The sequence below is a fragment of the Rhipicephalus sanguineus genome, chromosome 5 (assembly GCF_013339695.2).
Source record: "Rhipicephalus sanguineus isolate Rsan-2018 chromosome 5, BIME_Rsan_1.4, whole genome shotgun sequence".
In the NCBI taxonomy this organism is placed as follows: Eukaryota; Metazoa; Arthropoda; class Arachnida; order Ixodida; family Ixodidae; genus Rhipicephalus; species Rhipicephalus sanguineus.
In genome coordinates, this window is record NC_051180.1 from 54,530,671 (window position 1) to 54,819,028 (window position 288,358).

At 46.8% G+C, this 288,358-nt stretch overlaps 6 protein-coding genes and 1 long non-coding RNA gene across 7 annotated transcripts; 5 read left to right on the plus strand and 2 right to left on the minus strand.

The window, feature by feature from the left end:
• Window positions 1-11,179: 11,179 nt before the first annotated feature.
• On the minus strand, window positions 11,180-43,938 carry LOC119394662 (proclotting enzyme). The gene is made up of 8 exons (XM_049416302.1): window positions 43,826-43,938; window positions 23,548-23,719; window positions 22,093-22,467; window positions 20,549-20,625; window positions 19,760-19,878; window positions 17,145-17,425; window positions 16,216-16,361; window positions 11,180-13,406 (listed from the first exon to the last, which is right to left on the minus strand). The coding sequence occupies exons 2-8, from the start codon at window positions 23,624-23,626 to the stop codon at window positions 13,251-13,253; spliced, it is 1,233 nt and encodes a 410-aa protein (XP_049272259.1). The 5' UTR covers window positions 23,627-23,719; window positions 43,826-43,938; the 3' UTR covers window positions 11,180-13,250.
• Window positions 43,939-64,552: 20,614 nt separating this feature from the next.
• On the minus strand, window positions 64,553-109,184 carry LOC119393644 (transmembrane protease serine 9). The gene is made up of 11 exons (XM_049415938.1): window positions 109,085-109,184; window positions 104,602-104,684; window positions 99,583-99,683; window positions 82,671-83,079; window positions 80,890-81,072; window positions 78,104-78,281; window positions 74,455-74,540; window positions 71,391-71,494; window positions 70,306-70,583; window positions 69,492-69,643; window positions 64,553-64,748 (listed from the first exon to the last, which is right to left on the minus strand). The coding sequence occupies exons 1-11, from the start codon at window positions 109,158-109,160 to the stop codon at window positions 64,575-64,577; spliced, it is 1,824 nt and encodes a 607-aa protein (XP_049271895.1). The 5' UTR covers window positions 109,161-109,184; the 3' UTR covers window positions 64,553-64,574.
• Window positions 109,106-131,565, plus strand: LOC119393643 (transmembrane protease serine 9). The gene is made up of 5 exons (XM_037660750.2): window positions 109,106-109,237; window positions 118,721-118,809; window positions 123,546-123,655; window positions 129,652-130,063; window positions 131,147-131,565. Exons 1-5 carry the CDS (start codon window positions 109,216-109,218, stop codon window positions 131,429-131,431), a joined length of 918 nt encoding a protein of 305 aa, XP_037516678.1. The 5' UTR covers window positions 109,106-109,215; the 3' UTR covers window positions 131,432-131,565.
• A 19,947-nt stretch (window positions 131,566-151,512) lies between these two features.
• LOC125758597 (netrin receptor UNC5A-like) lies at window positions 151,513-176,312 on the plus strand. The gene is made up of 7 exons (XM_049415939.1): window positions 151,513-151,519; window positions 151,578-151,841; window positions 158,988-159,008; window positions 165,183-165,356; window positions 172,023-172,121; window positions 173,607-173,758; window positions 176,286-176,312. The coding sequence occupies exons 1-7, from the start codon at window positions 151,513-151,515 to the stop codon at window positions 176,310-176,312; spliced, it is 744 nt and encodes a 247-aa protein (XP_049271896.1).
• Window positions 176,313-179,086: 2,774 nt separating this feature from the next.
• On the plus strand, window positions 179,087-184,002 carry LOC125758723 (uncharacterized). Its single transcript, XR_007416352.1, has 3 exons — window positions 179,087-179,197; window positions 180,154-180,253; window positions 183,882-184,002. It is a non-coding gene; the product is annotated as an uncharacterized LOC125758723 (long non-coding RNA).
• A 7,187-nt stretch (window positions 184,003-191,189) lies between these two features.
• Window positions 191,190-269,596, plus strand: LOC119393646 (glutamate-gated chloride channel). The gene is made up of 9 exons (XM_037660756.2): window positions 191,190-191,353; window positions 214,664-214,811; window positions 224,765-224,844; window positions 227,237-227,301; window positions 231,025-231,331; window positions 235,949-236,089; window positions 241,302-241,494; window positions 263,593-263,821; window positions 267,750-269,596. The coding sequence occupies exons 2-9, from the start codon at window positions 214,723-214,725 to the stop codon at window positions 268,152-268,154; spliced, it is 1,509 nt and encodes a 502-aa protein (XP_037516684.1). The 5' UTR covers window positions 191,190-191,353; window positions 214,664-214,722; the 3' UTR covers window positions 268,155-269,596.
• Window positions 269,597-271,455: 1,859 nt separating this feature from the next.
• LOC119393647 (xaa-Arg dipeptidase) lies at window positions 271,456-277,073 on the plus strand. Its single transcript, XM_049415940.1, has 4 exons — window positions 271,456-271,663; window positions 273,966-274,090; window positions 274,493-275,009; window positions 276,011-277,073. Exons 1-4 carry the CDS (start codon window positions 271,456-271,458, stop codon window positions 276,319-276,321), a joined length of 1,161 nt encoding a protein of 386 aa, XP_049271897.1. The 3' UTR covers window positions 276,322-277,073.
• Window positions 277,074-288,358: the final 11,285 nt, after the last annotated feature.

Consider the following 288,358-nt stretch of genomic DNA (forward strand, 5'->3'; position numbering starts at 1 on the left):
ACGGGGATGAACAATAAGCTTGACTCCATTTAAAACCCTGATGTGCAGTAGTAGTAGTAGTAGTAGTAGTAGTAGTAGTAGTAGTAGTAGTAGTAGTAGTAGTAGTAGTAGTAGTAGTAGTAAACAACTTTATTGAGGTCCTGAGGAGCTAGGCGAGGAGAGGGGGGGAGCTACTAAGTAGGTCCCTACCCAGCCGTTGGCTAGTCCCATGTATCCGAAAAAGAGTTATAGTTGTCCTCTCTCTTTCTTTTTTATGTTCAGATGCCGGCTTTATGTTTGGTTATTCTTATACTTTATTCTCGGATTTGGCTTCGTCATTAATAACCAACGAGATATATTACAGCACTTGGGCTTATCGCGGCGGAAATATCCGGCCAGGCAAATGAAAGAGACAAATCGCATTCCCAGGATTTCGGGACATGTACAAGGCGCGCCATCTCTCGGCGGTGGCTGGGCGCCCCGCCGTAACTGAATGGGGGAAAAAAAAATCTCACGACCGAAGTATGATATTGAAAACGACTCTCGGTTTCAGGTACTAGGGACCCACAAGAATATTTTAGGCGTACTTCTAATAACGTGCCACAAAGCGCCTACCACACAGACTATGAGAGCTGCCTCAATTTAGGTCCGTTTTTGCCTCTTTCAACTTCGATTGCAAGGTTTAAAGGAGAGGTTTCAAAAACTACTTTCGATGTGAGATTGGCTGAAAAGCGCTCTTTCAATTGATATGCTACTTTACTGTGTAGCTAAAGCCATGTAACTTCCTCGATCGTTTTTCTCGGCCTTGTTGTTTCCAACGCCCACATATGCTCCTACATTGTATCGGGGTGTGTCGGAACCATAGGTCGGCAAAAAATGTGGAGCTCACTCAGACTCACTCATGGAATATATTTTGCCATTAGGGCTCACTCGGACTCAGATTCACCAAAATTTTCCTCAGCAGGATTCACTCGGACTCAGACTCGCAAAATTTTTTCTCAACCGGACTCACTCGGACTGAAGCTCACCTAAATATTACTCACTCGGACTCACTCAGACTCACGGCTAGATCTGAGTCTGAGTTAGCCTTAGTGAGTCTGAGTGAGTCGACTCATGAGTCCATGAGTGTATAATTAGCTTTTTCGATCAGGATGTCAACGCACTTAAACGTCAGTATCTCGCATAATTGGTGCTCTACGATAAGCATTTTGATCTCGTACCTTCACATACGAGTTATTAGTAATTGCAGTCCTGTAAGGAAATTTTTATTGAAAGGTATGACTCACACGAGTTATTTTTATCAAGCAATTCCTTCGAAAAACTAGGCGGCGGGGGGTTCATGGCACGCCTCTCATCAATAAATATTGAGCTGGCGTATGAAAGCTAGTGCGTTGAAGTACCTGTGAGTAGAAGTAAGTATCAACGTGAGCCGTCATAAGGCTATAGTAATGCTGAAGTTGTGTAGCTATCACCATAGGTCAGCAAAAGATTTGTAGCTCACTCAGATTCACTTCAGAAATATATTTTGTGCTTAGAGCTTACTCGTACTCAGATTCACCAAAATTTTCCTCGACCGGACTCACTCAGACTCAAACTCACCAAAATATTACTCTCCCAGGCTCACTCAGACTGAGACTCACGGCTCGATCTGAGTCTGAGCCGACTCATGAGTGAATTTGCCGACCTATGATCGGAGCAGCTCGTGGTGCTGACAAACTTTTGTAGCGTAAGCTGCACTAGCCGAGTTGGAGCAGCTTCGCGTGGCAGTCCCAGAGCCGTGCTGCGCATGCGCGAGGAGCAGCGACTTGCCGGTCTGCGCATTCCGGAGGAGTGACGTCATAGCCGCTGCATACGCGCTGGCGCCGGCGCGCGCCCAGCTGTGCACCTCCGCTGGGCAGTGGCCGCCTGACGCTGCGCCGGAGCCGCTTGATAGCGCCTCTCATTTTGCGCGCATGCGCAGACGTACCAGTGGGGGTATACATATAGCGGGGAGGAGGAGGAGGAAAAGAAAAACGGAAGGACAGGGAGGTTAGCCAGTAGTTACCGGCTGGCTGTCGTTTGCCAGTGTGGTATAGCCATGGAGAAGGAGAGCGCAAATGCTGCTAAGCGGCGCAAAAAAGCGGAGAAGCTTGACAACCAGCAAAGCTAAGAATAATCAGCTGAACCTTAGCTAACGCCACGTATATCCTGGCATAGCCGTGCTAAGCCACTGCAAATTTTTATACATGTCATTTATCTCCCGTTTACTTTTGAAATGTTTGTCTCGCATCACCCGAATTAAAAAGTCACGAGGTTCAAACTGCAGTTCGAACACCAGATGATGAACTAAGGATTGCTGCAGTGAAAATAGAATGGGTTTTGAGTAAAATCAATCCACGACACCGTATTGTGCAAGAATATTTTTGTACGTGTCCCAAATTGCTTTCTTTTGTTTGATTTCGCTATGTGCCAATTTATGTCATTTACTGAGACAGCAAACTATGTTGTTTAACAATCCGGCAAAGCTACCTGTTATCAGCCACAATCCTGTTCTTGCGAATGCAAATTCTGTGGGCAGAAAGCAGATTTATACCATAATGTATGGGCCTGCCAGGCTAATAACGCCTTAGACACTAAAGAGCCCCCAACTTGGGGAGTATGGGAGATAGTTCTGTCCAGCTCGGCCTTCAAGGACCAGCAAGCCCTCGTGGAAAGAGCCAGGGTGGCGGCCATAGGCAACGGAACCCAGGAATAAGGATCCGAATGCCCTTCCTCTGATTCCTTTTCCCATTTTTTCCTCGCAATAAAATGCTTTCATCATCATTACTGTTTGGCGTGCGCCCGTGCGAGCTTGCAGACGCGGAAGGGGCCTTAGGTTCCCCTGCGCTTGTCTATACAATACGCCCGCGTGATTGAAGGGTGCGCGCAGCGAATACGTGAAAGGCGTAGTGGAGGGCTCGGATACAGCAATAATGACGTCACTAATCAATGCTGTGACTCAGGAAACCTGTCTATGGCAGCTCAACACTGTGTTCTACAAAGCAAAAAATTCATCTTAAAATGGTTTTAACTACGCTTTTAACAATTTTAACAATTCTAAGATCTTCCACCAACCAGCCACACTTAGTGCTCTACTGAAGCAATAAATGTGGAGCTTCATAGAAAAGGAGTTACCTATGGCAGCGAAAGAACACAGCTTGTATTTTTGCCGGATGGCCGGCCCACACATGCAGCGCTAAATTTCCTCTCGAAGCACACTGTGGGCGGCTATTCTTACAGGCGACCACGATTCAGTATGTGTACGATGGCCTCAGCAGTTCCTAGAAGGCCCGTATGAGACTGAAACAGACAGGGAGCCCCTGCTCAACAGCTACCATAACGAGGACTCTATATATAACAGAATTCGGACACCTAAAATTAAGAACAACAAAAAGATACTTCTTCCGAAGGTGCGTTTAGTGACCCACCAGCCATTCGGCAATTACCCGTCGACGCTTACGGGTGATTTCTGAGTAGAAAATTGGTGTGTGATGCGAACCCGATACATTCTGTGCCAACTCGATTCTGGGAAGGATAGGTCGATGTTATCGCTGTGTGTATGGCTGCAAGAGTGACGCCTATGCCAAATTCCGTGCTTAGCTATAAAGGGATTGACCTTGTTTTGCGGTGAATGCGATAAGACCACTACGCTGATGGGTGTCTACAGGCAGTGGTGATTAATGAGCTGGACGTATAGCTAATTAGAAGTTTCACCGGCTTAGCTATAATGGCTGTCGGCTCTCTGTTCCTGTGGACGTGATAAGACAATCACGCCCATACGTGCCGACACCTATATACATAATTATGTATGGGAACCTGTCTTCGCTGAATTGACGCTACCGTGTTAATGAGATAAATCGGTTATCCACGTTTAGAGTGAATCGGCCTTCAGAATATATTCGATGGACAGTATATAAAGGAGGTGAACGAGTGTTACACATTTCGATTGCGATTAGTAGGTAAGTTAAATTTAGTCGGTACAAATTTTCGGTAGAAAAATATCATCAATAGCACATTCCGAATGTATCTGCATATTTTGGTCAGCTTACGAAATGCTGAATGGCGCTAACATTTGAACGACAAAGTAAGAAGGAACGTGCCTACAGTCCAATCAGTCAACTGACAAATGTATGCTGGACCTAGACTATAGTGAAAAAGGTCGCAAGAACCACAGCTGTAACGAAAGCAGCAGGCAACGAAAGAAAGTAGCAGGCAATGATATTCTGCATTCAGAAACATTAGTATTTGCGTGTAAAATGTATTTCATCCGTTTAACTACACGGAAAACAACTATTCCGATGGCGCCAGTTAATTTAGCAGAGCCGCATTCATTACATGTTCATTTAATAAACATCTCGTGTTAAGAAAGAGAGATCAAAGCTTCCAGTTCCACTTAGCCGTGCTTTATCTGTGGTATGAATCAAATATTAAAGGCATATGTTCAGCTCTTGTATGCTATTTTACACAAATAAATCTAGTCGTGAATGACAGCTGATGCTGACAACTTCATCTTCCAGTTCTTGCCATTCTTGTCTGCACTTCTGAACTTCTAAAGCAGCGAACTGCTTCAGACTAAACGTCCTTTAAGTTTAACGTACACACCGATGCTGCGCAAAATGTTTCGTCTACTGAAACACCTACCTTCGGCGATTGCGAGCAAGAACGAGCAATAGCGCGCCTCGCGACCTTGCGACGCGGCCTTAAGATATGCGACCTCATCTACGTGACTCAAGCGGGCCAAGCATCATGACCGCCTTCCAGCGGGAAGTCCCCAACGAGTTGGGCTTTCGTGCACGACACGCGACGCTATGACTTTCTTAGCGGTGAATTAGGACATGCATAGAGGCAAAAGCCTGGTTGTAGAACGCCACAAGAGCTGCGCGGAGGCAACTCTCCCAAGCCTTCCCTACCAGGACCAGCACCGGCGGACGGGTTATCCTATTGTCGCAGGAAGGGAATCAACGCTGAGCCGGCGCGTCATCCGCCGGCGTTGCGTGGGCCTAGCGAAAGTCGTGCGCCCGCCCAGCCCAGGTACAGGGCGAGCGAAAGCAGCGCGCTGGTGCCAAGCCGCGGCAGTGGCGCACTTACGGTGATCGTCGGCGAGAAGTCAAGGCGCCGTCGCTTCCTCGTCCCAGGCGTCGCAAGAACCGGATTCCCGCCACGTGCCGTCGCCTTCGGCGCTCGTCTGACGTCAGGCCGGAGGCGAAAAGAAGCCTCGCCTCCTTTCCCTTTTCTTCTTTTCTGCAGCTGAGCGCACGTTTGTCAACCAGCCTTGTCTGACTGCCCGTCCGCCCGACCACCCGTTGCGCCGGGGCGACTTTCACGGGTCAAGGAACAAACGAAATCTTCCGTCACCGGGACACTGTAAGAGCCCTCAAACTTTTCACGGGCCGAGGATGAAGCGAGGGCTTCGAAGGTTCCCGTACGACTGCTACTCGTCTCGACTCGGACAGCCAGCGAACGGCGCCCACAGACCCTGCACTGATAGAAGCAGCCGTGCGACTGTTTTCTTCGACCATCGGCTCCACACTACTGGCGGGCAGGTCTGAGAGTGCCACCTGTTTTGAGCGCTGGCTAGCCGACGGCGGGACGCCTGGATTGCGGTGAATTTGCCCGCGACACGGGTGCGGGGTCTTTTCCTTTCGCTCTCAGTGCGAGCGGCTCGTCTCTTTCGTTTTGCTTTTGGACGGCTTTCTGTGGAAGGGGAGGTCGCCGAGGGAACCATCGATGCGACGCGCTAGATAGATAGATACCCGCTGTACAACGCGTTGGGTCGATAAGGAAACAATTAACGACCGATTGCCACGCAAGAAAGCGCCGTTCGGTGCTGCGCCGAAGCTCCGCGCTTCTGGTGTCAGGGAAGCTATCTCTGCCGCAGCGGCTCTGTAGGAAGAGAGCAGAGAAAGAGGCAGGCCTGATTTAAAGCGGTAGAGTCAGTAAAATGGCTCTCCCAGTAGTAGTCCGCAAGCATAGAAGATAATTTAGGTATTTCAAGTGTAAAAATCAGTGACGTTCACAAAGGGATTATGGTAACTATATGCAATGTGAAGATAAGCTCGAACGTATTATTACGGACGACATGCTTGGGAATCATTGACGATCGTTGACTTTGTGCGTATGTTTTTCTTAGAAGACTACTCTTCATTGGTATAGCAAACCAACAACAACAACAAAAAGACAACGTTTTTTTGTTTTGAAATTATTAGGCGTTTAGTTCACGCATGCAATAACGAATATTCGGAGTGTTAAAAACTCTACAAGACACGACTGCGAAGCTACAGTTTCTTTATTTTTGATACTTAGCACTTGTAAAAGCCAAACTGATTGTTCTTCCGCAAATAAAGAAACGATCAGAGAATGAACCTAGGCTTCTCGCCAAATGGGAGAGTACAACAAGGCTATTTCATTCAATCGAAATGGAACATTGAGTAGTGTTGTTGTTGGGAACAAAGCCTTTTCGATAGTTAAAGATTAATTTTGTTTAAGGACAACGTACTAACGTATCTATGAGTACGCTATGCCTGAATCAAAAACTGTAGTAAGATGGACATCTCTAACACCGCCGCAGTGATAATTACATCGATTACACGATGATCCCCGCACGGCGACAAGAACGGCAACGACGGCGGTCACACGACGACAAAGGCGACGGTAGCGACGTTAAGTCGGCGATTACGGCTAGCAACGCGGACAGCGGTGACAGCCGTAGCCAGGGATATCCGGTGACAGATGTTATGTGGCGGAGCAAAAGAAAGAAAAATCATTGTTCGTTCGTTTGCTGTGATCCGGGCTATCTTCGATATGTACTGTTTGCCTGAGAGAGAAGTAGCAGGCATCACCCAGGAAGCCAACCTCTCCTACACACTCTCAATAATAAAAAAAAAAAGGTGGTGTTATGCTGGTGGTGGCACGGCTTCTTCTGCGAAGAAACCACGACTTTCATCGAAATTATCTTGCTGACCCTTCCGATCGACGTCATGATATCTGGATGAAGAACACTTCGCTCTAAAACACATTGTAGAGGGGGAGCTTCAATATTTGGGCGGCCAACAAACAGAACCAGGTCTACCGAATCATAACATTCTTCTCACTGTGAAATTGGGCTTGGGCTCCATCTTTGAACTCTGGCTTTTATCTCAACACCACCATGGTATAGTCTATCGGCTACCCCTGGCGGTTCAAAGTCATTATTGTTCTCTGCCATATGAGAGAGGTTGTGGGGATAGAGGGAGAGAAAGAGAGAGAGAGAGAGGGAGAGGTTATGGAGAGAAGAATTGAGGAGCGCTGAGTTGGCCTGGTAACAACTTTCGCAGAAAGCATCCCTCATTCGCGTTTCGACTAGTGCGACCAAACCTATTAGCAGCTTCACTTTTCATGTCTGACAAGATTTTTTTCTTTGACAGAAAACAGTTTCACGAATTTTTTCAACATAAATCGTTCACAGAAGGTAACAGAACGGAGATCAATAAATTACTTTTTTTAAATGTCATTTCTTACGTTTTTTTTTCTTGCACTTCGAGGTTTTTTAGAAGCGCTAAACTCGCTTGACTGATTTGTTAAGTGGCACCTACTCCTGTGTTTACCTACACGCAGGGCTGGGCAAAGATACTTTGAAATTGTATCGCGATACGATACAAGATACTCAGGCAAGAAGTATTAGAGATACAGATACAAGATACTGCCGCAATAATTGTATCCGATACGATACTTGGCAATTGTATCTTAAGATACTTCGATACATTCTCTAATTTGTTATTATAGATCCATATAATGTAGCAGCGAACGCCTATGCACGAAAATGTCTTCTTGAAAATTTCCCAACTGTGACCTATTTTGTTTCACTTTAATGAGATGTCTGTTAGTATCTAAAAGATTTGCTTTCTGGCTCAAAGTACATTAGTTTCCTTCCAAAACAACTTATTGCGGTTTGTTTTAGCTTCTTCACAGGACAACTGTTTATACAGTTCGCTGACAGCTGTTCTTGCTTGTCATTTTTGCAATTAATAGGAGTCGCTGCTCAGCTTGGCGACCAGCTAGCGGGTTGCCCTATAATCACAGTAACTTCTATAAGAAGCCTTCGCACCACGGCGCAAATACCGGTGTGGACTTTTACCTTGTCCGTAAAAGACAGTTTGCACAATACCGTATATCCGGACAGGTGTACAGCAGCAACAACGCTGGTAGCGACTTTTTTTTTGGGGGGGGGGGAGGTGGAGGGGGACGCATGGTGTATACTAGGGGTTTAAGACCTTTCGCTAGCGGCCCCGCCTGCACACATGACCATCTTCGTCCCATTTGTTTTTATTTTCTAGATAAGTATGTTCGTGAGCTACACAGACATGACATGTCTCAAGCTTTCCTTTTGTGAGCAACATTGTGGTCACGATGTGCTGAAACATAACCGTGGAACAAAAACTCTATATTTCAGAATCCGCGTCCAGAATTCACTCGTTGTGCACATCGGTATCGATGTTTCTGGAATCCTGACTCCTAATCGCCTTCAGAAATGACCAATATGTGAGACATGGGAAAGGCTTCCTTTCGAATGGCAACGTCATTTTGTGCAAACTCTCTCCCACCATCTTCACTCTCCCGGCGCTTCGAACTAATTTCGCGACTGTGGCCCGCTGGCTATAAGCTGAGTTTGAGACCCCCGGTGTATACGTAGATGACGTAAAACAGCAATGAATTTTCATATTCTACTTATCTGCTAGCGTACAGGATTCTTTGTTGATATACTCACTAACGTGTAGTCTTTTAGCAATTTTTCTTCAACGAGAAAACATGTGCAACACAGAGACGTCTATAGTAGCACAAAGCGTCGGAGGACACCGCCGTTATTCGCGCTATTGCCGCTTATAGCTCCCATTAGGTGGCGATTAGTAATGCGAAAAATATTTCAGAAGGCCTAAAACAGGAAAACTAATATAAGTAAAATAGAGAGGTGGTTCTGTATCAAAGATTCACATTGAATGAGCACAGAAACACAATACAGACGGCGCCCTTAATAGCTATGAGCATGAAGTATCGTCAACTTACCTATTAAGACAATACAAAATTCAGTGCCTATGGGAAATTGCCTGAAACGGCTCGTTGGGACGCTCATGAGTAAAACGGAGCATTCAGTAAAACAACGTTTCTCGAATCCCCTTGCTAACATCTTTAAGATGGCTCCTAATGATTTCCATTATTATAATGCAAACTCAGTTTCGCTATTTTCCTAAGCGATAAGCGGAATGCTTTGTACTGTAACTCAAGGGACGCCTACATAATTATATATCTGTTTTCAAAATCGCCTTGGCAACGTCTAAATGGGTAAACAGTAGTATAAATTTAAAGCAGAGATTTTATCTTGGGAATGCGTTACAAAAAACATACTGCAGTGACCAGACCAGAAAAACAGTACAGAGACCTAGCTAATGTATGGGATGCAAAAGGACAGCAAAAAAGCACTTGTGGTAATAATCAAGTTATGATTTCATAAATTCTTTGGATAAATGATGCAGGAAGTGAAAAATACGGTGCGCCAAGATATTTTCTGTTAGGTAAACGCTTGCTCTATTAGATCTACCATCAGTACCAGTGGTGCTATAGTTCTTTGCATATCTTATTTGCATATAAGTTAATTCATTGCATGCAAGTCAAGCTTTACGTCCAGAGATCCTTCAAATCGCTGATATGTAAAATCCACGAGACACAAAGCAACCCCATTCTTGCACGCACCACACTTCGTTACGGAGCAAGACGCAAGAGAATCTTCAATAACGACACTGTAGCAACATCAGAATTTGCGCGATAGACGCTGCACGCAGTGGAGTACGCGGCGCAAGCAGTGGCTAAGAGCAAGTGTCGCGGCACTGGCGCCACTAAAAAGAAAAGAAATCGACAAAACAAAAGGTACGTGGGCTGGGCGTAGATGTCATCGTGCTTGTCTTCCTAATCTTCTGCCCTCACTGGAGGACTCTGGCGGAAAAATAATATTGCGTCACAGCCCTTATACTTGTTCAGATGGCTTAGTGGCACCAGTACCAGCTTGAGAAGTGAAGCTTGGCCAGTGATTATTGTTTCGCACGGTTGTGTTGCGATAGAAGTATCTTGTATCTTCAGATACCCGATACATTATCGAATGTATCGGAAATACAGGTACAGATACTCAACTTTCGAGACGTATCGCGATACAGATACAAGATACCCATAGAGTATCTAAGATAGTATCTAAGATACATGTATCTTCGATACTGCCCAGCACTGCCTACACGTATATAGCCGGACCTGTGCATACTTGCCGGTTTGACAAAATGCTGCAGAACCCCCCCCCTCTCTCTCTTTCCCTCTCCTTCTCCTTCTCCTAGACTGTTCTTAGCGGGCACCCTGCATTATCGCGGATTTTTCTGCAAGCATATGGTTCCCTTTGCAAGCACTGGCTCTTTGTCCATGGTATGCGCAGGCTTTTTGCAGCATTTCCGCAGTGCAATTTCGATGATCGCACTGCCAGATCAAAGTTGACTAAGGCCACTTAGAGTCGCACAGCGACACGGATTTATCGTTAACGCCTTCTTTTTCGTACTGGATGTCTTTCAAGATATTTGATGAAATACTGTCTACAGATGTAGCAGCGTATATTTAGACCTTTGTGTTCACGTATTACTGTTCATGTCTAGGGCTGCTCATCTTCTGAGAACACTTCGGTAACTTCTGATTAAGATCGTTGAATCAGTAACTTCCAGCGCTACTTGAATAGACTGACCTCTTTCTGCACATTTTTACCCATTTACGCTGTTTTATTTCTTCTTACATCGAAGAAAAATAATATGGCAACTTCAGGACAAAGAAGTCTACGTAGAACCATCCTTCGGGTCACTTATTTCGCTAAGGTCTTCAATAAGCTAACATAAAAATCGCTCAAACGCTTTGAATTGTTTCATAACAGGTAGATTTTTACATGTCCTCCCACCAGTTACTGTGAACATCGTCAAAATATAGCAAGAAGTAGCGTTTCCTCTTGTCTGATGAGATCAATTCACACCCCGGGTTTTAAACGATCAAGGAACGTACCATTGCGCTGCGTTGATAACCGGTAGGATCAGTCGTAGTGCTTTGAACTGCTTAAGCACGCCCACAACTGGGGTCTTGCTATTGATATTGTCTTGTTTGCGTGTTATTCATATAGTGAGACACAGTATTAAACAAAGATTGAAATGCAATTTTATTATATTTTTGCGCGTTCAACAATTGTTAGCTCCAGAGCTTCGCTAAAGTGAACGTTGGGGATGTTCGTTAGAAATAGGACGAATGCACTCAGGAATTCGGAAAAATCTGTTATAAACTTTCACAAATATCGATCAATTATTAACCTACTCCGTAATGTCTATAGTCGAAATGTACAAGTTGTTCAAAACCTGATCCTTGTTGCACCCGTGGCATCACCGCGACTTCGTGTAAGTAAAATTTCTCGAAGAGGCGTCCACAAAAAATCTTCACGCGGGGCAAAGGGAACCTCTAACCAAGTAGTAATGCTGTAATGCTACGCTTGCTCGTCGAGACGGGAAAACAGTTTGAAGTGCGACACAATATCAATGCACAGGAAACAAAAAAAGGTTATACTCCAACAGCGCCGTCTAGTCACCTTCCTTGGATCCCCGTATCTTTGCACCGTGTTACGGTTTTAATGAACCCCTACCAACTAGCCCTCCTTACCATCTTGCTTGGGACCGTCAAAATGACGTCAAAAACAAGTGGGCGTCATAACTGACGTCACTGAATCTGTTGCTTCACAGCTGCTTGGGTTATTTGTACTTGGAACTACAACGCAACCGCAGTGAACCAGCGGGACTTAATTCACCGCGCGGGACCACACACGGGCAGACTTCTTATCACGTGACCCCTTGGGTCGTACAAAAAGTGAACTAAGGACTTGTTCGATAATATATAAAATCAGCAATTTTACGCCTTCTTAAATTATGAAGCATTGCAGTTTGTCAACGACTGACTGGATAATGCACAGCAAGTAATACAAGTAACAATAAATAAACACAAACACTTGAAGGGATGAAGCAGGCTGTTTTCTTACGCGCGAATGAATACGAAAAGACGAGCTGATTTGTTACATCGGCATTTTAAAGAAACCTTACACCTGGCGAAATTGTGCGAAAAAATATTTTTTAAAAATGTTTGCAAGAAAAAAATGGCGATAATGCAGTCATTCGATTTCGTTCTCGACCCTCTCTCGGCTTATTCCCGGTTTCTGCGCCGTCGTTTTTCCTCCATCTTTCATTGCACAAGCGTGTAAGCTAAGGCCTCGCTGTCATGTCACGATTTTAGAACAATGTTATTGAAAGAGTTGTATTAATATGCTGATACAAAGGCAGCAAACGGCAGGTTTGCGCAAAGGTCGAAACACTGTCTTGATTCGATGTCGAGCAAAAAATTATGAGTATTGCTAGCAAGGAGATTAAATGCCACATCGTTGGGGTGCCTAAACTTCTCTTCCAGCATCGACGCCCACGCTATCAAGAAAGTCCGCCTATCTTACCATTGTGTCTTCTTTCAGCTTAATGTTCACTTGCGTAGCTGATAACCATCGCTCCTCTCATTATCACGTCTTACGGACTAGCAGGTACTAAGCGACATTTATGGAGATATGCATGCGCGTGAGACGAAATGCTAGGGGAAAGTGCCAGCTGCGATTCAACAAGGCTGCCTCCTGCAACGTCGTGACACGCATTGTAGCGGAAATAAAGACTTTTATCTGTTGCCTATTGGCTGACTGAAGCAGGAAAAGTTTTGTAAGATTAGTCCCTGCGCCATAAAAAAGGAAGGCCGAAGTGAAATGACGTTGCTTTTTGGGCGAGTTGGAGCAAGTCAGTCTCTACGTCCTCTCCTTTGTCTGTTGTGTAGTGTTTGCGCTAAATACCATTGTGACTGAAGTGAAATAACTCTTCTTCTCGCTATTGCGAAGCAGAGCTACGAAGCAACAATACTCGTGATGTGAAACGGAGCGACCTAATAACTTGCTAGCATATTTGCATGGCACCGGGAGAGTCGAAACCGCGGCGTCGTCATTAGACACCGCAAGGCACAGAAACGGATGCGTGGTTTCCACTGTGTCAAATCACGCTTCACTTTCGTCCATACTCTCGCATAACGACGCCCCGTTCTTCTTCCTTGTGGGCCTGCCTCGAGCATCGGGCATGGGGATGCGGCTCCGAAGCTTGGCGGAGTGTACGCTCCGCAGGTGTGATGTGATGGTTCTTCTATTGCAACCTTTCGCTTAGCCACGGCAAGAACTCGGTGAGTCTTGTGTAGACTCCAGGATAGCCGACCGTCGCACAGCGCTTGCCGAACGACACGACGCCAATGAGGAAGAATCGGCCATCGTCCGGCAGCACCAGCGGTCCTCCGGAGTCACCCTGCGGGAAGCGAGAGCGCGAATATTATTCACACAATCTTAAGATCCTGCGTCGTCAACAGCTAAAAGCTGACACCCGAATCGCAAGTGGCCTTTGACGAGGAGAAGGCACAGCGGCAGCGGTTGTAGCTGTTTGTGTTGTAGGAGAGTTCATGCCTTCCATAGAAGTTGGTTGCTTAGAAGTAGAAATCGGTGGAACACGGCCACGTAGTCGCTGACCTCAGGGAACATTTTCCTTACGTCGCCTGTGCTACACTGTAAAGGACTCCCAGTAGACTTTACTAGGCTTTTGCTCCGTTGTATGAGGCTGCCCAGGACAGAATGGGTAGTAGACCCTTCGTTTTATATAACCGCGTCTTCCGTTCTACTGCACAGCCCATCATCTTGTCTAAGGAGCGATTCATATATGCTAAGATAAGTCTCTCAGGATTTTAGCAATCACAAGCGACACCCGCGTTTCTAACTGTGCACGAAAGACAAAGAAGGTGCGGTGTTCGGAACGAGTGAGGTTAGTTCTTACCAATTATAAATTGTTGTATGCAGCGCTCTGACGAGGACAGACAACAAGATAAAGTTATTCATGCCTTAAACCAAACCAGAACTTGAGTTACTACCGAATATTTGGAAGGATGGCATCGTTGGAAATGTTTATAGCCTAAGAACAACACTCCTTATTGGAGAACGCTGCAGCGCTTTCAAAGCCTTGAAAACCGACGAGGAATGATATATGTGAAACCGTAACCTTCACCGTAAATAAACCGTCGTCTACTCAGTGACGGTATGTGAGCAGAACGGCCGATACGAATCAAGTCAAATAATGAAGCGGTGGTATAAAGATGGTGAATGATTTGATTTAAAATGGAAGACAGCAATGCCAATTGCTTTATTAGCAGCTCATAAAAATGTGCTTCTACGCAACTACAACCTGGAACTATGCATTCATATTAAATACATGAAAATTGCGCGATATCTTCACAAACTTTTGAAGGATAGTGGGTACCGCGGGAACATAGTACTGGATTTCTCTTCATTACATACCAAAGAGTCTACCTACGGCTGGCGGTGCACTTTCTGGCAGAAACATATACAGTGTCTGTATAAAAAGTATCGGCAATAATTTTTTTACTGGTGTGACTGCACGTCGCAGCGCGCTCGCGCCTCGCATGCGCTGTGGTGGGGGATGTTACCTTCAAGACGCGCCAGTCGCCTGCGAGGGTTCGTTCAGTCTAGATCATGTTTTTAGTGTACCACTGTCTAGTGACTCGGTAAAAGGGCAAAATGCAGCGAACGATTGAACAGCGGCGCATCAAATTTTGCATTGGCCTGGCGATACCTGACTATCTGACAATAAACGACATCGAGACGATTGGCCAACCCTTCCAGCCCCGACTTGGCAGCAGCAGGCTGTTTACTATTCCCCAAAGTGAAATCCTCCCTCAAAGAACACTACTATGGGACTCTAAGAGTTGTCAAAGAAGCTTGTATACGGGTGCCCTTAAAGGACTGTCTACCGCTCGGAAAAAATTTTCTAATTATGGTGAAAATGAGAAGATCGTTCGTCACATCGGCGGTAACGAGCATGCGTTTGCCCCATAAAATAGGAATTATATTTTTAATGTGATGTTGAAAATCATGAAAGAATGACCTCTAGCGTCACCCAACAGCGATGTAGTCAATCTACTGGTAGGACAAGATATCCTCGCAGGTAGACTCATTTTGCTTAAAAACAAACATGTATAACTTGAAATTTTATTTTACGCACTTGAGGCAGCTTTCGGTTGCGTTACAGTAATTTTTTGCTTCTTTTTCTCACGCATCCAAAAAGGCGCCCAGTGACGCTGCTTGCGACGCCGTCTTCGATTTCGTCTGATTCAACTCATGAGCTATGCCAAGCGGTCCTCCGCGCTAGTCATTCTGTGCCGCTGTATTGTTGTTAGGATGTCTCACATGTGCTGCGCTGTGAAGGCATGCTTTTATCGTCTCTTTGTGATGAATCAACTTGGCTTGGATTGCGGCAGCAGTGTTGAAATAAACGTATAGGCTGCGATTACAGCGAAACAAGTGTTCTGTAATCGTGTATTAAGGCTTCATTTAACCGCCAGCGCGCTGAGAACGACTGTTACATTCATTACATTATTGCGCAGCGAAAATAAAGTAGTCCTGCAGAAATCACGTGTGCTTTTGGTTTTAATTTTTACCGGTACTACAATCGTCATCGCGTCCACCAACTAGTGTTGTGGGCATGTTTCACGCCAATGGAAGAAGACCAAACGCAGATCGAAAAACCATGTTTTAAAAATTTATGATCACTTTTCATAGAAACCGCTGCAAGTTTGGACACTTCAGACGGTACGCTTTCTATTGCGGTACAAAACAGAAAAGTGAGGAAGGACGGTAGACAGTCTCTTTAAGGATTGTGCTGGACATCAAAGGCCGCCGGCTACCAGGCTGTCTTGAGGGGCAAGAGACGGCACGTCTGAAATGAACACCCTTTAATCAAATGTCATGGCTGAAAAACGATGGTTTCGTGCCTTCGAGCGAGCGTCAGCTCGTGAGGAGCAATAACGATGACCATAAAGGACGTCTGCTAGGTTGATCAAGAAGAAGTTCCAATAAGGACCTTCCTGAATCTGCCTACCGGGAAAGCCTCCGAGCCGCGGAAAAGCCGTTTGCAAAAGTGTGTCGAAGCTCAAGGGATCTACTTTGAAAACTTTGAGGCACTGTAGCAACATCTCTAATAAATCTATCTTTTTTCTAAATTTTACCCGATACTCTTTATACAAACCCCGTATATAGGTTAAAACACTTACCTGGCAGGAGTCCTGGCGTCCGTTGCCGTCGCCTGCGCACAGGTAAACGCTGGAGATGGGCACTTCTTTCTGGAAGGCTTTCTTGCACGATTCTTCGTCCCATATCTTGATCTGCGCCTCCTTCAGCACATCGCTGGACTCCCCGTCTGCAGCAAAACGATGGATTAGACTGGTCAGCTTATTGTTCGCGGCTACGAATACGAACAATGTGTAAAAGGGTAAGTTTGTGCTCATCAGCTTGAGGTGCTGCTTAATTAAATGAGCCTATTTATTCTTGTTGACTAGTCGGTGCGTCTCTTGCTGCGTTCACTAAACCCTCCTCCTGTCATAACTTTACTCTGTCACTGCTCCATGAAAGCGTTCTACTTCTAATGAATAAGTACTGGAATGCGTGATACTCCGAGAAGAACAATTTCTTCCAAATTTAGTCGTCCACATAATTTCTTTTGGCGGGAAACTCACTTATTCTGAACTGTTACTCAAGTGAATGGTAATGCTTATCACGTCTGTCAGTCTGCTTTCCCATGTTTAAATGAAGCCAATCTGCAGATGCAGTCTTCGTTGATATCACGACACCACCACATTTGTGACTAGCAAAAAAAAAAGAGCGAACTATTACTGATAAACTAATAACTGTTGCAAAAAAGTTAACAGAAGTGGGAAAACATTGCCCTTAACAAATTGCGTCACAATTAGAAAGGACAAGTAGGTACAATTTTTTTTTTTTGCGTAGCTCAGCGGCTCCAGGGAAACCTAGCCGCGTAGTCAAAGTAATAGTAAGAGGGTAATACAAAGTAAAAAGGGATTAAGATGGCATGCGCAGTTAACCAAAACAGAGACACCTGGGGTGCGCGTCCACAACCTTGATATGGGGCAGTTCTTTTTCTATTTGCATATTGTCGTCACTGACTGTTGCGAAGGCGACTTACTGAATGCCGTGGTTCCCCATCCGGTGACGAACGCGTGGTACCCGTTGAGGTCACGCGTTTTGAAGTCGTCGCCGTACGGCAAGCAGACGGGCCTCACGAACTTGTTGAATCTCACGGGACGCTCCATCGTGAGTACGGCCACGTCGTTCTTGAAGGTGCGCGCTACAAAGTCGGCGTGCCGTTCCACCTTAACCACGGGTACATCGACGGGGCTGACCGCGTCGTCGCTCCTCACCAGGTTGTGGTCGCCCAGGCGCACCGTAAACGAAGACGCCGGCAGGCTGCGCGAGATAGATGTCTTAGGACACAAGCAGAGAGAGAGAGAGAGAGAGAGAGAACACTTTTTATTATTGTCAGTCTTTATGGAGGTCTGAGCCTGGTGGCGCCCTCCTTTGCCCTCTGTATATCCTGGAGCTGGGCTCCCAGGCTGGTGGAGGTCAAAACCTCCTCCTGCCCCTCAAGTGAGAGAATAGCCAGGAGATCGGGAGAGAGGGGGGGGGGTGTCTTCCCTAGAGTCTCAGAGAATGTGGTTAAGTGTGGCTATTGACCCACAATGCGAGCAATGCGGGTCACTCGTGTCGGGGTCTACACGCGCTTAAATGTATCGGCACGGGAATTAATGTGTTTGCACTCTGTGCCAGACAACCTCCTGGCGCTTGGTTAACTTGTGGTGCGGGGGTGATTTTACTTGCCTCGTTAGCCGGTAATACTGCGTAATATTGAGGTATGATTGCGTAATACTGCGATTGCGTAATGCTGAGGTAATAATGCGTAATATTGGGGTATGACCCGCCTCTGATCCGGGTGATTCTGGCTTCACCAGGGTCCCCCGGATCAGAGGCGGGTCCCACCGCTCGACTGACGAATCCTCGAGCAGAACCGCCCTATGAAGCTCGACATTCAATGCTACTCCAGAGTTGCTGGGTGCGCGTGAGTTTGGAACCATGCCGCGGTTTCATCGCTGCATTGTAGGGTTGCTCCACGTGAATCAGCGATTGTTTCAAATCATATTCCTGAAGCATAAAATATGGCGTCCTTGAGAGCACAGATGCTCATTTTTGAGTTCAGAACTCTGAAACTGATAAGTACGATATGCGTATGACTTAGACCAATTATTTTTCTTACACCGTGACGTAGACTAATAGTGGTTTAGCAATGTGCATGTTTGGGCTGGTTGGTAATCTATTGATGCTATTATAGCGCGAACTTCAGAGACGAGGGACGAGGGACGTGAGTGTGTTGTGTTCTTTCGACCCTGGTCGATGAAGTTTGGGCTATAGTAGCATTAATAGTTTTTTTCCGTCCTTTCCCAGAGCGGGCTATGTACATTGGGGATGGAAAGAAATACGAACATGCGGCATCTACATTCTCTGCTGTTGCGCATTTATTTTCAAACGGTTGTGGCCTCGATGGTGACAAATATCCACTAGAGTCATCCATGATACAATCAAGAACCATGTAACATCTCTTTAATGCCACCAAGGTCAGAGCATGGTGAAAACAGTGTGCCGCGCTGTTCGCGTTTCTTTCCATCCCCCTTGTACGTGCCGAATGAAAAAAGTCAGGATGATTTAAGTCTCATAGAGAATGGTTGGTATGTGTCTGATCACAGGGCGCGAAATCTACGCGGACATGGGCAAAGTAAAAGGTGAAATTCGATGTGGTTCACTGTTGAATCTCACAATGAACTTGCACGAAGCTCAGGAGCATCGCGCACGCACGCATATACCCTTCCTGGCTCTTCCAAAAAACGCACGATAAGTGCAATATAATGTTCCTACTAGAGATAATTGGGAACGAGACGATTTGTTTCTGAGCGCATCATACTGACAGTGGGACAGGGTTCTTTCGTTCATATCTGAAGCTGTGGAGTGACAGGCTGCGAGACATTCACAGCGATAGAGTATATAATAAAATAGCTATAACACGAGCGCTAAATAAATTTTTAAGTCAGCGCTTGTGCGTCGTGCTTCGTCGATGCACGGTCCTTCTCGGTTTCGCTCTCCCTGTAACCATGAAATCGTACCAATTATCCACGTAAGGTAGTCGGTGAAGTAATTACGTGTTTTTTTCTTAAACAACAACGAGCATTGTCTATGTTAAAGATACTCGCCAACGTTTTTTAATTATTGTGTCATGACCGTGGAAAGCTTATCAACCACAGTATCGGTAATTTTTCACATCATTAAGCGTAAACGGGGAAAGCCTGCTTGCAGGCCTAGGTAGCTTGGTGTACGTTCGGTCACAAACTTTCTCCAGGCGATAGTGTTTCGTTGACGACTCAAACGCAGCCTAATGTGAAATAAAAAAAAAAAAGACGAAGAAAGACTGCGAGATATGATTATGACCTGCGTGCATACACTGGAAGAGGAAAATAGAAGCCGAAAAGAGATGAAAAAAAAAAGAGAGACGACACAGCGTAAAGACGTTCGCATGCAGTCATTACGCTATGACGAAATGTATGCTCTGGCGTGTTGGCTTAATCGGCTTCATTGTTTCGCTGCTAGATCGGAAAGTGTCAGGTGTATCGTACTGGAGAATCTCAGTGGGATGTATCTTGACCAATGCACTGACATTCGGTGTCTCGTCAGTGAATTCACAGCAGATATACGTACTTGGTCGCTCGATGTCCGACGACGACGCAGTGTGCAGCGGTCACCACGTGCCTGTCCGTAACCAGGGCTCCGCCACAGGCAGCGCTGTTCACGCCACCGCTGTTGATGTAGATAGCCGCCTGCAAGTGAACACCTCACCTTAAGGTCACACGACTCGAGCATCGGACCACGCGGAAAGATACTGTATATCGTTTGTGCAGAAATCGCGGTGTATATAATCGATTTAGCAATGTACTTACTGCCTGTCAATTTATCTCTCATGACTCACAGTGTGTGAGTCATGCACAGTGTGTGAGTCATCATCGCCATGCACGATAACTGCTTGGCGTTCAGGGTACGTTTATCTAACTCGGCCCAAATTCTTTCCCGCCATTTCTTTAAAATCTTGTTATTTTATCAGGTGGTTAATTGACAAATGAGACGAAGGCGGTTGCGCAGGCTTTTCATCAGTCCCGTATATAGGAGCGTGACGCTCTAAAAATAAATCTGTTTGAAGTTAGCGCCTGTCTTCGTCGTTTTCACTCGGTCCTTGTCTTGTGTTGTGCGCTAGGTGCTGAAGGGGTTAATTGATTTAGGTGGTTTCTGCAGCCGGGGTTAGCCTGGCAATCAGGGCCTGCGATCGCTCCGCATGTCTGTCTCTTCCACTGTTCATTAATCTCCTGCCAAAATTTCCGTAAACTGATTTAAGGGATTGTATGCCGATTTCGAAGACAACTATAGCCAAAAAATAAGAGAAAAAAGAAAATCAGTTGGCTGTTGTGCGTAGAGCTTAGGAAGTAGTTGACTCACCATCCAAGGCCATGCGCCTGGTTCTGACTCGCGGCCTCCGACGATGCGGCTCACACTGACATTGGTCATGCCGCACGCTGCGAAAGATAGTACACAGACGCCTCGCATTAATCAGTCAAGCATGAATAAGCACGGCGCTGAGATCTGTAATTCGCCACATTGATCTGGTACAGAAAACAAACAGCGAATGACAAAAAGTTGTATGCTCCAGATGTTCAGTGCCACTGTGTGGTCAACTAACTCTTCATAAAAAATAAAAAAATAAATAAAAATTGCGCAACTTGCACTAAGTCGCGCAAGGCTGGGTCACAGCAGAGCTGGTGGGCACCTAGATGCTCCTGGCTTGGCTAGTCTTTTACCCTCTCCCCTGTCTCTTTGCCACGCTTTGCTATACTATACATGGGTATGCTTGCTCTATTTCTTATATTTTTTAGTCCGTGATCTCTTTCTCTGTATGTCTATTTGTTTCTCTGTCTTTCTGTCTTTATCTGTCTTTCTTCTCTTTCGTTCTCCCTTTTTTCCCTTTCTCATTCTTTCTGTCTTTCTCTCGCCTTCCATTTTTTTTTACTCTTTCTTCCAGTTCATTCTATCTGTCTTTCTCTCTCTCTCTCTCTGTACTCGTTCTCGCCTCTCCTTTCCCTCCTCTTCACTCTCACATCTGTCCCCCTCATCATCACTTCCCTTTCCCACCCCTTTGCTATACAAGACCTTGCCATATGCTCTCTTAGCGTGCCTCGATAACCGAGTGGTTACAACGCTCGCCTTCGGATCCTGGGGATGCGGGTTCGAGTCCCACCTCGCCAAGAATTTTTTTTTTCGCCAGGAATTTCTCTCTTTCTCAACCTATATTTCTTTTTCCCTCTCTCTCTCTGTACTCGTTCTCGCGCCCATGAGAGTTGTTGCATCCCACGCCGGACAAATCGGCGAGCGTGTTCTGGGAGCGAAGCAGAAGAGGAAGAAGAGGAAGGCGACGAAGAAGAGGACGAAGAGCGCGCGTGCCAGTTCATTATGGTGACAGTTTTCTATCTACGACATACGGCAAACCTCGACCATACCAGCTCTACTGTAAAAGTTTGGCATACAAAATGTTTCATCGGATGATTCGAATCTATTAGAAATTGCCAGTGTGATGCGGAAAATCGAGGCTAGCTTTCGGGAGAAGAGGTCCACAAACGTGCGACCTATTACATGAGCTGTGGCTGGACTTGTTGTCGAGGACCATGCTTCTGCTGGTGAGCAATGGCTGGCCGCGCCGGAGAATGATTTCCGGAAGCTTGTTAACATTGGTGCACTTAAGTTTGGACTTCATGCGTCAGCCCACTTCGCTATGAGCCGAAGTGGCCGCTGTAGGAATGTTGCTAGTGTCAGCAGTGTGCGTCTTCAGAATGATGAGGCATTAATCAACGATAACATGTGGAGCTACTCAAGTTATCTGGTCTTTGCGTACCTCGTTTTGCAATGGGCTCACCTCTGGCTTCGGAAGAGTCGAACGTTTTGTTCATTGAATTTCAAACTCCATTAAGTGTAACACAAACAACGCTTACCAGCTGGTAGGAAACGTGGGTAGTTGGCAATCCTGGGTCCTTCGACGAGGTCGGAATTGTCCCGCGTTGGGGGCGGAGTCCTAACTGGAGGCCTTGTAGGAGGCCTCGTCGGAGGCCGGGTTGGAGGGCGGGTCGGAGGTCGAGTGGGAGGTCGGGTCGGTGGACGAGTCGGCGGGCGAGTCGGAGGCCTCTGCTCTCCACCGCCCGGACAGCAGAGCAAAGGCACGTTTCGCGAGAACCCGCAGATGTAGCGTCGCAAGAAGTTGTAGTCCCGTACTGATTGAAGCGCCGGACATCTGGCCAGCTCGAGGCAGCTGCCTGGCTCGTTGAAAGGCGTCCGGCAGCCATCATCATCGGGAAATTCGAAGGAGAACGCTGCGAACATGATTTCGGTACGCATAAGCTTTGTGAAACGCAAGGTCGTTGCGAAAATAGCGCGGGTCATGGTAGTTTGAGTGACAAAATCTTTGGTCATAACGCACGGGAGACCTTTTGCAGCATTTTCAGAGTAAAGCTCTAATAGTAATTCTAATGAAACCTCGGTTCTAGTTACACAATATCCGCTTGGCAAGTCATTCGTGGTCTTTTTGCGGACGTTATTTTCGCGACTAACTGGAGTCGTATATCGCGATTGTGGTATGTGTTAATATTCGAAGCATAGATTTGAGCTTACGTCAACGTAATCTTCAAATCAAGACAACTTCACCTTGTTTGTTACTCCTATATAGAGTGCGTCTGTTTCTAGAAGTTCGTCATCATCGGATTTGACGTTTAGTAAGACAATTTCGTTATCAGTCGTGGATCTCGCTACAACCATTAGTCGGGAGGGAAGGGTCAGCGTGAAAGAAAAGAGAAACGTCAGTCGTTCCTTGTTGTCATCAGCCCCACAAGAAGAGCGCAAGCTATTATGAACCTCGTTGATATTGTAAATTATAAGCCACGCGCAGTAAGCTGCGTCATAATCTGGGCTTGACATTTTGTAGAGATCCGTTAGTCTAGATTAGAAATTAGCTGAATGAGTGTCAAAATTTATGCCGATTCTTATGGAAGAATAGCACTCTTGAAGAGTCGAACAAACTGAAGTTGTCTTCTGAGACGACTGCCGTAATATTTCAAATGTAAGCGCATACATCAATCTGGACAGCTAGAAAATTAATCGAGAAGTGTTTCTTAGTTATGGGTAGATGACATTATTGCTCGAGAAAATGTTGTACCTTGTAGCATATAAACTGCGTGGCAAGAGAGTTTTCTGTAGCTAGCCTGGTCTTCTTTACAAGAAATACTGTTAGTGTAACATTAAAGACGATGTATATATGGTGCATCGCATTGTTTTAGAATAGAATGGAAAGATGATTGAGTTGGTTTTATACCTTGCAGCGTAAGCGCAAAAGCTTACACCAAGTTCGTCACCCCATCACGAACTCTAGTGCATACAGAGGCTGTAAACGCACTCACCACCTTGCGCCTCGACTAAGCCGCGCAGGCAGATTGCGCCCAGAGTGAAGAGGAGTAGCAGTATTCCCGTTGAGCCCATGTTTTCCTATCCAAGTACGCTTTCTTACGGTTCAGCCTCGAAGGCGCCAATCAAGTGTGGTTCTGGATACTTTCTTGGTGTCTTTCTCACGTCCTGCACGAAAAAATGAAAAAAGAAATTGGCTGAATAAAATGCAAAAATGCAAATTGAGAACAGTGTAGGTGAAGCGGTACACCAGCTTTTAGCTGTAATGGCAGATAGGCTAGACATATACACTGATAATGCCAAACAAGCTCGTCCATTGCGCACGCATCTAATAAAAGTTTGTCAAGACAAGTGGCTATCCGCTATCAAGAGCCCCGATGTCGGGGCTCAACTATGGGCTGTCCAGAGGGCCCACGATGCGGCGGTTGGGCTTGGCCTCATTGTCCCAACGTGGGAGCGGCCCGCTGCGCTTTGAGTCGTGCACCTCAGGGCTTACAATCAAGTTTCGCGTCCATCCATCCATCGCGAAAGCTGAAATACTGTCCTAAGTTCCCACCATTGATGCTGTTTTCTCTTTAGACTCAGATGCCAGGAAAGCGCGGGCAACGCTTTGGTACTTTGGTTACAGCGCACTGAAACGTTCAGTCACAGGCTTGCAGCTTCCCTAGAGTAGCTTAGCGCTCAGTCTCTATGGATACAGCTTATTTCGTAGGCGCGACCTCACATCGGCAAAGAGAGACGCGCATGTATCCCATGCTCTATTAAGTGTAAGAACGCAATACGCACGTCCTGTAAAAGATGGAGCTGTGTACTAGTCGTATACAGTTCTCTAAAGTAATCTGCTGCCGTAAACGACAAGATTCAACGACATCTCCGGCATATAGAGTTGTGGACTGAGTCCTCGACTCCACCAGCAGCCGACGCCTTCCAGTAGAGGACGCCCCGGTGGTGCACCAATAAAACCCACAGGATCCCTTATGCGTTTGCCTATAACAATAGTAATATCTGGGGTTTAACGTTCGAAAACCACGATATGATTATGAAAGGCGCCGTAGTGGAGGGCTCCGGAAATTTCGACCACCTGGTGTTCTTTAACGTGCACCTAAATCTAGGTACACGGGCTTCAAACATGTTCGCCTCCATCGAAAATGCAGCCGCCGCGGCCGGGATTCAATCCCGCGACCTTTTATGCATTTGCCTCAGACGACTGGAAGGCGGAAGCCAACCTCTTCCTCTTCTTTTTCGTCTCACTCGATTGTATATAAATGAAAGCCTTCGGGGTGGGGCATCCACCCCGAAGGCTTTCCACACCCAACGTGGTTTTGCACTGCCCTCCGGGATCGGAGGCATTGGAAGCTTTCTGCGCCTCGCGTGGTATTGCAGTGCCTCCGGGATCGGCTTTCCTTTGACCAAGCGACGATGCCACGTGATGACGTCATCCGGTGACGTCATAGTGACGGCGCGATAACGTGGTGGGGATGTCATAAATTAAGGTGATCCTGTGACGTCATGCTGGCGCCATAAGTTAACGTCATCACATAATGATTTTTGCATCACTCATGTTGACGCCAACGGTCAATTTTCACGATGAGGCATCTGAGGCTTTCGCCTTAATAAAGTTCGTTACCTGTGGCAAGCTCTCGTAACAGGGTCAGAACATGCATTACTGGTTTATCACCGCGTGGATTTATTTCGCTCCTATAGCTGCGTTAATTTTAGCGCATGCCTACCACTTTCTTTCTGTTCTTACATCTTGCATCGTGGCCTCGGCTTCCAATAACTCCGATGCATCTATCGCATAATGTATGCGTACTGCATTCCTGAATTCGGCTGCAAGTAAGGCACTGCGGCCGGCATGCATCGAGTTTCTTCTAATTTGGCACGCAATATCCCGCTTAAGAAAGCTACGCCATTCTTGTGTCCGCTTTGGTGCGTGACGGGCGCAATCAATCATTACACGCTAGAGCGAGACAGGTCACGAATATTTCCCGCTTTCTCGTCATCAGTTTCTTACGGTAAGGAGTCGGATATCGGGCGAGTAACATAGGACTGTCTTCATGGCATGAAACCACCATGCTATTCTCTTAATGTAAGTGCGGTTTAAGCTAGGTAGCGGCCAATTACTGTGAAGCTGTGTTCGTTAGTAATCGCAGCAGAAACTCGTAATTTTTATGTCGAGCCTGCAGCATAGCAACGTGTTTCTTTTTGTTTTCGCTTTTGCTTTCACTCTCCAGCCATTAAGTAGGCGACATTTTATCAGAAGCACTTTTTGAATGGTTTGTGAAGATCTCCATCTCGAAGCGAAGTACAGGTTCCTGCCACAGAGGTGTGTTGCATACTCATGATTCTTGCTGGTTTTCTGTCATGAGTTTGACATTATTATAAGAGAGAGAGAGGGTTTATTAGAAACTGGAAATATCAGCACCGCAGTTCCACTAAATGTAGAGCTTTGCACTTCGAATTTGTTGTTTGAATTGAAATGTTGTGCAGAAAAAACAAAAGTGAGAATCAAGAGCAAAGTATTGTTAATTTTTTTTTACAAGTTTTGACTGACGCGAACATAACCTCAGCGACGTCATGGCTCGGTATGCGTCCCCACTTCTAATCCAGCACTGCAGGAAATCAGCAGGCTGTATACTTATTTTCGAGTTTCGTGTGCAGCATTCCGTGCTGAGAGCACGTGTGGTACACACAGGGCCTACTGGTATACGGTTTCGACGGCGAGAGGCGGGTGGACAAACTAAAGCAAGACTTTTTGTACAACATAGCCCGGGACGCGCATTGGAGGCCGCGGCGTCCCAAGGCATTCCCGCTGACCTCCTCTAAGCAGCGTAACCGATCTCTGGGTCGGTCCCCTCTTTTGGGAGAAATAATGTTTTGATCATCATCCGGGAGGTAGAGCACGGAAAAAAAAATATTACTGCGACCACGACCACGGTGCCACGACATACGGCATGCACTGGGCGTCGCACTAAAGAAGGGAGACACTTAACGCTCCCTTCTCTGAGTCTCCTCTTTCTTTCGTTTGAATGGTCGGCGTCTTAGAGCGCTTACCGTTCTGAACTTGTCATATTGCCAACTAGCTGGGACCGAGACCCTACAAGAAATGAGCTTCACGCGGCACGCGCTGTCCAAAATTCAGATCGAACATTTAGAGGCCGGTCCCCGTGAGCTTGGTTAAACATCACCACGGCGAGGCGGCTTCGCGCGCCTCTATCAACAAACGCTCGTCTGAAAGGGATGCGCCACTGAGAAAGGGTTGGCACTGGCGGCGTTGGAGGAGGTGAGAGTAAACAGGCTTGGCCGAAGTCTAAAAGCTGACCTCAGCCACCACTGGCGTGCGGTGACGTCAGAAGGAAAAAAAAAAAAGACACCCATCTCCCCCTTCTTAGGCACATTTCGGGTACATGCGCGAGCACAACGTCAGCTGGCTGCGGACAGGACCGGTTTTCCGGTCGTCGAGTGCGCTGTTGGCGCAGCGCCAAACAAGCGCACTCGCCGCAGACCACGCCGTAAGGAAAGCACGGACCAGCAGCACCGCCGGCCGGCCGGCATTGCGACGAGAAAAAAAAAAAAAGCCATTGCGCGTAACAGCTACATTTCGGCAGCAGGGCGTGAAAAAGCGAACAATGCGACGGCGTCGGCGACGGCATTTGCCTCTCCCCGACCTCCGGCGCATTGTCGCACTTGCTGCGTTGCTGCACGACTCGCGACGTGATCGACCGATCAACGCCAGTGCCGTGTCCTTCCGAAGAAAAATGCAGAAAGGCGCTGGTTAGCGGACGGAGCTCCTTGCTCGGCGTCTATCGAATTCACTTCGCTGCGTGGAACAACCGTAGAAAATGCGGATCTCTAATTGTGAAGCGCTTGAAAACTTTTACCCTGTTTCACACCGAAACTATTTAGTCAAAATTATGACGTTTGGCGTGCCGAAAACACTGTACGGCATGTGGAACGCTGCAGTGGGGGACTCCGAATTAATTTCGCCCACCTGGGGTTCATTAACATATAGCTAAGTCTAATTAAAAAGGCGCTTTCGTGTTTCTCCGTAACCGAGATTCACCCACTGTGGCTGCGAATCGAACCGGCGACATCGTGCGTAGCAGCGCAACAGCTCAACTGCTGAGCTACCAGGACCGGGCCACATCATATTATCCTTAGCATCATTAACCCACAGAGCGCGTTAAACGTGTCCTTACTTTATCAGGTGTCACCGTTGTTTGCTGTAAATTTTCTTGTTTGCTTCTTCTTCTCAGCTACGTTGCCTAAATCCTTCATTGACAGTTCATAGCTACCTGTGCCAAAAGTTATTTGTCCTTTCTTGCAAATTTAGTTACCTTTGCTTTTGTCGGTGCCACTCCGGTTTTCCAATATTGCCTGATACTCATGGCATCGAAAACGTTGGCCACAACTAAAGCCCCAATGCGGGATTTTTGGTAAGGCATTTACGAATTATAAGGTATAGCGCAAGTAAACGAGGACTCTAAGAAGACACACGCCCACGACACGAAAACACAAATATGTCGTTAGAAACAGCGATAAATTGTTGTGTCAGGGAAAAACATAAATGATACTAAATGAACTTGGTTGCTACAGGAAAGTAGTACAGTTCATTACTACGCGCGTTCACAATAATAACGATAAAAAATCTGCACTAATGTACAAACACCTGCATAGTGATTCCCTCATTAGTCATGCTTGCCTAAATTATCTCTCTTTTTTTCCCCTTTTGAACCGTGAGCGCAATTACAACTACTTTGGCAGTATTCCAAGGATGGTTTTCTAGCTGCGGACAATGCCAGCCGGACGGAATATTTCACAACAAAAGCGTGCGCCTTACGAGACCGAGGGTCCAGGGGACCGCCAACAATGTACCCAACTTGCCGCGGCAGGCGCCCATATTGGTTAGGACCTGGAGAATATATGAGCGACCGTTTGTCTTACTTGACATAGCACAGTGCGCGAAGCATCAGGCGATATGACTGTCCTACTTGCGAAAGCGGAGTGTTGCAGCATTATTTGATAAGCTTGCTCTACCTAAGCATCCTTAACTCTCCAAGAGGAAGAATAGATTTCGGATGCATTAACTAGTTTTGCTAACATAACTGACGTACTAATCGGTTTCTTTTTCGCCTGTGGATGTCGCGCTCTATGTATTCATGTAAATAATCGCCATCTACCTTGAAGTTCGTTAACGGCAAGCGCTTTTCGTAGGAGTCATAAGAACAGTTTTTATATGAGTGATATTCAGCACATATAGCAATTTTGTAACATAGCATGCATGTTTGTCATATTCCTGGTATTCGTCATAGCTAACGGAACACATGTACTGAGAGAGATAGATTGAAGAAGTGAAATGTAGTGAGACAAGTCCACGGCAACCTAGACCTGCCTCCTTTTTTGCGTCACCTTCATGTTGCGCTGCTATAAAGGAACCAGCAAATTTCACGAAGCTTTACGGACGACCCTCCGGCCAAAGTTGCAGGAATCCTATCATATTGAACTTCTGGCCAGACTTTCAGGTATGCCTAACGCCTCCACTCTCATTTTGTCTAGTTGTCCTTTGAGTCTGCTAGCCACCTCTTAGACAAGGCCTGGTATCAATGAACATCTGCACTTTGTTTAAACGAAATCGCAGTTGAACGTTAAGAACACGTTTAAGCATTGTCAATTTCGAGCGTGTTTACTTTGCCTTGAAACATTTCTTTCGCATGTCTCACAGTCACCTGCCACTCGATAATGGGGCCCTACGACTACGATCTTTACTCCTCGTGTTCAGCCTTGAACATGAAAGAAGAAGAGAGAACATTTACACAGCCATTAGATCAAGGCGTGGAGCGTCAGCACTGCTACAGTGTCCAAGACGGATGTAGCGCATCTTTTGAGTACTGGTATTCCCCCGAGCTACGGATAAGACGGAAGCGGCACCACGGTGCGAGCAAAAGACATCATTACGGCGTCCCATTTTCAGCTCCATCGTAAGCTTCTTGCTCGGAAAAGCTGAAACAGGAGCTGCTGGCACTGCCGATGGAACAACGAGGCAGGGATTTCTTGGGATTTCTCCAGGATTGGGGCAATGTCATTTCTCTTCACAAGGACGACCAGGCGCGAGAAGAACGCTACGTCGATTGCGACGAACGTGTACCTCACCCGCGTAGGCGTATAAGACGAATTGAAGTGGGTCGACGCGCTACGTGTACACCATGCACCCTCTGAGACGAGGTCAAGCTGTGCCTAGCACGGGCGAAAGTGAATGCCTACTACGTGACTCGTTCGGCACGCAGATAGGCTCGATCCTATATGCACGTATACCTTCCTTGTTTCCCGAGACGTCATGCTTTTTCATTTCTTTGACGGGAAGCCGCTTCTCAGAAAGAAAAGTGTCTATGCCTCACGTTGCGGTGTGAAACGGAGGTACCAGGCAGAGACCGATCCGCGAGTCATTGTTTTCGCGAAGACGTTTCAGCGGCTGAACTCGGTGTTGTAATCAGTTTTGCGAGTCTTCTGAGAAGCGGGGTCTTGTAGAAACAAACGGAGCGGTGCTTTTGGATATACCATTGCGACTGAGGCAATGTTAATGATATAAATCAGTGACGCGAACTGCTCGAGGCTGTCGTACTACTGCTGTAACCCGCTACTGCAGTAGACAAGACCACTTGTCAACATGTTTGCTCCAGTGACATCCAGTGTTCAAGAATATTCATCTCCACTGATATAATCAGCAAGACAACAATTACACTGTGCACTGTCCACGACTTCGCTGAGACAAAGAAAGAAAGGGCGCAGCCAGTGGAGGAACGTGTTCAATCCGAGCAAGCAGTTGAACTGGACGAGACTTGGGTGGGACCAGAGCCGTCGCCTCTTTGACACACCCACCTCACTCGGGCAATGACGGTCGTATACTGAAGCGTCACCAGGAGGACAGCCCTCTAATTGCTCCAGGGTCACGCTTTGCCTGTACAATCTGGATGCTTTGCTTGTTTAGCGAGGCTCGCCTTCTCGCCAAGGACAACTCGTTTCGGTCACGCCCTACGGATGGGACGATTTTCTGAAAGACAGTTGTTTCTTCACCCGATGACGAAGACAGTTTCCTTACCACCGGCAAGCCACGAGAGTCGTTAGGCCGTTTTGCAACGAACGTGACTGACACGGAGCGGTTGTAAACTGACAGATCAAACATATGTCATTCTTGTATAGAGTCATAAGATGTGCAACCTCTGCAGATATATCGCATCTTAAGACGCTAGGCTGCGCACTAGCCCTTCGTGTCGGGTGTGTCGCACATCGTCTTGGACAAGAGCGCGACTTTGTGCGTCACGACCGCCTCTTGCATGTCGTACCTGCCGGAGTTCCGAGAACCGATGTCGTTCATCTCTAACCTGCCGCACGTGCGTGGCGCGCAGGACGTCACTCGAACCTTGCTTGCAGTAATGCATGTCGTTGACACGTTGGATACAGCGCTTTAAAGGTGAAGCATTGACCAATGCAAGTAGGATACTTCTTTCGGTAAAAGGACAAGCATAATCAGACCAAATGCAGAAAGAGTTGTAGCATGCCTGGTTTTGAAAAGTAAAGCTTGGTGGAAGCTTCAGACGTTACACTGCGGCGCGTACGCATGTTTACACTTGCTCTGTCAGTGACTGGTTAAGGTATTTTATGGATAAACGCGTGTGAAGTAAATAACCCTCCTCGGGCAATAACCAGCGCAGTTCAAGATGGCACACGATTAAGAAGGAGACAGAGGGAGAAAAAAAAAGGTAGCGAGGTTAACCAGATGGTGAGAACAAACACTACTGGTCTATACTTTGGTTGTCTTGCCGAAAAAAAATATTAAATTCGTACCGCTGAACTTGTAGCTGAAGTGTGAACGACGCTTGCTGTGCTGTACATTATTGCGGCGTTTTTTTTTTCAGCAAGACATACGTAGCGGAACATAGCCTTTAGTATTTCATACGAGACATGGTTCAGATGTCTGACTCGGAGTGGCTTGCGTCTGCAGCGTACTTTGTATCGATCTGTGGTCCAACCGAAAATATTTACAGTACAAGGCGCCGTAGTGCAGTGCGGCAGTCTCGTGCTAAATTTCTGATAAAACTGTTCGCTTCTTTGCTGGGTGCTCTGCTGTAGCGACACGCTTCCCTTGCATGATATAATAGAGCCATCCGTGAAAAAGTTCTATTCGCTATGCGAGTCACACTGACAAATCGTATTGAAAATTTCAGCAATCTGGCTTTTCGGATAACTTGACGCCATGACAAAATAATGTTAACGTAGACTAAGAAGAGCAACGCAAGAAAAAATAAAAGGGAACCACTGGAACGTTGGTGGGACTATATGAATTATGGCATTTTATGTTTTAAAGTAAAATACTTAAACCGTTGGCTAAGAGGTAGGGCATGGTGGATGTGTCTCGTTTCATTTCTGATATAAGGTAATTCCAGGCAACATATCTCCAAGGCGTTTCAGCTCTGCGCGTGAAAGCTCTTGCATGATGCCCTATATATCAAATGTTGCCACAGACTTCGACAATACAAATCGTGGCTTCGCGTTGAGTGACAGAATGCCTCACTCCCCACTCCAGATGTTTGCGAAAAAAACAAAGGCACACATCGCATCATAAACGAACATTTGACTGTTTCCATGCCGCCACACAAGTTGACAACACGTCCCGACTCAGTCTTTACATGTGCGTTCATGTTGCTCTTCGAGGTTCGTACAAGGACACAAGTCTATGAAGGTTCCGACAAAGAGGCACCGATAATAGATGCTGTCATCGTCGAATCAACAACAGCGATCAAAAGACAAGGACGCACGGATGAATCAAAGTTGTAATTCCTCTGTGCTTGCCGCTAAAATGTCTTTTTTTTTCGTTTGTTTGGAAGGGGAAGGGGGGGGGGGTGTTACGTGTCTAGACTGCGTGCGTGAGCTAGGTGCCGGCATTTTTCGATTGCAGCTACGACGCCCATGTCCTTGGTGACCGCTTACGCATTCTCTTTCGAGAGCGAAGCTCTTTAGCAAATCGTTCCTTGTACGACGAACCAAAAAACTATCATCATAAACGGGTATGTGCCACATAAATTGGGTTAATCCCACGACTCACTACTGGTCCAATAAAAATGAATAAGGCAAAAACTATCATCATTACAAACTGGTTTGTGCCACAGAAATCGGGTGAATTCCACTACTCAACACTGGTCCACTAAAAATGAAGAGGGCAACAGTTAGTCCGGGAACAAATGGCTGCGGAGCGACGGCGGCGAGCCGAAGACCCCGAGTAGGTACAACGAGAGAATACTAGGGAACGGGAAAGGCAACGGCGGCTGCGAGAAGACCCCGAAGCGATGGAAGGCTACCGCCAACGTTAACGTGCCTGTTGATCTATGAGGTTGGTTTCCGCGCGAGTTTCTGTGTCTGGAGTTTGGACATCCGTGTCGTGTCTGTGACTCTGTTGTTTAACTCGAATCTCTCTGCGCTGAGGATCAACGTAGAAACAACCTAGCATCACCTATCTAAAGCCTAGCAACGACCTAGAAGCAACCTAAGAACAACCTAGAAGCAACCAGATTCGTCTTCAGATTTCATCCAGCTTCGCTGTTTCAAGCCTTGCGCGGCTTAGTGCAAGTTTCGGCAATTTTTTTTCGAGTTAATCTCTTGAGAACAAATTTAGTGTGAAGGTTACGTGACGAACCAAAAAAGGACAAATTATGTATTACGCTATGCTAGAATGCTTTATCGTTAATGATACACTAATAAGTACTTCCGTCATCAGGTGCATATCTGAATATCTTTCAAAAATATAGCGTAGTGTACAGCATAAGTATTAATGCGAAGCATACTATTGGAAGCCAACTGGTTCTTCAGACGAATTTTATGGGTGAACGTTAAAACATATCTGAGATATAGTTGCGCAGCAACTGCTCCAGTGATATTAAGTAGTCGCATACAAGCAATGGTATTAAACTATGATTAGGGCTGAATATACGCTAGGACATCAACAAATCTGGGAAAAAAGCCTATAGTTCATGCGAAGCGTGTCGAATTAACTGACAAATAATGGATGGATGAAAAAACTTTATTAAGGCCCTTCGGAAGGCGCACGTTCACAATGCAGTAAAACAATACATACTCTGTTTCTGACTCACTCTACTTATGCTTCACGCAATACAACATTGTCCTTTTGGGTAATTCGGGGCAAATTTTTTCCAAAAATTTGTTTAATTTCGTAATTCAGCGCCAGCCAAACCGGGTATAGCATGCGCCATCGGGGAATCAGTCATGCTGAAAGCGCAACACGATCCATCTTGGGAATCGACCTGTGGTCAGAGCGGCCACTAGGGGGCATGACGCGCCGCTCTTCAATTAGAAACGGCCTAATTGCCCTTTGTGCGCTCGCTCGCAGCCTGTGGTCGATGCTCGCCCCTCGCTAATCAGCTCTGGCACACAGCTGCGGCCTGCGCCGGTGCAAAGATAAAAAAAAAAATGGACCAAGATTCATGAATACTGGAATTCCTTGCGAACGCGGCGTTATCAATTTGGTTAGCGTTTTTCGTACAAGACTGTGCCGGCAAATCATGGAAACTTCGTTAGGAGCCCGTATTAGCATATCGTTAGCACGCTCACCGGCGCTTCGCACCATCGAGGCTTTCGCGCCTTCGCAGCATTAATTGTTTCAAGCATGTAGTCTTTAAAATTCTTGCTATCGTTACCTTACGAAATCTTTATTTTTTCTTCGTTCGCTGTTCGTTGCCAGGAAGCTCGCGTCGTTGTGTCTGTAGGGTAAACTTCATTTGTGACATAGCGATATTTTCCTGCGTATGACTTATGAATTCTCCAGCCCCCATGCGCTGTTTGCATCTTGTCCCGACTGGAATGTTGCGAAAGTGTGAGGAATTATGCGCTGCTGGATGGGAGCCAGGCAAAGGCAGCCCACCGTTTCCATGGCTGTTTTCTCAGCCTTAAGAAAGAACAGGCACCATACACATAACATTTTCAACGTTTTCTACGTTTTCCCGGCGGTCGTGGTTCCGCTCTGTTACAAACCGAAGGGCGGCATAAAGTTATATTTTTCACGCGCTTTCCATCCAGAAAATGATTCTATAGTTTCAAATTGTCACACTCTTGCGCATAAGTGTGCGCACGGGGGGGGGGGGGGCGCAGGGGTGTACCCCCTAATTGTCTAAAGGGGGGCGCCAATTCTGCCCCAATACCTTTGCTCAGTCAGACATTTCACGTCATTTTTAATGCGCAGAATTATGACCGCGCATGCTTTTTGACGACAATGGCGACCGAGGACACCGGGTGCTACATTCAAGGAACTGTTTACTTCCCATTTTGATCCCGGAAAACAGGGGACCAAAGGTAGGCCTTTGGGCGAAGCACGTCATCGCTTCATTTTCATTTTTGCATCCATTGCGGAGCTGGTTTTCTTTCGGACTCGACCAACGAGGGAAGGGGGGGGGGGCTGCGATCAATCTTGCCCTCCGCCCCCCTAATGGAGAATCCTGCGCACGCCTATACTCTTGCCATCCGAGCTTTCTCGTTCATAATAAATGTTGGGGTTTTACGTACTAAAACCACGATGCGATTATAAGAGACGCCGTAATGGAGGGCTCCGAAAATTTCGACCACCTGGGGTTCTTTAACGTGCACCTAAATCTACTAGCAATTTTGCTTCCATCGAAATGCGGCCGCCGCTGCCGGGAATCGATCCCACGACCTTCGGGTCATCAGTCCAGCACCAGCTCTCTCATTCAGTCCGCACTGTTGGCAGTGTACCGGTTTGTGCAATGATGTTCACCGCAATGCGGTCATTCACGGCATGCCTAATGTGAGAACAACGCCTCCGCCAGACGCCTTTGGGCCAAGATGCTGGCGACGTTTGAATCGTGCATTTTACGTGACCTACTCTAGGAGTATTGGTGGTCCTATAACACACTGACATTTTCGTGTGATTCTACGGAATAGGGAAAACCACAACAATAAGATCCCCGCATTAGGCCGAAGTAATCAGTAATTATTAAACAGGAATGTAAGGAGGGTTTCGCCTTTAAATTTTAGAGCAAATCTTTGGAGCCTATCTTTTCTTCGAATTAGTATGTTACATTTTTGAATTGTGCTCGCATGTGATCTAAGAACTGCATCTTTGAAACTGGTGTTTAGACACTTACACGCCATCCAACACTGAACTATTCTCTTGAATGTATTCATCACTTTCGACACAATTGTAACCATTTTATGTACTACCACTCCTGCTTGGACGGTCCGTGCTATACTGAAATAAATAAATAAATAAATAAATAAATAAATAAATAAATAAATAAATAAATAAATAAATAAATAAATAAATAAATAAATAAACACGAGCAGTTATTCTTAGAATAGTTGCATTGTTGTTTATCAGAATTGCTTGTTCTTAATATGCTGACGCGCAGTAATTGGTATAACAAAGCGACGTTCCCGGATTACATATTCCCGGAAGTTTCTAATTAATGCATCCGGTAGCGATTCACGTGCCACTACCGAAGAGGATTTGAAATCAAAGAGCTGCGTTGTGCAACCATACCTCATTAAAACGGTGTTAAGTCAGTCAATCTGCGCTTGAACGATTTAAACTTATCGGATGTCGTCCTGTTAAGAAACTCGAGTTGCAGAGTTACCTTCTTCATACGTCGCGTGTGGCTTAGTCCAGGTAATTAATAACTGATAATGACTAGGCATTTCCTTCTCATACCAATCTCAGTGTCTCGTAAATTTTGACCAGAGCACTTTAAGTAGACTTTGGCCTGCGTACTTGCATTGCCGGCTGAACTGGCATTTCGCGCGAGGAACGTGCTAAGCCGGCTATACGTCGCACCCTGTAGCACATTGCATTCACTGCGTGGGTCACCATAAACACAGCGCAATGAGCGCATAAAGCCGACACAGCAACTATGTAATAATTTATTAGCATTGTGGCGCCATCTATTTCTCAGAAACGAGAACTGAAGTGTTCCCTTAACACGTGTGTAGCCATAGGAGCAGCAGCAGAAGCGAGCTAAGCCATTCAGTCATAATTAGTTAACCATCTAGCCAGGCCCGTAGCCAGGGAAAGGGGGGGGGGGTCTAGGGGCCCGGGCCCCCCTCGAAATTTTGGTGAAGTACCGTATTTACTCGAATCTAGCCCGGCACCGATTCTAAGCCGACCCCCGAAATTCGCAAGGCCAGAAACAAAAGGAAACCTAATCATTGTACTCGAATCTAAGCCGACCCCCCCACTTTCGCATATCGTTTTTTCGAAAAAAACATCGGCTAAGATTCGAATAAATACGGTAGGTGTTTTTACCAAAAATAAATAATAAAAATATGGTATTTTTCTCAAATAGTCACGGTTTTCAGCAAGTCCGCCCCCCCCCCCCCCTCGAAAGAAATTCCTGGCTACGGGCCTGCATGTAGCGTCATCTGAGAATCAGAAATTGGCATGACCGTTTTCCTCTCATGAGTCAGGTATGGTGTGTTGATGGTCCTGAATAAGAGGAGAGCGCGTCTCAGTGCACAATTGTTTCCGTACACTATACGGGCACCTGCATGAACAACACAAAAAAGTTAATTTTGCTTATATTTTACCGCTCAATTAGCCATTTTTGCTCACAAAAATGCTAGACGATCGCGCTGAGTGGACATTGTGTCAATCCAATAAACTCCTGGAAAAGTGCTTGGAAACGAAATCGATGCGTGTTGGTGTTTAGTAATGAGCGAGCGAGAACGGTGAAATTGTTTTGCACTATTTGTCGTTTCGCCTTAGCGCAAGCTGAAGTCCAAATACACGACAAATGCGTTCGCAAAAGACACCGTTGCGTTGACCTGTAAGTGCTTACCTGTAATTCAATCTACTAACTTCCAGCACACGCTAATTTAGCGACTAACTTAGCGTGAGCACATGCTAACTTAGTCAATAAGTTAACCTGTGCTTAATCAGTAAGTTAGCATGTAGTATTGCCAGTCTAACACAACGGTGCGCCTTTGCTGCGCAGCTCGGGAATACCAATCGCCTAATTTTCTCTCAGGGTGTGCCCGTCTACTGACTGATATCTTGCGTTTAACTCTCGGCGGCGGAGTGCAAAATATTAAAAAAAAAAGCGCTTGTCAAATTTTGGTACACATTATAGCGTGATGGTCAAAGTTAGTTCTAAGCACAGAGCCCTCTACGCCAGCTTCGTGTTCATTCGGAACGTTATTCTGCAATCAATCAATCAATCAATCAATCAATCAATCAATCAATCAATCAATCAATCAATCAATCAATCAATCAATCAATCAATCAATCAATCAATCAATCAATCAATCAATCAACTTTGCGAGCGATCATGTAAGCGTACGGATTTCGACGGTATATTGAATTGTTACAAACGGTATCGTAGTGACATTGCATGGCGTAGCCCGCTGGAGGAGGTGGTGTTCGTACACTCCCTCCCGTGATTTTTCAAATTTCAAAAAAATAAAAAAAACGCACACATATAAACGCGCGCGCGAACATGCATAAATGTTCGTTGACATCCCCTCGCCATGAAAAACATTTCCTGTCTACACCCCTGCGCAGTGAAAAGAAACTTGGTCTGAAATAGCTATTTGTGCAGGACACATACTCTGGGGAAAAAGGGCAACGCGTAGCACGGAAATGTTTTTAAGTGCTGCCCGCGCTGTGCATGTTTTGCACGTGCCCGTGCTTATCCCGGGTCGAAAGCGAGCTATCAGCGGCAGACCGTTGTCGAGTGACGATGCCCTTGATAGAGGCGGCCAAACAAGCAGTCGATGACCTACTCTCTGGCGGCGGCGGCGGCTCCCCGGACTTCCCGCGATAATCGAAGCGGCGTGGGGAGTGCCGTTTCCGGGAATTTGGTGCGTACTACACACACGGACGACACCGGTGGTTGTCTCTCACATCCGACGCCGCAACAATCCAAGGTCGGAAGCAGGAGGTCACGTTTACTTCGGAGTTGCCGCCAGTATCAAACAAACGCGATCAAAACGAGGGTGAAAGTTATCACTGTTCGGTAATGCTATTGTAGAACGTATACCGTTACTGTCGCCTGTCTGCCTGAACCGCAAAATTTCATTCAGTCGACCTGACGGTGTACCACTGCGCGGTCATGAGTTCACACGAAATTGACTTTCTGCGCTCACGAAGTTGACGCTCTCAAAATTTTCACGAGAGGTTTCTGTGTTTTCAGCACGCCGAGATTCCCTAAATGTAGTCGAAATCTGACGTTCTACATTAGAAAAAAATTCACAGAGTACTTCACTGTCAAGCATCGGTAAAGCCTTGTTTAGGTTTCTCCGGATTTGTTTTGTACTATTTGATGTGATCAGTTGCCAATCATCGCATCTTATAATAAACGCGCTCTTTCGCTCTTGCACGATGCATACGCACAATCCTTGTTTCTTTTATTATTTATTTTATTTACATATACTGTCATCTTGCATAGCAAGATATTGCAGGAGTGAGTGCATACGTACACTAAAAGTACAATATGAAAAAGGGTCTGTGCATTGAAAAACAAGAACTATATCAGGAAAGTATACACAGCTCATCGATGAACGTAGCTTCTTTACAGAATCACTATCTGTCCTGTGCGCCCCTGTATGGCCTTATCAATGTCTAAGAAAATGAAAAAAAAAAAAATGAAAGGAACAATCCACACGCAGCCATCTTCAGGTTATGCGACTCCTCAAGCATCCAAAACCACGATATTCCCGACGGCGTTCATTCAATACCTCGTTGTATGAGCTCATTGTATGAGGTTTAACGAACACCATTTCAATTCAATTCAATTCAATTCAATTTTATTTCATCTCAAGGATGAGGGCAGGCTCGGGAGAAAAGTGACGTTTGTCACTTGAGGAGAACCCGAGCCTCCCTAATACATGGCAAGCAACGAGGACATGGGTGAATATAGACCATGAAATATAGGCCATTAACATATAGGCAATGAACATAGACCATGAAATGTTTGGCGCAGTACAAGTGGAAAAGATACACGTACAGTAATGCTATGTACAGAGACTAATATACGTAAACAGTTTCTTACTGCACAAATTCCGAAGTACAATGTTGGAGTACTAGATGTCGCGTCTAAACCGAGCTCCTTTTTGACTTCTAGTAAAAATTTGAAAACTTTGTTCTCTTTATATATAAAAAAGAATTGGGCCCACTGCTGCAGTAAGCAGGTACTCCATTTTGTCGAGCCCCTCAGAACAGAAGACTTAGCTGAGCAGTGCAGAAGAAAGCTACAATTTTCAAGCTTGCAGCGACTAGAAGTTCTAGCCCTGACCACGTGGCTCGCAGCGCGATTTTTTTTTTTTTCGCTTCATTTTAGACATTTCAGAGATTCGCTTCGAACATTCCGTGTAGCACTGCCGTCCGGCCTCGAGTATATTTTAATGCTTGCTCTATTGTGAGCTAACGGGTTCTTAACTTAACAGTGTTATTTTTCTGCTGTGCGGCTTGTCAACGCAAGGAAAAAGTTCTAAAGACGACAAAAACAATGAGCGTCAAGTGCATTTCTCTGAAAGTTAAATGGTAGGCGTGCTTAAAATATCGAGAGTTGGGTGCTCGTCAAGCTTGTGGTCGATCCGTGCATTCTGCTGTCGCGCAGGAACTAGACCCAAGATCCAATGTCCGATAAGTGAGACTAAACGAGGAGTTCACGAAACGGAGAGCTCGTCGTGAGACAACGCCATTTAAAAATTGGGATGATAGCCTTCGAATTCGTGATTTCATCTTTCGTTCAAGCTTAAGTGTCATTAATGGCCGTACAGATGGCAGGATACTTGAGGCAAATCGTGAAACCATGGTCTAGGACAGTGGAAATGTTTTACTATTTTGTGCTAGCAGTGGACATAATGAATTCAGTTTCATGGAAATTGCTGAGGAATTGTACAGTATTCTTAACCCTTGTTGAAACATGGATAGGTTTAGACAGCACACTGAAAACTTTTCTCCTCAGATTAGGTTAGGTTAGCTTCTCTTGAAACCACTTCCATTTTAGTCGATGTGCTCATGCCATATTACCACAATTGTTTATCAGAATGCTTCCCATTTACTGCATCACAGTGTAATCAGCCGTATTTTACTTGGATAAAAGGCTAAAACAAAAGAAGGTGATTTTATCGCTCTTTCATTGCCACAATCGTAATTAACTGTGCACTGTGCTCAGCTTTTTCTTTCTAATGCGGATAATATAAGTTGTTAGAGTGGAACACCGCTTTAGGCTCATTTACACACGCTTGATGCTAGTATACTTCTCGTTTTGGTATTGAGTACCGTTTCCACGGCATTAAGCTCTACTTGCAAACATACTAACTTCGTAACTGCCAGAGTGCATTAACAACAAAACATGTTACGTTTCAAGTTAGAAATGTTGCTGCATCAGGTCGTTACAAATCTCACTATGGTGTCAAGCTAATGCTAAGCGCTAGCAAGCAGGAACCACACAAGGAAATTACTGCGCGTATTTTCGCAAATGCGATGAGAACGCCTCGAACGTAGTCCTCCGCCTCCTCATAACGACGTCCAACCAGCGTCCCCTCGGTCTCGGGATGACTAACACCTTTGGGGAGTTACGAGAAGCTCATCTTAATAATCAATACTTGCGCCTGAGCAAAACACCCGCGGGGAGCCGCCATCTGACCCGCTTACACTTATCCAACACTACACAGAGGGAAGAACGGGTCCGCATCCCCGAAGCATGGCGCTTCGCACGTCATGTGCAGCCCCTTCCGAACAATATGACTAAAGACACTCATGATGGCCGCCGTCTTGCGCGGGCGGAGGCAATCTCACAACAATATGGCCATAAGCCAGGTGTCTTCTACGTATATGCAGCTAGCCCACACCATGGGGGTTGCTACACGGCGGCCGTCATCCACCGAAACACCACAGTTCAGGGTCTTACTTTCCGTGCCCAAAACATTACATTTGCGACGGCGATCGCCATTGCACTGGCCGCCGCAGATCTAGAGTCCCGGGTCATTATCGCTGATTCCAGGGGCGCCTGCCGCATATTGAGCCAGGGTATGTTCCATACCGCGCTTTCAAAATCCTCCACGTATGCGAGTACACAAGGTATCCGACCGGTCGTATCATCGTGTGGGCTCCGGCTCATGCGGGCCTTCAGGGGAACGAGGCAGCCGATGATTCTGTCCGCGAGCTTACTCACCGGACATCACCTCATCCGCAGCCAGCTCCGGAACCCAGTATCAACCCGGCCACCACCTTTAGTGAAATCACCTCTCATCAAACCTCCCATGGCCTCCAGCTCCCCCCCCCCCCCCTGTAAGTGACTCACCAAGGCAGAGGAGCACTGGCTTCTCCGCCTGTTCAATACGGTACTGTGCCCGGCAGTATTGAAGCATTTTAATTCTGCTTTCTCGGGTGCGTGCCCGCACTGTGAGGAGGAGTTTTCGGACCCTTCCAAATCCTACCTACCCGCCCCACTTCCACCCTACCCGAGAGGACTGGGAAGCTTTCCTTCTCGGCTGCTCCGACCTCCAAGCCCAACAGGCACTAGGGATCTCTCCTAGTGTTTGTGAGGGACGGGCCCTTCCCACTCGCCCCAACCATACCCTCTGAGTGTAAATAGTTAAATAAATGTTTTCCACCACAACCGGAACTACTTTTTTCTTACAAGACTTAAGGCCATAAATCGAGAAGGGAAACTGCCTTGACTGTCTACCGATTCGTCACGAATGATCACTTCAATGCGTGAAAGGCTTGTGAAAACGTTGTCTTCATAGAGGGGCGCTATCGTCCTTTTACCATCGCCTCCTCTTGTATTGTCTCTTCGTCACGCACCAAAAAGCGCGTGCCATTTTCACACTGCAACACTGACTGCAATAACGCGTTGGAGTAGAATAACTGTCAGTCGCACGTAGCAAAGGGCAAAACAACGTGCCCGTTTTCTAAACAAGCTAAACGAGCTCCTATCGTGTCGCACGCCGCCGTTTCATCATATAGAGCCAGCTGACTGGTTTCCCGCGTATACGAGAAACAAACATTGTTTCATACTTATTTTCATTTTTCCGTCCAGCAACTGTTCTGACATTAACCTCGTCGCTAAGGGCGCTACAGAGCCACATGTTTCGCAGCTACGTGCGGCTCAGCCTTGCCAATATATTATCCCTATCCTTAGAAAAAATTAAAGGAAACAAGCACACGTACGAGGCACGAAACAATCCGGACAAGTAAGTCATTTGTACGGAGGTGCTAGCCGAGTGATTCGGCCTAAGCTGCCATCGCTTCTGCCCTTCAGCGAACGTGCTTTGCCGTGAAAGCTGACGCGCGCCCGGCACGCCCTCGTGAGGCTTCTTCGGGCCGGCAGCGTCGGGACGCGATGGTTGCGACACGCCGCGTTACGCCTCTCGCCGTGTTTTCGTTAAAGTCCCGGCACCTCTGGCGCTTTCTCTCTTTTTTTTTTTTCCGCGTCCAGGCCATTTTCTGCTTCAAGGGCGAAACAAGCGCTGCTGGCCGACAAATGCTAAGTGCCGAACGGGCAATTTGTTCGTACGCGACACCAAACGGCGCGGCTGAGCGCAGCCTTTCTTTTTCTCGATGCGGTCCGCGTACCCTCTAGCTCTTCTTCTCTAACGAGTGAAAGAAAAAAAAGACAAAAAAAAAGGCAAAGGAAGGAGCTGATGAGGCCAATCGAGCAGCGTTCCAATGTGTAAACAGGTTTCGGACACGAATATTATCGGTACTTTGTGATCACGCGCACTCGCATCTGTACACCGAGGGGTGCGAGGTCTGATGACGATGCTAGAATAACCAGTGTATTCTGTGTGCAGTACCATGGCCGAAGAGCGTCTAGCGGTAAACAGAGTGAGAGCTGGTGTATGACAGTGGCAATCAAATGAATAAACAGGAGCTTTAACCTGGATTCATTGATGATTACCTCGATAGCGCTAATTGATCCATCAGCTGTAAGCGTTACTGCGTCGTTTATGTCACGCTTTCCCTCTAAAGCGGTCGGAAAGATGTGAAAAACTTGAACTTCAAACGGCACGCACACTGAACGCAACTGTAGGGGTGACCGAGATGACCAGGACAGGGACATCGACAGGTTCTAGAATGTAAATGGGGATTGGTGGTCGCATTCCAGCGAGCGGTAAACATATCCAGCAGCCAGAATGAATTGAAAGAGAAAGAAAAGGAAGGCATGCATGGCTTCCGTAGCTAGACCAGTGTACGTGAGTGACAGGAGGGGGGAGAAGTCCTGCGGAGGAGACCATCCGGGAACTCACCTGCGCCGCCGCACCCGCCGCAGTCTCGACTAGTGAGCTTCTGGCGCTCGGGTGTCGGTCGGCGGCACGTGCGGGAAGCCCCGACCGCCACACTCGCACACACCTCCCCGCTGCCCCGCAGGAACAACTGATGCCAGGGGCGCCCCCCGGCGGAGACCTCGGCGGGACGCCTTGAACGGCGGCGGCGGCGGCGGCGGAAGCAAGCGAAGCGATAAGAAGAAGACGCCGCGACGAAGGTTGGCGAGGGCACCAGCACAGGTGAGCAGCCAGCGGGCTGCGGCCAACGGGACTTCACCGGCGGGTCAACGGTCGTCCGGCTCACTACCGTGCTACGCGCACCAAAATCGAACGAAACAAGGTTTCGTGATAAGGGTGCATGGGCAGCCAAACTGGTGGCGGTATAGAGGGCCCAGTGCTTTCTCTGGCAACAAAATCTATATGTTGGTTCGGTGGCTACGCATTCATCTTGGTGGAAAAGGCGCTCGAGCATCATGGACGAAATGACCCGCCACGGTAGTCTAGTGGTTATGGCGCTAAACTGCTGACCAGTAGGTTGCGGGATCGAATCCCGGCCGCGGCGGCTGCATTTTCATTGAGGGCGAAAATGTTTGAGGCCCGTGTACCTAGATTTAGGCGCACGTTAAGAACCCCAGGTGGTCGAAAGTTCCGGAGCCCTCCACTACGGCGTTCCCCATAATCATATCGTGGGTTTGAGACGTTAAACCCAGATATTATTATTATCATGGACTAATAATAATAATAATAATAATAATAATAATAATAATAATAATAATAATAATAATAATAATAATAATAATAATAATAATATAATATAAAATCTTGGAGGACGCTTGAGCTTCGCCTTCAAGAGTGCAACGCGATAGCTTAATCAGGCCCCGTGCGCATCGCCTTCCCAATCGCTAGGCTGGCTTGGTTCTCGGTGCGTGCCTCAAACGTGTCGCAAGGAAACGAACGTCTGTGCGCGTAACATTGGCAGTTTCAAACTACCTAGAATGCCTACTACAAGTACAGTTGCACTGTGCCCACTCCGCCATAATTCTTCCTCTTGCGAATCAGCGAAGGGCCCACTACGCGTCCGTAAGGCAACACGCGAACCTACGCAGCTGCTCATTTTGTTCATGCTCTTGTTGCTGATGATGGCTGAATATGACTGAGGGCCAGTGTTGTATGCGTTACCGAAAAAAAGTAACTAAATACGTTACTCGTTACGCTAAAGAAAAAGGAACGCGTTACCACCCTGCGTTACCACTAAAAAAAGTTAACGCGTTACCGTTACCGTTACCGAAAAAAAGTAACGGACGTTACCTCCGCCGTTACTCCATAGCCAGAAATCTTAATCAGTGCGTCTTTCCCTCAAGAACCTACAATAGATACTTTATAAAACTCATATTTATATATCACGTTAAAGTTGTCGCCCAAACAAAAATGTAACCCCAAATACTGATTAAACGACAATAATTGGCACAAATGTGCCGTATCTTCGTAGTACTATAGTGGCCTAAAGTTGCCTGTATAGTTACTTGTGATGGCTTCTAACTCTGTGGCACACGGAGAAGCTGTTTTTCGGAGTGGGTTTCATCATCAACGCTCTCTGAAATGAAAACATCACTGAACAAACTTGCACTAATTATGACAGCGCGCTCCTGCTACCAAAATCAATGCGCAAATTTTGTAGCAATAAAGGAATGCCTAAATGGCATAAATCTGGAGCAAGGAAAGAAGTATTCATTTTAAAGGCTCGTTTTTCTTTGTTATACACAATATTAATGAGCACTAACAGACAATAATACCAAGGAAAGTATAGGGGATGTTATTAGCAGTAAATGTAAGGTAAATGTGAAGAAAGAAAAGTGGATGAAAAGATAACTTGCCGCGGGCAGGGACCGAACCTGCGACCTTCAAATAACGCGTCCGATGCTCTACCAATGAGCTACCGCGGCGGCCATCCCCCCGAACACCTTATAGGAGAATCTGGAGAAAAGCATTTGCGCACATAAAAAAGTTGCTATTTTTCGATTTGACTTGTACAATTGCCACAAATATTGCGACTGCTTACATAAAAGCGTTCAAGGTCAGCCTCGCTTGCTCAGGAGTTCAATAACCAGAAACGTAGGCGCAGTTGAAAATATCAAGAAGCAAAACTAATTTTGAATAAGAAGTTTATAGACAGTGATAGAGTAGTAGAGGAACAGTTCTCTAATGTAACTACAAACCGCTGAATAAAAGCAACAGCTGCATTTCAAAGCTTTAATCGGACAGCTTGACTCGCTTATTAGCGAATACGTCCGCACCTGTATATGCATACGCTAAATAGGAGCTCGACGGACGCACTATATGGTACTCCTGTATTCAGTTTGCAAGGGCGTAGCCAAAGGGGGGGGGGGTTCAAACACCCCCGAAAAATTTCAGTTTTGCTTGCGTATATATACACGTTACACATAAAACACACGCACCAACATACATAAAGTATGGTTGAATTCTGGTTACGCCCCTGACTTTCAGGAAGCCCGCTCATGGCGATGCCATGCAGTACCAAAGGCAGACAGTCGCTCATCCTCATTTGGCGATTATGTTCAGAAGGGATTTGTGAAGAAGTCATCCGCGGTTGTGCTGGAGCTCACACCGAGTCTTTTATGTCCGCAAGCCGAGCAGATCTCGACAGCTCGCTTTTGACGGTTACAAGGACCGCATACACTTCGCTTCATCGACAATCAACAACAACTTGAACCTCGATAGCAAGGTAGCCGAAATTATAGCAAATCCGTTTATGAAATTTCGGCAATTCGCTCCCCCTTGAGATTTCTCCCGCGCAAAAAAAGGGCACGCCCATGCGATGCGGCTTTGTCGATGCTTGGCGGACCGACAGCCGTCGGCCGCAGCGGCAAAATAACGCCTGACGAGCTCTGATAAAGGCACTCCTGCAAGACGTGTCAATTTTGTGTAAGACTGCGAGTATAATTGGAATTGAAAGTAACGAGTAACGTGACACCTCACGTTACCGAAAAAATTGTAACGAAAGTACGTTACCCGTTACAGTTCCGAAATAGTAACGAGTACGTTACTTAGTTACTGAAAAAAGTAACGCGTTACCGGTAACGCCGTTACTTGTAACGCGTTACCGCCAACACTGCTGAGGGCTTTGTAACGGGTGGGCCTTTAGAACACCCACTCCTTGCGCAGTTCACATGTTTGGACGTCTGGCGCAATTCTTCGCATCTGTCAGTTATTAAGCCCCGCCGCGGTGGTCTAGTGGTTATGGCGCTCGACTGCTGACCCGAAGGTCGCTGGATCGAATCCCGGCCGCGGCGGCTGCGTTTTCGATGGAGGCGAAAATGTTTGAGGCCCGTGTACTTAGATTTAGGTGCACGTTAAAGAACCCCAGGTGGTCGAAATTTCCGGAGACCTCCACTACGGCGTCTCTCATAATCATATGGTGGTTTTGGGACGTTAAACCCCATGTATTATATCAGTTGTTAAGGAGACTCTTCTCACTACATGACGTTCTTATAGTGTTTTTTTTTTTTTCCGAAGCAGTTCCATGCAATGGCGTGGCTCTGTGGTAGAACACCTTCCTGCCGCGCAGAAGGCCTGGGTTCGACTCTCACTCAAACTAAAGATTTTTTATGATTTATTTATTTGCATCTTTCTAAATTTTTTGGTCACGGACAACGCTGATTTTTCGGTCACAACCAACGACGCCGACGTCGGCGCCGATGCCGCCACCGGAATTTCTGCGTAACGAGCTCTTTAACGCTATCGCTTTAAAATAATAATATCTGGGGTTTTACCTGCCAAAACCACTTTATGATTATTAGACACGCCGTAGTGGAGGGCTCCGGCAATTTCGACCATCTGGTGTTCTCCTACGCACACTGACATCGCAAAGTATACGGGCCTTTAGCACTCCTCCATCGGAATGCAACCGCCGTGGCCGCGATCGTACCCGCCATTTTCGGTTCAGCAGCCAAGCACCGTAAGTACTGTACCACCGCGACGGACAACACGGACGAAAGAAAGGGAGGACGACACGACGACACTGACGCTAAAATCATCGTCAGAAGCAGCACGTTTAATGCTTCAATATTCGGGTCCGCTGGAACCCAGTGTCATGTCAAGGTCATTTGCTCTAGTGTAAGGGTTCCATTACTTCAAGCATCGGTATTCTGTAAACTCTTCCAAACTCGTAGGGCTTTCCATTATAATAGACCCAATACTTCCAAAGGTAGCGTACTTTGCGAACTTTGGGTGTGATAACAGAGGAACTGACGGCTGGGTGAGTGAGTACTGATTCATTATTTGAGTCGGATGCTGTCATACTTTCGTATCTCTTCTAGATGATGCCCTTTCAGTATTCGTGGGCGTTTCGCCTCAAGGCAAAAGAAGATGAGCGAGAAAGGCCGTTTGGCAGTGATCGATGTCTTTGTAATCTTATTAAAACAAAAAAGCAAAAAAAAAGAAAACCGAAGTGGGAAACTTATGTCTTCGTGCACAACAGAGAGCACTAGTTTTTTTTTGTCACAGACGATCACTACATGACCTTTCGAACGCTACAAGATGGTGACCCATCTGCGATAACGTGCCTTGGCCTGGTGACTACACAGTTGCATCTCGATACCGCGAATGTGTGAACGCCTAATAACTTTACTAAAGCTGTAGCCGTGTCTCGAGCATTTTAAATGCTTGTGTGAAACAAAATATGATAGCTTTACGAGGAACCAAAATGTGAGCGTCTTATACGTTTAAAATTCTAATTACCATCTTGGACATCGACGAAACAACAGGGTGAACGGGCGTTCCTATTACACTGCTTCAAGTTTGCACGTACCTGCCTTTTTGCTTGTAAGGGCATTACCATTCCGGTTCAACGTTATTTGCAGTTACTCCAAGCAGTCATTCGTTTTTCGTAACAAACTTTGTACTGACGCGTGCTATTCACCCCATTTAACGGAACAACAATAAGTTAACTGGCTAATGTTCAGTGTTCCTTTCCTTGTGTTTCTTCGATCCTTTCGTATTCCCGTGGCAAAGCATCTCTAGAATGTACGCCGAGCTAATGTCCATTGTAATGAAAGTTCACCCAGTCTAAAACTTTTCTCAACCAACGAGTGTAGGGCTGAGATCTTATAAGAAAGCTGATGACAAAGAAAAAAATGGGGATGAAAGAAGTACGCAGGGGTGCGCGGTTAAAGATTTTTTCCCTGGCGGAGTGGCCGGAACGCTGGATAATAATTTCAATGGAGAAAGAAAGGAGGCTATGGCACCAACTTTCGGATCCCAAACTTACGCCTTGCTTGACGTAAGATCAGCTTTACTTCGCGAAAGGAGGGCAAGCAGCGGAGTACTTTCCCCGCTGCATGGCCGAGGCCCTTGAACGTGCGATGAAGTCTCAATGAGGCGCAGCCGACCCGATATGTGCATTTATTTTTTACCTGCTCCGTGAGACGTGTGATCGATCGATGGCAAACCGAATAGGCCTGCGCTCGCATCAACAACAAAATTTTTTGAACGTTAGTATTGTTCGCAAGAGAAAAAAAGTTTCACTCGATGACGATGCTGGACGTATAATTGGAGAAGCCGGCCGTCCAACAGCAAATAACACTTACGAAGTCAAAGCTTCGTGAATTTTCGCCCGCTGTTCCGGAGCAGCTCTGCGCGGCACCGGACATAATACGCATGGCAAGTGCTAGAATGAAACGCAGGGATCGCATGACCGCGCTGAAGTGGTGGTGTGGGAGGGCAGCACGTTTTGAGATTGCCTTGCGTAGTTTAAAGGGGTACTGACACAAAATTTCGCGGCCAAGATAGCCTGCGGGATCGATTCCTGTGAACATGCGTATATCATTTGCAAAATACCAACAGCGAATATAGCTTGGAAGGTACTTTAAATGAATTTTGACGTTTGCATGAGCGATCAACACCCTCGCGCTGTTGACACCCTCAAAGGTGACCCTCGGTGACCCCCCTACTTCCCTCACGTGACCACGCTGCAACATGTTATGATGACGTCATAGCCGCCACATTTCTTTTCTTTTTTTTTTTGCCGCGTTCGCCCCTGCAGCCTACTTCTCGGCGGCTGCTCGCGAACCGCGCGGAAGTGCTTCACAATTCTGTGTGCTGACGTGATAGAGCGCTGCGCCCGCTAGGTGGTGATAGCTGCACCCGGAGGCTTGTCGCTTTTGAAACCGAAACTGACACTGGTCGGGAATGAGGAGCCTGGGATTAATGATCTGTCGCGCTCTGCAGCAAACGATGTGCCGTGTTATGACTAACAGGCACCCGGCAACACACTGCAGCAAAAAACGCGAGGCCGAAATTTTTGTGTCAGTACCCCTTTAATGAATGAATGCACAACTTTATTTTTCCCTGGTTAACGGGAAGGGGACAATGGGACAGAGGGGGGGGGGGAGGACCTACTTGAAGAAGGCCTCCTCAACCCTCTCAGCCCACACCAGGATGGCCTCCTGAATGTCGGGCTTCGAGCTGCGCAAGGCTGCCTCCCACTGCTGCTCACGAGAAATTAGGCGTGCCAGGAAAGGGGGAAGAGGGTTCTTATATGGGGCAGCGCCACATGATGTGGTTTAAGTCTGTTGCAGAAGCGGTGCAGAATTTACAAGAGGGAGAAGGGTAACTGGAGGGATAAATGCGGTGCAGGAGGTAAGGGGAAGGAAAGGTGCGAGTCTGCTCTGCAGATGTCGCCACAGAATTTCGCACTTGCGCGGGGATTTGTAGTAGACGAGGGTGGCTTTGCGAGCTTGTCGCTTTGTCATACACACACTGGCGCCAGTGCGCGTGTACATTCTACCCTTTGTCTCTATCTCTTTTCGCGCTTAACCCATAAAAGTAGCTTAACTATCCTTGTCTGGTGTCCTTGCCGAAGAGGTCGCAGTACGAACGATCGGTATTCTCCAAGAGGGTGATTGTGGTGGTGGGGGTGGTGGAGGTTGCACCTTTTGGCCGCTGGTGTTCGGTGATCGAGAACAGCAAAGTACGTTTGGTGTGTTAGTGAGAAGACAAGATGTCGGACAAGGTACTGAGCAGGTGCTATAAGAGGAATAAGTAGCTTTAGAACAAAGTGATGAAGATTCTGGTGAAGAGAAATATTATCAACCGGTATTCTTGGCTACATGTTTCTTGTATTGTCGCATTTGTGCAGAACTGTTTGTGTAAACTTAACCGTTGCAATTAGAGCGCGGCACTAAAGAGAAGATTTGCCGGTAGCATATGATCGGTGACTTAATTCAGCGTTGCACCCAACGCGCGTTGAGCTACGACATTCATACCGCAACGGGCTCCGCATATTCTTCGTTCTTGTATCGATCTAAAATTGCGGACAACAATGGAGCCGGACGTTTACAATATCTTAGCGAAATTTTAGGTTATGCGCGGACATTTCGTTTTTTGTGACTCTTTGTACTTTGTGAACCTTTCTGCTGAGTGGAGACTTGTTGTTATTGAAGGACCGGGACTAAGTGCGTCAGGTTTCATCCATATGCCTCTTTGCGCTTTGTGCTTCTTCACTATTGGCCTCGAGGCCCACCACTGGAAACGCCGGCGCCACCGTCGGCGTGACGTGCTTGGCAGGATCACGTGGTCTCAGCGGCCGCGTCGGCTGCTTGTGGCGCACTGCCGCGTGCTTTGAAAACGAGTTTCAAGTCCCACATGCGCTGCGGTCTGTTCAAATTCGGAAGTTTTCTCTCATTTTCTACTCAATTGAAACCATTGTAATAGAGTGGATGCCTCCGAAGACGACGAACATGGGGCTCTAGCACTCGGTGCCGCAATGCCGCGCTTACGCAAAGGAGCCCAGTGTCAGCCTGCACCGGTAACCGCGGGACAAGAAACAGTGTGAAGCATGGGTTTTAAAGCTAAGAACCGGCAAGTAGCCATCTGCTACGAGTCTTGTGTGCAACAAGCACTTCCGCGACGAAGACGTTCGTTACTGCGTCAGGCCTGCGATGTTCGGTGAGTAGCAGACAGCGCGCACTGAGACGATGGCTCGCGCGCGCTTCCCGCCGGCAAATGATGCTTATCTGTCACAGGATGGTAAAAGCGCTACCTTTTACCACGTGCGATGCCATCTCAGAACCCTCCAATACGACCTCTTGATCGTCGGCCCCGTGCTCAGCGTCCACAAAATCGGCTGCAGATGCGCAAGTCATTGTTTAGATACGTTGAATTAAAAAACGCACAGTGTCCCTTATGCATTCGTTAAAGATGACTAGAAGGCGAAAGCCATCTTCTTCTTGTCAGTCGATGTACTGATTCTCCCGCGCCCCCCTCCAAAAGCGTTCTGTACCTAACGCGGTTTTGCACGGCCTCCGTGACCGATCACGGAAGCAATGCAAAGCGACCATGGCGTGTGAATACGTCATCATGTGACGTCATAATGACGCTACATAACTTGGCGATCTGTGACGTCATGATGACGTCATATGGTGACACCATCACGTGACGATTATTTTTTGCATCACTCGTGTTGACGCCGCCGGCGCGGGACGCCGACGGGCAACCTTCCCGTTTGATGAGGCATGCATTGCTTCATAAGCTACATAAATTTTGCATTGCCTCCGTGATCGGCCCCACCGGCCAACTCCATGTATTTTCTTGGAGCCTCATTTATTTACGTGGGAAAGATGCCACCCCGTTGGCGTTATACACGACACTGCTGCCAAAATTGCTGGGGCACACGCCAAATAATTACTATTCTGTTTTGCGGCTGCTGGTTGCTGCAATACCTTCTATTTTATTCACCGCTATTTCAAGTTCATGTGGGTCCTAGTTCACAGCCGACGTTTGCAGAACAAGTCCGGCAAACGTTACTGTATTTTCTTTCTTTTCTAGGCGTCGCATGCTACTACATGCTCGGTCTCGTAGACTGGTTCTCTTTCCACCAGCAATCTCGAAGTGGTGAAGCTTTGGTCTATGAATTTGTTGTTGATAGAGAGCGGCAAGTTCACTGGAATGCAAACGGAACGATAATTAAGGAGAATTAAAAAAAGGCGTCGCATTTGCTCACGTTTTGTGTGAGCACCAAACGAAACGAATGCACTGAATAAAGAAACAGAAGCAGCGGCATTTGCCCGCTAAAAAGGCCGATCAATACGCAGTGCGAGAAAACTTGTCAAATGACATTGAAACGTACATGAATTTAGACCGAAAAAAAAAAAAACACTGATTCGTCGGGACGGCACATCACAAGTTGCCATGCGCACCGAAGCCGCAGTTGTAACGAAATTGTTTTTGAACTGCTCTGATACCGTCCGCGCAGCAGCAGTTGTTTGTGCACTCACTAATTCTCATATTTCGCGGCCTAAAGTTCACAGCGCGGTGCCGAAACGCGCTCGTAGCAAAAGCGAAACCGTCAGTACGAACATACATGCAGACGCTCATACATGCAGAGGCACCGTCAGTCGTCGAGAACCCGTGCGATCGCCGGCTTGAGGCTTCTTTCTCTAATGCTCCGCTTGGTTATACAGGCAGTCTACTCTAACGAGATATTTCACACAGTTTGCGCTCAGCGACTGACTATACCTTTTACGCAAGAAGCCGGCTCAGGGGTCTTTATCGCGGCGATAGTGTGAAGCGAGCGCTGCGTTTTCTGCAAAGAAACAGCGACTGCAAACTATCTTGCGCTTTCTCTTCGTCGAAAATGATTATTTTGACAGTAAAGAACACAGCTCATTTCGAAAGTACTTACAGAAATGCCCTGGAGGGCTTCCGCGAGGTGTTTTTGTAGAGCGCCGACAGCAAAACCTATGGAGAGCGCGCCGGCGGTATCCTGCCTAGCACGCAATCGAGGAGCGTCCGATAGAGGGCGACTCCGTAACTCCTCGAGGCCAATACTTTGCGACGACAACTATTATGCGAGAGAAGTAGCTGGCGACAGACATCGGCACCAACCTCTTTTTATATACATTTATTACAATTTATAATAATAATAATAATAATAATAATAATAATAATAATAATAATAATAATAATAATAATAATAATAATAATAATAATAATAATAATAATAATAATAATAATAATAAAAACAATAATAATAATAACCACAATTACGTACCACAGGATGAAGAAGGTCCTCAGAAATGCACTTCGATGTGTGAGGCCACCATCCTGAATATTATAAACAGCGGCTCAAAGATATAAACTGCTGTTGAAGCACATGAATGAAGGGGGATATTCATATGAATTTAATACCAACCTTATGGCTTGTTGAAACTCAGACAAATAATTAAAAAAAATTGTTGATGTGGTTAAACGCAATTGTGTCTGACAGGCTGGCTGGATACTTGTCGCCACCCGTTTCAAAAGTAATTCCATAAAAAAAAAAATCTTCTCTATGGAGTCCACCTTACACGTGAGGTTGCGGTGTCAGTGAAGCGAGGCAGTCGGTAAACAAAATGATGTTCTTTATTTATGACACGAGCCTGGAAGTTCATCATCTTATTCTTTTAAGCCTGTCCTCTCGTCGCACGCGCTCTTCACTTCCGGGCTGCGACGACCACTTGGGGAAGTTTCCTGCAGCTTTCTCCTAGGAGCCATGTTTGGTGGGACATCCGCTGCGTATGTACAGAAGAAGATAGAAAACTGCGATTACTTTCACCCACTTCTCTCCATACGCAGTAGCTTACGTAGGCACGACGCTCGTAATGCGTTTTAGATGTGAAGCATCTTATAGCGGTGTTCAATCCGGTGGTGGTGTGCGGCGTGACCACCCTTACTGCGAATGCGCAAGCCCTCTCCACACACCTCCTCCCCTCTCCCCTCCCCTCCTCCATTTTCCTCTCTCCCCTTTCCCCCTCCCCTTCTCCACTTCCACTCTCCCCTTTGCCTCTCTCCCCTGTCTTCTCCACTCCCCCTCTGAAACGCGGGCTCTACATGCCGAAACGCTGCTTCGCATCGCCTCATGATCCCCTTTAGTGGGAGATGGTGTGATTTTTTATTTTTCCCCAATGAAACATCGTTTGTCACACCGGCACCTCCGTTTGCTAAACATCAAAGTGTACCTACAGATTGTAGCAGCTGTCGAAGAACTCACGTGAACAACGCCCACACTTCCAGTTCATGAGCCGAACCGATACCCTTGTAGAAGAATGTAATTCAGCGTTGCACCCAACGCGCGTTGAGCTACGACATTCATACCGCAACGGGCTCCACATATTCTTCGTTCTTGTATCGATCTAAAATTGCGGACAACAATGGAGCCGGACGTTTACCTATACCGTTCGGAACGGTATTCCTGGTTTTCACTGCTACCAAAGTGCGTGAAATGTTCATAGCAGTGAAAATCTGTGATTTGGTGGAAACACGCAATAGATAAAATAGATAAGAGCAGTTTTCACTTACTTTAGACATTAGCAGAAGTGCGAGGCAAGAAAAAAACTTGGGGAGAGTTGGGCGGACGTCATTGCTTTATGCATTTCGGTTTGTTTCTTCTTACTGCACCTTACATGTAATGAGGTTCCAAGCAACATAATTCACGGTAGAAAAGTCAAGCCAACTTGCGCGAAAGTTTTCATGGTCTTACCTGGTAAGCTGGCTGTTACTGCGCACTGTTATGTATTAGCGCCATTTTTGAAAAAACGGTTGTGGCAACAAGAACATTAAGCAACTGGCGTTGTCATCGCGTGCTTCTGGATACTAATCGACAGAATATTTCTTCAGTACTTGGCTCCAGTGGAATACCTCGATTCAGCGACATTCAGGACCCTTTCTGGATTCGGCTATGTCAAAATTTCATAGTTTCTTTTCCCTTCCCGTGTGAACGCTTATCGGAACACAATCGGATGTGATACAGTTGCGAAGTTTATGCAATATGGTGCAGTTTCAGTGTTTAGTGTAGCTCCACTACTGTCTAAAATACTGCACAAACAAGGCCAATGCGAGCGTTAGGTTGTGACAGGTAAAATAGTGGACTATCGCTAGGCTATGGTGATGTTGTTGGCGGTGATTAAACATGGTACGTGCTTGACAAGAAGGATGGGTGGTTGATTGTAGGAAATAGGCTTAATCTAATAAATAAAGGATGCAAACGAAAAGCTTGAATATTTATGAAAGAATTATTTCTCGTGAAATTATTATTATTATTATTATTATTATTATTATTATTATTATTATTATTATTATTATTATTATTATTATTATTATTATTATTATTATTATTATTACTACTACTACTACTATTATTATTTCGATAATTCGCCCTAGTATAACATGGCGTCAGAGATGCACGAATCATTATTAATCAAAATGGACCACACTTTTACTCCTGCAAAGCTTTACCAAGTGCACGAGATCATTCAGAGTCCCCTACAGCTTGTCTGAAGGGGGCTTGACAGCGGCTACGATCATTTCATTTTTAAGAGCTACGTAGTCAAATAGCAGTGTCCACACGGTGATTCAGGCGCAGACAGCGGGGTCCCTCTCTTAGGTATATGCGTGTTTTACGCTGTTGCAAACTTGGCCGCGGCGCCTGCCCGACGCGTTGACGACATGCTAAGCACTCGTGGTCTGTCCCATCGAGTGACCCGCCAGCCCGTTGCGCCACTCCAGAGAAACAATGGAGGACGGAAAACAAGTTGTCCGCCTCTTAAAAAAGGCTGTACAACCATTTACTTTCAAAATGAGCTTTTACCTTAACCAGACGAGGCGGCGGCCTTGAACAAGATGTGGCGACTCTTTGAGCGAAGGAGCCCTTCTTATCTTTTATTGTGTTCATTATTAATGTCTTAGCTGTGCTTAGAATGAAGGTGAACGCAAGGAGGGGTTCGTAGAAGTCAGTGAGTGCGAGAGAGGTGAGGTCACGGCCGGGGCGGGGGGTGGGGGTGGGGGGGGCACTGTCATAAAGTCACGCCATAGTGTACAGGCGCCTGCCATAAAGTGATCCTGCTGCGTAGAACGCAAATAGGCGCACTAACGCCCGACAGGCGCAGTCGCTCGTCGCGTTTAAGAGCTCGCTCTTTATTTACCGCGAGTGGCGTCGTGTTTCTTTGCCAGCTTGCCAGCGATAGACCACACCGGCTGGCCGTGCTCAATCATCCAGCAATGTGCTTCGCTTCTGTGCGTGATCCCGTGAACACGTGCAGACACATAACGCAGGGGCTTAAACGCACGATGACTCGGCATGGGTTTGGGTAGATTCAGGGAAGGGGGCTTTCGTGTATTTACATCTTGTCGGGAAAGCGGGGAGGGGTGACTACTGTCGCATGCATATTCGAGAGAGGGTGACTGCTTGTTCGACGGAAAGCTTCCTGCAAGCGACGATAAGCTAAGGTGCCAGCCTCAGCGCACTGTATTCTGCATAAGTGCTTCCTATATTGTCCCTGAGTGCATGTCACTGAGCGCGTGGCAGTAAACGTTTGCGATACGCAGGACTCGCGCGAAGCTCCGCTTCGCAGCACCGCGCAATATAAAACGCATTGACACAGTGGGATTTATACATAGTCAAATGTATACAATCTTATATGGACATGTCAATGGTTACAATCGAAACGCTCCCGTCTACTACTGCGAACCGGCAATCACTGCAGTGACACGACAAGCTATGACCGCTGGATAAATGATAACAGATTCTACAAGACACCACTTGACTTCACAACACCGGTCTTACGGCACACATCTATAGTACACATACACACACAAAGTATTATGCCTGAAGGGCAAGTCCATATCGCGATAAAAATAAGTTAAACTAAACGTCTGCATTCTGGGCTACGTACTCACACTGAGAGCTGACGTTTGTGTGTATCTCTCTCATCCTACATTACACAAAGCCTTCAGAAGGGAGAGTATCTCGGTGAGTATAACGAGCAACGCATCGATGGAACGTGTAGGTACCTAGACTTGCCGCATACCTCGTCTATTTGTCACGTGGTGACTGATCCGACTTTCTAACCCTTGGAGGATAGAATATTCGTTGACGGAAGACGGCGTATGATCAGGTGTTCCGGAAATCTTGACGTATGGGGATTTCAAACGGACGCTTGCGCAAAATTTTGTGTTCGCTGTAAACGTGAGGGAAGGCAGCCTCACTGTGCGTCAAGAAACACATCCGCGCGCGTCATTACGGCGCGAGAGCGAATTACTGGGAAAGAAGGGGGCAAGCGACGCACCAGTTTTCCTGGTGTGACGGAACGCGGCGGTTGAAACAAAATTTCATTATGCGAAGGAAAGTGCACTGTCGAACGGCGAGAGAAATGTTGTATCTTTCGCACAAGCGTGGTCACAACTGAAGCACATGGGGGTGAGGGTAACAAGGAAAGTTACTGGGTGTTATTAGCGAGGCGTTCGTAATTTATGTTCTGCTGGTCAATATATAGGTCAATGCTGCAATACCCCTGTAGACCTGTCCAAACGTGCCTACAACGCATAGCGATGAAGTGAATACACTGCTTCTTGAAGCCCCATCGTTTTCTGTTTTTCGAGGTCTCCTGATCGCCAGTGCGATCATTTTAAGGCAGTCCTACATACGTATGCGCGAAGTCGTAGCTGTTTGCGCAGCGCGCGTTAAGGTACGTCAGCTGGACGAAGGCAGTCGGGAACATTGCAAGACTTCATGTTCCACAGTTTCTTGTAATCGGATGTGAAGTTCAACGAATCAGTGAAGGCCGCACATATGTTCACGGTTCAGTCGCAACCACGGAGACAACGAGCCAATTTAGTAAACTAGACCTCCGCGATGAAAGACAATTAAAATCCCAATGGGACATACGTATGCTTACATTTGTTGCGATCACATATGCCACTGCAGTAATGTGCTACTTTTCTGCGTATCACTCGCTAAGGCACACCCGCGAAGCACTATTACTATGGCGCAGCTGCAAATTATCCTAGGTATCAGGCTTCCGACAAACATGTGTACATTGATATCAACTGCTAGATCTGACACATTCCACCATGTGCATACCACGCACTGTATAAGGAAAATTTATTGGGTGTTACAACGCGGGTCTGGCTCAGCGGTTTCCATGATATTGGAATCTCCTGCAAGGCGGGCTGTATCTTGGCGCATCGTGTAAGCTGTCAATAAAGCTTACTTTTTTTCGAAAGAAGGACAACAGCAGGCGCACCAAAATTGCCATGTATTTTTTCGCTTTACTCATTCCTCGCCGCACGTACACAAGGAAAGAAATTGCTTCTCCCGCGGCAGAAAATTGGCGCGCTCACCTCTCGCGAGGAAGTGTCACGGAGTTATGGCAAACTTTTTCCTTCGCTCGTGCAAGCGTCCGCCCGATAGGTGGAATAGCCCCGGGTCGTTATGAACGTGACGTATGTGCGAAAGGTCTAGCCAGTCAGCGCCCCATTAGGGCACGGATGGTGAGCTACTTGAACAGGCAATACAAACGTCACAGCGTTCCCGTGCATTAGCCGACTCATGCCTGCTCTATTTGTTGCCATAAATACCTTTGATTCCAGGCCTTAATTAAGGATTGTCCTTAATTGTGCGATTCCGTCTGCTGCACTTGTACTATCGGCGCCAAATGAAACGCGAAGAGCGGCAAGCCTTCGCAATGATATGGTGCGCGCCGTCGAGTCATCACGATGGACAGGCGAGCATATGCGCAGATGTGCCAAACGGGATGCGCAAGCCTGTCCATGGTGATAGCTGGATGGCGCGCACTATACCATTGCGAAGGCTTGCCGCTGTTCGCGTTTCATTTGGCGCCGATAGTACTTTCTTTGATTCGCTTGGGTCTAGTGAAGATCACCTGTCTCAATGTCATAATCGTTCCTTCAAATGACGACCTTCATTACCAATAGTCAGGACGTTGTTTACTTCGTTGCTAACGCGAAAGTGCATCGGGGCGTAGAATTCACCAAACTTTCTTTCGTAAAAGTACGTTACCACTGGCCCGCTGACTTCACTAATGATATTCCCGTAGTCAGGATTGCGCTGAAATTTTCTCTTATGAACAATTCTAGGTGTAATGGTTTTCTGTGAATACAGACGCGTGGGCCGAACGTGGAACGCTTTTAGTTCTTAAGTGTTGTTTTCTAAGGGCCGGTTGCCTTCGATACTAATGACATATGCAACGCCACAATAGTTTGGTACTTGATCTTACGAAATGTTGTGGCATAATATAAATATCTTCCAAATACGGGCTCAGGATAGGAAGAACATCATGTCCTGGATTAACATGATGATTAATGCTTTGACACTGCATCATATAGTATGAAGCTCTGAGTTGGTTAGCTAAACAACTAATTAATTATAGAGCTGCTAAATTCACGTTCGGAGAGGCAGTCCTCAGTCAACGTGTCGATCTTGTTGGTTTTTTTTGGACTATATATTTGCACCTCTAATTGCCAATGGGGAAAGAAAGCAAAGAAAGAAGTGATGGTTTATGGCTTTTTCAAGGAAATCCGACGTAAAACCTGTCTTCTTAGGAAGATTTGAAGATTTTTTGGATGTTAAGAAATAGAAGAGCATAGATTTGCATGCGTGCAATGTGAGTGTGTAGCCTATAGCTTTGATTCGTTATTCTCTAACGCACCACCGAACCCGCAAGCACACCTCCTCGATCTAAATCCGCATCCAAAGTGTCTATAATAACTCATGGCGCTCCAACCATGAAGCATTCTCAGGGCGAAGCATGCCGTATTTTATTACACAATGATAGATTTACTTCCCTTCCGTCTGCAACATTACAATGTCTCAGATTAAAGGCAAACGCAGTGGTCTAAACGCTCCTGAAATACCTTGATAAAAACGGAATCGAATAATAATGAGACACATGTTCTTAACGAAATTTACAAATGTGGCTGTCACATATCTGAAGAGCGTGTAGAGTTGCATCTGGTAGATGTCGCGCGCTACAATTTGTCTCCAACGACGCAACGTTTCGTTTGAGGTGACGTTGAGATCTTCGCTTACGGTTCCTTGTAGGGACGGCTCATTGCTCTCCATTGGTGCAGTACACAGCGCTCTGAATTGTCAGCCTTTTTACTAAACACGCTGAGTGTTTTCCTATTATTTATTGCTCTTTCATAGTAGAGTACATATGGTACTCTAAACTGTCGACCATTTTTCTAAACACAGTGGTTACGGTGCCGTAGAAGAGTACATAGTAGAACACTGCACGGGCCCGGGCAGACCCGAAAGCCCGGGCGCCGGGCCGGGCCGCCCGAAACGTTTTCCGGCGGGCCCGGGCTGGGCTCGGGCTTGAAAGTGCGGGCCCGGACCGGGCCCGGGCTTGAAGCCGCGGGCCTGGGCCGGGCCCGGGCTTGAGGCTGCGGGCCGGGCCGGACTAGGACCCACTCATAAGGCTTAGGCCGGGCCTTCGAGCAGGCGCGAACGTTGTGCATTGCATGGCCTAAGGCATTGTGCGCCAAGCTGAAGTTGAGTTGAGTTGAATAAACTTTATTTGCCCAACGGTTGATATTGTGCCCGGAGCTAGTGACATGTGCAAATAGCTGGCTCTTAGTAGAGCTTAGAAGGGTGAAACCTTTCATCTGGAATAGCATCATGTGTGGTGTGTAGCAGCTTGATCATATAATTATACTGTACATGGCGATTACGTTTCCGTGACGACGTGACGATATATAACGTTAACGTTTTTTATCTTGCTGCAACAAATTAATAATCAGGAGGTTCTTTTAAAAAATTGTGTTATTAATATTTCCAATGCGAATGTAGAAAAGAGCATTAAAGAAAATGTGCCGGGTTTGCTTCTATCCGCTTCTTCATGTTAGTTGTATACTTCTTTTAAATAAATTTTGTGGCTATGTTTTATTTTCACTATACTGTTACTGTAATGACTTGCCATGTGCCATATAAGCAACATTTCATTTATATTCCTTGGTATTACGTACCAAAACCACGATATGATTACGAGGCACGCCGTAGTGGGTACCGGATTAATTTCGACCACCTGGAGTTCTTTAACGTGTACCTAAAGATAAGTAGACGGGTGTTCTTGCATTTCGCACCCCATCAAAATGCGGCCGCCGTGGCCGCGGGAACTGCACCCCCGTCCTAGGACTTAACAGCGAAACAGCTTAACCGCTGAGTTACCACAGCGGGCAAAGTAGCATTTCGATGCATGTAGTACACACCGGATTTTCCGTCCGATCGCCCGCTACAATGCGCAAGGCATCATTAATAATCATCATCAACTAATATCCTCTAGCGGGCCCGGGCCTGGCCTGATCATGAACACGCGCGCCCTGGATAAGTTTAGTAATGAATGCCCGGACTCGGGCCGGGCTCGGGCTGGGTTCGGTCATGTACGCCCAGGCCCGGGCCGGGCCCAGGCTTCATAAAGGGGGCCCGGGCCACGGCCGGGCCGAAAAATCAGGCCCGTGCAGTGCTCTAGTACATACTACTCATAATCCTTCACGCGCTTTTAAGTGCGGGGCACTTTAGGGGCCCGGGCTGTCGTAGGCTGTAATCTGTCATCTATCGTTTGTCATCTGCTGTCATCTTATGCCGTCGTTTGGCGTCACACAGGAAAACCATTTATAGTATAGCCATGTATAGAGAGGGAGGGCAATGCATAGCATAGCCGTGTGTAGTACAGTATGGCAAGGGGTTGGGAAATGGAAGTGTGGGTGAGGAGGAGTGATGTGAGGGTGAAGAGGAGGGAATAGAGGGGTGGAGAGGGCGCCACTGCATCACAAGTGAACGTTTCCTTTCTCGCCGTGGATGCCGAGAAGGCTGCACATTTGGAACGCCAGCGCTTGCTTGCCCGTGAACGCTAGCATCGCCGATGGACTGGCGAATCACTGCTCCGCCCTCCTTACACTTTTCACGTTGAGTGCAACTGCCTACATTGTTTTATTCCTAACAACGTGCATCTGAAAATGTATTTTCTATTATTTTCTGCACTGTTCTATACAGCTCTTCAATAGCAGAGTGCATTGCACTGCAAGTATCTTCGAAGATGTGGTGTAAACACATCTTCAGTTTTTACTGATCTCTCATAGTCGAAGTCATGCTGTATTCTAAGCCGTCTCTTTTTTTTTTCATAGCGTCAACTTCGTGCCGGGTATGAAATGAAAAGGGAAACAAGCGTGCTCTTTTACTGATGTCGTTTCCATGACGGAAGTGACGTTGGTCAATTCTTGGTAGAGCCCCGTATTAGACACTTTCGTGTAAAAAAATTAGGAAATCCTCCAGCCGGCCTTATGCCTGACGCGCGTCATATAATCACCATCTAGAATCGCCAAGCAAAACCATGGGAAGTTATGCCAATGCAAGCACGATTGTCAGATAGGCCACATTTACCTGGTATTCTTAATTGTGCAGTTGCCGTTATCATGCAGGTGCTGCCTTAAACATTGCTCGTAATACAACTTCAGTTCTCTCAGTAGTCGCTTTCGTGAGCCAAACTCAAGGACAGATAATCCGAGTCACTATGGGAGCACTGTGTGGCATAGTGGCCGTTGCTGTATGCGGTAGGCGTCCAGGGACAGCCGGCCTAACGCTGCAAACAGCTTACCACCACACTGAGAATCGGCCAAAGAACGGGCTATCCAAAAGACGAAAAGACAAAGCAAGTAAAAAATTTTAGAAAAAAACGCATAATACTTTGTCATTTTTATCTCTTTTCTTTTTATTTATTTGTTTTCTACCCGTCTCAAGAGCACACTCTGTAACAGTTAACCTTTACATTAGGTTACTGCTCAAATAGGAGCCGCTTACGTCTTAATAACGAGTGCTCAGCAGACAGCGTTAAATCTTACCTGCGCAGTCTGCTCCTCTCGCTTTTGTGAGCTTGGTGCGCTGCTAAATTAACGAAAAAGCGCCGATCGAATAGATGTTGCTGAATATTTAGGTGGCGCTACCCGTCATCAGAGAGTGGCAGAAGCGCGCTATAAAATATAAAAATGCTCTCAATATAACTAAACTTTTTTCGCTTCTCTCAAGTATATTTACTGCAGTTCCACTCGAAACATGAAAGTGTAATATAACTGAAATAATTAAAAACGGAAGGCGATTGAAGACCGAAGACGCTTTATCATTCATAGTTGGTCTGAAGCGGAACGACGCATTCTATTTGGAGGCATAAACCAAATAAACAACCTTCGCATCTGCGCTTCTTTCTCCTGTCCAGACGAGAGATATTTTCCATATGTCATAGCGTATCCTGATTCCTGGACTCATTATTCACCTTGATTTTACACACAGGTAAAGGTAGTCTTGTGTCAGCACCTTTTCATTTCAAGAATTTACTTGGAGACTTTTTTCCTGCTTTTTATCCCTCATTCCCTTTCCCCCAGTACAGGGTAGCAAACCGTACGCGCGTGTGGTTGACTTCCCTGCGTTTCCTATCTATCTATCTATCTATCTATCTATCTATCTATCTATCTATCTATCTATCTATCTATCTATCTATCTATCTATCTATCTATCTATCTATCTATCTATCTATCTATCTATCTATCTATCTATCTATCTATCTCTCTGTCTGTCTGTCTGTCTGTCTGTCTGTCTGTCTGTCTGTCTGTCTGTCTATCTATCTATCTATCTATCTATCTATCTATCTATCTATCTATCTATCTATCTATCTATCTATCTATCTATCTATCTATCTATCTATCTATCTATCTATCTATCTATCTATCTATCTATCTATCTATCTATCTATCTATCTATCTATCTATCTATCTATCTATCTATCTATCTATCTATTCTCGTTTTGTACTTGGAGACTTCGAACGCTTTAAACGCTGAATGCTAAAGTGGCACCCACCTGTGTTGATGAGGAGTTCGTCGTTGCAATCAGCTGCTCACGACTCCGCCAGTGGTCTGAGCGATCCAGTCCAGATATTCGGTTACCCTGGTGTAGACATCGGGGTAGTCGCGATGCGCACAGCCCGAACCGAAGGACACTAGGCCGGCGAGCACCCAGCTGCCGTCGGCGCGTTTGCACTGGAACGGGCCACCCGAGTCGCCCTGCAAGCACACATATAGTCACGCCAAGCCTTTAAACACAGGATGACGTGGCACTAAAACCTCCTGGTATGCATCTAGCTCAGGGGGTGTATTCCAGAGAAATATGCATTTTCTTGCAGATAGGATGGTTAGCAAACTTTTGGCTTGTCGGGACGTACTAAGGAATAGTGCTTGCCTGCACAGGCGTGTGCAGGATTCCCCATTATAGAGGGCTGGATGGATGGATGGATGGATGGATGGATGGATGGATGGATGGATGGATGGATGCTATGAGCGTCCCCTTTATAACGGGGTGGTGACATGTCTGCCACCAGGCTCGAAGAAAGGAAAAAAAAAGGAAAACCTTCCTTGTTTCATGTTGGCCTAATACCTTATCTACATTGATTAAATCTATGCAGCGCCTCCTCTATATTTCAGTGCCTGGGCGAACGCTCTCCTCGGGCCGTCGCGCGCGCGCTCCGCGTCCGCTCGCCGCTGCCGCGTGGTGGCGCTGTGCAAGTAGACTGCGGGAAGCTGGCGCTCAATGGTCGCGCGTATCACGAAGCTCACGAATTAGTGTTTGCATCCGAGTTTAATTGCATTTGTGCTATTTGCAGTCTTTCACAGGTACAGCGGGATGGAAAGAAACGCGAACATAGCGGCGCGCTGTTTTCATCACGCTCTAACCGTGGTGGCAATAAAAAGATGCTAGATGGTCTTTTATTGTGTCACGGATGACGTCGTGTTTTCATCAATCATCCAGGCTATAACCACTTGAAAATAGATGCGAAACAGCAAAGAATACAGATGCCACATGTTCGCGTGTCTTTCCATCCCCGCTGTACGTATTCCGCAGGCAGTCTGTCAGGCCGTGCTGCCGGTTCGATACTTGCACTCGAGTTTGATAGTATTCGCGTTTTATTTTTTATTTCAGGCTATTGCAACCGCCCCAATGCCTTAGCATGTCATACTGCTGTGTTCCACTCTGCAAATAGAACTGAAAGAAATCGCGATTGTCTTATTTTTACTTCCCTTTATTGATAAAGAAAAAAAATCTCACAGGGTTCCTTATGCATTCATCTAAGACGACTGAAAGGCGAAAGCCATCTTCTTCTTTGTCTTCCAGTCAATGTATTGAACATTCCCTGCCTCCCTCCGAGATATTTCTGTGCCTAACGTGGTTTTCTTACAGCCTCAAGGATCGGAGGCAGTGCAAGCTTTCTGCACATCAGCGGAGGCACGCACTGCCTCCCTGATCGGCCCATTTTGACCAAGCGAAGGTGTAATATGACGACGTCACGTTGGGTGACGTCACGATGATGTCACAAAATTTTATGATCACGTAATTATTTTTTGCATCACTCGCGTTGACGCCACCAACGGTCAATTTTCACGTTTGATGAGGCATCTATAAGGCTTTTGCCTTAATACACTATGCGGCTGTCGTTCCATTAAATTCCAGCTGTCGCTGGTGTTCAGGAGAGATGGCTTGAAGTAATTAGGTGGGATAATTGGTCTGCTAATACACCTTCAAACAACACTAGAATATGCAGCCGTCGTTTACCACCCGAAGATTTCATAGAATATAAGAAGCGGCGGCTTGAGAAGGATGCAGTAGCGTCATCTTTGCAGACTACCATTCACGTTTGCAGCCCAAGGTAACAACTGAACCAAGCACGACAAGTATCCCTAAACGTGACCGTGTTGCGTCCGAACAGTCAACAAATGCATGTAGTACCAGTAGCAACGCTGCCTGGCGAAACAACCGACAATCATTATGTACAGTGTCACAATAAATGAGTGCACGAGGCTGAGTAGGCTGCTCCATGCGACAAAAGCGTCCAGGTCGACAGCCATTCAGCCTCTACTTTGCTCACTACCGAAAGGGCCAAATGGAAGAGAAAAGAAAGAGAGCTGAGGAGCCAGATACTGAGGCTACAACAATCCGTCGACAAACACAACGACGAGCTCAAGCAACTGACAACAAGTCGCACCATTTTTCACGCCTTTCACATTGGCTCAAGTTGAGAGTCGGCACTATGACTTTATACTTGAACGACAGCGTCTGTTCACACACATGGTCAGTGTTGCAGGAAGCGCGCGGCATATGTAGCTGTTTGTGTTTGTTTTTCGTACCACCACGATTTAGCTGGTTTAAGCTCTGAAATGGTGGAATCACTTGGCATAGTTCTTTTTCTGGCACCAGCTGTTGCTTTCTCCCGGTGGCAACAAACGTAATTCTCAAAAGCTTTACGAAGGGAACGGGCAATCACGTATATCCCTGGAAGCAGTCTAGTGACATTTCATGCGCATGAACTCCAGGCTTGCGTGTAGTGTGATACACCAGTAGATGGTTGCACGCATCGGGAAACTTTAAGCGCCCAAGCTTTCAGTATTAGCTCTTGGCAAATGCTGCTTTCGAAAATCGACTTTCAGACAGTCAAAAACCGACTCTCAGTCAAGCGAACGTAACGGTGACAAAACAATTTTCCGCGCATCACTGGCATGCACTCTCTGGTATCGGGCTAGCAGACGACGCGCGAGCGTCTCGATCAGATAGTCGCGGAAGACACATGCCTTCGAAATTGGATGGTTGTCCAAAACGACAAGTGCTTCATGATTCCAGTTTACAAGTTTTCATTATACTTTAAACAACGCGAATAGAGCCGAAAACTGAACCATCAACAGCTTCGAATGCAGCCACGGCATTTGTTTCCGCGAGCGACGGCACGGCGGCTTGTCTACTACGGTGGCGGCGCCCGACGGCTAAAAGCCGCACTAACGCCGACGGTCGGTTCCCATTGCTCTCCGCTCCTTCGCCCAGGCACAGAAAAATAGAGGAGGCGCTGATCTATGTTATTATACCAAAAAAATATAAATTCACGGTCCATCTCACTGCCTCTTAAGGCAGAATGACCTTATATCTCCCCATTATTTACTTTTGTACTTTATCTCTACTTCTCTGCCACCAATACTCTAACCGTCTCTTACTTATTTCTATCGCGGACGTGTTCAGCTTTCCTTTGTTGTCCCTAAAACCCAAGGCTTCCTGTAGGCTCGTGCCCACACGTATACCTTGGTGAATATCGCCACATTCAATCAGTAAATGTTCCATCGTTTCCTTAGTTCCCCCGCAGCATGTACATTGTTATTCTTCGTTACTGAATCTCGCTTTATAACTACGCGTCCTAAGGCAGCCCGACCTTGCTTCAAACGGTAAAGCGTTTCCCCTTGAATTATCATAAAACCTTTCCCTCCTTATTTCGTTTTTTCCCTTTCGGTAGTTACTCAGAGCCGGCTTCTTTTCCGTCGCTGTCATTCAATAAGTCCTCTCCGCCTCTCTGACCTTCCGCTTAATGCTCCTTGTTGCCACATCGCCCGCACTGCTAGCCGTATATTTACTGGTGAGCCTCCTAGTTCTTTTTCTCCACTGCGTGTGAACGCTCTGTCTCATCGCAATGTCTCATCGCAGCGCCTCCCCTCCCCCCCCCCCCCCCCCATTTTCTTCGCTTGTTGAGTCCGAAGGACAACCTGCTTCACAATGGACGGGGAAAAAATGAAAATGAAGCGTTGAGGTGCTTCTCACAATGACCTGCCTGTGGTCCCTGGCTTTCCTGAAGTAAAGACGGGAAGTAAAAAGCCCTTGGAATGCAACATCAGGAGCCTTCGGCCGCCATTGTTGTCCAAAACCTGCCTGGCCATAACTGAGCAAACATATAGGGCAGACATTGCCGCTCCCCCCCCCCCCCCACTAGGTGATCAGGGGGGGGGGCGTCCCTCCCTGCCCCCCTGCTGCGCACGCCTATGTTTGCCTGAGACAGTTGGTTGCACATCATGAGGAGGGTTTCTAGCCAAACGCTCTGACAAGGATACTGGAGGAAAGATGGCACAAATGCTCGACTAGAAAGAATGACTTTGCTAGTTCAGCGGTGTGTCGTCTTTCTTCATGTGTCGCCCCGCCACGGTGGTCTAGTGGTTATGGCGCTCGGCTGCTGACCCGAAGGTCGCGGGATCGAATCCCGGCCGCGGCGGCTGCATTTTCGATGGAGGCGAAAATGTCTGAGGCCCGTGTACTTAGATTTAGGTGCACGTTAAAGAACCCCAGGTGGCCGAAATTTCCGGAGCCCTCCACTACGGCGTCTCTCATAATCATATGGTGGTTTTGGGACGTTAAACCCCAGATATTATTATTATTATTTCTTCATGTGTCCTCGTCAGTGTGTTCGGCTACAAAACCTCCTCACCCGACATACTGAGTTTTGCTAAAAGATTCCCTGAAAAGAAACATAGTCTCGAACACTACTCAAAGTCTACCAAAATAATAGGCAGCACAGTACACATCTTGCCTGCTTAGTGATGGTGGCTCCCCTCTTCGCTTTCTTGACCTTCTACTACCTTACTTCGTCTTCGAAAACCAGACAGTGCTATCTGGTTGACCTCCCTGCCCATCTTTTATTCTTTCTCCCTCTTTTGGTTCGAGTTTAGTGAAACGTTTCGATCGTAAATGTTCTTGGTAAACGGCTGGCCGCCTTCACAAACGCGCCGAACATTACGACTGCCTCGTTTTGCTTAGATGATCATGAATTCTTGCTTTGTTTAGCCTATGTTACTGTACCCAGCATTCTGGGTGGCAGACGTATGCATCGTTGGAGAAACGTGAACAATTCTGGGTAAGTCTGATGCTGTGGATGACTCAAACTGGTTACGGTTAATGATCCTTTGCAAAGACATGCAACTGGAAAATGCGATGTGTTGTCTACTCACATAGCAGGACCCTCGACCTCCTTCCAAGGCACCGGCACACAGATGCCAGTTGCGGATGTTGATGCGGAACTTGCGCGCATAGGGCCCGTAGCACACGTTGTTGTTGTAGACCGGCACACTCACTTCGCGAAGCACCGTCGACGGAGCGCCACCTTTGGGAGCAGACCATGCATCAGCTCGTTTATATTGGCAGATAGCACAATTTCATTTTCATGTTTCATATACCTTCGTTGTGTGCTCATAAATTCTTGCTTACCGTTTTAGCGGAAGCATACTGATATGTAGCATACTATTTGCACCTTCTCACTCACTCACTCACTCACTCACTCACTCACTCACTCACTCACTCACTCACTCACTCACTCACTCACTCACTCACTCACTCACTCACTCACTCACTCACTCACTCACTCACTCACTCACTCACTCACTCACTCACTCACTCACTCACTCACTCCACTCACTCCTCACTCACTCACTCACTCACTCACTCACTCACTCACTCACTCACTCACTCACTCACTCACTCACTCACTCACTCACTCACTCACTCACTCACTCACTCACTCACTCACTCACTCATCACTCACTCAACTCACTCACTCACTCACTCACTCACTCACTCACTCACTCACTCACTCACTCACTCACTCACTCACTCACTCACTCACTCACTCACTCACTCACTCACTCACTCACTCACTCACTCACTCACTCACTCACTCACTCACTCACTCACTCACTCACTCACTCACTCACTCACTCACTCACTCACTCACTCACTCACTCACTCTTCCAGTAGTGTCACACTCACCTCCGGATGTAGTAGCTCCCCATCCCGTGGAGACGCAGTTCTGTCCCTCGAATATTTCGTCTCGGTGTGGCAGGCACACGGGCCGCACACGACGGCTGAGGCGCACCCTTTTGGCGAGCTTGATGAGTGCAATGTCGTTGTTGTAGCCCTGGTAGCCGCGGTACTTGAAGATCTGGCGCGCGTTCACCTGGATCTCCTCACCTTCGAGCACACTCTGGTCATGCTCGCCCACGCGTACCTTGATGGTGCTAGCAGGCTGAATGACGCCGCCGAACTGCCTGCGATGAACAAACAAGAGCGTACCATGTTTTCATGCGGTCACGACAACATCACAAATGGCCACTCGGCATCAGCATTCGTTCGAAGGCGCACTTGAGTTTCTTTACGGCTTTAAGATGTTATATCTTGAACAAATATTTCAAACGGCCTCCCGTTAGGGGGTCCTGTTAGTAACTCCTCAGGATCTAATAAAGTTCGTTGTCTGTCTGTCTTTGAAGTTCCGAGTGTGCGTGGAAGTGCATGCGATATGTACGTAGTACTTTATTCTCACTAGGAAGTCATGGAAAGGGAAATGATAGGTGTAACTTTAAGGGACAGGGCGAGAGCAGGGCAGATCAGGGAACAAACGGGTATTATGACATCTTAGTCGAAACTAAGAAGAAGAAGTGGGCATGGACAGGGCATGTAGCCGGAAGGCAAGATAACCGCTGGTCATTCCGAGAGAAGGCGGAACTTTAGCTAGGCAGATGAGAACGTTAGGTGGACAGATGAGTTGAGTTAGGTGGGCATATGAGAAGAAGTTTGCGGGGATAACGGGGCCGTAGCAAGCACAGGAGCGGGTTGATTGGCGAAACATGGAATAGGCCTTCGCTTTGTCCTGCAGTGGGCGTATTCAGACTGACGATGACGATAATTATGATAATGACGGAAGCCTCGATATCACAGTGTGGGTGAGCCAGATGGCTTTGGAAAAGGAAGTCAGCCGTGTTACCCGCCACAAGGAGCTCTATTGCTTTCGTCGTAACTTGCGTTCTGCGCGGTATTTGCTCTGTGATGACGTCGCAATGCGCGACAGTCGTACTCACGTGACCACGCAGTGTGCCGCCGTGGCTACCCACTGGTCGCTGATAAGCGCACCGCCGCAGAAGTGACGCGTCCTTCCGTCACGGCCAGCTTTGCGAAGCGACACCTGCGATAGGACGTTCGGTAATGTGGGTTCAAGCTCCTCTCATTGTGAGGCGACCAAGGTGCCTCGTCGCGTTATGGACCCGTCATCTAGAAATCCTTGCGCGGCTCCGTGACGGAGGGCCCGAAAACCAAACATGTTCCTACTGTCATTGAATGAAATAGCAGTGGATATCTAGGGAAAGTCACTGTCTCTTCACACACTTACGTAAGCAAGAACTTCCGGTAGGCAGTGTTCACTTGCAGGTGTTTAGCAGCCCGTTCTTAAAAATAAGCTTCAGCCTGTCGTCATTCGCTGATCATCGTGTTGCTGACGTTTGCAACTAAGGCGTTGTTTTATTGGTTTGGAAGCTATGAACTACTGAGGTTGAAGCCAGCTGGAAGAAGACCCGAAACATACTTTTATTAGTACGAGTATAGTCTGCATATTCGAATCAGTAAGCACAAGTTTAGGCGTTCTCTCATGGACCTAAATAATTTGTTTCAGTTACGTTGCTTCAAGCATTGTGGCGAAGAACACGGGTCCGAAACACACATTTGACTGGAATCTAAACAACTATATTATTTGTCACATTAGTATGTGAAAATCGATCAGTGGATTGAACTAGCACTTAGGTACATATATCATTAATTTTTCAAAATGCAAACAAGTGCCTCTTTCAAAGGGTTAAGGCAGACACGAGTAAATCCAATTTCATATTGAAGGAAGCGGGCAAACGCTCGGCGTCAACAATGATTACGAATTGAAGCATACTCGATTTACATTTACGTACAGACTTCTGCACGGCAGTGAGGGCCATTACTATGTACCGCACGGTTTTGGAGAAGTCGCTGGAATAGTGGACTGGTGCGTTGAAAACAAGCGATGCTTTCTGCCTCGTTACCCTGTTTTCGAAATCCATGTAGCTTCGCATCAAATACAAAACAGGGTGGCTGATATAATTAGAAAATAATAATATTGAAAGATACAAATACCGCATAGCACATTGAGCCTAACTATAGCAACAGCGTAGACCACCGCCATCGCTTGCAGCGCAATGGCCTCAGCCACTGAGCATTGTTCTTATGAAAGAAAGCCAACTTAACAACTTGCGCGCTAGTTTGTAAGAGGGCTCCTTTGAACAGCTACCATGCTAAGTGGCGCAGCATAATGCAGAACTGCAGGTGAATTTTTCAGAATGGTCCGGGTTTTATCTTTGCATTAGTCGCTTTACTCGTAAGCCACAACGAAGAAAAAGAGTTGGATAGGAAAAAAAAGGGACTCATTGTGCGTGTGTATGTGGAAACCTCTCAATTTATGACGTATGGTGTCCAGAACGTGAGACTCGTAACACATATACCACCGTGTAGAATGCTCTCGCATTTAGCTGCTGAGCCGGTCGTCGCATATTCGATTTCTGACAGTTCTAGGTGTGCTCACAGGAGGGGGGTCAGAAAGGGGAGGTGCTGAACCCCCCTTCTACATTTGAGAACCCTTCGCATGCTTATGCAGTAACTTATGCAGTAACTTAAGTGACTTATGCAGTATCTTAAGTAACTTACGCAGTAACTTAAGTAACACACGCTTATGCAGTAACCGTAACTGCAATACTATAACGGAGGGTGGGATTCCAAGAACGCACGTGTGCTGCATATTTCGCGCATTTTTCGTGAACTACAGGTGGTTAATGTTGAACCGGATCCTTTCACTACAGCGTTCACTTTTCAGTCTGCATTTTCGAGACGACATACCATCAGACTTAACTTTTTAGAACCGTTGTAGGTGCAATTGTTTCTTGACATATGCAGGTCTCATGAACTGGACTTCATGTAACATTCTGTTCTCTGTGAGAATGCAGGAATAATGTCTATGCCACAAGTGTCCGCCATTTATTCATCCTCAGTGGAGCCATTAGACGTAGATGCACAGATTTTCCTGAACCGGGCTCATTGTCAACATTGCCGTTGGTTAATTCGATTTCCACACGGGCCGCCGTGCATCACTGGCGACAACACTCGCACTTTTTTCGCTGCTGCGTATCTGGTGGGATCGCGGGCTGGGCAACGATCATGGGAACAAACGACAGAGAGAAAGAAGACGTAAGCCCCGCATCTTAGCGTCGTTCTGCACAAACACGCGGAGGACGTGGGGTGTCCCTGACAGCGTCTAATGAATGCAAATGTCCCCAGCTTTAGCAACATCGCTTGTCTCGGCGTAACGCAAATCGGAGGTCGTATTTTGTCCGGCATCTGGGTCTAACGGTGCTCCGCTTGCTCGTCTTAAAGCTTCGCAGAAAACGCTTGATCCTGTAACTCCTTATTACATCATTCTGTTCTCATTAATTGCGGCTGGGTTGGACGAGAACGCGAACGTTTGTAGCGCACGTTGTGGCTTTTATGCTTGAGAACGTTTTAAGCACGCTGCGCTCGCCTTGTACATACTCGCAGATAACAGGAGACCTCTCTTGACTTTCGGCTTTGACCTAAAGAGGGCTGCAGTCGTTCAAGAATATAGCAACGGCAGATTACTGTGTTGCTGATGGCCTGAATCTCGAAGGCATCAGAGAAGGCTTAAGATAAAGGTCGTATAGGAAGGTTGCAGCGTAGATTTAGCGTCGCTTTGCGAGCGCCGGTGTTCGCAGATGCGTTAATTTTAGCCCGAGGCTTCGCAAGAAAGCAACGGGCAAAACTGTGTTCACCAAAATATAAAGGCTTCACTAATGTATCACGTAATCGCTTCTTGGATACATCCTACTGCTATTCGTATATCAGTAGCAGGTCCCCCAGTCATTTCTACTTTACGAAGTCCTCTAATGTACTGCTTAAATATCTGATCAATATCTGATATCTTAGATATCTGAAATATCTGAATATCTGATCAAACATCTGATCTTAAATATCTGGCACGCATGGCGCACAGCTTCATAAACTGCAACACCACCTTCGTAGATTTCACTGAATACGCCGGAATAAGCGCCTACTCACCTGCCATGGCCACTCCCCGGCGTCGGCTGGCTGGCCTCCCACGATGCGCTCAATGTTCTTCTCGTTGAGCAGGCTTACTCCACAGCCTGCGTTCCGCGTCAAAATCGACCACGACGTTTTGTGTCACAAGTTCACGCTACGTGATTATCTTCGTTCTGTCTCTACGCGTTGCCCACCATTGACTACTTCGTGAAGCAAAAGAACAATAAGTTGCTTTCTTAACGACGTCAACTAACATCAATCTTTAAAGATAGTAGTCTGACTTACTGAGATCACTGCTCGCATCAGTCGATGCCCTATAGATCACGTTTCAATCAGCCACATGCGGATGGGTGGAGTAATCTATGCATTTCATTGGTATCAACACATATTCGTGGCATGTGTCAGCCAGGTAAAAGCAGGACTCATTATGGCAGTGGAGCTCCACTATTTTAATTGTAATCTGTTATGAAGAAAGCTTTGTACGATATTCCTAGTTTTTCTATAGTGTTCTATAGTGTGCACTGAAACTAGAAAGAAGTGCGTTCCGGAATGGTTGCTTGCTGGGCCAGTTGGTTCATTGTAACTCATGTAACAGTGCGAAAAAGTGGAGAGGACGATGACAGAGATAGAGTGTAAAGAGCACTGTTTAAACTCGGTATTTGTCGTCGGCCTTTCCACTTTTTCGCACTGTTACATGAGTTAGAAGGATGTGTGGACCGGCCCTATGCTTTTAGACGGCTCATGTCAAGGTCATCGAGGGGTGTCGTGTGCATAGACTGTTCGGAACTCTCCTAACTCGACTAAAACGCTGGAAGTAAGCGAGGGAGGCGTTAGAACGAATGAGTTACCGGGCAGCACACTCTCGTGGTGTCTCATTACATCATTACCGACGGCCAAGCGCGTCGCTTTGCGTGACTCATTAAGTTGTTAAGTTGCAGACACGCCGAAACTTTGTATGGCGAGCCCTTTTTGGCATCTCACTTTAGCGTAAACAATGTTACTCAGGAAGTGACTAGTCAACGTTTGTAGGGGAGCACTTTCACCAGTCTCTGTGACTCACATTATTTTCCGTGCTAAACAAGTAAGAATGCGGAGAGCTCATACGCGAAGTTTTGCCCCGATAGAAACAGCACTTTCTGAAATTCGCGCATCCTGCTTTCGCTACACTCTTGTTTCAAGGAGGTGCGCGGAACACTTACACCGTGTGTTTCACATAACTTGAACAAATCTGCAAAAAATAGAGTGGTACACCTTAGGTGCATAACACAGGCTCTGTATAGTTCGCAATCATCTTCTGTTACTCAGACTCTTATTTTAAGTGAGATCAGTTACCTATGTAGTAACGTTTGAATATGTAGATTTATGAACGCTCGTTTTAAAATACGAGTTGCATTTTAAAAGTTTCAGTTTTGCAGGCCCTAAAAAGAATGAAAAAGACAATAAAGATGTAACTACGCCATTGTACGTCCGGACAGCGTGCTATAAAATGTGTTGTTACAAAACGAAGCCCACATGCTTGTCGTAAAGAAAAAGATGACAAACATGTTTACACACGCGTTAAACGACTTCCTGACGAGCCAACCAGCCCCACTAGAGCACATATAAACTGGCGTACTTATCACATTAAAACGTCATCTGAGTAGCTCAATATGACAACCAGCAAGATGCTGTGGTTCGACATGCTTTAGGGGTGTGCCATTATGTATTTAAAGTTTGAATATATTTGCGTGAAACGCGTGACGCCAGCTGTGTGCAATGCTTTCAGTTTATAGCTGGGGTAGGTTGAAAAAATGCTCATTATAGCTGAGCCGGTAGAGTCGCTTGAAGCAGGGTTGTGGCACCATAGCACTTACATTGCACTTCCTTCCAAACCACTGATGTTCAAGACCTTGTCGTGATTGCCTACGCGTTTATTTGAGCGAATCAATTTTGTCAGTGCTAACGCGACCGCTTTGCTTCACACATTTTGCATCACCAATTTTCATACGAACCCGGAGACCTCAATTATTATGCTTCATCTGAATTTGGAGGAATGTACGACGGCTGCCGATTGGTGAGGATCATGAGGTCTGGGAATACATCATTAAGACTTTCACCTCCACACCCTGCCTCAATATCAGTGGAAATGGAAAGTATCGAAATTCATAATCGCCTGCCATCCCGAACTTCTTCGACAACCTGAGCCCTGAACGCGCGGCGGTTTTTCCGGCCAATGCACGAACAGCACGAAAAACACAAATACAACAGATGTCGGTACAAAATTGACGCGTCTGTTGTTTTCTTTTTTTGCACTTGTTTTCTTTACAAATCCGCTTTCCGCACTGTTCCTCTTTCTACACGCGCAAACTCGTCGTTCGCGTGACAACCTGTTCTGGAAGCTTATGTTTTCTCGCTTCATGGCGCTACCAGCTGATCTTTGATTCAGTGATTATTTTTACTTACTGTACGTGTTGCAAAAAAATTATATATGAATCTGTGGCAAATTCAGATATCTTTTTTTTTCATTCACAAAATCGAAGACGCTGTGCCAACCTGCCGCAATTTGCAAGCGACGGGGAAGTCCTATAGCTTTTAACGCCGTATAAAAGCACACAGTGCAATTTCCTTAAAATTAACATGTACGACAGGCAGCGCAGTAGATCACGAAATACAAAATCGTGCGTCAAAGCGAAGTTATAATTGGAGTTTACTTTCATCAGTGCAACTTGACTTGTAAGTTACGAGTTGTTCAGTTGTATTTAATTTGCACAATGCGTTTACTCTTTCTACGTGCAATCCAGAATTCATGAGCGCGAACGACATTGGAGCGTTTTTCTAGTCATATTGGCCGCCCCACGAAGGATCTTTAAAACGTCATTACCCATCTGAATCCAGCAGCCATAACTGTGACATAATCTCAGCAAACAAGTGGAACGAAAGCCAAGGTATACCAGATAAAGCGTACTGACTTATGACGACGAAGGTGCCTCGGGAGCTTCTCAGGCCCTAAACACTGTATAAGAGACTTCTCTTCTCAATGATACATATGTTTTCATTGACACAAGAATGACGACAACTAAAAGCAGGCCGTTTTTGAAAGGAGCCGATCAAACTACAATCCGTGTCTGTCATGTTAAGATAACTCTCGGAGACGCGAGACGAATATTAATACATGGAGGAAGTAATTCTTTTCTTGTTTACGTTCTCTTCGATATGCGCAGTTGTACACTGTTTTTTAAGTGCTTTGAAAAACTGTTGATAACCCCCTTCCTTGCTCGAATCGAACTAAATACATTATAACTGTCAGGGACACAGTCAACGGACCGGCAGGATTGGACGCTCTCTCAGGCACCTCATGATACTTTCGGCTTCGCGAACCTTCTATCGCTCCACTTCAACGCCGGTCTCATTCATTTTCAAAACACCCCGTCCTCGTTCCGCGCCGAGTCACCCTCCGGGGACGTTGACGCGCAGTCTCGCCTGTCTAAGCCGTACAGGCCGTTCATTCCGGATGCTATATCACTGGGAGAATAATGGGGCTTGCCCGAAAAAAAAAAAAAAGATAACGCAATGGACTCAAATGTGCGGCACTCCAGCTGAGAAGCATGCGCCCGAGGCGACGACGACTGCATCAGGTTGCGTAGCGAGGTCGACCTGCGCTCCGCAAAGGTGAAAAGCCGCTGCTCACTGTGCGTGGACTGCGCTTGGGACAGCAGGAGAAGTCGCGCGGCCGTCACCAGCAGGAGCGTCAGCGGTGTCGCCATGTAGAAAGCCATGTCGGGAGGAGCGTGTCGACTGGCGCGGTACTCCGATTTATAGCCCACAGTTCGTCGTCCTTTCGCGCGGCCCAGAACCGGTGCTTCGAGTCACCCTCGCCCAGTCTGCCACGCATGGGTCATGTTTTTTTGCCCCAGGGTGTGTTGACCTGCGCGGGCATACGATAAGAAATGCCCCCAAGAACAGGGAGGGTGGTGTGTTGGAAAGCGTAGCTCGTAGGGGGGGTCGCATTGTTGGGAAAAACGCTTCCTACGGAAAGCGCGCCTGAGCGCGTTCACCACCAGGACAGCCTGTCGACACGAGCGCTTGACCGCTTCGTCTTTCTCTCCCCCCCCCTCCCCCATCGTGAAAAGCGCTCAGTATGAAACGTCGGGCTCTGTCTCAGGTAAGCACGTTATCTAATCGCTAAAGACGTCCAATGTAGCTCTCAAGGTCCCTTCGTGACCGAAGCCGCCCAACTTTAGGAAGACCAAGAGCAAGCGACCTTTTTTTTTGTTATTGATTCGGCAGTGGAGTTTAACTGCTTTGCATTACGTCTCGGCTTGAAATGTGCGTTTCTGGCTTGGAAAGACGTCATTGTATTTTGTTCTTGCTGTGAACTTATCGATTTATTCTAGAACAACGAAGATTGACAAGCATTTGCAGCGTTCGAAGTCGAAGTATGAGTGGATAACCTTGCAAACGCAGCCTCTGCAGCAAGTGTCAGTTTCGTTGTTTTAAACTAGGTACCGTAAGACTGAGTTCTCGCTGTTGTCAATGGCAGAGCGCAAATTTTCCATTCGCCTCTCTCTCTCTCTCTCTCCCCTTGTGACCCCCTCTTGTATTTATCAAACACCTGTTTTGCCGTTCAGCTGGCATCACTGACGCATCAAGAATGCCTCCGAGATCATTCTGGCCGGTTGCGTTCTCCTAACGAATAACAAGCTCCAGACGAAGCATCCAGTTACAAATGGCGTTACAATATCCACGAAATAACTGTACTCATAAGACATACGGAAGTTAATAAGTATTGTGACGCAACGGTTAACGCGACCTTTATTAGGCCTCGAAAGCACGGTGAAGCGACCACACCCGAGGCACAGATCTCACAATCAAGCAGCGTTCCCACCACCGATGAAGATGACGAACACTCATGATGATGAACATGCATGAAGAGGGCAGATGTGTCTAATGAACGCCCACACTAACTCCCCACCCCCCCCCCCCCACCCCCCCGACGCGAGAGCGGTGATCCTGACCGCAGTTTAAAGGTCGCGTTAACCGTTGCGTCACAGTATTTGGGGTGTTCCACAGAGAAGCATGTATTGTCATTTGCGTAGTTTAGTTAGATGACCATGGATATGCCCGGAGAATCGTTGACGTGATAAATGAGCATGTATCTTTACAAGTGGACGTGGTGTTGAAGGTGCACTTCTAAGGAACATATTTTAAACGTTTAAGCAAGCAGGTGACGCTTCGAGCCCCTCCGAAAAAGCTAAATGTTTGCTTATTTAAGCTGCACGACGACGTTATTGCAAGCTATTTTTTTACCTATGAAGCTCCGGGCGGACCAGTGGGCTGCTGGCAAATGAGGACTTTCAATGCTGGATTGTCTTTCTCAAGTGAAATAATATGTTTCTATTTGATGACTGTGCGTGCTGCATTTGTGGTTTCTCAAGTGTCGCTGAGGAACAAAAACTATGCATGCTGCATTAATGCGTCAATTGCACCAGAAGTGGTTGCTAACACCTCTCTCAAAGGTACTGTAGTAGGTAACCTTGATTCTTTCCCTCGTGGCACGTCCGATGAACAGTACGTGAAATAAATGGTCGATAAAGCAGTGTTTCAAAACAGGACAACAGAAGACGGCAGGCAAAACCGCTTAGCATTGCCCGCTATTCTCCTACACCACTGCGTACACAACGTGCCGCCATTGTGTAAAGTATGGTACATTTACTATCAGTGTACTACCGATGAACTGACAAGATCTCTCGCGAGACATGTGATAATCGGTGACCCCTTTACGAGACAAACGAATGCATATTGCAGTTCTTTTGTTGCAAGTAGTGTACGAACAAAGGCGAACACGTTGTTTGGAAAACATGCGATTTTCTAACCATTAGTGCTAGAAAGAAATTGAAATATCTTTGAAACCAACGCCGACGCAAGGACGACATTCGCGGCAACCACAACAGTGACGTAAACGACGGGAAGACACACACATGTACAAGCAACGCGTCTGTGACGACGACGATTACAAGAAACTTCACAGTGACGTGCAACAATGACGACGACGACAAAAAAGCCCATGAAGGCAGCACTGAGAACTGGAGGTTAAGAGCAGCATTAAATACACTAAACAACAGCAACCACAACAACAACAACAACAACAACAACAACGACGACGACGACGACGACAACAACAACAACGACAACACATTGAAGACGGCGAAAACAACACAAGCAACAACAACAACAGCAACAAGACATTGAAGACGGCGACAACAACACAAGCAACAATACAATTCATCAACGACAAAGACAGCATCACAGTCTAGCTGCAACAACCATCAAAACAACGACAGCGACGAGGTCGACAACGGAGTGTCATCGCGACCTGTCGTTGTCTACCTCTCATTTACGACGCCAAATAGATGTAAGCAGTGCCCCCAAGAACGTGTGCGCCGTTTTGTCTGAGCAGGCAATGTCTTTTATTCATCCTCTTCGAGCAGGGCGCGTGTAAGCGGCGATGGTGTCTCGTATCCATCCCGTAAAGTGGTGCACGCGCGTGTACACGTCCGGGTAATGGGCTCGAGCGCAGCCGGAACCGAACGATGCCACCCCCAGCACGTACCAGCGACCGTCCGATAGCTGGCACGACAGCGGACCGCCGGAATCACCCTGCGTGCGTGTTGGCGAGCACCGCTTATGAGTATACTCCGAAACGCTGCACAGTAACATCTAGCGGATCTTGTCTATAAGTGTCTTCTAGATGACTAGTTAGTCTACGTCCTCAACCTTTCGACGGCAATATCTTTCTAGGCCGCTTCCACGCGTATTCTGTATCGCGATATGATGTCGTTCGATGTTCCGCGTTCTTTACTTAAACAAGCAGGAAGAAAAGCGGCAAGGAGTAAAGAAAGAATGGCGGAACAAGTAAACAAACAAAGCGTAAAGAAATTAAGTGTTAGAAAATATATGAACGAAATGAGCCAATACGTCAGGAAGACTAAGACAAATTGAGCGTTGCCTTTTTTAATCAACATACACTGTTTGAGCTTTTGTCATGTTGAAATCCACATATGCCAGGTGGGAACCTATTTGTATTGCGAGTATTTATTACATTCAGCTAAATAGCCCCAGAAATGGGATCTAATTTGAGTAACCATCAATGTTTTATTTTGTTTGCTCCGTTGCTCGCGCAATATTCGAGCAAGTTTAGGAAGCATCATCGTCGCTACAAATGACTTTTAAATACATAACTCGCTGCACAGTCAGTGGTGTCGAGACTGTAGAGGCCGCGGAAGTGGCCATAGCCTTGGCTTCTGCCAAAAGGGGGTCAGGGTGGTCATCAGCGACTTCAAAAACGCCGCTAGGAATTATGAATCGGGAAGGGTGACGGAGACTGCCGTCCGTATATTAAGCACGTTAGGAGGACCCAGAGAGATGATTCTGCTCGTCTGGGCACCAGCTCACCAGGGACTTAGAGGGAACGAGGAGGCTCATTCGGTCGCCCGAGGTCTCACTTACCGGTCGACCCCCGGAACCTTACCAGTTACCGAACATAGAAAAAAAAAGTGAGGATATGCTCGCATATCATGAAATCGTGACACACTACAGGCTGAATCGGCAAGTATACCCAGGTGCGGACAGATCGCTCAGTAAGAAAGACGAGGTTATGTGGCGAAAGTTGCAGACGGGGGTTTTTCCAAACACCGTACTTTACAGCAAGTGGCACCCAGTTTTCCGGTCCCAGTGCAAGCTTTGTGATGAGGCAGCGAATTTGGTTCACATGGTGTGGACATGTCATAGTCAGAACGATGGTTCTCACACTCTAGAATCCTGGGAGGCCCTGCTCCGCAACCCAGACCCCAACGTCCAGCGGGACTCCATCAGTCAAGCCCTTGCTGCTGCCGTGTCTCAAGGGATTCCGGCCGACGGCTAGGGGCGACGGGCAATGCCTGACGTAAATGACTGATTTTAAAAATAAAGTTTTCTCTCTCTCTCTCTCTCATTATGGTAGCCGTAGCTTGGTCCCGCTACATATTTAATTCTTTACGGCATGTATTATGAGCACCTGTGATCTGCATTATGTATACCATTACACTGTTTAGATTTCCACAAGTGAGAAGAATGCGGTCCTGCCAATATAGACGACAATGACGAATCGTTAGGCCTAGCTAAGCCTAACCCCGTTACAGTCTGAGGGAAGGTCGACGGTATGCATCCGTAATGCGCTTGCGCGCGCCTAATTGCAGCAATATGCAGAATATGCTCACGTAGCACACTCCTCTTCCGGGCCTTCCGCCGCATAGGTGCCACTTGCCGATGGGCACGTCGTAGATAGAGAGGCATTCTTTGAGCGGCCGAAGCGGCACGCGCAGCTTGTTCAGGCTGTAAGCTGTGGTGCCCTGAGTGCGCTCGTTGCCCCAGCCGGACACGGCGCAGCTCAGGTTGGAGAGTGGCCTCAGGGACGCTGGTGCCAGGCAAGCCGGCCGAACGTGGCCCGATCGTCGTAGTCGCTTAGCCAGCCTCAGAAGTGCCAGGTCGCGCTGCAGCCGTCCGTAGCCCGGGTGCGGGATCACGTGCGTCACTCGCACCTGCACCTCGCTGCCTTCGGCCCGCCTCTGGTCGTACTCGCCAACGCGCACGAGAAACTCCGACGGGGACGCTGTGCGACCCTGCGAACTGTTCGCGCGGAACACGTTCGAGCCTTTGAACATACAGAAGCTTCTGTGCGCTGCAAAATAAGTGCGCGCTAAGCATCACCGGGAGCCCGCCGTACACTGTCATAGACGCAGATGACGTTAATGGCACTTACTGTCACTCGCTATATGAAGAGGAAAGTTATAGACCTACGCAATACATAAATTAGAAAGCATCCCACATGAACGTTTCTAATAATAAAGTAGTTTAGGCACACTCTGATCATAGTTTCGAGCACATTACAATAATAAGTACGACTAAAACACGGCAAACTAGTGCAATAAAAAATTAAGGTTGCGCACGATTTCGACCAATGAAGACCTACAGGGTATGTCCGTAAAGTAGTCAGACTGGGTCTGGTAGCAATAATTTGTCGATTCGATCGGTACATAATGTTTAAGTTCTTCAACATAATTTTCTTGGTCGTCGATACATTGATTATAACGCTATTCCGAAGCTGCAAAGGCTTTCTGAAAATCAGCTGCCGTGACCTCTGTCAGAGGCTCTGTGACAGCTCGTTGGATGGCGGGAACACCGCCGAAACGGTGACCTTTCTGGCTTCTCTTGAGCTTTGGGAACAGGAAGAAGTCTTCTGGGCTCACACCAGGGCTGTATCAGGACTGCATCAGCCCTGATGAGAGCCCGGCAGACTTCTTCCTGTTCCCAAAGCTCAAGAAAAGCCAGAAAGGTCACCGTTTCGGTGGTGTTCCCGCCATCCAACGAGCTGTCACAGAGTCCCTGACAGAGGTCACGGCAGCTGACTTTCAGGAAGCCTTTGCAGCTTCGTAATCGCGCTGTAATCAAAGTACCGACGCCCAAGGCAATTGTATAGACAAATTTAAGCGTTATGTACCGAACGAATCGATAAATTCTTGTTACCAGACCAGTCTAATTACTTTACGGACAGACCCTGTATGTAGGGCCATAAAAGCGTTACACAGGCTCAGTGTATCAGCCCGTGTAACTTTATGAACTTTGCACAGTTATGTGCGAACTGCCCAAGCACTCTTCTAATTCATAAGCTTTACAAATTTGCAGACTGTTAAATCAAACCCCGACTTGCAATTTCTCATTCTTGGACATCAGTTAATTTTATTTAATTATCTTACTGGTCCTAATTTTATGCCTGCCATCTTCCATATAAAATTGGATGGCCTTGGATTCTACAAGCGCTTATTCCTCTCTATTAGGGGCGAAGGACCTTAGGGTCTCGGCGTGTCGACGGGCATCGTCGTGTCCCGTCCTGTCCCGTCGCCGCATGCATCTTCGTGTCCTGTCTATTTGCTTTAGCGCAAGAGAGGGCGCCATCGGCTCAGCGCTCGCCGCGCGGCGAGCGAGAGCGAACGGCGCGCGTTGACTATGGAAGCGCTCTTTCTGCGATGAACGCTGAACTACCTGCTCGCAAGGAACGAGAACGTACCCTCGCCCGCGAGAGATAACGCCGACGCAGGCAGCGCTTGCTAGCAAGATTCTTGATTAAAAAAAAAGCGACTGCTCGCGCTGCACAACTGTTCACCGGCCACCCCCTATATACAGGCACTGGATCTTGACCTGCAAAATACGTGTATTTTTTAAGGACGATAGTCTTTCTTGGGGAACTTAAACGCAGAAATTTTGGTCTGTCTTTCTGTCTGTCTTTCTGTTTGTCGGCACGTCCCTCGATTCAGGCACTCGGCCAAAGTTGAACCACTTGCCCAAGGGCCAGCCATCTTGAACGGCTGACTAGGTTCATCCTTGTGTACATTGTCGATCAAAAAGCAAACATTACGCATATCGGAGGCGCAACATCACTAGGTAAGTATTAGCTAGTGTGTTCCTTGAATACAAAATACATAGGTACGCAATTCTAGAGACCCTAGTTTCTTAAGCAGCGCTGAAAATGCGACTGCGCTGAAACTTGCCTTCCTCCGTGCCCTCTGCACGAGCTCATTGTTGTGTTTCGGTTTCGGTTCAGTATTGCACTGTACGAATGTCAAGGGGCGCCGCTCTGGCATTCCTGCTTTACCCAGACGACGTGTAAATAAAAGACTTACGCAATTCTAGACACCCTAGTTTCTTAAGCAGCGCTGAAAATGCGACTGCGCTGAAACTTGCCTTCCTCCGTGCCCTCTGCACGAGCTCATTGTTGTGTTTCGGTTTCGGTTCAGTATTGCACTGTACGAATGTCAGGGGGCGCCGCTCTGGCATTCCTGCTTTACCCAGACGACGTGTAAATAAAAGACTATGTGGAGAGTACTCGTTGAGTGCGGACGTTTCTTCTGCTTCGGCGCTTCGCGCCAAAGCGCGTGCTCGGGCTGGCTGGCGTCCCCGCTGCTCGCGTTGGTCACCTCCGGTCTTCGCCTGCTGCTGCGCCGCGACTACCAGCCCAGATGGCGTCCATATCTCACGCAGCGCATCTTCTATCGTCTTTAGACGACATTTGCAGCGAAGCACGCAGATACGCGGCCAATTTTTATTATTATCATTAGAGTTAAGGAGGGTACGCTGCGATGATGCGTGCGCTGCTCCTTTGTTTGCAAATAATGTAGCATACGTCGCAGCTGTTCAGTCACTGATCGGCACTCAGACGCACGCTATTCATGATCAGCGTAAGGGCGACGCAGCTATAAGAGGTCCAATCAGGAACGGAGTTTATCTATGGCAAGTTGCGCGATTATGAGAACCAGCATAAAATCAGTTCTTACGTAACTGCGGCGCGTGCATGGCCATCAATGCAACGGTCGTCACGTTATTTTCTTCGTTTTCATTTATGTATGAAAACATGGGAAGGTAGGCTACGTAAGAGCCGGCCATCCAAACATCATGATACTGATATTGAAAAAAAAACGCACAAAAACAAAAAAGCAAGAAAGAATAAAAGAAAGGAAAACAGTGGCCGTGTACACATACGATTTCTGGTGTATAAAGAACATCTCTAAGGGCAAGGTCCAATACATACAGGGTGATCACACAGATTATAGTGGATAGAGTCTACACAGATAGTTTTATGCACCTACATATAAAATCATTATGAGAAATGTCCATTAACAACGAGATGTGTTGACGAGAAGAAATAATGCCATTTACAGGATTCTTTAATAGCTTCTTCCTCTCTGTTCGTTCTTTTTGTGTGTCCTAAGAGTCTCATCAACATATTGAAACCTTATATCTCGTTCCTTTGGCATTCTGCTTCCGTGCCACTTGGCTCTACGTATATCAACAATAGACGGCCTTCTTTTGAACATTCTCAATAACGCAATTTCACAGAGGTTGTGCCGCATGCAACAACAACAACAACAACAACAACAACAACAACAACAAAGATAGTTCCTGTTGACGTACCAGCTTTCAAGATTGCGGGGACCGCTAACCTAAGCAGAGAACGTCGATGTATCGACAATACTGCGTGAAAAACTGCGAACCATACTACGGTATCCCTTTAAGCTGGTCCTGCGTGCCGGGGACAATCGCTTTCGGAGACGTATGTCGCATTGTACTGCTAGTGGCTCCGCGCTCGAAGATCGAATTGGCTTCCGAAACGGCCCTGTGCAACTGATTGTACAACCAGAACAGAGGACCTCTCGAAGAGCGAGTCGGGTTTCGTGCTGGCACTCTATCCTTATCGGCGCACGGCTCCTCTGATTGGCAACTGTATTGCGTGTCGGTTGGTTTCCATTCAGTCCACACTCATTGTATTGTTGCGATGCAAAGGCATTAGCATCTGCTCCACGGAAGAGGTGTATCAGCGCAGTGCAGAAATCGAACTCGGATTGCATACCGGGAGTATTTCCCTTCCGGACAAAAAAAAAAGTATTGGTTGTTTCGCATTAGGTGTTGTCGTACACAGTAGATATAAGGTAACAGCGTAGTCTTTTCGCACGCCATGTCTGTCAAAGCCGATACAGATAAAATTGTTATACGACGAAGGAACTATCTTCACCATCGAGCTTATTCTTAGTCTACAACGATCGGTTCAGGAGACGTTGAAAACAGTAAATCAGTTTAGTCCGATAAAGTTTTGGTTAGAAACTGCATTTTCGTTGATCTTGTGGTAATGCGTTGATTGTCAGAAGAAAAAAAAATGAAGGTCGCATTTACATTTACTAAAATTCTTGCCAACATTCTAGCGTTGTGTGACTGTGACATCACAGTTCTACCTTTTTTTATTTCGTATTTAAGCAGTTGTAAATAACAAAAGTTTACTGCTAGAGTCAAGTTTCTCTTTTATTAGTAAGAAATTAATGCACTATGTTCTACAAGAAGTAAAAAAATCAACACGGCAACTTACAGGTACTTCTATTGAGCTGATGTGGCTCAAACTGTTGTCAAGTGCATGACGTCACAGTAGAATACCGGCTCACTTATTCGTCAAGTAGTCAACCCGTTATCGCCAAATGGACAAATAGTTTTCAAAGAACACTTTACTCAGTCTGAACCAATTTTTCTTCCTTTAACAGACGTGGACACGTCCGCTAAGCGGGTCTTGTCTACCTCTGGTTATCGCGTTTACAGTAGTGATGCAGAACTATCGATGGTACTATCGATACTATCGATAGCTTAGTCACTATCGAACTATCGATGGTGAAAAATACTATCGATAGCGCTATCGATAGTAATAAATTCGATGGTACTATCGATAGTATAAAATCAACAGCGCGGAGTCACTGCACAATAAACTTGGTTCCCCGCGCGCGTGGTACATAGTGTAGCCGGAGGGCAATAAAGTTGACATGGTTGTGTTCTTAACCAGAGTGATTTGCTTACACGTCATCATAAAGTAAAACCGTTCAACTTTAGCGGAAAGGAAGCCTTTACATGTGGTGGGCTGCGCAGCTTCCGATTGATAGTGCATTTTATGACTTCAAAATAAAAAAAATATCAAGAAGTTAATTGTAAGGTGTAACTGGTTGCTTTTGGATACGAATTTATTAATGGATATATTCCACTATTTTCACTGCGGAAATAATTTCTCTGCCAAAAATTGCTCATAATTTAAGCGAAGCTGGTAGTAGGCTATCGCAAATATTTTGGCAAAATGGCCGGCCAGCAACCGCATCATTATTCACACCACTATCGATAGTATTGTCACGTGGTTGTGACGGTGAAGAATGCTGCGGCAAGACTGGGAAATACGGAGCTCTTTATTTGGGCGAACTTGTGCCCAGAAAATCAGAACTCAATATACAAGAGATACATGCTGCGCACTGATAGAGGCGGGAGCAGTCGTCAGCCGTTGAGTAATCTGATCATCGGTGGAACGCGTCGTCCTTTATACATCAGTCATCAAACCTTCTAGCGTTATCCCTGGTGCTCGCGTAAGCTCTCTAATAAACTTAACTATTCGCGTCCAGCGCGTAATCTTGACAGAATGACCTCAAACAATTGTGAAGCTTCTCAAACATTACGGCGCGGTCTGCGTCAAGCGTTGCTAACAGTCTTTTTGGGTGAAACCCGAATTCATCAAAACGAAGCGATAAACACGCGTGGCAGTAATATTGCTACATTAATATTAACGATGGTACTACCGATTGCACTATCGATAGTTTGTCGATAGTAGCACTATCGATAGTTTGTTTCCACTATCGATAGTTTCAAAAAAACTATCGATAGTATCGATAGTCAATTTACCGATAGTTCTGCATCACTAGTTTACAGACTTGCATTACTCAACCAACACGGCTGACTAGCTGCGTAAACGTACCAATGGGGAAAAGAAATAGCGAAGGAAAGTGCAGCTAGCGACGGCAGAGTGGACTCAGCGGCGAAGAGGTCTCAAGTGGCTCACACTTGACGGGAGAGCGCCAGCGAACAGGAATACAAGTCAAACAACAACGCTCTCAAGTATGCGCCTCATTATGGCTGCAATACCCTCAGCCTCCAACTCAAGAAAGGAAATGAAAGAAAGCTTACTCTCCCTTCCGCTATAACGCTGCGCTCAGACAATGTTGTAACAGCAAATGCACGCAAAGAGCTCCAGACAGGATACGAAAACAAGCAAAACAAGCAGACCTTCCGCATCTTCGAAGTAAAATGCGCTTGTCTGGCTGGCTGTGCGGCTGACTTTTGATGCACCAGTACTTCATGTGATTGGGCTTTTCTCCGGTTGGGCTTGTAGTGGCGGTGTCGCTTCAAGCGGCTTTAGCCGAGGCAGGTTGAAGTGGCAACTATTCCGGCAGGCTGCGCACCGTATTCCGGGACACAAGATCTGCAAACACTTGTTCATATACGTACACAGAGTGACTCTGAACATTCGGGCAGATCGCGCAAGACTTCCTTTGTCACTCTGATCCCAACGCAGCAAAGCAGTTGAAGGGGTCCTGAGCCACTTTTCCAGCTAATCATTGAATGACTTCAATATCGTAGTTGATTGCCTCACGAATCGATTGCCGCAAAAACTTCTCGAATCCGTCATGAACGAGCGGAGTTACAGGAATTAGTCGCACGCTTTAAGCTTTTTCTCTTCTCTCGTCCCAACGAGCCCACTGGAAGCTACACAGGGAGGAGTGGCACGGGAGAAAGAAGTTACGTCAGCACGCGTCGTGACGTTGAGCGCGCGTGGTGAAACGCGATCGCTCTCTCCCGCTGTGAATGCTGTGCGCGAGTGTGGCTACTGTGTAATGTTAGTAGACTATGGAGCGCGGCGCCGGCACGTGGCGTCACCCAGTGGCAAGAAGCGCATCTGATCCAAACGCCGCTCTTGATTTATCTCGACTATTGGCAACAGCATGGTATCTGTTGTTTGACGTCAAACAACAGGTGCCGGCAGCTCCGAAGAGAGTGAGCACACCCCTGTGCATGAAAAGAGGGCACCCGAGGAAATGACAATTTCGCGCTTCGATTCGCTTGTGAACTCTCCTTGGTGCGCATGACTGCAATATTTGGCTGAGCTGTTCATAGCAGCGTCTGCTTTCCGCGGGATGTGTTTTTCACCAAGCGCGAGGGGTGGTTCGTGACCCATTTAAAGACGAGAGTTGCCATGCGGCCACATGTAGCTACGTTCACGCATTCCTGCTGCTCTGCCGTTGAGATTCTCTATAGTCGGATACGGCTTTCGAAGTCCACGGCATTTCTACCTCAAAGGCGGATGCACACGAGTCTGCACCAATGGGCGCGCACTTCGTACTGATGTCATGAGCCGTACGGCCGGTGTCCTCGCTTCCGGAGAACATTGCCGAGTGCACGAGCGGTTCTACTTCTTTAGTCGCGGAGGCGATGAGCAGTCGCGCTTCGGTCGTCTGGGCGGGGCCTCTCCAGGAACATTTTCCAACTTTCTCGGTAATGAGGGGTTAACCAGATGCATCGTTGCGCAACCCGAACTGGTCGATCCTGGAACGTGCTTCTAAGGCGGAGGGCTTGAGGCGTGTTCGCATTCTTTCCTTTTATCCCTGGGAGGCCGTAATACTTCTCTTCGTTCCTCCAACTTTCACCTAACAGCCACGATTAATATGTAGCGTTCGTAGCAGTGAGCCCGGAGAAAATCGATAAGCCGCACACGAAAGAGCGACTGCATGCAATTTAGACTGACGAAGCTGTGCAGGAAAATCGTTACAGCCTGTGCGCGGGATTATTTTTCATTACTGCAGCGAGTATTTATGTTTTCTCTTTCCAAGCAGTAATGATGTGTAAGCTTGACGACTGACACTTCAATTTTTTCGAGATCTTAGCCGATTTTGAAAAAACGCCAGGCCTGCGCTGAAACCGCAGCACAGTCACAGCGAAAGCTGGAAGAGCGGCGTTTCTAGAGCCCGTTGTAAGCTCTCTTGGGGCTACAATACAAGTACACTAGAAAGGCACCCACTACGTCATGTATCACAATTTTTGTGAACTTGGGAAGCACCTACTAAGCCATTATTCGTCATTCTGCAGAGAAGCGAGGCACCAGCTACACATCTGTAAGGTATTATGTGTACTTTGTTGACGCGACGACTGATGGCGATGAAGAATTATGGCTCAGCCGTTTGTAATGGGTTGGAAGTTTTAAACAGCCCACCAGTTATGTAACTTGCATTGGGTGACGCCCGGTCGCTATTTCCCCCTCCCGTCATGCTGTATAACATACGTTGACGTGGGAGAGAGACAGGGGGGGGGGGGGCGAAGAACTTTACTGAGACCCCGAGGAAATGGATCATGCGCTTATGGGCTTCCTTGGCAACCAATACAAGTGCACTTGCGAGGAACCCACTACGCTATAAATTATTGTAATTTCACTGAGACCCCGAGGAAATGGATCATGCGCTTATGGGCTTCCTTGGCAACCAATACAAGTGCACTTGCGAGGAACCCACTACGCTCTAAATCATTGTAATTTTTGAGAAGTAGGGCAGCAGGCACCGTGACATTTTTGGTCATTCTACGGAGAGCCGTGGTACCTGTTTAACGCATGTAAGGCATTATGCGCACTTTGTTGATGCTCTGCCTGATGACGATGAAGAATTATGGCAGATCCCTTTGTAATGGGTTGGAAGCATTCAACAACCTACTCGTTGCGCAATTCGCATTGTGTGACGCCTGGTTACAGAATTCGCGTTGTGCGACGCTTGGTGCTTATTTTACTCTTCTACCACGCTATATTGCATATGCTAATGTGGTTCCATCCCGACATGATGCTTGTATAGGACCTTTTTGCAAAGCAGTTTCAAGCACCGGCATGGCTCAGAGGTTGAATACTGGGCTCCCACGCAGAGGGCCCAGGGTCGAACCTCGTTCCATCCTGGAATTTTTTTCTTATTTCGAGAGATACTGGTTACGGACACCGGCGGCGGCGGCGGCGGACAACTATGGCGGCAATAACGGCCGGTGAAATGATCTCATAACAGCTTTCGCTGTAATAAATTGACAACGTACGAGTAGGAAGCGAACAAGAGAAAAGATAAATTTTAGACACCACAAATGCACGATTTAAAATAGCTATACCTCATTGTACACAGTCAGGAAGTTGCCTAATGAAAACATTTATGCAGTAACAGGTAAGCAATTCCTTATCGGCAAGTGCCCGCAAAACAAACAGTAAGAAGAAGAAAACGTTCAACTACGAAACTGTTCGTTCCTTTAGTCCTTATTCGTTGCTTTCTGTCAGCCAATTAATGCCCAGTCCGCCTCCGTGGGCACGTGTCTTGGTCACTCGGGGCAACAACGGCACCGAAAATAATCCTCAGCATGCCGCTTTGGGACCGGAACTCGACGGACATCGAGACCACACGTTTGGTGGCCCAGTGCACGTCGACGCAAAGCTGAAGCATTCACTAATTTGCGCTGTGGGACTTGAGCTCCCTCGCGCACAATGACGCTGAAGCTATAGCACGTTGCCGTGACTGTTGGCGAATCGTAGAAGCGTTCCGAGAGTGCTGTTCCCTCCGGCGTAATTACTCTAGCAGCTACCCACTGGAACGACTACCGTAACCTTTCACGCGCTTTGGCTATGGACTAATTTGACATCTTTGAAAAGGTGTATATCTAGCTTGTTGTGATAGCACCCTGGAGCTTTCACGAAACATTTTTGTTCGTTTCTTGCCTAATCGAAATCGAGAACTCGTCTTTTTTTCTCTCCTGGCACATACATTACAATCAAACAACCGTTACGGGCTGTGGCAACTGCCTTTTAACGAGTACATACGGCGGTGTTGTTGGCCGCCGTTTCCCCTGTTGTCAATATCGCGGAATACTTCCTTTATACCTACCGTATAGAAAATACTTATATATATTCTGCAGAAAAATAAACATCTGGTGCGAAGGTGCATCGGTAGCGTTAGCGAGTTGGTGGTAGATTCACGGTGTCTCAAGATTCCCACGGGTTACTTTAAAAGTTTTATAATATCGCAACAGCTTTACTGCAAAATGCATTAAGATCTATTGTGCGATGGCCACTTAAGCGTGCCTATCGTTGGGACCGCTCGAGTGTTTGCCTTTTTTATTCCGAATACTTGTGCTCCCTTTATTGAAATGCCGTCTTCGATTCCATAGAATAGCCACATCGTCCGAGAATGGCTATCCACTCCAAGCATTGTCTCCGGCGTCAATATGACACACCCGTTGCTACGACACGTGGCCGCTGCTGAATTTCTGCATCTCTTCAACAATTTTCTAACACGTTTGCGTAACAGATTTAAATGCGAAGCATTTCTTAGCGAACCTCAGGCACTTAGGCTATTTCTATCTATCTATCTATCTATCTATCTATCTATCTATCTATCTATCTATCTATCTATCTATCTATCTATCTATCTATCTATCTATCCGCCTACGTCTGGGCGCTATCCTGGTCGTCTCCATAACTTGTAATATACCAAAATTGGCATAGCAGGGAATCAGTGTCTGATGAACACGATTCACTGGTCATGACATGAATAACGCAAAATACCTGTCACGTACATCATGAAACCCTTTCTCTCAGTCACGTGTGGCACATAACCGCATACCAAAGTTCACGTTATGCGGGTATGTGCCACAGGTGATACAGAGTCTCAACCAACACAGTAACCGCGAACACACACAGTGACATGCAAGGAAAGTGATAATAATAATTGTTGGGTTTTTATGTCCCAAAACCATAATATTATTATGAGAGACGCCGTATTTCGGCCATCGAGTATTCTTTAACCTGTACCGAGATCGCGCAGTACGCAGGCATCTAGCATGTTGCCTCCATCGAAATGCGACCGCCGCGGCCGGAATCGAACCCGCGACATTCGCGTCAGCAGCCGAGCACCGTAACCGCTACACCACCGCGGCGGACGCAAGAAAAGTGAGGAAGCTGAAGACAGAAGACCCCTGGAAGACGCTCAACTACCATCCAGTCGTCCACGTGGACCACGTGGATTACGCAAAAACCGGGGTCAGTGGTTCCTACAATAAAGCTGAAAGAACCAGGCCTCTTATAATTACCGGCGACTTCAACATTGATTTATCAAGACCCAACAACGCTTGTTTCTTATACTGCGTGAAAGACGGCTTGGATGTGGACAGGGCATCAAAAGACCTCGCTGCCACGTCCACGACAGGAGGCATCATAGATCATTTCATCGTAAGGGGCATCCAGGATCTCCACCAGCTATACACCATACCTCGCACTTCACTACACTTAACCTCCTCATAGCCGCGATCACGAACGGATCCCAACTAACAAGTCCGGTCCAGCGGCTCGTGGTCACTGATCACGGTGATGATGGCCTTGTTCAAGAACGGTCGAGAACCCCTTATACACATACACACGGGTTCGTGAAACGTGCGTGCGTTCTCCGTCTTAACGGATAAGTATAAGCATAACAACTGTAACTGTGACTGTAACGTACGTGCAGTGTGCCTGCGCGTGCCACTCGATTGCGCATATATCTAGGCAAACTTTCCTGAATGAAGCTTAGTTGCGAGTAACGCCTGTCCTGCGCATCTGTGTTCCTTCTTTGTCCTCTTCGGATTCGCGCCATCCAGTATTGAAGAATATAAGCACTACATGTCAGCTTACCGCGTCTGGTGTTGATAACACCCATGTTACTGTTGGCATCGTGACGCAGCTGTAAACAACTGGTTATATAATACATATGCGACTCTTCAACATATATGAGTGTGCGTATACCACTTCCACATTTCTCTCGCGTCATTCCGTAACGTTTCGCTCAATGTGAAAAATTACGCCACAGCCACCATCCTGCGCATGCTTCGCATAGCATTGATTCCCACGGTACGTGATATCTGCCGAATATTTTTATCGGTCTTCTCTTTGCAGAAGTAGCTCAAGCACTGGAATAGCATTCGGACTGCATTTGAGATAAACAACACGTCATTAGTTCGTATCAATATGTGTTCCGAAAGATTTAAACAAAGAAACAAGAAAGAAAGCTGGTGAGGAATGGTGTTCAGGGCAGCTGTTCTAACTCAGTTCAAATTTTACTCAATCCCATGTTACAACGGTTTAAAATGTCGCTGATGTCATTAGAAAGACGATAAATACTAAAACAACGTGGCGTATCTTCAGCGAGGGCTGCAGCTGTCAGGAAAGGTTTTGCGCGCTTAGTCGTAGAAAGATTATTCCTCCAAGAGCAATTCGTTATACTTCTTTTCCTTGAGGGTCTTATCTAGAGCCAAGAACCGGGCCAGAAAAATTATACCTATTGATGTAAGCTAACCAAAATGTTTCATGAAGATATATTGAAAATTCACAGGGTTTCTTGTGCATGCACCTAAGACGATTCGAAGACAAAAACTATCTTCTTTTCCTTCTCTGTCCATGTATTAGGGAGCCTACATGAACGATCGGTCATATAGGCTCCCTAGATGTACTTATCCTGCCCTGCCACCCTCCGACAGCTTTGTGCATCTAGCGTGGTTTCGCACTGCCTCCAGGATCGGAGGCACCCAAACTGGTTTTGCACTGCCTCCGTGATCAGCCCACCTTTGACCAAGCTACGATGTCATGGGATGATGGTGTAGGCTTATGCCACAGGAGCGAAGGAACGAGACGGCTGAACCAGAATCGACGCCAGCAGGGAACACGAGCCGTGGCTTCACGTGCCAAGCGCTGTCTTTACTTTCTTCTCTTGAGGTCGCGCGCTCTCCGGTTTTGTTCGCCGCCCAAAGGAGGGCGCTACAGCGGCATTATGTGGCGTTACGTCACATGACGTCGCGTCAGAACTAGTGACATCATGATGACGTCACAAATTCTTGGGATCTGTCACGTCATGATGACGTCACCATGATGACGTCACATGGCGACGTCATCACGTGATAATTTCTTCCACCACTCGTCCCCGATGCCGCAGGGCGCGCGACGCTGCCAACGACGTGGGACGCCGACGGTCAAATTTCGTGCTTAGTGAGGCATATAAATAAAGCCTTAAAAACGTATAGTATAACGTAAAACTATTCGTCGGCGCATGCCAGCAGCAGCTCAGTATTGCACCGTCTAGCGTGTGCAGGAAGTAGTTTCCAGTAGCACAGGTTCAGATTTTTTAGCAGGAAGGAGGAGAGGAAAATAAGGTAAAAGAAAGGCAGGGAGGTTAATTTTTTCAGGAAATTTACTATTGATATTAAGACACAAAAAGCAAGCATCAAGCTTAGCTTCTGACTTGACTGCGCACCGGTGTGCAGGAACGTAGAATGGTGTCTTCCAGGACGCATTAACATGTGCAGAGCTTGGGTGGGTGCACCAGGTTAAACCAAATGTTAAAACAAGAGAACCCTTGTTATCGTTCGAAGGGACGTACAATTTTCGTGACCTCCCTACCGGATGCTGCTCCCATGTCTTCTCATTGGGCTGAGCAGCAAACATAGGTGTGCGCAGGGTTCCCCATCAGGGGGGGGGGGCAAGGGTTCATCGCAGCGCCCCCCCCCCCTCCACCCTATTAAGTCAATGTATGGGGAAGATCTTGCGCCCCACCCCCTCTTAGGTGACTAGAAGGGTCAATGTACGGGACAGATTTTGGGCCCCCTTTTAGGTGATTAGGGGGGGGGGGCGGCCGCCCTCCCTGCCTCCCCCTGTGCGCACGCCTATGGTAGCAAATTACTTTCGCGTCCTCGCTCTGCACTCGCTATTAACTCGTGTTTCGAGCATCTACAGCTGCGTGACGGTCCAGCTCGCACTGGTGGAGTGGCGAAAGACAGTATGTAATGCCAGCGGGACATATCGCTGTGCCCAGCCCGCTGGTAAGCTTAAAGTTATGGGAATTAACGTTTTTGCAGTCAGCAATCCGCGTGTTGCGACCCCTCTGGTAAGCTTAAAGTTATGGGAATTAACGTGTTTGCAGTCAGCAATCCGCGTGTTGATCTTCACCATTACGTAGTAGTAGGGAGTTTAACGCAGTCTCTGCGATCGATTAGGAGCGTGCAAAAGTGCGACAGCACTTTGCAGCCGAACGATCGCAATTGAAACGCACGGCAAAACTGGTTCGAGCTTTTCTTGGCGTTGAACGCACGTGGTAAAGTTTTCGTTTCGCACTCCCTCTCAACTTGGCTCGGCGGTGACTCTAAGCGCAGTCTACAGAGGGCGGCGCTTTCGCAGTGACGATGCCTACACGGTTTCCGTTGTGAGTGGGAAGCGATGGAGGAACGGCGCTGTGCGGCATCGCGATGTTCTTCGTGAGACTCGTTTTACTTGTGCCGCAAAATATCTCGCGTATTTTTTGTCTGTTTGTTAAGAAATCGTATCACCGCTCTCTGCACTATACCATTAGTAAAGAAATCGTTGAATATTAAATGCGAAGCATTTTTTAGCGAACCTCTGGCACTTTGGGTGTTTCTATCTACGTATCTATCTATCTATCTATCTATCTAGCCGCCTACGTCTGGGTGCTCTCATGATCGCCTCTTTAACTTGGTGTAGACCAAAGTTTGCATGGGAGGGTAAGAGGATTTGACGAATGTGACTGCAGGGTCATGACATGAAGAACGTTAAAATCTTGTCGCGTACGTCGTCAAACCCTTTCCACTAGACACATGTGGCACATACCCGTTTACCACGGGCCGCGGTGTACGGGTATGCGCCACAGGTGATTGACAGTTTATGTCTACCCAGGAACGGCGAGAACAGACACTGTTAACCTAAACGCTAGAGCGTTAAGGAAAACCAACATCGGCAGCATTGACTCAACGAATGGAAAGAATGAAAATTAGGATCCCAGCAGGAATCGAACCCAAGCATTCTGCGTGGCAATCAGGTATTCTACCACTGAGACACGCAAGGTCTATAAATTGGTTTTAAAAAACAGCCTACGCAGGCGTAATAGCGGTGCAACGTCAATTGTGGTTGTGGTGCTGGCTATCTAATTTTACAAGAAAGCAATAAACACTACATGATACTCCTACGATGTCTACTCCTACAATACAGGCATCATATCAGATTAACGTCTGTAGTTCCAGTGTTGGCTCCGCTTTTATAGCAGTCTAATAAACATTACGTTTATATTCCTATGATTCGGCAAGCTATATTGAAGCATTGCTCGACCCCGGAGGAATACATTGACGAAAGTTACGTATGATATCCACATCACCACACCGTAAAGTGCGCTTAGTCCGCCAGAACGACGCAGTGTCCTCTTCATTTCTTAGGAGGCTGGGCGATGGCCTCAAGCTGACCGAGGATGATGCCAGATTGACAGCCGCATTGTAGACTAGGCTACGTAGGCCACATACGCCCAGGTAGTCTACAAATACGACAAAAACCATCCACTAATGTTGGTCTACGTAGCACTATCCAGGTCTACCATACCAGCCTCGACGGCCTATACCTCACCAACGCGAGGGGTGGCTTCAGGCTCCGGCATGTCGCTGGCTCTGTCGACAGACAATTTGTCGACGAAACGACCGAGGCATCCACGAATTCCAACAGCTCTACTGTACCACATATTTCACTACACATGGACCCCTCGTCACCACGACCACGACCGGATCCTATAACAAGTCATGACCAGCTGCTGGTGCTCACTGATCACGGTGATGATGCCCTTGTTCATGAACTGTCAAGAACTTCTTGCACACATGCACACGGGTTCGTGAAACGTGCGTGCGTTCTCGGGACACGTATAAGCACTACATATCAGCTTACCGCTTCTGGTGTTGGTAATACCCACGTTGCCATTGGTAGCGTTAGCCAACCGTAAACAACTGGTTATATAACACATATGCGGCTCTTCAACATATATAAGTGTGCGTATAAAATGTATACAAATCTTCAGCGTGATTTTGTAACGTGTCGCTCAGTAAAAAAAGTTACGCCACAGTCACCTACCCGCCGCATGCTTCGCATAACATCGACTCCCACGGTACGTGGGATCTGCCGAATTTTTTATTTGCTTTATGAATCGAAATGGCCGGCAGCATATCATGCGTGTTACAAGTGCAGCAAAAACAAAACTATCGTACGCATCAATCGCCTATCAGTGGCGTAGCCAGAAATTTATTCCGGGGGTGGGGGGGGGAGTGGAGGGGGTTAAACCACCCTTTATGCACGTTCGTGCGTACGTTTGTATGCGTGCATATGTATACGCACATGCAAAAGTGAGAAATTTCGGGGGAAGAGATGTTACTACCCCCCTCCCCCCCCCCCCCATCGCACCGCCCCTGGCAGCGCTGGTGTCGCCTGTGGTGTCGCTACAGTCGACAGAGGAGGTAGTCGCGCACTGCAAGGTCAATTCTTCTTGTCTACCTGTAACGTCCGGAGCAGCCAACCCAGACGAGCCCGGCATGTTCGATCGCCACACTAAATTAAACAACCGTTGAGCCTCTATTGAAGTTTTTATGATCGAGCCGGCTCATTCCTTTTTTCAGGCCTTTGCGTTTTCTTTATTTCCGCCATCCCTTCAAACCCTCTCCTCCTCCTTTATTTAGCCCTCGTTCAGTTGAGGGTGGCAAACCAGTGGACCCATTTTTGTACTATTGCTTAAACCTTCCCTCCCTTCCACGTCTCTTTGCCGTCGCACGTCTGTCGTAGCACGCCTACCAAAAACATTGAAATGGCTACCGTCGCGCACGTCAAGGTACATACGTGCATCCTGCAGTGCTTCCTGGATGACCACTTACTCGACAACGCAATGGGCCGCAGTCAGCACCCATCGGTCCGTAAGCAGTGCTCCTCCACAGTGGTGCCTCGTGCCCTTGGTCGACATTTTGCGCACCGAGACCTGCGTGATGCAAATACAGCCGTGAAAGACGAGCACAGACTTTGACGAAGACGGCGTATCGAGGTGGCTTATGTACGTGTAATTTAGCGGCTAATGAAAAGGAAGAACAAAACGACATTTAAGCAGCAATTGCTGCACTCTTCTGTGCTTAAACCTCCCCTTAGGGCAAGTGCTTCTGTCACAAACGAGCGCGCCAATAAAGAGCGCACGCGGCCGCTTTCAAACGGCAGCGGGATAGTACGGCGCCCGACGCTCGCCCAAGAGGCGTGAACAGCGAAAAAACAAGTATCAAAAGACGCCAACGCGCCACATCCTCCTCGCCCACTAGCAGTCTCGGATCAAACGCCCGGCAAAGCCTGGATCTTTCTAGAGGGAGAGGATGACGCATCGCCGAGCGACGCCGCCACGAGTATATAGAACCGGCGAGAAAAACCTCGAACGTTCCTTAGCCTTGGCTGTGCTGCACGCCGGAGAACGCTCCCGACGCTTCTAGAACCCGGGAGGGAGGAGATAAAAGCGTGCAACCACGACCAGCGAGCCGTCAGTGAGGGAGTGAGTCAGTCGGCCCGGAGATGGTGAAGTTATGCTGAGTGTGGCTCCCTCAGCCAAAGAAGACGTGTTTATGATGTTGTGCACGGTCAGTCGATCGTCGATCTGGAAGAATCGGATGACGACGCCGTGTGAGCAGGGACTGACGACGACGGAACAACGACTATTAGCGCTGGAGTTGGCGTGAGTGTTTCCTAGAAGAGAAGCATTCAAGTACCGTCCAAGAATTGTGGACTGGATACGCCGTTGGACATTCAGGACTTTAACTGCTCTTGAATAGTTGTAATGCATGAGATTGCATTTGTAGCGCTGTGATCTGTTCGTTTAGTTCTTGTTGTGTTAGCACCATCTCAGTTATATTGTGAAGCTGTAACTGGTGCCAGCCAAGTATGCATATGTTTGTGATGTTTGTACTGACTTAACTGAAAGTATAGTTCGTTTGTGTTATATCAACTCTCGGCTCTGACTCGGTCTTTGGACCACAACCGGCGTTCGTTGGCGCGCTAAAAGGACCAACTCTAAATTGTCCGCACTATCGTGGTGCGTTTCCGGAGGGCCGAGACGCCAGCCCTTGGAATCCGCCCGGCGATTGCCATCCCCATTAACGGGATCAGCGACAGCTTCGCACTTAACACCTGTTTATGACTGAGACCCGTGAAACTCTTTGTGCAAGAGCAAGCTCGCATTACATTACTGAATTGTAATCAAATTCTCATTATCATGTTAGTGCGTTCTTTCTATGCGATCGGGCTCAGTTTTGACTGCTTGTTATTCTGTAACATTTCATTAAAGCTTGGCAAAAACCTTATATTTAACCAGAATTGAGCTCGATTAAAATTCCGTCGGGATGACAGGCAATCGAATCTATCCTGTCGTGCTCCTAAGAAGATGATGTCATAACTTCAAAAGTCTAATTTCATAACAAAGTTGCATACTATTGTGGCGACCAGGTACGTATGTAGGCAACGGGGGGAGGGGGGCACCCCCCCCACCCCGAAATTTGTCCAGTCTTCTATATACCCGGGCAACCTTTTTTTTCTTTTTGCCATGCAAAGACTTTCTTTCGAACAATCAGGCCTTGCGCCCCCCTCCCCCCCCCCCCCCCTCGAAAAAAAATCTTGGCTATGTGCCTGGTGGCGACTGAGTTATGGTCCTCCATATTTTTTTCATTTTGCAATCTTGAGTTGCGTAAATGACAATTTTAAAAAAAGGACCACTTTATTTTTGTGTCTAGGTGAAAAAGCTACGCGCTAAATTAAACTAGGGTTGGAAGACCCTTTCCTACCAAGCATGAAAGGTGGGCTTTCGGGGCCAATGGCAATTTCGGTGGCATGCCACTGCCTTTCGGAGTGAGCAGCGCGGCGGTGAAGTTCAGGTGCTTACTGTATTTCCCAGAGTCATATACTATTCATGAGCGGGCAGTACAATTGTGGTGGTAATGCAAGCTGGGGCTATATTTAGAGAGCATGACATGTTCGTCGATAAGTCTCTAGACAATAAAGGAGGCGACATACATACACATATGTGTATATATATATGAAATCTAATTGAAGCGAACGACAGGTCCGGGTATTTTCGATATTGAATGAACTTGCAGATAGCACATTTTGAAAAAAAAAAAAAAATATATATATATATATATATATATATATATATATATATATATATATATATATATATATATATATATATCGTGATAATCCTAAGTTCATTAGTTAAAGTTAAGTAGTGAATGGTGAACCTCGATTTAAAGTGCACGGTAAGGTAACCACACTGTATGACGTTCGCCTTCGAGTCGTCCTAGGCGGATACATAAGGAACCCGGTGAGTTTTCTTAGACTGAGTCCGGAAGACGGAGATGAGTGTTGAGGAAGTCTTCTGTTGAAGGACGAGGCGGAAGCAGGCACAAATGCTTCTTATGAACGCAAGCATGAACAAGGTGGCGTGGTCGATTTGTCACCTAAAAACGTGGTGGCGGAACCTTTAGCGGCCACTACGCAATTTCGTCCTCATCTTCTTCAATCTGCTAGTCCTGGCTACCATCGTCGCGACAACGCTGTGCGTGTACGGAGGCACGGAATATAACTGTTGGGGTTTAACGTCCCAGAACCACGATATGATTATGACGGGCGCCGTAGTGGAAGGCTCCGGAAATTTTGACCACCTGGGGTAGGGTTCTTTTACGTGCATCCAAATCTAAGTGCACGGATCTCAAGCATTTTCGCCTCCATCAAAAATGCGGCCGCCGCGGCCGGGATTCGATCCCGCTACCTTCGGGTCAGCGCTCGAGCGCCATTATCTCTAGACCACCGTGGCGGTTCAGTGGAACAGAACAGGACGCACTGGTACTGCTAGGGCAACTCTGCCTGTCAAAACGGTAAAACGCAAGTGAACAGCGTCCTCGAAAATATTTCAAAACCAAGCCGCAAGGAAACCCTCCACTCACGTTGCCATAGCGTTAGAGATATTTTCATCACACACCTTGGTCCTATTCTGAACTCGGACAGGACCGGTAGCGAATTTCGTGGCATAAAAAACGGTGAACGTGAATGCACGTGGAAGTTCGTGAATAGTATAGTTAACTATATTGCGCAAAACGAAACGGGTCGATCACCCCTCGCACACACGCCAAATGTCTGAGTCCGGATCAATGAGTCGCTGCCACCGCTACACTCCGTCTACCGTTATAGAAGTCGTTAATCAAATAACTTATCTTAACCACACAACTCCGTTCCTGTCTGGTTTGGTTGTCACTTCCATCAGGAAGCGCGTTTTTTTTTTTGTGGAGACTACAACGTTCATGCATTAATTTATCGCTCTCTCTCTCTCTCTCTATCTTTTATTTTCTTTTTTTTTTTTTACAAATTCCCGACGACAACACTGTCTAAAAGCGACACACCAAGTGTTGCTTTTAGACGGCGGACTACAGTGTCGTTACACGCTCTCTTCTTCTCCTTCATCCTTTTACACCCCCTTTCATCTTCCAAAGTACAGTGTAGCCAACCGAATATTTCCCCTGATTAATCTATTTGCCTTTCCCCGTACCTTTCTCTCTGCCTCTCTTTTAACTTCGCAATGTTACGGCCCAATCATCCCTATATTGTTAATTTTTGGGTGGACACTGCAATAACGTTCACCAATAATAGCGACGTAATATGGCGACGTTCCCTTGTTTTGCATTCTGCGGGTCTGCTTGTCACTCCTATAGCCTTTCGATAAGCAGCTATATTTATGTTTGACGCTATTTATGTTTGACGTTACGTATGTATACGGCCTTCAGAAGGAGATTAGCACAAGTGACCGTTCCAGCCAAGCAAATGTTTTCAGCAGACTATTTAAACAAGGGAGGGAAATCATAGGGGACGTTAATTGTGGTCTTTTAATTGTGGCGTAATAAATGTGACGTAAATTGAAATGAATTAAAGTGGACCAAGAAATCACCCGTTTCGTTGGTGGGACCCGAACCCACAGCCTTTGAATTACGCGTCCGTTGCTCTGCCAATTGAGATACGACGGAAGGCGCATTCGCGTCCACTTCGTTGGGTATTTGTGTGCATGTAATCCCTGGGAGTGTTGCGATTTCGGATACCACCCATGGAATGGGTGATTTTTCGTCCACCTTAATTAATTTAAATTTACGTCACAATCATTACACTACAGTTAAAAGACAGCAATTAACTGTGCTTTCCCTGGCCTAATTGTCTGTTGCATTCATTTGCTTGCGTCTGACAACTAAACCAGTCCCTCGAAAAAATTCTCTTTTGTTCGTTCCGGTCAATAGTCACTTGCGCTAATATTTTGCTGTGACGAGTGTTCATTCTTGGTTGAAAAGCGCTCACACTCGAAGAACATTTTTGCCCCGGGGTATGAAATCCTAGAACGTGAAATCGAAAATCCTCGCGCCTCTTCAGGTGTGAAATCCTCGCGGTTACGTAAGAGCGCGCGGCTCTGACATCAGACAAGCCGGCAACGTTTTTTTTTTTTTTTTTTGACTTCGCATCCGTTTTCCCGAAATCGAAGAGAAACGAAAAAAGGAAGCCACGGAAGGGATCGAAGAGTGCGGCTGCCGCCGCCCAGTCGACTGTAAACACCTGAGTCAAGCGTTCGTGCGGACCGACTTGATTCGTATCGATTTTTCTCATCGCTGTGTTCGGGTTACCTTGGCCCGGCCACAAGTTTTTATACCCGGGCGTCACGCTTTGATCGCCTTTCTCTGTCTCGGTCAGCCGCAGTTATTTATAGCGCCCGCGCAGCGCTCGGAACTCGGCCGCAAGTCAGGCGTCGCCCCAGTGTGTTTCCGTTTCTGCTTTATTTCGTTTCACGGTCCGTGTTGTTTTTGTTTCCCTGAAATGAGCGTGGAAAAACTCACCTGCCAAGGAAACTCGCCTGGAAGCGCTGGAGCTCCTCCGATGATGTTGAACGAGGCGTACTCTCGTTCTCTAACACCGCAGTCTGCACAGTGTCACAGGCACAGTTGATGTCAGGATAAAAATATAATAAACAGGTAGGCACCAATAAAATTGATTTCTTACGGAATTTTTGAAAGTTGTTTGCGGAACAACTACAACAGCAAAAACACGCGTATAGGTTCTGTGACGCGTAGTTCGTTCATAAGCGGACCAGCATATATGACACAGGGAACGGAAGATACTATACTTGGATACAGCTCTCAACCCTACTGTACTATACTTGGATACAACTCGAGAAAAAATGCGGCTTTTCGCCGTCAAAGGACCCCTTCCAGACAACGGCGTTGCCGTGTCATCGTCACCCGCGGCAGACCGCCTTCGCGCCGCGCTCACGAGAAGAGTCACAAAGCAGCGTGTCAAAGCGTGTCACAAAGAGGCCGCGACACCATTTGCTGGAGAGGGGTCCTTTGACGACGAAAAGCCGCTTTTTTCTTGAGTTGTATCCGAGTGTAGTTGCGCGAATTTGCAAAATGTCGACTGTAACCTACACGTGCTGAACTGCAATGCTCTAAACAAGATTTACTACAAACGGCTACAACCACACCACACACCACACACACACACACACACACACACACACACACACACACACACACACACACACACACACACACACACACACCCACACACACACACCACACACCCACACACACACACACACACACACACACACACACACACACACACACACACACCCACACACACCACACACAACACACACACACACACACACCACACACACACCACACACACACACACACACACACCACACACACACACACACCACACACACACAACACCCACACACACACACACACACCACACACACACACACACCACACACACACACCCACACACACACACACACACCCACACACACACACACACACACACACCACACACACACACACACACACACCACAACACACACACACACACACACACACACACACACACAACACACACACACACACACACACCACACACACCACACACACACACACACACACACACACACACCACACACACACACACACACACACAACACACACACACACACACACACACACACCACACACACACACACAAAGGATTATGACGTCAGAACACGGAGAGAAGTATAACCCATCCACTCGCCTCTACGCAGTTTCTTTTGATGACACTTGAGTACATGATAATATTATCTAGGTTTTCGCGTGCAAAAAACACGATATGATTACAAGGCACGCCGTACACTCTTAATCAGGTCCCTCTTAAAGTGCTAGATATAGCCAGGAAACCGGACATATTTCTGGTTTCCTGGGTATAGCCAGAATTTAACCAGGACGTGTTAAAGAGTGTAGTGGAGGGTGACGGAAATTTCGACTATCTGGTGTTCCCTAAGGGTGTGGTGTCACAAAATTTTGAGGCTACAAACAACCTGCTGTAGGCTTGCTCTGTATGCAAGGACACTCAGCACAAAGCTTTAGACACAACAAAACGTTTAAAATATATTTTAATTCGCTTTCAAAGTGTGCCTAAATGCTCATTCTCGCGATCGAGACCCATCGCTAGCGCGACTGACACCGACGTCACGAAGCGTAACGAAAGTTTTAGTGACGTCAGACGGCATTAGAGTGACGTACAATGAGCGATGACCCACATCTCCGCTGTACCGGCGAAGCCAAGAGGGCATTAGCTGCGAAGCTACACTGATACTTTTTCTCAGCGTGCTGCCGAAGTAGCCAAACTTTCTGGCATTTTGCAAAGCGCTTCTCATCGTCACGCGAACCCGCGAAGGCGACATTACAGAATTTTAGTTTGTTCGCACACTTCTTTGATTTAGCGCACCGCGTTACTCCAGCCGTAAACACGAGAGGCCAGATGGGTGGCGCCACCTGGTGGCGCTAAGATGAACCAGGCAAGCGCAGAATTGTTTTTGCAGAAACCTAATGTATTCTACTTCTCTGCTGGTGTAAATTCTCGGCAAAGGCGTAGTTCCGAATTCGTTGCCTCTTTAAACATTCCTTTGCCACGCTCATTCAGCGAAAACAAAGGAACGCACCTAGAATTGTGGTTGTACAAAGCCTCACAATAAGTCAGTACCATCGTCCGGTAACTTTACCGGTAACCCGGTACTCTGCAAACACCTCTGCGTAGACCGGAATACTGTACACGCTAATATTCTCCGTTAGAGAATTTTAGCGAGTGTTGAAGGCATCCGGATGGTTGCTCGCATGTTTGTGCTGAATAAATTTTTTCCACCACCACCACAACCATGTTTGTACAAGAGCAGACGATGCAGTACAGCGTGCGTCACAGCCTTGTGAGCCCGCGTGTTCAAGCTTCCTACACAGTGATGTCGCCTCCAACTCGGCGTCCAACTCGACGCCCAGAAATCGAAACCGAAGTCATTCACATAAATAAGGCGTTATTAAATTATTTAGCGAGAATACGTGAATCTTGGAGCGTGCATCATGCTTCCTGGAGCAATAAGAAACGTTTGCAACAAAAGACGCGCAAGCCACGAATTTGATGGCACCACCGCTTTAACGCGCACCTAAATCTAGGTACACTAACCTCTAGAATTTTGCTTACATCGAAATACGACCGCCGCGGCCGGTATCGAACGCGCGACCTTCGGTTAAACTGCCGAGCACCGTAACCACTGTGCCACCGCGGCGGATGACACTTGCGGATGTGCAGTGCAGCAGAAGGCAAGCTATAACTATAGGTAAATAAATCAGTTTTGGCTGCGCCTGTCATCAAGAAATGGTGTATATAAGTAGCGGTGACACATACGTATATATGCAGAACGATCGATTCGCAGCCGAAAACACATGAAACATGGTTGGGCACTTGCTTTGACATGTCGTGTGCCCCTCTATGCGGGCTGGTCAGGCGTTCTGGACTTGTGCCACGGCCCGTTTTATATTCCCTACGCTTCCGTACGCACCGAAACATCCTTCGCAAGAGAAACAGCGGATCTATATACCAGTAAGCGGCGCGCAACCTCTGCGACAGGCGTGGGAAGCAAACGCGCACGTGTTTTACGCGTTGAAAATGGGCGCCATGACGCGCGTGCTGCTCCATCCGTTATACGCGATGATAGATAGACCGAAGGCGGTCACGCAACCATTGGTCTCTCTGCACGAAAGGATAGCGTTGGTACGGGCGCGGCACGATTGGCGAATGCATCCACGTGCCTATTGAAACATTCCGTATGCAATTCCGATAATTCCATTACAGAATCCATGTTTTCGTATATTTTGCATACATGTACCACATTTTTTCGCAAGAATACGAAACATATGGAATATATTGAAATTACTGTGTCAGTGTTTTATAGCGTAACGGTGGATGCGCTGCAGCTGCATTAAAATATAACGTCTAAGAGAATTATCTAATATAACATCAAGAACACGGGTAGTTGACAAGTCATTTTGGACGTTAATCTCGTCAGTTTCGCCCGAACATCCCTGTAGACATGGCGTGCGTCGGGTTCCCCTTTGAGGGGGGACAGAAGTTGATCACAGCTCATCACAGCGTCCCTTCTATATTCCCGCTGGTCGAGTCATAAAGACATGCTTCACAATGGATGAAAAAAATGAAAATGAAGTGATGACATGCTTCTCGCAATCGCCTGCCTTTGGTCCCTGGCTTTCCGGGGGTAAAGGTGGGAAGTAAACAGTTCCTGGAATAAAACATGAGGGGCCCTCAGCCAGCATTATTGTCAGAAACCTGCGTGGCCATAACCCTTTATTCGAGAACGTCATTAAACAATGAAGGGACAGGTCAGACTGAGTAAAAATATGGGACAGACTTCGCGCCCCCCTACAGGGAACTAGTGGGGCCCCCCCGCCCCCCAATCCCCACCCCCCGTGCGCCCTCCTATGCCAGTAGATGCTACTATACTGGGGTGGCTACTTGCTTCATCCAAAAACAGCGGAACAAGAAGAGCACACTACTACCGACATTGCACGACGAGCACAAACATTTGCCCTCTCGAATCGCACACTTCGACGGGATCTTTTACGAGCGTCGGGTCATCAGATTTCTACTACGCCGAAACGCTGAGCGCGCAGGCTGCGCGCTCAGCGTTGAAGAGAAGCGGAACCCCAACAACTTGCGTGAAACCCTTTCGAGATCTTGTCGTTAGTTAGGATAAATTAGCCGCCCCACTCACGGCCTGACAGTAAATTTTCCGCCGTCCGTCCAGTTTCCGGAGAACGAGGAGCTGCTTGTTTCTCCCGCGCGTTGTTCCCTCGAGAGCGCATCTCGTGGTGCGCTCGCAACGCACGCCGCGTAACCGGTGTTGTGGTGCCTTTTCCCCGGTGGCCGATAAAGGGCGGCACGCAACGACTGGGCGAAATAAAAGAAAAGAGAGCCGATGTGGTTCCCTACCGTGCGCAGCTCTCGAGGCGAGGGGGCCGCAAACGACGAGCAGCAGCGTCGCAGTGGCGGCGGCGGCGGCCAGCATGGTTCTTCTCGGTGACGGTGGGCCGCTCGGACAGCACTGACTGTCGCCCCTCTCGATGGAGCTACTCGCTGCAGCAGGTAAGCAACCGGCCGAGCTAGCAAGGGTCGTCGCCGCCCGCTCCTAAACGGGTTCCCCGCCCCTCCATGCACTTTAAGCATGCCGCCCCAAGGTGAGCCCGCGACGCGTGGACCCGACGTCGAAGAGCCGGTTAAAGCCAGTGGCTCCACTGCGTCCTGAAAGAGGTAGTTGACAATCACCCGCTAATAGCACGAAGCCACAAGGAAATCATTATTGATTTCTCAGAAAGGAAGGCCTTTAGTTGAAGAAAAATTCGTCTTGGTCCGGGGATCGAACCCGGGACCAACGCCTTTCCGGTGTGGTAGATCTACCAATAGAGCTAACCAGGAATCTGAAACGTGGAACTCATTTTCCTGGATTCTAAACCACAGAAATCAGTTCCAACCTTGAAGAAGACAAGTTCACTTGTCGAAACGTCGGCTCGAGCACCCACCCCCATGTTTACAGATTTTCTTCATCAGAACTCAGTTTGCATTACTGCGCTCTCAAGCGCTCTTCCTCTTTTGGAGACGCGTTCTCTACCACCGGTGGTCTTGGTTGACAACCACCCTGAGAAACAGTGTTAGGCTCAGGGATAAGAAGTTCAATCCAATGTCGCACATCCTCGCTTACCATAGCTGCTTCCCCTTAATCGTAAGAGCTGGCGGAAAACGGAGTCGCTTAGAATAAAAAGAGGAGCAGTTAAAACCAAGGACGAAAGCGAAAACCTAAGTCGAAAGCGAAAACGGTAGTCTTCGGCTTCCTTTTAAACTCCACACAAGGCTTTGTTTACTGTCCCGATACTTAGTTCGATGACCCGTTATCTCCTAAGCTTTTGCACTTTCCCGGCTTCTGGAAAGTGCAACAGGAGACAAGTTTGTCCAGAATATAGATTCGGTTCTCTTGCGACGCCCTGAGTGTCTGCGGAACGCAGCCTCGCTCCATCAGCTGAAAGATGGCACCACGACAGGGGCCCTTCGCGCTTTCACGTCACAGCCGGCCTAACGAAGCCGTGGTCAGCGATAGGCGCGATGTCGACTCCATGGTATTTAGTGTAACAAAGTGATTGCTTATCTGGCTTCGAAAGCGTAATGGATATGAAATGAATGGACAGTAAAGTGAGCGCATTATGCTCATCAAAACCATTTGTGTATCTAGAAAAGTGCAAATTACTGATCGTAATGGTCCAATGGAACAGTATACTTCCTCAATATTCGGCGCATACTATAAAGATAACGTTGGCGGCTTTGACAAGAATCACCCGCACTGAGCGCTCTGAAGAGCCTGCGCAGAAGTTATTGCGTGAAACAGCCATTTGACATCTCTTCGCACCATACTGCACTTGCTCTCTCTTACCCTGTGTGTATCTATGATTTTAATAGACGTGTAATATATTTATGTATATATGATGTGTGTAGACAGAATATCACCCCTGAATGGAATGCCAGGACGCTGCCCCAAGTAAGGCGCAGGCCTCTAAGGCAGCGCGTCCTGACGCACGCACGCACGCACACGCGCGCGCGCGCACACACACACACACACACGCACACACACACACACACACACACACGCACGCACGCACGCACGCGCGCACGCACACACACACACACACACACACACACACACACACACACACACACACACACACACACACACACACACACACACACACACACACACACACACACCAAACCAATGGCTTGACTCGTTTCTTTAATTTCTTGGCACAGGCTTTTCTCTGGGCTCACAGATAGTTCCACTACATTATACAATATTTTATATTCTCATTTCGTCATGCTGGCTAGGAACGGCGAGGGAAATGTTGTAGTGATCGGAAAAGTACCGCGTTCAGACTCTGAATTTGAGAATATTCTCTGCCAAAATGCTGCTGCCGCGCGCGATCTGCATACGTAGTGAGGTATTCCTACTAGGAGATGTAGATGCGCTGTTCGTTTGCGAGAAAAGCGGGTCGCCTTTATGCGCCCTTATGTACTTTCTTACCTTCAAGTCGCTTTCACTAGAAAGTGAGCACATTTTTTTTTCAGTAGAAACAAGAAGGAAATAAACGTAGGAAGGAACTGCGGAAATTCGCATTCGCAACAGTCGGCTTGTGAGCATTCTTATAGCCTGAGAGTAAAGAGGCAGACAGGCAGGCCACAAAGGCACGGCGAAGAAATGCGGGGAAAATAAGGGAGCCCAAAACGATATTCGCTCCACAGTTCCGCTCGAGCGAGATGAAGAGGGGGCGTCGCATTGAAACGCGAACGCGCATACGTGACTCGCTGCGTCACGCTGCAATTCGGTGCCGGCGAAAGGACCACCGGCATAGAAGTGGTCGATGCGAAGGCAGGCAGCCGTGAATCGGCTGCCTACTCGGTGAACGCGAAAACACGACGTGACGGTCCTTCTGAATCTCCCCAAAGAGGCGGTCGTGTGGGGCACAACGAGTGAAAGGGTTGGTCAAGGCAAAGGGGGGGAGGCAATTGTCTTTTCCCCGCCATCATACCCCGCTACGACTCGTAGTGCCTTGTGGAGCTGTTCTCGCGCTTTGCTTTCATCTTTACGTTTCGACGACGACTGCAGGAGGTGCCGGGTCTTTCGTGCGATCAGCCTTTTCTCCGTAAACGGTTCCGCTGTTCAAGCGAAGCTTGTTACGAGACACATATTTCGGTGGCGGTGTTGTCATACACGGAAAACCTGGTGCCGGCCGGGTTCAGAAATGCGGTCCTCAAAGGTGCCCCGGTAACGTGCGCATTCGTATGCTCCGTTTTCCAACAACTGATGCTCCCTCCACAGTGGGCTTGTCGGTGATCAGCCTTTTCTGATATGGCAGTCTGATCTGTTATGGAGGGCGCTTGTCATTTGACGCTGCCACGCCTCATTGTTGCCAGGGTATGAACATTATTAGGCGCAATGTCAACTGCGTGGGCGCGCCCTCACGGCGCTCCCGCATCCAATCAGAGCCGTCTCGCTTCCGCCGGGGATAGAAAGAAAGAAACGATGATGTGAATAAATAAATAAATAAATAAATAAATAAATAAATAAATAAATAAATAAATAAATAAATAAATAAATAAATAAATAAATAAATAAAAGTAGTACGTCAGGCATGCACATGCCAAGCTTCGCTTGCCCACATATTCCCCAGAGGGGAAGAGCTCCTGAATTCAGAAAAAAAAAAATGAAATCCTGAGGAATACTTCTTGTTGGGCAGAACAGCTTGTGAAACATGAAGGGCGCAAATTATGACATAACGCAGACGAGGGAGAAGGAACAAGTGCTACCCGCCGCGGTGGTCTCGTGGTTATGGTGCTCGACTGCTGACCCGCAGGTCGCGGGATCGAATCCCGGCCGCCGCGGCCGCATTTTCGATGGAGGCGAGAATACTAGAGGCCCGTGTACTTAGATTTACGTGCACGTTGAAGAAACCCAGGTGGTCGAAATTTCCGGAGTACTCCACTACGGCGTCTCTCAGAATCATATCGTGGTTTTTGGGGACGTAAAACACCAACAAGTATTATTATAACAAGAGCTGGTTTCGTCTTCGATTTTGTTCCTCCCGCAAGAGGAGCTCCACAAAAGTAACTGGAATGTTACTCATTAGCCATTTGTTTATTTTGTAAGTTGTCATTCAGTCTCCTGTTGGGGTCGTTCATGGCGAGTGAAAAATCGTTTATATCGTAGTCATGATCGGAAGTGAGTGAATAAACTTTATTAAAAGTCCGGGCGAGGCGGGGGGAAGAGGCAAAACATTTTTTTTACCACCAACACCACATCAACTGAACGAGACCTTACAGGAAAAAAAATTGCTGAACACGCACACACACACACACACACACACACACACACACACACACACACACACACACACACACACACAACACACACACACACACACACACACACACACACACACGCACCACACACACACACACACACACACACGCGCACACACACACACACACGCACGCACGCACGCACGCGCGCACACATGCACACACGCAGAAACAAACTCAAACACACGCACGGATGCATGAGCGGGCGTGCGTGCTGCAAGCGCGCTTATGTAAACAACGGAGCACACGCACGAGACCCTACGAAAGTGGTAAGTGGGTGTAGGGAGCATCACTTTAATTAAGGCATTACGCGCTTGGTGGCGCATGTTCCTTGCAGCGAGGATATTTTAGTAGTTTTTTTTTTCATTATTGCTTAATTACACTGAGGACAGAGTCGGCCATCAACTCATCTAAAGAAATGACAGAGGGATAAGTCGATTTGCTATATTAGTAGCGTCCTGTGTGTGAGAGGCCCATTCAGCAAGGGGACGGCCGTGCCGATTACGCCGACGGTGGTGGAAGCAGCGGCGGCAACCGCGGCAGCTGTTGCCTCAGTTGAAATCAGCAATCTAGCAAGGATTTGGGAAGAAGGACATCGCACTAAGAATGCCACATGCGCATTCTAAACGGGTACCATCAAACGTCTACTGCAATTTTCGCAAAGGCGTAAGTGAGTCCTAAACTTGTTTCCTACAAAATAGCGACCCATTTCTGGTTAAGATTACCGAAATGAGGGAATTCCAACAAAATGACAACAAATAACATATTGAAATGGTAGCACGCTGTTCGGTGCACATCGTCGCATAAACTGTTGAAGCAACGTCGTTTCACGTAGTGAGCGATATTTTTTAAGAGGCGACGTTTGTCTCCAGCAAACAGCCTCGAAAAAAAAATAACAAAAAAGGAGCGGTGCTTAGCGCTGTTTCTCGGCTGCCATAGCGACAAGCGATGCGTGTTATTGCTTCGAACTTGTCACACGAGACCATATTGGGGTCGCCATTAAACTAAGCCACACCGCATCCTGACCTGAAAATGGTGGTGGCAGTGGCGGCATTCTCGGGTCTCGCAGCGTCGACCGTATAATGCCTTACTGCCATAAAACGCATATCGGACCTCCAGTGCCTAGTTAGCATTCAGCGGAATGGCGAGGTCTTCGCTTCAGGTGTCATCTTCGTACTTCTATAAATTTTTCTTTTCAAATTTTACTTCGCGATACTCTTATCTACATGCGAACGTGAGAGGATCGATTCGACAGGAAACACGAAGAGCACGTTCTGGGCGTTCTTCGTAATCTTCGGATGAGCTCTGTGCACTATGCATAATCCTATGAAAAAAAAAAAGCTCTTAATCGGACAAGCGTCGAATATAAAGGCAGTATACAGAAAATGGCTGGTTCACTTTATGCTGCAAGCTGTGCGATAAGCTGTCAAAGAGTAGAAGTGGGGTAGATCAGGTTTCTCGGATCGGTGACCCTGAGCTTAAAGCGTGTCACATCATGAAAACATCATGAAAAAATGCACGCATTTTCGAATTACTTGCTTACCTGCGTTTGCATTAAATATGTACAGTACGGTCCACTGTTAAAGGGAACACTCGAATGAGCACCTTTCATATTGCTGGCCCTCTAGCAGCTAGTGGATAGGGAAACGTTGTTCATACACTGCACTAGTCTGTCAAAAGAACTCAGAACTGTCAACCACCAGTGACCTTATGGAAATCTCAGCCACTATGCTTTTGCGAAAGAGCAAGATCCAAACACGCCATGCGCGCAAGTGTTCCCTTTAACAGTGGACCCGTCTGTAAAATAAACTTTGGTATCCGGAGAACATGCGTTCATTGAATGTTTTCGCGATATGAAACCTTGCGGGTATATGTAGATGTGAACCTTTTCATACATGGGAGAATTAGATACATTTTTTTTTAACGATAGCATACGAGGTAACAAGGTGACGTCACTTTAGGCGGAGGACAATTCTCCTAAAGTATGGAACAGTAGCTCCCGTTTCAGGGATGGAGTTGTGAGATTACAGTAACATATTAGCGCATTATCTCTATTGCGTCGTTCTCAAAGTCTTTAACTGAGAAAGTGCTGTGCAACAACGAGATAACAAAAAAATAAAAAGGAAAGATAATAATTGTACTAAGCGTGCTCATGTGCACTACTGACATTTTGGGTTCTCAAATATTCCTTTTGAAGTGACGCCTGTAAAACGCTAAGGTAGTGGTTTGGCATCTGGGTGCGTGTATCATAATAATTTTCCAGCTTGACAGGAAGCAGCTGAATGCAAGAGCACGTCCACCGAAATAATCACGTGAGGAGCTGTACACTAATCTATAGTTCGGGACCAATAGACAGCTTTAGAATAGGGTAAAATAGGGTAAAGGGTTTCGAATAGGGAAAAGCTTTGCGTACGCATTCGCCTTGGGTTGTCGCCTCTACGCATGTGTCATACTCTAAGTAATCTTTCGCTTAATGTTTCTGCCGCTGTTTTTGGAAAATAGCGTGCGTACTGAAATATTGTCTTGTAAGCGTAGTGAGGAAACGCCGAGGATGTGCTTGTAAGCGAAAGCGTGCGGGAATATAACTCAGTCACATTCTTCGCCAACATGTCACTCATTTCAGAATTTTTCCAAACCTTGAGCAAGCTAGTGAGCCTCCTGAGAAAAGGCACGATAACAAGAGTGTCCAACGAAGTTTATGTCATCACGCTGTCATGCTTAAGAGGAACTGGTATCGCAGTTGTTCTTACGTTCAGAAAACATGATACAAAAATGAATATAGAGAGCATAAAAAATCTGAAATAGACCAGGCAAAAATTAAACTGCGGGCTCAGTCGATAAGTGCGTTATCTAATTTTTAAAAGTGATACAACATTTCCTATTTAATGAGCGTCACACATTTAGAAAGCTGTAGAGAGGAAAACAAAGAAAGAAAGAAACGAATCTGCAAGCGAATATGTCTTCTGGTGAAAGGAACAATAGTAGACGTATATACTGGAATAGTTGTCACATTGCCACGCTTAGGGAGAACCAGTATTGCATAATAATAATAATAATAATAATAATAATAATAATAATAATAATAATAATAATAATAATAATAATAATAATAATAATAATTAGGGTATAACGTCCCAAGACCATGATATGATTATGAGAGACGCCATAGTGGAGGGCTTCGGAAATTTTGACCTCCTGGGGTTTTTTAACGTGCGCCTAAATCTAAGTACACGAGACTCTAGCATTTTCGCCTCCATCGAAAATGCGGTCGCCGCGGCCGGGATTCGATCCCGGGACCTGCGGGTCAGCGATCGAGCACCGTAATCACTAGACCATCGTGGCGGGTAACCAGCATTGCTGTTGCGCTCACATCCGGTGAACGCGTTGCGAATACGCCCATCAAAAATCGCATAGAAATCAGACAAAAAAAAATAAATAAATAAACCGCATGCTCAGTAAGCGCGATGTTGTTTTTTAAGCGTTACGCTTAATAGCTATCGAATAAGGTAGAAGTTCAGGGGAAGACGGAATCTTGAAGCGATGAAAAGTTCTTGGAACACAAGGTGTCGTTGCAGCCAAAGTTTCGGCTAGCGGACTTGCATCCTTCAAGGCTGCAAACTTCATGGCGTCACCCCGTGTTACGAGGATTTTTCTTGGCTTAATAGCCGTTAAATTATAACTTATTAAGCAATAGTCATTAAGGATGCCACGCTTATTATACTGTCTCCAATTTGATCGTCGGTCTCTCCAGTGTGCCTTGAATAGACTCGATGATGGGCCCTTTAATGACGGAAAGATCTTAGGAGCCTGGTCGCACAGCACATCAGCCCAGAAAGCCACACGAGCCCTCCTGCGGTGCTTGAAAGCAACTTCATTGAGCGACCGCCTGTGAAACTCGGCACTGTGTGCGTGATGTGACATGTGTCTATCCTTCTCTCTCTTTCTTACGCCCCTATTTCCCCTCCCCATGTGTAGGGTAGCAAACTGGACGCATAGTCAAGTTAACCTCTCTGCCATTCCTACATTCCTTCTCTCTCTCTCACTTGCTCTTATCTAAATCTTCCTGAGCCATGTCACGCTTAATAAGCTTGACACGGCTCAGGAAGATTTAGATAAAAGCGAAAGAAAAGAGTTTGTACAGCTCCAGAAAGGCAATTTATAGAGGGTCTCTGACATGACCGCTCGACGCAGCTTCGGCTATTGACTGAAAAGCAATTTCGGTCGGAGAAAAGAAATCGAGCCGAAGGAAATATGACCTGGCCCGCCTCCCCGTAGCTCCCCGTGTCTTTGGCCTCCTCTCTCTCTCCTTCTCAGGAATTCCGCCTTCTTTCTATAGCAGCCCAATCGACCGACCTCTCTTCAAAGCGCAGAAGAAAATTGCGGTTTCGTCTTTAGCCGAGCGTTCGTCGAATTTCTCGCTTCAGTGAGTAAGCGAAGCGGTCAGAAATTGTGATGAACTTTTTTTTTACATAGCAAGGAATCCAGGAGACGCTGGCTACTTTTGCTCGAAAGAGATGTAACGTTGGAACGTTATCATTAAAAAAAAAATTACCGACTACTCACGTAATTTCTCTTTCCATTGCTATTATTAGGTGGTGAACTCTGTTTTTCTTCGTCTTTATTATATCCCCAAGCTCATAGCCTAGCAAATGATGCGAAATTAAAAGCGCTGGACAAACTGGTGTCTGAAAGCCTAGATAAGTACAACCTATTACTTGAGGTTGTATTCTTTTACGTTACGGTTCACATATCGGGAAAACGAAGAAGTTGCTTTGTGATAATGGAAACAGAATGTCCCGATCTAACAGATGAGACTTCTTTTTATTGTTGTCGCATGTCTGAAGTCTTCTCAAGAAGGCAAGGTTATTCATTATATATTATTTATTTTCTCCTCCAAGACATCTTATTGTGAAGATAAATCGTCCCTACAGGGCCAGGTGTGGTTGTGAAGAAGCTTGCTTGCTTGACCCCTGAAATTTTGGCTGTAACCCACTTGGCTGTTACCCAATTGGCCTTGAAACCGGCGGTTAATATAAGTGGGAAGATTTAGAATTTAGACGAAGGGAACGGGAAGTAATCGATCGTCTAGGGTGTAATTACTTAGATGTGATCTTTTACAATAACATTCTTGTTCTTTACTTGGCTTGTGGGGTCATTACTGTAAATCGTTAACTGTAAATATTAACTCTCCTTTAAGCAGAGACTATGAAATATGCCTGTAGGAGTGCGCCTGATTACCCGATGTGACTCGAGTTTTGCGAAGCGCGTGCGCGTTAAGCTAACTAGAGGAACATATATTTATTCCGCTTCCATGAGCATTTGGCAAGCATATTCAGTATTAGAGCTCAAGCCGCTGTCTCATGTAGCTTAGCGATATAGCGACTGAGCCACCACGGCAACTTACAGCAAAATCACGTAATATTTTCGCACACGTGCGTGATAATAATAAATGACAGCAGATAACAAAGGAAACAAAAAGAAGCATGGTGATAAAAAAGGGGTGGCGTGGTGGTATCGGTATTCCCGCTTCCTGTCCGCGGTTCTTGTAGTTGACGCTAAACCTGTCTCGAACACAGGCCTGCTCATAAAGGAGCGCCGTCCTTACGAACTTTCTCGCGGGGCGTGTAAACACGCCCCTCGCGCTAAGCGAGCATGTTTTCGTTGCAGACTGCGGCGTCGCTGCGAGGCCCCCACCAGCGAACGAGAGCCGCATCGTGGGCGGAACACCGACCGACATCGACCAGTGGCCCTGGCAGGTGATACGTTACGCTTCGAACACCCAGCGCGTTACTGAACACCATGTCTGCATTCCATTAGCGCGCAGTTTGTTGTACAAGGGCTTCCAATATTCATGAAGTTACTGTACGCCACTATACCGAGTAGTGTGAAACTGCGACGCTTAAAATGCCGCTGCTTCCTCTGCATAGACGGTGTATCAAGCGCAGAAGCTCGAGAGAGTTTGTTAGGCGTCATCACGTATACTTGCACAGCACTGAGAAATAAGCACATTAGAACAGAAAAGACGGCGCTCGACCCGTATTTCTCGTTCTTTTGTACTCGCTCTTCCATGCTGCGCAGCTGTTTTTCGTCAGGCGAAGTAGCGTAGAACGAACACAGCGTCACTCACGAGTTAGAAGAAAGAAATACGGACGCACTGGTGTGGCTGTCGTACTGCAGAAACTGCGGAGTGTTACGCGGCAAACCATGATGCGGGAGTGAGGCACGGCCGTGCTGCCTCATAATGACGATGATGATGATGATTGCCTTTAATAATGGCTCACACCCACTCCGGGGGATTGGCCAAGAAACGAATAATTTATAGGTAAATGTGGTCACATGATTTCTATGAGCTAATGAGTTAAAGAATAGTTAGAATAAATTATTAATGCCAATTTAAAAATTCAAAATCAAGGCCGCCCTGATTCAATTAACAATTTTTGTACAGCGGAACAGACATCCCGGTGACAAAGACCTAATGAGGAGGCTCCCGAGGATAGAACATTTGAAGCAATGAAATCCGACCTAGTTCGATTAAACGCCGCTTTGAGAATGTTTTTCCTCAGTAAAATTGAAGCGGTTACATGATAAACAATAATGTTCGACTGTTTCGTCCTTGTTGCAAAGCGAGGAAAGAGGGGAAGGAGCCAGACCAGCTCTATGCATATAAAAGTTTAGTTTTGGAACGCGACATCGTAATTTTGTAAAAATAATTTCATCTTTTCTTGTTGAACAGAAATTCCTACGCCAAGGGTACAAGAGGTGTCGATATTCGTTGAGATGAGCGATTAATGTTTTACCAGAGTCTTGAATTATGGCACCCCTTCTAAATCCGTCACGAATAGTGATTGCTGATGTAGGAATAACTGACAATATCGGACCACTGAGAGCGGCTTTCGCCAGAGTGTCCGCCATTTCATTCACTTTTACCCCTTTGTGGCCCGGTACCGAGATTAATCTGATTAAAGTTACGTGCGTGGGAACAAGAAAATGAAAAAGCACGTGATAATTGAGAATCATTATTTGCAGCGAGTGCTGAACACAAAAATAAAGAATCTGTAACTATGGCCACTTCTGAGGTTCCGAGGCTGAGCTTTCGTAAAGCCATATAATCACCGATAGAAGTTCCGCCGAAAACACTCATAAGAAATCGGGAAGTCTTAATAAGAATGATCATAATTTTGACCACCTCATCTTGTTTAAGCGCACGGGCGTTTTTGCCATTCGCCTACACCGATGTGTGGCCACCGCGACCAGAAATTCGACCTTCAGTCTGGTGTCTATATCTAACGACTCAATGCCATAGCCGTTAAATCACCGCGGCAAGTTGTCTTACTTTCGTGCCCCGCTAACGAATCACGTATCAGCTGGTTCATGAACACAAAAAAACCCTTGAAAACAATATCCTAGACAAAATTAGGTGCGCTATGTAGAAAAGAAACAAAACCCATGTACATCCAATGACTGTGTAAATATGTATGTCGCTATAATCTACTTTGTAGAAATTCATTGCATAGACACATGTAGTTCATTATTAAATACAGCTATTCAATCATGGACGTATGTAGTTTTGTTAATATATACCAGGCTAAGCTATAAAAAAAGGTCGCACGTTGATTTTTTAACTTGGCCATGTAATTCTGCAGATATCAATTTTGAGTATATCTCAGTATTTTTTGTTGAATGCTATGGCAGAACTTGGGGAGTTTCTTTGCAGCTATTCAAAGATCGACAATCACGATCCAAGTAAGGATGCAAATTTGAGAAAATTAAGCAATTTATTGAATACCTCTGCAGAACTAAGATATGTAAGGTATGCTAGAAATTTCAAGCCATTGTGTATACCACTTACTGGAATCCATCCTGCGCCTGCAACATTTCTAATCTTATCATTTTATCTGATGCGCATACGCCCTCCGGTGAATTTTCTATCGGTTGACGCTCATCACTGCTAGGTGACCACCTGTTATTCGCAGTGTGTACTGCACGATCTATCCTGATGCCAGTCTGTTCCTTTAGTTTCAATATTGCGATAGCAATTATATGGACAGTCTCGGCTAGTTTTTGCCGTCGCCATCGTGCACCGTATATGTATAAAGTATGTGTATAAGTATGTGTATAAAAGTCCCAAAGAAAAAGTAATTCAGAAAAATGCTTCCGAAGCGCGGAAACGAACCAGTGACCTCTCGCTCCGCAGCGCGTGGCGCTAAACACTACGCCACAATACGCAGATCCTTCAGGTAGCTATTGGCGAGCGTTAAATACACACCCTTTACCGCTGGCAGTACTCCGAGACTGCAGGCGCTTATAAGCGTTTCTTCATTACTAGCGAGATGGCGCGAGGAGCGCAACGGGCGCATTTAAAAGTCGTCGGCCAGCTCGCTCGCTTCTTCTAAAATTTGCGCAGGGAGAACCTTGCCCTTCCGCTGTCTGCTCGCGCGGTTATCTCGTGGTGAGGGGAGGAGGAATTTTTCGAGCTGTCACCGTGATGTCCGCGCTGATGTTACGGAGCGTACGAAAGTCACTCGAGCTCAAGGGACACCGCTAAACGAACAAACAGAAGATGAGCGCGAACTGTCAAGTGTCACCGCTCGACACTTGAAGCACGCTAGTTTCGTTCACTGCTTCGGCCGCCTTTGCAACAAGAGTGCTGTTCAAACTGAGAGTATACATTGGCGAGCCTCAATTCGTATAGCAATACAGTTTCTTGCTATCGCATTTATTGCTTCGCCCTTGCGGCGAAACAGTTTTTAGTATTCCGTTAATGAATTTCTTGACACTGTATTGAATAGAAGAAAACCCTTTCGCGGAAGTCAGTCATGCCTGAAGATATAATGACTTGTGAGATAGTAAAAAAAAGCACCTAACGAATAGTAATGAACTTCAAGCTGATTAATAACACTCGCACTTCAAGCTAATTTCTGGCAGCCTGACGGCTGCAAAGGTAGAGCTGTACACCAATGATTGCTGTTTGCTGTATGAAACGACATCTTGTAACGCTAACTGAATGGCATAAGTTCCGTTTTGTATAGTTAGAGTAACCAAACGCGACAGAAAGATGCATTTGAATTGCTGGTGCCATCGTGGACAGCATCTCTTCTCATTGCAGCATACGCTAATGTCACGCGTAACTTTTCTCTAATGGCTGCCCGCTCATTATGTAATGCGATTAAGAGCCACGTGATTGACGAAAAAAAAAATAAATGCAGCCAGAACGTATACGGCCACGAGCGCATCTATTTTTTCTTTCGCTCAGCTTTGGCCGTCGTCTCGCTCATAGCGCCAGGCACAGCAATGCAACACTTGGCGCCAGGCGTTTCCTAACTGCTGTGCGCATTGCGGCAGAGCATACGCTCTCCTTGTCTCCCACTGGCCCTTCTAGGCTGCAGCAGCTGTTGCCGCATCGCAGTTAAAACTGTCTGTTCGCTTGCTTGCGTGGCATTTCGCACAGCGCAAAAGACTGCGGCGCGACGGGATGCTTGCCCTAAGACATTCACGTAACATAATCTAATCATTCGTGCATACTCCACCAAGCACTTCCTAACTTGCACCTTCACGACCACTGGTTACCCATTTAGCGATGATGCGACCATCGGAACAAATAGTTATCGTAGTTGCTGTTGTCCAATCAATCAATCAATCAATCAATCAATCAATCAATCAATCAATCAATCAATCAATCAATCAATCAATCAATCAATCAATCAATCAATCAATCAATCAATCAATCAATCAATCAATCAATCAATCAATCAATCAATCAATCAATCAATTCCTTCTTGTTCCTCTTCCTTCGTTTTCACACGGACATACATTGCGTAAAAATGGGACGTCTTTCTGAGTCAGCTACGGGCATGTTTTTTCAAAGGAACTCAATGGTGAAAATGATATGACCCAGACATGCGCATTACAGATGTTTCAGCCTTAACTTTCTCTTCCGCAGTTAATACTGGTCCGAAGGTCGCGGGTTCGATCACGGCCGCGGCGGTCGCAATTCGATGGGGCGAAATACTAGAGGCCCGTGTACTGTGCGATGTCAGTGCACATTAAAGTGCACCAGATGGTCGAAATTTCCGGATCCCTTCACTACGGCGTGCCTCATAATCATATCGTGGTTTTGGCAGGTAAATCTCCAGATATTATTTTTATTGTTATTATTCCGCGTTAACTTTTCAATAGACAGGTTATGTGGCGTTTCCTTGCAAACTTTCCAGATTGAGAATTTGTCCTATAAGGCCAGGCTTTGTGCTCCATCATTGTAAGTGGCGCAACATTTCATGAAGGACGGTTACAGAAAGGTCAAACCACAAGTGCTTCTGTAACCATCCTTCGTGATGTACCTGTAATGATGGATCATTACCAACTAGTCCGTTCAAGTTGTCTGTTAGGTTTCGTGCTGTCCGTGAGTGTAAGAAGTGTACGAAGAGTTGTTAGTTTCAGGAGGAGTGTCCGTCAGAGGTTTGGTAAATACGCGTCCCGTTCACTGAAACCGCAGGTGTCGCTGCACCACCGTCGCCCTTCATCGGGTGCCCCTGGACGTCGGCTCTGCGCAGCGAGCCTCGTGTCTGCGTCGTGGCTGCTCACAGCTGCGCACTGCCTGCTAGAGTGAGTGAGTGCACGTGCTTTGCTAGCCGCTGCGCGCCAGAGACATGCCGAACGAATCGCTTTTACTCACCGAGGGTCATAGGTCGACAAAAAAAAAAAAAGAAGAAAAAGGGCCACCATCCCACCCTGCGAACGTGAATGTCCAGCAAAGCTGTATCAAACACCACACATGCTAATGAGGCGGGGTACATTTTAGTATTTTCTTAGAGTAATGGTAGTGATAATACCTTTTTGGTCGCTGTGGTAGACCGTGATTGGTTCCGCAACCATTTTCAGCAAGAAGAATTTGTTCCTTTCGTACAGCATTGTATTCACGCCGTCCTTCTGGTGTCTTTAATTTCCGTGTTCTACCCATGGCTGTCTTAAAATGAACTGAATGAGTTGCTAGACGAGTCTACCTTTATATAGGAAAGCGGGAAACACACCCGGGGAGAAGGAAGGGCCGTTTCACGTCATTCGAAGCCCTCGTGTGAAGCGCAAAGCAACTGCAACCTAATCTTTACCGGGAACTCGTGGAAAGGTGTTCCCATTGTTCACAGGTGCCTTATCATCCAGCATGTGAAGTCTTGAGGCTTCTTAAGAAAACCAGTAAGGCAGAGACATATCAGTTTTTCAAAACTTTCTTGGTTCTGTATTTACTGCTGACGCCACATCTTTGAGTAGCTGTGATGATACGAACACCTGCACGTGAGAGGAGTTCCATAGTTTCGAGTTCTTCGGGGCAGCTGCATGCAGCTCCCCGCAGTGGAATACAAAAACTTGAAGATTATTTACATTTTAGGAAGCTTTTATAACTCACGTCGGCGAGCTACAAAATGCGGGCCTCGAAAATTACAAAAATGCGGGCCTCGAAGGTGCCCCGGTCAAACGCGTATTTGTACGCGCCGTTTTCCAATCATTGATGCTCTCTCGATAAGTGGGCTTGTCATCAGCCATTTCTGATATGGCAGTCTGACCTTCTACCGAAGTCGCTTGTCATTTCACGTTGTCATGTTTCATTGTTGCCGGGATATCAAAGCGTGAACGTCGTTGTTGCCCGTAGTAACTGAATTGTCGCTCTGCTAAGCACGTGGATGAAGGTCCGATTCCCGGCATGGAGGAAGGGAACAGTTAGGAGTGAGCATTGCACGATGAGAAAGAAAGAAAGAAAGAAAGAAAGAAAGAAAGAAAGAAAGAAAGAAAGAAAGAAAGAAAGAAAGAAAGAAAGAAAGAAAGAAAGAAAGAAAGAAAGAAAGAAAGAAAGAAAGAAAGAAAGAAAGAAAGAAAGAAAGAAAGAAAGAAAGAAAATATAAGCTAGTACGTGAAGTACGCATACGCCAAGCATCGCTTGCCCCCACTTCATCCTGAATTTTTTAATAAACACAGAATTGTTTCCTTGTAGAGTTCTTATACTAATTCCCCCTTTTTTTTCTAAACTTCTACTTCTACTTCTATAGCGACGTCTGCATACAGCCCTCCCATGGTACGTTCACCTCCCAAAACATTCACGTTTTGTTCTAAACGTGTGTTATTTTTTGTTGCATTGCTTTAAAAGCGAACAGCCAAGATTACCCAACAGAGATGTGATAACTCATTTTTGTGCATTTGTAAGTGTTTGATAGCGTGGAGCCTCTCACTCCTCACTTAAAGCCGAAAACGTATTCTCAGTGAAGTTTCTTTTTTTTTTTTCAGAATTAAATAGGCGTTTAGTATGCACTTCCACTTCATTATTGTTTTTGACAATATGAACTCGAAGTATGCACCTGTGACTATACTACTTCCATTTACTTATACAATACTGATTATACAGTAATGCAATGTAGTATATAACAACACCGCTTTACATCATGAGCGTAAGTTTTCGCAATTCTAACCCGAAAAGTTTTTCTAATTGCCACCGAGAAGTGGTCAAGATTAGTCCGCATTTAATTCCCACAAACCGCTACGCAATAAGAATTTCGAAGTACGCAATGTCAGCTATAGGCATGCAGGATAAAAGAGATATACAATTGATGGCTATTAATGTTTAAAGCGGATATGGGAAAGTGGTTTCAGTGAAGCGATGCTTGTAGAAAAAACAGGACAAGGATCAGTAAATACCTCCATGTCATGTTTTGCTTTTACAACAAAAATTTTACGGATAAATATCAGGAAGCAGGTTCAATCTACAAACATGCCTTATGTATATAGTGTACTCCTAAAATTTTAAAGTAAGGTGAGCGTTGAAACGGTACAAAAAGAAGAGAAGCGGATAATAAAGACGCTCATCTACGTACGTCGTTTCTCATTTCCGCAACAATTCAGCGCTCATCTTACTTCAACAATCACACCAATTGGCCCAACAGTTCCCGATAATAAAGGTTTGTTTTGCCTCCCACAAGGCGTTTATTCAACGGAAATGTCAACTGGACCGCTAAGGTCTTTTATTGTGCTAAAGAAGCGTTATAAAGATTAAGGGACAGTGTTTCGAGAAAAAAAAAATAAACAAAACACCACGAACTCTAGATCATCACCATAAGTTACACGTAACGAGCTGCCGCACCAACACTGTCTATTATTTTTTTCTCCCACGCACGTCCAAAGACTGGAACCGCCTTCGCTCCGACACCGTCAGACATCAGACACCGACATCAGACACCGACATCAGACACCGACATCAGATCACGACTTGTTTTCTTCCACCTTAAAAATTATTTACTTGATGACGCGTAAAGTGCATATTGTAATTTTTTTTTTTATTTTGCACTCTCTACATTTCTCATCATACCCGTATTTGAATGCAGCTGTATGAGCCTAACATCGTACCATCGTATGTATTGTAGTTGATAATACAGTAAAACCTCGGTGATACGAATCTCGCAGGGTTACCAAAAATATTCGTATCATACGAAATTCGTATCACCAGAAAACATGGGCAATTAGTACGCGACAAAAGAAAGTTGACATACGTTTTGATTTAGTGTTTCTCAAGGCCCCAGCGAAGTCATGAATAGCTCTGAATGATTGCCAGTAAAGTTTGCAGACGTCAACTATCATACTTGTACTCGTAAATATGCGGTGCGTGCGCGTGTGTGTAATTAATGAACTAGATGTGTTGTGACGCTTGACCGCTAGTAGCCTCTTCCTAATCTTACTACGCTTTTCTGCATAACACCAAAGTACAGAGGCGAAAGTGACTTTAGAAGCGTTTTGCACGCGATAGATGAAGGCCAGAAAATTTTAGAATTGCTGTTGTTTGTTGCTGTTATTTTATTATCGCGGTGGTGTTGGGGCTGCTTTTCGGGAGATTTACGGCCGTGCCCGCACAATCGGGAGGTTTGCTCAAAATTCGGGAGTCTCCCGTGCAAATTGGAGAGTTGGCAGGTGTGCGCGTACGTTGCGATGCCCAGCTCCTTCGCCACGATCTTCCGCTTCGTCTCTTGGGGACTTCGTCCACCTTTCATGGTACTTCGTGATGGACCCGCCGCGCATGTTTCGGTTTTGTTTCATAGAACGTCTGATTGCGAGGACATGGCTTGCATCGACGTGGCACGCACTGTTAACACAGTACGAAGACGCTGCTGCCGCGAGCACTGCGGCACGCAACGCGTTGCAAAAAAGAAAAAGGAAAAGAAATGCGACGTGAACGCCATCTCTAATCTAAACACGAAGGCGCATAAATACCTCCAAGTTTCGCGCGCCCAATCTCGGAGGCAACGAGGCTCCGTTGATAGTCGCGCAGCTGGCATGCCCGCGCCCGCGCGTGACTGCCGCGACAGTGCGTGTGCCTGTTCGTACCTGTGCGCTAGCGTACGTTCGTATCAAACGTCGCAGGGTGAAAATCGGTTCGCAACAACCGTACTCCTATACATTGCAAGTTAATGGGCCTTGGCCAGGACCACAGAGAAATATGTATCACCCCGAAATTCGTACGAGCCGTGATCGTATCACCGAGGTCTCGCTGTAATTTGATTTATTAAGGCGAAACCTTAAATGCCTCATCAAACGCGGTAATTAACCGTTGGCGTCGGCGGCGTCAACTCGAGTGATGCAAAAAATTATCACGTATGATGTCACCATGTGGCGTCACAAGTCGCCGAAATTTGTGACGTCATCACGGCCTCACTATGATGTCATCGTGGCGTCACATAATGACGACATCACATATCATCGCTTGGTCAAAGGTGCGCCTATCACGGAGGCAGTGCAAAAACAGGTGAGAAAGCTTGCAGTGCCTCCGATCCTGGAGACAATGCAAAACCGGTTTAGGTGCAGCAAGCTTGCGTGGGGTGGGGGGGGGGGGGGGGGGGAGGATCAACACATCGACTGAGAAGAAAAAGAAGATGGCTTTCGCCTTTGAGTCGCCTTAGGCGAATACATAATAAAGGGACCTTGCGAGTTTTGCCTTAGAAGTCAACGTGTCGCTGTGTGTTTTTTTTTTCGCTTTTCTTTGTTACTTTATAGACGTCAGACTCTGGAGTTTCCAAGATGTGTGGCGCCACCTGTCGGAGAAGTATTGAGTAGTGCATAGACCGACTCTCTCGCACAGTTTACTATGGGGCCAGGTGCAACTAGCGAGTGCGAAACAACGATTGAGCTTAATATGGCGTGTGTTTGCGCATTTAGCACTCAGAACAAGAGCTGTGAATTGCTCTCCGCTAGTCGGACGCGCCACCGAGCCGTCGTGAAGTGCTTGCTGGATCACTCGCCTGAACGACGGCGAAAAACGCAGCAGACGAGAGCCCTCCGCACGCTACGAAGAAACTCCGCAAAAGACGCACTGTTGCGTTGTGAATTGCCACGGACGTAAAAGACTGAATAACAACGTTCAGTTTTACCGATTTCCATAGTTGTCGTACGAAGAAGAAAGGCGAGAGCGCTGGATACGGGCCGTTGCGAGCGTGTTGGGTAAGCGAAGTACCCGTGTTCTCCACAGCCGGTGGCATGAATGTGTGGCTCTGCTGTTGTTTTGCGTAGCCCTGATGCAAAACCGTGGTAACCTTGACTATGAAGGTCAGCAAAGGCTCTGACCGCGGTGCTTGTCGTGTAACACGAAGTGAGCAGCTAGAGGCAGACTGGAGACGCGTGATACGCACACCGCGACGAGTTGGTCGTCACAACACAGCATCGCGGACGTACGTACGTTTTGAAGGCTCAGAGTTCTGGTTCTAACTAGCTAACACCACGTGCGTCATACAAGTAAATCGCAGAATGTTGGTCGTGACCCCCTCCAGGTTTGTTTCGCCCGTGTCCTCCGCGGTTGCCGTAGCTATCTCGGAGGCCACGGTTTTGCCTTTGGCTGTACCCCGCGAAAGTGGACACGCACGTATCCCCATTTGCAGTACATACAAACGGAAGACGACCATTAAGAGACCATTTAAGATGCGTAATAAAGCACTCCAATGCACAGGAAGCGAGAGATGAATTAAGGGAGAATGCAACTGAAAAGGCGAAAATCGCCGGAGCCATTCGCCCCTGATGAACCGAGTTTTGTACCACTGATCGTGAGATGCATAGCTAAGTAAATTGATCGTGTATGTAGGTACTTTATCGCTGTGGCATACGTATATACCCGATTTTAACGCATTTAGGCTCTAGAGAACGGATGTCGGAGGGCTTGCCTCGAACTCGGTGTCGTGTGATGCTCGCTTGTACTTGCGAGTTGCAGCGCGCGGAAATAACTAAAACTTATTTTGCATTGTACTCGCAGTTCGCTTTGATCAGCTTCCTTTGTTTCTGAAGCGTGGATTGGCGGAAGAAGCTTTCCAGGTCCTTGATTTTCAGGAAACCGCGCCTCGACACCAACGAAAGAGGAGGGTTATATTGCGGCCTATGCACATTCGCTTGCGGGCGGCTCTCTTTGCACTACCCAGTTAGTGGCAGGGCTACGATGAGGGCGCTGGTGGCGGTGTTTTTCGCAGCGCCGCCTGGGCAGAGTCTGACGTCTATGTACCCCACTCCCCTCTTTAAAGCTTTGTGCAGCTAAGGGTAATATAAGTGAAATGAAATGAAACTGGCAGTGTTGCCGTCATCCGCAGCCCCGCCGCGGCCGAAGGAACAGGACGCTTGTTGCCGGCAGGCCTGTGGCTGGCCTGTCGGGCGGGCCAGTGCGTGCGGCTGCGCAAGCTAGCGGTGCACGCGGGATTCCGCCGCCACAACTACACCCACGACGTTGCGCTGGCCGAGTTGGTGCAGCCACTGCCTGCTCCCGCTCGGCCCATCTGCCTGCCGACGTCGTCCTCTGGAGGGTCCGCAGCCGTCGGAAGGCGCTGCGTCATCACCGGCTGGGGCGCTCGGCGACCGCTGGTCAGTCGCGCCACTAAGCTACAGCAGGCGTCGCTGCCGGTGCTGCCGTGGGACCTGTGCCGGCGAGCGTATCCGTGGGCCGCAGCCCTGCGTCGCTGGCTGCTATGCGCGGGACTCTGGAAAGGCGGCCGAGGGCCCTGCCACGTGAGTATGACACTACTGATCACTCCCAGAAATGCGCCTTTTTTTTCACGATACCACGGCGCATGCGCCCTTCCCCTAGCGGAAAAATCGCGAAACGTCTCTTCATCTTGGAGGCTTTCGTTCTTGCTATACCGGTTGTCCCGGCACATACCAAAACCCTACCAAAGCGGCGCAGGGCAGCACAGGGAAATTTAAAAGGTGGATTGCGTAAAAAAAATGAGTTTATTGATTTAAACTGCTACACAGTGCTACAAGGTATGTCACGCCTTGAGGAGGACAGGTAACCGATGCTCAGTTAGAGCGTCGTAATGAATAACAAGAGGTGAGACAGCGCGGCCGTCGAGGGCAAATGGGTTAGCGGGAGTGACACAGTTTAATAAAGTTGGGGATATAAAATGGAATCAGCTGGCACAGTACAGGGTGGTTCGGAGATATTTTGGAGCCCTTTATGTTTCTCAATGCTCACTGAGACTTTTCTTGTATTCTTGTGATCTTGTGTGCATAATGCTTCGAGCTCGTTTCGCAGAAATTTTGGCGTCCGTGGTTGTGAGCAAAAAATCAGCGTTGTCAGTGAGCGAAAATTCGTGCTAGATGCAAATAAATAAAATAATACAAAAAAAACTTCCGTTCGAATGCGAATCAAACCCAGGCCGTCTGCGGGGCAAGCACGTGTTCTACCACGCCATTGCTTGGAACTGCTTCCAAGCAATGGCGACGTGAATGGTCGTGGCAGGTTGCTTTTAATATATTTTGTTGCACGAGTGGTCGGGTCACTGAATCCGCTGTATGATTAGTTGATTGCTTGCACGTGATGTCGTGTGCGCACTGGTACTCCAACTTGGCGGCTTTGATTATGTGAAGGTACCATAATCACGGGGCGACTGACCTGATTCAGTGTGATAACGACGGGGCCTAAATGTTTTTCGGCACTGTGTGTGGATAATGAAATAACCTAGTGCATGCGAAGTACTGATAACGTTGACGTGACATCACAAGCTTTGTGCCCCACCATGCTGGTACTCCATCATGGCGGTTTCAGTGACGTCAGTACGTGCCAACTATATAGAAGACAACGATTTCCAGGGCGACTCGGGAGGGCCGCTGCAGTGTCAACGCAGCGATGGCCGCTGGCAGCTGTCCGGCCTTGTATCCTGGGGCGCTGGCTGTGGCCGTCCCGGAAGACCGGCCGTGTTCGTACGCGTTGTCGCGTACCGGCGTTGGATACGAGACGCGATCAAGCGCCTGCAGCACCGGAACCAAGCTACGCCACGCGACAAAGATCGTCGGCAGCAAGTTGCAGCACGGGACAACGTGACCGCGAGCAACCTACATTTTTCGGCGTTATCGTTTCACGCGTTCATGCTCTAACGACTGACACGTGTTGGTGACTTTCCGCGTACTCAGTGCGATTCGCGCCCCGTGCCGAAAGCGCGCGCTTACAGCTCCGTCGAATGTTTTTGTTTCAATCCAGTTGCTCAATAAAGAGCTCGTCTAAGAGAATATATCGGTAGTGGTTGTATGCTGCGAGGAATTCTATGTACTGAATGCTTAGCCAAGGTTGCTACAAAGGCGTGTTCGTATATGCCATTAATACGCACTTAGTATGCGTGAGGCTTAGCATAAGGGGCACGGACAGAATAAAGAAGGAACGATGAAAAACGCAAGCCTTGGGCATTCTGTGTTTCATCGTTCCCTTTTGTGCCCGTGTCCTCTATGCTCGAACTTATACACCGCGAGTGCTTACGTTTGAAATCGGTTCAGTTAGGTCAGCATAAGGTACGCAAGCTGCACTTCACACGTTGCTGTATACTTGTGCCCCCATTCCTGCAGAGTATACTGAACAGACCAAATATCGTCTCATATATCTAATTATTTCTTTAATCTTTGAAGTTCATGCTCAGTGAAGTAAAAACATTGGCGCATTAGGTATTCCAACACGCCAACAGGGATGAATATTGTTAGCATCGTTAAGACAAATAGATCTGCACGAGCGCGCCAAGCTTAAGACGACGAATCTCGTGCCTTAACGTCGGTGTTTTTCTTTTATCTTTCTTACCACTTGGTTTCCTTCACACCTCCCCTTGCTCCTTCGGCGTTAGTCCAACATATTAAAGAACGAAAGCTGGCAAACCCCTCTGCCCTTTAATAAACAGGGACCTCTTTTATGCTCTTGTACGCAGCGCGCAGGCGTATACGCCCGTGTAAGTGCAGCGAATCACACTATGAACGCTAGACACGCGCGTAAAGAAAACGAATTCCGCTGCCGCATAAATGGAATAATTTATGTGCACTTTTACGCCAGCAGTCGGCTGGATGCCGCACGGAAACATTCTGGGCACATTCATTATGTATTTATCATGTTTAGCGGAGGAAAACAACCCACACTTTAGGTGATTACACCACAGCGCCAGTTCTGGACGCCCATTACGCTTTAAGATTCCTTGGAGGTATTTCCTGCAGAGCCGAGATAACCTTCAGGACGGTCTTCGGCGAGCTATAACGCTTCTGAAGCATGCATGTTTTTTTTTGTTCCAGTATAGTTTGGACTCATAAGGTCTTGTTGCTTAGTTTCGACGGCGTTGAGAAGTGTTCTACTGATGGAACGGTGCAACCGGTCATGCTGCCTGAATTTGTAGACTGTATTGACGCAAATATTTATATCAACTGAAATATGTTTACATCAACATATTTCTCAATGCAATGTAATTAATTCACATCTCTAAACATACAGTCGTGAGTGATGCCTACATTCTCGTAGGAGAATTTCTTGCTTGGCAAAAGGAAAAATCGCGAGAACGAAATACAAAAATATGAACTAAATGGTACAAGAACGCTTTGTATCGCGGAGAGGACTGCTCAATACAGTTGAAAAAGCACGTTTCTTAGGTTCATCTTGCACGATCTGTCATCTTCATCGCCTTAGGTACCTCAATAGTAGCAACTATCTGGTCAACGCCTTCAGCTAAGCATTCACCAGGAGAACAATGATGTAAGACAAAAAGATAGCGCGCGCATTTCGCCGAGGCTATACCGTATTTTATCCTCGCAAGCATACTGCCCAAGGCGAACTCAGATTCTATTTAGCTTCATTGCTTCACAACTCCGCCTGGAATATGCCCACCTTTCATTTTTCTATGTGCCTACTTTATTGTCTATATTTTTCCGTCATTCCTTTATTTTTCTAAAGAGACTATTGCTATGAGAGGCGCCGTAGCTGCCTCCCTGTTTCCGTTGTGTGCTTGCATGTCTGTATCTATTTGCCTATCAAATAATAGTAATAATCATTCATTTGCAATCGGCAGAAGCTGCGCTCGTAATCTGAATGGTTTCCTTTCCTTCCCTTGATAACTTCCGTTACAGCGCTATGCGCAGAATGAAGTAACAAGTTTGAAATAAATGCGAAGCCCCGAGTGTTTCTTGTGACTTACCCTATAGCTTGGACTAATGGAGAAGTCAGATACCGCGTTTTGAATGCGTTGTAATGCGCCTAGTGCATTGTTCGTGCAGCTAGTGAAGGGGAATAAGCAGCAAGTGTTTTTCTTAATACTTTTCTTCTTTTCCTTTTTTTTCGTCATCATGCAACGAATTCGTGACTTTGGGTTGCCTGGCTCTGATTTAGCCTACTTTCCTTAACTTTTACATTTAAGTGACAAAATCAGTAACGACACGTACCCAGGAACTTATTGCTTATTTCACGTGATTGCCCATTAGTGATCATTGCTATATTTGGCACATTTCAGTTCATGCTACGTTAATTATTTTCTTATCTCCACAGCATTAAACTCATAGGTCACGGGTCTCAAACACGCGGCCCGCCGACCTTTCGCTAGCGCCCCGGCTTGCGCACATGACTGTCTTCATCCTATATATACGTTTTTCCTAATGAACAAGAGCTCTCCAGTCGACGATGACAGATGAACACCTGCGGTCGACCTCGTGGTCGATTGCAGGTGTTCATTAAGCTTTGCACAAGATAATGCGGACGCCTCTTCTCTTCAGAAGTGTGGGTCGTTGGGCTAGTTGGTCACACATTTGTAAATAAAAAAAATCAGGAAAACATCGCGATAGGAGACGTAGCTCAAGCGAATGAGCCCAAAGGACGAGCGCTGGCTAACAACTGAATGTTTTATTTCTTCGACGCAATATAAAGGAAAACTGGCAGGAAACCAACGGAACGTGAAATTTCAAGCCTTACTCACGACACAGTGGGCAGAAACTGTCAACCGAAAGATTATAGTTGTGCAATTCCAACACGCGGATACACTAGGTACATGCGTGATAATTGAACTCCCCTTTGCTTTGCGTGACCTGTTTACTTAGTGTGAATCTTTCGATTGACAGCGCTTCGTGTTGTGGTGTCTTCATCCGTCCAAGTACGCCAAAGCGCGATTACCGAAGACCATGCACTATAACCAACGGGCCACTATTTCTGCTCTTCTTGAAGAAAGGTCGGAGCAGGGAGGAGGAGGGGGGGGGGGAGCAAGATGTCAGCTAATGTTGCGATTTTAAAGAAGGCGTTTCTTATATCATATATAAGGGTCATTTCTGAAGGGGATTTGGCGCCAGGATTTGAGAAACATGGCGCTTAGTGTTGGGGTGTGCCAAGTCCGTGTAAGTACGTTAAAGCGCGGTGACCAAAGATCTTCTTCGCTTTACCGGCCCTTGTGGGACTAAATTTCGTGACTGCGCCCCGCTAGCTGACGTGTGCTTGAGACCCCTGTTATAGGTTCTCACAAATTTGTAAGTAAAGCGTCATTTCCGGAATAATTTGGCATTTTTAAAAGGTGTCTCGGCCAACCATCCGTAGTGGGTATGAGCTTGTATGTTCCCACGGCACCAACAACAAAAATGTTCCTCTTTACGTCTACGCTGATGATATTGCTTTTTTTCTCGTCATCCCGAGATATCAATACTCTTTATCAAATCTTACAGTCGTACTTGAGTGAGCTTGAGGTATGGCTTGACGGGCTGTCTTTTTCGCTTAATGTTAGCAAATGTGCTCTGCTTGTATTTCCGCTATCCGTTCCCGTATTTCTTTCACTGCATTATCGAAATGAACCGATTCCACAAGTAGCGGCACTAAAATATCTAGGCATTCTTTACGTGGAAAAGGTAAATTGGCAGCAACAAATAGAATCAAACACCCGTAAAGCAGAAAGCGCCTTAGGATTGCTACGCCGGTTTTGCAATAAGAAGTCAGGGATGCGCAGGGATACGTTACTTATAATATACAAACTTTATGTACGCCCAATTCTGGAGTTTGGTTGCGTTCTGTTTTCCGGAAGTGCAGAATACAAATTAAGACCTCTTATATTGTTAGAAAGGCAAGCTCTGCGGCTGTGTCTCGGACTACCTAGATGTGTTGCGAACAGCGTGCTTTATTTGGAAGCTCGAATCATTCCGCTTGATGCAAGATTTCGACAGCTGACCGTGCAAACATTTTTAAAACTCTACGATGCGCCCCTCTCCCGTTCACAGACACTTTTCATCAAATCTCCAGATTCTTTCTTTAGGCGCCCGTGGCCTCGTTATCAAAGACCCCAAGTCATTTTCGTCGAGTCTCTGTTGTCTAATCTTCACGTTTCCCTTCAGCATTTAACTCCCCAAACCCTATGTTCGATGCCAGTTGACTTAATTTTCGATGACATTTTTCCAAAAAATGCTAAATTACTTCCAAAGCATGTTCTGGAGGGCCTCCTTCAAGACCATCTCAGTCATTTTCCTCATTATGTGGTAATTTCGACGGATGCAACGCAAAATCTTCAGAAGGCTGGAGTAGGCATTTTTTCTCATCAGCTTAATTGGTCTTTTGCGCTCCGTTTGCCTGACTTCACGCCAATTTATCTTGCAGAATTCCTGGCTATTACATTGGCTCTTCGGAAACTAAATTCTCAGCAATCAAAAGCTATTATTATTTCGGATGCTTTATCTGTTTGTACACATTTAACGTCCGCAAAGCAGTCTCCTCTTCTCAGGATATTTTGGTCTCTTGTACAGCGTAGCCTATCAGAAGTTCGGTTTCTTTGGGTCCCCGGGCATGCTGGAATTGCACTAAATGAAACCGCTGACTCGCTCGCTTCGGCATCGTTAAATTTCCCGGTGGTACTAGTAGCTCCACAGTTTTCTTTTATTACTGCTGAACGATTCAAACGCCTATTAATCTTAAAAATCAACGAAACATCGCTCCTACAATCTGAAGAATTTCGGCACTTGCAATTCACATGGAACACCGCAAACTGCCTTTCCCGTCAATGTGAGGTGACCCTAACAAGCTTTCGCTGTAGAGTTCCTCGGTTAAATTATTATCTCCACAAGTCAGGATTTTCATTAACTAACCTATGTGCAGTTTGTAATGAACCGGAAACAATAGATCACTTTCTTCTCACATGACGCCGTTTCGCCTCACTGCGCCGAATAATTCTTGAGAGACCGATTGGCATGCTCGGATTGGCAGTTGATACACCCACCCTTTTATCGTTTGGAGCCAATCAGTTGGGTGCGGGCCGCAGTGTTATTCTGTCAACGCTACATAAATTCATTCAGGCAACTGGAAGGATACGCTGCTAGTGGTTGGTTGGTTGGTTGGTTGGACCTTCGCAACCTGGCGCAACCCACTGTGGGGGATCGGCCATGAAACGGGCCGATCCCCCACACTAGCACCACATACTAGCACTGTGGGATCCCCCACAGTGCTAGTGGTACCGCCAGTTACATCCAATTCTTTGATCCCCTTCTTTATTTTTGCTAATTTGTTTTTATATTATGGTTTATCGAAAGCTTCTGCCCCTTTCACCTTTTTTTTTCTTTAAGGAATGTTATTATAGTTCTTATCTAATTTCTCTCCTTTTTATTTTTTAGCCAGCGTTGTGTAAACCATTTACATTATAAAGTACAGTGTGGCCAATCCCCCTTGTGGGTATGTGCCAAGATCTAGGCGACAAGACAAGACAAGACAAATGAAGGGAGCTCCTTGCTTTGAGATATACAACACACGCGCGGTCTAACTTTAGTCTAAATTCAAGCTTCCTACGACTCAGTCTTCGAAGCTACTATGTGCACCCCTTAAAGAGCAAGACCCCGATAGGTCCGGGAAAGTGGCACCACTAGCGTCATCGGGACAACGACATGGCAGCCGTGACGGCGTGGCTTCTCATAGTAGTCGCAACTGGACCGCCCATCCTGGTGAGGTAAGATATTGTCTATTAATGTCGTCGTAAGGCTGCATTAGCACCAGCGAGTGACAGACATCGCGCGAACGGCTGTCTCCGGCCACTCAGGCGCCACTCACGGCTACCAGTGTTCTCCCCGGCGAGCGCTATTTGCCCGTTGCGACAGTCAGGGTCGTAAGCAGAAACTTTTAACCACTATCTATGTATGGTCGTGCGTGTTTATGCACGCATCCGAAATTGAGAAACTTCAAGGGGTAGAGGGAGGGGGGTTGGACCTACCCCTCTCCCTTGTCTACGCCAATGGCCACAGTGAATGGCCTCGCGATTAGTGGCATGGGCGTCTCTTCGCGTGTAACCATCTTCAGCTGCTACACCACTGACTGGCCAAGCCCTAGGTAAATATTGCAGGAAATCATATGTGTCCAGCAGTTTTGCGATACCAGTGGTGGGGCTGGAAAATTGATATGAGAGCTATGTTCTGAAATTCGCACCCTTTCGAACAAAACGACCATGACTTATGGTCGCTTAACGGCAAACTTTGTCGTGAGACGTTTGGCCTTGCTGTTGTGAAAACGCCTGTGAATTTCCATGTTATTTGAAGGGATCTGAAGGAAAGATTATTTTTAAGTGCTCGTTTTTCGTTGTTAGACACAATATAATGAGAACTAACAGACAATTTCTGTGGCATTATTGTCTGTTAGTTCTCATTAACATTGAAGGGATTTGGTGCGGTTTGATTTCATTCGCATGCCTCGAGGCCTGTTACAAGATTGTATAGGCGCTGCACAAGGTAACTGTCAATGTGATAACTTCCGATCACAGAGAAAAGCAGAAAGGTCGGGAATTGTTGACAGATTTGCTGCAAGGACACCGTCTCGGGCCTGCTAAAATTTACGGAACTTAGGTAAGAGATGCCTAAAATTGAGGTGAGACCAATATGGTGTCAATAAAAGGATAAAAGACACAGCGTGACCAAAGCGTCAAGCAATAAACAAGGCAGTTGTGGCATACACTGCGAGTTACATGAATCAAGCTTCCATTTCTATGCCAGGAGGATCTTATCTGGATATATTAGCGTTGTTAGAAAAGTGAGAGGGTGCGTTGAAGACAAGGCCACCTCTACACATCCACAGAAACCTAAGTTTTGGCGGAGATACATGTGCTAGTATGAATAATATTTAAAAAATGCTCGCCACAAATAAATGTGGAATCAGCATAAACATGACCTAGCTAACATCAGCTTGATCGTGCCATTTTCTAAGAAAAAAAAATAACACAGCCTTCTCTTCATGTTAAATATTTTAAGCAGTGCTAGATCAGGCAAAGAATGAATGAATGAATGAATGAATGAATGAATGAATGAATGAATGAATGAATGAATGAATGAATGAATGAATGAATGAATGAATGAATCGATCGGTCGATGGATCAAAAGTCATTCAATCTTTATTAGTAGCGTAACAAGAGAACACAATACAAGTAAATATGCAGGAGGAAGTCCCAAAGTTACAAAGCGCACGCGGAGCCTCCTATATTAATACGCTATAAATATGAATAAAGCGAACATATGATGATAAAAAAAAAGAATTTCAACACGCAACATGTTGAAAAGAGACGGTACAATGGAGAACATGCACTAAATTATATTTGTTGTACGAGATCAAACTTGCATGCGAAGGGTTCTGCGAAAACAAACAACCCTTGCGTATGAAGGCGTGCGCTGGATGTTTTGACAACTCCAATACTTGCGATAAAAGTCCGACAACCGGTAAAAGAAATCATAACTGACACTTTTTCCGGTTCGAAGTACGGGTAAAGAAAACCATCAAAAAAGCAGGAAACCCTTTCACCCCAGTACCAAAGGAGCACACGCCCAGAGAAAGCTGCTTTCTTGCACTTCTTACAAGGGTCAACACGGCGAACTCAGACTTCTTTATCTGAATAAGCCACACGCTGGCAGCGCTGCGTGTTTTATACCTCACTGGTCGCAGCGGGGAATGACTCTCTTCTTTCGAGCTCTCTTTGTGCGGGAAAAGGTAACAGGCCGTAGAAATCGATGACCGTATAGCGGTTGATACACATGCAGGACACGAAAGAAATAAGCAACAAGAGGTCAAACACGGCAGCGCGCACTTATTCGCGTGCATTCAAACACCTGAGTGTGTAGCTTTATTGGTTTGCTTGTCAGAAGAAGCAAGACTTCGCTTCGAAGAGAGATATCGGCGTTAGAGATATCTTATTGGTATTGCCCAAGAGGCAAGAGACACCTGATGGCACCCTTCTGGTGTCACGATACCGCTGGCGGGTGTGGCATTGCCTTTTTAATCTACGGCTAATAAAGAAGCGGCAACAATGTCCGTGCCATTCTGTTATCCTTTAATGCAAGGCAGGCGAATTGCTATGCAGAGCGACCGCCCCGGAAAGATGTTGGTCGTGGGTTCGATCCCCGGACGCGTACGAGTTATTCGGCAACTAAAAAAACTTTCTGAGAAATCCGTATAGATTTCCTTGTGGCTTCGTGCTACAAGCAGGTGGTTGTCAATTTCCCCTCCATTCCGCCACCTTGTGGGACCGGCTTACAGTACAGTCACTGTATTGTAAGTAAAGATAGGCAGATACCATAACAAATCTCTAGTTGCGTAAGAAAAAAGAAAGCGCGGTTGCGAAAAGAAGACATCTATTGTACACCTATTGCAATGTTTACGCATTCCTTGGGAATTGCTATTTAAATACAATTCCCGTAAAAAAATTATTAGGCAGCCCTATTTTAATCTTCGAAGTAATGTTGACGCGTTTCTTTACTAGCTCCATAAATGATGGAACAACATGGATCGCGCCATGTGGCCCTATTTGTCGCGCTGACAAAAGAAAAAAAAAATACCTCTGATTCTACGCGTACGCTGGAATAAATGTACTAGTGAAGTGTGTGTTCAATGGTGTGAAAATAAATTGACCGCCTCAATAATTGCCCTTTCGAATGCGTTTAGTGTTGCTTCATTACTACCGATTTTAAACGCCTTTATGATTTCCTTTTGGTTGTCGTTACGACTGCGTTTCAGGTGTTTTATGAATGTCGTTAAACTGCACCTTGATTCTTTGATGTTTATCGCCATGACTATCTCTCAGAGCGTTTTGTGATCATCGCATCACTCACTTTTCGAGTGCGCCACAGTTACTACTATAATTTCACATATAACTGTGCTAAATTATAAAATTTTACTGTATGACACATTAGGCGCTACTTTAACTAATCAGTCAAGTTCAAAGTATTTCCTAATGTGTTATGGATACTTTAGGCTTACACGCTTCGTGTAATGAAGCTTTGCTTTAATTATCTGGTTCATATCCCCACAAGCTATTGGTATAAATTGGTTCCCACAGCTCCACTACAGCTCGCAGTGCATACCGGACAAACCCGCTAGCCTCCTGGAGCAGCTGGGGTGCGTGGAGTGATTGTTCACGCACTTGTTCTCTCGGCGTTCAACTGAGAACGCGACACTGTCTCTTCCCTTCCGGTAAGAACACGCATTCGTGTAGTATTAGCCGTTTATTACATTCTGTTTTGTCGCACTTACTAAAGAATTTTCTACTGAAAGAAATGGACTGGGTCTTCTTAAAGGCACACGGAGTTTCACGGATCGCACTTCTGTGCCTCTTTGTTTTCCTTTAAGGCGAAAGCCTTAAAACGAAACACAACAGGCGAATGGTGTGTCACAAAAACCCACGTGACCTACGTCACCAGTGACGCCATGTCGTGACGCCACAGATAGCTGATATTGTGACGTCACAATATCTACTATACGTTGCTGTCTACAATCACGATGACTTCATGCGACTCTTCATGGTGACGTCATACGGCATCGTCGCTTGGTCTAATGTGTGCTGATCTCGGAGGTAGCGCAACACAGCGGCAGGTACAGAAAGCATCACAGAGTGAAAGAGGAACAATGCAATCGACTCAGACTGCCAGCGCGACGTAATGCGTGTGTTTCAGACTGCGGCTTCTTGTTATGGCTTACAAGAAGTCTTGTTCACGATTGTATAACTTAATGCATTACCAAGTGTGCAACAGGCATAGGCATGCGCATGAGGGGGGGGGGGTGTTCCCCCTGGTCACCTAAGAGGGGGGTAGGGCAAAATCTGTCCCGTACATTGACTTAGTGGGAGGGGGGGGGGGCTGCGCTGCGATGAACACCCCCCCCCCCTTTATGCGGAACCTTGTGCACGCCTAGGGCAGCAGGTATTCGCCTGCAGAGTATAACAGTGTCGTCGGCTTCACTTGATTTCAATTTCTTCTACATCTCTCGTTATTGGTGTATATAATCCATTGATATCGCACTCGGTGCCTGGGCATATCGCAACTTATATAGATTGGATAAACTATTCTGGGGTGTTTTCTCACGCGATGTGCACTGATCTCTGAAGTACAGGAGCTAAGTTCAAAAGCTGGAATATGCGCTGCCACATTGCGGGCGCCTCCGTTTGTGTCACTATTCACGCTTCATCTGCTCTGAAATCAAACATCCGGCAGATCCCGCGTTCCGTGGGAATCGATGTAATTCGAAGCATGCGGCAGGAAGGTGACTGTGGCGTAATGTTCTTTCATTAAGCGATACGTTGCGAAATGACGATAAAGATAGGCGCAAATAGTTGAAGAGTTGCACATGTGTTATATAACTAAGTGTTTAATGTTCTGTAACGATGCGAACAGAAGCATAGGTATTACCAACACTAGACGCGGTAAGCTGATATGTAGTGCTTATACTTCTCCGTTATGATGGAGAACACACGCACGTTTCACGAACCGGTGTGCATGTGTGGAGAGGGTTCTTGACAGTTCTCATGTAGATGGCGGCGAGCGGAATATCTTTGTTAGTTTAAGTGATGTGCGCAACGCAGACCTCATCGATTCCGCTGCTTGTCTGTGTGTGTTCGTTGTCTGGCGGCCGGCGAAGTCGGATGCGGCCTACGTTGAAGTTGCGCATCACCGTATTCTTGTATGTGCCTTCGCCTCGACACCTGTAGTGAAGCCTCTTGCTGTGGATGACACAGTGGGCCCATCACTCCAGCCTTCAGAAAGTGCTAACACACCAATTTCTGTGAGCAGAGCGTCTTTTTCGAGGTCGTGCACGTGCGCGTGCAGAGACTGTACGCTGCGAGCGGCCAGTGTGGGGTGATTGTTGTGGTTGTGGCACCGAATGAAGGGTGGTAGCCCGGTCCAAGACGATGTCTAGAGGCCTGTTTGCTAGCCGGGTCATGTCTTCAACAGACTGGGTCTATAGAGCCGGCGACATGTCGTAACCTGAAGTCGCCTTTTGCGTTGGTGAGGCATAAGGCGTCGAGGCCGGTAGCCCTAGAAAGTGCTACGTAGACCAACTGCAGCGGATGGCGCTTATCGTATCCGAAGACTACCTGGGCGTATGTGGCCCTTTGTGACATAGAGTCCAAGATCAAGAAGGGAGCCGACGGATGGATACACGTTATAGATTTCAAAACAGGAGAAAGTGCCTCAGATCAGGCTGGCCGACGTTTCGATAGGGGACCTATCTTTGTCAAAGGCGCCTTGTCATCCCTGGCGTGTTAGTTTTATGGGGTTAGTGATGACGTCATGTCCAGCGGCGGCGCGTCTGTTGCTGTTGGTAATTTCTGCCTGGAAAGAGAGAAACTCGAAAGCAGAGGAGTGTAGCCATTGCCACATTTCAAGAGAGTTTGCAAACACGTTCGGGTCTGCCATGTCAGAGTTAAAGGTAGCTGCAAAAAAAAAAAAAAGTGGGGGGGGGGGGGGGGGGCGGGTACAACCAAGCGAGAGGGCGAGTGCAGCCATCACAAAGAGCTGCAGAAGGTGATGAGGAAGGAAACTACAGGCGGGGAGAAAAACCGGGCGGCTTACGTTTAAATGTCCGCCAAGGAGCTGCAGAAGGTGGTGGGGAAGGCAGCTACAGACGACAAAAAAAAAAAAAGGTACTCGGGCGGCGTACGTTTAAAATGCCGCCTGCCTACTTTAAGTGATATTGAAAGGGTTGCCTGAAAAGCAAGCTCCTGCTTAATGGGTGAAGTAATTGGCTGGCATATGCATCCAGTGTCGCCGGTGGCTTCCAACAATTGGGCGCCCGTCAACTAAGAGGGGAAAAAAGAAGAAAAAAAAAGTTGAAAGGAACGAGGGGCGGCCGGGGGGGAACAATCGGAATAAGACTCGTAGAACTTCCTGAGGAAGCGAGGGCTGTGACAATGCTGGCCAGAAGCGGCCTTTGGAGCGCGGAAAGGGGGAAGGAAACCGTGGTTCGAATTCACTAGAAAATGAAAACATCTTAAGAGGATAATATCTACACGTATGTGCACATTTATACATGCAAGGTTAAGAGATATTAAAAAAGAATATTGATAGTGTATTATGGGAGCTGGTCGGGATTTTATTTTGCGAATAGGTTAAGGTTTTTGAAAGCTGAGCGTACTTCATGTCTCTTAATATTATAGGAATCATGCTATGGCTTTTAACGATTCCAAATTACCACGAGCTAGATTTATTCCTGATGGGTGTAGGGATTGAAATTTGTGTATCAAATACGATTCCATGTATTTCCTCTCACGTGGTGACCGGAAGTTTGCTTGTAGAATGTAAAGTTTGGCTTGATCGAAATTGTGGTCTTGTTGATTGAAGTGGCTGGCTACTGCTTTTGGTAAGTTGTGCTTTGTGTCTGCGCGGTGGCCGTTCAGTCTTACATGAATTGGTTGTCCAGTTTCGCCTATGTACTGTTTTTTACAGGTGGCACACTCAATGCAGTAGATCAGGTTGTTTGAGGTGCACGTGAAGTTCGATGTTACCTTGTGAAGGTAATCGGATGCTGTGCTTTTTACGTTGGTGACTGGCTGTATATGTTTGCACGTAGAACATCTTGGACGCCCACAGGGTCCAGACGTTGGTGTAGTTTTTGTCGCGAGTTTTGCATGTACGAGCATATCTTTAAAATTGGCGTTGCGTCTGTAGGCAGCCTTAGGCGGTTCGGGGAAGATTTTTTTAAGTTTCTGGTTGGTTGTTAGAATCGGATAGTATTTTGCGAGGATGTTGTTTATGTTCGGAAGTGCGTTGGAAAATTTTGTAGTGAGAAGAGGCGTTGTTGTTGTTGTGGTTTTAGGGCGTGGTTTGAGTGTCTCAGTGCGATCTAGTTTTAGTGCGTCCGTGTAAGCCTTATGAAGGAACGCGTTTGGATGGCTTCTGTTTGCTAGTGTTTCTTTTAGGGTAGTAAGTCTGTTTACGTAATCCTGATCCTCTACGCATATGCGACGTAACCTTGTTGCTTGGCTCCTGAAAATGCCCTGTTTACAATGTTTTGGGTGATGGCTAGTATAATCTAGGTATTGTTGCTTGTCAAATGGTTTCTTATACAGCGTAGTCTTTAATATACCATTCTCAAGATATATGGTTGTGTCAAGAAAGTTGATGCTCTCAGCTGAGGTCTCGGACGTGAACTTTATCGTTGGATGAAAGGAGTTTAGGAATGATGTAAATTTAGCTAGATTGTCCCTGCCGTGACCCCATATTATAAGTATGTCATCAATGTACCGAAGGTATGCGTGGGGTTTGTCTGCGCAGCGAGCCAGGAAGTCTGTTTCCAGAATTCCCATGAATATGTTTGCATAAGTGGGTGCGAATGGGGTGCCCATGCTTGTTCCTTGTATTTGAAGGTAGTAATTTTCTTCAAATTCAAAATAGTTGTGTGATAGTACTAGTTCGAGTAATGATAAATATACTTCAGTAGAATGTTGTACATTATGTTGATTTAAAGTTTGCTTTATTGAGGTTAGGCCCTCTGGGATCGGGATATTCGTGTATAAAGCGGTAACGTCTAGTGTGACGAGGATGGCGTTTTGTGGTAGTGTGCCTTTGCTATTAATCTCTTCTATTATTCCAGTAGGTGTGGGGTGTCCTGTACAAATGACGGGAATGTCTTCGGAATGTCCCCGAGAAAGTGGTTAAGGAATTCGGAGAGGCTCTCGGTTGGGGTGTTGTTATTTGATACTATTGGGCGCCCTGGAATATTGGCAGTGTATAATTCGGTGGATGGTACTTTGTGAATTTTGGGGAGGAGGTAAAACCGCCCTGCTGCTTTGTTGTTTGGTTTCAGAAACTTGAATTCTAATGGAGTTATTAATTCATCAGCAAGGAGGGATCTAAGTGTGTTAGTGATTGTGAGTGTGTATTGTTCTGTTGGATCGTTGTCTAGTTTGCGGTAGTGTTCTGGGTTATTGAGTTGTCTGTAAGCCTCGTGCTTGTACTTCTGTGTTGGCCAAATGACTATGCTTCCTCCCTTATCGGCTTCCTTGATGATAATGTCTTCGCGCGACTTGAGGTTAGAGATGATGCGACTCTCCGAATAAGTCATGTTCCTAGGCTTTTTAGATGATTTCGATTGATTAATGATTTCTGTAGTGATAGCTTTAAGATATAAGTCGAGTTCAATTGCCTGTTCTGGTTCGGGAGTCCAAGTAGACTGAGCCCTGAGCGTTGTAGTACCTGTTTCTGCTCCATCGTTATCTGCAAAAAAGTGTCTAATGCGCATTCTTCGTGAAAATTCTGTGAGGTCTCTGTGGAGTTCGAATTCATCTATTGTGTTGTTGGTTGGACAAAAGTTTAGGCCCTTGCTAAGGACCCTTGTTTCCTCTAGGCTTAATGTACTTGAAATGTCTACAACATTGGACTGCTCTATTTGGGTGATGTTAGCTGTGCTTGTGTATTTCTCTGTTTGTACTGTCAGTTGTTAGCGGGACTAGGGTGGTTGTTCGAGAGGGTGTTCCTTGATTGGAAATCATTTTCTTATTCTGCTTTTGCCTCAATTTATATTGTTCTAGGTCCCTTTTTTCTTCGGTTGTTAGAATTATGTTCTCGAGTTTTTGGGAAAATTCTTCAATTTGCTCTATGCAGTGGCTCTTGAGTATATTTAAGAGAGAAAATGAAGCGTTGTCTAGTGCTGTTTGCCAGTTATCTTGATATTGGGTGGAGAGAGTACCTAACGCGGGTGTCGCTTTCAGTTTTAGTCCTTTGGGAATTGTGTTGTTCTTTATGCAGTGCTTGTACGTGTTGAGGTGGCAGGTGTAGTTGGTGAGTTTTTGGGTTAGTTTTCTAGCTTGTAAAAATTCAATGCGGCGTGTCTGGGGAGTAGTGATTTCAAGGGTTTGTCACTTGTTTGTCTTAGTGCGGGTGGATCGGCGTGTGTCCGCGCGTTCCGGTTTGGGAGCTGTTTGAACTTTGACGGGCGCCCAATTTTTGGAAGCCACCGACGACACTGGATGCATATGCCAGCCAATTACTTCACCCATTAAGCAGGAGCTTGCTTTTCAGGCAACCCTTTCAATATCACTTAAAGCAGGCAGGCGAGTACCTTTTTTTTTTTTGTCGTCTGTAGCTGCCTTCCCCACCACCTTCTGCATCTCCTTGGCGGACATTTAAACGTAAGCCGCCCGGTTTTTCTCCCCGCCTGTAGTTTCCTTCCTCATCACCTTCTGCAGCTCTTTGTGATGGCTGCACTCGCCCTCTCGCTTGGTTGTACCCGCCCCCCCCCCTTTTTTTTTTCTTGCAGCTACCTTTAACTCTGACATGGCAGACCCGAACGTGTTTGCAAACTCTCTTGAAATGTAGCAAGGGCTACACTCCTCTGCTTTCGAGTTTCTCTCTTTCCAGGCAGAAATTACCAACAGCAACAGACGCGCCGCCGCTGGACATGACGTCATCACTAACCCCATAAAACTAACACGCCAGAGATGACAAGGCGCCTTTGACAAAGATAGGTCCCCTATCGAAACGTCGGCCAGCCTGATCTGAGGCACTTTCTCCTGTTTTGAAATCTATAACCTTTGTGACATATATATTTATGGCGTTTGCTTGCGCAAAGGGAAACTGTGCCCCCATACACGAGATATTTTTCTGGTGTATGTCGTGGTTGTGGTGGTTCGCAGTCTCACGGGCACTCATTTCAATTCTATTGAGGGTGTGCGGTAGTGATGTGATTCGTCCTGGCTGGAACGACATTGCCTACCGTAGACGTTGGAAATTCAAACCACTGTCGCAAGAGGTTGCCGTGTTCGTCACGCTTGACGTACCACAAGGTGCCCACGTTTCCATTAACGAGGCCGTCGCTTACGTCGATGCTAGCCGTGATCATGTACGGCTTGCCGATGCTCAGGTAAATTGAGGCGGGCAGGCTACCCATGTCGCTCGCGTTCACGTCGGCCACCTTGGCCTAGGCATCCCTGTCTACCTGCTCGTTCTTATAGCCAGTTATGTTATCGCATGCGCAATGACATAACACGTTGTCCGCAGCGTCGAGGCGACGCGCGTTATAGCGGTCGACCTCCACATTGCTGTAACCTAGCCGTATGCCGTCAGGGCACTTAGCGGTGGCTTCTTCATGTGTCACAAAGCGTTTATCAATCGATCTGACGTCATCCTTGGTCAGCATGAGGCCATCGCCCAGCTGCATATGAAATGAAGAGAACACTGCGTCATTCTGGTGCACCACGTGGACGAGTAGATGGTAGTCAAGCGTCTTCCAGGGGTGTTCTGTCTTCAGCTCCCTCACTTGCCTTACGTTTCAATGTGTATGTTCGCCTTTAATGTGTTGATTGAGACTGTAAATCACCTGTGGCAAATACGCGCATAAGATGAACTATGGTATGCGGGTATAGGCCACACGTGACTGAGGGAAAGAATTTTATGACGTGCGCGACAGGCGTTTTGCGTATTCATGTCATGACCAGTGAATCGTGTTCGTCATACACTGATCCCTTGCTATGCCGCTTTGTTATATTACAAGTTGATAGATAGATAGATAGATAGATAGATAGATAGATAGATAGATAGATAGATAGATAGATAGATAGATAGATAGATAGATAGATAGATAGATAGATAGATAGATAGATAGATAGATAGATAGATAGATGGATAGATAGATAGATAGATAGATAGATAGATAGATAGATAGATAGATAGATAGATAGATAGATAGATAGATAGATAGATAGATAGATAGATAGATAGATAGATAGATAGATAGATAGATAGATAGAAACAACCAAAGTGTATACGTCGACAGACGTACGACTGCTACAAAAATACATTCTATGATTTATCTTACTGATGCACAGACGAGTGGTCACGAATGTATGAAGGGTTGCTTATCCGCAAAGCATGATAGCGCTTAATGGGAGAAGTATCGTTAACCGCGTTTTACAAAAGAAGGATATTAAAAGATTATGTTTTCTTTTTGTTCGCTGCGCTTCTACAACTTCATCGCTTTTTTTTTTCTATTTACCAAAGCTTTCCCAATTTCCGCATGATAAATGATCCCCGTCCACACTGGACATTTATCCTCCGCGAGGCGGAGAATTCATCGTTAAATAGAAGTAATCGTTATGTGAGACAGATATATAGTAAATATAACTTTTTTTTTACCGGTATCGCTGCCAGCCCTGAATGGCTCGCATTACTGTAAGCGCAAGAATAAATGTACTTAATGAGCCCAATCTACCGACGGCGTACTATGCCAAAGGAGACAACAAAGGGGCTCCCTGCCGTGCAACGCCTCAGGCTTCACTGGAGCGGAACCCGATACGAAGAAACCCGCACAGGCGTTCCTCGCGGAACCACAGGGAGCGCTAGGAAACAAAGGCAGAGCTCAGGGAAACACGTTTGTCTTGCGCCTCCCTTTCCTTTCGCGCTGCTATACACTGTTGGCAAATCTAAGAAAGAAAAGAAAACAGCAGGAAAAAGCGTAATTCGAGCGTATAGCGCCTGACGTTGGAACCGTCGAGACGACAAATGGCGACGGTGCAGTAACATGCTCTTGAGCGAATTGCTTCCGCCCCGCTGTAGCCAGCAGAAGCGAGGGCAGGCGTTGGCTAATCAGCCCATGGGCGATTTATTTCGTCGGTCTGTTGTAACTCTCCGTAGGGTTCCTTTTAAAACGCGAAGCGTTCTTTCTTTTCTTTGGCTGCGGATGGCCCTTGCGTAAGTTCGGAATGAAAATTCAAATCAATCAATCAATCAATCAATCAATCAATCAATCAATCAATCAATCAATCAATCAATCAATCAATCAATCAATCAATCAATCAATCAATCAATCAATCAATCAATCAATCAATCAATCAAGTCTAGCTTGGTTATTTCACTAAGCTTGCACATCAAACAGGCGCAACGAAAATGTTGAAAGTTTAATGGCGCAAAAAAAGGTTATGTTTCACGATAATTTAGAACCAACTAGTTTAAAGTCTGACAGAGCCCCCTTTTTAAGCCATTTAAAGCCGTAACAAACATACAATTCTAACAAGTTTATTTGGCAGGTAACGGGTATGAATTCGAATGGAAAGGAATTCGCGCCGCTAAACCACTCCGAGTTGAAAGGAGAGCGGTTTCTTTCTCTCCTTCATTACCGTTCCTACAGGCGCAATCTCATCCTCGCCACTTATTTTTTCATAAAGCACGGGGGCAATGCCAGCACTAAGCGTTGAGCCTATATAGATTTAGCGCTTTTTGGCTACACGCTTTTATTGCGATAGCAATTATATGGACAGTCTCGGCGGGTTTTTGCCATCGCCGTTGCCATCGCCGTCATGTCCTTCCCGTATGAAGTCCGAATTGATAAGATCCCCCAGCGCATTGTATGTTCTACCGCGCGCGAGCGGGGGCGACGAACGCGGCCGAAGCAGAGATCAAATGAGCCGGCCCATTTGCGTCGCTCGGAGGGTGCATGTGATAACATCACCCTGCCCGGGATGCCTGCCGTCGAAGCAGACAGGAAAGGACCCGACCGTCTTTAACGACCATGAAAAAAAATGACAGCATATCCACGGAGTGAATGATGATGAGTGGGCGAAGCTGCGGAGGTTCATCGGTAAACCGTGAATCTTCCGTGAATTCTGCCCAGTACATCATCACCGACGTGAGATCGGGCGCGTTTATACTAAAGGTTCGATGAGTTATGACGACTTGCAGCTCACTTTAATTTTACATGTACGCTGTGAATTTTCATTGTTTAGAAAATCATTGCTTTAGAAAACATCTGGCGTCTTTCGTTAAGCAGCTGGCGTCTTTTCGTTTTGCTTTAGAAACATCTGGCATTCTTTCGTTTTGCTTTTAGAAAACATCTGGCGTCTTTCGTTGGTTTATTTCATCAATCAACGGCGTTTTGAACAAAATTTTTATTGTTTAATCACGCACAGGAGAAATCTCACCAGGCACTACCTTGGAGGTAAACAATGGCTGCTGATGGGAATGAGAGACAGAAGAAGTCGGCTTTTAGCTAACACTTACACTTCAACTTCTACTAACGTTTCCTACTGGAACATGCCAATGGCTGCTAATGGGGAATGAGAGACAGAAGAATTCGGCTTTTAGTTAACGCGCACGCTGCAAATTTTTTATTGTTCAACAACGCACAGGAAAAATCTCCCACCGGCACCACCTTGGAGGTCAAGATCTGGTACTAGCGTTACGACTGGTTACGCACTACGACGGGACGAACGGGTGCCGCCTTAAGGAGCTTCGCCCCTAAAAGATGCGAGGTGGGGGGCGGGAGGGTTTGTCGCACGAGCAGCCCCTTTGAACATTGAATGTAGGCGCGCGGTCGCGATCGCTGGCGCGCGCGCCATCTCGAAAGCCATCACAGCGGGCGGCTCGTATACCCTTCTACGTGCTGCGCTCTCAACGCAAAGTGACTATGCCGAGAGCATCTCTCCCTGGAGCGGCCGTATTCTCTTACACCAGCGTTTTGTAGCTACGCGAGATCGGATACAAAACAGATGCCAGCCTCACTTCGTGTAACGCTTCAATTTGTTGCTATTGCATTCATTGCATTGCAGTCATGCGCGACAAGGCAGAACGGGCGTGCGAGTGCATGAAAAAGCAGGGTATGAGACAACAGCTGATTATATCTTATATGTACCAATGGAGAGCTTATTTCTTCATGACGTCACGTGAACAGACTGCCGGCAACGCGAATCGCGCTGAAAAGACGGGAAACGCCAGGAGAGCGTAACGTGCTCGTTCGTTGTATTTTCAGTGGTTGTCTAGGGGCCCTTTAAGCACTATGAGTGACGTAGCAATAAATACTGGACATGGACATCTTGAAAACAGCGCAGTAACGACACGAACAAAAGAAGGGGCACACACCACAGCGCTGTGATGTATCCCCCTCCTTCTTTTGTTCGTTTCCGCTGTTTTCAAGATGTTCAAGTACTATTACCAGCTAGTACAGCTATCAATTCTTTTCTAAAGCTCTAGGCATGCCGCGTGAGCACACTGCCTGGTGTCGAGCACAGTGTCGTGAGCACATGTCGCGTGAGCACAGGCGGACATGCCGACCCCCGCCTGTGCGCCGGCGGCCAGGATCGGGAGCGGCGCGTGTGCGACTCCGGTCGCGCTTGTCCCTTGGACGGAGGCTGGGGTCCCTGGGGACCGTGGCGCTGCGCTCGACGCTGCGGCCGCAGCCCGGGCAAGCGAACACGACGTTGCGACAACCCGACGCCGCGCTGGGACGGCCGCCCCTGCCGAGGACCGCAGTGGGAAGCCGGATTGTGCCGCCTCGCTCCGTGCGTTGACGACCTTGCTGCTGGTAAGCTGATTGTTCGCGGTGCAATCGGGGCAGTTCAATCAACACCTCTGCACTCCGAACAAGGAAAAAAAGCTGCCAGGCCATGTTTCGCTTGCCATCAAATCTGTGCAGTACGCGGTGCCGTCGGAAAATGAGAGATATTGGTACAGGCAGGAAATTCTTGCACTTAAGACACTAACACTGGCGACAAAAAGAGGCCGGGAAAGAATATTTTTTTTATTTAACAAAACCTTAGAAGACCAGCGAAGGCCACCGTGTTAGAGGGGCAGCTTAATGAAAAAATATTCACAGCATATCCACGGGTGAATGATGAAGAGCTTGGGCGAAGCTCCTGAAGCAATCATGGTTACACCGTGAAATCTTCAGTGGTTTCGCCTAGCAGTAATCAAAGCGATAGCCCAGTACATCATCAAAGACGTGACAAACACTGTATATATTTATACAAGAAATTTTATTTATCGTAAGTGGTAGCTAGACGTAGCTTCCATTCCCCCTTCATTATAACGGCTTTATGGTCGTTGAAGTGATGGATCGGTGATGGGTCGTAGTGAGATGTTCGCGAAGACGAAGTAGTGGGCAGTTTGCGAAGGTGGATTCCGTTCCCCCATCATTATAACGGTTTTATGGTCGGTGAAGTAATGGATCGGTGATGGATCGCAGTGGGATGTTTGCAAAGACGAAGTTGTGGGCAGTTTGCAAAGGTGGTTACGCCGGACAACGGAGACGTGACAAGGTTAGACTAAGAAGAGCTTCGCCCCTAAAAATGGACACAAACCAAGAGACAAATGCGTCATTTTATTAGTGGATAAATACATTCGGGGTCTGAAGGAAAGTGGAAAGAAGTTGAAGACAAGAATGAAAAATATTCATGCGAAAAGAAGACTGGAACAGGTACACATTATCGAAAATTCTTTGTGGAATGTGAAAGCATTTGGAGAGCGTTGCCATGAGGGAGCGTGAAATGACAAAATGATGAGTTGATTTGCCGTAGACCAACCAAATTAAATATCAAATTCGCCATCTAGTATGTTACTGTCGACATTGCGGCAGCGGGCATGACCACGTGCTCTAAAAAATATTGCAGTTTTAGTGCCGTGGAAGTAACGGGAATTCACGATGCAAAACCCAAGGCATCATAAACGTAATTTCGCCTTTATTATATTACATGTTTGCTTGCAAAAACAAACTTTTCATCCTGGGTAAATCGCAGCAAACAGCGTCGGAGTCAGTGTGTAGTAATGTTGCTTTATTATATTGCCGGCCGATTTTTATGAGGTGGTGGAAAGCAGTGCATGTGGATTCACTTGTGATACCACGTAAGCCGGAGTGGTGAAATAAATAAATAAATAAATAAATAAATAAATAAATAAATAAATAAATAAATAAATAAATAAATAAATAAATAAATAAATAAATAAATAAATAAATAAATAAATAAATAATGAATTTGTCCGACCGAAACCAACTGCGTGCTAGATTCCAATCGGCCACTACGTCAGTCGTGGCCAAAGAGCGTCAAAGAGCGTCAAAGAGAGCCAAAGAGCGTGTAGGGGTTCTCGTCGTCTGGCCAAATGACGGGATACAGCGCTGCCTCACAACTCACAAAACATTTATTAGTAAAACAAACGGCCGAAAGTTAATCTAACAACTGAACGTCCTCGCGGCCACAACACATGCCATCAACCGTTCAGTTCAGCCTTCGCCACGCCGGCTGTCCACCACACGCGCGCATACACTTCGCCAGTCCGTCGCCAACTCCCTGCCCTTCGGGTCGGCTCGCGCTTTTCTAGGCAATCTGTAGGACGCGCGCATCCGAACTGCGCAGCACGTGTTATCGGGTGGTGATGCGCTCGATTCCCACAATATATATATATATATATATATATATATATATATATATATATATATATATATATATATATATATATATATATATATATATATATATATATATATATATATATATATATATATATATATATATATATATATATATAGTGTGTGAGCGCTGTCTGTGCCGTTCATCATCTTCACTTGTGCATACAAATCATCGTGATCATCATCATCGTGTTGGCTGGTCGGTGTTCGGTTTTTGGTTCGCGCGCCTTTGCTGTTAATATAACAATCGTTCTGTCGTACCTGACGTCGTCTCACAAGTGGTGGAGGTGCTGTGATTCCCACGTCCTCTTGCTCTACCGGTCACCCCTGGAGCTCCGGTCTGGTCGACGTCTGTGCTCGTCTGTGCTCGTCTGTGCTGCCGGGCCCTCTGAGGTAGCGAAACAGAAGCTCGCTACTCGCATCCAGGGACCCGACGAATCGTATACGTCGTACATTGAAGACGTTCTGGCTCTCTGCCGCCGTGCCCAAAGTGACACGCCCGAGGCCGATCGTATTCGTCATGTACTGAAAGGCATCAACTCCATCGCCTTTAATGCTCTGGTTATCCAGAACCCAACTTCAGTTCAGGACATCATTACAACGTGCCAACGCCTGGACGCACTCCACTCAATACGCCTTCCACACGCCTCCTGTGACTCTCGCCTTACTGGAGAACATGAACTGCGCGCTCTCATCCGCACCATCGCGAGAGAGGAACTCCACGGCATTGTTCCTGGCCGCATAGGTACTTCATCTGTACGCTCTCCTCCTACTAATCTGCGGGGCATCATCAAGGATGAACTGGCGTTAATGACGAGCGTCGCACGTGCCCCGTCTCCTGCGCCCTTCCATGCGCCTTCATATGCCGAAGTTGCATCACGGCCTCCGGTACCAACTCCACCTGCGCCTGCGGACGTCGTATACGACCACTTGGCCGCGATGGCAGCTAAGGCACCAGCACAGCAGCACTCCGCTCCCTGGCGCTCTGCACACCCCATCTGTTTTTACTGTGGCATACGAGGACATATCTCCCGTTTTTGCCGCCGGCGCCAGCAAGATGAACGACGAGGATATTCTTCCTACGAGAGAGATTTCACTCCGAGGTCCGATCCCTACGTTCCGGGACCCTACGTTCCCTCGTCACAACGCTCGCCTTCTCCTCCTTTGTCCCACGGCGACCCTCGTCCTTCCCGCTCACCTCGCCGTCGTTCACCATCGCCGTTCCGTCGTACTTCTTCGCCCTTACGTTCTGCCGCGACCCCTCTCGACAGCCACTCGGAAAACTAGAAGCTGCAGTTTTTGGGGGGGATACTGCTCGTCGTCTAAGTACAATAATTCCTCCTGCGCGCCCTGCAAATTTACTGACTGTATGTGTGGAAGGTATTTTGGTGGACGCCCTTGTAGACACTGGAGCCGCTACCTCGGTCGTTCATCGCGAATTATGCCATCGTCTACGAAAAGTGCAAACTCCGTATGTTGGTCCGGTGTTATGCGCCGCCAATGACAATCCAATTTACCCTATTGGCCAGTGCACTGTTCGTGTTCTGATCGACGGAATTCGGCATCATATTCAGCTTGCTGTACTTTCTTCGTGTGCTCACCAGATTATATTAGGCTGGGACTTCCTGTCAGCTGCTTCCGCTGTCATTTCGTGTTGTCCGCCCGTTATTCGCATTACAGACACACAGCATTCTAGTGCTTACGATTTCTCGTCGCCTCACCTTGTCGCAGCTGCGGATTTCGTCCGGCCTCCAGCCCAAGAACGTATTGTCACAATTAAATCAAGAGACCCTATAGATGGCGACGCAGTGGTTATCCCTGATCAGCGGTGTATTTTTCGAGGAATCGGCTTCGCCTGTTGTCTAGTGCGGTTTTCACGTGGTCATGCCAGTCTCACCGCCTACAACACGACATCAGAGACGCAACTCCTGTCGGAGGGGTCCACTGTTGCCAGCCTTATTGACACAGCACCGGTATGTGTCGTCACTGTATCGCCTCCCTCGTCAATCGCAAAATCTACGCCCTCGGGAGGTTCATATAGTGCTCTCAAGGCCACTTTGAGTACCGATCTGACTCCTACACAAACCCATGACTTACTGGCCATTTTAACGAAACACCAAGCTTGTTTTGACGTTTGTTCGGATGGTTTGGGTCAAACAACGGCGGCCTCTCATCGCATCGACACAGATGGGTATCGCATCATTCGCCGTCGCCCTTACCGTGTGTCGTCTTCGGAACGCATGGTTATCGAGGAACAAGTCAATGACATGCTCGCACGCAACGTTATCAGGCCTTCAGCAAGCGCTTGGTCTTCTCCTGTTGTCCTAGTTAAGAAAAAGGACGGGTCAGTACCATTTTGCGTTGATTACAGGGCACTAAACAAAACTACCCGGAAGGATGTATATCCTATGCCTCGGATTGACGATGCCCTTGACACCTTACAGGGTGCTGAATACTTTTCAAGCCTCGACTTGCGATCTGGCTATTGTGCAGATCCCGATGCACGAGTCTGATAAAGAGAAGACCGCATTTGCTACACCTGATGGCCTCTTCGAATTCAATGTTATGCCTTTTGGGCTCTGCAATGCCCCAGCCACATTTGAGCGAATGATTGATACGGTGCTGCGGGGCTTAAAATGGAAGACCTGTCTTTCTTACCTTGACGACATCGTCATCTTTTCGTCCAGCTTCTCACAACACCTCGAACGTCTAGACGAGGTACTAACGTGTCTAACCAAAGCTGGTCTCCAGCTAAATACCAAGAAGTGTCGGTTTGCGAGTCGCAGCATCAAAGTGTTGGGTCACGTCGTCAGCAAGCTTGGTATTGAACCTGATCCTGACAAGGTGGCCGCTGTATTGCACTTTCCTAAACCTACTACGCTAAAGGACCTTCGCAGCTTCCTCGCCTTAGCGTCGTACTTCCGCCGGTTTGTCCGTGATTTCGCCACTATCGCAGCACCTCTTCACACACTTCTGACCACAAGTGCTTCATTCGTTTGCACGGATGACTGTGAAGCTGCTTTCCAGATCCTCAAGCGATGCCTCACGTCAGGGCCAGTTCTTCGCCATTTCGATCCCACAGCACCTACTATCTTGCACACTGACACAAGTGGGCATGGAATCGGCGCTATACTGCTGCAGCATGACCAGACTTCGCAAGAGCAAGTAGTGGCTTACGCGAGTCGCACTCTCTCTCCAGCTGAACGGAATTACACCATCACTGAACAAGAATGTCTGGCCATCGTGTGGTCTGTGCAAAAGTTTCGCCCTTATTTGTACGGCCGCCGTTTTACGATCGTCACAGACCATCATGCGCTCTGTTGGTTGTCCTCTCTGAAGAACTTGTGAGGACGCCTCGGCCGTTGGGTGCTCCGACTCCAGGAGTATGACTACATTGTCACATACAGGTCGGGTAGGAAACACCAAGATGCTGACGCTTTGTCGCGTTGTCCGTGGTCGCAAAATAGCCATGACACACCTACCTCCTGTGCGGCACCTCTCAGCGAAGCGACCACGCAGATGACCAGCCTTAGCCCCATCAAGTCTACTGCGCCGGATAACTTGCTTCAGTCCACAGACCTCGCCGTGCTCCAACGTACAGATACATACTGCCGTACAATGATCGATCGGCTCACTGGCTCGTCCCGTGCTCCCAACAGCCGCTTACGGCGACAGCTCGCGCGTTTCAAACTTCACGATGGAGCGCTCCTTCGGCACATTTACCATCCTCTCGGTAACCGATGGGTCCCAGTCATCCCTCGCTCACTTCGACTCCAAGTTTTAGAAGCCTTTCACGACGACCCGACAGCTGGCCACTTAGGTTTTCATAAAACCTACGATCGCATCAAGACTCGCTGCTTCTGGCCTGGCCTTTCCACTAGTGTTTCCAAGTACGCCGAGTCCTGTTCGTCATGCCAGCACCGAAAACCTTCGACATCTCTTCCCGCCGGCCCTTTACAACCTCTACCGTGCCCGTCCGCTCCCTTCGAGTTCGTGGGCATAGACTTATACGGACCTCTTCCAATTACACCTGCCGGTCATCGCTGGATCGTTACTGCCGTAGATCACTTAACTCGCTACGCTGAGACGGCCGCTCTTCCTTCAGGTGCTGCCTCCGAAGTCGCCGACTTTGTCCTGCGTGCCATTGTCTTGCGCCACGGCGCCCCTCGAGTTCTCCTTAGTGACCGTGGCAAGACCTTTCTTTCTCATGTCCTCGCTGAAGACCTACAGGCCTCTGACACCATCCATAAGACCACCTCGGCCTATCACCCGCAGACAAATGGTCTCATCGAGCGTTTTCACCGAACGTTGTCAGACATGATCTCTATGTATGTTCAGCCCGATCACAAGAACTGGGACACAATACTGCCTTTCGTTACGTTTGCCTACAATACTGCCATACAACGTACTACAAGCTACAGCCCGTTTTTCCTCGTGTATGGCCGTGCACCGTCTTTTGTTCTGGATACCAGCTTCTTGTCCGCGCCCTCTGTCCCATCAGCGTCGCTTCCAGAAGAGTTCGCTGCCCGCGTCGCCCGCTGCCGTGAAATTGCCCGCGCCAACACCTCTGCCATTCAGGCCAAGAGGAAAATTCGTTGCGATGAGACACGTAGAGTTGTGTCTTTCCACCCAGGTGACGAAGTGCTCCTCTGGACACCTATTCGTACACCGGGGCTCTGTTAAAAATTCGTTCACAGATACCTGGGCCCTTACACCGTGCTTGAACGAATCTCCGCTGTGAACTATCGCGTCGCTCCTGTTAGTTCGGCTTCGGACCGCCGCCGTCGCGGTACCGAGATCACCCATGTGTCTCGCCTGAAGCCCTATATCAGGCGTTCGTACCCTTCCTAAATGGACGACTTGCTGACCGCTTTCGTCAAGGGGGGAAATAGTGTGAGCGCTGACTGTGCCGTTCATCATCTTCACTTGTGCATACAAATCATCGTGATCATCATCATCGTGTTGGCTGGTCGGTGTTCGGTTTTTGGTTCGCGCGCCTTTGCTGTAAATATAACAATCGTTCTGTCGTACCTGACGTCGTCTCACTATATATATGTTATATCGACAGCGGGTGACTCGAGCAGGCATGCCACCTTGTTCGAGGAGGATTTGTTGCGATAAAAGAGGCTATAATCAATTCCTAACGTAGACGTCCATGTGTTACCTGCATTAACGCGTTGTTAATTACCGCATCTCATAGGACTCTATCTGTATGACTACAGTCAAGTCATGTGACCCTGACAAGCTCACTTGTGGTCATTCTTACAGGTGTCGCGTCCAACTTTCAAGGTGAGTTTGAACGGCAAGCGTGCATGGTTGCATTTGCGCGACATTTACACAGCTAACTCATTTGAAATTAGACTGCGTATTATTGCAATGTGATCGTTATCTACTCAAAAGTGCAGCTAACCGGACTCTCAATTGATAATATAACTTGAGGGCATGGAGGAGGGGAAAAGAAGGAGGGAGCATTACGTCACGTGATTGAAGCCCACTGCTTAGGCCCAGCATGCGATCAAAACGCCAGAGCGCATGGTAGGTTTTAGTACTAACGGTGGCGTTCCGTTTTTGAACCTCCTCCGTGAGCCGGCCGGTCTGCGCCGAAAAAGCGCGCTTCGAATAAAAGCTACCGGGCGCCATACCTCGAAGTCTCGGCAAATCTCATTTCTTGCGTGATCTTGACGCAGAAGGTCATGTGTTGAGCCGACACTACTGGCTTCACAACGGGTTGGCTTGCCAAGGCTGACTCCGTGACGTAATGCACCCTCCTTTCTTTTTCTTTCCTCCATGTTGTGGGGTTTTACGTGCCAGAACCACGATATGACTATATTAGGCGCGCCGTAGTGTAGAGCACCGGAAATGTCGACCATCCGGTGTTCTGGAACGTGCCTGGACATCGCACAGCACACGGGTCTCTAGCATTTAACCTCCGTCGAAATGCGACCGCCGCGGCCGGGATCGAACCCACAACCTTTAGGTTAGTAGCCGAGCACAGTAACCGTTGTGCAAACGCGGCGGACGCTTTTGAGACCGCTCGACTTGTTTATCCAGCTGACGAGCATACAATTATCGACGAAGGGATCGCCTTGTTGACATCACCATAAAACAAAGACGTGATGCATTCACTATTCTGAGAAATGAAACACTGTGATAGGAGTATAAGTTTCAGCCACGTCTCTTCTCTTGGTTCGCCATAGGCAGCAGTCTGAAAGATTTCTTTCGCTCTCTTCACTAGTGAGCGCCATTCTACCAACTATTCTGTCTGCAAACTTTCAACTGCCTACTATCAAGGTGACTGAAGACCTTTTATGTGGTTGTGTGACATCACAGGAACAGTTCGTATATTAATTTTTTTTTCGTATTCTTGGATGCAGCTAAGGAACCTCGTTTGTGCAAAATAGTTCAGTGTTTGCCCACCACGGATCTCTGAATGACTGGAAAGGCTCATCATCATGCTAACAAGAACCTAAAATAACATCACAAGCCCCATTCATTTGTCTTTGTAACGAGGGAAACAAACTTATTCAATACGATTAACTTTCTTTCCAGGCTTTCTACATGACCAACAGTACAAAAAATAAATAAATTGGTGAGGCTACATTTCGTTGCAGTTCTCAAAACCGCTATGTCACATAGCATCTATCATCGGATCCCAGCCCCTGTCTTCGATCAAGAGCAGAGACAAATAAAACGTCGCCTGCCAAATAATCCCCGTCATTAATCGTGCCACACGCCCGGCGTTTCTCATGTTCAACTCCGGGTGTAGTGCATCAGCTCAAACGTAAGAAAAGATAGAAAGAGAGCGAAAGAAGCCCTAAAAACAGAAACAGTGGGGTACGGAGAGGAGGCAAGTGTGAAGGGGCCGTAAAAATGTGGTGAAAACTTGGGCACAGTGGAGCCTTATTGTCCGTGGCGTCAAAAGGAAGCGCATATACAGCGCCGCGACTGATCATTCACAGGCTCGGCGCTCTCGTAGGCTGGCTGCGTGACGGCGCGCCCTTGGCCACCCACCCAAGACGTGATAGACACACCAGTCACGCTCTCGCCCCACAACACAACCCTGTCACGTACGAAGGGGAGAGGAGATAGGCGAGGGAAAGGCACCCGCACTTTTCCCTCGGTGCGGTTGCAGCCTCTGCTTTCTCTCTCTCTCTCTCTTTTCATGCCGAGGACTCCCCTGCAGCTGAATAGCGCGCGCTGATTGACTGTCACTGCGCAGCCATGTGACCCGAATCAGAAGCGCACGTGCCATCACGTCTGACCTCGTATGAGCCGTAAGATAAGCCATGCGTTATTACGAGCGCGCCGCGGGGGTTCGGGCTCATTAATTTAGCGTCGTTTAAAGTTGAGAGTAACCGGAGGATCCCACCCATTCTTTCCTCTTTTTTTGTTGTTGTTATTAGAAGCTTTCACGGTAGGTGTTTGCTTTATTTTGCCATTTCGTGTGGTCTGTGCTGAAATGACGCATTACAAATATAAATGGGCACACTGTAAATACTTGAAAAGACACGCGTGTACTCGTTTATTCTGGCCGAGGTTTGTTTGTTATCTGGTTTTTACATCGTTGTAAATAAATAAATAAATAAATGAAAGAAAGAAAGAAAGAAAGAAAGAAAGAAAGAAGGAAAGAAAGAAAGAAAGAAAGAAAGAAAATTATTTCACGCACCGTGTCCAATAGTGAATTTTAAAAGTTTAAGACGCTACGAGAACGTCCTAGCTTCCAATATTTTAACATTTAAGTACTGAATTTCCCTCTCAAAACCAAGAGCTTCATCGCCATAATCTTCTGAACATGAATTTCCGAACAGATATGTTGAAGATCTACGGATACGTGTCGTACATGTCTAGACAACACTCTGCCTGAGACTGCGATATCAACGATAGCTTTTCCTTCATCGGTAGGTTTTAAGTACAATGAAAAAGACATATCTAAAATATAACGTCCGATCGTTTCCGCAAGGAAGGATGTTGATACGTGTTAAGCCGTCAACGAGGAGTACTGTAAGCCCACTGATCCTATTTTCGAGAGAACAGGCACGAACGCTTCCTGGTCTAACAAGCGGTTCCGTGTATTCAGTGCTGCAAGCTTGGTTATACTTACCTTGTGCCTGGGAGCGTTAAGCGAGTCATAAGTGCTTTAAACTCACGACATTTGGAACGGCCGCTATAGGCAAGGTAGTGCCGCATGCGGCACGCACAGGCTTTTCACGTGACACAGGGATCGATCCTGCTTGTTTAAACCGGGCCTTTACAATGTGCTAACACGTGTTATTGTCATCAAGAATGTGCGGTCACACAAATGGAGTTGATGTGATTAAAGTGTCTGTAGATATCTTAGTGACGTCAATTTTATCACAAACCTTCATTAAAACGTCGTCCATGCTTAGTATTAGCATTCTGCAGCTCATTCGTCAGCCGGTATGATGATGTGAATCGTGCATATACGATGAATTGGCATCGTACAATCGGCTGCTAATATTTCAAGCGCGCGAAAGGACGAGGCCAGCGCATGCATTAATAAATCTTGCAGCTCCGACTGAAGATATTTCGAACGCCCTAATTCCATACATTCGTCACAGAAGCGTATACTACGACACGCAAGATTCTTCCTAGCACGGTGTAAGAATATTCAGCAGGTGTTGACACTGCGCGCGCCTAAGCGGCCAGAAAATGTTCGGTCGTCGGTCCGTTGAGCGGTGCGCCATCTAATGGCTTGACGCGGAGAGCGCCTGCGAGTAGCCGAATCACGGTGGTGCTGCGTCATCGCCGCCGCTCTCGCCGTTCCCTCTCCTGTTGCTCTCTCGATTTCGCCCCTCGACGCCGCTTGGCGGATGCACATTATCCAGCAAAATGGCACAGAAAAATGCACGTTATCAGCAGCATGCGCGTTGCTATGGAGACGACTGCCCCGCTTTTCGTAGCGCCCTCTGCAAGTCATCTGATACGAACCCGAACATTATCTGGACGCGCGTGGATTGCGGTTTCCCATGCGTTGGGGGAAGAGTGTCATCACCTGAGTATATTCTTACACCGTGCTTCCTAGTTTCTACAACAAACCCTTCTCTCGTCATTCTGGTTCTTGTTCTAATACCTGTTAGGGTTTTACGACCCCAAACCACGATATGATTGAGGGACGCCGTAGTGGAGGGCGCCGGAAACTCCGACCGCCTAAGGTTCTTCAACGTGCACCTAAATCTAAGTACGCGGGCCTCTAGCATTTCGCCTCCGTCGAAATGCGGTTGGGATTCGATCCCGCGGCCTTCGAGTCAGCAGTCGAGCACCAAATCACTAGACTTCTACGGCGGGTTGGTTGAAGCTTTAAGTTCGACGGTGATTCCCATCTTGCGGTTGCGCTTGTGAAACGTTGCATGAAGTTGTTGGAAGTCTTACTGTGTAACAAGTGTATATATATTAAACCCTATAAGCGACATCAAGAAGCTCGTTAGATTTGCGGCTTTATATATAATCTGATATGCTATATAATCTCCAATGCTATTCACCGCGTGTTTACAGGAGGTTTTCAGGACCCTAGATTGGGAAGAATTAGGGATAAGAGTTAATGGAGAGTATCTCAGTAACCTGCGATTCGCTGATGACATTGCATTGATGAGTAACGCGGGAGACGAATTACAGCTCATGATTACTGAACTGGATAGGGAAAGTAGAAGAGTAGGTCTGAAAATTAATATGCATAAAACTAAAGTAATGTGGAACAATCTTGGCAGAGAACAGCGCTTTGCGATAGGTGGCGAGACGCTGGAAGTTGTAAAGGAGTACGTCTACTTAGGACAGGTAGTAACCGCGGAGCCGAACCATGAGAGTGAAATAACTAGGAGAATAAGGATGGGATGGGGCTCATTCGGCAAGCACTATCAAATCATGAATGGTAGTCTACCACTATCTCTCAAGAGGAAGGTATATAACAGCTGCATCTTACCGGTACTTACCTACGGAGCAGAAACCTGGAGACTTGCAAAGAGGGTTCAACTTAAATTGAGGACGACGCAGCGAGCGATGGAAAGGAAAATGATAGGTGTAACCTTAAGAGACAGGAAGAGAGCAGAGTGGGTCAGGGAACAAACGGGGGTTAAGGATATCATAGTTGAAATTAAGAAGAAGAAATGGATATGGGCCGGCCACGTAGCACGTCGGCAGGATAACCGGTGGTCATTAAGGGTAACTGACTGGATTCCAAGAGATGGCAAACGCGTGAGGGGGAGACAAAAAATTAGGTGGGTAGATGAGATTAAGAAGTTTGCAGGTATTACGTAGCAGCAGAAAGCACAGGACCGAGTTGATTGGCGGAACATGGGAGAGGCCTTTGCCCTGCAGTGGGCGTAGACAGGCTGATGATGATGATGATGATATAATCTGATACCGATTGGCTTGATACTGAAAGAAGCAGAATAAACGAGCTAGTTTTATTGTAGCAAGACTGCGATGGTACCTATGTACTGCCCTGAGTAATATAGCGGGATCATGCCAGCGCGTGACAAATAGCCTCAAACCGGACGTTGGGCGATCCGCGGCGGTGGCGGCTGACGGAAACAATGTGGACAGGGCGCCACGCTTCCGCTAAACGTTGGCACTCCAGCCTCTCTAGTGCTGATACAAAGCGGCAGCTGATTGCGTGTCATCGGCCGCTCGCGATGATAGGGCGGGAAAGCGAAGCAGAGCGCGGCGTATGCTGTCTATAGATCTGCGCAAAATACCGCTCTTTATCTGTTCATCCAGTCAAAAAACAACACAAAATCAAGATACCGTAAACTGGGAACACACACACACGCACGCACTCACGCACACACACACACAAAACACTGCTGCACCTGAGCACAACACGAGGCGCTACAATTGCAAGTCGTTATCCGTACCATACTTTGCACGTGTCGTAAAAGCAGGCGCGAGGGGTGAGTGAGAACTGTACGGAAAAGCGTTGCCCTTTCCACCTGAATTTTAACAGCGCCATCCTAGTGTGTCGATCGAATTGGGGTTTGATGCTATTCGCCTCGCGCTTGCGTGTTCCCGCTCATACCATTCATTATAGTAGACCCTTGCAATTTTTTTAATAGTATCGCGCGAGCGTCGAGCGCGGAGTATGGTAGTTTTCTAATATCGAGGAGAAGCAACAAGATCAGTGACACATTAGCGTCACACCGGCTTTCTGAACAAATGACCGCACAGGTAAGGCTGGTAGCACGTATGCATCTCTAAGCAAACAGCGTAGCCGACGGCACTCATACGAGTGTACTCTGTGCGCTTGCGCATTGTGCACGAAATCTCGTTACTCCTCGCCTGTATTAGGCGCTACCATGTCCAGGGGTCAACGCTCGCGCGTTACTATTAAAAATTGCAAGGGTATTCGTCTTACTCCGTTGGCCCAATGTGAACAGCTCAGTGTCGGTAACAGCTGCGAGCTCGCGCTTAGGCAGCAGCTCGCGCCTGCAGATTGGCATTCGCCCTAAGAGTTAGCTGCACGGCTAGCTTTACGCAGACCAAAGGGGAGCAATGCGACGCTACACTGCGCCGACGCCGGTCGACTGCGGAGTCGTTTTCCAGAGGCGACGCTGCGCTGGGAGCATGAAGGCCATCCGCTTTTGCTCGACCAGCGCCGTCAACTGTTCACCGGAGGACGTCTCGGTGAGTCAACACGCCCCGTCTTGTCCAGCATTCACTTGCTGTGGCGAATGAAGCATTTAGCAGCTTCATCAAGCTGCTGCCTATTTCATTACATCTGTTCGTCTGCTGTATATATATATATATATATATATATATATATATATATATATATATATATATATATATATATATATATATATATCAAAGTGCATATCAAATAGCATCCCAGAAACATCGTAGGGCTTGTTTCGTGCCAAGGAAATGGTTAAATTGAAGGAAAATCCCGTATTAGTCCGCATGCCATTTTGCGCAATTCACACCACCCGCCACCGACAACAGCCTTCGGGCGTAGCCATGCCCGCCCGAGAATCGAACCCGCGTCTTCGAACATAGCAGCTCAGCACTTTAGACTCTGAACGACCACGGCGAGTGATACCAATTTTATGTAGGTAATACATTAATCAAGGGGGATGACCGTCTAAAATATACTTCGTAAAATAAAATCTGCAATCATGTACACCTTCATAGACAGCATCAGCGCGTCTGTGTACGTATTAAAATTTACACAATACTAGAATACCGATTTATGGTCTCTGCCAGCTTACGATCGCCCCTATCTGCCTTAGCCACCTAAAACCATGGCTGATGCCTCTGTCCTAGGGATCGGTATAACACGAAAGTGAAACGTGTCTTCACAGTCGTAGCTGAGCGTTTTGGGGGGATTTTTTCACCCCAATGGCAAAGGAATGAATGTTATAGCAACAAATTGTAATGTCACGCGAAGAACGGCAAGTAGCTTGAAACTTTCAACGCGCTGCTTAAGCAGAAAGGACGCACGTAACGAACATACACAGGATGAGTGCGAACTGTCACAGTTGTAACTTACTTTTGTGTGAGCAGCGCGCCCCTTTCGCAAAAGCGGCCGCTGCAGTGAGCGAAGTGACCTTCGTGCTCTCAACACCAACTTGCGGTGAGAGCACAAGACGTACAAACCACCGCCATCAAGAGATGAGCACGCGCTCGAGCGACCACGCCCTTTAGAGACACACACTCATCGCGACGCGTGGAGCGTCGATCTTTAAAGCGCGCTCTTCGAGCGCTTCGCGCCATCTCGCTAGTGATAACGAAAACACGCTGATGTACCACCATTGTCTGAGTACCGCCACCGGCAAATGGTGTATATAAATAGCTCGCCGTTAGCATGGCGAAGAACTTGCCGTCTGTGGCCTAATCGCTTCGCACCGAGCGCTGCGGAGCGAGGGGTCGTGAGTTCGACTCCCAGTGACGGAACTTTTTCTTGGCCATCTGTTAGTCTTCATATTTTACAACGTCATATCCGTGACGGAAATACGTCAGTGGAGCCGTGGTCGCCCGGCATAAAACACTTTCGTGTTAAAAAAAAACAAACAAACAAAACTGGTACTCTAGATCTGTAGTGCCTCGGGAAATGCAAAGCGTATCCATTAGAAGTAATATGTTAAATTGCAACATGTTGGTAGTCTGCACAATTGTCTTTTTCGGCAGCTTCATCCTGCGGCGTGTATTTGCTTGCGTCTACGTTTTTGTACTGAGCAGCCAGCTCCAAAAATCAAGGAGCTGCTCTCGTAGATGATTATGATGGCGATATATTATCGCCATCAACATCATATAATGGGAGCGTAAGCGCGTTCGCATGTGACACCTGGGGTGCTATTCTGGGCATTGTCATTCCATCATTGGTCAAGCTGATTGGCCTCTCTCTCTGAGTGGCTTAAGGTGCCAGCATTACGAAGTAGGACAACATGGCGGAATTTGACAATGTTCTAAATAGCTGCCCTGTTCGTGGCTTACTGCGCATTGCGGAAACCGTTTTTTAGGGGCGAACCACCTTAGGGTCTCGGCTTGCATCATGCATCGTCATCTGCTGTCGGGACAGTCCATTTGCTTGAGCGCAAGAGAGGGCGACGCCGCTTCAGCGCTCGCCGTGTGGAGAGAGAGAGCCAACGGCGCGCGTTGACTATGGAAACGCTCTTTCTGCGATGAACGCTGAACTACCAGCTCGGAAGGAACAAGAGCTCGCCCTCGCCCGCGAGAGACAACGCCGACGCAGGCATCACCTGCTAGCGAGTTTCTTGATTGAAAAAACCAAAAACTGACTGCTCGCGCTGCACAACCGTTCACCGGCCAACCCGTATATATAGGCACTGGATCTTGACTTACAATGTAATGCCGGTGGCAGATTTCTCTTGTACGTAGTTGAACAATAAAGATTCGCAACGTGCACGTTAAAGGGATGCTGAAGTGGTTTTACAATTCGGTAAAACTTTGTTGTTAACAAGGACCAACATTATTGTCGACGATGGCGTAACTTTTTTCGCTGTTGTGGCAGCAGGAGCTTTAAAATACGCGAAAGAAAAGTTCGTCTTGCTCCGCCCACGCGAACGCGCCGAAAGTGTGGGCGTGACCGGAACTACGTCATCGTCGGTTGTTTTGGCCACGGTGGTAGAATAACAGGTGGCCCGACGCACCGCTCCGCCAATGCGCCGCGCGTGTCACGGAGGTGCTCGAGTTGCCGCCGCTTTTCCGCAAGGTGGCAGCAGGTATACTCTGGGCCGATATTTCCGCTCCGGCGCATTTGAAAGCATGTGGCCAGTGTGCGTCGTGAGCATTTAAACTGCAATTTACAACTTTAAGTTTTGAGAGAGAGATCCGCGGTGTATTTATTACACCAGAGAGGCCTAGAGCAACACTGAAGAGTTGCCGTCGCTTAGAACGGACGCGCCACTAATGAAAGCATGCAACGCAACCAGCGTTGCAGCCGCGTCTCCTCCTTTCTGCTTGGTCATCTTCGATAAATGCGGAGGCGTCCGTGGGTGCAAGCGTCCGAAGAGCAAGAGCGTCCCTCTGTGACGCAACCAGCGTCGCAAAGTCGCAATCAGCCTTCGAGTCATGATCACGGCCAGATCACTGTAGTCGTCATAGGCGTGCGCAAGGGGGCGAGAAGGGGGGGCGCAAAGTCAGCCCTATACATTGTAGGGGGGGCGAGAAGAGTGGCGCAAGGGCAGCCGCATACATTGACATAATAGCGAGGGGGGCGCTGTGACGAACCTTCGCCCCCCCCCCCCCCCCTGAAGGGAAACCCTGCGCACGCTTATGGTAGTCGTGATTAGGTGATCCCACGGCTTGAGATCCGCTCTGATTCGTCGCGTTTGTTGCGCTCTGTCAAACCAACGTGCGCGACCGCATCGGTGTTTCCGCTCACTTTGTAAGCTGGAACCACGGCTGAAACCATGGTAGCTCGATCTGTGCCGCTGATGCGGCGGCGACCATGGGACGAAAATGCTTCGCTCCAAATTGCAAATCTGGCTACAAAACGTGCAAATAAAAGCTGTGTCTTTTCTCCGCGCCGAAAGACGAAAAGCGACTACAGTTGTGGAGAAATGCAATTCCATGGAAAGACCGCCAGCTACAGTCCTCCGACATACATACGATAACGTGAAAACCAAATGCTTTTAGGGGCGAAGCTCCTTAAGGCGGCACCCGTTCGTCCCTCGTCGTGCTCGTAGTAGTGAGTAACAAGTCTTACCCTTTGACCTCCAAGGTGGTGCCGGTGGGAGATTTCTCCTGTGCGTTGTTGAACAATAAAAAATTCGCAGCGTGCGCGTTAACTAAAAGCCGAATTCTTCTGTCTCTGTAGAAGTGTAAGTGTTAGCTAAAAGCCGACTCCTTCTGTCTCTCATTCCCATTAGCAGCCATTGTTTACCTCCAAGGTAGTGCCTGGTGAGATTTCTCCTGTGCGTGATTAAACAATAAAAATTTTGTTCAAAACGCCGTTGATTGATGAAATAAACCAACGAAAGACGCCAGATGTTTTGTAAAAACAAAACGAAAGAACGCCAGATGTTTCTAAAGCAAAACAAAAAAGACGCCAGCTGCTTAACGAAAGACGCAAGGTGTTTTCTAAAGCAATGGTTTTCTAAACAATGAAAATTCACAGCGTACATGTAAAATTAAAGTGAGCTGCAAGTCGTCATAACTCATCGAACCTTTAGTATAAACGCGCCCGATCTCACGTCGGTGATGATGTACTGGGCAGAATTCACGGAAGATTCACGGTTTACCGATGAACCTCCGCAGCTTCGCCCACTCATCATCATTCACTCCGTGGATATGCTGTGTTTTTTTTTTTTTACTCTGTACACTCGCCGGTAGGAATTTTCACGCTTTCGAAAAAAACAAATACGCGCACGTCTCTTGCAATCGGCAACCCTGTGACAGTCATATCGGGACTACCCGCGTCGATTAAAAAATTTTAAGCTTCATAAAGCCTGGCGCTCTTACTTTTGCGGTCGAAGCTGGCAGACAGCCACTACAAGCTAGAAAAAGCCCAAACAACCGTTTAAAGCCACAAAATTAGCTAGAGAAACCGGTTTTTACAGCACAGTGAGAGCTTGCGGTGCGCGTCTTTCGGCCCCAAAACTCGTCGCGTACCTAGCGGCGGCCGCGAGCAACTCGAGCAGTACGGCGACGCGCTCGCGGCGCTCGATGGGCCACCTGTTTTATTCTACCACCGTGGTTTTGGCAGAGCCGTGGCCTCCGTGACTACTTCTAGCTGCGCGCGTTGGTGGAACTGATCGCGAAGGCCGTGCTTTTACAGAGCTGATGGCGCCGATGACGCGGCACACCGAAGTTGACGTCACCGCCTTCGCTCAGCAGTTCAAGAAGCCCTGCGGCTGCAGCCGCTCATTTTAACACGAAAGTGTTTTATGCCGGGGTCCACCAAGACTTCACTGACGTATTTCCGTCACGGATATGACGTTCTTAAAATGTACACGAACATAATACAAAGAAAAAAACCAGAAGAAAAAGTTCCACAAACATGGAAAATTTGGGAATCGAACCCACGACCTCTCGGTCTGCGACGATAGATCGCCGAGCGTTTAACCCATTGCGCCACAAACGCATTTGCAGAGAGCTATACAGACGCGCCTTATATATCTAACACTCCTCCGTGTACCTGCGCTCTTGCTCGGGGCGGTGCCGCCGCCTACGAGCAGAAAAGAGAAGTACTGCGTTATGACACTAGCGCGCACCGACAGCGAACGCTTCGGTGGTCTCAGCACTACGACGCCTTGATGCCAGCGTTCGAAGGGACGCTGGCATCAAGAATAGGGTGCCTTGATGCGCGTTTTGTTGCGCATTTTGTGCGCACACATCGAGGCACACTAATCAAGAATAGAGTTACTGTATATGCTACCTTTAGGTAGCAGAGTTGCGCATCCGTCTTCCAAAAGCCGCTAGCAACCAAGCGTTGCGGAGAAGCTGACGCTCGGGTCAACTCTTCTATTTCTCGATCGCGCCGCTGCAACGAACTGGATTGACACTAGTCATTCACAGTAAAGTCAATCACCGGTCTTCGACACGCCAGACTTGCCGATCGGTGACCCAGTAGGCATGTCGCCTGCAAAAACGGAGCGCGTCTTCGCCGCATAGCTGTGGTTGCTAGCCAGACCTATGCGCAACTCTGCTACCTAAAGGTAGCATATACAGTAACTCTAATCAAGAAGCACTACCAACGTCACCTAGGTGGCGTTCGCCCTACTCAGCACAGCGGAGCGTGGCCTCCGCAATTAGCTCTGAAAATGTTTCTGAAGTTGATCGCGGAGGCTGCAATTGCGACGCGCTATACGCGCCGATTTGAGTCGGTGACGATTCAGTTACGTGCTTCGTCTTTCGCGTTGTGCTAGCGTGTGCAGCGTAGTGCAGCTTCCACATACACCAACGGTGTTTCTCCGCTGTCAACTGATACGAGTGTGATGGCACCGACTACGAGAACTGCGGCATTAAGCGCCGTCGAAAGACAACGACGTCGGCGAGCTAACGTCGCGCAAGTGAGTTTGGTGCAGCGATGGACACGCCAGGGGGGGAGCGGAAGGCCTTCGCGCGTTCACGGCTCAAGCTGAGGACTCTGCCTCTCGCTTTCCAGAAGTTGACCGCATCGCGACCCAACTGGCTGCCATACACACACCGAACCAAGACCGAAATGATCGTACCTTCACCGAAGCGACCCGCCAGCGGGACGCCGCTCGACAATACGACGCAGGATGCCCAGCACACCCACAGGATGGTCCATGACCCGCAAATCATGCACCCTTCGCTGCAGCGGACCGCGAGTTCACCAAACGATTCAGTGACAACCCGTTCGGTTTCGCCTGCACGGTTTGCGAACGCCTGTGGTTCACGTGTGATTTGCGCGATGCTCCGGTGCGTGCAATGAAGTGTCTCCGGACAATGTATCCCGGTCGCGAGTCTTTCCAAGACTTCCGCTTATGTGCCAACTGTTTCACTTTCGTGTTCTATACCGATTCCTATATTAGAGGGATCAACCACATGTTTTTTTGCCAAGAAATGCCATTTGCATTCACTTCTGTGAACTCTTACATTGGTTTTCGAATTCAGCAAGGATCAAACTATGATTACACATTCCCAAGTCATTTTTTTTAAAAAGTGCTTGAGCTTCCCTTTAACTAAAATCGCACTGCGGGTCTCTGTATCTAATCTTTCTTCTGTCTCTCATTGCCTATTAGCAGTGATTTTGCTCTGGGAAACACCGGCACATACTGCATGCATCGCCCACTACAGGTTTCACGTCATTGGAGCTGATACACCCTTCCCTATATACTTCGCCCCTCCCCATTTTTTTCACAGTACTCACTGACCTGCGGCCCGGCGACGCTGGACAGTACGCCTGCTGGATGGAGGCTGCAGGCCGGCCGCTGCCTCCTGTGGCCCTGGTCTCCCTAACTGGTCAGATACGCTCTCTCTTGTCAACTATAAGATATGGAATCAACGGACGCCCTTATCTTTTATTGCGATAGCAATTACATGGACAGTCTCGGCTGGATTTTGCCGTCGCCGCCGTCATGCACCGCATATGTATAAGTATGTATATATATATAAAAGCCCCAAAGAAAAATAATTGAGAAAAATGCTTCCGAAGCGCGGAATCGAACCAGGGACCTCTTCCTCCGCAGCGAGTGGCGCTAGCCACTACGCCACGAAACTCAGATCCTCCACGTAGGTAACGGCGAGCGTTATATACACACCCATTACCGCTGGACGGACTCAGAGACGGCTGCGCTTATAAGCGTTTCTTCATTACCAGCGAGATGGCGTTAGGACCGCGACAGGCGCATTTAAAAGTCGTCGGCGAGCTCGCTCGCTTCTTCTTATACTTGCGCAGGGAGAACCTTGCCCTTCCGCTGTCTGCTCGCGCGGTTTTCTTGTGCTGAGGGGAAGAGGGATGTTTCACGCTTTCACCGTGATGTCCGCGTCATGTTACGGAGCGTACGAAAGCCACTCGAGCTCAAGGGACGCCGCTAAACGAATAAACAGAAGATGAGCGCGAACTATCAAGTGTCACAGCTCGACACTTGAAGCACGCTAGTTTCCTTCGCTGCTTCGGCCGCCTTTGCAACAGGAGCACTGTTCAAACTGAGAGTATCCATTGGCGAGCCTCACTTCATATAGCATTAGTTTCTTGCTATCGCATTCATTGCTTCGGCCTTGCGGCGAAACTGTGACTTTTTGTTAGGTGCACGACCATATGCTGCTAGTAACAGACATTGAACCCAAAGAAAGCATAGGGCAAGCTAACTGTGATATTTAATGAAAATGTGAGAACATTAACAGCTACTTTGTCGGTTTAAAAATGACTTGTAGGATCGACCTTGGCTCGCCCTGACTGACATAATGTCCCACGTGTAATGCAGAATGTGCGGGGTCTTTTTTTCATTTTTTCTTGTGCATTTCTGCGAGAAAGAGTGAGCTCTATGAACTCGCTTTATTAGTGTTTTTGCCATTTTGTTATCTACGTTTGGCAGTATTTTATAGTTTCATTGTGTTTTTGTTATCGATATTGCTGTTTGTAATGTGCACGATTTCGGGATAGCCTGCTCTAGCTGTTGCCAAGATTCCTTTATTTTACGTTAAAAATCGATTCTTAAAATTCATAAACCGGTGGATAGTTGCCTTTTCGCCTATTTCCACATTACTGTACCTTGTCATTGCTATATCTTGAATGAAAATTGCTATGAAAACTTTATTTGACTTTTATTATCTGTTCCGTTTAAGCGGTATTACGGGTACAGGCCACAGTTCTCTACACTGATTATAAACGTACAGAAAAGAAAAGCTAACGGAGGAGAAACACAACGTCAAGCAGCGAGGAAGGCTGGATATTACACGAAGCGTCTTTAACGAGCTTGATGTAATCGCTGCTTTTTGGCGCAGTGTCTGCACCTCCCATGACTGTGACACCGGGTTCCTGCCTGACGTTGCTATGTCGCCCTCCGCCCCCTTCGGCAGCAAAGCAACTCAATGAGGGTCGCTTCGAGTGGCGCCACAACGGAAGCCTAAGAGCAGTCGCGCTCAGAGCTGGAAGGGTGAGTACCCCAATTTATTTAGTCACTTTTTTTATAGCGATAATAGTTACATGCATGGACCGTCGAGGCACATTTTTGCCGACGCCTTCATTTTTTGTATAACGCCCAAATCGATAACATCGCCGCGCGCGTCATGAGTTCTGTGTACGAGCGAAAGCTTGCGAAGGCTGTAGACGGGCGCGGCTGAAGCGGAGATGAAAGGCGCCGGATGGCTCCGTCGGATGAAGGAGCTTGAAGGGGGGTGGGGAAGGGCTGCGTCGCTCGGGCAGCAACAGCTAACTTTTGATCAATAGGGTGTGGTCGCGTGCCCTATCTCTAGAGATCAGTAGACGGCTCATACATTTGTACCTCGTGTGCTTTCACCGCTTACTTGGCGTTGAGCAGACGGACAGCACGCAAACCGCTTCGCTACCTGGGGCGGCCGTATTCCCTTACGCCAGCGCTTTGTAGAGTTACGCCAGATCGGATCGCAAAGAAGTTGGCTGCGGTCCCTAATTCGTATAACATTCAAATTTGTTGCTATAGCATGCATTGCTTCGCCCTTGCAGTGAAATTATGACTTTTCTCTCACTTTTTTTTAAACTTGAATTAAGTGGTTCTCGAAATAATAGAGTAAAATGGAGTTTTGAACAATTTTTTCCCTATCTTGGTGTTTGGTGGCTCTCATAATAATACAGAAAACTGAAAACTGGAGACCACCACAGCCACTGAGTTCCGCATATGGACCTTAGATCTCAACTCTTCATTACGCAGCATGGATTCGTAAAACATAATCTTTCTCTGGTGTGAACTTACCATCACGCATTTGTACTCAGTCGACAAAGAAACCAAGAGAAATATGCGTAACTCAACATTTCCTGAGGCAAAAACCAGTCAAAAAGACGCCGGACAAGGGGAAGAAGTGACACACACAACGACTGGACACACACATTTGACTGGTTTTTGCCTGAGCGTCATGTACCAACTGACCCAGACCTCGACGTTTCAACATTTCCCGTCGTCGGTCTGCACAACAGCTTCGCTGTATTGCACTAAAGTGCAGTGAAGCTACCACAGAATTTGACGAGCAGACTCGGGAGCGCATCGTCATACTTGTAGCGCGGTTTCGTTTATACGCAAAAGCCGGAACTGTACCGATTGTTACCTTACAAACTCACTTTTCTGCCTTTCGAGGCATTTGTAAGGAAGCTTTATAGAAGGTAATTCAAATGTTAGAACTGTCCTATAATGTGTTTGTTTTATAATTTAGTTTTACTATTATTGAGTAAGGTATCTACAAACATGATTCGCTTTTCCACTGCGGAAACTTCTGGCTAGACACCACACGAGGCTTCGTCAAAGCAGGCGTGTTTTCGGTTTCGTTCGGGCATATCGCATAACCTTATTGCCAGCGTCACGACAGCCCAGTGCGCAGGTATTAGCGCAATTAGAACGTCGGGGCACTGTTTAGCGAGCCATCCGCTTCCGTGACGCTCATCCCCGAGGGACCAAGCTCTCAGGTTACACGCTGCTGACGCTGATCACGGAAGCTAAAAGCTCATTAAGCTTTCCTAAAACGTTCGGGCTCTCTAATCAGATCGTGCACGCATACGCTCATGGACGGGTGCGGCTCTCTAATGGCAAAGCAATGCCGACTTATCTGTTTTGCACGAAGAACTGGAGTACTGTTTTTGACTTAGTTAAAAAAAAGTGAATGAAGGTTTGAATGCGCTAAAGCAACGAAGCTCATAAACATACAGGCTTTACTGTGCTTCGTATTCACGTGACGATAATTCCATCAAGCATGGAATAATTAGCTTACGAGAGACATCTTGCGTAGGCCCTAGTTCACGTGCTTTGGTGCACAATTTGTTGTCGCATGCGCGAACGAAGCGGGCAATGCTGAAAAGAGCTGCTGTATCCCGAAGAGCGATGCTGATCTAGCGAACTGGCGTCGTTTGACTTTGAATTTTGGAAAGTGTACAGCAGGCTTTAAGACTGGAAACAATGCCTCTGCAAAGGAAAAGCAGAACCACAATAACGCAAAAGCACGAAAGTTCAACAAAATGTTTTATTCGAAACCGAAGCGCTCATACTGACGACTCGCATATGCCACTGCAGACGCATTGCGTTTTCGTACGGCGTTTTGATTTTATATTAATGAACATTTTAGCCAGGAAACAGTCACACTATAGGCTTCCAAAGCAACTTCGAGCGGCGCCACTGCTCTTATCGCAACTGGGGGCATCCACGGTCACATTGCCGCCCCCGCTTCCGCGCGCGCGCAGAGCTCTCGGATTGCATCTGTGGTGCGTCACAGTGTGACTATTACTGACTAGCAGTGCTCTGGGCCGAATGAGGAGCGCGTGCGCGCACGTGCCCTTGCCGCCGCCGTTGGCAAATCCGCCTTCGCGGGCAGCGTCTGCCAACAGTAACGCATAGCTCAGCCGCGCGAGCGTCGCGGCCAAACTTGAGCTTGGGTTCCCTATACTACAGGGCAACCCCGATGATCTTAACATTTGTCTTGTTTTTGTGCTTTTTGCAATAGTGCGACTTGTTCAGATATCGCAATTAGTTTTCTTATAAAGAGAGCAACAGAGCGCTGATGGAGGCAGGATCGATACTTTCGACTGCGCTGCTTCAATTATTGTTCTTGTTAGTTCGTGGTTATGTCCACATTATCGAATATCTACGTCATTTACAAGCCCCTTTCGCGACAGCAAGTGCAATACCAGACCGTGATATTTCTGTTTACTGGCGTTACTACAGTGCTCTCCTAAGCTGTCAGTCAACGGCTTGTCTAGCTGATTGGCTGTCGTTAATCGTCACTAGAACCTGCCTACTGTGCAGCCACACGGCCGAGTATTCCTGAAGAAAGAAAAATTAAAAAATGGCCGCGTATCTACGTGCTTCGCTGCAAATGTCGTAGAAAGAAGAGTCTTCTGCCGGCCGTAACGAGCCCTCTTCTCATCTGCGGCAACCCGTGATGTTGTTCCCATGGCCACTGCCAGGTGGCAGCACGATATTGTCTGCAGAGGACTTTCTCGTGCATAGCGTCGCATTTTCAGCGCAGCCTAAGGAACACTAGGGTCTTTAGAATTACGTATATATCTATTTTCTAGTAAAGGAATACACCACCTAATACTTAAGTATTGATGTTGCGCCTCAGATATGCGTAATATTTGCTTTTTGATCGACAATGTTCACAAGTATGAACGCAGCTACCAGTTCAAGATGGCTGGGCGTTCAGGAAGTGCTTAAACTTTGGCCGGGTGGCTGAATCGTGTGACAGACAGACAGACGGTCACAGACCAAAATTTCTGCTTTCAAGTATCCCAAGAAAGACAATCTTCTTTAAAATAGGCAGGCTTGCTATTCGGTATTCTTCAAATCTAACCATGTTGCATTAAGCGCAGAAGCGTTCGTACCGTGTGCTTTGTCTTCTTCGTTGTACTGCAAACAGTGCAAAGATCAGGCTAGAGATTGCGGGAACAGAAGACACAGGCGCCTGTCTTGTGTGTACCCTTGATGTTTGCCTCGTTTTTCTTTTTTCTTTTTTTGGGGGGGGGGAGGGGAGGGGGGAGGGCTCTGTTTACAATAGTACGTCTTCGACCCAACGAGCCTGTCTTACCACATTTTAGGCTCTTGTTCGTCGTCGCGGTACTAAGTAACGGTGCAAACATTCCAGAGGCGCGTCTCTCGAGGCGAGCTAGCTCACTTGTTGAGTTTCCATTCTTGCTCCTTGCTTCCCTCACTGAGTATCACTTACGACTTGCTGACATGGGTGATGTTTCTTTTTCCTTGCTTTCCTTCACGCTTATGTCTTTCTTGCTATGCGTCATTCTCACTGACCTAGCTCAGAATACGCGATGGCTGGTGATCGATAACCTCGCCGCTCTCAACGGTCTCTCCTCGATGGTCTAAACGGGGGCAGGGCGGCTGCCGACTTTCTTATGCTGCGTATTTCTGCACGCGCAGCGCTTGTGGATCGCTTAACGGGCGTACGGCGTTTCCAGCTGCGCTAAGGTAAAACTGGGTTCCCTGCCGCTGCGTAGGCAACACAGATGCACCTGACTGCCAGGTTCCTTGCTTTTCGTTTCAATTACAAGCAGCTATGGTGTGGTTTTGGATTCTCTCAGAACTACTTGTAATCTTCTGATGATCGCAAAGGAGATTCCTCGGCGCTAAAGAAAGAAAAAAAAAGGACAAGACCCAAAACGGATACTCAAAAGACATATTGAGGAAAATTTTACCAAGGCAAGCTGTCGTGTGTGCGAAGCATAAGCTAGCCATGCCATGCACCGAAAAGAGTAGCTAACAGCAGCCACGTCTAGCCAGTGCTAGCGAACATTTTCCAATTTTTGTTATATGTTCAGGGACCTCTCACTTCTAAAAGCCTCAACGAGCCTTTTTAACAAATGAAAATATTATCAGTGTGTGAACATCGCCTTGATTGTAGGTATATATGATGAGTTTTATGTCGTTCTTTAGTTGAATAGCGCTATTTTTTGCTACGTTTAAACCTGAAAATGGTAGCAGTCAGGTGAACCTGAGATCTGCTTCGAAAGCCCTTGCTGCGTTCCACACGTTGCTTCACATTAGAAATATAAGCTTAACTATATAAGTAAATTATCATTCAGGAATGGCAAGAAATGAATAATACTAAAAACTTTTACCGCGATGGGAAACACGATAAATCATGAAAGACGTAAAAATGAAAGAAGAGTGAGGACAACACATTAAAATGCTTGCACTGGTTTACCGTGGCGTCATGTAGGCATTCACGAGAGTTGCATTGTGGGCTCGTTGGTACCGCATCTTGGAAAGTCTTTCCTTAGCGCCAGTATACAACAATGGACAAGGTATAAGATACGCAAGAACGCACACGGCGCCAGCTTCCAACGGTGTTTCGTTATCGAAAACCAGGTTGCGCTTTTACACTCTGCCTTACGAGTCACATCGACGGGAAACATGTCGGGCAATTGCGCAGAAACTTTTATGCAGTGATAGCTCACCGCATACGCAAAACATTCAATTCTTCATCGCGTATAGCCAACGATGCCTTACTTATACACGCTTATTGCTCTCGGGGAAGCTTGTATCAGTTAGGGTCGTTGGCTCCATCTGATACAGAATTGAACATTTTGCGCACGCCGTATGCAGCAGAATGAAGAACATCGACGAAGTAAATCTTAGCTTTAATTCTTTGTTGGTTCCCTACCGACTGAAGTCGCCGATGTGAAGCTTTGTACAAGGAATCTGCCAGTATAAGAGAAATATATATGTTCACTAAATTTATGCTAAGAAGCTAAATCACTGAGTCCAAAATGTCTTTTTTTTTGTGGTTGCAGATGCTAACCTTGTTCTTACCTGAAGTGACTGAAGCCGATAGCGGCACCTGGGAATGTACTTACACCGGTCAAGATCAGTCGTGGACGCTTGCAAAATTTCTTCTTGAAGGTAACCGCCAGCTATTATTAATCTTTGCTATATAATCTATATACACCCATATTCCTCCGCGAATGTCTAGTTAGTTGCGCGGGGAGAGTGAGAACTTCAGAATAATACTTCTGTCTTATTTATTTCTGCAACGCGTCCGCCTATTGTTTACCCGCCAAAGCATCTGTCTTCACTTCCTTCTACAGGATGTCAAAGGTTCATCAGTTTCGGCGGCTGCATTCCTACTGGCTGGAATACAAAAGCGGTTACCTAGTGTTGCGCTTTCAGTGCACGTCGGAGCAACCCGGCGGCTTGAAATAAGTCTGAATTGACGATATTCGTAGACTTTGTGTTTCTGTTGACCATTACAATCAATCAATCAATCAATCAATCAATCAATCAATCAATCAATCAATCAATCAATCAATCAATCAATCAATCAATCAATCAATCAATCAATCAATCAATCAATCAATCAATCAATCAATCAATCAATCAAGGAATCAGTCAACCAATCACTAATGGAATCAATCAATCAATCATTGAATTAATGAATTTTCATCTATGTATTGCTACTTGGCATTTACATGGAATATTTTGCTGTCACTTTAGCATTATGTTGACTATATGGCTTCGTGAAATCGTTCTTCCATCTCTACAGTATGGCAAAAATTTCTCTTGTTTTGTTCAGAAATCGTCAAAATAGTTGGCATCAAACGTTTATGGTGGATGTCCATGAGAGAATTCTTGACAGCCAGATAGGCATCTATCATTTATTATTGATCAGAAAAAAGAAGGAGGAAGAGATCAATCTCAAAACAAACCTACCTTTATCATTGGGTACGATGAATAAATTACAGCTAACAGCTGGTCATCGGTCCACATAGCATTCACTGTATTTCAATGCTCTCTGTCCATCATTGTGTAATTGTTCGAGAGTACAGACGCGTACCGGGGGGTTTCTGTGTCTCCTGCAGTGAAAACGGAGGCAACAGGGTGGACCGCCATTGTCGTTGCAGCAGCGGTGTTTGTGCAGCTTGTCACATTCTTCGGCTGCGGCTGGGCTTGGCTTTGCAGGTAATGCAACGTCTACGTGAACGGAAAAGAAATAATTCTTGAATAGAAGTTCCTGCCATTGACAGATTTACCTACGTCATACTACGAGCAGCGCGGCGCTTTTTGATGTGGCATTGTTTGAGTTACCATATAAAGTAGCCGCGTATAACGTCAGGCTCTATTACAACATCCACAGCCGCTTTTTTTTTTTTCGTTGCACATGGCGCATTTCAACCTATCTCGCTAAAAGCTTACGGTACCTTAAACGGTGCAGTTGGCCGACCAGAGGCCGTCTTGATGTGTGTTCCTGTAAATAAAAAGGACATGTGACTGCCATTGTCCTCGAAACTTTTCACCTCCGGATAAATTTACTTAGTGCATAAATTACTGCATTTAACGAACTTCGCACGTTAAAAGAAAAGACATCGAGTACAATACAAAATTGCTTTAAAGCTAAGGTAACGTGAAATGTGAAATGTGTAATGTGAAATTTTAATGCATTGTTCTGAACATTCAAGAACGTCACACAGGGAGCGTTTAAGTGAATTATCCTTTCCATTCTCTAAAAATCAAGAGCGATTTTTTTTTTCGTGTTTATGTAATGTCACGTATGCCGCTCTTGCTCCTGGTCAATTGGTCGTCTCTTATTTCGTCCTTGCATCGCGCCACGGCAAACAAAATTACCAAATTTTAAGGCGAAAGCCTTCGATGCCTCACCAAACGCGAAAATTTTCCGTCGGCGTCCCGCGGCCTCGGCGTCAACATGACTGATGCAAAAATAATCACTACGTGGTGATGGAACCATATGACGTCATCACGATGTCACATATAGTCAAAATTTTGTTAGTCATTATGGCGTCACTTTGACGTCTCATAACGTGAGTTCACATAATGACGTCATCACACGACATCGTCGCTTGGTAATAGGCGGGTCGATCACGGAGGCTATGCAAAACCAGCTGGGGTGCTGAAAGCTTGCAATGCCTCCGATCCTGGAGGCAGTGCGAAACCACGTTAGTTGCAGAAAGTTTTCGGAGGGTGGCGGGGGAGAATGAATGCATCGACTAAGATGAAAAAGATGGCTTTCGCCTTCGAGTCGTCTTAGATGAATGCAAGAGAGACCGTGCGAGTTTTTCGAATGCTCGCTATAGCATTTTATAAAATAGTCAATTTGTTCTCGAAATCATTTTGGCTCGCTTGAGCACCGGGCCTTCACAATGGCTCGCTTGGTGCGCTGCACACCTCTGTACCGCGCCTCGGCCTCTCCGTATTCCCTAAGGACATAAGACAAATGAGTTCTCGTTCTCCCAGCATACGACATCTGTTTCGATGTAGACTCGCACGTTTTGTCGCTTATCGTCCTGAGGTTCAAACACGCGGAAGAGCGCCAACGTATGCAAACACGAAGGGCGCGACGGGCGCATCAAAACCACCGGAGCCAACAACTTTGTTTGCCTTCCAAACATGCGTCGTGCTTTTCAGAGAACATAGGTGCGGGGGCTTCTTATTTGGATAAAATATTCGAGTACACGTTTTGAGGACCCTCCATTCCGCGCCAGAAGGATGTCCTTGTTTTGTTTTCACTTCTTTACGTTCGAAAGTGAACTGAAAGATGACGCAGTGAAAGGATTATTCTTTTGTTGTTGTTGTTGTTGTTGTTGTTGTGGCCCTTGTAGAGTTTGTCCGGCGCAAAAATGTGATTTATTGATGACGAAAGACGAACGCCAAAGTGAAATATCCTCGGGCCACGTTATTCTGCCTCCTTCAGAAATGATGGCAGCAGGAAACTAAAGATTTTTTCTTCGAAAATGTGCTAAGATATAGTCTGTGACAGGGTAACTTTTTTATCTTACTGTAAAACCCCACGGTAACCTGAAGGGGCCGGGTTTACCCTTATATAAGCAATACTGCACTCTACCGTAATATTACATCTCGTTTAGAAGGCCACTACAGCTTACAAGAGGCAATAAGTAAGCAGGGACCTTCCGCTGGCTTAGCCAGCTCCCTTTCTGGCAAGCGAAGGCAACCTCAATATTTAGTGGATAGGTCTGCTTAAAGCAAAACCATACGAACATCACAAAAATCCGGCCAATGTTGCTTGCCGGATGAGCGGGTTCGCCGTACTGGAGTCGAACGCATTGATCAGCATAACCGACAGTAATCGATTCTGAACTGCGCCTAATATAAACGTTGCCTGGCGAATCTGCAATTCAACATGTCAGTTGCCTTCCCACGTTTCCAGTACAGGAACTTGGCAAGTGTATAATGTTATTTTGTTTTTGTTTTTTTCTTTGCTCTGGGCCGGGATTACTCGGGTCCTCATACTGCTTGTACATAGCGCGCTTGGCATCGTGCTTTCCGCACGCAACACCCTTTTCCTCCTTTCCAATTCGTCTCATTAGGCCAATGATACACGCCGTCAAGCAGAATGCTTCTTTAACCAATCAGTGTTTGCGGATATGTATAAAAGGTACACCAAGTATATAAGACAATAAAACCAGAAACAGAACAGTAAGGTCAGGATTTTGTTAGGATTAAGTGAATGAACAATGTAGCAGACCAAAATGAAAGTGTGACGAAAAACTACTGTACCGCAGGTGCGAAATGAAACCCCAATATTTCTCATTACGCGTGAAATACTTCCAATTAGGCTACCATGGCTGTAGCCCTTCGATCCACTTTATTGAACATTCGTGTATGCGTGCCAGAGATGATGTACAAGGGATATCTTATGAGCCTGGGATTATCCTTCTGACCGACGTCTCTGCAGGATGGATGTAAACCGTTATTTTACGGACCAGCCGCCGAACCCAGGCTCAGTGCAAGGTCAGACCCTCGATGACACGCCTCTCTGTCCATAGCTGAACCTACTCCCAATCACTTTCTTGAATATTAGCGTGCGTGTGTAAGAGAGCGTCTTGCAAGGAACGTAGTTCGTACGCGCGTTGACTGACTCGATTCGGTGGTGCGTAAAACAGTGCATTACTAACCACGCACAATCTATCGCTCTTCCTGGATTCAACGCCAGAAAGAACACGAGTCTACAGAACTATGATTGGCTGATGCGTTACGATTCGCTGACGCTTGTCCAGCTTATCTGGAGATCACCTCCTCCCGATCACTTCCGTCGATATTCGTGTACTTGTGCAATGGAGGCTGTATTTGTATAGGAAACGTCATATGCGCTTTGGTTTTATCTTTACGACTAAGGTCTACGTAGGTCGGACATGAGTCGTTCTTTCCCTTACAAGCCCAAAACCAGTCCCAGTACAATGTCAGACCATCGGTGACAGCCTTCTCTGTCCGCAGCAAATCCTACAGGCATAGCCTCACATCCGAGATAGACACCATCCTCCCTTCAACGCCCCACCCTGAAGCTCAAACGCAAAAGCAATAAAGACAAAACCAACGACAATGAGTAAGTGAAAATAAAACGATGCACACGCCGCGCGAACGATGTTCCCACTAGCGTGTAATCGATTCACCGAGCGTACACGGCACGTGTCGGCGGCGATGCATCGAAAGCTGTAGTGTTTTTTTTTTGTTATTGTCCACCTAATTAGGCCTACTATGCAATGGTTATTAAGCGCGCTCGGAGTGCCTCCCGTCTGCGACTAATTCTCCGGATTTTCTGCCTCGGCGCTTGCAGGAGAACCCGAGCTGGCGCGCGACGCGAAATGCTCGCGCTCAGCCGATGCAGAAAGGATTAATCCCTCTGCGAGTCCTCTTCGGCGAGGCCGTGTTTCGATCCAACGACGGCGCTTGCTTCCTAGTTGGTGAGCGAAAACATCTGCTGGCCTCATTATTATTATTTTTTTCAGCTGCTAGGGGAGTGCAGAGAACATCTCGCTGCATCCGTACTGGCACGCATGCAGCAGGCTCCATTTCGAGCTAAAACGAAAGTAAACGTCATCAACATACGCCTGCCTGATTGGCTCCTATTTGAAAGACCCATGAAGGGATCCGGTGGGACACGCGGATTTCAGTGACTTTTCATTTGTCTGTTCGTGGAAAGCGAGTGCGTGACTGCCCAGATTGACAGCAGTTGAACTGTCGTATTATCTTTCGTTGTCACTTGAGCTACGTCAACATATATCCAGTTTATATTTTATGAGTTGTCAGGTTAATGGCCATTGAAAGTAAATCTGCGAGTATTGTTTTGGTATTGACACTTGAGCTGCGTAATCGCATACGTAGTGTTATATACCGGGTGTTTGAAGAAATGTGTTCAAAATTTAAAAAAAAAGTCGGGGTAAATGCGGTATTTGCTCGATGCCCTCACAATGACGTCTTAAACATCATTTGTGATAGTAATTAGGAAAGTGAAATTGGTTAACTTTTTAATTAGTTGAGTTAGGTGGTTATGTGAGATAGGAGAATTAAGTTCTTCATGCGAAGAACCCACCGCAGCTTTGAGATATAGAAGAAGCGGCCTCTAGTGTCTGGCGTGATGAAATTCAACCAAGTTCAACGCCTAAACCGAAACCGAAGCACCGATGAGCGCAACGGGCAGACGACCAGAATGACGTCACTGCTCAAGACAACTGTTACAGAGGTGTAGTTCTTCCGCGTTCGTTCATGTATGTGCGTCATGCGGGCTGTAATCGCAAGCGCAGCCCGCACACCTGCACAACGAAGTCGGTTGATCGTTGATATAACGAAGCTCACTCATTCTGGATGTCTCAGAAGAATGTGGCAGTTGCGCTCTTCCGCGTTTCGCTTTCACCGCTGAATTTGGGTGAATTTCCATACTTCGCAACTACTACTAGAGGCCGCTTTTTTCAAAATCTCAAGGCTGCAATGGTTTCTACGCATGAAGGACTTCAATTCTCCCATTTGACATAACCACCTAACTCCCCAAATTTAAAAGTTAACCACCTAACTCCCCAAACTGAAAATTTAATTGGCTTAACTTTCTTAATTACTGTCCCAAGTGATGTATTTAGCCATCTTAAGATGCTTGAGGCTGCAGAAGAAGTAACTGTGAAGGCATCGAGCAAGTATCGCATTTCCTTGATGTTTTTTTAAATTTTCGACACATTTCTTGAAACATTCGGCATACATTTACTGGATTCACTAGAGGACATATTAAAGTGTTCCTACGCTTTTAGGAATGCCTCTGGCGTTTAGTTTAAATCTCTGTGCCTATTCATGTACCTTGACAGAGCTAATGAAGGAAGGGAATTTTCGAGGTCTCGTTTCCTTGTTTGACATGACCTTAATGAAAACCAGCAGATAACGAAGTCAACTAGGTATGTAGGGAAGGTTGACTGTACTGTTTTAAGTGTATTGTAATAATTGTGATATAGGTGTGAAGAAAGCAAAGTGAACGAAAAGACAACTTGCAGTTGGCAGGGACCGAACCTGCGAGCTTCGGATTACGCGCCCGATGATCTTATGTCAACTGTGCTACAGCGGCGGTCGTCCCCCCGTCCACTTATCGTGTATTTATGTGCATGTAAACCCCGGCAGTGTTAGTCCGCTCCGCTCTTAGCCATGACGGCGAGTGTGGAACACTCTCTTTTTTGCGAGATGGCGTCACGTAGCACGCGAACCTTTAACGAGCGGACAGCTCAGTTGGTATAAGAGCATCGGGCACGTAATCCGAAGGTCGCAGATTCGGTCCCTGCCAGCGGCAAGTTGTCTTTTAGTCCACTTCACTTTCTTCGCATCTATATGACAGTTATTACAATACACTTAAAACAGTACAATATGCAGTCGCCAAAGACTACTCGAAGGCGAAAGCCATTTGGTGTGCTTATAGCCTGGTGGAGTGGCCTTAACCCATATATGCGCAAACTCAGAAATAATGACGAAACAAATATTTTTTTTCCGCAAAAAGTGTACTTCTACCCTCAAAAGAAAGCACAAGTTCTTTATTTACTGCCAGGTAAACGCAACACTGTTTTTCAAGCCGTCCTATACATATAGGACACTGGGCGTTAGGGGTGCTATGTGCGGGTGTGGTAAGCCTTGAAACATTTCACGTGCACATCGACATTGCACTTCTTCCTCTCCATGACGTCTTTCATACAAAGCACGCGTTTGCCGGAGAAAGCGGTCGGCACGTGGCAGCATGAAAAGCAAGCAATGTCTAGGCTTGCACACGTTGAGAATAAGGCCTTCTTGATGTGTTGTAGGTGGCGCTAGTCATCAGATAAAGAAATAGCGATGTTAAAGTGCATAAAAGAAGCGTCCTATATGTAGGACACTGGGCATATGTGAGTTGAAATATTGTAGCGCTACATTTGACGAGGACAAGACAGAGAAGTACATGACAGGACAGGCGGTCGGTTAAAGGAAATACTCGAATTATCACCTTTCATGTTGTTGTCCCCCTAACGGCAAGTGCATGTGGAAACACTGTTAGCCCACGAGACTAGTCTCTCAAAAGAAGTCATATTTGTCAACCACCAGTAGTCCTATGCAAATATAAGCCACTATGCTTTTGCAAGAGGGCAAAATCTGGACATACCCTGCGCGCAAGTGTTCCCTTTAACAGCGGACCCGTCTGTACGTCTCTGTCTTGTCCTCGTCAAATGTAGCGCTACAATATTTTAAATAAGAATGTATCACCAACAAGCCCCGAAAAGTGTTTTGTTATGTGAATAAACTGTATTGTTGAAAGTTAGCGCTGCGTATTTGTGTCATTCGGTTTGTTCTGTCTTGGATGCGCTGTACCATTCGATTCCCCCCTAGAATTTCTGCTACGTAGGATCCGGTTATATTTAGTAAGTGCTTCGTGTTTACAAGATATGAGCAATCCGGCATGTGTTTTTACGTCAGTACAGATGCGAGAAGCTGCGGTCGGGTTTACGTGAAGCAAAAAAAAAAACAAGAAAGTAATATTGAGGTCACGCATGAAATTGACGTAGCCGGATATAGAAGCGCGACATATCGCGTGCCCGTCCAACTTGGAGAACGGAATGGGCCTCCCACACGCCACACAATAAAACCTGATGCGATTTGCTTTTTCGCCGCCGGCGAATGAGTCAAGGGCTTTCGACGGCCGCCCGAGTTTTTTCGTCTAAACTGCCCCATAGAGGATTTCGTTCTTTGTCGGCTGTGGTGTTACAGCCGGATTTCTTAGTATGCACACCATCAGCTCCGTAGTTTTTTTCGCAGTGGTAGAGGTTAAATCTAAGAACAATTGCTTTCAAATTTTATTTCGTTTTGAGCTATACAAAACATGCTAACTTCATCATCTAGCCGTTTACTATTGTCCCGGTGCTTAAAATTTTGCGACGATGATGTGTGAAGCGAATTACTGTGGCATTTCTGCTTGAAGAAACAAATGGTTTGGGGGACAATGACCAGGACTTCGGCATTTCTATGGTTATAAAAATCGCATGTTTTCAACTATATATGATGCAGAAAATAGCAAGCAGAATTTGCTTGGTTGAAAAAAAAAATTGAAGCAACTTTCTTAGGTTTAGATGTTGCTAAAATGTCGCCAATTGTTCTTATACGTCGGTTAAGAAACGTCGTCTCGATAAATAGAAAATTGCGTCGATAAACATACAAAAAATGACCGATGATTCTGCTTGAAGATAACTCTGAGCGCAGCTTCGTGTTGGGACAACGCCAACTGTGTTTGAAGTTTTGGCTATCCGCAGTTTTAGCAATGTAACATTCGTTACATATTACCACAAAAACTGCCAGCGCTCGAGTGCCACGCACACCACTGTGTGCATTTCAGCTGTCGTGAACCAAGCGAAACGCCGACAGCCCCGTTACGACAAGCGAAGCCAGCCGCAGCGCACGTGCCAGCCCTGCATGCGCACGAGCTCCGACCGAGGGGCCAGCGCGCGTGACGAAGGAAGAAAGCGAGGTTAGAGGCCAGTGGCTCGTGATATCGGCAGACTCCGCGTTCGCTCTCTTTCGTCCTCGTTCGGTCTATCGGTTACGCCGCCGACGCCAACGGTGAGGCCGCTCAACGCAGGAACGGGCGCCTAATAGCTGCGCTCTAAAAGGGTCCCGACACCTCGATACATTATAAGAGGAATGATTACACCAAACTCTCATGTTAATAGTTAAACGGCGTCGCCGCAGCACATGCTTGTAGAGCGGCAAAGAAAAGACATAGTATTCCAACAGAATTTCGCAGAAGGAAGTGAGAATTTGGTGATGTACGAAAGGTTAACAACGTACAGATATTTACTACACTTTGTTGGTGCCTCAAGGACACTAAAGGGGTATACGGGAACATAAACGCTCGTGCAAGATCGATCCATGCTTTGTGGTTCTCGCAGAGGCCGAGCAAAATCGGCTATCCACGATATAGGTATATCGTGGATAGGGTGTCGGTACCAACAACCGATCTGGTAGGCCATCACTTCCCCGTCCCAGCACGTTCCCGTACAATTAACATCATTTGCGACAAATGATGCGAAAGCCTTATGAGCTCATGTCTCATCAGCGAATATGTTTTCGAGATTTGGCGAGACCTGACGACACTTCACGAGACTGGCGTCGGCGTCAACACGAACGATAGGAAAAAAACAACAACTAGCTAATAAATTCGGTCAAAACCTACGTGATACTCCAGTGAATGTGTGTGTGTGTGCGGTACGGCGTACTAAATGTCACACGACCTCAATGTAATGTAATTCCATCAGTGACGCCACAAATCGCCACAATTTGTGACGTCATCGCACGACATCGTCATTTGGCTGTGAGGCGTAGAAAGTTTGCAATGCTTCAGATGCCGGAGGCAGTGCAAAATTACGTTGGGTGCAAGAAGCTTTCTTGGGGCTGGCTGATCAATGCAATAGACTTCGATGAAGAAGGAGAGGAGAAATGGAAGACGGCTTTCGCCTTCCAGTCGTCTTAGGCAAACACATAAAGGACACTGCAACTTACGCCTTGAAGTCGTCTTAGTCTAATGCACAATACACCCTGTGGGTTTTGTTCGCTCGTGCTAATTAGCTTCGTAACAGTACTCATTTGTCCTGACACGAGGCTTGCTAAGGACATCCGTCATTATGAGAAGCGTACGAGATCCTCGACAGAAGGAAAACAAAATGTGTCAAGCGCGTTAAAACGAATAAACAAATAAAGAAACCGCGCTGACACACATCTGTAGGCATTCCGCCTAAATACGGAACATACTTTTATTCCAAATACTTATAAAAATGCATCAGAAACCTGCCAAATTTGTTCAGCAACGGAGATCATAATTAACGGAACAAAATGGCTGAGCTGCTGGTCCCAATTAGGCGGATGTCAGTTCCACTTCTAGTCGGCGAACTTAAGTGGTAACGTTCAACGTTCGTCAAACCAGCCCACTTTAGCGAGCAAGGCCTCATCATTTTCTGGCACGCAAGGATGAACGAAGAAATATGCTTGTGCGCTTTGCCGCAGCTTCTTTTCTCGTATCTCTCGCCGAGACGCAATTACTCCAGCGAGCGCATCACAATTTTCCCGTGTTGTTTTTCCATATTTCGAAACGAAGTGAAGGAGATGTACGGAATGAAGGATGAGGGGAATGTTCCCGTACAACAAAAAGAATTTTTGAAAGTGTTTGCGTGGTTCTTGCGCTATACGTCACACGGTCAGCGAGCGAAATGCGTTTCTTGCGGTAACGGTCAGCGAAATTTCCCATTTTTGTTTGGGGCGACGCTGAGTCGGCGAGCTCGGATTTAGGGCATCGTATGCATGCATAATGCATAAAATATGGCTGCCTTTTTATCCCATTTTCATTTCGCTTTCATATTCGCATAACGTTTGTATCTACCGAGAACAACATCTCCCGCAGTAATTTGCTGCCTGAGGTTCACTGCGCTAGTGTGGCTTGTTCAGTCTTTTTTTTTTCTTCTAGGAAGCATTTGCAGTCACCGACATCTTGCTTTCATTACCAGAAAGTCCAGAACTTCAATTTTTTTTCTCATCAAGCCGTCATTTCATTTCTTTTCATAACTTGCTTGACTTGTTTTTTTGTTTTGTATTTCTCACCAAGATCACTCTTTCACGAAGGACACCATAATGAGAAATAGAAATTCTTCTTTCCTCTTTCTATTTTTTTTCATGGTGAAAAAGATACTTAAATCAAAGAAAATTACGCCTCTTACTTCTGCGGAAGTGATGAGGGGATTTTTGCTTTTAATAATATGGCTGTGAAGAAAGCCATACTTTCGCGTTATCTAGCTATGGGCATGACGCTTTCGATGTGGCTGTTAAATGAAACGAGCAATTCTCAGAGACCTCTTTCTACCTAACCTTCGACAGTACTCGCTTTTTGAGGCGGAGACCACCCGATACGACTGGCTGAATAACGATAGTTCTTGAATCTCTTTCTAAAATAGTTCGAGAGTCTACGTGGGGAGGAGAAATAATGGTATTACGGTCAAAACTTACTTCGAAGCTAAATCCTGGGAAAAATTGTCTCTGCGTAATATCATCACTTCGTCCAAAAGTATACGAGAAGCGAAAAAGCCAAGGCTAAAGAAAATAGGGGAGGTCGACAATTCAGAAAAGGGGGAAACTTAGGAACAAAATAAGTGCCAACGAAAGAGGCAAGCTTTAGACGAAGTAATAAGGGGAAGCAGGGAATTGGGAAAACGATGGCCGAGCACTGAACAAATTAATGAACGAACGAAATGAATGAGTAAGTCGGGAAGGAAAACGGAATGTAGAGATGTTAGCACAAAATAGTGAAAAGAAAGGCGAATAAATAAAATGAAACGGAAAAGCCGACGGCCACGCCCCTCTTGGTGTCGGTGGCACTGCGGCAAAGGCTTTGCTGGTCTGTCGCCCGTACACCTTCGCGCCAACACGTCGGAAGGCGGCCCGGAGGACCCAGACTGCGTCGGGGTAGTGGCAGCCGTGCTGCGGCACCATCAGTGACTTCGAGAGAGGGAGAGAGGGAAGGGGTAAGGGGGGAGCACGGGGCGAGCGCCAGGGAGCGCGGGGGCCCGCGCCTCCGTGGGCCAGCTGGGGCCCGGGTCTCGCAGCAGATGGCGCCAGCCGTGGGCTGCTGCGCGCCGTCGCAGCAGGCGTCGTCTCCTGCTCGTTCGGAGGGCCAGTGAGCAGCTGCTGCCGCGGAATGGCGGGCAGCAGGGCGCGTCGGTGACCCCCGTGGATGCCGCCCGGCGGGCCGGCGCCAAGGCCAGCGGCTCGGAGGTGAGCAGCAGCAGCAGCTGAGCACGTCATCGATTGCACGCCTCCCAGACAGCAGCCCCGTGCTGACACGCCCCGCTTTTTGTCTGCGGCTTGACCCCCGCCGCCGCTGCAGCTAACACCGAGTGTGCGCGCGATCACGTTGCGATGGCCCCAGCTATATGTAGGTCCCGAACAGCAGCTGCGCCACGGGATGGTCCTTCCACGCGAAGGTCGCGGTGGACGCGAGCCAAGACTATGCGGGGAAACAAATGCGCTCTTCTAGCCCGAGACCGCCGTCGCCTGGCCGCATGACTTCGCGCGAGTGATTTCATTCAGCGCTGACCTCTCCTGAATCGTGTATACTGAGAGAAGTGCTGTTGTTGTCTAACGGTAGGTTTGCGCTCATTTCTTTTTTCTAGCGAGTGGTCGCTGCATGTTCGCGAACTCGCGTGCAAATCAACCTCACTCTGTCGCTGTAGTTCAAAACCACGACGCAGCACAGTCACGTTGCAGCGTTACACACTGTTCGGTGAGACACTATTACCTTTGCAAGCGGCTTAAGGTGCAGGAGAGCTTCTAGAAATAACGCAGAGATTCGCTTGGCATTGGCAGCTTCCTCTGCCAGAGGCAGCTGTGCACACGCGTGGCAACCACTCACATTGTCCCGACAGAGAAACCGAGGCGTTCGCCAATGCCTTGGCTCATTTGTTTTGTTGGTAGTGCGTGCGTGCTCGGCCCTGTCTGGGAGCCCGTTAACTCGCGAACCGAGGTGGCGCTGCTTGAGGCCCCGTTCCCCTGGGACTGTTGCCAGTGCGTGCAATGCGACAGAAAAAAAAATAGGAACGAGCACAGAAAAAAAAAAGGTAGAGCTGGCGTTATCAACAGCGAAATCACGCCTTAGTAAATCCGTTAAGTAGTAGTACTTTTCGGATTCATATTGAGACACCAACGATTACGAGAAGGGCGTCTGCTGCATCGTGCGCGAACTCTTCCTGCCGTGCAGTCTATAGTTGTCCGCGCTGCTCTTTTTTTTTTTTGCGCGTCCCTGTTTGTCGGGCCGCGCTGTTATCGGCGTACAATGGGACTTTCGTAGCACGGGTCACGCCACGCACTGTACACGATGTCGTTTGGTCGTACCGGTACGTGTGAACCACTAATACGGGCTCGCCACGTACAGTGCGGCGCGCGCGCTGGCGCACCATCAGCGCAAGGTGCGTCTCGGCGCGAATCGATGTCGCCGAAATAGCGCCCCATCGACCGACGCCTGCGCATGGCGCATCGCGCGCTCACATGGCCTCCGCCACGAGCCACTTTCCAAGCACCCACCCCCGTCCGGCGGCTCACTAGGGACCGCCGGGCTTTCTGAACGCTGATTGCAATTATCGCGCTGTCGCGCCGGTAGGACATGAACGACCATGCAATAAGAAGCGTAGTTATGCGCAGTTGAATGTCACTGTCGGGCGTCAAAATGACAGAAAGAGAACGCTTGTCTTTAAAAAGACACTGAAGTGATACAATGACTCAGTTTAGACTGATAAATTGTACTCCGAAAACTCCGTTGTCGTTGTTTCCCCATCATACGCTCAATAATAGAAAAGAAAATTAAGGTCAAAGTGTCATTTTGAAATCCGCACGTGACGTCATGGATTTCAAAATCTTTTTATCGTATTTCGGCACGCTGGCTCAACGAAATCTTCCTAAACTTAGTATTCTAAGCCTCTGAACCCCATCAGAGCACAATGCGCTTCATACTTACCGAATAAGAACTGCGTAGGCACTAGTAGACGGCGTCAAAATCTATGACATCACGACAATTGTTGCTTAAACTTCAAGGTGGCGTCGCCACGCGCATTTTATTTTTGCGCGTTTTCTCGCTTGCCAAGCACCTTCTCGCGGCAAGCGAGGTGATTTTGGTATTGTGAAAGAGTAATTTACTAATACGAGAAAAATCGTTTCTCTCTTCAGTGTCCCTGCAACTTTCATTCAGTGTCGCTCACGTTCTCGACGTTTTTTCGCCCCCCCCCCCCCCCACACACACGCTCCCTCTTGAAAGATTTCATGTTTTCCTGCTCACTCATGGGTCTACTTGACTCATTAGTCAACGCCCCTTTTGCTGGCTGTAGGGCACACACGTGCGGAAAACGTCGATGCGCGGTACTAGTGCTCGTACAACGTACACGTACATCACGCACGAGCAAGCTTTTCGTGCAATGCGCTAGGCCGGAACTAGATTGCGACCTTAGCGCAATAACGACGTAGACGCGTGATTCCGGCCTATTATTGTTGGAAGCGCTCCATATCAGTTTGCATGCAGCACTGCATTTTTAACGGTCCTTATCATTTTGTGTTTTTTTTTAGTTTTCTTTTTCAGCCGCATAAACCGTGATAACCGACACAACAGGGCTCGGTTGGTTTGTTGTTCAGGCTATAAAAACAGGAAGATAGTTTTACCTCGCGCTTGTCAGCTTTACAGAAAAGCTAGATTTACAGGCATGTACAAATCTACCTCGGGAGGCAGACATGGGGCGGACGAAGAGTGAAGTCTATGATAATAGCTTGAGTTATTTGCAGTCGATGTATGACATAAAAGTGACTCAGAGGGATTCACAGAGATTCAGGAAAAATTATCCCGGTCATTATTGATACGTGCATAAAGGCAGCAACGATTTCGAGTACCGTGCGTATCCTCTGACATGCGTTTATAATGTTTACCGTCATCTACGGACCTAAATTTCTTCATAGACATTTTGCAATGCGCAGTGATAGTAGTGTGTGAGCCTTTCAATTATCTTAGTTCGTTGGATTGCGAGTAAGCTGTACCTAATCAACAACTTGCCGCTTTTCACTCCAGCCTAACAGCTTAACGCGCAATTTGTAAGTGAACCGCGAACATGTGCGCGCACACACACACACACACACACACACACACACACACACACACACACACACACACAGACTCTCGCTCGCTCGCTCACTCACTCACTCACTCACTCACTCACTCACTCACTCACTCACTCACTCACTCACTCACTCACTCACTCACTCACTCACTCACTCACTCACTCACTCACTCACTCACTCACTCACTCACTCACTCACTCACTCCACTCACTCACTCACTCACTCACTCACTCACTCACTCACTCACTCACTCACTCACTCACTCACTCACTCCTCACTCACTCACTCACTCACTCACTCACTCACTCACTCACTCACTCACTCACTCACTCACTCACTCACTCACTCACTCACTCACTCACTCACTCACTCACTCGAACAAGTAATAAGGTTGTGCAACGTAGACATATAAAGCATTTTAAATTCTGATTTCCATAGAAGAAATATAACTCTCACAAAAACTTTTACAACTTCCTGACTGCACTCACATGATTTTCTTAAAAATGTATTTATAGACGTGACCGATGTATTGGGCGCGACGAAGGTTATGTTTTTAATAAAGATTAATCGAATGTTACGGCATTTCAGAAAAATTTCTTGGATGTAGAGTTTTGCGTTATCGACGATAACGCAAAATGCTAAATGCCTCGCAATTCGCATATGCAGAGTGGTCAAGCGTCTGCGTTTCGTACGCTCCACATCGCTACAGAATCCGCAGTTTTATGCTCAGCTCTTACATTGCAAAACGCTGCTCCACGCTGAACATTAGTATGAGCTCGCACCAAAATATAATCAGAAGCATAAATATTTCAAAAACAATAATTCACGCAGTGAAAAAGAAATACTTCCAGCGGCGTTCATTCCCGACTGTCGAAGTTGAATTCCAAAATATATAGCTGGAAAATGAGCGAACGATAAAAGAAAGAAAAAAAAAACGTTCCCCGTACTATATGACATCAAAATAAATGAGCGAGTCACGGCGACTCTTCTTTTTCATAATGGCGCGTTTGTTCACGCATAAACGACAGCGCCAAAGAAGAAGTCCTCGCACTTATATGCGCTGCCAAACTTTATAACTAAGTTAGCGCGAGCCTTTTAAAGAAAGTGCGGGCACCAAGGCAGTCGTGACGGCGAAGAATTTAATCATAATGGAGGAAGATGCATCGGCGATTTCGAGCTTCTATTTATTCTGCTTCCGAACTTTTTGCAGACTTTTATTTTTAATAAAAAATGTGACTTCTTTTACTTTGTTGGAAAGCTCGGTATCTCTATTTTATTGCGCTCCGGACTTCTCAACATGTCCTCCAATTCGTCAACGTTAAACTCATCGAAGCCTGGCAGCCGTCTAGGCACGTGTTATTTTCTTTTTCTTTTTAGGATTATGAGTTTCTTTCGACCTTTACCTGAAAAATGACGAAAGAGACGGGCAGTAAGGACCTGACAGATTCATTCAGTACTGCTTACTCTTGGCTTAGTAGGTATCTTGTGAATATTTTATCGATAAATTCATCTGACTGCGCAAATTATAAGAATGAAAAAGTCGATCAATATAGCGTTTCTGATTTTTCGCAAAAGTCAGTTTTTTGTTTTTCAATCTAACTGGGGTTGCTGCACAAACGGACCTGCAATTTTGTTGAGTAGCTTGCTCCGAACGTCCACCCACCACGGTGGTCTAGTGGTTACGGCGCTCGACCGCTGACCCGAAGGTCGCGGGATGGAACCCCGGGTCGCGCCGGCCGCATATCGGTGGAGGCTAAGTGCTATGTTAAAGAACATCAGCTAGTCGAAATTTCCGGAGCCTTCCACTACGGCGTCCCTCATGATCATATCGTGGTTTTGGCGCGTAAAACTCCGACAGTTATTAATAATTCATTATTGTTAATACTCTGAATCTCTCAAATAAATGTAGATAGTTCCTGCTCGTTGATTAATCGTTCGCGGCATGTGCTCGCATGGACTGAACCGGACATATCGCTGTGGCGAGGTCTACCCCAATTGTTGCATTTAACTCTAGTGGCTACCCCATGTGGTTACTTATACTGTTTGCAGCAGGGACTGTAGAATGAAAAAAAGAAATGTACAGGATTGTGAATGTGAACGTCGCTTTTTCTAAATAACAAGCGCACATTAGCGTGTAACTTGAGACAACTTTACCTAAACGTTGAAACTGTGAAAAATAAATAAATAAGACGCACCCCAATTACAGTGATTTATTAAGTGCCCTCAGTGCAATAGTGCATTCTAGAATCTGCGAAATTCTCTTGTACGTTGAGAGCCTTTGTATGTGGTAAAAATATAACCATTGTTTTTGTGCCTGCTTCCGCATTTATCGTCGATATAATTTCTGTCATATATGGTTCACTTACGATAGTACCACCTCCGTGAGTTTCGCTGTTGGCTGCCTAATCACATCTGAATTACGGAGCGTCAGCACGAAGAAGTATACATCGACAAGGCTTTGCCGTACCCTTGTGTGTGTGCTCCATTGTGATGAGTAATGTAGTTACGTACTCTAACACACGCGCATCTGATTATTTCCTTCGATACCACTATTAAGCTTCGAGAGTCCGTAGTAACAAAGACTTTAAGAATTAAGATTGCTAAAAACATAACCTTAAAATTTGTGTCCTGAAGTACTTTGCTGAAAAAAACAAGCCGTAAGTCTAGGTAAAACGTGCCATCCGTGCCGTGCACTCACTTCTATACTTTTATTTATACTTACTAAACTTATTTTCGCCCTATGCTGCAGCTGGAGCAACGACTCTAATGCAGCTAAATACAAAAGCAATTATACAAGTAGTGTCCGCCTCTTTAACTCACAAACCTTTTATAAGAAAATCGCAACGTATACGGCAAGAAATTCTAAACAAGTTTTCTTACATTAGGAAAATAGTTGAAGCAAAAACTGCCAACTGGGTTGTGCTAAGAGCTTGCTTAAGCATTATTTCGGAATATGTATATTTAACCGGCATACGGTAACACCAATGAACGTTATGCAACACTAGCCTTCGCTAGTCACGATTTAGATTTTTTGTAGGTGTACTGTCCTGCTTTGTTTCTTCGCCGACTGTATGGTGTGGTTTTTTGTTGTGCCGACAGCACAGTCGTGCTCCCTTCCTGCAGTGACACGTCGTGGCCATATATACCCATATAAGATACCACGTATTTCTATGAATCGTGATCTTACCCACAAGCGGACTTGCTGTTTTCATAGAGAAGCAGCCAAAGAAAACTTGCGTATTACCAGATGGCCCCTAGGTATCTCGTATCGCAAGCAGCTTTACGATAAACTAAGTGCTTTTCTCAATATCTCCTAGGAGGTGCTGCTACGAGTTCTGGCTTTTTTATTACCTGAATCAGGTAATGTTTAGACATTATTTTTAAAGATTAACTTTCTTTGAATTTGGCGAGAATCTGTGCACGGATCGATACAGTCCTAAACGCCCAGAAAAAGTCGGGAGTGTCACGTACCAATGACATTCCGACACGATGTGGACCGAGAAATATCACTTTCATAACGACGTCCACTGTCAGCCGAGAGGCATACTGACGTGTTCTCCTCCATCTCGAACCTGTTTTATTACTGCCTTACCATTCTTCCGCCGAAGCTGTACCTTCAATCACGAAAAAATGTGTTTGTTTAACAGGTCGAGTGAGCGGTCGTATCATTTGTGCTACGTGTGCCGCTACGAAAGATCCTCACTTCGTCATTGCCTTTCGTCGGTGTGTGTAAACTGAAATATGTGCTGAGAAAAAATTCAGAACAAGACTAAGTCGGATAAGCGTGCCGTCTCTTTCGCAATGATGAGCCGCCAGCTAAACACCGCTGCTTTTTCACGAACACAGAGTTCCGAAGCGGTAAAGGGCCGTTGTTGAAACAACGATCCAAAGAAAAATTCTGGAGGCGACCCTAAGCCTTGACTTAGACGTATGGTAGTGGCGCTCGCACGTCGGCATTCGTGTGGCCTGGTGCATTCCTTGAGGTAACCTAGTGTTTCGCACGCTGCCGTAGCGGATCTCGGAGGCCACGTAGAAAGAAGTGCGTGGTTGAGATCTGCTCGGCCAGGTGCCTCAACGATCTTAGGTGCTCACAGTCTTTCAGTGAACTCAATAAATTATTTTTTACGAATTATCCAGACAGTTAATAGGCCCTTATTCTAAGTGAAGTTATGCTTCAATATCGTATGTATCCAATACAACTCTTCGCTGGAACCAGAATAGCCGATTTCTATTTTTATGAAGACCTTTCATGAATATTCCGAAAAGCGGAAGTAAGCGCTCTACCGGATATGCTTGAAAGAGAAACGAGATGATCACTCGATGCTCGTGCCATTAAAAAGCGAAGGAGCATTTGTTTATCCTCTAGGAGAACACACTCCGCCTTCGAGAGATTCTCTCGAAATTTGCCTGTTCTTTTCACGAATAGTAGCTTAAGGTATGACGGTAAAGCTGAAAAAAAAAGCCGTACTTACTCAGCGGCTATTAATGATTGCTTCACTTCGAAAGTCGTGCGTTCGGTTCCCAGCTACTACAGCCCTTGATTAGCCCTACCCACTCACCCGAGCATTACAGGCGACAAAGTCATTGGCTAGTCGGCATTGCTCTATGTCAGTGGTCGGCATTTTTTTGAGGAGGAGGGCCAAGTTGCATAAAGCCGAGGGAGGGGGGGGGGAGGGGCTTTGCAGGCAACGACAAAAAAATTCGGCAATTCGGTGAATTCACAATAATGTACAAAACTGACATATACTGCGATGAAGGTCCTGACTTTACCTAGTATTTCATCTTTCTTCCCCCCCCCCCTCTTTTTTTACCTGTGCAAAGAAAGGAAGTGAAGACATTATCTGGCTACGTGTGAAGATGCGGGGGCAATGCCAGCTGGAAGCGATCTTTTTCTGTTTCTGTGTAACCCCATTGGTAGTCAAAACTGCCATGTCGGCCTTCAGATAGGACGTGACGAGCGCAGGGGGTGTGGGGATTTCTGATGTCGTACCGGGGGCCGCATAATACTGCCCCGCGGGCCGCAGGTTGCCAACCTCAGCTCAGTGGGATGTTAGTGACGTAAATGTGACATCGGAGGGGATACAGCGCAAGAGAAGACGAGGACAAGAAAGGCGACGATACTAATTAAATGTGACGTCACAATGCTGCCGGTATGACCGGGAGTCGAACCCGCGTCCTCGAGCTTAGCATCGCAACGACAAAGTCGCTGGGCCACTACGGCGTGTTCTACATCAAACGTTAAGCTTAATTTGCGCGATCACAATTGCAGAGTTCACTGCAATAGTTTCCTCTCTATTGCTCTTAGGGCGTCGTATAGGACTTGACATATCCCTTCGTATGCTTAATTTATTTCTCTTGGGTGACTTAGATCAATCATACTCATACATACAAAAATCATACAAAAATATAACGAAAAAAAAAAACATGTGGGATAATATCAGTTGCATTGTAAGATGCTCCCGGCATCCATATGTGCGGGGCTTGCTTACATAATCGACTGTATAAGTAAATACATGACCACGGCGTCACTTAATGACAGTGAAGGCAGAGCAGACAGTTTAGACATCAATGCGAATGAGAGCGTGTTTTACAGGGGTACTTTCCCTTTAAAGATAAATTCAAATCAGTTTCTAGCAAAGTGCTACTGTTTGCTTGGCTGCGTTATTTGAGTTCCCGTCTTTTTTTTTAGGTAAAGTCCTTACTTGCTAGGATTAGTTAATGTTGGGTCATCACTAAACGCCTAACTGTAACGACACTTGTCACTGCCGCGCAAACACGCAAAATTAATATCATCACGCACAAACATGGGTTTAAAAAGTGCGGAACACCATAACTGATATTTCAGTTTTACGGTCGGTACCGTAGCGACCTCGTAAAAGGAAAGTTAATTGATTGGCCCCATGGCATGCAGCGAGTCGAGAAAGAAACATAAAAAAATGTAGAGGACTGTATTGCAGGAAACTCAGCTGAGCGCAGCGAAGCGGAAAGGCGTATCAAGGTTGGAACTAAAGGTCATTTAAGCGTAGCGGTGTCGGTGCTACCACTGCACTCTGTCGGTTGTACTTGTTTCACGCGCGGCCATGATGAGGTATGCCTATGCTCGTAAATGTTAAATCGCGCCGCGATGTTTCTACCCTGCCTTTATTGTTTCATTTTGCCGCGTTTTCGTTTGAACATAATTTCTTCTCTCTAATGTGCTTCCATATGGGTCACGGCAAAAGAACGTTGCCTGTCTTGGCCTGTAACGCGGCGCATAAATTAATGAGCTGGGTAGTACCGTATTTTCGCGATTTAGTCATCGCCTAAGTAGACTGTATACACACGTGCAGATATAGCTCATTTGTCGTGAAAAATACCGAGTGCCGTTGGCACAGCACTAGAAATTAAAACCATCCCTTTTATGGAAGTTCACGTACATAGAAATCAATGATAATAACCTATTTTAGCGTCTGTCTTTAGGCCGGCAAGAGCTGTTCAAATTTCATCGCTTCCCTAGAGATGTTCTGTCAGTTTCAAGAATCTTTTTATTCTACATGATAGGAGCCGCCTCAATCTTCAAGCATAGTATCATAATTCTTTCCAAGAAAATCATATCTCTCTTGTATAGAAATGATATTAAGTAACCGCTTGCGTCCAATATAAGTCATGACCGCTCAGATGATTTCTCACAGCCTTACATAGTACTACAATATCTTAAGCGTTACCAATAGTTGTGTTTAAAACACTCACTTGAGGCATGAAGTACAGCTGCTTACATGCTAGTTCCCTTCAGGCTGCTATGTTTATCATTAGGCGGAGGAAACAATATACATCACGTAGTCTATGTCTTATACGGATGAAAGTATGGTACCCTGAAACGCCGCCGCTGGCACATCACGGGTAATTACTTTTGCTGTCACTTTCCTCTGTAAATTGAGAAGAACCCGTTGCATCCTTTTAATTTCGGTTATTTGCTTCTGTGAAACTTAGATGGGGAATTAATGAGGCGATGTTCTTGACGAAGAACTCTTCGGGAAAAAACAAGGTTACCCTTTTTATTCTCTCGAATTGTTGTGCGGCTGCCTTCGCTGATAAGATAATGCTTATTATTGATGGCCGCTGCTTCTTTTCCCGTCGTGCGAGCATATTATGGAGTGGACGTCGTATAGAAACACGCCCGGAGCGTTTAGCAACGTCTATTGTTTACCGCGGCGTATTCAACTTATCTGATAACACAGACAAACAAGACATCGTTTTAAAATGTCCTTATTCCGATGCCGTGTTTCTGGTACACTCGAACGAATAAGAGTCCCTCGACTCTTCTTTGTGAGTCGTGACATTCCGAGTATATGACTCTCTTTAAGGAGACACGTGAACTCTCTATTGGGGATCATGATATTCTCGTCGGAGAGTCGTGTGACTCAAAAGAGAGTTAACGTAACTCTTTAAGGAGAGTTATATACGTGGCAAGTCAGCACTCGCCGAAAAGAGCTCATACACCTTTTTTTTTCTTAGAGTGTATAGGTCGCTTTGGTGTGATGCAAGTTCAATAATTGTGAGTTGTATGTCGTAATGTTTCTATTGATCTTAAGTTTTCTTTCTTTTTCAATGACTCACATAAAATCCAATCTTGCAAATCAATTCTGCGGAATCCCGCAAGGTGGCGGTAGGGCTAACAAATGGGTTATTGTAAATGTCCCTTTAAAAATCCTTTAGTGAGCAGTGTGCTTTGCGTCCACACACACACCATATATATATAATTTCATTTTTTTACGTGCTGTGCACTAACTCAGCAATCTAAAGTACGAATGAAAAATGAATGAACGAGATTCGTATCCGCAAGTATGACAAAGTATGACGTTAGAACTGGTACCTGCCAGTTGTCACACTCGACATATTAAGGATTTAAGATGGTTGTTGGCAAATGATACAGTCATTACGAACGAAAAACTTTGTATTTCGGTCGCTGAAACATGCGAAAACTATCCTTGAAGAATACGCACTCGCAATTGCACATGCGCATATTAAGTTTTAGTAGTATTTTTTTTTTCACCGATGTAATTTCATTGACCTTCATTTGTCTATATGTTAAATGTACTCAGACGTTCTACGCAGCAAGTGCTTGACAAGTAAACACTTTGGTAGACGGTTAGCCAATTGGAGTGAATAATTATCCGAGTAGGAGGGAGTTAACCCTCTTAGCCATTAAGTTTGAACGAGTCTGCAGTCAACGTAAACTTATAACGCGAACGATGCAGAAGCATTTCCCCGCACCAAAGAAAGCCCTACACCAAACATAGGTTCAAGCCATTGACTCGCTCTCTGTTTACGTTACATTGAAATCATGTTGATTCCATTCGGAAGAAAAAGCTCATCATTGGTTGATTGATTTCGTCGCACAAATGTTCTATCATCATGGTATACTCGGAGTGAAAAAGAAAAAAAATTGCACCCACAGTTGAAACATTCAGTCGTAGAAACACAATGACTTTTTCGGGCTGTTCAACACTTTAGAAGTTCAGAAGCTTTGAATTCTTTTGAATATATAGCCTCCGTTACTGCTAACATGAATCCGAAACTTTGTACTGAGCTCAGCAAGCGCAACGCGCCTGAACAAATGCAGGGGCCGGTTTTGGTTCGGACAACAGTGTTGCCACTACTAGTGGTAATTCAATCAACTTCACTGTATCAAGCCCCTACGGCGCATGCGGAATTGTACAAGGTCCTCTTGTTTCATTCATGATAAATGCTGTAAACGTACGGGCACTTTAAGCGATATTGCATGCGGTCAGACTGCATGGTGGTTCCAACTGAGTCATGTCGAATTGGCAGTAGTCGTATTAATAAACCTCACTTTTACCCAAATCCGGTAAGCCGGAATGAAACGCAGCGCTTGCAGAGATCAACGATTATTCTTACGCGACGTGCAGAAATTTGTGTGCAAATTCTTAGCGCTAGACTATATCATGATATTCCTTTCCTATCGCTTAATCATTCATGGTCGGTAAGTTCTACTGATATCGTTTACGCACACTTGCACAACTGGTAAAGCGCGAAAAGTGGTATAGCTTGAGTCATATCACTGGGTTATCCAGGCCCGTGATTCCAGTGCGTCACTGCTTTTCAGCCGTTGATGCAATAGCCAAACTGCGGCGAAGCAGAAAGGATTGACGGCTCACGAAGTTGCGTTACTCTGGCTCCCGCTGATGATGCAAAATATAATGCGCGTCGTGTACGCCTTGTCCGGCCTAACGCGGCGCCGGTAATAAATGTTGAGGTTTTACGTCCCCAAACCACAGTATGATTATGAGCGATGCCGTAGTAGTGGGCTCCGGAAATTTCGGCCACCTGGGGTTCTTTAACGTGCTCCTAAATCTAAGCACACGGGCCTCTATAGCATTTCGCCGCCATCAAAATGCTGCCGCCGCAGCCGGTACTCGATACCGCGACCTTCGGGTCAGCAGTCGAGCACCATAACCACTAGACCACCGCGGCGGGTAGCGCGGCGCCGGTCCCAGAGCTGTAGCATTCAGCGACCTTAAACTGCCCAGGGGAAAGTGACAAGCGTAAGAGGGCAGGAAAGGTTGCTGTGGCCTCAATGGGGTGCTTTGGGAAATAGTCTGGCGATCCCTCGTCGGAATACGGAGAGGCCGCGTGGGCTCCACCGGGAGCTGTAAGCGTTTCGACTCCGCCGCTAAAAGCTTCCGGTCTTCGTCGATCGAGCTTTCGACGGAAATGAGACTAGCTGCGCTCAGAACGATGGGAGTCCCGCGTTCTCTTCGTCGTTTCGCTTCCTCGATCATGGTGGCCGTCCAGCTTGACCGAACCAGACTGGTCTCGCGCAGAGGTACGTGTTCGATTGAAGTGACCGGGACGTTTGTGGTCGGTAACACGCGATACCACAAGCGACGTGCAGCGAAGTATGCGGAAGCTATGTTGTGTACTTCCGGTACCACTCGTGTGGAGGATTCATTCGACCAAGCTATATGAAGCCGACAGGTAATGATGCCAAGAAAAGTGTTTACGCTTCATTTGTAGTTCTTAATTTATGTGTCGTACGTGTCAGTAAAGGGAAAAGAAATTACAGTGGGAAAAAAACAACTCGCCTCCGGTGGGGAACGAAGAGGCGACCTAAGCTTAGATTTAACGCCCCCTATATTTTCCGTGGCTTCATATGGATGCGAGTAGACTGGCACTCACTCACTCACTCACTCACTCACTCACTCACTCACTCACTCACTCACTCACTCACTCACTCACTCACTCACTCACTCACTCACTCACTCACTCACTCACTCACTCACTCACTCACTCACTCACTCACTCACTCACTCACTCACTCACTCACTCACTCACTCACTCACTCACTCACTCACTCACTCACTCACTCACTCACTCACTCACTTCACTCACTTCACTCACTTCACTCACTTCACTTCACTCAATTCATTTCACTTCACTCACTCAGTTTTGCACGCACACACACCGAAAATTGTAATCGTACAGTCGTCCGCGCTGTAAAGGCCGTCGTCGAGCAGCTTCCTGTGAGAAGTTTGCCCCGAAATGCCTGCAGGGCTTTCCCTTCACAGGCGTGAACCGCTCACGCTTTGTCCTGCAGGCGCCGTTGGCAAGGCGACTCTCTCGGAAACGCCTTCCGTTCGTCTTCTGACGGTATAGGGCTGCCGTCGCGGACGCAATTGAGCCGCGGCCCTGTTGACACTCTGCCAGTGTCAACAAAGCGTCGACGGGAAGTGCAGTATTACCGGGCCGCTGAGCGAACCGGAATTGAGCCGCTCAGTCGGGAGCTTCGGACGCTCGCGCCTCTGTTGTTCCAGTTTCTCGTATCGAAACACGCTACTCTCCGCATCTCGCACCGGCGCTGCTCCGAGTAGAACAGAGTTGGCAAACGTTGCGGTGATTCCTTTCCACCTTCCGTATCTGTGTGTCCTCAGTCGCATCGTGTACGTTTGTCACCCGGCTTTCCACGGAGTAGCAGTCGATGTATAGGGGCGACTATAGGGCAATGCGATCGAGCACCTTCTTGCTTGACGTCATGGTTTTCTGAATGTGTCTCACATGACCACGTGCGCCCACCTCGACATAATTAAGTCTACTCAGTGTAAAGATGTCTAATTATGCAGATATGAGGTCGAATAAAGTTCGCGCTCTAGGTCAATGATGTGTATGGGATCTAGCTAATACGTCTCGCAGCAAGGTGGGATACTTCAGCACGCGCGAACAACGCATACCATGAAACATGCACTCCGATACGCACCATTATTATTGAATTTTCGAATAGGCAGCGCACAAAAGCGCAACAAATACGTACACGTAAAAAGACGCAAACACAGACGCGAACACAAGACAGCGCTTGTGTTTGCGTCTTTTCATGTGTACGTATTTGTTGCCCTTTTGTGCGCTGCCTATTCGAAAATTGTGGCTCACCAACTAGCCCATCAGTACATATTAGGCAAGTTCATTATTATTTACTGCTGTTTAGGTTTGCCTAAGATTCGCCATAGCTACAGCTGGGAAGACGTGAAAGTAGATCGATCTCCCATTGGTTGAGTTATTCTTGCTCAGTGTGAAAAACGCGCCATCATGCGCAGAATTGTTCGTGCTCAAGGCAATGTTCTACTGTTATTAAGTTGGTGTGCATATTTTTGAAACACATTTTCCTATAACTTATTTTGGTTTATTAACAGTGAACAATCGCTTTTGTCATAAAACCGACTGAGAAGCAGAAAAAGAAAAGGAAGAACCACATGGATACCACATTCGAGTCGTCTTAGGTGAACGCATAAGGGGGCCGCGAGACTTTTCTTCCGTTGTTGGTTTTAAAGCTCTTCCGTGCTCGCTGTTTAGCGTGAAGCATTTGACTATCGCATGTCACTCCGAATCAGGAGTGCCCTACAACTCTCCCGTTTTATCACTCATTGCTTTTCTCTGTCCTCGATCTGCGCACTTGATTTCCCCGGGCGTTTCGCCGGCCTCGCTATGCGAGATCGACTGATCTAATTACACGGGATAATTTGTTTTCCCGGCGCCTAACAACGGACGAGGCAGAAGATACGAGCAAATAGAGTCCGACCGTTACTCCTATCTCGACGACGAACCGTTGAAACAATTAGCGCCAAAACTGACGCTGCTCTCCGGGATACAATCGCAAGAGACGGGACTCGGGTTTCATTGTCGAAGCGAGGACGAGCTTTCCAGGGAAATGTTGGAACAGCGTCGTCTCTATCTTTTGGCAGCGGCACGTCCGTGTCGAAATGAATTCCTTGTGAGCCCTAACACCAGCGTTCGATGTCTATCGATTGAAAGATAGCGTTCGCATAATCAATGCCTCTGCTCTTGCTATAAGTAGAAGCGTAGCGTATATTGCGATAAAAAATGATTAATAAAGGAGATACTATCGCCGTTATCATTAAACGGTCATGAGAATGATTTCGAGCAAACTAATTTGTCTAATTTTCGCCTGTCGCTTCATGAGCTCCTACGGCGTGGTGGGTAGTGGTTTTATCTTTCTAAATATCCAAGCATGAGACGAAAGAAAAAGCTGAATATTCCCGCTGCTTCGGCAGACAGCGTTGAATATAGATTCTCGGCCTGTTTTCAAACGCGCTAACATGTACTACTTAGTTCTACCGAATACAGTCACCAATTGGTGGGAAATTCAAAATTTTCACAGACGCAGTGGTCTCTAAAACTTTTGGTGTCGACTGGATGCTGAAGCTAAAATAAATTTAACATTCAGCAAGAAGAGAAGTCAAAACACACGGCGGGTTCATTGAACACTAACATTGTACTTAGACATGTTCAATGCTGTTATCTAGAAAATTTGTTTTAAAATATTTTTGGAAGTTTTCTCATTTAGATCTATAATGTAATCAACTTTATTTAGAAGACTGCGGAATGGTAGCTAATGTCGGTTTGTGTTGGATCTTGAAGGCTAAAAAGGGGCTAGTGATAACTGATATTGCGTAAATTATAGGTAAGTTCTAATGTTATCACACGTTTGCTAAACAATTTAATTCTAAATCGTGCTTGCTCATTAGCTGGCGATTCCTTGTAGGAACGTTCCCACGCCAGTTTACCCGATTAAATTTCGTGTTCTTGCTTCTCCGACCTTTCGCACTATGTTGTCACACAACTATTCCTCGTTCTGTGATCCACAGAGGTACCTTGTCTACAATGAATGCCTAGAATAACGCTTTTGCGTATATAAACGTTATGTTTCGCGGCCATCTTCGACGCCTGCCGCAGATATAATTAAAAGAGGGTACTTCTTGAACAAATCTTTGAAATATTTCTCGTGTCTCGTGTTTATTTAGCTGCCAATTCGTTCAACGACTGCAAATATATCGATGCTGTTTACCAAGCTCACCAACTAGACGAAATTTTAATCTCTTTTTATTCGTTACTACTGCAAACCCCTACGTATTGCTTTCATACAATCGGTTGATGCCTGAACACTTTAATGAAATTGTAACAAGCTTAGTAAAGAGTTTTGTACACTGAAAGTGCAGTTTGCTTCGAATAATTAAGGAAAGCAGTGGCCAAGAAGAGTTTCATTGTTATGCTGTGCAATTTATGACACGTATACTCTCCATTGCCACAATAGCTGAACACGCTGTTTCAGTTTTATTTGATGTGGAAAGGTGTTTTGCTTTTCTTCTGGAAAGGTAGCAAAACAAAAAAAATTGGCCTTCTTTGTTCCATGAACCTGCGTTTTCACAAGCTTTCAAAGTAAGTCCTAGCGCATTCTTGACGAATGAACTACAGTAATCAGTCATGAGATGGCCGCATAACTAGCTCTTGCATAGCCAGTTACCGATGGCTGTCTTCCTAAGGGAATGCACCTTTCTTGCCTGTAAATAACGCCTGAAGACGTGCTCAGGCAGCGGCGTTGCGTGCGCTGGAACTGTCGCTGACCGTAAAACTCCCCGCATGCGAGCAATCTCCGCGTTTCGAGCATGCGCAGTGTAATCCGTTCGCGGCCCTCCTTAAACTAGATGACCCAGTGGCGTGCTTGTCTACTATTCCGATACCAGCGATGTCCTAAGCCGCATAGGAATAGCTTCGTCGTCTCGCCATCCCCGCAAGAAGCATTGCGAAAGGAATATGCGTCGGAACGTGATCGACCGCGTACAAACACGGTACTCTCCCTTCTTTCTCCTAGACGCTGCTGGTCACTACCCCGCACAGCGAGAAGTAAATACACCTGATTACGTCACAGAACACCTATCATTCTTCGTTACGCAAGTAGGTAGTAAGGGATGCGCTATAGAAATAAAACGAGCATAAAGCCAGCGGCCTAGAGATTGGTCAACGTGGACCAATATGGAAGCTCGGCTGAAGTGATGCTGCGCAAAAGAGCAGTTGCACCGCGCGGCGATTTATCGAGCAACAATTTGCACGGAAAGATTCAGTTTTTTTTTTTTTTGCGCGTTCTGGGTGACAATTCACAACTGTACTGTCGTCGGAGGTGTCGTCGGACTTAGAAACACCTACGTCTTTCAGAGATCTTTTGTGGCTGATGCGATTAGCATATCTGTATTATCATCATCACTAGCACGCGACTATGCCCACTGAAGGGCAAGGGCCTATCAAGCCCGTGGGATATGTCATAAATTCTGCGATTGTAATGAACAAAGTACCTCCTGTTTTTTTAAGATATGTTAATTATTATAAAAGTCATAAACAACTCGTAATAAGGAGTTACTTTCCGCACAGGTAGTCTCTTCACTCTCTCTCTCCCTATATATGTGCGTATATATATATATATATATGCGTGTGTGCGTAGCCCTACTGTAAACTCTGCATGCGTCAACTGTAGGTAACATGTGCATTCCACATATAGCAGCTATATGAGTAGTACTGAGCTGCAACCAGGTGACGAGAACTACGGCTTCGCGCCAGTGTGTAAATGCGCTCACCTCACCGCCACACATGCACAGCTCCCTGCAGGCTTCCTCATTAAAGCAAACTCTTTAACGAAGACACGTGCGCGTGTACCGCAAGGAGGTCTGTAGCGTGTCTTGCATACATCATGGCTCACAGCGCATGTTTACCAATTTGATGCGCACAAAGATGCATTCTAAACGGCTAGTGGAGAACTTATAAAACTCGAGGCTATATGCCAAGCATTTCAGTTTGTTCTGCATCTTAGGAGGCACTGTGGGCGATGAGTAAGAGAAAAGGAGCACGCGGAATTACACCGCTCCAGTCGATGAAAAACTAAGCGAAAGGCGAAGCTTGCTCGTCCAGTGGAGAGCGCCGATACATTGTGAACGTGAAGGCACGGAGGTTATGGAGAGGTTAAACTGAAGTCCGTGCACTGCATGTTCATGACCGACTGGCTAGATGTTGAATGCACGTGTACATCCATAACCGAGTTCAGTAGAGCAGTACGTGAGCACAGAAACTATCACACTGTGTTCCGAAGGCGTGTTATCAAACATATGCCCAGGAATGAGCATACAGCGCCAACGAAGAGAAAAGTGACATTCCAAGAAACCGGAAAGAAGCAGTGCCGTAGGAAGAAATATGTCATGTTTTCCTTGGTAAAATGCTGCACATGAAATGTTTAATGTTGACAGCCATGCATGTTTGTTAACTGCACATAGTTTATCAGGATCATCGTCCCGTCTGGACTGACCGACCGACCGCGTACGCGACATCCGCAGGATCGGATTTGGTTTTAAGCCGCGACTGACGTCCAGACACACAGAAATTGTAGGCGTATAACGTTAAGAGATCGGGATAAAGTACAATGAGTCAGACAACATGCAGGTGTAGCTGTAGCTGATAATCTAGTTAAAATTAAACGGAACAAGTGGACCTGGGCCGGCAACGTAATGCGTAGTACAGACGACCTGGGCTTAGAGCGAGAGAGGAGATTCCAGGGAAAGGGGAAAGAAGCCGAGGACGGTAGCGAGTTAGGTGAAACGATGAATTCAAGACGTTCGTAGGGATAAAATGGAATCCGCTCACGCAGGAAGAGAAAATTGGAGATCCCTCAGAGCGGCCGTCATCCTGTTGAGTGCGTGAACATAATTACTGCACAAAACCAGGAAGCACACATACAACGAGTCGACGTATTCGTACAACCAAACACACAGCTATCTGTATTGCCTCCGCTGTTGAACCACATGCCGGCGCTGTTCATTACGGAATTTATTTATTTATTTATTTATTTTATTTATTTATTTATTTATTTATTTATTTATTTATTTATACTGTTATTTATTAATAACAGAGAGGACAATACAATTACATACATAAAAAATGTACAAGGTACATAAAGTTGCGTAATATTTGGCACTTCACAATGAAAACAGGTATTTTCTTCAATAACAATTCAAAATTAAAAATAGCAATTCAAAATTCTCTAATATTTTTCAAAATATTTACAATGAGCATGAGGTCGCTTACATCATTTGGCACTGAACAAAAATCACACTGAACAATCTCGGAAATACGCCTCTAAAGCATTATCGAAGTCGGTGACATCGTTTAAAACAACAATAGCGCTTGGTACGAAACAAAACAAAAATTACGAAACAAAACTGCGAGTGCCGCGAATCTGATGATTCCCAATGCAACAAATAACGCCGTAAGCACATCCTTCCTATCACAAATCTAATTACTTAAAGTGACTCTTTCTTTCTTTTTTTTTCCTTTTGCCTGAGAACGAGTTTCTTCATTTAGTTCTTACGCCGGTTCTTGTACTGTGACGGTCGCTTTCGTCGCCGAACGACAACTATCTTTGGTGAAGGACGCAAGAACTTTGTGGCGTCTGAAGGGTTTTCACGCTGTCGAAATGTTCTTGCGTTTTATGTGTACCTAATGAAACAGCCACTCTGTGGAAACATGAATGAAGAAAATGCCTTCCTCGTGCTCTTGCTCACGCACTTTCAGGGCTCTTCCTCACGCAATACGACGTCTGGTTTCTGACGATAAATATAGGCCAGTTCCGGAAGACTGTGCAGTATACCAGATAGTCTCACCGTATCATGTGAATTCAATGTAGAATTTTTTGGGTGTCATGTGTCAAAACCACAATATGATTATGAAGCACCGGCGACCTCGGTGCTAAAGTGGTTACGCTGTTGGGCCGCAGACCCGGAAGTCGCGGCCACCGTGGTCACCGTGGTCGGCCACCCCGGTCGGCCAACCCGGTCGGCCACCCCGGTCGGCCACCCGGCCACCGTAGTCGAATTTCGATGGAGGCGAAATGCTAGAGGGCCGTGTACAGTGTCCGATGTCAGTGCACGTTAAAGAACATCAGATTTTCTAAAATTCTGAAGCCCTTCACTACGGCGTGCCTGATAATGATATCGTGGTTTTGGCACGTAAAGCTCCACAGATTATTATTACGTGAAATTTGTATTACCTATTAAGGCAAAAGCCTCAGATGCCTCATCGTGACCGTCGACGTCCCGCGGCGTCGGTGAAACACGAGTGATGCAAAAAAAATCGTCATCACGCGATGACGTCACCATATGCCGTCATCATGACGTCACTGTGACGTAACGTCACATAGTGACGTCATCACATGACATCGTAACTTGGTCAAAGGTGCGCCTATCACCGAGGCAGGGCAAAACCAGGTGAGGTGCCTCCGATCCTGCAGGCAGGGGAAAACGACGTTAGGTGCAGAAAGCTTTCAGATGGTGGCGGGGCACGATCAACGCATCGACTGAGAAGAAACAGAAGATGGCTTTCGCCTTCGAGTCGTCTTAGCTGAATGCATAAGGCACCGTTTGAGTTTTTTGCTCGCGTTCCTACCTCATTTCTCCAAAATAGTGCCCAATCCGCGAGAATCTTGCGAAACAATTGCTTTACATATCTTTAATTTAATCAAGTACTCTTTCTTGTTTGATAACCAAAACGAATGTTGCATCCGCAGGAAACTGTGAGGTAGCGCGAGGTTTACTGGCATTAAAAAAAAACAAAAAAACCTACAGGCATTTCTGGCAGTGCTTTGCTCATTCGATATATTCTTGGAGTTAACAAAGGCAGGTGAAGCGCGAGACCTGGAGAAGGTCAATAGCGGTCGCGTGACGACTGGCCGCGCTCCAGCCTTTATTCTTGTCTACACCGCACCCTGGAGACCAAACTCGTGATTGCTTCGACACTGTAAATAGGGACTTACGAAAGTGAAATGAGCTGATTCGTCGAACAACAAGGTACGCCGATTCAGAGAAGTAATTCGGCTAGCATTCGCTTTCTCCGAATAATGTTGAGCGGCATCGTTCGTAATGGCATTGTACCGAGGTCGACGAACGCGCCACCTTTCTGTGCCAGGGTGAGTTAGGCTGTATATTGGCGCTTATCTGTCTCTTTCTCTGTCCTATCCTCATGTGTCAAGCATTGCGCCAGAAATAAAATTTTTGGTAAACTGTATGCGCTTACCCACTTCTCTAGCTTTCGAAACGATTTGCTTCCCTTCCTGAATTAACCACGCTGCAAGTAAAGCGCTAAGAATACACAGACAGAGGAAATGGGTGGCATGTAGTCACATGGACGAATGCCAACAATTATTTCTCGACGTGACGCTACAATGGTGTGTCGGCTGTGGTTCGGTGTTGCGTTCACAAACAATATTCAGCTATCGCACTGGCATGGCGTATTCACCCATGTGTGATAACTGGAGCTTTGAGCAAATCAAAAAATTGGGGGACCCGTAAGCTTCGCCTTTAAGAGTTGAACGCGATAGCGAAATCCGGCCCCCAGTGCGCACTTCAACCACTAAGTGCATGCTTATTAATGTGTATTGTTACACACACACACGCAGGCATGCGCGCGAATTGTACAGGCTTTCGATCTAAAGCAAGAGTCGCATGGCCTCCAAGATATACGCCGCGCGCCCGCCTTCTCGGATGCCATGAAAAGTCGAGACTTATTTCTCACAATGCCTCACAGATGGCAGCACATTATCTAGCGTTTGCTGCGTTGGCTTGACATGTTTTCCGCTAGATGGACATAGTTGTCCGTTTTTAGAGCTGTTTGAAAGTTCGTGTGTGTATTTAGCGGCGATGGCTGCACTATCCTGGCCTTTTCTCGACGTAGTTTGATGGCCTCGCGATTGCGCCTACAAATCGCCGTATGGGCTCGTTTTCGTCGTGACACCTGCCGAACAAAATGCGTTGAGACTCCTTTCACTACATGACATTTATGTAGTGTTTTTTTCCGAAGCAGCTGCAAGTAACATCATGGCTTTGTGGTAAGACACCTGCCTGCCACGCGAACGGCCCGGGTTCGATCCTCGTTGGGACCGAAGATTTTATCGTTTATTTTATTTGCTACTTTCTCGATTTTTCGCTCACGGATGATTTTTCGCTCACAACCAACGGTGCCGACGCCGACACGACACCGGAATTTCTGCGACACGAGCTCTCTAACGCTATCGCGTTAATATACCCTATTTGACCAACATCACCGGACTGTGCGCCTTGAGCAGACTTGATGAACGGCCTTTTAGTCAGGGAAAGATCTTGGGAGCCTAGCCTCACAGCCGATCAGACCAGAAAGCCACATGAGCGCTCCTGCAGTTCTTGAATGCAGCGGAATTGAGCTACCGCTTTTGATACGCTGCACTGTGCGTGTGTGCTGTGAAATATGTCTCTCTCTCTCTCTCTCTTTTACTCCCTTCACCTTCCCATGAGCAGGGTAGCAAGCTGGACGTAGTCTAGTTAACCTTGCTGCCTTTCCTGTATACCCCCTCTCTCTCTTTCGACAATCAACGCAGAAACGCAGATTGATGTCAAGATAACTTAGGCTACGTTTGGTTAAGTTCTCACGCTATAAATTACTCGGCCTACATTCTGGAATCTATACGCCCTGTGACTTTTTGATCTATTTGATCTAATGAAAGAAATTGATCTAATGAAATGATCTACTGGTCTAATGAAAGAGATTGATCTAATGAAATAGAAAGATAATGATCAAATGAAGATATTTGGATTTGATCGAATGAAAATGATTGACAGGAAGCTGTCGCACACACTAGTGCCGGAGCTAGTGGTTGAATTCAATTTAATTTTTTTTATTTTCCCATATTGCAAGACATATAAAGGGGTTGTAGATGAAAGCTGCCCAAGGGCAGCCTGACGAGTACAAACCTAATGTTCAGCAGGAAGGAAGTTGTAGAGCTTACACAATTAAATACAAAGATACGTACACAAAGGAAACACCAAGAAATAGAAGAAGCAGCAACCTATACTGAGCTTTCCTGGCAGCCCAGATTTTTCGCATAGCTTGCGTCGCTTAAGTTCTTGACACCTAAAGCGGAGGCCGTCAAGTCATCACGAGAAGCTCGCGCTAGAGAAGTATGCGACGTCTTCGTAGTGCCTATCCGAAAGCGCGCTCCGCTCAAGGGACAGTGTTCTGAATGCCGCCCTTGTCCCCTATGGCGCAAAATAAAGAGTGTTGTTCTGGACGCAGGCCAGCTCGGCCGGCATGCTGTGACGGCTGCACGCGACCCCCTCCTCGGCGGCGGCGTCATGCGGCTGCTACCGCTGCTGCTGCTGCCCGCGCTGCTGCTGCTGCTGCTGCCGCCGGTGGCAGCCTCGGCTGACTCGCACCTCATCAGGTATACTCCTTACTCGGGGAATCCCCCCCCCCCATCCGCCGTTTGAAACATCCCTACATTTCCTTCCTGAGTGCTTGGCTCGTATGTGACCAACCACACGAAATCAATGAAACTAACAGAAAATTAAGCAAAGTGTAGGGTACATTACTTGTTGTTTTTAAGTGTAGTGTGATGATTACGACCTAAATTGAGCGGAATTCAAGTGGACGAAAAAGCACCCTTTCTGCCGGTGGGATCCGATCCCACAACCTTCGAACTACGTGTCCGATGCTCCACCAGTTAAGTGTACTCTACCAATTACAAAATTTTATGATCCCTCCGTAATTATTTGCCACGAAACGCGCTCAACATTAAGATTAAGCTGAGTGTAGAAAATACGCAGTTTCACTTGTCAGCATTTCAAGATTGCATTGTCGCTACTGCACTTGCGAAGACTTGTTTACGGGGGCATGCCAGAGTTGCTGTCAGTTATACTGTCATGACAAGACTATCGAAAATTTAGAAAAAAAAAACAAAACACTGAAGACATGTTAATGGCTTGACGATTATATAAGGCATTTATATGGACTTCATCTTTCTCATCTGTGTAAGACCATCTTCGTCGTCTCACTCCTTTTGCGAAGTCAACTTGCTCTCTTGGAGTAAAACGTCGGCTCGACCTTTGTATTCCGGTTTAACTTGTCACGAAAATTAAGACTGAAACTGTAGTGTCGAGACTCTTTGAGACTGTTTTTAGGCACCGTTGAGTACTTTTAAAGGACGAAAAAACTAAGAAGAAAAAATATGTGCACTCGGATTATGACAGCGTCGATCGCTTCCTGGCCAAGCCCTGGTGACGTTAACATCGGTATAGTGAGATCAATACGCAAACGGCGGTAGGTCATTGTCCGCAGACACGGCCGCAAAAAGCTGGACACGTCGATGGCGAAAGCACTGAAAAACTGTCTGGGGTGCTTGAGTAGGAGGCGATTGGGTCGCAAGATTAACAATAATAAAGAAAAAAAACGCCGCACTGGCGCAAGCTGCCGTCCCTGAAAAGGCAGGGAGAAGTTGGCTGGCGTACGCCTTGGTTAAGTTAGCGATGAAGGAAAATCGCGAGTTAGAGCGAAGGAAAAAAAGAAAAAAAAAAGATGACGTTCTTTCCGCGACCATACTATAACTCACTCGCTAAGTCAGGTCTCAAGGACGAAATAATTGAGTAAACGCTGTCCGAGAGTCGCGCCCTCTCACTCGGCTTATAGTCTTTATGTATAAAGGAAAGAGAAATGGGAGAGGATGGGCAGTGAACAAAAGGCTGGGGAGCGTTGACCTTTTTTGCGACGAACGTACGCGCGTACGTCGAGGGGGGGAGGGGGCGTAGTTTGCTTGCGTACAGCATCGGAAGCTCTCGTGTGTCCTGCTGAGGGATAGTTCAAGGGGCGTCGGCTTCTCTTGAGTACATCTACGAATGGATTCCCTCTGAGACGGGCTGCGATGCACGCAGTAGGGTTGGAACACGGTCTGGATAGAAGGCCGGAACGCGGTTGAAACAAATTATTCGTAGTATATATGTACCTTCTATGAGCCGAATAGGGGAACTCGATATGTTGAGTCTACAACTGCGGTTACGCCCGTACGTATAGAGATAAGAATGCCTGAGAAGTCACGAGTGAAATGATGGAACTGGTGATGAAATGCTTTGCTGAACTGAACTGCATATACGAAAATAAAGATGCAAATAAAGCGCACTCGAGTGTACAGCCTGCAGAAGAAAGGCACCGAACCCACGTCTCCGGCATTACGCCTGCGGTACTTTATCAATTAATCGACAGTGGCAGCTATTTTCCAGCCCGATTTCCTGAATATGCGGACAGCATATTCAGGAAATCGGGCTGGAAAATTCAGCGAGTTCCGATGAAACACCGTTTGAATAAGAACATAAGAATAATTCAACCTTATACGCCCGAATTTCAATGTGACCGCGTTATATTCATTGTGTGCAATAATTTCAGCATTCCTCGAATTACCAAGAACGGTCTTGTAATTGCCTGGAAACACGAAAATCAGGTCAGGAACGCATCGGTTCAGAAAATTAACACCAACAACGCGTCAACGAAGCACAGCACGCATTGGACAGAGTTGAATGTAAGGTATTTAGGTTAGCGGAAAAGCCTGTGTCTGAACTTCCACTGCATAGTGACAGGCCTGGTCTGAAATTGGGTGAAGCAGAAAAGAAACTAATGTTTGTACTCGTTTTGCCAACGTTATTGTGTGTGGTGATATGTTACTTCTATTTTCTTAGAGGGAATTCTCCCCAAGAGGCGCATTACATTACAATTACAAATGCACCACGATACTACCAGTAAACTTGCAGCAACTGAACTTTCCCTATGTCACAGGTAGCCAGTCGAATAACTTTACGTCTGAGCCGTCAAAACGGTTTACTGGAGCTGGGTATCACCAAATTCAGCCTGAAAAGCATCACTGCAACGGACCCGCGCTGCCGTAGCTATAGATGCTCGTCCTCGCAGTGCATATACTCCGGGCTAAGTGCAAGGAGCACGATTACCAGAAATATCCCTGCTTGAACTGCCCTCCCTACTTGTATTTATTTTCGTACTCTAAGCCAACGCGCCACAGTGGTGAAGCAGTCTGCGTGCACCCCAGATAACATGCAAGGACGAGTTGTGTTTTTTCGGTGTAGGCGTAAACCACTCTACGAATTGATGAGCTGCCCACGCTGTCTGGGCGCCTCTTATACAAAATACATGGCCGCTGAAACCATTTGCTTGTTCCGGCGCTCTGCACGAAAACCATTTACGGAACCAATGTGCCCGGGTTTGGCGAACTTTTCTGAGGATTCCGCAATGCGCCGTAGTTCTTGCGAGTCCTTGAATCCTTGATACGGAACACATTTCTTTTCGTTTATTTTCTCTTTTTTTTTTCGGATTCATCTTTGCAGGCTGTTGGCGGTTATTAGATTTTGTGGGCAAAACCCGTTCTTCGTAAATGTGGTCCATGTTTTTTTCACGTGTATGCTAAGCGTCTCCACAAGGTCATCTTTTTTTTTTTGCCCCCTAATGTCAAACGAATGGTTGTTGCCATGGAAGCCCGTAAAAAGTAGTTTACAACAGCAGTTACGCAGCGCATTTAATCTCCAAAGCTAAATGCGCCTAATGTTACTTATGCTGTATGTTTTGCTTCGTGTGTACACGTTATCTCTCCAAGGACAGCCGACAAATAAGTTTCTTCTTGCTGAAGTGAATGACCGCGCGTTCGCAGTTTTCCGATGGTCGCTGTAGTCTCGAGACGCTTTTCACGTTACGCACTGGTAGGCTTCATTAAAGCGACGTCGAGCTACACGCAGCCGGAGGCGATACGAAGGATGACGAAGTGTATATGCTGCAGCTGAATCTAAACATTCAACGACGAAGCGTAAGTGCTGCCCGATACGTAGTGATGCATTCCTTTTTTTCGTTGCTCGCTGCAGCCTCTTAAGATATCCTAGTAACCCTATATACTAACGGGTGGTCTTGATTTGGTTATTGAGTACACGTATTTCTGGCACCCGAAACACAATTTGTGCGCAGCGTTTCTATTCCCTTTAGAATTAGAAGTGACGGTGCAGTAAGCTTGAACGATCGCCATTGTACGCTTTGTCGCGCCGACCTCTTACAGTCACTGAATGCCACTGTACGGGATGATGGACGGATGAAAGAACTTTATTGAGGTCCAATAGGTCGTGCTAGTTTCCTAGCCCGAAGCGGGCCGCTCCCACGTTGGGACCTAAAGACCTAGCCTTTCGGCCACTTCGCGGGCCCGTTGGACTGCCCATAATTGTCCCTCTAATGTCGGACTACGCAGAGCTGTGTCCCACCGCTCTTCAGTGTTTTCCTTGTCGCTGCGTAACGCGGAGCAACGCCACAGCATATGAGTGAGATCTGTGGTTTCGTGGCATGTTTGGCATGTTGTAGGAGTAGAGAACTCCGGATAAATCTTGTTAATTAAACGGAATGACTCAGAATTAATCATTGTGCGGTCTATCTTACTTCAGATATTTGATTCATTCGTTAACGGTGTCAGTCAATTCTTGATTGACTCCCACTTGCTCTGATGGCGGGTTATATCTCAGGTGACCGTTCCTCTCACAACTCGCCACGGTGGTCTTATGGTTATGGTGCTCGAATGCTGGCCGGAAGGTCGCGGAATCGAATCCCGGCCGCGGCGGCCGCATTTTCGATGGAGGCGAAAATGCTTGAGACCCGTGTACTTAGGTTTAGGTGCAGGTTAAAGAACCCCAGCTGGTCAAAATTTGCCGTGCCCTCTACTACGGCGTCCCTCATAATAATATCGTGGTTTTATGACATCGAACCCCAACGATTATTAGGGTCGAAGCATCCCAGGATCTAGGCTTGTCCGTTGTGCGGTGTCCGTGCTCACGGCACAGCACGGTGTAAAATCCTCTAAAAAAGGTTAAACAATAGACTAATATTAATCATAATTACGACAGAACAATATAAAACACCTAGAAGCACAAACCCTTTATACCAGTCGGCGATTTCAACGTATACATTATGAACCTTAGGACCTAGCTTTGTCGTTGACGCTCACTGTCCGCTGTCATGGTGGTCAGAAAACCGTTGCTATAGTCGAAGCATATGTGTATGTGAATAAAAAAACGTTCACAATAGACGAACAGCACTCATAATTGTAACAAAACAGTATAAAACACCTACAAGCGCAGACCCTTTATACTAGTTGGCTACTTCAACGTACACATTATGGCCCTTAGGACCGAGCTTTGTCGTCGACTCTTTATGTCACTTTATGTCACTCAATTTACATTATATGGGGCAACGCTGGGGTAACATATGTGAGACACAAAAAAGGTTGAACAGTACACTAATAGTAATCATAATTGTGACAGAACAATATAAAACTCCTACAAGCACGAACCCTTTATACTAGTCGGCGACTACAACGTAGACATTATGGACCTCAGGACCTAGCTGCACCCACTCGTCATCATTCACTTCGACAGATGCGTTCCATACCACACATCCTATTTTTGCCACAAAATCCCATGCAGACGACATCGAGCGAGATCCCATACTAACGAAAGCAGACGTCCTTTGCTTTACCGAAACGTGGAACGCGAGAATACAGTACATCGATGGATTCTTCCCTGTCTTCTGCACAGAAGCATAGCGTTCGGTGGGTAGTGTTAGGATGTACGTGAAATTGCCAGAGACTGCGGTGGACCTCGACCTATCAATGACGAGTCGATCTCGCAACGGCGAACACGTTACAATAAAACTATCCGACGGAATTGTCGTCAGGACAATGTACTTGGTTCCGAATCTCTCCCGAGGCAACGTAGAAGAGTACATCGATCTAGCCATGCTCGATTACGAAACAAACAACAAGAACAATTCCTTCGTACTGATCGGAGACTTGAAAGTTGACATCACGGACAACAACTGGTTTGTGCAACATATGACATCTCGATACGCTCTACACTCTAAGAAAAAAAAGAGTATGCGTGACTCTTTTCGGAGAGTTCTGACTTGCCACGTATAGGACTCTCTTTAAATAGTCACGGTGACTCTCTTGGTGGGTCAGGGTCGGCTCGCTCTAGGAGAGTCCCCTGATCCTCTAGGAAGAGTGCAAAGACTCTCATCGGGAAGATCACGTTACCACTTATAGGGAGTCAGACGACTCTTGCCGGTAACGCTCCTAGGGGGGTCAAGGGACCCACACCGAAGCATCAAGCGACTCCACAAGTATTTGAAGCTACTCATTTGATCATTGCTCTACTTTTGCGCGACTACTGTTGAAAATAGTGGAGTATTCATTTTAAGCAAGTCCAATAATATTTGCCGTTCTGCCCAGCGACTGTAAAAAAAGAATAGTTCAGTCTTAGCATTATTTTAATAAAACTCGTCAAAACAACACATATTTTCTAGCAAAGTTATATAGAAAACGCGAAAAGATGGTCTGTGATATCCAATTAAGAAGTTTGGGTATTCCTCATTAACATGCTTCTATGAGTATAGCCAACTAAAATGCGTGACTGTGATATGCACAGTGTCATATGGTGCTAAATGAACAGCAGAAATCGCCATCATGTTTCCATATTTATTCCTTGTGATTAAGAATAAATCAAAAAGTGGTAACGGCTTGAGGCATCAGACTTGTGGCTTGCTAGGTTGTCGCTCCTGTCCAGCGTGAGCACCATGAAAAACGGTATCTGAAAAGCAGAACGTGATATTATGATGAGAAAATGAAATTGCAGTAAAGGTTTGCAAAACCTACCCAATAAGTGGTTCACACAGACATAATAAAGGCTAACAACAAAACAACAAAGCACATCCTCCGGCAGTCAGAGGCATGCCGTGAGCGGTTATTGACCGCATGTTTTACAAACCGTAACCCATCCTTAAATACTCAGATAAACAGATGCGAGTACGAGGGCCCGAACGACACCCAGCGCGTGCGTACGCCGTCTACGTCGAGATCAGACATGTCATATGCTAGAATTAGCGCACATAACTCCGACAATCACGTACACTCACTCGATTTTGTTATAGCGCCCAACGTCATCGCAGTGTATGCAAACCATGAAAACTGCAAACAGAAACGAGGGAAAAGAGTGCACGCCGGCGGCCGCAACAACGCGCGCCGTCGAAAGTCTAGAGCTTTTTCACCTTACCGGCGAGGCGTGTCCAACTTGAATGACTACCGCGTACGTTCTGGAAGCCACCGTACTATATCTGCACCTCAAACTACCGTCTTTAAGCCAACAAAAACCATTACATATAGTGCGTCTGAGCGTTCTGTACACAGTTTATTTTTTTCACGTTCCCACGCGTGGAAGCACGCTGCACACTCAAGGTCGATGGAAATGTTATTATGAAGTAGACTAAAGTGCATCTCAAAACGACATCTTGCACCTTCAGTAGTGCAGACACGACGTGCGATCAGCAAGAAATGACCCTCAATTATTGTTTCCATCGCTCACTTTATGGGAGCTTGTACAGCAACGCGCATAACGGTGGCAACTCGTTAACTGACAGTTTTAGTTGGGCATCCGCAACAGCCCCGCGGATACAGGCCACTGTTGAAAATGGCTGGCAGGTTCCGCAGAGCTGCTGCAGACGGCCAGCTAAAGCTGTATAATTAGTACCTACGAAAGCAGTACACTCACCGTTAACTGGCGCCCGTTGTCGGTGTGCGCGGCTCCATGAATATTCCGCCCTTCAAGCGTCACTTCGTGCACGGCTCGAGCCCGTCGAGCCGGCGTCAACACCACCGAAGACGCGCAACCTACGCAACCACGCAACGCATTCCAATAGACCAGGAGACTGAGAGACTGAGACGACTGAAAGAGGAGAGCGGCGCGCCACCCCGGCGCCAACCCCGTCTACGTTGCCGAGCAAGGCGCCACAACGGCGCCAAAGGGCGAGCGTGCGATATGTATGGCGTATACGGCGGCTCTTCCGTATACCAAAGCCAATCGAAAAGCGCTTCAGGAGGGTCCAGTGACTCCTTCCCAAATGCGAACTCTTTTTCTCTGCCTGTACCTTCCAAAAGGAGTCAGATGGACACCCGAAGAGAGTCACGGTTCCATGACCCTCTTTTGACTCTCTTTTTTCTTAGAGTGTACGATGCATTTCGTACGATTGCAAACAACCAACCACCACCAGGGTAGCATGCATAGACCTCGTCCATGCATAGATCCGATCGAAGAACCATTGGCTCTACATTCCAGGGACCACAAAACAGTAATAAAGAAGGCAAAACGGAATCCGCAACTCAACACGACATACGAGTTGTGACCAATAAAACAGATTGTATATAAAACTGTGCACAGGCGTTGTCACTCATTTACATGCGCGAGTGGGCAATGTCACGGTAGATTCACGGTTACCGAACGAACCCCAGTGCTCCGCCCACTCGTCATTATTCAGTTCGTGGATATGCGTGGATTTTTTTATTAGTTCCTCTCACGAATATGCTTTTTTATATATATATATATATATATATATATATATATATATATATATATATATATATATATATATATATATATACATATATATATATATATATATATATATATAATGTGTGTGTGTGTGTGTGTGAAATTTTCGTAGCATAGGCAATAGGTGAATTATTCTTAAAGTAGAATTGTTTACTTCACGTCAAATAATGACGCACTAGTTCCGTGCCTCTATAAACAGAAAAGTAAATTTAAAAAAAGCAGTCTTGAGCCCGCGTTAAACCAATTACTGATTTTCGGACACAAGAGCCAACAAGAACCCTTTTTAACTTTACTATACCAAGGCTGCGACTCGTGACGGTGCCTACATTAATAACGGTACCTATATTATTAGCGTTTTGTCCGCGTCGGCCCTGTCTGTCTAGTCTCTTTCGTACAGTATAAAATTAAAGAAACGCTAACTAATTTTAGAGGCTCTAGAAGCAGGACTAGAATGCACGAAACAAAGTTCTTGCGAAAGAACTGTTAGTAAGAGCAGATATAAGGGACTGTCTCATCGAGGACACCAGCGGGTGTTGCGGGTCATTGCGAAGCATCACTTACGCATGACAAGCTTCGTAAATTCACCACATGTTTCCGTCGCTTTACATGAACAGTGCAAGAATTCCTCTCGACGTATTCTCTGTGGGTATGGAATTAAGCAAACAAACAACCATTGCGCTCGCGCAGTGCCTTTTTGCTTCCATGCTGTTTATCTATGCGGCCGCGTTGCGCACTCCGCGAACAGCGAAAGCCTGACGGCGCAGTACTCGGGCTTCCGGAAGCCTCTAGGCCTGGCAGCTTGTCCGCAAACCTTGAGTGGCCAACCTTGTCCGGCTCGTGCTTCTAGGTCATTCCATCACGGGCTTCGCTTTCCCTCAAAGCCGGCTTGACATAGGACCAACTTTACGCAAGAGCAGTGTGCTTGGTTTCGTGGCGTTTGCATTTGTAATACAACTGCCACTTGCGCCTAAGAAACGGGCAATTGCGGAAAAAGAGTCGTCTCTATATAAAGCACTTGCCGGTTGTGTATATGTGTTTTGCAGATGCCGAAAAGCCCTCGCCTGTCGTAAGTTCTCTCCGGGCGATGGGCCAAACGTGCGCAACTCTGTGGCTTCAGATGCCAGTATAACGCTTAGCTTTCATTGCGTCGCGCCGAGGTGAAACAAAACAACACAGTGGGAATGTTGAGCAGCCCGAAAGAGCGAGCTCTAAACAAATGGCATTCTCTTTATCGTCTTTCTTCTTAACAACACTGTGCGCTTGGTATACTTCTGTATGTATACCATGTCTCATAGAGTAGCAGTGATGTGTCCCATGCGTGAACATTTGCTGCTCAAAAAAAAAAACAAAAAAAAACAGCGAAGTTCGCTATTCTAGGTTGCCTTCCAATCGCACCCTACTTTTCTCAGAACTGAGAAACTGGCCAAGTGGCTCGAAGCGAATAAACCGTGACGCTTTCTCTCGACGTCATTTGCGCGCACTCGATTGGCGTAGAATGTATGGAGGCGAAAATGTTTGAGGCCCGTGTACTTAGATTTAGGTGCACGTTAAAGAACCCCAGGTGGTCGAAATTTCCGGAACTCCCCACTGTGGCCTCCCTCATAATCATATCGAGGTTTTGGGACGTTAAATTCTAGATATTATTATATGATGTAGAATGTAGGAGTGGCACTACACTACGAAAATAAAGAAAGCATACGACCCCCAACAGTGCACTGACATTAAGGTAAGCGCCTATTCGGCCGAAGAGGCTATAATAACACCCGTAGCAATCCTTGTTTTGTAGTGTGCGCTGCATATTTCTCAGTATTAAGTCAGCGCACTGTCGGTTCATGTCTTCTTTTTTTTCAAGTAGTGTATTTCTATCGTTGCGTCTACATCTCGAACTACAATCTAGCCCACCAGAGTACTTACACAGTTGGTTTTGCAGGTTCCACAACTACACGGACAAACAGATCCTCGACTACCTTCTAGACCCGGTGCGTTACGACCACCGGATACGACCACAAGGTGTGTGCGACCTTGTTTCGCGCGGTTTGGGCTGAATGAATGCTTGCAAACACTATGTATATGGCCGCGAGAACATTGCGACCTTCGTTGAGAGGTGGTTCTGATTGTCGGTTTTGATTCCTGTTGGTGCCGGATCTCCGTAAATGTCAATAAGCTGAACCTGTTATTTTCTTAAGGAGGCATACCAACTTGGACGAGTTGAAGTATACTCACGATGGCCATTGCAAACAAGGCACAGGATTAGAATCATGTACACGACACAAGAGCGGTCTAACAACTAAATGTTTTAAGGAGGACAACACTTTTTGTGCATTCGTGGGTACTCCACTCACTCGGATTGAAAAAAAGAAGAAAGAAACGTCATAGGAGCGACTACGAAGCTGTTCGCGCTTGCCAATAACGCTACGCCTATTTGCGACTTTCTATTCACGTATTTATGGCAGGATGACAGAATACCATGCATCAGTATTTCATGGGCAGACCAGCACTCAGTGTACGTACTAAAACGAGATGTCATCATCATCAGCCTGTCTGCGCCCACTGCAAGGCAAAGGCCTCTCCCATGTTCCGCCAATCAACCCGGTCCTGCGCTTTCTGCTGCCACGTTATACCTACAAACGAGATGTAGCGTTTTTCTAATCGCATTGGCATTCTGAAAGAAAATTAAGACCTTAGAAGTAATGTCTCATCGAAAAGAAAGAAAAAAACGCGCATACGTATAAAGAGGTGCGGTGCAAGCTTCAAAAGTAAGCCCTTTAGGCGCTGGAATTCCTCGCTGGTTTCGGCAAGTGTCACGTTCCTTCCAGTCGTCGTATTCAGCAGAAAGCGAGAAACTTACGCGTGCCTTTGCGCTGATGAGCGCCGCCGGGTGCACTAATAGTAGATCCCCCTTCCCTCTCGGCACCTTCCATTTCTTTTTTTGTCTTCTCCTTCCACGGGTGCTTGTCAACAGCGCAGAAAATTCACGAAGGAAACCGAACATTAGGGACTCTTCTGCACGTATCTTTCCTCTCGAGACGCGCCGGCAGCGACATCGGCATGTTCATTAGTACGCCGTGCCGTATGGACGTCCCCCAAATGCCATTAAAGGAGAGAAGTTGCAAACAACTAGCAATGGCGGTGACGAAGGTAAAAGCAGTCCTTCCCTCTGTGGCCGCCGCGATTCTTTCTTGGGTGTCTGGGACCCTTCTGGAACACGATAAAAATAAACAAGAAGGAGACTTTCGGGAAATCATTGCGAGCGCAGCTTACTTCTAATGAGCGCTCGCAGCTGAACTCTGGAGCGTCATTCGAATACCTTCCTTGCGCATCAATTATGGGCTGAAAACAACTTTATTGCTGCGTACTTCCATAATCTGCAGCACTAAAAACACACTTTTTAACGAAGCTTAAGCTTAAGCTTAAGATCGTGCACGTAGACGGCATTTCTTTCACGTTCCTCAAAGGTCAACACACAATATATTCGCTAAAGAGCGTGCTATGAGTTGAAACAAAGCTAGGAGAAAGCGGGGCTGCTGTGGAGGTGTGCTTGATTGTGATGAAGGTTCAAAATGAAGCCATTGACTAAGTCAAGAGGCACGTTTGAAAGTTATAAAGGTAAACATGCCACAGTCATTTCGGCTAGAGCCCTAAATATTTCGTGTAAGAAACAGAAAAATATTCACTTTGTGCGGCTGTTATCAAGCCACTATCAACCACAGCTATCAGTTCACTTGCTAGCAAGCAAATATTCCTCTAACTTGGCATACCGGTTATGCATGCGAAAGCTGAAGGCGGAGGAATGTTCAGGGAAGGGAAAAAATGTGATCCATCCGACTGTAGCCCGAAACACACCAGAAAAACCATGCGAGATTCTTCAGAAGGAAAAGTTCGCAGTATATTAATAATAATAAAAAAGAAAACACTCGGCCAGCGGTAGAAAGAAAAAAAAATCGACTGGAACGAAACTTTATTTTTCTTCAATATTTTCTGCCTGACGAACCCAGGTTGGTTTGCTTTGTAACTTTGGTTCGATCTCTATTCTTCGCGTCCATTCCTGTAGTTTCGACATAATCCCACCGTGTTTTGAGAACGTGGTGTTTACCTCCAGCTCTCTTGCAGGGAGCAGCCCTCGGAATGACTATAGCTGTAATAGCACTTTATGATAAAATAAAGGCGGGAAAAAATTCAGCAAACAGTGGAGAGCTTCCTGTAGAAAACACTCTGAAGGTTCTCATTTCTTCGTGCAAGTTGAGGGACGAGCTCTCAGATGCGAGACGGGTCGATCGTCGTGTTCGTGTGGTATCGACATATGTCGAGGAGCCTGTTTATGGAACAGTAAGGCAGATCGCGCTTTCAAAGGTGTCATCTTTTTTTCCTCTCTCTCTCTTTATTTTTTTTTCTTGGCCGGCAGAGCGGACCCAAGTCAACGTTAGTGTCTTGCTGCTGACCCTTTCTTCGCCGGACGAGTCAAGCCTGGTGAGTGGAAGGACGTTTCCAGCGTGAAGCATTGCGGGTGTTTGTTCTTAGCGCAATGTCAGAGGCCTCGCGATGTTGACAGCGTCTTTGAATTGATTTGAATTGATTTCATTGTTTGTTCAACATTCGCGGCCTGTGACTTCGAGAAACTGAAGCGACAGGACCTCGCTCAGTGGGCTTACTTGACTGGATCTCTGACCTCGCGCGAGTATTTTACATAACGAGATTAGCAATGAACAACATACACACGAGAGCGCACACACACGTATATATATATATATATATATATATATATATATATATATATATATATATATATATATATATATATATATATATATAAGGGTGTTTCAGCTAAAAAGCACCAAGTAATAAAAAATTAAGCATAGGCGCTACGCGTCTGCAATTAGGGTAATATTGTTCTGAGCCATATAGAGCAGGTCAGAATATTTTTTTCAATCCACCAAGCTCGGCAATTAACAAAGATTGCTTAATGAACTTTTTAAATAGTAACTCTAGAGAACAGTTTCCAATACAAAAGTTGTAGCGCTTGTTCAGAAACATCGAATTTTTCAATCTGTGTTAAGATAACTCCCCTGCTTAATTTTTTTCTGGCATTTCATGAAAGCGCGCGAATTTTAAAAAATACCACGTGACTGCCGCCAAACGCGCGGCGCTTTCAGTGCCCTCAAATGTAAGTTGAACGAATTATCAAAGGCTGCTTCGCGCACTAAGATCGGTGTAACAGGTTATCGGTGACTGCGATGGACGTTAAGCGGCAAAATGAGCATACCGTTTCAACAACAACAAATAAAAATTCTTCAACAAGAAAGCGGCAGCCGCGGAGCAAATGCTACATGAGACCGTAGGTAGCAGTTGATGTAGGCAAGGCATTTTTTTTTTCTTTTTTCACACCAATGAAGAAACAAATTGGAAGGGGCGAGGGTGACAGCGTGGTGCAGGACCAAGATAAAAGATGCACTCACACGTGACGGCCGCTATTTGGTAGATCTTTCTTTTTTTTTTATGGTACGCCTGTATCCTCATTTAGCGTCCATCGCAGTCACCGGCAGCCTGCTCAATCGACCTTCGTGCGCGGAGCAGCCTTTGGTAATTTGTTCAACTTACATTTGAGGGCACTAAAAGCGCCGCGCGTTGGGCGGCAGTCACGTGCTATTTTTTAAAATTCGCGCGCTTTAAAGAAAGGCCGGAAAAAAATAAGGCAGGGGAGTTATCTTAGCAAAGATTAAAAAATTCGATGTGTGTTAACAAGCGCCACAACTTTTGTACTGAAAACTTTTCTCTAGAGTTACTATTTAAAAAGTTCATTAAGCAATCTTTGTTAATTACCGAGCTTGGTGGATTGGAAAAAATATTCTGATGTGCTCTATATGGCTCAGAACAATACTGAACTAATTGGAGATGCGTAGCACCTATGTTTAATTTTTTAATAGTTGGTGCTTTTTAGCTGAAACACCCTATATATATATATATATATATATATATATATATATATATATATATATATATATATATATATATATATATATATATATATATATATATATATATATATAGCGATGCGCACGGTGTCCGATTACGCTATCGCGTTCTACTCTTGAAGGCTCAGCTCAAGCGTCTTCCAAGTTTTTGTTTCAATTTAAAAAGGCTGGAACTGCGTACGTTGACTGAAATGCATAATTAGTGCGCGCCTTCAGAATTTCATAATTACTTCTTACTGTGTCATTTACAACATGAAAGCGGCCGAAACAATGGCGTTTAGGTTTACGAAATATCCTTATCGCTATCAATTGAAGTCACACTACTTCAGTCGTGCCAGTGTATACGCATTCTTTTTTTTTCTAAAAAAATATGTAACTGGATTTAATGCAACGTGCAGTGCGACACTCGCGCTGAATCTGTCCTATGCTTGCGGAAACTATTCCTTCCTCGACGTGAATATCAAACGTTATTTGGGATTGTCATTGTTAGGAACACAGCCAGCTATATGGTGCACTATTGATTTTAATTTTCTACATAGAATTGCACTTTTACACGTATTCCAAGTCAAGTAAATATATATATATAAATAATACGTAGCCAGCAAAGATCAATTTTGTTTTCAAAAAGTGAACATAAGATTCGTGTATATTGAAATAAATAATCAACGATTCATCGGGAAAGGCTACCCGAGTTATACCGGTGTCACACGGGCACCCATCAAGAAATCTGATCCGGATTGGCCCTGATCGCGATCGACAATGGTCGCCGCTACACGGTCCAAACTTATTCGTATCGAGCTTGACGCAGGCGTCAATCAAGTCGCGATCTGAAAGCCACATCGCGATCAAAAGTGACCTTGTAGCAGCCCCTGATCCGGATAGAGCCTAAACCGGATCCGGCCATGATCGCGATCAAAAGTGACCTTGTGACACCGGTATTACTTCCAGATCGCGAGCAGCGTTCATCTGCACTATACATATATAATGAGACAGGCATAAAGTCTCAACGGCATTACTTTCTTCTATTTGTCAACAAAAAACGCTGAGAGGCATTTTCTTTTTTTAATTTATAGAATCCCATTGTTACACACGGATCGATTTAATCCCGGTGATCTTGCCAACAAAATTGGAGATATGGATGCTAAAGCAATTTAGTGTTACGCAGCGGCCGTAGAGCCATTTAAATAGGCGGTTTAATGTGGGTGGCGCAAGCTCGTGCACGATATGTGAGGTTGTTGCCCTGCGACTGTGAATGAGCTGTCGCTGTTCAGCTTCTATGCGCTCAAAAAACTGCCTTGTGATAAAGCCGGAAAAGTATAAAAAACCTTTTCAGTAATTGTACCTTTTTTCTTTAAAACCTAGCTCAACATGGAAGCCTGAGTTCTCGCCAAGGTTGTACTATAAAATTCAAAGAATAACTAAAATTGTTTGTAACAAGAACTCAGAATGAACATGCGGCTGTCACTCGAACTTGATGCCCGTATTCGTTGGAAGAAAGGTAACAAGACCTTGCCTAAATGTTTCCGGCGCATAAATAGGACACTCGCGCCGCATCTAGAAAGTCTCGGATGGTATCCGGTGTAACTTCTAACTACTCCATAAAGCGATAAAGTGGGATTGTTAAACGATCATTTGATGTCACTGCAAAACAAATTAAACGCGTGATTGTCACTCAAATCCCACGTCTGTACTCACAGGCGGGCACAGGGTTCTCCATCAGGGGCGAGGGAGGGAGGTAGGGGTAGGATGGGGGGGGGGGGGCATGTTTTACAAACCAAGCTTCGCAACTGATGAAAAAAATGAAAATGAAGCGATGACTTGCATCTCACAACGGCCTGCCTTTGGTGCCCAGCTTTTCAGGACAAAATGTGGGAAGTAAAGAGTGCCTGCAACAGAATGCAACATTAGGGGACCTCGGCCGCCATTAGCTTCAAAAGCCTGCGTCGTCATAACCCTGAACATTAAACAATGACAGAACAGTTGCGACTGAGTAAAGGAATAGAGCAAACTTAGCGCCCCCACCTGGGCACCCTCCCCCACCTGGGCACTCGCCTATGGCCGTATTGGCTGGAGAAATTGTTGTGGGACTGCGCCTCAAACGTTGTCTGCGAGAGGAAAGAGAACTGCCGTTGGGGTTCTGTGGCGCCCTTATCTTCCGTCTCATTTCCACTCAACTTCCTGTATGTAGTTTTAGTGAATACGCCGTTTCATTGTTTTGCAGAAATACGAGATCGAATTTCTGCTGCACCAGCGCTGGGAGGACCGGCGGTTGCAGTGGTTCGCCACCGAGGAGGGCGGCGGCCACCTGAACGGCCTGCTTCACGAGGGACACCTCTGGAAGCCCGACATCTACTTCCTCAAGCACGGAGAGTTCAAGACCCCGCTGACGCCCATACACATAGGCCTACGCCTCTACCCGAACGGAACCGTGCTCTACACGCTCCGACGTCACATGACCCTCGTCTGTCAGGGAAACCTCAAGATATTCCCCTTCGACAACCCAAAGTGCCCCTTTGCCGTCGAGAGCAGTGAGTGCCGTTTCTTTAAAGAACGTACGCAGAAAGGCTTAGCCGACTAAAGTTGCTCTCGGTGGGTTATTCTCGCTACAATGGGCAGAGACGCGCGGTAGCTAGCTTGGACCACAGATTTATGTCAGAGGAAACCATTTCAGAATGTGGACCTTATGAATCACTGAAACGGAGATTGAAAAAGGCACTGTTGCAGTTTAGAACCACAAATCTGCACAAGCACCAATCGGATGCATTCGTGTTGTCGTTGTTGGGATAGACAAGTGCTATTGCACAGTGACACGCGTCACGAAGTCATTGCCAGCAACGTGCCGCTATCTCAGGAAAAAGGGTATAATCGTTGAGTTCTGCCGGCACAAACATTCAAGATAGAAACTTCGAGGATAGCAAAGGAGCTTGAGAAGTTAAGGACCGTTCAACAATCCGCGGGGCGAGACATGGCAGGCGCAACGTAAAACAGATATGTGGAATAAACAGAAGGTGAGGGGTGGGGGTGGCTGTTATAGTTGACATTAAGAGGAAGAAATGAAGCTTGGCAGGCTCACATGCAGTGCAGATAGCTACTCTCATGATACAGGTACAAAATGGTTGCCGAAAGTGAGAGAAGCGCAGTTGAGGACGGCAGATAATTAAGTTATGTCACAAAGTCGGGGCATCTGGAAACATACGAAGGTGTCAATTGATAAACAGAGATCAGTAGGAGGGACCTGCATACAACAGCTCACATGATGATGATGATGATGATTAGTCAGAAGCGAACCTTCAAAGTCTGTTTACGCGTCATAGACTATTGTCCGCGCGGTAGTCATGGAAGACCACGAATATGGTCTAGTGTAAGTACAAAATCGCCGATTCAAGACTTCCGTCAGTTCCGTATTGTTACTTTTATAATCTGCTTCTCTCAGCACACGAAATAAAGCGACGGTTGACCACAGCGACACCATCTACAGCTATTTTCTGTATGTTGCCATTGTACTGATACATAAACTTAGAAGGACTGTGGTATGTTTATTTTTTTCCATTTAGCCCTGCCCTGACACAATGACGTATCGATCTTTTCCTAGGGTAGACTGTGAGCAGAACAGTGTAGCTTCAGAACGAAGAAAAAATATCGGGCTCGAAAACAATGAAGATTCGAGACTTGACGTTTCGTTTCTTGTTCTGAAACCTCTAGCTCCGGCATAACCAGGCTTTCTATTTCTTATTTCTCTATAACAAGAACGTAGGATCTACCGTTTCATTATTTGGTGCATCCTGGCGTCGTGAAAACGGAGCGGGGAGCATTACGGAGCTGGCGCGGACTATAGATTGGACTCATTAAAGATCCATTGTCGGACGTTACCTAGACGCGGCCTAGCGAAACATTTATGAAAACATTAGTCCGTGCCTTGCCCCTGGAAACGGCCTTTCGGCACGCTACCTCATTACTAGCACTGTCACACTAGGCCTGACAAGGCAACCAAGCGTCTATTCAGCGGTACCTGTCAGTGGTGACAGCAGTCTGTGGGCCTTCGCCTGGGATACGTAATGTGTACCATCGCACCCTGGACGCTGCCCAGAAATGTCTTTTCAATAGCGGCTGTAGCCGTAGCAGGGCTAACTGGTGACGCCACTCTGTGATGTCCGATATCTGGTGTTCATCTTCATTATGGAAGCACCTGTTCTACTGAGGAATATTTACAGGTTTGCCATGGTGAACTTTATTATTTCGATTCAGCGCAACTCTGTCAGCACATTCCGGATAATTATACCTAAACTTGGCCATTCAATAGTACATCGTACGTCATCGCAGTATTCACCTTTAGAAATGGAAAATGGCGTCGCCACGTAGCTTTCAGACACACCAGAAATTTGGGTTTTCAAGCGATTTCAGCTCTCTTAATCAGGCCCGCTTAAAGTGACATCTATAGCCAGGAAACTACGCGAAAAAGTCAAGTGTCCTGGATATGAGCAGCGCGTTACGCAGGGCACGATTAAGAGTGTATGGTAGATTTATCCGTAAGAAGAGACGTAAGGCAAGAACGAAGAGGGATATGTAATTGTCGAAGGCTGGCAGTCGCCGACAAGCAGCACTTACGGGCGAAACGCGTCTTTGAATAGGCGCTTCGATTCCTGGTCCGACACGTTTTACTGCAGCAGAGAGACCAAGCTGTAAGTACCAAACTTATAATAATAACTCTCCTTACTACTTTTCTGGTTTCGGTTTATATGTTACGCACATGTTCGAATAGTTTCTTGTATTACATCTCGGTGTCGTCATAGGTACGTTCGGCTACTTTGGCCCGTGTCATATTGTGGTATACATATCTTGCTTGGCTAGCTTGGAGGGAATCATAAGGCGATTATTTTGTTTTTCATTTAGCGTGCTTGTTGTAAATGTGTTAGAAAATTCGCGGATGTTTAAAACGCAACCAGCACCCTAAGCGGGGCAAACGAATCTGGACCTACACTTAGATAGTGCTTTTCTTTTCCTTGTGTCGTTCTTTCCACTGAGTCCGCTATAAGTATGCATGCACCAACTTCTCCAAAAGCAAGGTCTTATAGAGGACACATGTTGCACTGTATCCACCATGTGATCGAACGCTGTGCACTTACAATTTTAAATGTGTGAATGTATGTGCAGTACGGTCCACTGTTAAAGGGAACACTCCAATGAGCACCTTTCATTTTAATGGCCCTCTAACTGCAAGTGGACGGGGAAACATTGTTCATGCACTGCACAAGTCTTTCAAAAAGAGGCAGAACTGTCAACCACCAGTAGTTTTATGCAAATCTAAGCCACTATGTTTTTGCAAGAGGGCGAAATCCAAACATGCCTTGCACGCAAGTGTTCCCATTAACAGTGGACCCGTCTGTACAAGCAACAGTGCAGCAAAATTTATAAAGCAGTGAAGTCAAGACGCCAGTCACGATGAATAAAGCATTCTGCGGCACCGACGTAGCCCCACCAAGTAATCACAGCTGCGCATTAACGCGACGAATTATACGGGAAGCCGCGATTCGCAAGGCACTTTATAGGGTGAGCATTAAAAAAGTAATTTTCCGAGTTGGAATTGAGAAAAAAATCTTGGCTGTGAAGTAGTAGAATAAACTATCGTATAATACATTATAAATACGGTATATATACGCCTCCGCTCACTTCGTTAAATGCTTAGCGCACTAGGACAGCTCTACCTAAGGAGATTCGTCGCAGATATTGGAGACAATGTCTTACGTGACCCCTTCCACCCACGTTTTCGGAACACCGATAAGTACTCATACCGTATACACTCGCATGCAACCAACACTAGATAGTTCTGGTTTAGTTGGGTTGGCTAAATCATGTTTAATTAAGGCTAGTGTTAGATAATGTTTTCTGAACATGGCTATATAATTTGTTGATAGAATGGCAGATTGGGCTAGTTGGTGATTAAATATCGACATGTATGCACAGCGAAAATTCAACGAGCATGGAAGAGAGGACGCAACACAGTGTCCTCTCCTACATCCTCGTTCAATATGCGCTGTGCAAACGTGTCGATATATAATTTCTAATGTTGGCTAATGTTCGCAAATGTTCGTCCGGCCACTGCGTTGGTGGCCGGACGAGAGGTGGAAAGAGACGTAGCCGGGGAAGGTAAGTCGCGGTCATGGGAGGGCTGCGGGCCGGATGGTACCGCTCGCGTTGGCGGAGGGGAAACCCGGAACTCACGGGTCCCCGGTAGCGGGCGGTACGTCTCGCCATAGCGAGCCAGCACCGCAGCGCAGAGGTCGTCGTATGGCTGCGGGCTGGATGACGACGCGGCGGACAGATGACGCAGCTCAGCTGGGAGGGCGTCAAGCAGGATGTCGTGCATCAGTGGCTGTGCGGTGACGCCGTTCACCGCGAGGCAGGCGTCGAGCTGCATAAACCACGCTCGGGGGTAGGCCGGGTGAAACGGCGGAACTGGAGGGCAGAGTCGCGGAAGCATGGCAGCGGGCCGCTCGGCGAAGGGCGTGTTCTCCGGGTCACCAATTGTAGCGAGAGGGAGACGTGAAGGCGTCAAGGCGGCCGACGTGGCCGTGCCGTTCTCGCTACTTTATTAGAAGGCCGTAGTACCAACAGAGCGGCAGCGGCTGCCGGCGTCCAGCCCCCAGGAGCGTGAGCTCGTTCTCTAACTGCTCGCGCCTCGAGCGCTAGGCATGAGCTGCACGAGAGGCGCGGCGCGTAAGTAGTAAAATGATGATGATTATCGTGCGGGATGATGATGATGCCGCTACACTGAACATGGCTATATAATTTGTTGATAGAATGGTAGATTGGGCTAGTTGGTGATTAAATATCGACATGTATGCACAGCGAAAATTCAACGAGTACGGAAGAGAGGACGCAACACAGTGTCCTCTCCTACATCCTCGTTCAATATGCGCTGTGCAAACGTGTCGATATATAATTTCTAATGTTGGCTAATGTTCGCAAATATAGTCTATTGGCTATGTGATGACAAATCTTCTCGCTTTGCTAATGTCAACTATTCGCGGATGTAACAGCGACACTACCGCCATTTAATACAATTAAATGGTTTCACTTGTCTACCAACTCATTTTCTTTAAAAAACAAACGTCATATTTCTGTCCTCTCACTCTTGTCTGTCGCAGTGTCATACGAAGAGAACCAGCTCAAGATTGACTGGTCCCCAACCGAGCCGTCCATCAACACGGCCACATCGCTGAGGGCGCACAACGCTTACCTGGCCAAGAACGAGACTGGCTACTGCGACACGAGACACACATGGAGAGGTATACGATCTGCTCTCGCGAAGATACATCAACCCGTGTTTCACACCACGTGTAGAATGATCCACCGGTTTCATTTCCATTTCTTTTTTTAGTGTTGGCTACTTGTTTCCTCTGAGAAGTAGTAGAAACATTAGTCTTACTTTGGGCTATTAGGGAAAGGGTAGATGGGTCCCCCAGCTTAACGCTTCACTGACCTGTGAGGTATTTAGCTATTTAGGTGTTTTCATTTGGCGTTAAGCTGAGCAAATGCGTATGCGTCAAGGTGGCGCGGCGCGGCGAGAGTGGGAGAATAGAATGCTAGGTTTTCGCGTCCACGTAACGTGGTGAACCTGGCGTCACCAAATTCCGCCGCCACTGGCTGACGCGAACGCTGTGCCGGACTATCAAGTGCCCTTAAAGAGTCCGTTAGAGCGTTCCACGCGCAAAGTGTTCCTTCGACAAACGAACGACTTCTTCTTCTCCCAAACCTCGCAGGCCAGCCCACTTTCTCGTGCCCGTGCGCGAGAGGCATGCGTTGCGCTGTCACAAGAAGCGCGAGTAGGCACAAGCCATTGCAGACGCTAACACAGCGGCTCGCTGCGCTCCGCGTTCGCTCTTTGTCGTCCTCATTCGCTCTATCGGTTACGCTAACAACGGCAACGGCAACACCGCTCAACGCAGGAACGGGCGCCTAAGAGTAGCGCTCTAAAAATAAGTTTGGTGATTTGGAGTACGATGCACTCTACTGTTAGTGGTCCACTGCTGTGAAATCACTGTGTTTAGAACAAAAGATGAGGCATTCAGAAAAACGTGTAATTTACTATTGCAGGGCTGTATGCAGCTGTCCCTAAGGAATGAACGCGCATTGTAAGGTGTGTTGAGAAGAAATAGAGATGGTAGAAAAAGTAGAGATGATGCATGTTGGGTTTCGAAACAACGGTGAACAAAGTAGACAAGTGAACAAAGGACACAGTGAACGAAGTGTGTTTAGAAACACGGGTAAATGATTTAGAGCAATATGTAGACCCCACTAAACGTGTTTAGAACAAGTAAAAAAAAAAAGTCACAGTTTCGCCTCAAGGGCGAAGCAATGAATGCGATAGCAAGAAATTGGAATGCCGCAGGAAAAACGGCAAGCAGCTAGAAACTTGCTGCGTGCTGCTTAAGCACAAAGGACGCAGGAAAAGAAAATATACAAGGCGAGTGCGAACTAACAACTGCCACAGCTCGAAACTTGCAGCGCGCTGCTCAAACACAAAGGAGGCACGGAAAGTACGCACAGGTATACATAGGACGGGCGCGAACTGTCACAGTTGTTACTTCAACTAACGCCTGCTTTGGCTCTTCTAGCTAGCAGATCACTCCTTTCACAAACGCGGCCGCTGCTGCGAGCATAGTGACCTTCGTGTGGTGTATAGCTTCAACGCAATGTTTGCGGTGAAAGCACAATACGTAAAAAAAACTCCCCCAGAAGAGATAAGCGCTCGAGTACGGTCGACCACGCCCGGTCTGTCAAAGTACTACTCGAAGGCGCACATCCATACTCCGGCGAAACACTAGACAGTTTTCGAAATGGGACCCAAGAAATTCGCAAGCCGCCAGGACGCATGCGCAGAACGCAAGCCACTCTCGGACTCTTGCGCTTGCGTTGTCCCAACACCCTACAGCGTCTTCCTTTGGGCGACAAACAAAACCGCAGAGCGCGCGACCTCAAGACAAGAAAATAATGGAGGCGTTTGGCAGTGGCACGTGAAGCCACGGCTCGCGTTCTCTGCCGGCGTCGATTCTGGTCACTAAGATAATACTTCATTTGGCTCTAGTTGGTACATATTCCTGAGGCTAAAATTACAGCGCAAACGCACTTCTTTGTCCTTCTTACTTCTTCTTTACTTCTTTGTCCCTGCACCCATCTGAATCATGTCTTCTCGTATCTAATACAATATCATCCTTGTTACACGTTTTGGTTTAGAGCTATTGCTGTATGCGCGCATGTGCGGTAAGCTTGCGTTGGGCTTATATATGCATTGGCCTATGAAAGAATAAAGCAGTTGTTAGTCAGCGCTTGTGTCTTGCGTTTCTTTTCTTCGTGGGTGTCCTGTGCGTTTGCGCTGTAATTTTAGCCTCAGAATTCTGGTCGCATTCTAACAAATACTGTGATTCTTGATCAGCCGTCTCGTTTCTTCCCTCCTTCGGCGTAAGTCTACAAGAGCCAAAGCGTTCCCACTAGCTCGCGCCACCACGAGCCACGGGGTGCTCTTCTTTTTCCCTGGCCAACCGGCCACGAGTGGCGTGGCGCTAGAACCCCAAAATGAAAAACTAGCGTGGGTCGCCAGCCGCGGGCAACGACGCAGCATGGCCCGCGTCTCGCATAATTTTAATTTCGCCACGTGTGGGCGTCCCGTGCGTTTCACCCAACGCCGCGTGCCTTTATTCTGCCTTTAGTATCCTGCCTTTAGTATCCAGGAGAATGAATGAGGCATGACGTAATTGTCTAAGGCAGCGAACTGCGGATGAGGGGTCGCAGGTTCGAAACCCCGGTCGAGCGCTTCGGAATTTTTTTCTTCTGAGTTACTTTTATTTGTCCCTTTTATTTATATATACATGCATATACATATGCGGGACATGACGACGACGCGACGACGACGGCAAAAATCCGCCGAGAGGGTCCATATAATTGCTATCGCAATGAAATGATTTAGAGCACTATGTGATTTACTATGGAAGAGTGGTGAGCTCTCCCTGGCATACACAGAAGTGGTTGCTGTTGAAAGCGTTGCTTCTATAAAAACAAAGTGCAGTGGAGGACGTTTTCTAGATACCACTCCGCACAACCTTCAGAAATGTGATGGCCACATCACATTTCTTTCATTTTTTTCATCTTCTGTCTAATTATTACTCGACTTCGTTTTTACCAAATCACTGCCGGAGCGTTTTTTCCGTCGCGTATGATCTTTATTTGAGTCTTTGTAATATTCCAGGTGTAAATGACATACATCTATCATTGGCTTACCATATTCGGCAAGCTCCGCTCTGAGAATGCTTCAGAATACGAAGACACAGCGCTGGACAATTCAAATGCCTGTTTAGAGCAAGGATTTGTACTCTAGAGATTACCTGGTGAGCATGAAAAACTAAACAATCACAGGGTCCGTTATGCACTCGCCTAAGACAACTCCAAGGCGAAAGCCAAGTTCTTCTTATTATTATTCATTTTGTTTCTTTTTTTCTTGTGAGTCAATTGTATTCTTTTCCCTTCACCCCACCCCCATCACGTGGTTTTGCTCTTACTCCCTGTGTGGCCCACCTTTGACCGCGCGACGATATGATTTGATAACGTCATCGTGTTACGTCATGTTATGTGACGTCATTGGTGATCACGTGATGCCTTTTGACCATTCGTGTTGACACCGACGCCGACGGTCACTTCTCGTGTTTTTATGAGGCATCTGAGGCTTTCGCTTATTAATAAAATATACTGGCTATGGCTAATAAATATACTGGATATGGGCCGGGCACGCAGCACGTCGGCAGGATACCGGTGGTCATTAGGGGTAACTGACTGGATTCCAAGATATGGCGAACGCGTGAGGGGGAGACAGAAAATTAGGTGGGTAGATGAGATTAAGAAGTTTGTAGGTAGAACGTGGCAGCAGAAAGCACAGGACCAGGTTGATTGGCGGAACATGGGAGAGGCTTTTGCCCTGCAGTGGGCGTAGACAGGCTGATGATGATGATACTGACAACTCAACCACGTGTGCAAATTTTATGCTCTTAAATATTTTTTTTCGTCCAACAGCTTTGGTGAAGGAACTATCACTTTATTGTTATAACCAATTCCTACGAAAGAGGCGTCAGCAATCATTTTGGGACGGGGAAGGCCCATTCTTGAGCATGATGTTTCGGATAAGGCTCTGACACACACTTTTTTCAGCTTGCAGTCGGAACAGAGAGCATTGCGCGTTTTTTTAGGCAAATAATTGAAAGTGTTAGTTTTCTGGAACTGCACTTTCTTTCGTCATTTCTTGTCATGTGCTGTCACGGCCGACTGAAATACGAACAGGTTAGATCAAACTAAAACACTTTATTTTGTTTTTCTTTTCGCCCGTACGCTGAATGTCAGAGTGCACATAAGTGAGGCCCTAAGAATGCTTTGCAACCGCATAATTGCCGATGCGAGATTGTGCTCTCGAGTTGTCCTTAGCGGAAGCTGTTCTACACTGTAATTTGTTGTTGACGTTTAATTTGTCCATGATCGTACGTGAAACCATGTTGTCTCTTCCAATGCACAGGGTTATATTCAGTGGAGATCCGGTTTTAGGCTTTTGGGAGTGTGTAAGAAGCTCCACAACGAAAAGGTTTTCCTTTAAATTGCATGAAGCCATGTTGTTGGTTAAAACCTTTATGTTACACCGGAAATTTGTCTTGTCGTGGGGCACCAGCTGTCTTATTTCTAAAAAAGGAAAAACAAACAAAGGAACAAACAAAAACAAACAAACAAACAAACAAACGAAAACACTGATAATATTGGCCAGGCTTTTATTTACTGTTGGGAAGGAGCCTGTCTTTGGGACGTTCTCTCACGAACGTTGAAAAAAAAGCCCCCATTTGAGCCACATGGCATCTGACCTTTGGCAATAAACAGCGTTAGTGGGTTACGCTATGACTTAACTGTGCTTGGAGGCCTCCGCTTGTGAGGGCGCTCCAGAATGCCAGGCTACAGCAGAATCGCGAGTTGGGCTAGTTGGTGGATGTTCATCGTAACATAATTGACAGCGCAACGAGTTAAACACGCACAGAAAGAAGAAAAGGACACAGCGCTGAACTCTACCTTTTCAAAAATAAATTTAGTTGTGAGTTCAGCGCTGTGGCCTTTTCATCTTTCTGTCCGTGTTCAACCCGTTGCGCTGTCAATTATATTACGACGCCAGGCTACAATTGCGACCCGGATTCCCAAAAAAGGACGTATGCGCTTTCGGGAGTCTATGGTAAGGTGTATCGAGGTACTAGAAGAACAACAATGTGTTCCAGGGTGCTTTAACAGGCTCGCACCTCTTGCTGTACGAAAATAAAATTTGAGCGAACCGTCACGTAATGGCTGCGTAGTACTGCGTAACGTCACACCGTAAGGTAGATTGTCCACCCGCCCGATTTCCGCCCTGGTAACGAAATGAATGCTATTAACATTTCATGTTTCCCAATGATCCCTCACATTACGTCTTGGCATGTGGCGCAGGAAACTACAGTTGCCTGCGCGTGCTCCTGGTTTTCACGCGCGACAAGTCTTTCTACATCAGCACCGTCTTCGTGCCGGGCATCGTGCTGGTGACCAGCTCTTTCATCAGCTTCTGGCTCGACATCAACGCCGTACCGGCCCGTGTCATGATCGGCGTCACCACCATGCTCAACTTTTGCACTACCACCAACAGGTGGGTGGATGACACTGACAACTGAGACACGCTCGGTAATTTCTCGCTACTTTAACTCGTCGGCACGCATGTATAAGCTGTGAACAGTAACCACTAACACAATGCGCACAAGGCACAAGTTCTGGAGAAGATAGCAGCTTGAAGAGATGAAAAATTCTCGAACACGAGGCATCGCAGAAGCCAAAACGTTTCGACGAGCGGACTTTGTCTTCTTCTGGGCTGCTACTTTGAAGAAGAGTTGCAACTTGTTGCAGCCTTGAAGAAGGTAAGACCGCTTGTCGGAACGTTGGCTCCTGCGATGCCTCGTGTTCGAAAATTTTTCGTCCAACACAATGCACATGTCTTATCACTGACACCGCAGAGGAATCCCACTCAAGGACCTCTACACTTATGCCTTGTGAACATGCATGTCGTACAGTGTGACAACACTCTTAATAATAATAATAATAATAATAATAATAATAATAATAATAATAATAATAATAATAATAATAATAATAATAATAATAATAATAATAACACGAGGTTTAACGCGCTAAAACCATGATACGAATGACGCACGCCCTAGTGGAGGGCTCCGCGAATTCTGACCATAAGATGTTCTTTAACGTGTACTGACACTGCACAGTACACGGACCTCTAGCATTTCGCCTCCTTGAAAATGCGATCGCCGCGGCTTGGGATGAAATCCGCGATCTTCGGGTCAGCAGCCGAGCACGTGAAAACATTCTTGGTAGACCAATGAGAACACGTCAGCATATGCGTGTTCAACTTTAATGCGTCTCCACATGCCTTTGCAAGATCCGTAGTTGAGCTCATACATGTCATACGTGGAGAGGGGGAGCGGAAAGGGGGGGAAGAGACGAAGTGGAGAGGGGGAGGAGAGAGGGGGAGTGGAGAGGGGATGGAGGGAAGGGGGAGATGGGGAGTGGAGAGGAGGTGTGTGGAGAGGGTTTGCGCATGCGCAGTAAGGGTGGTTATGCCGCACACCACCACCATCACCGGTTTGAACTCCGCCATAAGAAGGTTTGCATCTAAAACCGCTAGCAGCAGTGAAATGGGACGCGCCGGCCACCATACACCACCGCGCCGACATGGTGCGAGAAGTTGGAAGAGGAGAGGTTGAGGAGAGGAAATTACACTATTTCTGGAACCCTAAATAGGAGCACGTCTCAGCGTCTGTAGGGGACTGGAGAAAGGGAAATCACGATAGGAAAGGGAGAGGCAAAGGTGAGAGTGGCGTCCAAGGCCGAGGACGCGGCGGGTGGGTTCTACAGCCGGATGTCCAGTCCAGTGTGCCCAAGAACCGCCCTAAGACCTGGGTCTGGAGGTGGGAAGGGAACAGGGGGTTCCTCTGTGCAGCCGCGGGAAGGTGGAGAACGAATGCGGAACTGTGGAGTGGCGTCAGAAATCAGAGTGTAGATCAAAAGAAAGAAAGATGTGATGTGCACGCGGCTTTTGTTTTGTGTTTAATTTACTTCTTCAAGGGCCCCTCACCAGGTCACATAATATATTGTAGACACTGGAAATTGTTGCGTCCCAATGAAGAGCGTTTTACCACAATAATTTTTCAAATTGGTTCATTACGAGCCGCGAATCCATGATGCGAGCAGGCGAATTTGAAACCCTTGCCACTCACCCCGTGTAGCCTTCGCCAGCCAAGTTCCTTCCCTGCCATCTTCGGCATCGGAGCCGGAGGATCACATGACGCATACGTATCAATACGTCATGCACACGCAAGGTCACGTGCGCATGACGTGCCCGAGCCAGCTCGTGTACGCCATCGGTGTTGTGTCGTTTCGGCGTTCTCTGTAGTGTACCACCTGTTTCTGTGGGATGGATACCTCAGTGCGCGTACGTTTGAGGAGGGTGGCACGGATTAACCACGCTACACAGCGTCGCACCGCTGAAACTGCTGTAAGAGACGGTGCACCAAAAATACGCCAAGCGTTGTCAGGGCTGGTGCCTGCTCGGACAGCGAACGGCGCGAAGGCGAACGCGTGCGAAATGGAGGTCGATTAGTCTCGATGCGATTATAAGTAAAAAATAACAATAGAAAAAAACGCGCGCACATTCCGCTTGCGTGTTTTATTATTTCTCTTAGCTTTCATTCATCTATTCAAGCAACAGATTACACGAATTGCACATGTCGCCTCTAATATTTCTCACAGTGCCACGTGCTACTGTGAGCGACGTCAGAGCAACAATGTTTACGTAGAGGAGCGACGTAACAGCACAGATAGCCATGCAGGACCATTCCTTGTTGTACGTCGCCCCCTCTTTCTTGGGGCGCGCACCCGCGAGAAGGCAAGCGGCGATCTGTTTGACGTCTTACCGTGGCGGGTAGCTTTGCAAATCTCGGGAAACATGATCGTGAGCGCCCAGTGCATGCATTACACTTAGCACGAAATGCTCAAACCTGGTGAGGGGCTCTTTATAGTGTTCACCGACAGGGGAGAAATCGACCCTACGCGATTACACCCGGCTAATACGAGACATCCTTCCCTTTTGGTATTTTAGTGCTCTGGCTATCTGCTCCTGTGTTGCCCTTCTCAGTGAAGTCGAAACGAAAGAGACCCAGGAGTGTGTTGATTCGACGGTGGACACTTTACTCACCATGCTAGACAATAAAAGGAGAGACAGTGTTCTGCGAACCGTGCGGGAAAAAGTGCAATTGCATGGCTATGTTCAACTGTCGGCGCCTTTGTGCCATCATAAACAATAACATTTTGTGCATTCCTGTCGTGGATACAGGTCGCGCACGCCTTTGTGGGAAAATATTTGAATTTATGTAAAAAATTATTGTGCCTATATTTACAATTATGGAGGCCTAAGACGGTGTTTTACCTGCCTATTTCTGGCGCCTAAAACGCGCTTTTTTAGTGCTTAAAAATCCAGCCTCTACTAATCACCTTCATGTATATGCCAGGTAGATACAGACCATTCCTTATGCGTAAGGTCTTGATGACCTTCTTGCTCTTACTGCTACATCATTACATTGCTAGCGCGGTCAAGAAATTGACGATATTCTCCGTTAAGGCGACGCAAACAAAAGCTATACGCACCAGTTTCATTTACGACCTTCAACATTCGGGCTGTTGTCGACACATTCTTACGACATCGCACTACTTGAATCGTGTAGCGTTGCTGTTGTCTTTCGTGATCATTTCTTACAGAAATTAGTAAGTAGGTACAGCTACCTCCCAGTTATTTACACCTACAAACTGTTCCACAGACTATCCATCCACGAGAGGCGTCACAAACACTCGTAGTTGTGGCAGTGCTAAAGTGGCTTTTCGTTGTTTTTATTATTAGCATAGCGCTATCGATGTCCATTGTGGTGATTAAGTATAATGAGCACACTGTGAGCGGTCCGCTCCATCGGCTCACTTCGGATCCGACTTCGGAGCCTTTTTCACTGCTGGCACGAGCGGCGCATGCTCGCGTTCCTTCTGAGCTGTTACTTAGCGCACAGTAGCCGTAAGGAAGACGTTATATAAAAATTCGTCGCGTACTAAGTAACGCTTAAAGCTTCCCATCACTCTTATCTAATGTACCATCGAGGTACTACGCTTGTAACGCCACCTGCAGCGCTTCTCCTCACGCAAGTTTCGTCAGATGCCTGGTATCCGCTAGGTGTTTGCAATGCACCGCCCCAACGTGTTGCACGAGCCTAAAGATGAAATATCTACTAAGGAGCTTCAGCGAACCACTAAATCTTGCTCTCTCCTTGAGTACTTCTCCGTTCTAGCGATACTGCCAATTTAAATAACAAAAAAATTCAGGAGCCCTTGCCTTATCGGTAAAATGGGAGCAAGCGAAGCTTGATGTGTGCGTGCCCGAATTTTTCTTCTTTTAATCGCATTGCGCAATGCTTCCTCCAAACTACTTCCTTCCTCCGCGCCGGGATTTGCACCTTCATCCACGTGCTTAGCAGCGCGACACTTAAGTTGCTACAGGCAGCAACGATGTTTATGCGTTCGTATTCAGGCACCAATGAAATGTGGCAACTTGAGGCTAGTCACCTCGATAACCTCGATAAAATACCAGATTGTCTCATAAGAAACGGCTGATCGACGACAGGCCCACGATAAATAGAGCATCAATTATTGGAAAACGGCGCACACAACTACGCGTGTTACCGGCAAACCTTCGAGGACCGCATTTCTGTACGCTCGTCAGCACCGAGCTTTTCGCGTACTACGCCGTGACTGAAATCTGTGAGTTATAAAAAGGTTCGCTTAAAAAGAAGCATTGATGCACGAAGCACATCGTACCGGCGAACACGACTGCATCCCAAGCGGACGAGCTGCAATGAAGACTCTTATGACAGCGTTAACGCCATTGACGCCACTTCCGTCACATTTCTTTAATTTCATCGCCCTGCCCTTTTTTGCTTCGCTTCGAGCTCCTTAAATTAGAAACTGGGACGCAGATATATCGGTGGGTGCTGCTCCACGGTATACAATCGAGAAAGTAATTTCCATTGTTGAAAAATACTGCATGCGGTGACATCTTTCCAAGAGACCACAAGTCTTTCTTTCCGACAATAATGGTTGTCTGAGCTCGTTAGTTGCACATAGCTAGAGTGATTTCGGGTGTGTAATATTGATAATGGCATGCATGAGAAAAGTAGCGTGTCGTCTTCTCTTGTGCCTTTTTTTTGGAGTACTCTCTACCCAAAATGCTTTTTCCAGTACCAAAACAACCTCAGTGTCTCCTAGAGGTAAAAAAAAATGGTGTGTGGCGTCACGACGCCCAATTCCAATAAGAGTCGTAGTTTCACGGTAATATCTCGTGGTCATACGTAAACTTGCGCCCCGCCACGGTGGTCTAGTGGTTATGGCACTCGGCTGCTGACGCGAAGGTCGCGACATCGAATCCCGGCCGCGGCGGCTGCATTTCCGATGGCGGCGCAAATTAGATTAGGCGCACGTTAAAGAACCCCAGCTGGTTGAAATTTCCGGAGCCCTCCACTACGGAATCTCTCATAATCATGTCGTGGTTTTGGGACGTTAAACCCCAGTTATTATTATTATTATTATTATTATTATTATTATTATTATTATTATTATTATTATTATTATTATTATTATTATTAATATTATTATTATTATTATTATTATTATTATTATTATTATTATTATTATTATTATTATTATTATTATTATTATTATTATTATTATTATTATTATTATTATTAAACTTGCCTCTCTACACAACGTATATAGATAGTTTCGCGTAAATAAGACGTACTGAATACTGGACGCGTTTGTATTTCATAGTTAAACTGAATGGCGCTAGAAACGAGTCACGGAGGAGCGAACACTTTATACAAACGGAGACTAACAACCGATGTTGTGTTATCAGAAACACAAAATAATCATCACACCACCGCAATGTGCACCCAGATAAAATTCGCGCCCAGATAAAAATTCGCACCCAGATAAATGATTTCTGACGCACGCAGCAATACAAGAAAGCCTCGAAACACAAGTGTCTCTGCAGACCGACCTTCGAATGAAAAACGTTTCGGCGATTTCTCTCGTTTCTGATAGTAAAACGCGAGTTCTTAGCTTGAGCTCGAGCCGTGTGTTCACGCCTGTGTTCCTTGTTTCTTAAGCATTTTAGCCTAACTGCGTTTTACCCTGCTTACAGAAACAATCTAATCAAGCCAATAGACAATAAAGCCAAGGGAGGCATAGCGAACATTATTATTAGCTTTTGACTGTAGCGTAGTAATCATGACATAACTTTAATCACTTGAAGTGGCTGAAAAATCAACCTGCCGCTGGCAGGGACCGAACCCACATCCTCGGATAACGCGTCCGACGCCCTTCCTCTTGAGCTTCAGCGACGTTCGCTTTTCCATCCACTTTACTGGGTATTTCCGTGAGTGTAATTCGGGGAGTGTTAGCCAACGCCAGTCGTAGTCGTGACGGCCAGTGTGGAACACTCTTATTGCCAGCAGGTTGTGTCTAACGAAGGAACGAGCCCTTGATGCGTTCCCTATTTCATGTTTACAGAAACTGCGACACCTAACGCTCTAGATGAGCATGAATGAGAGGGGATTTAAAAAATATATGCTGGAGTGCAAGTTATGCTTCGAAAGTGAAGGCAAGAATCAGCCATCTTACGAGTGGCAAGATAAAACGCCAATGTGTAGCGAAGGAAAAGCGGCGTTTTCCTCACACGCCATACCAGTTTAATACGGGTAATGTTTTTGGGACAGATAGTGCTCGACGTCTGCCTTTGTGTTACAGGTTTCCTAGGAAGCCCCAATGTCTGTGCAAATTTTATTGGAGATCAAATCACGAATAGTCATCTCGATGAGTTACTTTCGTGAGGAACAACGATCTCTTATTTTATTGTGAGCCTAACGTTTACATAAACACAGCAAAACCACTTTACCTCTAAGCGGGTACCACCCGGAAAGGGCATGATTCCGAGACAAACCAGAGGCAAAACGGGGCTTCACCTTTGCCGGCAATGCGCTGCGATAGCTTCCACCCGATCATTTTAAGTGCAGTGCACTTATAGACCGTTGGCGAACGGCGGCATGGTCACGCAGTTCCAAGAAAAACAGCCGCCAAGCTTCGCCGCTAGGCCGAGAGAGGGCACCACCATCCCATCATTCATGACCTTGACGGATATTCAGACACCAATGGCAAGTTATTGCTAGATCTCTGCGAGCAACATAGTCTTGAGATAGTTAACGTGGGGCCTAAGTGTGAGGGACAGATCACGTGGGAAGTCAGAAACAGGCAATCGAGCATTGATTACTGTCTCATGACAGAAGGAATATATGACAAACTTAGAGGGATGAGAATAGACGAAGAAGGCATTAACAGCTTGGGTAGTGATCATAAACGCATAATATTACGAATGGGATATAAAACTGAAAATAAGAGCATAGAATCAAAGTTTGGCATCTCGTATCTAAATGACAAACAAATAATAAATATAGCCGCAAGAGTCGAGGAAAAAGTAGACGAACTACCAGGCAAGGACTGGAAGTATAGTGAGCTGCTACATGTAATCACGAAAGAAATGGAAATAGAGAAGAAAACTATTTGTTGGAAAGGAAAGAAAAAGCCAAAAAGTTGGTGGAACAAAGAAATCCGGGAAGCGATCGAGATGCGACGTCAGGCATCACGGGAGCACAGACAGGCAAAAAAGGAGAAGCGGCCACAGGACGAAGTCAACCGAATATGGGAAATATATTTAGAGCAAAAATCCGTTGTGCAGAAATTAGTCGAGGCAAAAATTAAAGGTGAAAGTGAACGCTGGATGACAGAGATTCGCGAAAAGAAGAAGGCCGCGCCTAGGGTATTTTGGAGCCACCTAAAAGCGCTGGGTAGGAAGTATGTCACAATGCAACAACATATGGTAGATGAAGGAGGAAATAAATTGGAAGGATATGAAGCGCTAAGTTACATCCGAAAGATAACAGCCGATTCGTTTAAAAAGGTCCCCCAGGGGATTCCCCCGGTGAGTAAAAGTACGCAAAGGAGTGCAACCGACGAGGATGTAGTACTAGAGAATTTCAATTGGAAGAAGGCCGAAGGAAAAATTCCTAAGCGCACTACTCCGGGCTTAGATGGGGTTCCCGTCAGCCTCATTAACGAACTCGGACATAACACTAAAGAAGCACTGCTGAAAGCCGTAGAAAAGTGCTTACAGGAGAGGGAAATACCAGACAGTTGGCGAAAAAGTAGAATGAACTTAATCTATTGTTACAGGTAGCTCGTTTAATAACTATTCACAATGCACAGCGCAGGGTGGACAAGATGGCGACAGTCCAGCAACAACCAGCAAGCGACGTCGTCTTCCTCTTTCATAGAGCCACGCTGTCTGGTATCATAACCCCCCGGCGGTAGAAGCACCGTCTCGGTGCTTAATCTACACAGATGTGGTCGAAGGAGGGTAATAGGGCTTGAGCCGAGACACGTGAACGATGTCGCTCGTAGCTGACGATGACGGCGTTGGATCGGCTGGGATGATCTCATACGTGACGTCAGTCACCTGGCGAACGACACGGTATGGTCCAGTGTACCGTGACAGCAGTTTCTCAGAAAGCCCCACACGCCGAGTGGGTGACCAGAGAAGCACAAGAGAACCCGGGGAAAAGTGCACGTCTCTATGACGACAATCATAGAGCTGTCTTTGGTGCTCCTGCGAAGCTTCTAGGCGGTTACGGGCGAGTTGGCGCGCGTGGTCGGCGCGGGCGATGGCTTCGGCGGCATATTCGGTGGCGGAGGGCAGCAAAGTGTCCAAGGGTAGCGCGGGTTCTCGTCCGTATAGGAGATAGAATGGCGAGTAGCCGGCAGTGTCGTGACGCGAAGAATTATAGGCGAACGTCACATATGGCAAATGAATGTCCCAGTCCTGGTGATCAGCCGCGACGTATTTCGCGAGCATGTCGGTTATGGTCCTGTTGAGGCACTCCGTGAGACCGTTCGTCTGTGGATGGTACGAAGTTGTAAACTTGTGCTTGGTATTGCAAGACCGCAGGATTTCTTCAACGACAGCTGAGAGGAAGGTGCGGCCACGGTCAGTGAGGAGTTGGCGTGGGGCTCCGTGCACTAAAATTATGTCGTACAACAGAAAGTCCGCAACGTCGGTAGCGCAACTCGTCGGAAGTGCTCGTGCGATAGCGTACCGCGTCGCGTAGTCTGTGGCGACAGCAATCCATTTATTTCCGGAGCTGGAGAGTGGGAAAGGGCCAAGCAGGTCGAGACCGACTCGAAAAAAAGGTTCAGCGGGAACCTCGATCGGCTGAAGGCAGCCAGCTGGAAGGGCAGACGGCTTCTTGCGGCGCTGGCAGGGCTCACAAGCGGCGACATAGCGTCGAACAGAACGGGCAAGTCCAGGCCAAAAAAACCGACGACGTACACGGTCGTATGTGCGGGAAACGCCCAAGTGGCCCGCCAAGGGAGCGTCATGAAGTTGGTGAAGGACAGTCGAACGCAGATGTGCCGGTATGACGGGAAGTAAGTCGGAGCCGAGTGGATCGAGGTTGCGGCGGTATAGGATCCCGTCTTTGACGAGATACATTCGTAGAAGCGCGTCACGAGGTGCTGACTCAAGTTGGTCAATGATGGCTCGTAAAGATGCATCCCGGCGTTGCTCTTCGCCAATTTTGAGCAGCTGCGACACAGAAAAAACGTCTGCGATGGTGTCAGTATCGGCTGCTTCCTCCACAGGGTAGCGGGATAAACAATCCGCATCCTGATGCAATCGCCCTGTTTTATACGTTACAGAGAACGTGTATTCTTGCAGGCGTCGCGCCCAGCGAGCAAGTCGTCCTGTGGGATCCTTGAGTGAGGCGAGCCAGCAGAGCGCGTGATGATCGGTGACGACACGGAATGGGCGCCCGTATAAGTATGGACGAAACTTTGCGACTGCCCACACAAGAGCGAGGCACTCGCGCTCTGTGATTGAATAGTTGCGCTCTGCGGAAGATAGCAGTCGGCTTGCATAGGCTATAACACGGTCGTATCCACGTTGGTGTTGCAGTAACATTGCTCCTATGCCGTGCCCACTGGCGTCAGTGCGGACCTCGGTTGAAGCTGATGGATCAAAGTGGGCCAAGACTGGCGGAGTGGTAAGCAGGGTCGTAAGTTGAGAAAAGGAAGAGGCTTGATCAGGGCCCCAGTAAAAAGGGGCGTCTTTCTTCAAGAGGTCGGTGAGGGGGCGTGCAATGGTCGCAAAGTCCTTAACAAAGCGTCGAAAATAGGAGCACAGCCCCACAAAACTTCGAACATCCTTTGGGGACCTCGGAACAGGAAAGTTGGTAACGGCGCGAATTTTCTCAGGATCTGGGCGCACGCCTGTGGCATCGACGAGGTGGCCAAGCACGGTGATTAGACGACGAGCAAAGTGGCATTTGGAGGAGTTCAATTGAAGTCCGGCTCTACGGAAAACGTCAAGAATCGCCTCTAAACGATCGAGATGCGAGTAGAATGTGGGTGAAAAAACAATAACGTCGTCGAGATAACACAAGCAGGTGGACCATTTGAACCCTTGGAGCAATGAGTCCATCATTCTTTCGAAGGTGGCCGGCGCATTACAGAGACCGAAGGGCATCACCTTGAACTGATAAAGACCATCAGGAGTGACGAATGCGGTCTTCTCGCGGTCCATCTCATCGACGGCTATCTGCCAGTAGCCAGACCGAAGGTCGATAGTTGAAAAATAAGTAGCACCATATAGGCAGTCTAGGGCGTCGTCAATGCGGGGCAAAGGATAAACATCCTTTTTTGTAATCTTGTTGAGGTGCCGATAATCTACACAAAAGCGCCATGTGCCATCCTTCTTTTTGACAAGGACGACGGGAGAAGCCCAGGGGCTGCACGAGGGCTCGATAATGTCTTTCGTGAGCATCTTCTGGACTTCTTGCTGTATTACTGTACGCTCCGACGCGGAAACACGATAGGGACGCCTGTGAATTGGATTGGCATCGCCAGTATTGATGCGATGCGTAACGACGGTCGTTTGGCTTAAGGATGTACTGGCAAAATCAAAAATGTCGCGATAGCGCTCCAGAACGTGGTAGAGAGCTTCAGCTTGATCGGACGTGAGGTCCGATGAAACCATCCGTTTAATGTCGGCGCCCGAGGAAGGTGATGAAGTTGAACCACGGGCTGAGCTGCAGCAATCATCCACTCTGAAGGGCTCGACATGGTGGTCCTGAAGAGCGGTAATTTGGGCCAGAGAGATACCCAGGGGGAGAACCTGTGCCGTCAGTGCGAAATTGACAAGGGGAAGGCAAGTGCGGTTTCCCGTAATTGTGAGAATCGTGTGCGGAACAGCGACACCACGCGTAAGCATCACGGCAGGAAGCGGTGCAACCATGTAATCGCCGTCAGGTACAGGTGGGGTGGAGGATAAGTCGACGTGTGTAACGGAGTTCGGCGGGAGGCGTATGAAATCGGTGCAGCTGAGACGACTTTGAGGTGGGTCGGTCGGATCGGAAAGGAGAGGCAAATCAAGGTGAAGAGAGCCGGCTGAACAGTCTATGAGGGCAGAGTGAGTGGCTAGAAAATCCATACCGAGAATGAGTTCATGAGGGCAATGTTCGATAACGGCAAAGAGAACGACAGTGCTTCTATCTTCAATAGTGACCCGGGCAGAGCACATGCCAATAATAGCGGCAGTTCCCCCGTCGGCGACTCGTACGGCTCGGTTTAGGGCGGGCGTGACAACTTTCTTAAGTCGGCGGCGAAGAGCAGCACTCATAATGGACACATGCGCCCCAGTATCTATTAACGCGCTCACAGGAACATTGTCCACAGTAACGTCCAAAAGATTCCGGTTCGTTAAACGAGGATTTCTTGCGGAGGTCGTCAATGCAGCTCCACCTCCAGAAGCTGCACTGCCTAGTTTTCCGGTCGGAGGCGCTGCGAATAGGTCGGAGAGGCAGCACGGCGAGATTGTGGGGGTGAGCGAGATTGACGGCGAGCAGGGGATGGTGAGCGGTCGTAGCGAGGTCTGGTCAGAGGTGCGGCAGGAGCAGAGAATGTGGTCGGCATAGAAGAAGCAAGCGCTGAGGACGACTGGTTGACAGAACTGGCCTGCTTTGGAGACCCATGGTGTGCCGGTGGAGCCCAGTGGTTGCGGCAATAGCGAGCGATATGACCAACGCGTCGGCAGTTAAAACAGATGGGCTTGTCGTCAAAGGTACGCCATTCGGACGGGTTGCGTTGTCGAGAATAGGTGGAAGCAAGTCGAGGAGCGGACGGCCGACGATAAAAAGGCTCAGCAGAGTACACAGGTGGAGCAGGATTTAGGCCGAAGTTCGATAATTCTTGACGGACGACGGCTTGGATCAAGGAAACCGTTGTCGGGGAAGGGTCAGGCGTTGAGAATGGAGTGACCACCGGTTGCGCTGCCTCAACTTCTCGACGAATGATGCGGGTGAGGTTGTGACATCGAGGGGCCTGGCGGAAGACGTCATCACAAGAGGAAGTAGGCGCTGTGTTCGGAAGGCGCGTGATGCTTTGAGGTACGCGGCGGGCTTTAGCCTGTTCTAAACGGCGGCATTCTTTAAGGATCGTGTCGATGCTCGCGATGTTGTTAAAAACCAGCAGATGGAAGGCGTCGTCGGCAATACCTTTCAGGACGTGATTAACTTTCTCGTCTTCCGACATGCGCTGGTCGGCCTTGCTACAAAGAGCCAGGACGTCAAGAATGTAGGAAACGTAGGACTCAGTCGAAGTCTGGGCACGCGTGGCGAGAGCCTTCTTTGCAGCGAGCTGACGGCCAGATGAATCGCCGAAAAGATCGCGGATCTTCTCTTTGAAGAGATCCCAGCTCGTTATTTCTTCTTCGTGGGTTTCAAACCATGTCCGCGGAGTGCCGTCGAGGTAGAAAAGAACGTTAGCGAGCATGAGTGTGCGATCCCAGCGGTGCGTAGCACTGACGCGCTCGTACCGGTTCAGCCAGGCGTCAACGTCGGTAGTACCATCTCCGGAGAAAGTGCCTGGATCCCGGGGAGGCGAGCATGTGACGTAGGTTGTGGCTGGGGCTGAAGGGGTCGGCGGTGATGAAGCTCCGGGAGGCGAAGTCGGTGAGGGGTCGCCGGTGTTGCGACCGCTGCGCGTTTCCATGGAGGTACGGGAATCGTCCACCTCCACCAATAATGTTACAGGTAGCTCGTTTAATAACTATTCACAATGCACAGCGCAGGGTGGACAAGATGGCGACAGTCCAGCAACAACCAGCAAGCGACGTCGTCTTCCTCTTTCATAGAGCCACGCTGTCTGGTATCACTATAAAGGCAAGGAAGAAAAGGATAACATTCGCTCGTATAGACCGCTAACAAGTACGTGGGTGCTATACAGGTTGGCGATGCAGGCAGTAAAATTAAAAGTAGAAGCGTGGGTAGAACAAAAGGATATTTTGGGAGAACTTCACAATGGATTTCGAGCTTCCACCTATTAGCCCCGAGAAGTTGGGTTGGCGCCGCCTGGCGGGAGGCGTGGATGACGTCACGGCAAGGACTGTTTGTTCTTACCCAGTGTATAGAAATATCTAAAATAGAAAACATGCCCTTATACGTAGCTTATCTAGATATCACCGGGGCATATGACAACGTTAATCAGGAAATTTTGGGGGATATATTGAAGGAAGTGGACATAGGTGACAACTGTGTACAGCTTTTGAGGGAAATATACCGAGAAAATACAGTTTGTATAGAATGGGAAGGAATAAGCAGCAAGGACAGCGTTGAAATTAGCAAGGGGCTGAGACAGGGATGTCCTTTGTCCCCGCTGTTATTCATGCTGTACATGGCGAGGATGGAAAAAGCGCTAGAAATTAGCAACATAGGATTTAATTTCTCACACAAGCAGGTCGGACCGATGGTTGAGCAGAAGCTTCCAGGTCTATTTTATGCTGACGATATTGTCTTATTTGCGGACAGTCAAGAGGATATACAGCGACTGGCAGATATATGCGGAAGGGAGTGTGAGGCTCTGGGACTAGGATTTAGTGCAACAAAATGTGGATTGATGGTATTCAATGATCACGGAGACCATACGGTCTTAATACAGGGCCAAAAAATACCGGGGGTAAGCGAGTACAAGTACCTCGGAGTATGGGTAAATGAGGGGGATAGATATATGGAGGTACAAGAGAAAGCATCCGTAGCAAAGGGAAAGAGGAATGCTGCAATTATGAAGCACAGAGCTTTATGGGGATACAATAGGTACGAGGTGCTTCGAGGGCTGTGGAAGGGTGCGATGGTTCCGGGGCTTACATTTGGGAACTCAGTGGTGTGCATGAAGTCAGAGGTGCAATCAGGAATGGATGTAAATCAAAGGACGGTAGGCCGCCTCGCGTTGGGCGCTCACGGGAAGACGACAAATGAGGCGGTAAAGGGTGATATGGGATGGACAGGCTTTGAAGTGAGGGAAGCGCAGAGCAAAATGAGATTCGAAGAGAGGCTGAGGAAAATGAAGAAGAGGGCAGAGAAGGTTTTCAGGTATTTGTATAGAAAAAGCGTTGACACGCAGTGGAGAAAAAGAACTATGAGGCTCACCAGTAAATATACGGCTGGCAGTGCAGGTGATATCGCAACAAGGAGCATTAAGCGGAAGGTCAGAGAGGCGGAGAGGACTTATTGGATGACAGCGATGGAAAATAAGCCGGCTATGAGTAACTACCGAAAAGGAAAAAAACGAAATAAGGAAGGAAAGGTTTTATGATAATTCTAGGGGAAGCGCTTTACTGTTTGAAGCAAGGCCGGGCTGCCTTAGAACGCGTAGTTATAAAGCGAGATTCAGTAACGAAGAAGAACAATGTACATGCTGCGGGGGAACTAAGGAAACGATGGAACATGTACTGATTGGATGTAGCGATATTCACCCAGGTATACGTGTGGGCACGGAGTCTACATGAAGCCTTGGGTTTTAGGGACAACAATGGAAAGCTGAACACGTCCGCGATAGAAATAAGTAAGAGACGGTTAGAGTATTGGTGGCAGAAAAGTAGAGATAAAGTACAAAAATAAATAAATGGGGGGAAAAAAGGTCATTCTGCCTTAAGAGGCAGAGAGATGGACCGTGAATTTATATTTTTGGTATAATAACATTGATTTAATCAATGTAGATAAGGCATTAGGACAACATGAAACAAGGATGTTCTTTTTTCTTTTTTTTCTTTTTTTTTCTCCTTCGAGCCTGGTGGCAGACATGTCACCGCCCCGTTATAAAGGGGACGCTCATAGCATCCATCCATCCATCCATGAAAAGATTTTGATGGTTTCGCCGCTAGGGGCTCTCCCATGCAAGCAGTAAAAAATGAAAATAGAAACGTAGGCAGAACATAAAGAATTTTTGGGAGAACTTCAGAATGTATTTCGAGTCGACAGGTGGTTTAAATACATTATATAGCGGAACAAAACAACGACAGAGAAAGATACACACAGGACGACCGCTAGTCCTGTGTGCATCTTTCTCTGTCCTGGTTTTGTTCCGCTATATTATGTATTTAAGTCAAGACCAACTAGCCCGAATTTCACCTTTGACAGGTGGTTAGACGACAACCTGTTTGTTCTCACTCAGTGTATAGAAATAGCTAAAATAGAAAATAGGCCCTTGTACGTGGCATTTCTAGACATCACTGGGGTGTACGACAACGTTAATAAGGAAATTTTGTGGGATATGTTGAAAGGAATGGGCATAAGCGACGACTGTACACAGCTTTTGAGGGAGGTATACCGAGAAAATACTGTCTGCACAGAATGGGAAGGAATATGTAGCAAAGAGAACGCTGATATTAGCAAGGGGCTGAGACAGGGATGTCCTTTGTCCCCGCTGTTATTCATGCTGTACTGGGCGAGTATGGAAAAAGCGCTAGAAGGTAGCAACATTGGTTTCAATCTGTCGCACAAAATAGGGCGGTGCGACGATTGAGCAGAAGCTTCCAGGTCTATTTTATGCTGATGATATTGTCTTATTTGCGGACAGTCGAGATGATATACAGCGGCTGGCGGATATATGCGGAAGGAAAGGTGAAGCTCTTGGACTAGGATTTAGTGTAACGAAATGTGGATTGATGGTATTCAATTATCCGTATGATGAGGTGGTGTCAATGCAAGGCCAAGAAATACCGAGGGTAAGCGAATACAAGTACCTCGGAGTATGTGTAAATGAGAGTGCTAGGTACATGGAGGTATACAGGGAAAAGCCTCGGCAGCAAAGGAAAGAGGAATGTTGCAATAATGAAGCACAGAGCGTTGTGGCGATACAATAGGTACGAGGTCTTCGACGTTTGTGGGTAGGTGTAATGGTTGCGGGGCTTACTTTTGGGAACTCAGTGGTTTGCATGAGTGCAGAGGTGCAATCAGGAATGGATGTAAATCAAAGGACTGTGGGATAGCTCGCGTTGGGTGCTCACGGGAAGACAAGAAATGAGGCTGTAAAGGGCGATATGGGATGGGCAGGTTTTGAGGCGAGGGAAGCTCAGAGCAAAATAAGGTTCGAAGAGAGGCTAAGGAATATGCAGGAGAGTAGATGGGCAGAGAAGGTGTTCCGCTATTTGTATAGGAAGAGCGTGGATACACAGTGGAGAAAAAGAAATAGGAGGCTCACTAGTAAATATACGGCTGGTAGTGTAAAGAATACGTCAACAAAGAGCGTTAAGCGAAAAGTCAGAGAGGCGGTGAGGATTTACTGGACGGCAGCTATGGAGAAAAAACTGGCTCTGTGTAACTACCGGAAGGGCAAAAATGTAATAAGGAGGGAGGCATTTTACGATAATTCAAGGGGAAGCGCTTTGCTGTTTGAAGCGAGATCGAGTTGCCTTAGAACGCATAGTTATAAACGATATTCAGTAAAGAGGAAGAACAATGCACATGCTGTGGGGAAGATAAGGAAACGGCGGATCATATCCTGATTGAGTGTGGAGACATCCACCGAGGTGTACGTTTGGGCACGAGCCTAAATGACGCCTTCGGTTTTAGGGACAACAGTGGAAAGCTGAACACGCCCGCGATTGAAATAAGAGATGGTTAGAGTATTGGCGGCAGAAAACTAGAGAGAAAGGCCAAACATAAATATTGGAAAAAATAAGGACATTCTGCCGTAAAGGGCAGAGAATTGGGCTGAGAATGTACTTTTTTTTTTCTGTAGTAAGATAGATTTAATGGAAGTAGAGGCATTAGGCCAACATTAAAGAAAAAAGTAAAACTTTTTTTTTTTATTTGTCAGGCCTGGTGGCACACTTGTCACCGCCCCGTTATAAAGGGGACGCTCATAGCATCCATCCATCCATCCATCCATTAGGAAGGTGCCGGCTGGGGGAGGGTCTTTCCTGCCATAGACGCCGCTGAGGAGGCTCACCGAGGACACCAGCGCGCGCTCGCCCGAGAACGGCGTTGCAGGTGAAGGGTGGATCCCACCGTCAGGGCTAAGCGAGCAGAGGAAGAACGACTACGTCGACTACTCAACCGTAGTTTAGGAAAACGGGACACAGCAGCCGAACGGCAACAACGTAAATGAAATCTCAAGGTGGCAGCCTGAGAAACACAAGTGAAACGCCGGTATCGAGCCAATACCGAGCTGCGGGCGCAAAAAAAAAAAAACACAGGGAAAGGGAGTGCATCGCACTTCCCCAACATTTACTGGAGCTACCCATATATCAGTCAGTCAGTCAATGAACTTTATTTATAAATTGTCCTGAGGAGCCGACTCCCCTCAAGAGGGAGGGTCGGCTGCGGGCCGCGCCCACGTGGGGACAGGAAGAGCGAGCCCCTACGCCAAATTGCGGGCCCTCTGGACAGCCCGGATTTGGACCTCCCGGTCCGAGCTGGTGATTACCGTCCTCCAGGCGTCCTCTGTGCTGAGATTCTCGCAATCGCGCAGCGCCGTGCATTGCCAGAGCATGTGGGCTAACGTGCATCGTCTCTCATCGCAATGAGGGCAGTGCGGCTTTATGCTGTCAATAAATTTGCTGTACCCTAAAGGCGACGGGTAAGTACCCGTTTGCAGCATTCTTAATGTGACTGACTGGGTCCTCGAGGGTTGCGGGTGTGGGAGTGGAAAGCTACGCCTGGCCAATTGATAATGTTTGCAGATCTCATTAAAGGTGAGGAGAGAATCAAGCTGCCGGATGCCATCCCCAAAATTAGATGCCGATTGCCCGTCACGGTGGGGCAGTTCGCGTGCGCGGGTATGGGCAAACTCATTGGCATTGGGGATAACAGGGTGGACATCCTTGCCCATGTGGGCAGGAAACCAGGTGATGTTGCCGTCGATTTGTGTGCAATTTGGTCTTTTGGCAAGAATATGGGCCGCCTGCTCACAGATTGACTCGGTCATGAACGCTTGTGCAGCAGCCCGAGAATCAGTGAAAATGCGCGTGCGCATGGGAATCGCCACGGCCAGTGCTATAGCAGCCTGCTCTGCCCTGGCCGGCGTGGTATCTCGAAGAGATGCTGCTGTGAGGAGTTTACCGTGAAGGTCAGTGACCACAGCCACGAAATTGGCTGTGCCGGGATACTGTGCTGCGTCAACGAACGCCACAAGTTCAGGGGTGGCAGAGGCGGAACTGAGGAGCGACCTAGCCCTAGCGGCCCGGCGGCCGACATTATAGAGTGGGTGAACTTTTCTAGGAATTGGTGAGACCGTAATCTGTTCCCTCAATTTGGGTGGAAGTTGTATCTTTTTGTCTGCTGCCATAGTTGGTTCGCAGCCCAGAAACACCAGGATGCGCCTCCCAGCTTTGGAAGAGGACAGTCGTGCAGCTTGTGCTGTTTGTTGCGCTTCTGCAATCTCATTAAATGTATTATGCATACCAAGAGCCTTGAGCCTTTCCTCATTAGTGTTGTTTGGAAGACCCAAAACCTTCTTAATGCACTTTCGAATAATCGCATGCATTTTCCCTTGTTCTTTCCTTTCCCACCTATGCGCTGCGGCAATGTAATTAATGTGACTCATAAGAAAGGCATGGAAAAGCCTCATGAGGTTGGCCTCACAAAGCCCTCCACGCCTGTTAGATACCCGAAGTATAAGCTTAACCATGTTCTCCGCCTTCGCCGCAATACGGGTCAGAGTATGAGAGTTACTTCCGTGCTCCTCCAGGAACATGCCTAATATCCGAATTTTATTGACTCGTGGGATGGCCTGCCCTGACCGTGTGTGAATTTTGATCCTAAACTCTTCCGGCGGAAATGGAATGGTGGTGAACTTGCGTTTCTTCTGCTGTGTGTACAGGAAGAGCTCCGACTTGGCGGTCGACAAATATATATATATTTTTTTTGTAAAAATCACTCCTTGGCACGTGCAGAGCAAGTGTGGAACATGATATCTACGACTAAGCCCTCCGAAAACGTTCATTCGCTGGATTCACGTTCAGGTTCACGTATTTGTTCGCTTCCAAGTGCATCACGTGACTGGACGCTCTCAATTGTGCCGACATTCGTCCGCGGGAAGCGCGGACGAAAATAGCCGGAAGCCGTCCTGCTCTCTCATTGCGGCGGCCTTGCGCTCAAGTGCGAGGGTAAACAAAGCCGCCGTGCCCCGGAACAAAGCCATTGTTTTCTTATCGGCGCGAAAGGTACGAGTGCGGTTCTCGTTTGTCGGCACGTCGTGCTGTGTTGTGTTTTCGCACACACGTCATATAATAAAAGTGCCCAGGAAAAACACCAAGAGCCTAGCCTAGATTTAAAATGTTTTTCGTTTTTTGCTTGTTTGTTTTGACATGCGAATCGTATCAACTGATCCACCTAACTGTCACGATATGAACGTTGCTGTAAGCTGCGTGTCAATTCGCGCTTGAGATGGGCGATGGAACACTAGTTGCTGGTGGCTGATGTCTTTCAGACTGCAAGGTTTACGACGCAGAAGTAGGAAAACACTGACAAACTTCCTCCGCACCAAGTCTTGATGTGTGTTTTCTTTGTTGTTGTTGTCGTTACTGTTTACTGTTGTTATTTCCAGGTCATTGATATCGCAAACAAAAAAAAAGACATAACTTAACATTTGTACCTTTCAGGTTGTGTGAACGAAATATGCCAGGACGTGAAAACGCTGTCTGTGGGCATGCAGCAATGTACTTAAAAATGATCCTCACGTTTGTACAACTCCGTGCGCACGCGTCAGGGACGACCTCGAGCACTCTCATTTACAAACTTAAGGTTCCTAAACATTGCATTGTTAAAAACTGACGATTTCGTGCACATTTCACTGCGCATTCTGTGTGCAGTTGGAGTTTTCCTTTAGATACCTACAAGATGAATGAAGTCTCCCTGTACATCTCGAAGGAAGAGTATCATCGACCCACTGTCTTCCGTCAGAACAGTTCATTGTTCTAGCCATGAGACTGCGAACGCACGCCTGCGTCTCTCGCGCCGAATTGAGTGTTCAAATTAAAATACCTAACGCGTGTATCGACAGCCAGTGCTTCCCAGACTTACCTCGTAACAGCTAGTGTTTTGATGCAAGTGCGTAGCTACAAGTAATTTGGGGCAGGATAATAGGCGCCAATTCCAGCAGGTCTTGATCTAAGTTATCTACTACTTCCATTAAATTCCATTCTAATGTGTATCGTAATGCAAGTTACGCAGTTGGAGGTCTTGATTTTGTACAAGGCGCAGTGAGCGAACCAACTGTCATTGAAAGTTGCTATGGCGTACTCCATATACAACAGTAAACCCGCACACTTGCTTCGGCCATCGGAGACTCTAATTCCTGTTCTCGATGTGCCCATTTCGGAATTCGGGTATTGGCGCGTGTTTATTCGGCTGGGCGAAAGATGTGCGTCGGTCGAGAAAATCGTTGCATGCATGTGGCATCATGGTCCATAGACGGTCAAGCATTTCAAGAAGTTCATTGATTGCATACTCGTTCAGCTCCGGCCTTATACGTAGTGTTATGATCGGCTTTCACTGCTTGACGCCGCTAGTCCGTGGGGATGGTATGGTGGCATCTGCCCTGCTTTCTTTACCTTCAACGTTCCCCGAAGTGGACTTGATGCGGCGACAACACAGCAGTCGTGTCCTGAACCCTTCAAGGTTATCAGTGCATCTCGTCAAGCGCTTTGGACACAATCGGCTGAGTTTGACGGTTTTATGGCCTGGAGATGAACTATTTGCAGTCGAGATTGCTCGGAAGAGGCAGTCACTTGTGCACTGCTTTGTTCAGCGTTCTGCGAAATTCACCAGACAATTAGCCGAGTGCCTCAGATTCCTCGTCGGGAACCTTTCTCACACTACGCGGTGCCTCTGTGGCTTCGTGACCCGTTTGGGAGCTGGCCGTCAGCTGCGCCGGCGACGCTATCGAGGCAAGGAAAGACTGCACCTGACAACACGGCCAGTTTTCAGGAATGGGCGCCGCCGCGATCCCTTCACTGTGTGTATGGTGCCCTATTGTGTCTTCTGTTCACCTGCCGGGCGCCGTCCGTCGATCCGGGCGCCGCTTCCCTCTCTCCTGGAGTGGGAAGGAGGCGTTGCTTGACCTTTCCCCTTTGGGGGCGGAGATGAAGACAACTTGGTGATAGGACTGTCCTGGACTTGATTGTTTTCCCCAACAGGGATTCTGGGGAAGACCCAGGCTTTATAAAGCGAGCGTCAAGACACTTCAAAATCACGCTCTACATCGCAATGTCAAAAAAATTACACCATCTCCCGCTAAAGGGAACCATGTGGGGATGCGAAGCAGCGGGGAGATGGTTCACTTGAATGGGAGCGTCGGTGCACGCGGCGCTTTAAAGACGACGGATTTGTGGTCGGTGAAGTGTAGCGTCAAGGGCGCGCGAGAGGGGGGGGGAGCGTAGGAGAGGAGAAAGAGGGGGAGGGGACGCGCATGCGCAGTGGGGGTGTGGACGCCTCCCGTGGCGTGCTTGTGCTGGCGCTAACGCTGACGCTGGCGGCGACGTTGACGCTGGCGCTCATCGCGGCCTTGCGCAGGAGAGAATGAGGCGCGCGAGAAGTAGGAGGGCGCTCATCGCGGCGGTGCGCAGGAGAGAATGAGGCGCGCGAGAACGGGGGGGTGGCGTAGGAGAGGAGAGAGATTATGGAGGGGACGCGCACGCGCAGTGGGGGGTGTGGACGCCGCGGGAGAGATGGACAAAGCCGCACCCTTAAGCTGCTTCGCATCTAATAAACGTTATTGTTATCAGCTCCGACTCCTCGTCTCTACTTCTCCCTGAGGCCTGGTGGTTCCCGGTCCTACGGGCGACCCCCGACCACATCAGTACCCCTTTCCTCGCCTTGAGATCCTGTCTGCAGGACTGCCTGTAAAGGGTGCACCACCGCACATAGAAGTGGTGTGCGCAGAAGCCGCCAAAACATCTGTAGAAGCGATGATATTGATCACTCTTTAGAGAAGTATGGATGCCACGAGGTCAGCAAAAGTAAATAAATTAATTATTAATTAGGTATTAATAAATTAATCTCAGAATGAAATAGGTCAAAATGCATGGTCACCTTGCCTCCAATCGTTATACACTTGTCGCGAATATAAAATAAAAAAAGAACTACCGCGACGGCGGCACTGTTGTTCAAGTTTTGCTCCGGACTTTACATATGAGTTACTTCGTATATTTGCCTCACTGCTCTGAAGTAAAAACACTGACCTTTACTCATCTTCACAGCTTCCGGTCAACCCTGCCCGTGGTGTCCAACCTGACCGCCATGAACCTGTGGGACGGCGTGTGCATGTTCTTCATCTACGCTTCCATGCTCGAGTTTATCATCGTCAACTACCTATACCGAAACCTGGGGCTCCGGAAACGGGCGGCCGCCGCGCGACGACCCAGTCGCCCGGCCTCGGCCGACCCGCTACGAGTGCCCCCTACCAGGCACGAGCATCTCGAGATGAAGGTACTATGCCCCTCTGCGGCACTGGCGCAAAAGCTCTTGTCCGAGCTAACATGTCAGCACGCATTACCGCTTGCCAGCTTGCTCTCTTTTTTTTTTCTCCCTGTGATTGTTCTTAGATGCATTGTCTTCCTAGGCTACCTCTACCAATATGTTGTGATGTTGTATAATGATCTCCGGTTTCGATGTGAGGTTTCAAATCAAAAGAGTAATCAACAAGAAACAGTTGAGCTAAAGAAAACCAAAGAAGTTAACGAGCAAGGCATAAATAAGGCATTTGCCGTACTGCTTCACCAGTATTGTTCTCGCGATTCATATTCATTCATAATTATTTTTGTGATATGCTGATCATCCAATGGTGTATTGGGTTGTGTAGATTCCTCATGTATTCATGTGCTACGAGCCTAGAAAATGGTCGCTCATCGAACTGTCTTCGCAGCGACCGTACACACCAACACTTGTCCGGAGAACCGCAGCCCACTCTGCGCGTTCCTGTCGATCGTTTATGTGCGTCCACCGACATGTTTTGTGAAGCGGGCTTCAATGTTAGCTTGCCTCGCCACTGGGCTACGTCAGTACTTTCGCCACGCATGCTTTCATGTTGAATGTCTCTATCGCTAAGGAGTCCTTAAAAGTTTAACTTACCTTGGGAAACATTTTTATGAACACAAAATGTCAACTGTGTATCTCACCGTCTCTCTCTCTCTCTCTCTGTATGTCTCTCTACACGCGCACGCAACCCACGTCAAGGAAGTACATTCAGCTATATGTGATGAACCTTCCAAATGTGCCACATTCCTACCTGCTCAAAGCACATTTTGAAAACCATGGCAAACTTCTGGAATCATTCTGCTTACTCTCTCTCTCTCTCTCTTTCTTCATTAAGGGCACACCGATACATTTCGTGGCCGGAAGCATTAGTTAAGTCTAAGCAGAGGCTTGCCTGACGATTCAAATAACACGCGCTATCGCGTTAGGCTTCCAAGATTGTTTATTTGTCCTGGAAAGTTGGTTTCCTGGTATTCTTCCTTTTAAAAGTAACGAAGGTGCTTCCCTTGCAGAGTTGGCATAATTTAATGATTCCGTTACAACTCATCTCCTATTGGTGCATTTCCCGGGTGACGCTTCACCTCGGTGATCACTACAATCAACCGTTCCTTTATTCGCGATTGATTAGATAGAAGTAGAATTAGAGAAATTATCAAGTTTCATATCAAGCTACGTGATCAAGTCGCTTAGCAGGGTTTCATGTTATGAATACACGTTCAAAGATTTTCGCAGGAGTCTGGCTTCAACCTCGTTTATCACATCCAGACGTGGAAGCAAGCACAGCTTTACTCTTTGTAATGTCAGTACATTAAAAATCGCACATCCATCGAATTCGTCTTCAACGCCGTCCTTAGCTTTCATGCTGTGGTTTTGTCATTCCGATTACCACGACTTCATCTCCGTGTCTTATCAACATATCAACGCGCATTCGTAGAATGCTCCATGGGGAATGATGTGTACTTCATGGTACAAGATCTCAAACTGCTGTTACCATGACAATGCAGGCACAGTGCGTTTTCTTGTACCTGAAATATACTCATGAGTTCTGGAGAACGACTTCGGAGTTCTTGGAATTTATAGGAAAAATACACACACCAAAATGAGGGCTATTAAAGAAACTGGCAACGGTGGTTAAATTATGGGAGCACTTATTAGTTAAAGTTTAATATGAGGACTTGTTAAGGCATCAGCAGTGCATACCACACGCAAGTTATCTGGAGTTATAAATCTGCTTTAGGAACAGCGCAAAATTTAGCCCGATTCTTTGGTTGAAATATGAACCCTACCGAGATCCAATGTAGCGAGACTTTCGAGACCATCTAACTAGCATAATCTATATGAGAAGTATGTGGGGATAAAATAAAGCCTCTCTTAGTATACATATTTAACACGTGCTTAGCAGGGTTATTTGCGGTCGATATTGAAAACTCACGAGTCATTTATGTAGACAATAATTTAAGGTGTGGTATATCACTTGAGGTAGCTGGGTGGTCATCATCACAAGGCATAAAACAGCGCACTCCTCACGACGAAAGAGAAAAGGAACACGAGGCACAGGCGCTTAAGTTGTTGCTCGGATGCCGCGGTAAATATGCACCCTGCATCCAAACAACAAAAGGAGCAACGGAAGGAGCAAAGCCTGATAGATACACATTCTAAGCAGAAATTGAGAAGGCATCATCATTATCCAGCTCTCAATAGGAAACGCAACTCTTCATGTATGTGAGCTATTAAAGGGGTAGTAAAGCAGCTGTCATTTAGGATCGAAACATTTTGGGCCTCTATAGTTTCTCGCCAGTCAGAAATTTTCCGTCAAGGTATCCGCCGGTTTGACCTACGTATGTATGGCCGCAAGACAGGGAAGTGGAATAAACGACGCCTTCAGCGCAAGACACCAACGGCTCGCGGTGTTTTGTGGTGCAGCCGACATACCTTTGACCCATCTGATTCACACACATACACAGGCTTGACAAGCGACCCGTAGCTGAAAAGAGAACATGTATCCCAATTCTACTTCCTATCGTTGTCTGGTTGTGCGAAATGCCACAAACGTAAGGAATGACCGCAATCTTCTTATCGTTGTCTCTTGTGCGTGTCGTTTTCGTTCTTAACATGCTCTCCACCACTGATAATCACAGTCAGCTGGTATCCAGCCTGCATTAGACGGCGCGTCCGGCTTAATAAAGCTATCTTCCAGCTTGTGATTGCAAGATTTCTTGTCTGAATTGGGGAAGCAAGAATGGCAGATGCTGCGCTTCACGAACTCCAGTGAGCTGAATCAAAGGGAAGAAGAGGTTTGTTGGATTGAGGCTCAAAGGCCCAGCACACATGCTTGCTGTTAAAATGTGGTCCTAATTATCGAAACCGTGTGAAACCTTTAGTTGGCAGTTCGTGAGTGACAATCAAAGGGCGCAGAATGCTTTAAAAAGGACAAAGAACACTGGAAGCCTCAGACGGGAGGGCACTCAAGTTCGCTATCTGGGAAAACAAGGTAATCATCAAGATATCCGGAAACTTGCTCTACAATTTTACCTTGAAATGACCTTTGTAACGCTCTGTCATGCGTGGCTAGAAAAAGGTCAGTGCAGGATCGTTGCAATAGGCGAACCTATACAAATATATATATATTTTTAATGAAAAGTGAATCAGTCCATTTCGCGTAGGTCCATCTCAGTTAAGTGGACAGTAGCTCTAGGAAACCGGCAGTTGAGATGCTACTCGAGTTTTGGAATCTCACTGCTCCATGCTAGTCAGTGCAGTCCTTGATGCAATCGATCAAGTCGTCTTGAGGAATTGCATAAGTCCTTTACGTAAATCGAAAAACCTACTACGATTTTTCAGAGTTTTATTTTAAAGTCTTCACCACAGGTTCTGCATTTGTATAGGTTCATGCATTGCACCGATCCTCAGTTACCTTGCTTTAGCCATACACGATAGAGCGCCACACAGGTTTCTTCGAAGCCGCAGGCGTGACCTTGAAAAACGAAACTTGTATGCTTTTTTCATCTAGCCTCTCACAGGAAGTGGTGCCTAAAACATGACTGTTTGGACCCTCCTAGTTGCTTTCATCATTTGCTCTGCGTCACAGCTTCCACCTCGTCTTTTTTTTAATATACTTGCTCTATTGTCCGTCCTGAACATCACCATAGGGCAGTGACAAAGAGCAGCTCTCATATTTCTCTTGGTTATCGGGCCGGTAACAGGGTCAGGTGATAAACTAGGTGATCTGGATTATATTATGCGATGTTACTAGGATATTTGAGCAAGAACAAAGCAAGGGCAAGCGAGAAAGTTTTGTTTTGTTATTAACACTTGAACAGAAAGACTCGTGTCCCCTTGCTAGCTCGTACAGATGGTTCCTGCTTGCTCTGCTTCGTCCCAGGAGCAGCATCCAAGCACAAACCACAGAGCGAGCCCGGGAGGCCTTTCGGCGGAGCAGGAGAACAGTCTGCTGCGACCTGCTGCGCCGGGCCTGGCCGGGTTAGACACCAGCGTCAGCACGACCGACGATCTCGGAGGAGGCGAGCGGCCCGCGTCGTCTTGCGGCGTCGGCCCAGTGGGCAGCGGCCAGCGGCTGCGCGCCGTCGCCTCGGTGCTCGCGTGGCTGCGGCGGCCGCAGCTGCTGCCGAGGCAGCTGCCACCAAAACCGCGCATCGCCAAGGCCATCGATTACTTCTCGCGTACCGTGTTCCCCGTCCTGTTTGGCGTCTTCACCTTCGGATTCTTCCTGGCGTATGCCGTCATCGGCCCCTCGGCCGAGGAGAACTGGAAACTCATCGAATACTAGACAGCCCGAAACGTGCACGCGTCATCGTTGCCGTGTCGTACCGTCGAGACGTGACGGGGAGCCAGCTGCGGTACTTGGTGAAGTTGTCTTCAAGAAAACTGTGCGAGACTTTTTGCTGCAGTGTTCAAGTGGGGCATACTCGAAGCGGCAGGACCAACATTGACTCCCGTTCCTTATTTCTCGCCTCTGTGATCCCCTTACCAGTCCACGTATGCATATTTGCAAGCTAACACGGAAGCACATATTTCTTGAGCAAGCTTATACTTACCCCTAAGCCACCTAACACACTGTCTTACTGCACTCTGCATGCTCTAAAGTTTCGGCAGAGGGGCAACCTCATCGTAACTCGTGTACAGTCTGCCTTCATTTCAGAATGGTGCAAGTTGATATCTCTAACAAATGACATCATCAGAAGACGTCGGCCACCACCAGGTGGGGCTCCCCGCCACGTCTCCGCACTGCGGCAACACGGTAACGGTAATACGCGTACGTCAGATTAGACAAAAAAGAAATCTCCTGTCACTAACCAGAGGCTCGCCCCTCCCTACTGCCGCCCCGCCGAAACCGCCACCCCAATGACCACCGCCGCCCTTCCCAATGGCACCCGCTCCTTCCCACCTCCTCGCAACAGCAGCAAGCAACACTTTGCGTTCGCGCTTGGTCTGTGATGTCCTCCTCCTACGACACCAACCGACACCTCCTCTGTCCCCCGCTGCTTCTTGCACCGTGCCTTGTTTGTTTGCTGAGTCCAAAAATGGTTGTGCTTGGACGCTTCGACAATCTCCCCCGCGTGCCTCCGCGCTTTCCCCCATACACCCCGGGAGACCGCTTGTTAAAAATGGCTGCCGCCGCCTACGCCGTGCTGCAGGTGGTGCATCTTTTTCTATATTGACTTTTTACCGACACTGTTACGTTTATCGACTCATCGGTCACAAACTGTATTGTTGTGACACCGACGGTCAACGCAGACCTGGAGGTGGCTCTTCGTCGGACGCGCGCGTGTTTCTGCAAGAGAGAGAGGGTGGTTTTTTGAGTGCCGCTTTTGGGGGAAAAAGTTTAAACGATAACAGAGGAAAGTGAATAAATATCGCAGGTGAATAACCCGGGCCAAGCCAAGTTCATAAGCGCCAAGACGACGAATGGGAAGAAGAAGAAGAGGAGGAGGCTCAGAATAAAAAAAATATATATATGACGTTTACTCCGACGAGGCGGGAACTATGTGGTCGTCGTCGAAGGAGACTCTGCACAGACGGGGGAGGGCCATTCGCTCTTCTTCCCAATTCCTCGCTGGCCCCACCACCAACTTTCCCGTATTTCTTCTACAGAGATTTTCAAACTATAGAGCGCCGTCTTTTTTCTCCTGTAGGCAGAACACCTTCCACTCTTGTATGCAACTCCGTTCTCGCATAAACACATGAAATAAACCAATTTTTCGAATTAAAGGCTGCCCTCTTTTTTTTTTAATTTGGGTCAGCCAGGAATTCAAACTTCAACGTGGTCGACAATTCCAGAGGGCCTCTACGCACACGCTATTGTTCGTGACGCATTCCTCGATGGCAAATGAATAGAACAAACAGGGAATTTGCGCAATTCTTTCCAGGCCACAAAGAACAGAATAATACGCAATTTATTTCAAGCAGATTCATCCTTAGCATCAATAACGCAGCAATCGGTATGTCGACTTTTCAACAAGTTATAAGGAGGTGTCGCCTCATCCCCGTGGCTTTACTGTTGAAGGCGAGATTATTCGTTCCACTAATTGTAGATGTCGGTCAAAGTCCAATTTGACATCCTAGAAGCCTTGGGGCGTAAATTTTTACGCAGCAATACTTATCCACAGAAAATCAGAAAATTTGATTCTCTCAGATTGGTTTATAAATGCCTTTTCTCTCTCTCACTCAGATTCGCTACAAAAATTGGCAGATAGAAAACTGCGTGCGGCCAGCCGTGTGGAAGTAAAAATGTTCTACTTCGCAATGTAGCAAAATAATCTTGTGAATGAAGCGTCATGCCGACGAGATGAGCACCGTAGAGAATTCCAGGGTAACCTCGGATGGAAAAAAATACGGATTTCCATAATATCGCTCGGTGATTGACGGATATTTGAAATCTCCAAAAAAAAAAAAAGAGGGGGGCGCTTGCTGTGGTAGTGGCCTTGCTCAGCATTTTACGCTAGTAGCAACAGTGACGTCACTATAACGTTGTATATGGTTTGGTGGCGCCTTTCCGTACCATAAAAAAAAAAGCACAGTAGCGAAACTTCCGGTGACAGACAAACGCGGGAGAGTCACGCGACCTGATCAGAAACGTCACGTATGACGTCAGTGATAAAGTTGCACGTTGGTGTCGACTGTGGTTCTGGCAGCAGTGACAAGGGTAGTGATGCGGGCAAGTAGCGCGGACCGCGAAGCGGCACGGCGTAGGTTACTGACCCCACTGATACGGACCAACCAGTGGCACTAGCAAAATAGCGATACTTACGCAACACCAGCGAGAACTTTCCCTTTCATTCAAGATCTTCGCCATCGGTGTGACGTCATGCGTTACGTTTCTGCTCAGGTCACGTGACACTCCCGCATGTGACTGCGACCGGAAGTTTCGCTACTGCACTTTTTAGCATAGAGTTTCCTAAAATGACCTAGAGGGAACTCTGGCGCTGCGATCGTTCAGCCACCATGGGAATGATGGGTAGTACACGGATTTGCCTAGTCTTCGTGCTTGTGGGCTTCGAACGCACTTGTGGTTTTGTTTATTGCTATGTTTTGGCTTTCTTTCGGATAAAAGAATGGATCGTTGTGAACTTCGTGACCAGATTTGAATCGGTGAGCCTAAAGAAGTTAAAGTGGTGAAGTGAAACTGCTGACTTTTGCTCAACTTCGTTTTGCGACAAAGCGGATGCAGGCCACGCGGAGCCAAACGGAGCCGAAAGAACGAAGTTTAGACAAATCCGTGTACTAACCATGATTCCCATGCTGGCTGAAGCGCGATGCATTGCAGCTCCCATAGACACTAGCGCCAGAGTTCCCTCTAGTAAGTATTGTAGGAAACTCTATGCTTTTTAGGGCATAGAAACACGTGCTTTGTTTTCGACAGATTTTAGACTCGCCATTGACACTATACATCTACATGTGGCAGCCACATTATACTTCTTTCGTATTAATTAAACAAAGTTTGAACTTTAATTTCAATTTTTCCTTTAAAAACTAACCGGTTCTTGGCCAATCCCCTAGTGTGGGCATGAGCCATAGCTTCCAGGCTCTACTCTACTCTACTCTACTCTACGTCGCCAACACAAAACGCCATGGCTGCTGGTTCCGAGGAACGGGAAAGAGAACAGCGCTGGCGTGCGTTGAGCGAACAGCTCTTGCGGGAGCCAGAGCTAGCGTTCCACGAGCAACGAGCCCACGACCTAATTTGCGCTGAGCTCACACGCGAAGGATTCGCTGTTCAGCGCAACTACGTTTTCAGCACGGGCTTCCGCGCCGAGTACAAGCAACCGCCCGAGCCAGGTAAGTGCTACGCACTCCCGCTTTGAGCTTTCCTTTCAACCAACGAAAAGTTCATGATCAGCGCCTGGCCACGTCGTTCATTTCTTTCATCGTACGAGTGATATCGTGGAAGTTTGGCATAAATGAAGCGTAAGTGCACACGGAGTGTCGCCTAATACAGGCGTCTGGGTTGTTTGGTTTTTCCTCTCTGGAGTTCGTGTTTGCTCGTCCAGCTTTTTTTCGCGATTTAATATCTACCAACTAGCTCGAGTTTTGATTGGTGCGATATTAAGGCGGTGTTAAGCTAACGTTGTTCATCAGAAAGAAAAAATTCCTCCGATAATAATGATTCACAAATCAATAGCGAAGGCGCCTGGCCAGTGGCAAAGAGCGGTTACGAAAGAAAGCCTTTTCGGACTCGCCCCCAACCCTAGTTCATTAGCAGTATTGCGTAATGTATCAGACAATCAGTCAGTGAGACAATTTTTTCTATATTTTTGCCCATTACCTCCTGTTTTCATTCTTGCTTCTCACTTCGTTCGCATGTGCGTTTGTCTTATCATCTATCATCGCGGTTAATTGACGCGAATTTCTTGTTTTGAGGGATCTCTTTTTGTTAGTGTTATTTCCAGTGTGCCAGTAGCTCCGACGGTGGGAATAACGATAACTAGGAATATACATCGTCTCGTTAAATAGAATTGATTCTACGGAAGCAGAGCCTACGAAGAACTCCTTTTGATGATGATGAAGAGTGTTGACAACTGATACCTACTGGCTCGTGTCAGTGTCATAAAGCTGGTGAAAACACTGCAGTGACATTAGCCAACTGGACAAGGCCTCTGATAAGACATGCAATAGTCTACATTATCTTCAGTAAAACCCGTTCTATTTGTGAGAGTTACGCTTTAAATCAACAGATCGATTGACTGTAATAGACGGCGTAAAAAAAAAACGGAGGCGCCAAGAGGTAAGCTTATCGTTCATTTCGATAAACAGCAACAAAAACAGAATTTTGAAAAGCGCTACGAAGTGCGCTTAATTGCTGAAACGATTGAAAGGAAGAAAGAAGTCTGAGCAGCATTAGTACTTAACCTCCCTGGCTAGAACACCACGAGAACTGTCAGCAACAAGTTCAGCAATTAGTGTTTTTTTTTTTGGTAGAATAATCCGCAACAACTCATGCCTTGAAACCTATCGTCACCGGACAGAACAATTGTTTTATTTACCTATAAACTCTAGTTTTTAGGGTCCTTGATGCCACGATCACCCGTTGTTCTGGTCTACCAATAAACTTCGTTTCGTTTGTAGCGGTTGGAAGGGCCCGTGACAAAGGAGATGATTTGAGGAGGACTGACAGATTGCGCTAGACAGAACGACAGCCACACTGTCTTGCACTGCCGCCAGCTTTCAAACACCAGTCTTCACAGAGAGGGCGCCACAATCCCGTTAATAGCACCAGAAGAGTGGGGAAAACACAGCCTCAGGCAAAGCATCGGAAGCGGCTTTTCCGTTAACATACTTTCAAAATACTTTTTCAAAATGCTTTCGAAATACTTTCAACGACCGTTCAAACTGCATTTTCACCATGTGCAAAGAAATATTTTATTGAACGGTTTTCTACGGAGATAGAGATATTGCAGCGTGTTTCATGAATTGACCAACGGTAATACTGTTTTAATGTTTATCTTCTCGCCTACAAATGCTTTCTTCCGCTAACCTAAGCGCTATAACGATCGCATAGTACTTATTCGAACTTTCTAGCTTGCTTTAGTGTTCATTGTGTTACTTCGATACGCGTGGCACAGGCGTGCCTCAATACGAGCGCCTGCTACTACTAAGCGAAGGGGACCTGAAGCGTCTTTAGTGGCAAAATGAGCGAGGAAAACGCGTATATGCGGAATTGAGCGCAATGCTGAGGTGAGTTGTTAGCGAATTTCCAGTACTACGGGTATAGAAAATGGCGTGAGTCCAAGTGTCCACGTGATGGCTCTGTGGCAACGGCTTTCTGCTGCAGAGATTTTTTATTCAGCTACTAGAGCACTGCCGCTTGCTGTTCTGCATACTTACTTTGTTCCTGTTTATCTATCTATCTATCTATCTATCTATCTATCTATCTATCTATCTATCTATCTATCTATCTATCTATCTATCTATCTATCTATCTATCTATCTATCTATCTATCTATCTATCTATCTATCTATCTATCTATCTATCTATCTATCTATCTATCTATCTATCTATCTATCTATCTATCTATCTATCTATACGTAGCAACCCCGAAACACATACACAGCTAAGTCAAGTTATTTGCAGCGCCTGTAGACGGCGTCGCTGTTGCACTTGTATGCGAATACGATGCTCTGCCTGGACTGGGCCATGCCTGTGGTCACAACCTGGTCGCTGCTGGCACACTGGCCGCTGCATCGGCCATTCGCCGTTGCATGGAGGTAAGAATGATTAAACAGAATTGAAGTTTAAAAGCCGCTGCTTCCGTAACACTGTCGCTCTCCTAAGGCGCGCAGTTTAAACACACCGCGACTGATGATCAGCCGATGAGTAACCGCCAGTACCATCAAATTCATCAAAATTCTTTCTGAAGATGTCTGATTTTAGCTTCGCTAATCTGGCGCGAGCGAAAGAGAACAAATACTTTTACTTTGCGAAAAGCTTCGGAGAGGGGTTCTTACTCCAAGATGAGGTCAAACCACATCTTGGATTGATCTTTGAGGTCGTAGATGTCCAAGGCTCTCTCCAACATCTTGTTGGCGTCTTATGGTTCGAGACAATTGAAAAAGCAATGCTCTCGTTGCCATGAGTATAAGTTGTTGACGTCATAATGTTCTTCGCAGAAGGAACGGGTGAACGGTCGACTCGTAGTGCTCGGCGTACCGGGCTCCGAGGCTGCTCGACCACGCTGCAAGTCACGGCTTCTGGATGAGGGTGCCTTGACGGGCCTGACCGCACTCTTAGCCCTACACCCTACATCACCCCGCGATCCCAGCCTCTGCCCCGCCATCGAACAAGAGAGCGTCGCTGGACAGTGGCTAGACGTGCGGTTTCATGGTCCGGCTTCGGTGGATGCTGCCGTGCTCCTTTACTGGATCCTAGCCAGCCGCTGCCGCGGAGTCGTCAGCCGAGGGGGAAGCAATCCGTGTGAACCGACGACGCTCGCCGAGTCGCAGTACGTGCTCGTCGCTCCCGACGATGCGACACTGTGCGAGAGGAGGCAAATGGCCGAAGACGCTCTGCTGGGAGTGGCCAAGGCGACCGGCTGTTTCTTCGAGTGCCGCTTCGGCAAGCCTAGGCCACGGCCCGTTTTCAACCGTGTTCTGGAACAGCTCTACTCTGAGCAGGTACTTAAGACAGGTGAGAACTTCCATCGTAAAGGCAAGCTCTAAAGACACGGGGAAATACTTAGACTTGACCTTGTCGACGTCACCATTCTATATCTACACAGTGATCATAAAAATGTTGGTGGTAAGGCGAACGACGCGCGAACCTTTGGGGAGGATATGGAAGATCATGCCGTACGGCTCGTCTTGTCTGTCTTACATTATTGTGGCGTTGTCTTATCATAATGCTCCCGTGGTGCTTTCGTCTAGCTTTCTGAGTTGGTAGTAGGAGAGCAACGGCAGCTGTTAATGGCTGAGGTGTCGTGTTGCTATCTTCGAGGACGCCGGTTCGATTCCAGGCCCTGGAGACCGCACTTCTATGGGACCGTCATGCGAAAACGCTTGCATACTGAGATTGAGGTGCATTTTACGGATCCCTGGCTGGTCAAAATTAGTTCGACGTTCCCCACTACAGCGTGCATCATAATCATACCGAGATTTAAGCGCGTCAGAAACCCAAGGAAGTTGATTTCTCGACTACGAATGTACACTAGAACGACTCTCTCTAGTCACACGAAGCGAGCAGTTGCACTGTGAGACGACGCCTGAGCTGCGAGGTGGTTCTTGTCCATGTCTGATCGCATTGCAGGTTTGCCACTTTATTCTAGTTTTAATTTAATCGCTCCGCAGGTTGTGCTCATGCAACGCGTCGAAACGTAGGCAGAATGGTGGACACACAAAAAACTTACACTACATAGAGAACACACGGCACTATGTCTGATGCGTCTTTTATGTACCCGTTCTGTCTGCGCTACAACAAAGTATAAAATGTCAGCTCAACAAGCCCATACAAGCTATCCTAAGGGCCACTTTCTTCCACAGAGACGGTGCCAGATAGATTTGGCAAACACGCGTGCCGAGACGGCACTATTTGCACAAACCTGACATCCAGATTTCCTCCCGACAGTTCAGCTCAGCGTGACATCGTGTGTAACTCTCGCTTTCTCTTTTCTCTCTCTCTCTCTCTCTCTGCAGGCGTGGCCCCATCCTGGTTTTCGTGCTCCAGCGGCCAATGGTACGGCGCCTGGTCCGACTGGGGCAGGGTGTCACGCGCGTTGCCGTGCCTGCGTGCCACATACATAGTACCCGGAGCTCTGGGTCCGCCGCACTCGCGCGCCTTCGCCGAAGTGGTCGCGTCACCGCCGGCGCTGAACGCAACCTTCGAAGCCGCCGAGGCGCTTGCAGCCACTGCCCTCAAGGTTCTCGAGCAGAGGGACGACTCTTTAGTATCGCAGCACCTGTTGCAACAAGCGCGGATACATGTGCCACCGACACGCGCACACTGAATAAAAAAGAAATAGCGCGCATTTATGCAAAAACTTATCGAGATAGACAGAGAACTGTTTATACTATACGCTACAGCCCCCTATAAAAACAGCAAGAGCTTACACGTGTCTTGTGACGCTTATTCTGCATCCTTCAAAGAAATTAAAAATCTCTAAACGTGGGGTGTCGCTATAGAGCCAAGGTTTCCACAAGTGGTCTTGTCTTCTGCAAGGCAACAGCTGCCTACCTCTGCACATGTATGCGTATGCTTCATACCCTCTCCCCTAGCGACGCCCCGTGCTCGAGAGTTTTTCCTCCCTTCAAGCTTTCGTCTTCCCCTGAAGTTCTGTCTTATTTGCATCTCCTTCAAAGAGGTCACTCAAGTTTGCAAAAGTTTACAAGGAGAGCGATTGCAAGCTTGAGACTGGTTTCCACTCTGCTTGCCTCGGTGCCCATCCTACCAACGTTTATGGCGAGCTTAGTGATTAATTATTGTCTGATCAGTATTTCCGTAAAATGCCTCACCGGTGCCTGCAATGTCTTATGGTGATATACTCTCTCATTTGCTTGTGGCCGTCATCGCAGCGTCACTTGCGGACTCCTGCTCCAGGACTTCTTAATAGCGGACGCTGTCATTCACGGACGTCTCGCATGGTAATTGGAGCTCAATTTAACAGGCAGGAGCAGATGGTAAGAGAACGCAATGTGCGGTCGCGGCGGGTGCCACAAGAACATACAAAATACCAGCTGCTGAAAAATAAAGTTAGTTGATTCTCAGGTTTTAAATGCGTGAATATTGCTGTGCCAACTCGCGAACCTCTATGTCCATCCTACTCTCCGTCCCTCTGACAGGTAAGATAAATCGCTACGGAGGAATAAATGCCTAAACAAAACTAAAAAAGAAACACGACGCAGAACCTCCATTGGAAACTGTATAAGGGATTCGTATGCCTACAGCTTTATTGTAGGAAGCTCTGTTTGCAGCCTACCCTGAAACATTGTAGTCAGGTGGAATAAGCACGGCGTCTTGCATCATCTTATGAGCCAATTAAAGCGCATTCTACGACCACTAAAATGCGTGCTCAGCATTAAACTTTCGCAAGAAGTTTGCAGATGGGTAAAGTTCTTCAAAGCCTTCGTAGAAAGTGTTAAACTTTCTGTGTTTCACGGTGAAACTATATTTGGCTAGGCGAAAGCGAAATTTGTCCGTCTTATGTACGCAAAACCTGCTAGCGTGCACGTGCCGCATAAATTGGGCAAGCTCTATTACTCGCCACTGGGCCGCTAAAAATGAAAAGGAGCAAAAACGTATGTTCCTCAGAAATTGGGCAAATCCCGCTATTCACCGCTGGTCCACCAAGAATGAAGGAAACACAGAGGCGGCAAACACCAATTAAGATTTCTGGATAGACGTAACCAATAATCGAGAAGTTAATCAACCGTGACGCCGTTTCACCGACACTGGTTAACCATCTGTACGAAGGGCTTGGGCGGTTATCTTACAGCAGAGTTGTTCTGCTCGAGCTTGGTTTTGTGTCGCAGATTTCTCGGCGAGAGCAAGCGTAGCCATGTATAGTATATAGTAGCAAGGGGTGGGAAAGAGGGAGGTGAGAGACGCGTTCAACGCGTAGCCAAGCCAGGACCAGCTAGGTGCCCGCCAGCTCTTCTGTGACCCTGCCTTGCGCGACTTAGTGCGAGCTGCGCCGATTGCTCTTCGATGCAGCACTTTCATATGGCTCGAGGTTGTATTCATATTCATTAAGTAAAGGGTCCAGAGTTCGAAACCCAGCATTGTTAAACATATTATGTTCGTTTATACACTTTTTTTCTTTATAGCGATTTGTCTTCCGTCGCAGAGTGTTCGATGGAGATAACGTTGTCTCGGTGAACCGAAATAGAAACGCTTACGCGTTAAAGAAAAAGCAGTTTCACGCCGTTAAAACCGTTGTACAACGTGGCTGTAAGTGGGCGAGAGTATGTGATTGGCTAGCGAGATGACGTGGTGTCGTAAATCCGCCGCTAGATTTCAAATACGCCTGCTTGCACCTGATCCTTCGAGCGTGGGCGTGTAGTCCAGTGGTTATGACACTTGCCTTTGCACCATCAGGGCCCGGGTTCGAAACCCGCCTCATCAAGGAACTTTGTTTCGTTTTATTTATTTCTTCGTTCAATCCTCCCTTTTGATCAGGTGACCTGCGTGACATCTACGACAGAGGCGGCACAGGGTGGACAAGTTCGCTGTGAAAGTCACGCAGAGTATCCTGTGGTTGTTGTCTGAGTGACGTGTAAGCGCAGAGTCTTATTGTAGGTTGTCGTCCTTCCCAAGAACATCGCTTTTTGGACGGCATGGCCTTTGTGTCTTTCATCTTCTCTCTAGCGTTCGTCAGCGTCTAGAATGGCCCAACGGAAGGCGCAACCCGCGATAACTGATACGCGAGTGAGTTCCATAATAAGTTTTCGCCAATTCGGAAATTTTGTCATATGTAGAATGCTCCGCGTGAGCTTTCCATGTTGTCCTACAGACCGTCCACCATTCCACCATCACGAAGCTTTTGAACAAATCCTTGTGGTCTAGTGGGTATGGCACTCTACTGCTCACACGAAGGTCACGGGATCGAATCCCAGCCGGGGCGGCCGCGTTCCAATGAAGTCAAAATGCCAGAGGCCCGTGTACTTACATTTAGGTGCACGTTAAAAAAGGATGGTCCAAATTTCCGGAACCCTCCGCTACGACGTGCCTCATAATCATATCGAGGTTTTGGTACGTAACGCCCCAACAATTATTACTTATGTAGAAAATGTTATCCCTCTACATTTTTTTTGTATCGCCAGTACAACGCGTTCATGCGGTTCACATATAAGCATAATCTGTAAGCGTTGGCATTTAGCCGAGTGAGTAACACACTTGCCTTCGGAGCACGAGGCTCTAGGTTCGAAACCCAACATGACCAAGAAAACTATTTTTCGTTCTATACCCTATTTTTTATAGCCATTCGTCTGACATGACAAAACGACTGGCGGGCGGATAAACAGACACAAATTTTCTCGTTGACAGGACGTAGAAATGCTTACGCATTTGAAGAACACCGCAACACTTAATTCTATTTGTAAGCCTGTCCCCAGCGCCAGTAGGAATAACCGTGGACAAATAAAGTTTATTCAACTCAACTCAATAGCCACATCGAAACTGTCTTGAAGGTGTACTCGTCTGACGTCACTTTGCAGCGATGCACCCAGTATGCGTATTTTCAGAGCTAAATGTTCCCTCATGCTTTTTCTTCACCGCAATAGATGTCGAAAAGCAGCCGGAAAAGTTGAGGCCCTTATCACCCATGATAAGGCTCAACTTTTCTCTGACGTCACACCTTGGAACGATGCAAGCAGTATGCGTATTTTCAGAGCTAAGGGTTCTCTGATATGTTTGCTTCACCGCAACAGATGTCGAAAAGCAGCCAAAAAAGTGTTGAGGCCCTTATCACCCACGATAAGGCTCAACTTTTGTCTGACGTCACAGCTTGGAACGATGCAAGCAGTATGCGTATTTTCAGAGCTAATGGTTCTCTTATATGTTTGCTTCACCGCAATAGATGTCGAAAAGCAGCCAAAAATTTGAGGCCCTTATCACCCTTGATAAGGCTCAACTTTTGTCTGACGTCACACCTTGGAACGATGCAAGCAGTATGCGTATTTTAAGAGCTAAGTGTTCCCTGATGCGTTTGCTTCGCCGCAATAGATGTCGGAAAGCAGCCAAAAAAGTTGAGGCCCTTATCACCCTTGATAAGGCTCAACTTTTGTCTGACGTCGCACCTTGGAACGATGCAAGCAGTATGCATACTTTCAGAGCTAATGGTTCTCTTATATGTTTGCTTCACCGCAATAGATGTCGAAAAGCAGCCAAAAAAGTTGAGGCCCTTATCACCCATGATAAGGCTCAACTTTTGTCTGACATCACACCTTGGAACGATGCAAGCAGTATGCATATTTTCAGAGCTAATGGTTCTCTTATATGTTTGCTTCACCGCAATAGATGTCGGAAAGCAGCCAAAAAAGTTGAGGCCCTTATCACCCTTGATAAGGCTCAACTTTTGTCTGACGTCACACCTTGGAACGATGCAAGCAGTATGCGTATTTTAAGAGCTAAGTGTTCCCTGATGCGTTTGCTTCACCGCAATAGATGTCGAAAAGCAGTCGAAAAAGTTGAGGCCCTTATCACGCATGATAAGGCTCAACTTTTGTCTGACGTCACACCTTGGAACGATGCAAGCAGTATGCATATTTTCAGAGCCAATGGTTCTCTTATATGTTTGCTTCACCGCAATAGATGTCGAAAAGCGGCCGAAAATGTTGAGGCCCTTACCAGCCATGATAAGGCTCAACTTTTCTTTGACGTCGCACCTTGGAACGACGAACACATTATGAGTAATTTTCGAGCTAGACGTTCCCTTAATAAAACGGCCATTATTACCGGTACTAGGTTTTGAACCTAGCCCCACGTTCAGAAAGCAAGTGTCTTAGGTCTACCCAACCAGGATTGCTGAATGGGAATATACCTAAACCGTATAAATGCGATTGAAGGGCGTGGCAAAAAGAGAGACTCTCTATAAAGTAATTGTTGAAACATTACATTAGGGTGGGATAAAAGCCCTTCCTAGGTCAGCGCGTAAAATCCTGGCAGGGCAGGATTTGAACCCGTGACCACGCTCTCCGAAGGCGAGTGTCTTGACGACTGAGCTAGCCACCATGCTTGCAGGAGTTGAATATAGCTAAACCGTATGAATGACAGCTGCCAGAAATAAAAGTATAAGCCAAAATAGATTTCTTGGCGCGGCAGGATCCGAACCCGTGACCCCACGCTCCGAAAGCGAGTGTCTTGACGACTGAGCTAGACACCTTCTTTGCTTGTAGTTGTTCTCCTACGCAGGAATACCGGTAGGTTCATGACACACTCACCAAATAGTGTTTATCAGACGCAGTCTCGGAAGGAAAGCTGCGGCGGCTGTATTTTCGGTGGAGGCGAAAATGTTTGAGGCTCGCGTGCTTAGATTTGGGTGCACGTTAAAGAACCCCAGGTGGTCGAAATTTCCGGAGCCCTCCACTACGGCGTATCTCATAATCATATTGTGGTTCTGGGACGTTAAACTTGAGAATTTATTATTATTATTATTATTATTATTATTATTATTATTATTATTATTATTATTATTATTATTATTATTATTATTATCTCCTCCATAGCTATCTTCTTGATAGATTATGTTACGTTGCCGTTAATGGCCAAACGTCCTCTTTGTATAAAGCTACTAGTGGGGTTCCTCAAGGGTCGGTACTGGGCCCACTCCTCTTTTTAATTTATGTTAATGATGTTTCTTCTGTCATTCGGAATTCTTCTTTCCTTTTGTATGCCGATGACATAAAGATATTTAAGGAAATTCATTCAGTTATCGATTGTCGCTTGCTGCAATCTGATTTGTGTTCTTTTTCTGAATGGTGCAGGAGCAATAACCTCTCCCTAAATATTTCAAAAACCAAGGTAATGAGTTTCACTCGAAAGACATCTAGTGGGCCATTTTTATATTCTGTCAATTCTGTGTCGTTGTGTAAGGTATGTGAGATCAATGATCTAGGTGTTCTTTTTGATTGCACCTTACACTTTTCTGCTCACGCTAAGCGTGCTGCTTTGCGGGGTCTTCGCACCCTAGGCTGTGTTTGCAGAATGTCTAGAGAATTCCGTTCTCCTGTGCCCTTCCGAAAATTGTACACCGCGCTATGTCTTCCTCAACTAGAGTATGCATCTGTGATCTGGAATGGCATTCCTAATTCCAGCAGCAACGCCATTGAGCGAGTCCAGAAAAAATTCCTAAGCATTTACAACCATCGTTTCGATAGAAATGACTCTGGATCTCGTTCTAACGCTGCTGGATTATTATCATTGCCATCACTTTGCTGCCGACGAAATCGCGCTGATCTGTTATTTCTTTACGAGCTTGTGCATGGTATCATATCCTGCCCTGTACTGCTCAACTGTCTTAATTTCCGAATTCCACGTAAGCTGACCAGAGAGAATAGACCTTTTCATGTAACCGCCTGCCTCTGTGAACATTCGACCATTGGCAGGATACAACGTCTTTACAATGCTTACTTTATGGAGCTCGATGTTTTTCACAGCTCCGAGTCGTTGTTCTGCTCCGAGCTTTGCACTGTACTTACATAGCCTTGTACACTGTTGATATTTTTTTTCTGCCTGCGCATAGTTGTATATGTGCAATTTTGTAACGTTTTTTATCCCTGATATTTTATTATGAATGTTTCCTTTGTTTTTTGTTTTTTTTTGTTTCTTTTTTGTGCGCCAGTACAAAGACCTTACGGTTGTTCCTGGGCACATTAAATAAACGTTTGATTGATTGATTTGAAAAAGGAACGCTTGCCCTTTTCAAGAATATTTCTCTCCATGAGTAGAACCCGTGTACCGCTTGTTTTCTTTCTTTCTTTCTTTCTTTCTTTCTTTCTTTCTTTCTTTCTTTCTTTCTTTCTTTCTTTCTTTCTTTCTTTCTTTCTTTCTTTCTTTCTTTCTTTCTTTCTCTCTCTCTCTTTCTTTCTTTCTTTCTTTCTTTTGAATAGACGACTGTAAAAGCGAGATAGAGCACGCTGCTCACGCCTGCATTACCAGCTAAGAAGAAAAAGTGAGAAGCCAAGCAATTTCTTTCGACGAGCCAGCGCATATTGCATCCTCTCATGTATAGCCAACACTTCAAAGTTGCGTCTGAGCCTCTGCGGCGCCTTGCTGCGACAAAGTCCCTCCGTTCAACACTCGCAAGACAGTCACCGCGGCACTCCAATCCAAGCACCAATCCACGTGTAGCAGCTTTCGAGAACGCTTCGGCCCAAGAGGGAGATTTATTGGAAAAGGATTAAAGCTACGCCTTCTGAAGCGGCTGCACATTATTACATGGGACAACACTTTGTGCGTGCGTTTGCTGCAATTCGAGTGTCCGCTTCCGCAGAGCCGAGCACCGTATATGTGCAAAGTAAACAAACCTCGCCAACCGCTGTTTGCTCCATCCAAACGTCTTGTTCAGTTTGCACCGTTCTCCTTATTCCCGCGCAAAGGATGAAATTGACGAAGCTAGCTCATACTACGCGAGGCATTTGAGAGCTTCGGAGATCGGTCTATGTTTGCCGCCGCTTCGTAAACAGAGACCTCGTCTCTATACTCACCGGAATGCTAGTCCTTCCAGCTTAGCCGATGGAAGTAAACTTGGGGCTGTGGAAATCGTTCACTCGGCGCTCCACTTCGAGGGGTATTAGGTCTCAACTGCGCAGCGTGATTTTCGGTGACAGCGATGTTGCGAAGTGCTTGAAAGCATAGTGCGCGACGCTTCATTTCTGCGAAAGCGCTATCGGGTAAGTGCTTGCCTGCACATTGCATATCTGTTATATGCAAGCCAAACTGGCGACACTATGTAGTACTCAACTTCTATGTCGTGGCTCACACGTCAGCGTTCGGATAGAAGATGAGTGCGAGCCATGATAAGTGTGACATTTATGTTGAACAACTATACTCGCGGACAACTTTTCTTGGGATGAAGGAAAGGCTTCGGGGGCGGAGCTACTGCACATGTACTGCTCCGCGAAGTAGTCCGGTCGGCGCGCGTTTCGAATTTAGTTTTGGTTTGTGAACCTCCTGTGCCTCCTGTGACGGCCATTTGATTATTCGAGCGGTCGTCACAGGCTGCAGCCATTTGTTGGTGAAATACGTCACAAGCTCCCTCGGCGAGTCGTCGGAAAAGCTGGAGGGTGATGAGCGCTCACCTGAAGACGAAGACGCCATTTTAACTCTGAGGTGCACGTAAAACGTGCAACGTTTTCACAGGTGCAAAAACGCGAAATGACACTGCATAAAGCAAAACAAATATAAATAGCTCCGTGGTGCGCGCTGACCTTCTTTTCAGACAGCGCCCCGTAGAAAATAAAGTAATGTTGTTTTTTATTTATTCTCACACAGAAAACACGGACGCAATTGTGGGACTATAATCATCAGCGGTAGCACATGCGTAGTTCGGCTCTCTAGCCTTCCCTTCATCGCCAAGAAAAGTCGTCCGCGAGTACAGGCAGCGAGTCGGTCGGTATAACCATTTTAGACGAGCGCCGGAATGAATACAGTCGGATTGCGAGCAACCTTTGACCGTTTGAATGTGTAATTCATGGACTTTTTCCGATCCTGAAGACATCAAAACCAACAAAGTTACTGTTGTTATGCTTACTCTGTCTATTCCCATGTGCTGTTGTAACCAAAAAGGGAATCTACTTTAACCGACTGAAAAGAAAGATTAGGCCACCTCGTTCTGACCGAGGCCTCGAAATAGAAAACTTAGGGCCGCAATCGCCATATTATTCGAGGAAAAAAAAAAGCCACGGCTTATCAAACTTTTTAAGGTAGACAAAAGTTTTTTCGGAAACTCGTTTCTTGTCTAGGATTACAGAAAACGTGAATCGACTTCCTGTCACTTAAGCGGAAAACTATATTCCCTAGCTTTCATATTGCCCATTTTGACAGCATAACCCACACAGTTCTTGTTGCCAAACTTTAACTTCAAGAGACAGTGAGAAAGAGAGAAAGAAAAGAGAGGGGGATTAACCCAAGGACATCTGCGGTTGTCTATGCTGTCCTTGCTAAAGGAAAGAGGGTAGAGGGAATCAGAGGGAGCAAAAGAGGAGAATGATCTATAAAGGCGCCCCAAAGCCGTAACGACAATGTCAGTGTCCAGCTAAAACATAAAAAGATAAAAACACCACCCTATGTACATTCACAACATCTTATGCAATTCGGCGTCTACAAGGAAACGCAGCAAAGCCTTTATGGCTACTCGCATTGAGGTCCTCATAGGCCAGTGCCCAAGAGCTGAGTCACAGTGCATCACGTCATGTTTAGGGTACATTGAAAAAAAAGGATTGCGTACATTTCATCTCGGGACAATGGGCCAGCAAAGCTCTGCGTCGTGCGGCCATTCGCGCGAGGCAAACCGTTGAGCCTGTTTGGAGGTTCCTATTTCCTCCTTGATTCCCAGCGTACCTAGATGTCAAGACGTTGTTTAGTATGTTCTAATGCTCGCCCAGCCAGGGTCACTGTTTTGTGTTGAGGGAAGCTTGACTCTCGTGGAGAAAATTTAACTTGAACTTTGGTTACAAGAATATGAAGGCACTACAAGGATTTTTTTTTTTTTTGCATAGATCTCAGACACAGAGTAAGGTGTTCTTTTTTTTTCAATACATTTATTTATTTATTTATTTATTTATTTATTTAAAGATTCCTTACAGGCCTCGTTAGAGGCATTGGGTAAGGGGGGCATCACAAAAAATAAATGATCACATATAATGAATACATATCATACAGGATGAGATGGTTCAAAGCACACATGTCCTTTTTTAAACACATTGAAATAATGGCTAACAATAATTGTAGAGGCGAAAAGAGAAAATGAGTATTTCAACGGTATAAATAATTAATACAATTTATAGAAACGTCAACTGACACATTTCGTACACGCGCAGGTAATGCACAGTAAAAAAAAAACAAAAAAACATACGAGTACAATGAATGAGCAAGAAGAAATAACGAAGTCATACATAAGAGAGCTAATAAAACACATACAACGAGAAAAAAAAAAGGCGTTATACATTTTGTCGAGGTTATGCGGAGGAATGTGAAATGATGAGTTGACGAAATTTATCGGGATTTTTTTCGGACACAATGGAATCGGGAAGCGCATTCCACAGCCGAATGGCACGAGGAAGTGCCGACGAATTGAATGCATGAGTGCTTCCGTACATGCGAGTGAAACTGAGGTGATTATGTAATCTGCGAGATGTGCAAGATGAAACTTCAAGCCGCAAGAAAGATTTTTTACCAGCATAGACGTATTTGTGAAACAATGACAAGAGTGCAAAGTCCCGACGAGTACTGAGGAGTGGAAGTGAACTATCATGTTTTATTCGTGAGATGCTGGATTTGTAACTATAGTTATTAGAGATAAACCTAGCTGCCCTATTTTGTACTGATTCTAATAAACTGATTAAGTTGTTATGATGGGGTGACCATATTGGAGAGGCATATTCCAACTGCGGGCGAACAAATGTCTGAAAAGCTAGCTTGCGAATATTGGAGGGAGAATTTCTCAAGGTTCGACGTACGTACCCCAGTGACTTTGAAGCGTTAGCACATATGCTTGTAACGTGAAGGTTCCAGGAAAGGTTTGACGTCAGATGAATTCCTAAGTACTTGTATGTGGTGGCAGAAGAAATTGGATTATTATTTATGTGATAAGAGAAATTTGAGACTAAGTGCTTACGAGTAAAAGAGACTACTTTGCATTTAGATGAATTAAGGGTCATCAACCAAGTTTTACACCAATTAAAAATAAGCTGAAGATCGTTCTGGAGAATGTGATGGTCATCGGGGCCGGTAATAGGGCGGTATATAATGCAATCATCTGCGAATAATCGCACATGGGAAGCTAGGTTATTAGGGAGGTCATTTATATATATTAAAAATAGTAGCGGCCCGAGAACGCTACCTTGCGGTACGCCGGAGGTAACATAGCATATGGGAGACGGAAGATTATTAACTTATTTATTTATTAATTATTAAGATTATTGCACTAGGCTAAGCACATGAGTCACACTACTCAGCGACCAAAGATAGAAACGCATACATGAAAGCTTTTAGACATACAATAATACCGCACAAAAATTACATCAACATGAATAACACGAAGCACAAATAACAATAAATTAATACGCCATGTAAGGTTGTTTTTTGACAGAACTGCAATCCTAAGATTGTACAATTTTATTGGGCATGCTGTATAGTTCCCATGCCTACAGGGCAGATGCCACAAGAAAATATAAAACGCTCTCCAAAGAGTAGAATCAGTAAGCCACAGGTGATTTTCGGATTCTCGAAATAATCCTAGTGCTGCTCCTTCAACTATCAGTATAAGTCGGAGCCCTTGTAGCTAAGAAGTCAATTAAGGTTAGTAGTCAATTTGTTGAAGTGATCACTTTGTTTTTCGTAGGAAATGATGTCCGCTTGGGCAAAAAACTTAGTTGTTCTGACGTTATTCCAGAAAATTTTGGAGGTGTTTTTCAAGTGTTTTGAGTGCTAGAGAACACCGTGGTTGTGCAGGTGCAGTCGGTGACGTGCAGTCACAGGTGGTACGGTGATATTGCAATATACACCATTATTATTGCAAAACGGCAACAATAAGCTTCCATAATTAACTTTTGGGTATGATACCTCGGAATTCATTCTATCTTTCTTCTCAATTATGCATATCCCCTTATTTTGGGCGCACACACTTTAAAGGGACCCTGAAACGGTTTTGATGATTTTGTACGAACACATTGGGCCGGTAGAGCAAGTCCTAAGGATAATTTACAGACCGATTTAAGCTATGTGCGTAAACTGTGTAATTATTACAAGGCTTTAAAGCTGCGAATCGCCACCGATCACAGCGGCACAGCCAAACGCGTTTTCCAACCGCCCACTTCCAGTGCGCGTCGTCTTGGAAGCGCGACGTCACGCAGGCGGCTGATCTGATTGGATATGTCCATTCCACGTCACTGAACCTCCTGTGGGCAGCGAGTGTCGGTCGTCTGCCTGTGTTACAACGTGCTCCGTGTTGACGGGAGCTGAGCGAGAGTGTTCATCTCGAGGTTTATTTTCTTGGACACATTGAATTGCCCAAGCCGTGTTGTGTACTACATATCTAGCAATTGGTGACTTGTAAAGCTGCGACATCGTGCAATGTTTGTGAGGCATCTGGCGAGCGGTATCCCTTCAGCTCGTTGCTGCAATGAGCGTCGCGTTCTCGCTATCCGTTCAACTCCACGATCCACGCATCTGCGGCTGTAGCTTCACCCCTGAAGACACAACCACATTACCCGAGTTTACGCTTATCGGTGATCGTTCTCGAATTCTTTTGTTTGTCCGCATGCTTCTGCAGGTTGTCGCCGTACAGGAGAATAAAATAAGATCGGCTGGTAGTGTGGCGGCACCTG

Bases quoted from the DNA above. Each gene is read 5' to 3' on its own strand.
- LOC119394662 (XM_049416302.1), bottom strand. From the start codon at position 23,626: ATGGGCTCAACGGGAATACTGCTACTCCTCTTCACTCTGGGCGCAATC. The intron at 22,468-23,547 runs GTGAGTGCGTTT...TCATGTTCGCAG, and splicing joins CTTAGTCGAGGCGCAAGGTG to CGTTCTCCTTCGAATTTCCC. The intron at 13,407-16,215 runs GTAAGTGTTTTA...CGCTTCCCGCAG, and splicing joins GACGCCAGGACTCCTGCCAG to GGTGACTCCGGAGGACCGCT.
- LOC119393644 (XM_049415938.1), bottom strand. From the start codon at position 109,160: ATGCTGGCCGCCGCCGCCGCCACTGCGACGCTGCTGCTCGTCGTTTGC. The intron at 78,282-80,889 runs TGAATAAAAGAC...GGGCGAGGGTGA, and splicing joins CGCGCCCTGCTCGAAGAGGA to CTCGAAGCACCGGTTCTGGG. The intron at 69,644-70,305 runs GTGAGTGTGACA...CTGCTCCCAAAG, and splicing joins GGGAGCTACTACATCCGGAG to GTGGCGCTCCGTCGACGGTG.
- LOC119393643 (XM_037660750.2), top strand. From the start codon at position 109,216: ATGGAGCTACTCGCTGCAGCAG. The intron at 109,238-118,720 runs GTAAGCAACCGG...TTTTCGTTGCAG, and splicing joins GGAGCTACTCGCTGCAGCAG to ACTGCGGCGTCGCTGCGAGG. The intron at 123,656-129,651 runs GTGAGTGAGTGC...CGTCATCCGCAG, and splicing joins GCTGCGCACTGCCTGCTAGA to CCCCGCCGCGGCCGAAGGAA.
- LOC125758597 (XM_049415939.1), top strand. The intron at 159,009-165,182 runs GTGAGTTTGAAC...ATTCGCCCTAAG, and splicing joins TGTCGCGTCCAACTTTCAAG to AGTTAGCTGCACGGCTAGCT. The intron at 173,759-176,285 runs GTGAGTACCCCA...TTTTTGCAATAG, and splicing joins TCGCGCTCAGAGCTGGAAGG to TGCGACTTGTTCAGATATCG.
- LOC119393646 (XM_037660756.2), top strand. From the start codon at position 214,723: ATGCGGCTGCTACCGCTGCTGCTGCTGCCCGCGCTGCTGCTGCTGCTG. The intron at 214,812-224,764 runs GTATACTCCTTA...TTGGTTTTGCAG, and splicing joins GCTGACTCGCACCTCATCAG to GTTCCACAACTACACGGACA. The intron at 236,090-241,301 runs GTATACGATCTG...CATGTGGCGCAG, and splicing joins CACGAGACACACATGGAGAG to GAAACTACAGTTGCCTGCGC.
- LOC119393647 (XM_049415940.1), top strand. From the start codon at position 271,456: ATGGCTGCTGGTTCCGAGGAACGGGAAAGAGAACAGCGCTGGCGTGCG. The intron at 271,664-273,965 runs GTAAGTGCTACG...CAGCGCCTGTAG, and splicing joins CAAGCAACCGCCCGAGCCAG to ACGGCGTCGCTGTTGCACTT. The intron at 274,091-274,492 runs GTAAGAATGATT...TGTTCTTCGCAG, and splicing joins CCATTCGCCGTTGCATGGAG to AAGGAACGGGTGAACGGTCG.